Below are 288,358 nucleotides of genomic sequence, written 5' to 3' on the forward strand. Positions count from 1 at the left end.
GTAGCATGCATGTAGTATGTATGTAGCATGCATGTAGTATGTATGTAGTATGTATGTAGCATGCAGTATGTATGTAGCATGTATGTAGTATGTATGTAGTATATATGTAGTATGTATGTAGCATGCATGTAGTATGTATGTAGTATGTATGTAGCATGCAGTATGTATGTAGCATGTATGTAGTATGTATGTAGTATATATGTAGTATGTATGTAGCATGCATGTAGTATGTATGTAGTATGTATGTAGCATGCAGTATGTATGTAGCATGTATGTAGTATGTATGTAGTATATATGTAGTATGTATGTAGCATGCATGTAGCATGTATGTAGCATGCATGTAGTATGTATGTAGTATTTTTTTTTTTTTTTTTTTAACATTTAACACATTAGCCGGATGATGGGACTACTACTGTCCCATCATTGGCTAATGTGTCAATCACTGTCATGGTAGCAGGCATCGCCCGATGGGACTTGTAGTCCCATCGGACGATGCTTGCACAGACCCCCGGACATCAGCACAGCCCCCCGGCAGGCCGGCACAGCCCCCCGGCAGGCCGGTACAGACCCCCACAGGGTGCACAGACCACCGGCAGGCCGGCACAGCCCCCCGGCAGGCCGGTACAGACCCCGGGCAGTCCACACAGCCCCCCGGCAGGCCGGCACAGCCCCCCGGCAGGCCGGCAGAGACCCCCGGAAGGCCCGAAATGACGGCGCATCATGATGCGCACACACCGCGCATCATGATGACGTCAGGCCGTCAATCAACTGAACTTCCGATTCCGATGCCGAATTCCGATATTGAAAAAATATCGGAAGTCGGTATCGGAATTCCGATACAGCAAGTATCGGCCGATACCCGATACTTGCGGTATCGGAATGCTCAACACTAGACGTAGGCAATAGAGAACTTCTTTCGGTCAAATTGGCATTTGAAGAATGGAGGCACTTTTTGGAGGGGGCCAGTCACCCGGTAACGGTGATCACGGATCACAAAAATTTGTCATACATTGAGTCTGCTAAAAGACTAACGACCAGACAGGCCCGTTGGTCACTTTTTTTTTTACCGTTTTCAGTTTATGATTACATTTCTTCCAGGGTCTAAGAATGTCAAGACTGACGTCTTATCGTGCAGTTTTCAGCTGGTGTCGCCCCCTGAGCCACCGTCCTCCATTCTTCACCCTGGGGTTGCGATAGCAGAGGTCTCATCTGAATTGGAACGGGAGATTCAGGGGTCCCAGTCACAGGCCCCGGTGGCCAAGCCGGAATGGAAGTTGTTTGACCCAGAGCAACTTCGCCTGAAACTCTTGCAGGAGTTCCATGAATCCAAGCTGAGTGCTCACCCTGGTATTTCAGCCACGTGTCTGGTGGTGGCTAGGATCTTTTGGTGGCCTACCCTTGGTTCGGACATAATAAAATTCATTGCTGGTTGTGGGGTCTGCGCTCGTTCTAAAAGCTCTCATAGCCGGCCGGCAGAGGAGCTGATGCCCTTGGCAGTGCCCGAAAGACCATGAACTCACTTATCCATGGATTTTGCTACCAATCTCCCTCCATCTAAGGGTAATACAGTGGTATGGGTAGTGGTGGACAGGTTTTCTAAGCAGGCTCATTTTGTACCCCTGTCCGCACTACCGTCAGCTGAGACGTTGTCCAGGTTGTTTGTGCAGCATGTGATCCGGTTGCATTGGGTACCCCTGAATGTGGTGTCTGATCGTGGTGTGCAGTTTGTGGCTAAGTTTTGGCGTGCTTTCTGCAAAAAATTAGGGGTCTCTGTCCTTTTCGTCTGCATACCATCCTGAGAGCAATGGTCAGACGGAGCGCACTAACCAGTCCCTGGAACAGAATCTCAGGTCTCTAACCTCTGCTAGACAGAACAACTGGTGCAATGCACTGCCGTTGGCTGAATTTGCCATCAATAGTCGGGTGAGTCAATCCACGGGTATGACTCTTTTTTTGATCAATTATATGTTCAGTCCTCATATTGGTGAGTTTTCTTGTCTGAACTCGGGGTGTCCTGGGGCTGAGGGCTCTGTTCAGCGATTACAGAATACATGGGCAGACGTTCAGTGGAGTATATCTAGGTCTCAGGGCAGGTATAAGTTTTTCGCGGACAGGAAACGAACACCAGGGCCCATGTTTCAGGTTGGAGACAAGGTTTGGCTCTCCACGTGAAACATTAAGTTGAAGGTTCCTTCAGCCAAGTTGGGGCCCAAATTCATTGGCCCATACAAGATTGTGGAGAAAATCAATCCAGTGGCGTATAGGCTGTGCCTTCCACCCTCTTTCAAGATCCCTAACATCTTCCACAAATCTCTACTGAAACCTTTTGAAGCAGTCCAGGGAGACTCCATGTCTGCTGCTCCTCCTGTTTAGGTCGAGGGGCAGGTGGAGTACGAGGTTGGTCATATCGTAGATTCCAGCTTGGTACGGCGGTCGGTACAGTACCTGGTTCATTGCAAGGGGTATGGACCGGAAGACAGGTCCTGGGTACCGGCCCGGTTGATGCATGCTGATCGCCTGGTGCGGGCTTTCCATGCTAAGTACCCGGGCAAGCCTGGGGATCCAGAGGCCCCCCGTTGAGAGGGGGGTACTGTCATGATCTCAGTGCGGGTTTGACTCGCACACGTGGGGCTAATGTCTGGAATCAGTGCTGATGACTGGCATTTCTGGGGTTAAAGGTTGTGATCCCAGTGCAGGCTTACCTGCACACCTGGGGCTATGATTGTGGCCTCTCCCTGATTCTGGGAGAGGCTTCTTATAGCTTCAGGACGCTCCCATCCCCGTCAGTTATACTTTCGCCCTTGGCATTGTGTGGTGACTAGTGTTGAGTGATGCCATCCGATATTGAGAAATATCGGATTGGACCGATACCCAAAAAGTATCGGGTATTGCCGATTCCGATACCGGAAACCCCATTCAAGTCAATGGGACAGAAATATCAGAATTAAAAAAACCCTTTCTTTACTTGTACATCCAGTTCGGGAGGGGGAAGAGTGTGGGCGGTGCGAGGGCGGACACTGTGCGTGTCTGTGTGTGCGGGCGGGGTCTGTGCGGGCCTGCCGGGGGTCTGTACGGGCCTGCCGGGGGTCTGTGCGGGCTGCCGGGGGTCTGTGAAAAATCTGTAACAGAGCCAGCCAGAGTCTTCCACATAAAAAGAGAATAATGTTGTCTTCTTATTTAGCAGAAGAAAATTTGGTCTGGGCTACAACAGTTGCCTATGTTCTTCCTATAGATATGCCACTGCCTTTTTTTACATGGGTCACCTAAACTTGCAATGTCTTGCTTTGCACAAATAAGGGAAGTACAGAACTAAAACAGACAAACTCTCCTGAACGAGGTTCTCAGTGGCGTAAGTCATTGCCGGAATGTAAGATTTGGAGCTTCTTTTCCTTAAAGTGATTATCCAGGTTTGTAGTTTAAGTATGAAGTCACTCACTTGTAAATCTTCACTGCGTGCACAGTGTGTGCTGTCAGGATTTGATGGTGTCGGCGCCAGGAGCCATGGCGATTTGTATACTTCCAGGCACATTCCGACTAGACGTGTCCGACCGCACTCAGTTCACTTGTATTGAGGGAGGCCACATTTAGTCTGCACATATCGCCCACGTGCCCACTCAAAGTATGGAGTCATATAGAGTGACTGCAGATCTGAACCCTAAGCATGAACAACCTGTTTTATGCATGCCTTATATATAGAAAATAATATCCAATACATAAGATTAACCTACTTTACTTGAGTAATATGTATCCATTATTTATTCCGGTCCTTTCTAAGTTATAGGTGACAAGTTTAATCATGTCCACCATGTCTGAAGATGAGAAGGTCAAATGGCATGGAAGGACTTTCATCATATCTTCAAAACAAAATGTAACCTTTCTTTACAAGTATTTCATATGGTAAATTTTTGTATTTTGTAAGAATGAAAAAAAGTCCACTTGTACAAGCGTATTTCTTTCAAAACGGCTTTAATCAAGTTTCCAGAAAATAATTAAGTAAATTGGTCATCTAATCATTCTAATTAACTGGCTTGTGGCTCCGACACTCTTTGAATAACCAGCAGTAGTTACAGTATGTGCTCCTCTTCTACATCAGAACATAGTAATTGTGAGCGAAATCAAAGGGGAACCTACTTTGATTTGTTAATTCTCATTACCAGCCTTGCACTTTACTGTTCTTGTTCTTCCTCGCAGCAAGCTGCTGATTTTGTAGTATAATAAACTGTAATTTGCTTTCAAGACTTACCTGAATGAATGAATCCACTTCTAGATGTTTTTTTTTTTTAAAGATACCGGCGGAACCACTGAAATTGGTGCTCATCACGTATGAGGACCTGCACTTATAAAACTACTGCTCATAACTATAATCTTAATGTCCAGTATTGTGTAAAGGGACTGTAGCACATGTATTCCATATTCAACTAAAATAAAAAGCCATGACTGTATGGAAAGAGGAATATATATATATAACTGCAAAATTTCCAGTTTGTCTGATTTTTCTCTTTATATTTTTGAGTAAAATGTAAATTGCTCTTTTATTCTATAAACTACTGACAACCTGTCTTTAAATTTGCAAGCAATACATTTTGTATTTATTTTCAGAAAATGAGAAATGGTCAAAAGAACAAAAAGATGCAGTGCTTGCAGACCTCAAATAATGCTAATGTTTTAACTCAGGAAGAGTTCAGAAATCAATATTTTGTGGAATAATCAAGATTTGTAATCACAGCTTTCATGCTTCTTGGCATGCTTTCCACCAGTCTTTCACACTGCTTTTGGGTTACCTTAAGCCACACCTGGTACAAAAATTTAAGCAGTTCTTCTCTGTTTTTTTGGCTTGTAACTATCCATCTTCTTCTTGGTTACATTCCAGAGGTTTTCAATGGGGTTCAGGTCCAGAGATTGGGCTGGCAATGACAGGGATTTGATGTGGTGGTCCTTTATCCACACATTGAATTACCTGCTGGAGTAAACAGTCCTCAGAGTTGGGGAACATTGCCTGAGCAGAAGGAATCAACTGCTTTTCCAGGATAACCTTGAATGTGGCTTGATTCATTCGTCCTTCGCAAAGATTAACCAGCCCAATTCCAGTCTTGCTGAAGCATCCTCAGATCATCACCGATCCTCCAACAAGTTTTACAGTGGGTGCAAGACACTGTGGCTTGTACGCCTCTCCAGGTCTCCGTCTAACCATTAGACGACCAGATGTTGGGCAAAGCTGAAAATTAGACTCGTCAGAGAAGATTACCTTACTCCAGTCCTCTATAGTCCAATCCTTATGGTCTTTGGCAAACTTCAGCCTGGATCTCCTTTGCTTCTCATTGATGAAAGGCTTTTTTCTAGCTTTACATGACTTGAGCCCTGCCTCTAGGAGCCTGTTATGAACTGTTCTTGCCGTGCACTTTACCACAGCTGCCATTTGCCATTCCTTTTGTAGGTCACTTGATGTCATCCTGCGGTTGCTGAGAGACATTTGAATAAGATGACGGTCATCCCAGTCAGTGGAGAGTCATTTTCGCCCACTGCCAGGCTGTAGCTTTGTTGTCCCCAATGTCTGCTGCTTGATCTTGTTGTAATGGACTGCCGTCTTAGAAATTTTAAGGGTGAGGCAACATGACGCTCACTGTATCCCTCTGCTAGTAAAGCTAGAATTGAGCCCTTCTTTTCCTCACTCAAGACTTTTCTTTTCAACACCTTTGGCATGGTTAAAAGTTATTTTTCCATTCCTATTACTTTTGGGATATTACTAGCACTTGTTTTGCAATCCAGCTTGTCCTATTACAAGAGGATTGTGAACACCACAGCAGGGTTTTTTATATTTTCCTTCGTTAAATAAGATTTGGTTCAGGTGATCACATAACCAGAAGCACATTAAGTAGAATGAGGTGTACTCTGGTTGGAATTCAACTGACACTGGAATGGAATGGCCGTCAGACATGTAGAAAATCTGATTTATATAAAACTGTGCAGTGGTCTCTTAATATTTGCAAGAGCTATATATACTTCAGAGTGCAGAATTTCCACCTCTAATCTATAAATCTTCAGTTCCTTTGCAGCGCCACAAGGGGAAATGAGACATTACACAGTCTCTCCTAAAATTAGAGGGATAATGAATGGACAAGTTGAGTCCTTAAGAGTGCAAGAGTGGAATTCCCCTCTCCTCTGGTTGGTGGATGAATATGTGATGTAAAAGTGTTATCTGGGACTTTTTTTCTTATGGGACTAAGCACTTATTGGGAGGTAGTTGCTAATTACCTGCCTTTGTTTCCCTACGCTGATCTCCCCAGGCTCAAAGTGATCACGGACCGCTCCTGCAAGCGTGTCTCCTGTTTCCTGTGATGTCACGGGGCATCACTGATGACGTCATGCTGATTGAAAGCTGGCTCCCTGCTGCATTAGGCTGAATTTGCAGTTCAACATCAACATGCAGTTGGGAGTGACAGAGCAGAGGAGAAGTGAAGAACTGTCCTGTCGACATCATGTGATAGAAAGCAAGAGAATCACCGACAGGGGCAGTTCATGACCTCTCTGGATTGGTAACGATCGGCAGCACAGGCCAGTAGTTAGCACCTACCTGCCAATAAGTTCTGAATAACCCCTTTAAGTAATCCATTGATGACATTCATTGATTAGACAGAGGGAAGAGCAGTTACACTCTCAGGCTCTCAATGGCTCAATCTGTCTATGCTTTGGCCCCTTGATTTAGAATGAACTATGTAATGCCTAGTTTGATGGAGGTGCAGAGAACCTGAAGGTTTAATGTTGGGTTCCTAGATGCTGATAAGGAAGAAAAAAATAAGTCTCAAATAATCCCTTTACAGAGGTCCTGTCATAGGCTAGAAGTATGTATTTTCTACCTGTTGTAAATTCTGTGTTTCCTCTAAACCTGGCACTGTTTAATTCTCGTTCCTGCCTCGGGTATGGCCTCCTCTACCCTGTATATTAATCTAGACTTTTTAGCCAACTGGGCGTGGTCCAAACAAGATGCCAGAAGAATGGAGGACTGAAACCTGATGCTTCTGAAAAAAAGACCACAGACTCAATAAAAGCAAGAAACAACCTCACTTATTGGAACAGATAAGCATTGTGTGTAGTTTCATATAACATCTGGTATCAGTGTTTCTAGTGATGAATGACTAAAACAATGAAAAAAAAAATCAAGGAATATTTCCAAACAATGTATTTTCCAAAACACATTGTAAACAATTGAAAATACTTTTGACTTAAAGCATTTGAATTGACTTGGAAGCATCTAAACCATCTCTCTGGCACTGCTAGAAGCATATTTTTATACCTTTGTAATACAAATTTAACACACTAGGCATCTATCCAAAAACAGAAGAAGTTCTCAGTAGAAAACTTCAGGACTTGTGTTTAGTTAATGCAACATTGAATTTTTGTTGTGCTGGATATTTTACATTGATTTTCTTGTAGCTCATCAATATTTTCAGTTTGTTATTTTTTGTGCCGCTCTTTTATCTTTCTCTCTGCATATCCCAACAAGTTTATCCTTAATCCGTGAAAGATTCAATGGTTACAAATGTTTGCTAAGGTTATGTTCACACTTTGGATTTCTAATAAGTTTTCAAAGAAGCAGGTTTTGTTTAGTTTTTGATGCTTTTTTTTGCAGCGTTTTTGGTGTGTTTTTTTCCCCTGCGTTTTTGTTAAAGTACATTTGTCTCTTGTGCGTGCTGATAAAGTTTGGTGCATAAAAAAAATCTGATTCTACTTCATCAGGTTTTGGCAGCAAAAACTGATACCTGCGGTTTTTTTGGGGTTTTTTTTTTACCACCTATTGGTTCAATGGGTGAAAAACACTGAAAATATGGCTGAAAAAATACTGAAAGAGGTGACATGCTGCATTTTGCAAAAAACAAAGTATTTCACAAAATACTGAGTGAGGACAAAAAAACCAAGCTGTGTGCATGGCATTACTGAAATGTCATAGACTTTGCTGGTACTTTTAAACGCAGCTGAAAATATGATGCACCTTTTCTGGGGTGGCTGGGGGTAGAATTTTTTTAGCCGGGGGGGGGACAATAACCATGGTCCCTTTCTAGGCTATTAATATCTGCCCTCACTCACTAGCCTTCCCTCTTTGGCAGAAAAAATACCACTGGAGCCCACGCAATTTTTTTCAATGAATTTGCCCATTAATTTAACACCTACATGTCCAAAACTTGACACACATACCCTAATCTAATTATTAGTCAAAGACATATAAAAAACTAAATTAAATAAAATGGTTCACTGTATGTAAACCATGTGTCATTTCATATCAGGTTTTGTAATGGTCTTACAGAAGCCGGCAATTGATTTAGTGCTATTATGCTGTGCAGAACTCTATGAAATATAAATATATATATATATATATATATATATATATATGTGTGTCTCAATGACATGTATATAAATATATATATATGTATTCTATGTGCATATATCTATTCTTGGTTTAAAAAACGGATCCGTCAAAAAACGGAAGAAACGGATGAAAAAACTGATGCGACCGGTCCGTTTTTTCGTCGGATCCGCTAGTCGGAACCATCGAAAAAACGGATCCGTCACATCAGTTTTTCACAATCTGTGACGGATCCGTCAATCCATTGAGCCAACGGATTGTGACTGACGGCAAAATACTGATGTGTGAAAGGGGCCTAAAAGAGCTTTCCAGAACCACACTGATTTATAGATGAGTCTTTTCTCACCTTTTCTCTTGTCTCGAGATATCCTAAGATAAATGTCAACAGAAATAAAATTTTGCTTATTTTTTCAAAGCTGTTAATCTTGCTTCAGTAATCACGGGATATATCAAGTCAAATGATAAAGAAGTACATGACATACACAAAGAACAGGAACCTGCAGGGAATGGAAAAAATCTGACTTAGGCTACTTTCACATTTACGTTTTTAAGCATCAGGCGCGATGCGGCGAAAAATGTAAAAACACCGGATCCGGCTTTTTTTCCCACAGACTAGTATTATTGCCACAATGCGCTTGATGGCCATGCGGTGTGTCCGGCTTTTGCCGGATATGCAACAGTGATTACTGCTTCTGCAATGATTACTGCTGCTGCAATGATTACTGCTGCTGCAAAGATTACTGCTGCTGCAAAGATTACTGCTGCTGCAAAGATTACTGCTGCTGCAATGATTACTGCTTCTGCAATGATTACTGCTGCGGCAATGATTACTGCTTCTGCAATGATTACTGCTGCGGTAATGATTACTACTGCTGCAAAGATTACTGCTGCTGCAATGATTACTGCTTCTGCAATGATTACTGCTGCTGCAATGATTACTGCTTCTGCAATGATTACTACTGCTGCAAAGATTACTGTTGCTGCAATGATTACTGCTTCTGCAATGATTACTGCTGCTGCAAAGATTACTGTTGCTGCAATGATTACTGCTGCTGCAATGATTACTGCTGCTGCAATGATTACTGCTTCTGCAATGATTACTGCTGCTGCAATGATTACTGCTTCGGCAATGATTACTACTGCTGCGGCAATGATTACTACTGCTGCAAAGATTACTGCTGCGGCAATGATTACTACTGCTTCTGCAATGATTACTACTGCTGCAAAGATTACTGCTGCTGCAATGATTACTGCTGCTGCAATGATTACTGCTTCTGCAATGATTACTACTGCTGCAAAGATTACTGCTGCTGCAATGATTACTGCTTCTGCAATGATTACTGCTGCTGCAATGATTACTGCTGCTGCAATGATTACTGCTGCTGCAAAGATTACTGCTGCTGCAATGATTACTGCTGCGGCAATGATTACTGCAACAGTAATCATTGCAGCAGCAGTAATCATTGCAGAAGCAGTAATCATTGCAGCAGCAGTAATCTTTGCAGCAGTAGTAATCATTGCCGCAGCAGTAGTAATCATTGCCGCAGCAGTAATCATTGCAGCAACAGTAATCTTTGCAGCAGCAGTAATCATTGCAGCAGCAGTAATCATTGCAGCAGCAGTAATCATTGCAGCAGCAGTAATCTTTGCAGCAGCAGTAATCATTGCAGCAGCAGTAATCTTTGCAGCAGCAGTAATCATTGCAGCAGCGGTAATCATTGCAGAAGCAGTAATCTTTGCAGCAGCAGTAATCATTGCAGAAGCAGTAATCATTGCAGAAGCAGTAATCATTGCAGAGGCAGTAATCATTGCAGCAACAGTAATCATTGCAGCAGCAGCAAACATTGCAGCAGCAGGAATCATTGCAGAAGCAGTAATCATTGCAGCAGCAGTAATCATTGCAGCAGCAGTAATCTTTGCAGAAGCAGTAATCATTGCAGCAACAGTAATCATTGCAGCAGCAGTAATCTTTGCAGCAGCAGTAATCATTGCAGAAGCAGTAATCATTGCAGCAGCAGTAATCTTTGCAGCAGCAGTAATCATTGCAGAAGCAGTAATCATTGCAGCAGCAGTAATCTTTGCAGCAGTAGTAATCATTGCCGCAGCAGTAGTAATCATTGCCGCAGCAGTAGTAATCATTGCAGCAACAGTAATCTTTGCAGCAGCAGTAATCATTGCAGAAGCAGTAATCATTGCAGAAGCAGTAATCATTGCAGCAGCAGTAATCTTTGCAGCAGCAGTAATCATTGCAGCAGCAGTAATCATTGCAGCAGCAGTAATCTTTGCAGCAGCAGTAATCATTGCAGCAGCAGTAATCATTGCAGAAGCAGTAATCTTTGCAGCAACAGTAATCATTGCAGAAGCAGTAATCATTGCAGAGGCAGTAATCATTGCAGCAACAGTAATCATTGCAGCAGCAGCAGCAAACATTGCAGCAGCAGGAATCATTGCAGAAGCAGTAATCATTGCAGCAGCAGTAATCATTGCAGAAGCAGTAATCTTTGCAGAAGCAGTAATCATTGCAGAAGCAGTAATCATTGCAGCAGCAGTAATCTTTGCAGCAGCAGTAATCATTGCAGAAGCATTAATCATTGCAGCAGCAGTAATCTTTGCAGCAGCAGTAATCATTGCAGCAACAGTAATCTTTGCAGTAGTAGTAATCATTGCAGAAGCAGTAATCATTGCAGCAGCAGTAATCATTGCAGCAGCAGTAATCTTTGCAGCAGCAGTAATCTTTGCAGCAGCAGTAATCATTGCAGCAGCAGTAATCTTTGCAGCAGCAGTAATTATTGCAGAAGCAGTAATCACTGCAGCAACAGTAATCTTTGCAGCAGCAGTAATCATTGCAGAAGCAGTAATCATTGCAGCAGCAGTAATCATTGCAGAAGCAGTAATCACTGCAGCAACAGTAATCTTTGCAGCAGCAGTAATCATTGCAGAAGCAGTAATCATTGCAGCAGTAATCATTGCAGAAGCAGTAATCTTTGCAGCAGCAGTAATCTTTGCAGCAGCAGTAATCATTGCAGAAGCAGTAATCATTGCAGCAGTAATCATTGCAGAAGCAGTAATCATTGCAGCAGCAGTAATCATTGCAGCAGCAGTAATCATTGCAGAAGCAGTAATCATTGCAGCAGTAATCATTGCAGCAGCAGTAATCTTTGCAGCAGCAGTAATCATTGCAGAAGCAGTAATCATTGCAGAAGCAGTAATCACTGCAGCAACAGTAATCTTTGCAGCAGCAGTAATCATTGCAGAAGCAGTAATCATTGCAGCAGTAATCATTGCAGCAGCAGTAATCTTTGCAGCAGCAGTAATCATTGCAGAAGCAGTAATCATTGCAGCAGAAGTAATCATTGCCGCAGCAGTAATCATTGCAGAAGCAGTAATCATTGCAGCAGCACTAATCATTGCAGCAACAGTAATCATTGCAGAAGCAGTAATCACTGCAGCAACAGTAATCTTTGCAGCAGCAGTAATCATTGCAGAAGCAGTAATCACTGCAGAAGCAGTAATCACTGCAGCAACAGTAATCTTTGCAGCAGCAGTAATCATTGCAGAAGCAGTAATCATTGCAGCAACAGTAATCATTGCAGCAGCAGTAATCATTGCAGAAGCAGTAATCACTGCAGCAACAGTAATCTTTGCAGCAGCAGTAATCATTGCCGCAGCAGTAATCATTGCAGAAGCAGTAATCATTGCAGCAGTAATCATTGCAGAAGCAGTAATCATTGCAGCAGCAGTAATCATTGCAACAGCAGTAATCATTGCAGAAGCAGTAATCATTGCAGCAGCAGTAATCATTACAGCAGCAGTAATCTTTGCAGCAGCAGTAATCATTGCAGAAGCAGTAATCATTGCAGAAGCAGTAATCACTGCAGCAGCAGTCCCACTTTCTCCAGTGATTGTCTCATTGTGCTGACGATCATGAATGTCACAGTGGTCCCAGACCTCCAAAAATGAAACACTGATAGCTTAACATTGGAAACACCATGAATTGAAAATGTAAGAAACACGGGTATTACATACCTGGTAATGTGTTTTTTCATGAGACATGACGGCACCACAAGAGAGGGGATCCGCCCAGCGAGGACAGGAAACCTTCAAGATAAAAGGGGCGGCTCCTCTCTCCGCATCAGTTGTTTTACAGAGCACGAGAGGAACTCCGCAGGTTAGTGTACACATAAATAATACAACTTTAATACTGCTAAATTTCCGACACCAAGGGAGTGTATAATACTAATAATGCACCCAACTAATGACGTGATCAATAGGGCGGGAATATAAGGGTGCCGTCATGTCTCATGAAAAAACACATTACCAGGTATGTAATACCCGTGTTTTTCCATTCTACATGACGGCACCACGAGAGAGTTACAGAGATTTGTATTCTCTTTAGGGGGGGATCACTGCTTGTAACACGCTTCTCCCGAACGTGAGATCAGAGGTAGCAGATAGGTCTAATCTGTAATGTCTGAAAAAGGTAGATGGAGAGGACCAAGTGGCCGCCTTACAGATTTGGTCGATGGAGGCGTCCGCTCTCTCCGCCCAGGACGTTGCCATGGCCCTTGTGGAGTGGGCTTTTAGGCCCTCTGGAACAGCCCTGCCTGCACTACTATATGCTAGTATGATGGCCTCTCTCACCCATCTAGCTATAGTTTGCTTAGAGGCTTTAAGGCCCTTCCTTGCCCCCTGATATGAAACAAACAGGGCCCTCTGTTTCCTCCAGGGTTTTGTCATCTCTAAATATTGCAGGATACATCTCCTAACATCTAAGCAATGTAGCCTCTCCTCCTTCTTGTTACCGGGGTTAGGACAAAAGGATGGCAAGACTATTTCCTGAGCTCTGTGGAATTTCGACACTACCTTAGGGAGGTATGCTGGGTCTAATCTTAAGACAACTCTATCGTCCATAACCTGAGTGTATGGCGGGTCTGCTGACAGTGCGTGTAAGTCCCCCACCCTACGTGCCGATGTAAGTGCCACTAATAAGGCTGTTTTTAAAGTTAACACTTTATCTGATATCACGTCTAGTGGTTCAAATGGACTTTCTGTTAGAGATGATAGGACTAAGTTTAGATCCCAGGGAGGAGGTTTAGGAGATGGGACAGAGTTAGCTCTAGTACAGGCCCGGATAAACCTGGCCACCCATCTATCATTTGCTAGGTCATAGTTGAATAATGCTGCCAGGGCTGAAACGTGTACTTTGAGGGTGTTGACAGCTAAGCCCAAGTCTAAACCCCTTTGCAGAAACTCTAGCACTGCCCTCACTGGTACTTCTCCCTCCCGTATTGGGCCTGAGGTGGACAAAAATTTTCTCCATATTCTCCCGTATATTTTTGTAGTCACTGGCTTTATGCTACTGATTAGGGTGGAAATTAACCTTTGTGAAAACCCTTTTTTCTCTAACAGTGACCTTTCAAATTCCAGGCTGTCAAATGCAACCTGGAGTTCGGAGGGTGATTGAAGGGACCCTGTGTTAGGAGGTCGTGGTCCTCTGGGAGTACCCATGGGTCTGTCACTGACATCACTCTTAGCCAGTAGAACCACGGCCTTTTTGGCCAAAAGGGAGCTATCATAATTACTCTGGCTCGGTCCTCCCTGATCTTCTTCAGGACTAATGGAATGAGGCATATCGGAGGGAAGGCGTTCAGGAGACCTGATGTCCATTTTATCCTGAAGGCGTCTACCGCCAGTGGCATGTCTGCTGGACTTAGAGAGCAGAACTTTTGAACCTTTCTGTTGGTTTTTGAGGCGAAGAGATCTATTATGGGTTTCCCCCACATAAGCATAATCCGTTGAAAAATGGACTCTTTTAGGCACCATTCGCCTTGCTTCAACCGGTTCCTGCTCAGAAAGTCTGCCTTCAGGTTGTCCACACCTCGGATATGCAGGGCCGATAATGAGACAAACTGACGTTCCGCTAGAGTCAGGATTCTTCCCGCTATTTTCATTAATGACCGAGAACGGGTGCCCCCCTGATGGTTCACATATGCTACTGCTGTACGATTGTCTGATAGGACTTTCACGTGATGTCCTGTCAGGTGTGTCAGTAAACCTTTCAGCGCCCTTTCGATGGCTAGCAGCTCCCACTCGTTTGAGGATAGATCTTTTTCGTCCTGAGCCCAAGGATCTTGAAGCCATAGGGTGTCTAGATGGGCTCCCCAGCCCCAAGGGCTGGCATCTGTCGTGACTACTCTGGAGGCTGTATATGTCCAGGGTACTCCCCTTGGAGAGGACTCTATCTGTAACCACCACCTGAGTGACTGGAGTACAGGGTCCGGGATGGTGAGCTTTTGCTCTAACTGCCCCTGAAGCCTCAGATCGTTTTGTAACACACACCACTGAAGTTCCCTTGTGTGAAACTGAGCCCATTTTATTGCTGGTATGCAGGAAGTTAGGGATCCCAACACTGACATGGCTTTCCTCAGAGTCATTACTGGCTTTCTTAATGTTGTCCTGATTAGGTTTTTGATTTTTTTCTTCTTTTTCCTCTGGGAGGCGACATTCCTGCACCACCGAGTCTATTGTTAGGCCCAAAAAATTCTGGATCATTGTTGGTTCCAATTTGGATTTTTTGAGGTTCAGTTGCCAACCCAGAGTCTGAAGTGTCTCCATCACTATCTTGACTTGTTCCTGACAGTGAGAGAAATCTCTCCCCACTATCAGGAAGTCGTCCAGATATGGTATTACCAGAGCATCTTTTTCCCTGAGATGTGCTGAGACCTCCGCAATTAATTTCGTGAAGACCCGGGGGGCTATTGCTACCCCAAAGGGCAGAGCCCTGTATTGAAAGTGATGCCACTGAGATTTTATCTGGACTGCCACCCTGAGATATTTGCGGTCTTGCTGCCGGATCGGGACATGATAGTAAGCATCCTTGAGATCCAGGACCGCCATGTAACACCGAGGAAAGAGGAGTTTCACTGCAGACCTTATGGTTTCCATCTTGAATGATGGGACTATCAAATATCTGTTGAGGCCTTTCAGATTTATAACTGTCCTCCAGGAATTGTCTGGTTTCTTTATTAGAAATAGGGGGGAGTAAAAGCCTTCCTTTTTTTCTTTTTCCGGAACTTCTTCCAGTACGAGTTTCTGTATGAGTGACAATACCTCCTCTTCCAGACTCTCTTGTCTTTCTTGAGAAGATTGCACTGGAGTCTGAATGAATTTTTGTGGTGGCCAATGGTGGAACTTTAATTCCAGACCTGACCCTACTATCTGTCGAATCCAGGTGCCGGATGAGATTCTCTCCCAGGCTGGGAGGAAGTGAGAGAGCCTTCCCCCCACCTGAGAAGGACCGTCACTGGGAGGGTTTTTTGGCTTCCCTGGAGGGCTTGCCGAAATAGAAGCCTCTCCCTCCTCTGTATCGCCTGTCAGAATTGTTTTTGTCTCGATCTCTGAATTGTTGCTTTCTGAATTTTCGGCCCCTCTGAAAGGAGCGCCGAAACGCTTGAAATGGTTGTTTTGGAAAATTTTTCTTTGTATCACCCGCTTTTTCCAACACGTCATCCAATGCTGGTCCGAACAAGAAATTTCCCTCACATGGCAGAGAGCACAGTTTCATCTTTGCCTGAGTGTCCCCCGGCCAGCATTTTAGCCATACTGCACGCCGTCCTACATTGGTTAAGGCTGCTGACTTTGCTGCTAGTCTGGCCGAGTCTGCAGAAGCCTCTGCGAGAAAGTCTGCCGCCGCTCTAATAGCCAGTAATGCTTCCAGAATTGACTCTCTGGGAACTCCATGTTCTAGTTGATCCTCCAAGTTGTCTACCCATATCTTTAGAGACCTAGCCACACACGTAGCTGAGATAGCCGGTCTTAGTGCCCCAGCCGAGGTTTCCCAGGCTGTCTTAAGGCAATTGTCCGTCTTCCGGTCCAGCGGTTCTTTCAGAAACCCCAGATCCTCAAAGGGTAGGGAGGTTTTCCTGGCGACTTTTGATATCGCTACATCGATTTTGGGAGCCCTATCCCAGGATGAGGATGCCTCTTCCTCAAAGGGATACCTCCTCTTCAGAGAATTAGATATCTGGGACTTTTTCTCTGGTTTTTCCCATTCGCGTTTTATGAGCCCTTCTAGTTGCTCATTAATAGGGAAGGTCTTACGCTTTTTCTTTTGTAGTCCACTGAACATGAGTTCTTGGGCTGTCTTTTTTGCTCGCTCCTCTACCAGCCCCATGGTAGATCTGATTGCTTTAATAAGTTCATCCGTAGATTCTACTGGGATCGTATCTTCCCCATCTGAGCTACTATCTGAATAGTGCATTTTATTTGAGTTCTCCTCTGACCCTGTATAGTCTTCTTGAGAGACCCCTGAGGGGCTGGATCTATCCCTAGTTTTCCTATCTGCATCCGCAGATTGTAATGCACTTACTGACTTACAAACCTCTGTTTGAATTAGGGACCTCAGACTATCCGAGAATGAGGGAGTCTCCTCCGCTATTGTTTTGTTAATACACTCCTGGCATAACTTTTTATTCCAGGCTGTTCCTACGGGACTTTTGCATAAAGCACATTCTTTATTCTTAGATTTTCCCCTACTTTTCTTAGGGACTTCCTATACTCCACCCCGCCAATGCATGTAAGAGAGGGAGGAGAGGGAAGAGAGGAGACAAGAGAAAGAGAACAGACATTAGAGTACTGGACTTTCTCGTAGTTCACTCACCACTCGGACGCTTTCACAAAACGGGTACCGGATCTGGAGGCTGACTGGTCTTCTCACTGTCTCCTAAGGAGACTAGGGACCCCTCCTTCTTGCGTTGACGATCCGCCCGTGCGCTGCCCGAGCGGCTTCCACTGCTGCTGCGGCGTGTCTGGCTCTTTTCGTGTGAGCATGACCGCCTTTCCTTTGCTTCCTGGCGTGGTTGTATATGCTCTGGCGAGGGGCTCTCCATCCTGCCGTATATGTCTGCTGCTATCCTGTGCTGAGAGCAGTCACATCCGACCATGTAATGGTGTAGTGACGCCAGCCACTTCTGGTTTAAATAGCAGCCCCCAGCTTCAAGCTGCCTAGCAGGAGCCACCTAATGAGAGCAGTCACCTTCAGCCTAAGAGGGAAGGTTATTCCTCTTTTTTTTTTTTTTTTTTTTAAATTGGACCGCCTGGTCCCCGTACCCCGCTTGCGCCCTCTGTGCGCGCGCGCCACTAACTGTGTCCGCGCGCCCCCTAGTGACTGCGCACACCCTCCTGTGTCTCTGCTGTGCGCGCCACCTCTACTTCCGGGTCGCCGCTTACCACTTCCGGTTTAGCGTCGGCTTCCTCCCAGCAAGGCCCCGCCATGCGCGCTACCAATGCGCGCGTCCTTGCCGCCCTGGTGTGCTCAGCAGCGCGAACCCGGGTTTTCCGGTGAGCGCCTGGGCCCCATACTGGTCACCTGCGCTCTCCCTCTTACCTGAGGAGAAAGGATGGACGATCCACTATACCACCAACGTATACACCAGGTGAACCTTCCAGAGCCGAATTCTGCGGGGACTGGCGTCTGGTCTCAACAGGGCGGGTACACCAATGTGGCACCCCCGAGGAGCAATATCTTCGCCCAGGCACCGATGTGTCACATGGGCTGCATGGCCACCGTACGTCGACAGGGAGGGAACACGGAAAGTGGCCTCCGTGGACGTCTTACGGGGTACATTTACATCTTGGAGGGTACACCGCCTGTGGTCTCCAAGGTATCCAGCTTCACCCGGGCATCTGCCCCATGGGCTTTGGCCATGCACTCGCTCAGGGGGGACATAGGAATATATGACCCCTGAGGCGACTACCGGCACCTGGTATCAGGTGTAGCAGACCGGTGCCTGCTATTTGATCACCCGACCCAGGCCCAGGCATCCTCTTCTTTCTTCCAATCATCAAGAGGTTTTCATCTTGAGGGTTTCCCATCGAGGACAGGAAACCAACTGATGCGGAGAGAGGAGCCGCCCCTTTTATCTTGAAGGTTTCCTGTCCTCACTGGGCGGATCCCCTCTCTCGTGGTGCCGTCATGTAGAATGGAAAAATACCCTTTAAGAATTGTAGGTCCTCTTAACCAATAAGAAACTGAGATATAATCTCCTTCCATACCATTTTTGTTCTCTCTCTCAAGTAACCTTGTAGGGCATTAAAGACCCCACTCCATTTGTTCTTTTATTTTATTCTATACTAGCTGAAGAGCCCGGCGTTGCCCGGGCATAGTAACCAACTGTGGTTAGTTATAACAAATTATCATGATTATACTGCACATAAAAACCGTGCATCTAATCCTATCCTGTGTGATACTGACTGCTGAGCGGTGTATCTAATCCTATTCTGTGTGATACTGTCTGCTGAGCCGTGTATCTAATCCTATTCTGTGTGATACTGTCTGCTGAGCCGTGTATCTAATCCTATCCTGTGTGATACTGACTGCTGAACCATGTGTCTAATCCTCTCCTGTGTGATTACTGACTGCTGAGCTGTGTATCTAATCCTATTCTGTGTGATACTGACTGCTGAGCTGTGTATCTAATCCTATTCTGTGTGATACTGACTGCTGAGCCATGTATCTAATCCTATCCTGTGTGATACTGACTGCTGAGCTGTGTATTTAATCCTATTCTGTGTGATACTGACTGCTGAGCTGCATATCTAATTTTATCCTGTGTGATACTGACTGCTGAGCCGTGTATCTAATCCTATCCTGTGTGATACTGACTGCTGAACCATGTGTCAAATCCTCTCCTGTGTGATACTGTCTGCTGAGCCGTGTATCTAATCCTATCCTGTGTGATACTGACTGCTGAGCCGTGTATCTAATCCTATTCTGTGTGATACTGTCTGCTGAGCCGTGTATCTAATCCTATCCTGTGTGATACTGACTGCTGAACCATGTGTCTAATCCTCTCCTGTGTGATACTGACTGCTGATCTGTGTATCTAATCCTATTCTGTGTGATACTGACTGCTGATCTGTGTATCTAATCCTATTCTGTGTGATACTGACTGCTGAGCTGTGTATCTAATCCTATTCTGTGTGATACTGACTGCTGAGCTGTGTATCTAATCCTATCCTGTGTGATACTGACTGCTGAGCTGTGTATTTAATCCTATTCTGTGTGATACTGACTGCTGAGCCGTGTATCTAATCCTATCCTGTGTGATACTGACTGCTGAGCTGCATATCTAATTTTATCCTGTGTGATACTGACTGCTGAGCCGTGTATCTAATCCTATCCTGTGTGATACTGACTGCTGAGCTGCATATCTAATTTTATCCTGTGTGATACTGCCTGCTGAGCTGTGTATCTAATCCTCTCCTGTGTGATACTGACTGCTGAGCCGTGTATCTAATTCTATTCTGTGTGATACTGTCTGCTGAACTGTGTATCTAATCCTATCCTGTGTGATACTGTCTGCTGAACTGTGTATCTAATCCTATCCTGTGTGATACTGACTGCTGAACAGTGTGTCTAATCCTATCCTGTGTGATACTGACTGCTGAGCTGTGTATCTAATCCTATCCTGTGTGATACTGACTGCTGAGCCGCGTATCTAATCCTATCCTGTGTGATACTGTCTGCTGAGCCGTGTATCTATTCCTATCCTGTGTGATACTGACTGCTGAGCCGTGTATCTAATCCTATCCTGTGTGATACTGTCTGCTGAGCCGTGTATCTATTCCTATCCTGTGTGATACTGACTGCTGAGCCGTGTATCTAATCCTATCCTGTGTGATACTGTCTGCTGAGCCGTGTATCTAATCCTATCCTGTGTGATACTAACTGCTGAGCCGTGTATCTAATCCTATCCTGTGTGATACTGTCTGCTGAGCCGTGTATCTATTCCTATCCTGTGTGATACTGACTGCTGAGCTGTGTATCTAATCCTATCCTGTGTGATACTGACTGCTGAGCCGTGTATCTATTCCTATCCTGTGTGATACTGACTGCTGAGCTGCGTATCTTATCCTATCCTGTGTGATACTGTCTGCTGAGCCATGTGTCTAAACCTCTCCTGTGTGATACTGTCTGCTGAGCTGTGTATCTTATCCTATCCTGTGTGATACTGTCTGCTGAGCCATGTGTCTAAACCTCTCCTGTGTGATACTGTCTGCTGAGCTGTGTATCTAATCCTATCCTGTGTGATACTGACTGCTGAGCCGTGTATCTAATTCTATCCTGTGTGATACTGGGCTCCCCCTGCAGTCTGTGTCAGAGGGTGGTCTGTGTTGGCACAGTAATAAATTGTGTTATTTCCAGCTTTACAGAAGGACGATAACACCATAGAAATGATAAGAATAATCGGCCTCAGTTACCACAACTGTCTACAAGGAAAACTGTTGCTGATAGCAACCAATCACAGCTCATTTTTCATCTTTTAAACAGCTCTGGGACAGCGTGGCGAGTTTTGAGTGGTGACTTTTGTGTTTCGACTTTTATGTGGCGAGGTTGGTGTATGTGTGGTGAAATGTGTGCTGAGGGTGGTATATGTGTTGAAGCACATGGTAGTGTGTGGCGCATTTTGTGTGTGTTCATATTCCCGTGTGTGGTGAGTATCCCATGTCAGGGCCCCACCATAGCAACTGTACGGTATATATTCTTTGGCGCCATCGCTCCCCTTGTTCACATCTGGCAGCTGTCAATTTGCCTCCAACACTTTTCCTTTCACTTTTTCCCCATTATGTAGACAGGGGCAAAATTGTTTGGTGAATTGGAAGGCGCGGGGTTAAAATTTCGCCTCACAACATAGCCTATGACGCTCTCAGGGTCCAGACGTGTGACTGTGCCAAATTTTGTGGCTGTAGCTGCGACGGTGCAGATGCCAATCCCGGACATACACACATATACATACATACATACATACACACACATACATTGAGCTTTATATATTAGATTTCTTGAGATGTGACGTAGACAGAAAAAAGGACATTTGCAATTACATTAAACATCCAGAGATCTCCTGGCAGCTTCTTATGGAAAATTGTCCCCACATTAAAATATCTCTGTCTAAAAGAGGAGCAGTTACTTTATTCACCTAGAATTAGCCAACAAGACAGAAGCAGGACTGACTCAGCGTCCCACCAACAAGTTATAATTAATTCATCAGACTCTTTAAAGGGAATGTGTCAGTAAGTTTTGGCTATAGAATCTGAGAATTGCATGATGTAGGGGCAGAGAACTTCATTCCAGAAAGGTATCACTGACTGGGCAGTTTGGTGCACTTCTGATAGTATCCCGTGTTTTGTCTGGTGTAAATGCAGCATTGCTCACTCACAATGCTGAGCTCTGTATAACCCCGCTCATACCACTGACTGGAACCTTCCTGGGGACACTGTACATTGCCAGCAAGCTGCCAATCACTGGTGGGGCGGGGTTATGCTTATTAGATGGACTAGCTTGCTCATGACATCTAGTCCAGCAGTGATAATCTCCTGCTGATAAAATATTGATTGCGTTGAAACTACAGCACACAGCCTAATAAGTGACACATCTGTAGAATTAGGGTCTCTGCCCCTACATTTTGCTGCTCTCAGATTAAATATCAAAAATCTGCTGACAGATTCCCTTTAATATGAATACTTCTAATGCAAGATGATGAGAAAAACCATTCTGATTCTTGTCTTATATTTTTTTTGTCTACTGCAATGCTTTATTGGTGTCGCATTCAGCAATGAGGATATCTATAGGTGCAACATTTACAAGACTGTATATAGATTTATTTCTCAAGACAGAGCCTTTCAGATTTATCGCCAAGTTTTTTTTTTTTTTCCCAGAATCACAGCTCATCACCTATCAACAGGATAGGTGATAATAATAAGTGTCCTGTAAAGTGCTAGATGAAGGCGACAATCACACTGAGGAAGTGCAATTACCAGGCTTTTTTATTTAGTATATGTCATTTACAGCTAAAAGAGGTACAACAGTATTAAAGAGGCAACATAAAAGACTTTAATTGTCTCTGGATATATATCTAAAGAGGACCTTTCAGGAAATTTTTTAGGTTGAGCTGGACACATGAAAGCTATCTCATCAGGTGCCAAATACTTGGATTGTTAATATCTCTGCAATGGAGAAATGAAATAAAAAAACAATTAAAAAAATAAAAAAGTTTCATTCCACTCTGCAGCCACTATTACATCGTGTGTCCATCTCAACGTAAAAATTTGCTGAAAGTTCCTCTTTAAGCCCTTTCCTCACCCTAACGTAACTGTTAGGGTGGGTGTCTATAGAGCGGCCCCAGGAGCTGTGTCGATTCCATACCGGCCAGCTGTCGGCTGTAATACATAGCTGGCATGCAACTGCACCAGCAGTGGTCGGCGCTAGCTACGAATAAAAAAAAATAAAAAATAATTTTAACCCCTTAACGACCAGGGGTATTTTTGGTTTCGCGTTTTCATTTTTCCCTCCCCTTCTTTCTAGAGCCATAACTTTTTTATTTTTCTGTCTATATGGCCATGTGAGGGCTTATTTTTTGCGGGACGAGTTGTACTTTTAAATGACACCATTGGTTTTACCATGTCTTGTACTCGAAAACAGGAACAAAATTCTAAGTGCGGTGAAATTGCAAAAAAAGGGCAATCCCACACTTGTTTTTTGCTTGGCTTTTTTGCTAGGTTCACTAGATGCTAAATCTCACCTGCCATTATGATTCTCCAGGTCATTACGAGTTCATAGACACCAAACATGTCTATGTCCTCTTTTATATAAGTAATGAAAAAAAATTCCAAAGTTTGCTAAAAAAAAAAAAAAATTGCGCAATTTTCCGAGACCCGTAGCGTCTCCATTTTTCATGATCTGGGGTCGGATGAGGACTTATTTTTTCCATGCCGGGCTGACGTTTTTAATGATACCACTTTTGTGCAGAAACGTTCTTTTGATCACCCGTTATTGCATTTTAATGCAATGTCTTGGCGACCAAAAAAACGTAATTCTGGCGTTTTGAATTTTTTTCTCGCTACGCCGTTTAGCGATTGGGATAATGCTTTTTTTTTATAGATCGGGTGATTCTGAACGCGGTGATACCTAATATGTGTATGTGGGATTTTTTTTTTACTGTTTTATTTTGAAAGGGGGGGTGATTTGAACTTTTAGGTTTTTTTAATTTTTTTTATTTTTAAACATTTTTTTTTTTACTTTTGGCATGCTTCAATAGCCTCCATAGGAGGCTAGAGGCATGCGCAACCCGATCGGCTCTGCTACATATGGACGATGAGCAGATCGCCCATTTATAGCAGATTTACTGCCGTGCTTTCAGCGCCGACCACCGGGTGGTGCTGAAAGCCATATGCGTGGAACAACCATAGAGGTCTCATAGAGACCTCTGGTTGTCCAGGCAACATGACGCCGACCCCCGATCATGTGACAGGGGTCGGCGATGACGTCATTTCCGGCCGGAAATGCTATCTAAATGCCCGCTGTTAGCTTTGACAGTGGGATTTAACTAGTTAATAGGCGCGGGCGGACGGCGATTCCGCTCGCGCCTATTGCGGGCACATGTCAGCTGTTCATAACAGCTGGCATGTCCCGGCTTTGATGCGGGCTCAGCGCCGGATCCCTCATCAAAGCAGGGGAGATGTCTGATGACGGACTGTGTCCGTCATTGGACATTAAGGGGTTAAAAAATATCGAAAGAATAAAAATAATTTAAAAAAAAATCCCCTCTTGTTTTAAAAGTTTTAAAATAAATAAATAAAAATTAAACGCCTTAGATTGAACGCTGAAAGCAAAATAGAAAAATATCAAAACTCCACAGATTTAGGGTTTCTCAGTCTCGGCAGTTCTTTAAAACACGCAAGTAAAAGGAATTAATAAGACATACAGTATGGAACCCAAAATAGTATCAATACAAGCTTCAGCTCAGTTAAAACAAACCCTCACACAGCGCCATTGACAGAAAAATAAAAAGTTGCCACCCTCAGAAAATGAGGATGCAAACAAAAATTTAAATTTACAGATTTCGGAATTTTTTTAGATTCTAAAATATAAAGAAAAAAAAGTATTCAAGTTTAGTATTGCCGTAATCAAACTGGTGTCGTGAAAATTATTTTACCAAGTTATTTATTTTTACAGTACAATGAAGGCCATAAAGCAAAATCTGAGAAACGCACTTTTTCCTCTTTGAATTTTTTTTCCGTTTTTCAGGACATGATGTAACAGGTCCCCTATAGTATGAAGTGTTTTTTATAATACTGGTGTCTCCTTACTGGTATAAAACTGGTGTCCAAGTAACCCCTTCATGGAGGAAAGAACTTTGTACAACTTTTGGTAATTTCTCTTTTGCAAAGGAACATGAACTCATACACTCTGTACACAGCCTATTGCACCACTTGGTGTCATCCATGAGGTCTCGTGCATTATCAACTGTTTTAAGGATTCCGCATGACTATCTAGGAAACAATTCTTGTTAGGAAAGGACAATATGTCCGCCCAGGACTACCATAGGCTGATCCACAACCTGCTCATAAATTATTGCATTCTGGACATATCAGGTAGAATAGTCCTCTCCTAAAGTTTCAGTTCTGTAATCTCCCCATCCCAACTTTCCAACTCACCTTCCCCTATAAGAGTCTGTAATATTTTATTGATTAACTTGGTCAAGCATGAGGGAAAGAGTTGTGATACGATATGTAGTGTAGGGTAACCGGTTCTGCAGGGGCGGGCATTGACAGAAGAGGCACCTGAGACAGTACAGTATACAGGCCCTATGCAGTACAATAATATGTCTGTACGTTTTGCTTCTTTGGAAATGGAAGTTGGCCACATTACCCCTTTAGATGGCTGCCCCAATGTCATGTCCTCCCCTGCTGTGCTGTATGTTGTTCTCGTATACCCTGTAGGGCGACTGTCATTATTAATTTGGTGCTGCTTCATAGCCTACACTGCATCACACTACATTGTAAATCTGATCGTGGTGACTAATTGTTAATTCATAATCTCTCTGGGAATGTTTGGATGACTCCTGGGATAAAAGGAAAGACACAATCCGGAATTCAGGAAGAAGTTGGCAATAGTGCAGAACTTTCAGAAGCTTCCTGAAAAGCAGCATTTATTAAATGTTCTCTTTTTGGCACCAGGATGCTGCATCATCAAGGTGTCCAGATGTGCATTTAAAGGGGTGGAGATGTGAGTAAGGAAAGGGGTTTAAACAGCAAGAGGTAACATGGCAAGTCTTCAAGGTGACATACCCATTATTTAAAGAGGATCTGTCATCAGGTCGAAAGTAGCCAGTTTTTGCTTTTATTTATTTACAGTTCTATTGTCTTTACCAAGGAAGCGGTGCTCACAGAATCCTCAGGGGCGTGTCTTTAGGCCGCTTTGCATCATTACTCTGTGACCCACACCCCATTGGGAAAAAAATAATAAAACAAAAATCACAAAAAAAAGCAACCTATCTCTAGAAACATATTGTAGATTTAAAAAACAAAAAAGACGGCATACTCATGGGAGCAGCAAGAATAAAATGAGCAAAAACTGGCCAATTTTGACCCGATGACAGGTCCTCTTTGAGTATCTCAACATGTGAATATAAATCTAATATTATTTAATAGGCTTTTATAATGGTCTAGTGAATCTAAATAAAGCGTCCTTTACGTTATTACTATCTTCTCCACACAGGGTATAATGTGGACTATTTAACGTGAAGGTTAGAGAATATTGGAGAGTTATACTATGAGACGTCACTTTTGCCGTGGACACCCTTAGGAAAAACTACATGTGTTTCCTCCCGATAACTTTCAGCAAACATTCCTTTTATGTCTGCTAACAGGAAGCTGAAATTGAGAGAAGTTTACGCTCGCCAGCATCGATGAAACAGCCTGGGAATTATTCCAGCCTTTCAAGGAACAACTTCAACAACAAAGGTGGCAGAAATTTACCTAAGACCATGTCAGAGAACGAGACGGACGGCAGCATGGCAGGTGAGCTCTACACCTACACTCTGACCGAGCTTGTATTTATGTGCTGGAGAGTGGATGACATCTATTCTTCATTGTTATTAACTATTTAGGATTGTGGAAATGCTGGGAACGCTAACTGTAGAGTTCTTGAAAAGGATGACTGAAAGGAAGTGCAAACAAAAATGTCCTCCTCCGCAATCATTTACTCACGTCACATACCTGTAGTTCTGATGGGTTACAGGGGCAGTCATTAATACCAGCTTCTCCTTTTTATTAGTTACTTTTGTAAGTGTTATACGTTACTCCTCTTTTAAGTTATTTGTGAGCTAGTAGTAATACACAAACTTATCTGATTACTCTAAAGTTTAAAAAAAGTTAAAAAATTACCACTGCAGGTGCATTTTACAAAATTAGAATATCATCAAAAAGTTAATTTATTTCAGTTCTTCAATATAAAAAGTGAAGCTCATATATTATATAGAGTCACTAGATGGAGGCCCGATGCTTTCGCATCAGGAGAGCGGTAATGTCACGATGGGGGCTTTCCAGCATTGAGAATCTCTCCCCCATGTGCTCACCCACCTATCCACCCTCTCTTTCCCCATGTTCTGACTTCTCCCATCTGTGTTCTCTTCTTTAACCTGTCTACCCCATGTGCTATCCCCCTTGTCTGCTGTCTCTCTCCTTCCTGTGCTTTGTTCTCCTCTCATGTGCTGTCCCGTTTGCGCTGTCTCCCCCCTGTGCTCTCTCTCACCCTTGTGTCTGACCATGTACAGAACATACCACAGCTCCTGGGCAGGGGAGGAAGCAAAAGACAATACTGACATTACAGCAGGAGATTGCAGAGGATACATTTTGTGAGGTAAAATATTGTTTGAAATATTTTACCTCACAAAATGAATCCTCTGCGATTTCCTGCTGTGATGTCAATATTGTCTTTTGCTTCCTCCCCTGCCCAGGAGATGTGGTATGCTCCGTACACGGTCATAAACAGACATTTTTTAAAATGAACTTTCGTTTGTGTGGAAGAGACCTTTAATGTGACCGCCTTCCTCTGCCTGTAGACACATTGTGCATCTGCCACCGGGATCAGCCGAATGACTCACTGCGCCTGTGCGGAATTCACGTAGGTGCAGTAAATCAGACCGCCATCATCTTTGTGCAGACAGATAGCGGCGGTCACATTAAAACTGTGCATGCGATCCTCCTGTACAAAGATGGCGGTGGTGGCGTGTTCGCTACAGTGTTCCGCTGGTGGTTCCATGCAAGAGACTGCATACGGCATATACAGTGTGTGTGTGTGTGTGTGTGTGTGGTGCATACAGCATATACAGAGTGTGTGTGTGGGGGGAGTGTATGGTGTATACAGTGTGTGTGTGTGGTGCGTACGGCGTATACAGTGTGTGTGCTGCGACAGTGTTTCATTGGTGGTACTGCGCAAGAGGCTGGTACCACCAGCAGTTTCCATATTGAGACACCCATCACTTGGGTGTCCCAATATTGCGGTCAGTGAACTTCCGCCTTTTGGAATTCTGGGATCCGGAGACATTTGGACGGAGCAGGAAGTGAAGACATTACAAGGTAATTATATATTAGGTTACAAACAGAGTTATCTGTTTCAAGTGTTTATTTCTGTTAATGTTGATAATGACTTACAGTCAATAAAGACCCACAAGTCATTGTTGGCCTACTGAAATGTATGTTCAGTAAGTGCACTCAATACTTTGTCAAGGCTCCGTCTGCATCAATTACTGCATCAATGCGGCGTGGCATGGAGGCGATCAGCCTGTGGCATTGCTGAGGTGTTATGGAAGCCCAGGTTGCTTTGATAGCAGCCTTCAGCTCGTCTGCATTGTTGGGTCTGGTGTCTCTCATCTTCCTCTTGACAATACCCGACAGATTCTCTATGGGGTTAAGGTCAGGCGAGTTTGCTGGCCAATCAAGCACAGTGATACTGTTGTTTTTAAACCAGGTATTGGTACTTTTGGCAGTGTGGACAGGGGCCAAGTCCTGCTGGAGAATGAAATTTCCATCTCCAAAAAGCTTGTCGGCAGAGGGAAGCATGAAGTGCTCTAAAATTTCCTGGTAGACGGCTGCGCTGACTTTCCTCTTAATAAAACACAGTGAACGTACCAGCAGATGACATGGCTCCCCAAACCATCACTGATAGTGGAAACTTCAGTACTCATATAATCAGTGTCGGACTGAGGGCCAAGGGTCCAACTCCAGGGCCCCACTGCTGCCTTTGTCTGTACATCGTAAATTAAGTCTATTGTGCCAAGTAATGCTTATATAAAATGGTGGTGGCTCACTTTTGCACAGGGGCCCACTGGAGGATTCTCCTGATCTCCAATGGGCCAGTCCAAGGGGGCATAAACTGCTATTGTGAAACGGCCCATATTTTTTCACACTTTATTCTCCCATGAGAGTCATTGATTGTAAGTGATATTTAATTAACTCCTCACCCTCAGCCTCTTTACTAAATGCACAATGTACAATGAGCCTTCACAATTTTCAACCTCAGGCACGCTGTGGAGTACAATCCGGGTCAGCTGGCTCACTATCGCCGGCTTTGTAGTTAAACAACAGGTGGCAATAGAAAACAGGTGGAGAACCACGGAGCGGCTAAATCTGTTTCCTTACTTGGTACTAGCAAAGTAATTTAATGATAAGTCACAAAGCGATAACACACAGCAGCAGCATACCAAGCAGCATTGTTTGGAAAGGGTATAAAAAAGGGTTTTAATTTTTTTTTATATAAAGCTAAAAAAGAAAAAAAACTAAATAAATAAATAAAATGCATCTATCAGCCTAATGTTCAAATGACATTTCAGAAATGAGTGATAAGCTTGATTTACCTGTAATACCAAAATGAGTTGATATTATGATCTTATCAGACTGTCATAAAAGCCAGAAATAGAATTTTGCCCTATGTAATTTTTTTTAACATTTTATTCATTTATTTTTATATTATTTCTGTATGTGTGTATGCTTATTATACTTCTACAATAAATAATAATAGTAATAACAATATAAAGTATAATGATTTAATGATTTAAACTATGCATAAAGGAAAGATAGAACATTTTATAAATTACGGTAACTTTTTATTCAATTCCCTATTTTTCTTATTTTTTTAAGATCTCTGCTTGCTTTCATTAACAATATCTTTTGGTAATTACTTCCAAGTGAACACCAATATCAAAGATGCATGCCAATAAAGTCAATATATATACACAATAAGTACTAAAAATAAATAAAGAATGGAATACACAGTCAGTGAAAAAACTGGGGGAAAATAAGACCATAGTGGAAACCTTGCTGGATGGTTAATAGATATGGCTACAGGAGAATATTTGCTGCATTTTGCTTTGCTATATAGTATAAACAAGTAAATCAGCATGAGGTATATATGGTAGTAAGGTAAGTAGATGCAGCAGTTGCAGTAAAACCCTCCATCGAATCAAGAGATCCAAATTAGACTATGCAACAAAAATTCTGTTATACACATGGCTCCAGTAATCCAGTACCAAGGTAAGGGGTGATGTCCCACCGCACTGACGCGCGTTTCAAAAGAAAGGCTTCATCTAGGAGTCTAATTTGGATCTCTTGATTAAATGGGAGGGTTTTTCTGCAACTGCTGCATCTACTTACGTTATTCCCATGTATGCCTCATGGTGATTTACTTATTTATACTCTATAGCAAGCTAACTGCAGCAAATATACCCCTGTAGCCATATTTATTATCCATCCAGCAAGACTTCCACTATGGTTTCCACTGTGGTCTTATTTTTTCTATGGTGATATTCCCCATTTTTTTTCATTGCCTGTGTATTCCATTCTTTTTTTATTTATTTGTATTTATTGTGTGTTTGTTTTTATATATTAATAATAAAGATTGCTTTTATATTTGTGTTATCTGTACTTTCATGGCATAGAGCCTTTACTATATGGATTGCATACATAGGTGTTCATAATTGCTTCCAAGTGACAATGATCTGGGCTGGTCAAGTGATGGATACGCATGCGCACAGCTTATTACATTTAGAGCTCGTGTCAACGACCATAGTTTCGATACGAGTCTGATTCGTGAAAACATTTGATCACATGCAGACCAATGTTATTCTATGGGGCCGTGCACATTTCTGATTTTTATCTTCAGACTGAATAGTCCAAGGAAAAAAGGTGGAGCATGCATGATTTGCCTCCGATAATCTGATCACACTCGACCATTCAAGTCTGAGTCCGGGGAAAAAAATTGGACGCCACTCAGATGATTTTCTTGGACTGACAGAATGGAGAAACTTTTTTTAGCCTCCACAGTCAAGAAAAATGGATCCCAGTCTGATCAAACTGATTAGAATAATTGGTCAAATATTTCTTGGATGTAGCACTTACAGTTGTGTGACCCTAGCCTTACGACTAGTCTCCCGCTTTAAAGGGAATCTGTCATCCCTTTTTTGAGATATCATATAATGATATCATTCAATTGTGTGTCACATCAGGATTCTCTGCCGCTGTCCAGTCCGCTGGGCGGGGCTTATTCAACTGCTCCCCCCTCCCTGTCTTGCTCTATACAAGAATAAATGCGTAGAGCAGGACAGGGAGGGGGAGCAGGTGAATAAGCCCCTCCCAGCGGACCGGACAGCGGCAGTTTACATACATCTGAACCGATATAAAAAGGTATTTATGCACGAAAGGTGCGGGGTCGGGGGAAGCAAAAGTACTAAGAGAATCCTTATGTGACACACAAGTGAATAATATCATTATATGATTTCTCAAAAAAGGGGTGACAGAGTCCCTTTAAGTATGTATGCATTTCCACTGTGGTGACCTCTGCTGGACAATTGTAGAATTACAAGGCAGCCCTTCAAATGAATAGCTATTCTTGTGATATATGGACATGCTGGATTTGCCAGAGGGAAACTGGGGCTCTGAGCAGTGAACCTCCGTCTATGAAGTTCATGCACCCTTATAGCGCATATAGACCAGTGCTTCCATTTTGAGACAAGCCCCATATCAAAGATGGCACCATATTACGCACTCATGTACACTATATGACACATGCATTTTATAGACCTGTCTATGTGATAAAGTAAATAATATGGACTCAGACTATCTCCTGCATGGCGGCTTGAATTTACTCATCTGTGTGTTTTTTCCCAGTGCCCTCCTTGTAATTTTCCTGTGTCGGGTTTTGTCAAATGATTCACTAGACTCTGATCAAGGTCAAGTTTAAATTGCAGCTACAAGTGGTGAATAGATGTAAAAATCCAATATTGGTTATAGACATGAATCAAAAGAAAAGTTAAACACACAGACTACTAAATACTACTATATCCATCGCATCCTTCTTATATACTGTTGGAGACACTTACCCCGCGCATCTTGTGTGTGTAGCCATATAATAGCACAGGCAGAAGATTTGCGACAGTGCGGTATTAATAGTGGGATGGCGCAGTCATTCTATGAGAAGCTGCTAGGATATTCTGGATGATTGACATAGGAAGAAATTCATATAACAGACTGGGATTTGTGTTGTCGAAAGTATTCGTAGTAGACAGAAACAAGTATTCCAGCAAAGTTCCGAAAAGACCATTAAAGTTTTGGGGTTCTTATTACTGTATTTACAGAAATGTTTTCTTAACCCCTTAACGACCGCCGATACGCCTTTTAACGGCGGTAATTAAGGGTACTTAAACCACAGCGCCGTTAATTCACGGCGCTGCGATTTAAGTGAATAGCGCCCCCCACTGTCGGATTTTCTCCGGGGTCTCGGCTGCCAGGGGTAGCCAAGACCCCAGAGAACATGAATCGATCGGTTTTTACTGACCCCGCTTCTGCGATCGCCGTTATTAACCCTATAATGGCGACCGCAAAAAAAAAAAAGCCGCGATTTTACATTTAATTTCTCTTTCCTCTGATGTGATCGCACATCAGAGGATAGAGAAATAGGGTCCCCGATCCCCCCGGTCCCCTCCCGGTACCTCTCCCTTGTCCTCCGTCCCCTCCCGGTGGTCCCGCACCCGCCGGCGTCATCCGATGGGCGCCGCCATCTTGAAAATGGCGGGCGCATGCGCAGTGCGCCCGCCGGGAATCTGCTGGCTCCGGCTGGCAGATTCCATTCATTATTTTGATCACTATGATAAACGATCATAGTGATCAAAATAATAAAAATAGTACATAACCCCCCCGTTTATCACCCCCTTATATAGGCACACATAATGAAATAAAAAAAATATTTTTTTTTTCAGTTTTCCATAAGGGTTAGGGTTAGGCTAGGGTTAGGGCTAGGGTTAGGCTAGGGTTAGGGTTAGGCTAGGGTTAGGGTTAGGCTAGGGTTATGCTAGGGTTAGGGTTGGGCTAGGGTTAAGGGTTAGGGTTGGGCTAGGGTTAAGGGTTAGGGTTGGGCTAGGGTTAGGGTTAGGGCGAACTAGGATTAGGGTTAGAATTAGGATTAGGGATTAGGGTTGGGATTAGGGTTAGGGGTGTTGGGGTTAGGGTTGGAGCAAGAATTGAGGGGTTTCCACTATTTACCAACTTTGGGGGTCTAAAAATTGGGGTCTAAAAAATCACTTTTGTGGAAATAAAAAATACTTTTTATTTTCACGGCTCTACGTTATAAACTTCTGTGAAGCACTTGAAGGTTCAAAGTGCTCACCACACATCTAGATAAGTTCCTTCATGGGTCTAGTTTCCAAAATGGAGTCACTTGTTGGGGGTTTCCACTGTTTAGGCCCATCAGGGGCTCTGCAAACGCAACATGATGCCCGCAGACCATTCCATCAAAGTCTGCATTCCAAAATGGCACTCCTTCCCTTCCGAGCTCTCCCATGCGCCCAAACAGTGGTTCCTCGCCACATATGGGGTATCAGCGTACTCAGGACAAATCGCATAATAACTGTGGGGGTATGATTTCTCCTGTTACCCTTGTAAACATAAAAATTTGTGGGCGAAAAGATCATTTTTGTGGAAAAAAAAATGGATTTCTTATTTTCACGGCTCTACGTTATAAACTTCTGTGAAGCACTTGAAGGTTCAAAGTGCTCACCACACATCTAGATAAGTTCCTTAATGGGTCTAGTTTCCAAAATGGGGTCACTTGTTGGAGTTTTCCACTGTTTAGGCACATTAAGGGCTCTCCGAACGCAACATGGCATCCGATCTTAATTCCAGCCAATTCTGCGTTGAAAAAGTCAAACGGTGCTCCATCCCTTGCGAGCTCTGCCGTGTGCTGAAAAAGGGGTTTACCCCCACATATGGGGTATCGGCATATTCAGGAGAAATTGTACAACAAATTTTGTGGTTGATTTTCTCTTTTAACACTTGTGAAAATAAAAAAAATTGGTTCTGAAGTAATTTTTTGCAAAAAAAAGTTAAATGTTAATTTTTTCCATCCACATTGCTTTCGTTCCTGTGAAGCACTTAAAGGGTTAATAAACTTCTTGAATGTGGTTTTGAGCACCTTGAGGGGTCTAGTTTTTAGAATGGTGCCACTTTTGGGTATTTTTTGTCATGTACACCCCGCAAAATGACTTTAAATATGATGTGGTCCCGAAATAAAAATGGCTTTGTAAATTTTGTTGTAAAAATGAGAAATCGCTGGTCAACCTTTAACCCTTATAACTTCCTAACAAAAAAAAATTTTGCTCCAAAATTGTGCTGATGTAAAGTAGACATGTGGGAAATGTTATTTATTAACAAATTTATGTGACACATCTCTCTGATTTAAGGGCATAAAAATTTAAAGTTTTAAAATTGCAAAATTTTAAAATTTTTTGCCATATTTCTGTTTTTTTTCATAAATAAACACAAGACTTATCGAATAAATTTTACCACTAACATGAAGTACAATATGTCACGAAAAAACAGTCTCAGAATCAGCAGGATCCATTAAAGCTTCCAGAGTTATAACCTCATAAAGGGACAGTGGTCAGAATTGTAAAAATTGGCCTGGTCATTAAGCTGCAAACTGGCTCTGTCGCTAAGGGGTTAAAGATGTGATAAATATAAAATGAGAAGATATTAACACAGTTTACTTAATTTAAAGCAAAATGCTCAGGGGCGCACTTGTTGGGCGGTGCTGGTATTAAGAGTCCTTTTGTAAGTCAGCCTTCCTGTACCATTTAAGGGGAGTTCTCTGCATATTCATTTATTATTAAGTCAATGGGTTGTAGAATTTGCCATAGAATTTGGATCCTGTATCATTCACATTTTCACAGTTATTTTTTTTTGGGGGGAAGGCAAAAGGCTGTGGTCAGATGTAACTTTAATTTTTTTTTTTAAAGTATATTATAAAGTCTACATATATTTTGGGTTCAGTTGTTTGTTTGTTTTTTTCCATCATGTTTTGTTTTATACTTAATCTGCTCCAGTGACATCTGCCTTTGTTGCCAGGTGCTGCTGCTCTTACTCTGCGACTCTGATGATGGTGGGACCAGTAATGCCACCATCACTGGGCGTCATATGTGCTATTCAGAATATTGGTGTGACTATGATTTATGGTAATGACCTCCCAGGGTCTTGTTTTAGAATCTATGATTCTAAAACAAGACCCTGGGAGGTCATTACCATAAATCATAGTCACACCAATATTCTGAATAGCACATATGACGCCCAGTGATGGTGGCATTACAGGGTCTGTGTGCGTGTCTACTTCCCAAGCAACTCAGCAACTATAATCAGCCCTCTTCTGTTGCCTATGGGATAGCACCACACCCTATTTAACCTCCCAACAGTCTGGAGATGTCATTTATTGTTTGGCTTGCCTTATGCATCTTTGGTGCTAATTATATGCTGATTTCATTTGTATCTTTAGTTTTGAAAGACCTCCTGGTATCTGACATCAGCTATTCCTCTGACTATGGTTTTGTTTCATGATTCTGTTGGTTAGTTTTACAACATTTGATTCAAGATCGCTCCACTAGCTAGCAGTTACTACAACACAATTCAGGAGAACTCCAACACGATTCAGGAAAACTCATTGTAAGTCCAGGTCACTGTATATGAGTGAATGGCGGAGGCTTGGGTACCTCTAGGACCTGCCAGATGGAGTATCTAACACCTAGCCTGTACAGAAAAAAAAGAGGGGTAGACAAGCGCACATAGGGTGATACTGAAAGGAACAGATGAGAAGGGAGATATGGAGTTGGCCACCTGAAAGGGTTGTTATTGTCAAACCTTCAATTATTGCCCATGAATATTACAGCTGCTGCGTCACGTCTGCAAATGAAGGTCAACCCTCTTTTGCATATTGATTAATAGAAAAAGGAAGAATAGAAAAAAAAATGTTTACGTTGCAGAGTAGACCGCGCTGCAGTGTGAAGGAAGCAGTTCCAGAAGTGGAATAGCAATTTCGTAATTTTTATTTTTACGCGTTTTGTGCTTGTACTGAGCTCTTTTTGCATGTTGTTTGTTTTTGAAAAAGAGCTTGGTGCTAGCATGAAACGCATAAAAATGAAAACTATGAAATTGCTGTTCCACTCTGGAACTGCTTCCTTCATACAGCATCACAGACTGTACTCTGTATTGTCAAATCTTTTTCTTCTATTAACACCTAGCCTGTACAATTTGCCTTTTTTTTAGCTGGTGGCCTCCAACAAATTTTACAGATATAGTGTTTGTTTTATCTTGATTTTTCCATAGCCTTCTCTATAGGATGCCTTGTATGATGAAATATCGTATGTAAATGTGGTGCCCCTGAGGCTCAGTCGCCACAGAGGTACTGCACCTTCTCCTAAGGTGTGGTGCCCCACCATCCAGGTAAGAGGAGGCTCCTTACCACGCTCCAACACTCGCACCCCACACAATAGAGTAGTTCAGCACACCCACATTGCGGCTCCTTGCTTAGAGAGAAGCAGAGCACCTTTGGTGGTTCCCTGCTTGGAACACTAGACGTGCTGGGAGGTGGGTGGAGTTGAGTATACATATAAAAGAGTGGGACGGTTCCAGGATTGAGGTTCAGTTGGTTTCAGTTGAGTAGGAGAGGAAGCCACTTGGTAGGAGTGGGGGATCCCTGGAAGAGGGATGGAGGAAGGAGTGCTGCAGCTGCCTCAGTGACCTGAGCCAGCTGACACGGGAAAGGAAAGAAGAAGGACATTGAACTGAAGCCTGAGCGTCCATAGAAGGGAAAAGACAAGTACAGAACGTAGGAGTAAAAGGGAACACAGAGGACGTGGGTTAGAGGAAGAACCCTGCCTAGAAGTTCTAAGCGCAAGGCCGGGGCCCGGTCCCCGAGGTTGTATGGACACTAATGGTTCTGCAGCAGACACCGGTGGAGTAGTGGGCTGTAAATGCACTCCTCCCATCTAAGACTTGAGGGCACAGCAGCAACACGGATAGAGAGCCGGGACTTAGGAGTAGAGAGTCCCCGAAGCAGGCTACAGCTGTCTGCCATGCAAGTAGAGTTCTTGGGAACATCTGTCAGGAGGAACTCCAGTGTAACACAGTACTAGGAGATCTTCACACTTAAAGGTGCTATAAAAGAGACGTTCAGAAAAGGCACATAAGTTGGCGGAGTGTGGAGGGGAGCTTTCCATCTTGCCTGGAGGTTGACTGAGTCCCTGACCCGGAGGACACGGCACAGAAGCGGGCACTACAGACTGTGAGTAAAGCTTTGGAACTGCATGCCCTGGTGTCCTCCATTACTTCCTCCGTCCGTCCGCCTAGCACTGCTGCATCCCCTGCGCCAGACACTACACCATCTAAGTGTCTCCACATCTACACTGCCCTGGGACAACAGCCCTGCCTGTGGAGGGCTATACCATCATTGCTGCACCACACCATCTGTCCCAGAGGATCTGTCTGCAGCGTCGGCTTAACACCTCCCTTGCCGAACACCACAGGTGGCGTCACAAACTATTCATCTAACTACATTCCACCATTCACATCTTCCTATTACTTGGGTGCCCAGGGCCACGGTCCGGGGTCACCGCCGCTGTGACACATCCCCCTGATACCGGCCCGGTACCGAGTACCCCACGGCCCTGGGAGGGTGACCCATAAACATGTCTGTTAAAGGGAATTTGTCAACCCCCTGGGATGTATATGGCGTATAAATATGGGCATACACGTAATAGAAATGTTACACTAGTCCTACCTGTCTGCCTCATATTAATGGTCTTGTTGTTGAGAAATCTTATATTCCTTCCTTATGCTAATGATTTCTTCTAGGCTCCAAGGCATGCGGTGCCTATAATAAATCCCTCCTCCTCTCTTCATTATAATACTACCCTCTCCCATCAGTGAATCCTGCATGTTGTGAGTTTATTTTTCCCTTCACCATTGAGGTCTGATGAACTCCCTCCTCTGGTGAAGGAAGGTAGTGAGGCTGATTACCAAACACCTGGGCAGCTAGATGATGACTGGGTGGCTGGAATTGAGGACTGGATATAAGGCAGCCGATGCCCTTCTGCCTTGCTGGTGATCCTGCTGGATTCTTGGAGACCAGTCTGATTCCTGCGTCTCAAAGCTAAGCTTTTCTGCTCTGCTTTGTACTCTTCAGTTTTGTTTTTGTTTTGCCTTGTTTTTTGGGAGTTCTGCCATCCCCGGCCGGGGGTGAGCTGAATTCCATTTTTGTCTTTTTTGTCCATTTTTGTTTTTCCTATCAGTCGGTTGGCTCATTTTGGATAGGATTTTTGCGGATGGCAGACAGCAGCTTTCCTATCCTGTCCTATTTAGTTAGCTTGAGCCCCATCATTTGCTCAACCTATCTTTCTATCTGTGTTAGTGTTTTCATCTTGCTTCACCGTCATTATATGTTGGGGGCTGCCTATTGCTTTGGGGTCTGCTCTGGGGCAGTTTAGTTTTTCCCTTTTCTGTCTATAGGCTATGTAGTTCTCCGGCTGTGATCGAGAGGGGTCTAGGGCACCGTAGGAATCCCCCACGGCTACTGCTAGTTGTTGTGGATAGGTTCAGGGGTCTGCAATCCGATAGCTGCCAACCTCTCTGGTTTTTCTGGACTTAGCTAGTATTTTGTTTTTTCCTCCTTTGGTGACTCATCATAACAAAATCACCAGCCATACCGCAGATCCTAGGGTACTCAATAGCAGGAGAGAATTGTAAAAAAAAAAAAAAAAAAAGTGTGTCAGAATTTTTTTTTTTGTGCATATTTTTTCCTCCATATCTCTGAGGCCGTAGGGGGAATTTTTCTCTCAATGGAGATGAAGCAATTGTCTGATCATGTGGAGCAGCTCGCTGCTGAAGTGCGGGGAATTTACGCCTAACTTGCTCATTCACATGCTGCTGAACCAAAGATTCCTACTCCTGATGTGTCTTTTGGGGATCGGTCTAAATTCTTGAATTTCAAAAATAATTGTAAATTATTTTTTGCCTTGAAGCCTAAATCGTCGGGGAACTCCGCGCAGCAGGTTAAGATTGTCATCTCTTTGCTGCGCGGCGATCCCCAGGATGGGGCTTTTTCTTTGAAACCTGATGATACTATTCTGAATAATGTGAACGCATTTTTTCAAGCCTTGGGGTTGTTGTATGATGAACCTAATGCTATTGATCAGGCTGAAAAGACCCTGTTGGCATTAAGCCAGGGTCGGGATTCGGCAGAGTTGTACTGTCAAAAATTCCAAAAGTGGGTGGTCCTTACTACCTGGAATGATGGTGCCTTGGCAGCCCTCTTTCTGAAGGGTTTGTCAGAAACTGTAAAAGATACTATGGTGGGATTTCCTGTTCCCTCTGGTCTTGACTATTCTATGTCATTAGTAGAGTTGAGCGACTTTTGGTTTTTTAGGGTCGCGTTTCGTTTCGTGAAACCCGACTTTTCCAAAAGTCGGGTCGAGCAAGATCGTCCGATTATAGGGAAAAGTCGGGGTCGTCCCGAAACACGAAACCCAATGTAAGTCAATGGGGAATAAAAGTCGGCAGTGAGAGGAGGACAGGAAACACACCTACAGTGCCCATTTGAATGCCAAAAGCATCAATTCTTCTTACTTAAGCTTGTCAACCTTAATTAACTACATAATACAAGTTACGCACTGAAAAATGGGGGTTATTTGGCTAAAGTTGTGGGGGGGAGGGCTGGCTGCACGTTTTCATGTGCCCTGGGCGAAAGAGCGCCCCTTTAACACATACCACAACTCATCATGCTCCGATACGGCAGAGAAATAGCGGTATAGTACAATGAAAAATACCTCACTTTTTACATCTCATGACGAGGCCCATCTAATTCTCCATACAGAATCATTGGTCCCATATAATGTTTGAAACAGTATATGATGAGCTCCACATAATGCTACAGTATATGTTGGTCCCCATGGATGAAGCTCCACTGTCTTATGGGCCCAAATAATGCTCCAAACATAATGGGCCCCATTTCTAATGCTCTAGTGTATAATGGGCCCTGTAAATGCTGCTCCAGTGTCTGATGTCCACCTTTGGAATGTTCCAGTGTATGGTGGGCCCCATCTATCATTCTCCAGAGTATAGTGCTCCCCAAAAATTGCTGTCCCAACATTGAAAACAATCAAATAAGTCTCCTCGCTAGGGAATCCCTGTACTAGTCTAGACTCCTCGTCGTCCCCATCTTCCATCTCACTGCACAGTATTTCAACTTTGCAAGTGCTGTGATCCTGGGCAAGCAGGGGGGGCCCACTCGTTGGCGACGGCACTGGCACAGGGCCCCTGATAGTACGGTGGTGTGTCTGATGGCGGGTGGGCCGAACCTGCACTTTCATCTGCAGCTTCCTCTTTGTCACCATGTAAGATGGAACTGTATATGGGAAGGGTAACCTGAGTTTCATCAGGGTCAGATTCAGGCCGGGTAGCGTGCGAGGGGAATGTAGTGGTCTGGGTCAATGTACCAGCAGATTCATCGAGCAGTGGCTGGGCATCAGTGCACTTGTGTCGCCCCCAGGAGTACGGTCGCCACAGTGGCATTACCTTCTTCCTAGGGAGTGTGATGTCATGCTTGGGAGCAACGAACGATCTCTCTAGCAGGTTAAATGATTGGGCGGCGTTATTCCCACGAGTCATGACCCTCCAAACAGCGTTCATGAAGGCAAAGTGTTTGTTTTACGTGGGCAGTATGGTTGCAAAGCTGAACCTTAAAGGAATGTCCAGAAGGGCACCACCAGGAGTGGAGCCTACGGTTAAATTCGACTCCACCTGGGAAACCTCAACCATGCCAGCTACAGAACAGATGCACACATTGCAAGCTTAATTCCGTTAACGAACGAGACTCCGTCATGCCCCGCGGTCCGAGTCCGGCTTACTAGAGGGACACGTGAGGCTCTGGCACATGAGATTGGCCAATAACTGGTGTGTCATGCACTTACATGTCCGTGGCTGCATGTGCGCTACACTGAAAAGGCCAGCACTTGTCGCTTACAGGTGCAGATAACCCGCTGAACAACGTTAGTGATGGGGATCACTGATTACAATTATTACCAGCGAACAATGATTTCCCAGTAAGTGCAGGTCAACCGCAGTTCCGGAATTAGGCCTAACCGTCATTCCTGAAAAAATGAAAAACTTATGTGTGCAAACCACAGGTGCTGTAGCTTGCTTAACAGCTCGCCAGCCGTTCTCACACCCAGTATGGATTACACGTGATTGCACAAAGGTGAGAAAGGGTACCGTCTCCCCGGATAACATGTATGGATAGCGTACACATTCAAAATATATGTCTCAGGAGACAGGCTCAGACGGTGTTAGGCCCAGTATGGATTGCACGTGATTGCACAAAGGTTAGAAAGGGTACCATATCCCCGGATAACATGTATAGATAGCGTACACATTCAAAATATATGTCTATACATCAGGAGGCAGGCTCAGACGGTGTTAGGCCCAGTATGGATTGCACGTGATTGCACAAAGGTTAGAAAGGGTACCGTATCCCCGGATAACATGTATGGATAGCGTACACATTCAAAATATATGTCTCAGGAGGCAGGCTCAGACGGTGTTAGGCCCAGTATGGATTGCACGTGATTGCACAAAGGTTAGAAAGGGTACCGTTTCCCCGGATAACATGTATGGATAGCGTACACATTCAAAATATTTGTCTCAGGAGGCAGGCTCAGACGGTGTTAGGCCCAGTATGGATTGCACGTGATTGCACAAAGGTTAGAAAGGGTACCGTATCCCCGGATAACATGTATGGATAGCGTACACATTCAAAATATATGTCTCAGGAGGCAGGCTCAGACGGTGTTAGGCCCAGTATGGATTGCACGTGATTGCACAAAGGTTAGAAAGGGTACCGTATCCCCGGATAACATGTATGGATAGCGTACACATTCAAAATATATGTCTCAGGAGGCAGGCTCAGACGGTGTTAGGCCCAGTATGGATTGCACGTGATTGCACAAAGGTTAGAAAGGGTACCGTATCCCCAGATAACATGTATGGATAGCGTACACATTCAAAATATATGTCTCAGGAGGCAGGCTCAGACGGTGTTAGGCCCAGTATGGATTGCACGTGATTGCACAAAGGTTAGAAAGGGTACCGTTTCCCCGGATAACATGTATGGATAGCGTACACATTCAAAATATATGTCTCAGGAGGCAGGCTCAGACGGTGTTTGGCCCAGTATGGATTGCACGTGATTGCACAAAGGTTAGAAAGGGTACCGTATCCCCGGATAACATGTATGGATAGCGTACACATTCAAAATATATGTCTATACATCAGGAGGCAGGCTCAGACGGTGTTAGGCCCAGTATGGATTGCACGTGATTGCACAAAGGTTAGAAAGGGTACCGTTTCCCCGGATAACATGTATGGATAGCGTACACATTCAAAATATATGTCTCAGGAGGCAGGCTCAGACGGTGTTAGGCCCAGTATGGATTGCACGTGATTGCACAAAGGTTAGAAAGGGTACCGTATCCCCGGATAACATGTATGGATAGCGTACACATTCAAAATATATGTCTTAGGAGGCAGGCTCAGACGGTGTTAGGCCCAGCATGGATTGCACGTGATTGCACAAAGGTTAGAAAGGGTACCGTATCCCCAGATAACATGTATGGATAGCGTACACATTCAAAATATAGGTCTATACATCAGGAGGCAGGCTCAGACGGTGTTAGGCCCAGTATGGATTTGACGGCCCAGATTACACAGCGGAGGAGCAGGGAGAGGTAAAGATTGCAAATGCTGGGGCCCTGCCCAAGCAAGGGGGGCCCACTCGTGGGCGTCGGTACTGGCACTGGGCCCCTCATAGTACAGCGGTGTGTCTGACGGCGGGTGTGCACCACCACCGTCAGAGACACTTGATTGCACTATGAGGGACCCTGTGCCAGTGCCCGCGCCCAAGAGTCGGCCTACCCACCTGTCCAGGGCAACGGCACTCGCACGGTGTCGTGCGCTAGGTGGTGACCCCGGCCATGGGGGGGGAGGCAGCACAGTTAGGGAGTTTTAGAAAGTGGCATATGTTGATGTTGTGATGTATTCAAAACTAAAGGAACAAAAAAGCGCAATAGGGTCTTATCTGGGTTATTTCTGGAGAAATAGATTGGAATTTACTCACCCTTTTTAGGAGAGATTCAGGCATGTGGAATCAGTAATCTGCTTGCTGCATGTCCAAAGGTCAGCTCTGTGACCACTTGAAACACCAAATTTCGGAATAAATTCTTGGACTTTTGTGCGCTGCCAGATAAAATCACTAATCCAGTTTATGAGAAAGTTTAATCCATTTTATTTCCGAACACGTCTCGAAATGTGTACCATTTCTTCTTCAGGGGATGACATATATCTGTCATCCCCTGAAGAAGAAATGGTACACATTTCGAAATGCGTTGGGAAATAAAATGGATTAAACTTTCTCATAAACTGGATTAGTGATTTTATCTGGCAGCGCACAAAAGTCCAAGAATTTATTACGAAATATGTTGATGTTGGACATTCAGCTGATGCAAAAGGCGAAATAGGTGAAGTCCCAGGAAGAGGTGGACCAAAGCAAGCCATTTTTCTGTCACCCTATGTGTCATCAGGGGAAGGTGGGACAAAATCCTTGGAAACCCATGCATGGTTCATTTTAATGAAGGTTAGATCATCCACATTTTGGGTTGACAGACGGGTCCTTTTTTCTGTCAGGATTGATCCAGCTGCACTGAAGACTCTTTTCGATAGCACACTTGCAGCTGGGCAAGCGAGCTCCTGTAAGGCATATTGGGCCAATTCAGGCCAGGTGTCCAGTTTAGCGGCCCAATAGTCAAAGGGGAATGACCTGTGTGGGAGAACATCGATATGGGAGGAAAAGTAGTTTGTAACCATAGTTGACAACTGCTGTCTCCTGTCACTTTCCATCGATGCAGTATTACCAGTTGTGTGAGCGGTATTTGAAAAATCAGTCCACAGCATTGTCATGAAACCCCTGTCTCCAACGCCACTTCTGCTGTGTGCACCACGAACACCTCTGCCAAGTTGCCCCCGGCCCGTACGGCTCGTGTGAGAACCATCACCGCTGCTTTGTGCTGGGAATGCCTCAAGCAGCCGATTTACCAGAGTTACTTGTTTATTAGCCAATATTAGGTCAAGGTTCTCCTGTGGCATGATGTTTTGTAATTTGCCTTTATAGCGTGGATCCAGGATGCTGGCCAACCAGTAGTCGTCATCGTTCATCATTTTGTCAATGCGGGGGTCCCTTTTTAGGATCTGCAAGGCATAATCTGACATGTGGGCCAATGTTCCCGGTGTCAATGATGCACTGCGAGTGCTGGGTGGAGGAGCACTTTCTGGCAAATCCACATCCCTCCAGTCACGCACAAACCCTGTACCAGACCTTGCCACGCCAACATTTTCACTTGCCCCACGAGATGCATCCTCCTCCCCTAAGTAATCATCCCCATCATCATCCTCCTCCTCCTCTTCTTCCTCCACCTCGTCCAGGAGAGGTCCCTGAGCAGACAATGGCTGATTGTCATCAAGGATTCCCTCCTCCTCTTCCTCCTCATCAACATTGGCTGCAGACGCCTGCTCCTTAAGGTGCGTCAAAGTTTGCATGAGCAGACGCATAAGTGGGATGCTCATGCTTAGGATGGCGTCGTCTGCGCTTACCAGCCGTGTGCATTCCTCAAAACACTGAAGGACTTTACAGAGGTCTTTCAGCTTCGACCACTGCACACCTGTCAACTCCATGTCTGCTCTCAAAGTGCCTGGCCGTGTATCCTCCCACAAATGCATTATGGCCTGCCTCTGCTCGCACAGCCGCTCCACCATGTGCAGGGTGGAGTTCCACCTTGTTGCAATGTCGATAATAAGGCGGTGGTTGTTAAGGTGGAGCAATCGCTGCAGCTTCTACATACGAACGGAGTGTACAGGCGACCGGCGGATGTGCGCGCACAGTCTTCGCACCTTCTGGAGCAGGGCTGTTAACTCCGGATAATTTTTGAGGAAGCACTGCACCACCAGGTTCAAGGTGTGAGCCAAGCAAGGTATGTGGCTGAGTTTTGAAAGGGCTATGGCTGCCACAAAATTACGGCCATTATCACTAACTACCTTGCCTGCCTCAAGATGTACACTGCCCAGCCATGACTCAGTTTGTCGCTTCAAGTACTCGGCCAGCACCTCGGCGGTGTGTCTGTTGCCCAAACACATCATCTGCAACACAGCCTGCTGACGCTTTCCACTAGCTGCTCGATAGGGGGACACATCGTGTGCAACAGTGGCAGCTGCAGATGGAGTGCTCGTACGACTGCACTCTGTGGACGAGCTTTCGCTTCTGGAGGAGGAGGAGGAGGAGGGTCGAACGCCTACGGCCAACTGTTTCCTATACCATGGGCTAGGCAGCACTGTCCCACCACCGCTGTCCCCTGTGGACCCTGCATCCACCACATTAACCCAGTGCGCAGTGATGGACACATAACGGCCCTGGCCATGCCGACTGGACCATGCATCAGTTGTGAGGTGCACCTTTCCGCTCACTGACTGCTTGAGTGCATGGACAATGCGGTCTTTCACATGATGGTGGAGGGCTGGGATGGCTTTGCGAGAGAAGAAGTGGTGACTAGGTAGGTCATAGCGTGGTACTGCATAGGCCATGAGTTCGCGGAAAGCTGTGCTTTCCACCAACCGAAAGGGCATCATCTCAAACGAGATTAGTTTGGCAATGTGGGCGTTCAAACCCAGTGTACGCGGATGAGAGACTGAGTACTTTCTTGACCTACTCATAGTGTCTGGGAGGGTGAGCTGGACTTGAGAGCTGCATATGGTGGAAGTAGTGGTGGACAGGGCGGACTGAGAGAGGGTTGATGATGGTGATGGAGTTGGTGTTCTTTCTGATGGCCTAGAATCAGTCTTTCGTTGATATAACAGTGGGATTCCCTGACTGCTGTGGCCTTGCAACGACACCTCAACATTTGCTGCTGTGATAACCGGTGGGCTTACAGTGGGGGAAACAATGTAGCGTTGCTGACTACCTTCGTTGTGATCAGTTGCACATGTGGCACTTGAGGTTTGGTGTTGTGTCCACGTTTGCAAGTGCATGCTGGTTAAATGTCTAAGCATGCAACTGGTATTCAAATTTTTCAGATTTTTCCCTCGGCTAAAGGTCTTTGCGCACTTCTTACAGATAACCTTGGCCTGATCATGAGGATTTCGTTCAAAAAAGTGCCACACTGCACTCTTCCTACTTTGGCAGACATTTTGCGGCCTAGCACGCTGTGATCTTTTGACCCTCTGGACAAGCTGTCCAGCAACTCTTTTGATGTTAGGAACCTGTCTTTGGAGTGCTCCGGGCCTGCCAGATAACAGCTGTTGCGATGTCGATGTCTGCTGTGGATGCTCCTCATCTGAGCTATTGGAAGCAGCACCCTCTTCCCCCAATGGATGCCAATCTGGGTCAACAACTGGGTCATCCATCACCTCCTCTTCTATGTCATGTGCACCTTCCTCTGTGTCACCGTGTATGGTGGTATAGTGTGCGGGAAGGGGCACCTGAGTCTCATCAGGGTCAGAATCTGGCTCTGTACACTGCAAGGACAATGTAGTGCTCTGAGTGAATGTACCAGCAGAATCATCCATCAGCGGCTGTGCATCAGTGCACTCCATGTCAGATTCATCTTGGCCTGGGTAATTCACCATTTCACTTGATAATCCAGGCATGGTATGTGAAAACAGCTCCATGGAGTAATCAGTAGTATGGCCTGCGTCATCCTTCAATCTTGGTTGGGGTGAAGGACACAAGGAAAGGTGTGGTTCATGAACATGAGCCTCCAATGACGACTCAGTGCTTTTACTTTTTACAACTGAAGAAGAGGAGGCGATAGAGCTGGAGGCTGAGTCAGCAATGTAAGACAAAACTTTTTCCTGATGCTCTGGCTTTAAAAGTGGTTTGCCAACTTCTAGAAAACTAAGCGTTTGAGGCCTTATGTAGCCAGACGATGACGCAGGGTCAGCACCTCCTGCATTCGGTCCTATTTTGCTCTTGCCACTACCATCAGATCCACCACCAACACCATCATTACCAGCTGCCAACCCCCGCCCAATTCCACGGCCTCTTCCACCAGCCTTCCTCATTTTTGGTAGAAATGTAGACAAAATCCAACAAACTATATAGTAATGTAAAACAAGGTACAAGGTGTCTATAGGACAGGGGAGATTTTGAATTTCTGCAGACACTTGTGGACACTGGACACTTTTGGGTTGTGTGAGGCCCACTGATATCTGAGCGCTATGTGACAGGCTCGATGGCACAGCTGTGACCAAAGTGACTAGAGGATAAGGGAGATTTTGAATCTCTGCACACACTTTTGGACACTTTTGGATTGTGTGAGGCCCAATGAATATCTGAGCGCTATGTGACAGGCTCGATGGAACAGCTGTGACCAAAGTGACTAGAGGATAAGGGAGATTTTGAATCTCTGCACACGCTTTTGGACACTGGACACTTTTGGATTGTGTGAGGCCCAATGAATATCTGAGCGCTATGTGACAGGCTCGATGGCACAGCTGTGACCAAAGTGACTAGAGGATAAGGGAGATTTTGAATCTCTGCACACACTTTTGGACACTGGACACTTTTGGATTGTGTGAGGCCCAATGAATATCTGAGCGCTATGTGACAGGCTCGATGGCACAGCTGTGACCAAAGTGACTAGAGGATAAGGGAGATTTTGAATCTCTGCACACACTTTTGGACACTGGACACTTTTGGATTGTGTGAGGCCCAATGAATATCTGAGCGCTATGTGACAGGCTCGATGGCACAGCTGTGACAAAAGTGACTAGAGGATAAGGGAGATTGGATTGCTTTTAAAAAAGCAGTTTGCGGAGCAGTGGGTAAACAGCAATGCCAGCCTGTCAGGAAGCCTTAAAAGGCAACCCAACAACCAACACCACTAATACACCACAATATAGCCTCCCCTTGCACTGCACACACAGTGACTGGTGTGTTGTGCAGGCCAAATTGCTAGCAGCAGAAGCAGTTTTTTTTTTCTTCTCAGCAGGACAAAAAAAAAAATTGGAATTGCTTTTAAAAAAGCAGTTTGCGGAGCAGTGGGTAAACAGCAATGCAGGAATGTCAGGAAGCCTTAGAAGGCAGCCCAACAACCAACACCACTGATACACCACTATATAGCCTCCCCTTGCACTGCACACACAGTGACTGGTGTGTTGTGCAGGCCAAATCGCTAGCAGCAGAAGCAGTTTTTTTGTCTTCTTCCCTGCCTAACGCTCTCCCTACAGAATCAGCAGCAACCTCTCCCTATACTGAGATCGGCAGAAGTAAGATGGCGGTCGGCGTACACGCCCTTTTATACCCCCTGTGACTCCCACCAAAGCAAGCCAATCACTTGCATGCCCTTCTGAAAGATGGTGGTGACCCCTGCCTATGTCATCACGTTGCCCACAGTGTCCGTGGATCCTGATTGGCTGAAAAAGAGCGCAAAACAAACTTTTGAAATGCGACTTTGGCGCGTAAGTCGCCGACCTCGTGGCCGACCTCATCCTAGGGTCGGGTTTCGTTTCATGAAACCCGACTTTGCCAAAAGTCGGCGACTTTTGAAATTTTTCGACCCGTTTCGCTCAACTCTAGTCATTAACCATTCAGGTGGATCGGCATTTACGTGAAAGCAAAACTACACGAGAGATGTTGCCACCTGTTGAACAAATGTCTGAACCTATGCAATGTGATAGAGTTTTGTCTAGGGCGCAAAGTCAAGAGTTCAGAAGGCGTAATAAGCTGTGTTTTTTTTGTGGAGATGCCTCGCATATTATTTCTGTCTGCCCTAAATGAGAGAAACGTTGTGCACACACGTTTTCTGTGGGTGGTGTTCAACCTAAGTTTCTTCTGGCAATTACTCTGAACTGCTCCCTGTCCACATTTTCCGCCAAGGCTTTTGTGGATTCGGGAGCAGCTCTGAACCTGATGGACTTGGATTTTGCTAAACGTTGTGGATTTCCTATGACACCTCTGCGGATGCCTATCCCTTTGAGGGGGATTGATGCTACTCCTTTGGCGAAGAATAAACCTTAGTTTTGGACCCAGGTGGTAATGCGGGTCGCCCCAGACCATCAAGAAAATTGCAGATTTTTGGTGTTGCATAATTTGCATGATACCATTGTTCTGGGGTTTCCCTGGTTGCAAATCCATAATCCAGTTCTGGATTGGAAATCTTTGTCTGTGGTGAGTTGGGGTTGTCGGTGTGCCCTTAGTGATGCTCCTGTTTTCTCCACCTCTCCCCAGTCGCATGATGTTCCTGACTATTTGGCTGACTTTTATGATGTATTTAGTGAGAATGAGTCTGCGTCTTTGCCTCCTCATAGGAGTTATGACTGTGCAATTGAGCTGAACTCGGGGTGTAAATTCCCCAAGGGTCGGCTTTTCAATTTATCTGTACCCGAGCACGAGGCTATGCGATCCTATATTAAGGAGTCATTGGAGAAGGGTCATATTAGACCATCCTCTTCACCCTTAGGTGCTGTTTTTTTTTCGTGGCTAAAAAGGATGGTTCATTAAGGCCTTGTATTGACTATCGTGCCCTCAACAAAATTACTGTTAAATATCAGTATCCGTTACCCCTGATTTCTGATCTATTCTCCAGAGTTAAAGGTGCTTGCTGGTTTACCAAGCTTGACCTCGGGGGGCGTATAATCTTATTCGCATTAAGCATGGGGATGAATGGAAGACGGCGTTTAATACTCCGGAGGGACATTTTGAGTACCTGGTGATGCCTTTTGGGCTCACTAATGCCCCTTCTGTCTTCCAGTGCCTCATGAACGATATATTCCGAGACTTTGTGGATACATTTTTGATTATCTATCTGGATGATATTTTGATCTTCTCCAAGAATTGGGACTCTCATGTGGAACATGTTCGGACTGTGTTCCGGATTTTGAGGGAGAATTCCCTGTATGTCAAGGGATTGAAATGCCTTTTTGGGGTACAGAGGATTTCATTTTTGGGATTTATTTTGTCTCTGTCAACTATTGAAATGGACCTGGCCAAGGTACAGGCCATTTATGATTGGGTTCAGCTGACTTCTTTGAAGGCTCTCCAGAAGTTTTTGGGTTTTGCTAATTTTTATCGGAAATTTATAGCTAATTTTTCTGGTATTGCCAAGCCATTGACGGATTTGACTAGGAAGGGTGCTGATGTGCTGAATTGGTCTCCGGAGGCTGTTTCTTCCTTTCAGGAGCTGAAGCGAAGATTCACTTCTGCTCCGGTTTTGCGGCAACCTGATGTCTCACTCCCATTTCAGGTGGAGGTGGACGCTTCTGAGATTGGTGCAGGAGCGGTGTTGTCCCAAAAAGATCCTGTGACATCTAAAATGAATCCTTGTGCTTTCTTTTCCCGAAAGTTCTCCCCATCCGAACGTAACTATAATGTGGGGAATCGGGAACTGTTGGCCATGAAATGGGCATTTGTGGAGTGGAGACATTGGTTGGATGGAGCCAAACACCAAGTCGTGGTCCTTACTGATCACAAGAATTTGATTTACCTCGAGTCGGCCAAGCGCTTGAATCCTAGACAGGCTAGGTGGGCCTTGTTTTTCACACGTTTTGATTTTGTGGTCTCTTTTCTTCTGGGCACTAAGAATGTCAAGGCAGATGCCCTCTCTAGGAGTTTCCTTGCTGATTCTCCTGTGGTGACTAAGCCTGCTACCATCTTAGGCGAGGGGGTAGTTCTTTCTGCCATCTCACCCGATTTGAGACGTGCTCTGGAAGAGTTTCAGGAGGACAAACCTGAGCGTTGTCCCAGTGGAAAGTTGTATGTTCCCTACCAGTGGAGGAAGAGAGTGATGTCTGAAGTTCATTGCTCTGCATTGGCTGGTCATCCAGGTATTTTTGGTACTAGAGATCTGGTGAGTCGGTCTTTTTGGTGGCCCGCCTTGTCTCATGATGTCAGGAATTTTGTGCAGTCCTGTGGGACTTGCTCCCGGTCTAAACCTTGTTCTCGCTCTAGTGGCTTGTTGATGCCTTTGCCGGTGCCCAGGAGGCCATGGACCCATATTTCAATGGATTTTATCTCTGATATGCCTGTCTCTCAGAGAATGACTGTTATTTGGGTGATTTGTGATAGATTCTCTAAGATGGTCCATCTTGTACCACTCCCTAAGTTGCCATCTTCCTCTGAGTTGGTGCTCTTGTTTTTGCAACAGGTGGTTCGCTTGCACAGGATTCCTGAGAACATTGTATCTGACAGAGGAGTTCAATGGGCAGACGGAGAGACCAAACCAGACTTTGGAGTCGTATTTGAGATGTTTTATTTCTACCGATCAGGATGATTGGGTTTCATTTTTGCCCTTGGCCGAATTTGCTTTAAATAATAGAGCTAGTTCTGACACTTTGATGTCACCTTTTTTTTGTAACTTTGGGTTTCACCCTCGATTTTCTTCAGGGCAGGTGGAGCCTTCTGCCTGCCCAGGTGTTGACACTGTGGTGGGGAGAATGAACCAGATCTGGGACCAAGTAGTGGATAAGTTGTCTCTCCCAGGAAAAGGCCCAGCGGTTTTCCAACCGGCGTAGGACCGTTGGTCCTCAGTTTAAGGTGGGTGATATGGTTTGGTTGTCATCAAAAAATATCGCTATGAAGGTGGCTTCTCCTAAGTTTAAGCCTAGATTTATAGGACCTTACAAGATTTTGGAGATTATTAATCCAGTCTCTTTTCGGTTGGCTCTTCCTGTCACATTTAAAATTCATAATGTGTTTCATAAGTCCCTGTTGAAGAGGTTTGTTGAACCAGTACTTCCTGTGGTGGCACCTCCTGACCCTGTATTGGTTGAAGGTAACATGGAATATGAGGTAGAGAAGATACTGGATTCCCGTCTGGCTAGACGGAGACTCCAGTATTTGGTTAAGTGGAAGGGTTATGGTCAGGAGGATAATTCCTGGGTCTCTGCCTCTGATATTCATGCCGAAAGATTGGTTCGTGCCTTTCATCGGGCTCCCCCGGATCGCCCTGGTGGCATGGATGAGGGTTCGGTGACCCCTCCTCAAGGGGGAGGTACTGTTGTGAGTTCATTTTTCCCTTCACCATTGAGGTCTGATGAACTCCCTTCTCTGGTGAAGGAAGGTAGTGAGGCTGATTACCAAACACCTGGGCAGCTAGATGAGGACTGGATATAAGGCAGCGGACGCCCTTCTGCCTTGCTGGTGATCCTGCTGGATTCTTGGAGACCAGTCTGATTCCTGCATCTCAAAGCTAAGCTTTTCTGCTCTGCTTTGTACTCTTCAGTTTTGTTTTTGTTTTGCCTTGTTTTTTGGGAGTTCTGCCATCCCCGGCCGGGGGTGAGCTGAATTCCATTTTTGTCTCTGATCTGTTGATCTTTTGCTCTGTCTTCAGAATATACCTGAGTGCTGATATAGTCTTTTGAAGCCTAGCGACTTCAGGGCCTGTTTTTCCTATCAGTCGGTTGGCTCATTTTGGATAGGATTTTTGCGGATGGCAGACAGCAGCTTTCCTATCCTGTCCTATTTAGTTAGCTTGGGCCCCATCATTTGCTCAACCTATCTTTCTATCTGTGTTAGTGTTTTCATCTTGCTTCACCATCATTATATGTTGGGGGCTGCCTATTGCTTTGGGGTCTGCTCTGGGCCAGTTTAGTTTTTCCCCTTTCTGTCTATAGGCTATGTAGTTCTCCGGCTGTGATTGAGGGATCTAGGGCACCGTAGGAACCCCCCACGGCTACTGCTAGTTGTTGTGGATAGGTTCAGGGGTCTGTAATCCGATAGCTGCCAACCTCTCTGGTTTTTCTGGACTTAGCTAGTATTTTGTTTTTTCCTCCTTCGGTGACTCATCATAACACCTGCACTTGCGCCCTGCACTTCCTCCACAATATGTACCTTTTCCTTCCTTCTATGGGCGCTGCATTCAGGGATCTTCTTCGTAGGGGCTGATGAGTAACTGTGACCTCCAATGTGTGAAATGATAAGGTGCTCTCCCCATTTCCTCCCTGCATAGTAATCACTAGGAACCATGTATACATAGCGATGACTATGCAGGGAGGAAGTACCTTATCTTCGCGCACGCACTGGAGGTCACTGGAGCAGAATTCGCCAGCACTGTGCAGAAGATCCCTGAATACAGTGCCCATAGAAGGGAGGAAAAGGTACGCATTGTGGAGGGAGTGCAGGGAAGAGGTGTGGGATTCCAGCGCCAGAACTGACATGCATGGGATGGCGGGAGTATCATAATGAATAGAGGAGGCTGGTGTAATGACACCGATGGTGTCACTGGGGCAGCCTAGGGGGAGCTACCAGGGGTCACATGAACAAGCGCAGGGAGTGGAGGAACAAGGCACACAGTGCACAAGGACCTGAGACTAAACAGTGAGCACAAGACCTGAACGAGTAACCTGGGTTAGCAACCACAAACCGAGTATACGGGAGTATCACCAACACCAAGTCCAGGAACTGCCAACTTTAAATAGCTGTCCCAGAACCAAAGAGAGGCGAACTGGAATTAACCCTGACCTGACCAGGATGGAGGTGGCACCATCCTGTCCAGGGTCATGACAGCTGGGATTTCTTCCAGGCACTGCACGCCCTGGACTCTGCAAGAAATCATTAGCATAAGGAAAGAATATAAGATTTCTCAACAGCAAGACCATTAATATGAGGCATACAGGTAGGACTAGTATAACATTTATATTACCTGTATGCCCATATTAATAGGTCATACCAGGGGGTGACAGATTCCCTTTAAGGTGCATGATACATTTTACTCATGTTTTAGAATGAAGAAAAAGCATCTGGTTGATACAGAAGAAAGTCATTTCTGAGATATCAATATTTGGGGGCTCATCCAGGATATGACTGAAAATTTTCACCTGAATTATTTTGTCTATTTTACTTTAACTATAAAGTTTGATAAAATTAATTGATCAAACAATAGGTGAAGTATGTGTGAAAGAGGCACCTATCCAATTCCTGAAAACAAATCAGCTTGCTGTTAATATTTTTCGATACTGACTACTTGGATGTATAAGTATTTATTGCCTCAGCGCCTTCGTGTGACTGTTGCTTAATCTGCTGTTTTTACTGTTGGGTAAGGTGTATATTTAGATGTTCAGTATTACCGAGGTGTATTTTGCCATAAAAATAAAACTGAAGCTATGACACATGACTCCTCCGCATTCAGAGCTCGCTCAGTACAAATTGTCATACGCTATTTAATATGTTTTCCTAACAGGAAAGCCATCCATGGTGTGATGGAAATGCACAATGAAAGGGAAGTCCTTATTTATATAACACCAATGTGCCTAATATCTGACTATAAATAAGGGAGATGATAGTCATATCTCTCTAGGTCTATAGCCTGTCAGCAATAACACTCGCCCCTGGGGGGTAGTTCTATAAAAATAAACTCAAGTGATTTTCAGATAACATCATGCTGGCAAACACAAAGAACTACTTGGTATATACAAAAATTCCATACAGTCATGGCCGAAAGTCTTGACACTCTTGAAATTGTTCCAGAAAATGAATTATTTCTCCCAGAAAATTATTGCAATTACACGTTTTTTATTCACATGTTTATTTCCTTTGTGTGTATTGGAAGAACACACAAAAAAATATTGGGCAGAACAAAATTGTTGGCACCCTCAACTTAATATTTGGATGCACACCCTTTGGAATAAATAACTGCAATCAATCGCTTCCAAAAACCATCAAGAAGCTTCTTACATCTCTCAACTGGAATTTTTGCACCACTCTTCTTTTGCAAATTGCTCCAGACGTCTCATATTTCATGGCACCTTCTTCCAACAGCAATTTTAAGATCTCTCCTCAGTTGTTCAATGGGATTAAGATCTGTATTTATTGATGGCCACTTCAGAACTCTCCAGCACTTTGTTTGCATCCATTTCTGGGTGCTTCTAGAAGGCTGTTTGAGGTCATTGACCTAGAAAGCAAACCCATCTTTCTGACACTGGACACTACATTGCAACCCAAAATTCTTTGGTAATTTTTAGATTTAATGATGCCTTGACAGAGTGAAGGCACCCAGTGTCAGAGGCAGCAAAACAAGCCAAAAGCATCTTTGAGCGTCTACCATATTTGACTGTAGGTACTGTGTTCTTTTCTTCGTAGGCCTCATTCTGTTTTCAGTTCACAGTAGAATGATGTCCTTTACCAAAAAACTCTATCTTGGTCTCATCTGTACATAAGACGCTTTCCCAGAACGATTCACATACATGACACATGGTACATTTTGGCAAATTGCAGTCTACCATTTTTATGTCTCTGTGTCAGCAGTGGGGTCCTCCTGAGTCTTAAGCTATAATGTTTCATTTTATTCAAATGTCAACGGATAGTTCACGTTGACACTGTTGCATCCTGAGCCTGAATGATAGCTTGAATTTCTTTGTATTTTGATTGGGGCTGTTTATCGACCATACGGATTATCCTGCATTGCAACTTCTCAATTTTTCTCTGCATCTATGGAGATTAGCTACAGTGTCATGGGTTGTAAACTTCTTGATTATGTTGCTCACTGTGGACAAAGGAAAGGCAAGATCTTTGTAGATGGATTGTAACCTTGAGATTGTTGCTATTTTTCAACAATTTTGGTTCTCAAGTCCTCAGATAGTTCTCTTCTCCATTTTTCTGTTTCCCGTGCTTAGTGTGGCACACACAGACATACAATACAAAGACTGAGTCAACTTCTCCCCTTTTTTATCTGGTTTCAGGTGTGATTTTCATATTGCCCACACCTGTTATTTGCCACAGATGAGTTTGAATGAGCATCGCATGCTTGAAACAAAGTTGTTTGCCAACATTTTTGGAAAGGTGCCAACAATATCGTTGGGCTCATTCTTGGAATTTAGTGTGAAATTATGTCCAATTTGCTTTTTTTCTCTGATTTTTGGGGTTGTTCCAATACGCACAAATGAAATAAACATGTGTAAGTGCAATCATTTTCTGGGGAAAATACTTCATTTTCTGGAACAATTTCAAAGGTGCCAACACTTTTGGCCATGAAGGTATAACCTATTTATATATCATCAGTTCCAGCTTAAAATCAAAAATATTAAATATTAAAATTTTAGATTTGAGGTTATATTCAAAAGGACATTTTCCTTCATTTTTGATCGCTAGTCATAGCGTTATTTCTGTTAAAATCAGAATAGATTTTTACCATAAGAATTAGATGGCTTTTAGCAGAAACAATAGTGATGTCTATTGTCAAGTGGACATATTAAAAAAAGGACAGAAACTTAACCCTGATATTAGATAAAGGATCTCTTATGGTTTATAAGCTTCTATATGGATCATTTAAAACCTTGACGCCAGTGTGAGTAGAGATTTAAACTAAATCTCCAAAATCCTCTTTGGATTCCTGTCTTGCTCTATACCATGCTGCGCTCCAAATCCCCTACAGTGACATACGGGAAAAAAAGTAACACAAAGAGGTGTTGTCCTGATCACCTTAGCTGAGGACTTCAATGATTCTTAGCACAGAAATGCCACTCCTGCCCCTTGTGGCAAAAGCCTGCATAACAAATAGAAGATTTTCCAGACGATTCCTCATTAACATATTTATACCATGGATAAATGGATTTTTTTTTTATCTATGCTTATCTATGAATTTTTTTTAGTTTCAAATGCGTAGCAAACTACATCACCCTTGGATTTATGGTGAGTGCCAAATTTTACAAAATGGAGTAAAAGTTTTTGAAATATTGCAATCAAGGATCATCTGGGAAATCTATTTGATAAGCCAAAAATTTTTAAAAAAACTGACAATTGATAGTTCAGTCATTTTCCCATTGTGTGCATTTCTGCTAGATATTAGGATCTGTGACTGCTCCTGTGAGCTATTTCTAGTGTAAGTTTTAATGATTCCTTCTGCCTGATGTTTGCCACTTTTCGTACCTTTTTGAATAAATGATGACAGGTGAAAAGTTGCTATATCAGGCTGTCCATACTTAATATATAGTTTATGTTTTATTTTTTAAAATATTTTGTTTATCACACAAATCTTTCTAATACCTTTATGGGTCTCACTCCCTGAAATCTAGGAAAGGGGGATTACCGTGAGGTTTTATTTATATTACTCATTTATATAGCACCATTAATTCCACAGCACTTTTACAGATATTATCATCACTGTCCCCATTGGGGCTCACAATCTAGAATCCCTATCAATATGTCTTTGGAATGTGGGAAGAAACCCACACAATCATGGGGAGAACATACAAACTCCTTGCAGATGTTGTCCTTGGTGGGATTTGAACCCAGGACCCCAGCATTGCAAGGCTGCAGTGCTAACCATTGAGCCACCGTACTCATTCTCCTCCAAACCTGTTTACCCCTTTGTGGGGGGCACAGATTTAGATGTGGTGAGCAAGTGGAATAAGAGTTGTGGAAAATTTTTATGATTCTTAACCAATGGAAGTAATCCATAAAGTGTCCTTTCCAACCACTGAAAAGCAAAATGTAACGACCCCCTGTGCAACCTACCTCGGGAGGCTGCACACTGAAATAGGAGTGGTAACTGGGGAACGAAGGTGAACTCACTAGTCTGTGCACAAGACCTGTCCCACGTGACTCTGGGAGAGTGGCCGGGGAACGGCGGTAAACTCACTAGTCTGTGTACAGGACCTGTCCCACGTGACTGCGGGGGAGTGGCCAGGGGCGAAGCCAGGCACCGATGGCCAGGGACAAAGAAATCCAGAGACAAGTCAATGCATGCCGAGGTCAAAACCAATAGATACGGGAGGTAGCGTGCACCAAGACGTAGGGGTAGTCAAGTCAAAGCCAGAGGTCAAAATCCAGAAAAAGCAGGGCGGTACAATAGGGATAAACTGTAACGGAGTAACTATAGCCAAGCCAAGAGGTCAGAACCGAAGAAGACAATAGTATCAAAACATGAGACAGAGAACAGAGCGAGAGGATAAACCAAGTCATACACAGAAGGCAAACAATGCAATATACAAGCACTCCAGGGGGTCAGGCACACAGTCAGAGCAGCAGTATAACTGACAGGGAATCTTAGCCAGGAAGGGGTATATATGTCTCTCCCAGATCCAAAAAGAGGCACACAACATTAACCCCATGATGGTAGGGGTGGAACCCCATCCGTAACCATGACGCAAAAATCTTGGAAAACAGCAAGGAATTGGTACTGAAAACATATTAATAATGGCATAACTGTTCCTTATACTGCAGCTTTACTTGCTCATTAAGCATAGATAGATAGATAGATAGATAGATGATCATAGCAGTAATGTGTACAGTGGTTTATGTTAGTGCTGGAGACATGATCAGCAGTTGTTAGACATTGATTTTTATGTCCAACAAGCACGATTATGAAGTGGACTACATCCCCAAATATCTTGGGAATTGTGAATGATGAACCACTGACTTTCTCTTGTAATATCTAAAATCCACCCCGGCTTCGTTTCTCTGCTGTAGCTCTGATATTTACCATCCCAGCTTCTAGACTGATGGCTGGCGGTTTTATTCTAGTACAATCCATGGAGAACAATTAGTGGCTATCACTTACAATTAGCAGACATATAACACATCTACCAGAGGGACACATTGCAGGGTAAACAAAAGGTAAAGTCAGTGAACAGAAGAAAAAAAGAGCATTGAGTTTCCATAGATTATACTTATGCATGCACTGTACAGCAGTGCAAGGGAAAATATCTCAATTACCCATATAACATATATTATATTATGTATGGTCTTTTATGTAACGTAAATTTCCCAAAATTCAATTCTGGAAGAATAACTCAATTTGGAAAAAAGGAGAGAGCGGGTGCAATCATGTAATCATCCAATAAATTTGGTGCAAATCAAATCTGGTAGGAAAGGGTTAAAAAAAGCAATAAATTCTTATGCTGTGCTATCATCGTCTCTGCTGCTGCTCCCCACTATATCAGTGACATCATGTCCTACATGACCATGTGGGTCCTAATCAAGGGGGGCATCTGGACTCAGAGTCATCCAAACTAGCAGATGTCATGCCAACATTATTCTGAATTTGTGTCAATCAAATAACCAAAAATGTGTTATTTGGATTTGGTAGAATACAAATATTTGGGGGAAATTTGGAGCAAAATCAGTTCATTTAGAAACAATTCACTCATCTCTGCTCTTAGGTTCTGTTCAGTTTTACTCAACCTCCATTGGGTAAGAAAAGGGGGAAAGATTCCATTAAATGGGTATTCCCAGAATCGAAAGCTATGCCCTTCCCATATTACAGGGAGTAATTTGTTAACCAGTGATGGGACTCACAGTAATCCCAAGAAGGAGGTAGTAGATCCAAGGAAGAACATGCTTGACCTTCAGTTCATTCACTGTCTATGGCACTGCTGGAGAGTGCAGAGTAGAGCGATTTTCAGCAATCCCACAGTCAGTGAATGGCGCAGAGGTTGAGCATTCACACCACCGCTTCATGTAAGACTGGACTTTCATTCTTAGGATCACCGGAGGGTCCTAGCAATCAAATTCCCAAAAGCTAGTAAGATATGCCCCATCCTAGGGTAGCATATAACGTACAACTTTTGGTATACGCCTTTAACTTGTCTGTTGATATCGATAGATCTAAGGACATTTGAAAACAGGTATTTTATAACGAGACCACTAAGATACAGAGCAGACGGCACCGCTTTTACCTTGCTTGCACAGGTGGTGTACGGCTGGCAGTAGATCCACACTAAGCTATTCCAGGATGCTTGACCTCGTAGCAATCAATCTTGAGCTCCAAACAGCAGAAAATGGTTGCACTCCAAGGGATGAATTATATTCATTTATTGACACATAAATTACATGTCAAGTCGGGGTAGTGGTGAAAAGTGCAGAGAGGCTGACAATGGCCGTTTCGCGCTATCAAGCGCTTCTAAGGGTCAAAGTGTAGGAGGAAATGACGGATTCATATGCTCCTCGCATCTCCATCTTTCCTCCTACCTCAGCTGTTGACCTTCTCATGGAGGGTTAGTATAATTGTATTAGGTCTTTCACACAGTATGACCAAAGTATTGTTAGTTTTGTCTCATCTAGCAATGGAAATTTTTGTCCGCCGGCAGATGGTCAGTTGAAAATGTATGGTGTGTATGTATCATGCGTTTCACATGGTTTTAATTCACTTGTCACTTTAGACAACAGCTGAGGTAGGAGGAGAGATGGAGATGCGATGAGCATATGAATCTGTCATTTCCTCCTACACTTTGACCCGTAGAAGCGCTTTGATAGCGTGAAACGGCCGTTGTCAGCCTCTATGCACTTTTCACCACTACCCCGACTTGACATGTAATTTATGTGTCAATAAATGAATATAATTCATCCCTTGGAGTGCGACCATTTTCTGCTGTTTGGAGCTCAAGGTATTTTATAACACCTACAGTATATCAGCCTTAGGACAATGCACAGGCTCTCAATGCATTTGTTGTGACTGTCACACATCCGCGACACATGCAGCTGCGGCGACAAACAGCTGATTACCGGGGGCGCTCCAGTTAGCCGGGTTTCCGATGAACCTTTTTCAGTAAGCGCCATAGCTTGCCGAATAATGAGGGAGCCGACGGTGTTCGCTTTTCTCTACCTTTGACGTCTTACATTGTAGTGAAACAAATGCATAACGTCTTGGGGTCTATTAATAAGAAGAGCTACCTGTCGATGCCTTAGGAAGTAGGCGTTCGCAGTGCTCTGGACTAGTGGCCACAGCCTACCAGCGGGGCAGCTGAATGATGGTCTTGCAAATAATTTTGCTCAAATCTAGGCAGTGTAAATAAACAAATGAAACATCGGTAAAAAGTACATCAAATAAGCATAAAAGAAAACAGAGAAGTATGTGATATAGAGTTGGGATATAATAATTTTAGCCTCCAAATTCTTAAACTGAAATCATCAAAAGCAAGAGCTTGGAGTTGTAGTAACATATTATGTGGTATACCATACTTTAAGGGAATTTGTCAGCTTGTTTTTGCTATGTAATCTGAGGACAGCATGAGATAGGGATTAAAATACTGAATTCAATGATGTGTCACTTATCAGGCTGTGTGCTGGTTGCTTACAGTGAAAGTTTTATCACTAGGACATTATCACTGCCAGGTGTAACATGCAAGTGACTGGTAGTCTGACACCATCCCCTCCTGTGATAAGCAGCTCACTTTAAATAGACAATGTACATGCAGAGCATGTTGTGGGTGGGGCTAGCTTTTTCAGCTTTGCTGCATTGCTAAATCTAAAAACTCTGATTGTGCCAGAACTGCTGCACCCAGTGTGCTAATTGAGACATTGGTGGATTAAGGGTCTTTATGCCTACATAATGCTGCTCTCAGATGAGGTAGCAAAAACCTGCTGACAGATTACTTTTAAATAGTCTTTTCATATGTGGGTTGGGAGCAGAAGGGCTCAGACAGGGAAAAGTCCTGTACACAGAGTGGAATCTAGTGTACAGGATCCTGCTGAGTAGCAATGGAAAAGTGAACAATGACATTACACCTCACCATAGTGTTTGGAAAGGGAGTAAAATAATGTAAAAAAATATATATATTAAAAATATATAACTGCAATGCCTGGAAGATAGTTAATAAAACATCAAAGACGTGCTAAAACATTTACAAAGAAAAAATAATTTTATTTCTCTTCTGCAGATTTACATCTAATTAATAATATTAAAATTAAATTAATAGAAGACAAACTTTGTTTCTACCATCTATACAGCGGGATGTGTGCGGAGAGTTAAAATATGCAGGTGGGCATGCTGGAAATCTTTCCGCAGCGAGATACTTCAAGGAGGTTGGAGCTTTGTGCACGGTTGGTTACTAGCAAAGCATAAAGCATGAAAATTAAAGATGAAAAGGGCACCAGCAGAAAATAAAATTATACCTGTGTCAAAACATGAATGATTAGCTGTAATTTATAATCCGCATGTCACTGTATCACTACTAGAGAGGAGTTCTAGAGTCTAATGGAAAGGACATTTCGATAACGTTGCATAAAATAAGTGGAGGTCAGCGATCAAGATTCAGAGTACTACTTCAGCATGTCAATTCCTAGCTACTTTCTTGAAAAAGTTATAAATGTGAAACAGACAATTTTAGAATATATTTTAATGCTACAGTAATAGGGGAAGTGACTAACACCGATCGGTGATGGGTTGGCTATTACAATTTTTAAAGGGGAAACGCAGTCAAAATATATTTTTTCATTATGACATGTGAACATTTTTGTGATGGTAGATTGGCACTAAGAGAACTTCTCTAAAGTTTTCCCCCTACTATACTAAGTAACATAGTAACATAGTAACATAGTTATTAAGGTTGAAGGGAGACTTTAAGTCCATCTAGTTCAGCCCATATCCTGTCCTAACTTGCCCTAACATGTTGATCCAGAGGAAGGCAAAAAAAACCCATGTGGCAACAGTAAGCTTCACATTGGGGAAAAAAATTCCTTCCCGACTCCACATACAGCAATCAGACTAGCTCCCTGGATCAACGCAATATTAAGGAGACTAGTGTATATACCCTGTAATATTATACTTTTCAAGAAAGGCATCCAGTCCCTTCTTAAATTTTAGTAGGGAATCACTCATTACAACATCATATGGCAGAGAGTTCCATAGTCTCACTGCTCTTACAGTAGAGAATCCGCGTCTGAGTATGCTTAAACCTTCTTTCCTCCAGACGTAGAGGATGCCCCCTTGTCCCCGTCACAGGGCTAAGAGTAAAAAGATCATTAGAAAGGTCTTTGTATTGTCCCCACATATATTTATACATTGTAATAAGATCACCCCTAAGCCTTCGATTCTCCAAACTAAATAACCCCAAGTGTAATAACCTGTCTTGGTATTGCAGACCCCCTAGTTCCCTAATAACCTTGGTCGCATCCCTTTGAGAAAGTGGTGTCTTGTGCTCGCGAAACGCGCATCAGGGTCTTAACATCCTGTCCTGGGCCACCCTTATACCGCTGATAAACCTTTCTCTCTGGCACTACTTTATATTGCGTCACTGGTTGTTACCTGATTTTTCTATTATCCCGGGGTGTTTACCTTCTAAGCTTACCTTCTGGGCTGGGGCTTTTTATGCCGAAGGCCTGCTTCACACTTCCGTTTTTTTGTGTCAGTTAAAATCCGCCAAAATGGGGGAAAGCGGATCCGTTGGTAACTGATGTGAACGGATGCCACCGGACCGTTTTTTTTTGACGGATCCGATGAATGAAGAATTTTAAAGGAACCGCTGCCCGGGGAGGGGAGAGAGAGAGAGAGAGAGAATTTTTTCCTTCCGCCAGAAATGATTTCAGGGTTAAATTTCCGGCTGACTTCCTTCCTCCAGGCATGCGCACTTTAAAATGCGGATCCTGCAGGAAAAAAAAACGTTGCATGGTCCGTCCGGGCATGTCGGCGGACGCAAAAAATTTGGCGGATCCGCAAAAAAACGGATCCGATGGATGGCCATCCGTCAAGATCCGCCGGTAATGCAACTCAATGGGGAAAAAAAACGGATCCGCCAAAAAAATGGCGGATCCGTTTTTTTTTTAAATGGCGGATTTTGACTGATGGTCAAAAACGGAAGTGTGAAACAGGCCTTATTGGTGTGTATGTACTGTATGTAATATTAGACCTATTTATCTCCATTGGGTGGCCCTGGTATACCTGTACTGTCTAGGTGTTTTGTTACTGCATAGTATGAATTTTTATCTTTATATGATATTTAATAAAATTTACACTTGACTTTTACTCTATTACCACCGGTTACTCCTTATTCCTCCTTATTCCTAGAATCAATATAATGGGGAAAAATAATGTACAACTTATGACCATGAGGTGGAGAAGCAGAAAATCAGATAAAAATGCAATGTTTTTCTAGGACAACAACAATACGATCTGTTTCTTGTAACTTTTATACTTAAAAAGTAAAAACCAATATATGGTATGTGAAATATTAATTTCTTTACACTTATTAATATATTCATTCCTGTGTTAGTGTGTAACTAATATAGACTCCTCTTCATTATTAAATGTTAGAGTATGTTCACATGTACCAGAATTTCTCTATATTTTTCATTCAGACCTTTAATTTGAAAATCCACAGTGACTCAGTTTCCATCAATTGAATAAAGTTCAGGTCAGGTACCAGAAACAAAACTACTATGAGTTCACTCAACTCTATACATCACGCATGATAATTGTACACTTGCGATGTTAACCTGTTATAGCTTTTTACAGGAAGCCCTAAATATGAAAATTGTCTCTTCAGAGAGGAAGAAGATTAGAACTTTAGGGCTACTCTAGAGTCGATATTGACTTTTATGACTGCTGCTTCCAATAGGTGGCGCTAGAGTTGTAACCCCAGACTACTAGTCTAGTTCTAGTACTAGTTCTAGCCCCAGAGGAGCATGCATGGCCTATCATTGTCCTCACTCTGACATGCCAGACTTGGCTTGACACTCTCCACATGGAGAAACATTACCACTTAGGCTGGAGACACACTACTGTAGAATACGGCCGAGTGCAATGCGACAAAACATCGCATAGCACTCAGCCTAGTGTTAATATATATATATATATATATATATATAGCAAGAATTAACATCAGCTCACAGATGTATACTTAGCCTTTACTGGCTATTAAAGTGGGGGACCCAAAAAAATTACATAGGTTACACTTATGATTAATAACCAGCAAAGGCTATGCAGACAGCTGTTGGCTGATATTAATAGCCTAGGAAGTGGTCATGGATATTGGCCCCCCAGGCTAAAAACATCAGTTCTCAGTCACCCCAGAAAAGGGGCATCTCTAAGATGCGCCACTTCTGGCACTTAGCCTCGCTCTTCCCACTTGCCCTGTAGGGGTAGCAAGTGGGGTATAAGTTATGGGGGTTGATATGAGCTGATATTAATAGCCTGGGAAGCTCCATATGCTTTACCTCCCCTTCTAGGCTATAAACATCTGCCCCCAGCCATCGTCTTTCCATCTGCTGGTTACGAAAATTACGCGGGAGCCCACGCCATTTTTTAAAAAAAATAATCTTTTATTAATTAAGTACATGTACAGTAAGCTGCACACATTGTACTAATTACATTTATCACAGATATCTGTACATCTACCTATTCTTTGTGTATTTACTGCATGTAATCCATCTCTTCGATCCTTTCGGCTCCTGCTGTGATTTTACACTATGTGGTTGATGAATTGCTGGCTTTTCTTCTATCTATCTATGTAATATATATACATATATATGTACAGTATGTGTCACTGACATCTATGTATACAGTATATATATATATATATGTATTCTATATGTATATATCTATTCTAACCTGTCACGCAGTGATTTTACTGTACACGGCACATGAATTGCCGGCTTTTATTCTATCTATCTATCTATCTATCTATCTATCTATCTGTTTTTTGACAAATATTTCCTTTGAAAACAATGTATACATAACAGAGAATTGCTCTATGTTAAAGCTGATGTTAAAATCGCACTGCATTCGGATGTAAATCGGATGCTAGGTGTGAAAAATCGGATTGTGCTCGCATGACACTTTCTTTACGCTCGTGCGACTCTCGGCAGGGAGACTTGGACCAATTTTTCATGAGTTTAGTGTGACTCCGGCCTAACTGTGAATATTTGCAGGGGGATAAGGTGTGGATGGAATACAATATTGTGCACATAGAAATGGAGTCACGTCAGACAGTCACTGATATGATGGTCAGGAATAATTAGCTATATTAACTCCTGACAACCACAATCCAGCAAAATGTTCATGACAATTCAAGATGATGAATGTCACTATCACTTTCAGACTATTGCCTCCCACCAGTGGAAATGTGAATGAGGCAACAGGAATGTCAATCATCACATAAACACTCCATACAGATAAGAAACTTTTGCTTGGCTGTCAGAATAACTTACATAGGTTAGACTTGGCATTTTTTTTCTCATCTGTGAAAATCGGTCCAATAATGCTAATCACAATCTCTGATCAGAGTGTGATTCGATTTTCTTGGAGATTCTCCACCTTCTTCATTATGTTAGTCGGCAAAAATTGGGCCACACTCAGATGTCATCTGAGTGCGGTGTGATTTTTTTCTCCATGGATCCATAGAATTGAATAGGTGAGTGTCATCCAAACATTGGATGCAACTCGTGCATGCTGCAAATTTTTCATTGGATAAACCCTACAAACTCAGTTAAAATTAATTAGTTAGTAAAATAGTATGACTTGATAAATGCCTTTGAGGTATGCAAATATAATCTCATCCAGTTACCCCAAAACTCCCATTGCAATGAAAAAAAACGCTTCTATGCCCAGCAAAACAAAATGTATGGTATACCAGCCCAGTGGATGCCAAGCCAATACACTTGTTGGCGATCATGGACTTCAAACGAAATATCTATAGACTTTTGCTAATTTATCATTCTGGGAGCTCAATAAGAAAATACAAAAGGTAAATCCCAAATATTCGCTATAATGACAATTTATTTTTTTAATGCTCCATCAACAACATATTCTATTGTACTGCAAGAATGTGAAATATAAGGTGATTTATTGTAACTATGGGTCGACTTATCAATTTTGCAAACGTGTTCAATGCTGGATCACGAGACAGAACCAATGATCCTTTCTCCCTTGCCTATTTTTTTGCTAGATTTCTCTAAATTGGTCCCACAGATGTTAGATCACCATCATTGCACTTCATTGATGGAGCATGCTTTAATTTACCATACGATTTTAAAGTTACATCCAAATACCTTTTAGAAGAACCTCAAAAATCACAAGTACTTGCAACCCTCATAATTTCCTCAGCTTGGCCATGTAGAGCAAGGTGCTAGTGACCTTGTAACCATCACAAAAAGTTGTGCTTGTAAACTTTGTCTTTGGAGCTCACAGGGATTTTGCCAATTTTCCTGTATTTTAACAAAGGTTTGTAAATACCAAATTTTGTGGTACCTACTAAATATATTACTATTACGGATTCTCTTTCCAGCACTTGTTATTAAAGCCTTCCTCACAAATTGTACTGTTCTTCTGTTCTCAAAAACCAGAACTGTCCATCAGCCTCCTCCAAGTTACAAAAACAACTTTCCCATGTGCCGTGTTTTTCATATACTGTATTTTCAGACCATAAGGCGGACCCCAATTTTTCAGAGGGAAAGGGAAAAAAATTAATGCGTCAAGTGGGGGGGTCCATCTTACAGTCCGAATTCAGCTTACCGGGGTAAATCAGTAGCGTGTGGTCACAGAGGCTTTTTGGTGGTCCGGCAATGATATGACTCACATCCCAGACTGGTGCGGCAGGTTCTGCGGTGCTCGTGGTGAGGGGTCTCCGCCGACATTTTCTGAAAGCTCGGAGCCCCTGCACATCAATTGCTGTGAAGCTGTGGCCTCCGGGAAATCCTATCCCAGGCTGGTGCATCAGGTTTGTTGGTGATCAGGGGTGCGGAGGCTCCACTAACATTTTCTGAAAGCCCAGAGCCCCGCACATCCCCACCGCTGCGATGCGGTAGCCTCCAGTAAAATGGCCTCCGGGAAAATGGTCGCCAGGTCGGCGCATGCGCAGATTGAGATTTCGGCACCAAGATCTCGTCTCCAGAGATCTCGGGATGAGATCTCATCTCCCGAGACGAGATCTCGCAGCCAAGATCTCAATCTGCGTATGCGCCGACTCGGTGGCAATTTTCCCAGAGGCCCTTTTTACCAGAGGCCACTGCATCGCAGCAGTGGGGATGTGCGGGGCTCCAGGCTTTCAGAAAAAGTCAACGGAGCCCCGCACCACTATGCACCGCCGAATACTGCTGCACCTGCCTGGGAAGGGAGTGTGGTCATCGCCCTGCAGCCAAATTACTTGTAAGTATATTCCGACTATAAGACACACCCCTATTTTCCAAAAAAAATTCGGCAAAAAACTGCATCTTATAGTCTGAAAAATACGGTACATGGATATGCACACTGCATGTATGGAGCAGGCAACACGGCTGAGCCTATTCCATAAGGCGCAGGTGCCGGCTGATTTATACAGCAGTCACCCAAGTATATCTGCTTCAAGTTAGCTCATATTATAGCATTTTACCTCGTTAGTTACCTCTATCAATTGCCACATAACCATAAAAGAGGTTGGAAATGTGAAAGATTATCCCTTCCAACATCCTTTTCCCACACTCCCATGTGCAATATGATTGTGGGGTGCAAATGGCATTGTCTTGATAGAGAAGGAAACTACAGAAAGCCCAAGTGTCTGCCATGTTTATTTGCCTTTGGCTGGCCTCTTATAGAATTGGTAATATTAAGGTATTGCAGTGCATTATACAAGTAATCAAGTGATCACAGGTTCAAGACCTCTAATAAGACCAAAAAAGGTTAAAAAAATTCAAACAAAAATATTAAAGTTCATATCAGACCATTTTTCACATAATATATATGAAATCTAAAAAAAAATTGAAAAAATTTGGCATCGCCTTGTTACTTAACTAATACAAATGTAATTTATAATATTTATCCTAGGCAGTAAATGCTAAATAAAAAAAAGTCAGAATTGCTATTTTTTTTTTTTTAAATAGAGATCAGAAATTCTTATGGGTATGTAAGTGGTAATGATAAAAACGACAGTTCACCTTACAATAAACTAGCCCTAATACAACTCTATCAACAGGAAACTAAAAATGTTATATCTCTTGAAAGGCGAGAAGTTAGAATCAAAAGCAAAGACGAGCGGGTCACATTCTTCTCCGTCAACTAGTTTGGGAACAAGAGAGCTGCGAGGATGGCTGCAGTAACAGGTGCAGAAGGGGAACCTGTACAGTTATGAAAAAAAAAAAGTTTTGAGACTAACATAATTTTTTTTTTTTCATAACTTTTGCCTCTTCGGTATCTTTAGATCGTTTAGTAAAATATTTCCACGGTTACTGAAGTACAATTATCAGCATTTTGTAAGTTTTAAACTTTTATTTAGAAATAAAGACAATATTTATAGAGTTGACTGTTATTGTTCAAGACTTCTGCCCTTCTCCCCGGCAATTGCATGTGATCTTCTGGGTCAAACCTTGACTGATGACGTCTCATTCCTTCAAGTTTAATCACAATTAGGGCGCAGTCAGACGGACGAATAAAACGGCCGACGATCGCATCGCAAAGCATGGACTGGCCGGCACGTCTTCTGACCTGAGCGTGACAGCGTCATGCATTTCTCTGATTCTGTGATGCTTGGGTCAGGAGAGCTCCGAGCACCGAGCACTGTGATGCGATCTTCGTCCAAGTTATACATCCATCTGACTGCTCCCTTTCCAGATCTCAATCACATTTAGAACTTGTGGTCTATCCTCAAAAATCAGAAGCAGAAGGACAAACAAAAACACAGAAGTAAAGAAAACTCCAAAAACTAATAAGACAACAATGGGTGGCCATGATTCAGGATTTGGTCCAGAAGCTGAGGTCCATCCACCATGACAAAGAGCAGACCTCATTAAACATAAGGGTCAACGCTCTAAATATTGAGTCTTTACATAAACTTGATGTACTTGTGAATAAAACTCATAAAATACTTAAGTTCTCACAAATGCATTTTTAGTGAATTGTTAACACTCAATGTAAAATATAGAGCGTCTGACAGTTCTAGCATTGTGCATGGGATTTATAGAAATCTCCTGCCCTCTGTGTTTTCTAATGAAAACTGACCCGCGGTGTGTTTGAAATCAACAACATGTCAATTTCTTTTGCAAGTACGCTGAGTTTTTCCCCATAGGATTCCATTTAATGTGGAAAATCCACAGCTAAAAATTGCAAATGGGTCTTAGCGCATTTCTGCTGCGGAGTAATACTAAAAACATATGTAATCAATAAAAATTTGCAATAAAAATTAGGTAAAGCCAAATACCAGGAAGTATCAAAGTGCAAATCAGTTTCATTTAAAACATGGCACACCAAAAGGAAACAATAACAGCTGGGTTAAACACAAGATAAAAACACATGTTAAAAAAATGCAATTTAACTAATAGGTGCAGAAATGCTGCAACATCTAAAGCTACCATAGCAATTTAAAAAAAAATTGAAGCAGTAAACTTTGTGGAAAACAGAATTTGTGTCAGTCTCAAAATTTTTGACCACGACTATAATACTTATTAAATGCTACAAAATCATGTCCCCAAGACATTTGCTAAAATAAAGGTAAAGTGGACAATCCCTTTAAGCCCTGTAGAGCTGGCTGCTGTGAAGCCTCCTGTCACTGCTCCATGCTCAGTCAACGTGAAATAAACTAACATCTTCACTTACTAAGAATTCCTGCAACACTTCTCAGTTATGTAAACCAGCGCCTCATTCTGCCATATAAAATCAAGGTGTGATACCTGAGCTTGTGGGATTCATTTTCTGCCCAATCTCCAATCAGCCAGCAGTACAGATACGTAGCGAGTAGTGATGAGCGAACGTGCTCAGAAAAGGTCTTATTCGAGCAAGCTCGGGTGCTAACAGAGTGTCCTAAAAATATGTTCAATTTCCTACGGCTGCATGTCTCGCGGCTGTTCGACAGCAGCAACACATGCGGAGATAACCTGTTTATTAGGCAATCCCTGCATGTGTTGTAGCTGTCTAACAGCCGCGGGGACTTAAACATTTTATTCGAGCACACCGAAGTCACTCTGTTAGCACCGGAACATGGTCAGATAACACTTTTTCCGAGCACGTTCGCTCATCACTAATAGCGAGCACTCCAGTGGTCCCAGCTCTCCCGGCCGCGTATAATTATTCTTATGCTTCCATTCCAACAATAAAAGTAACAACAGGATGATCAGAAGATATAAAAGAATATATATATATATATTTTTTGTGCTATAGGGAAAGTTAATGGCTTCTTTTCTAACAGGTTTCTAGAGACAGTAATTAAGTCTGGCACTGGGCTAACAGGCCCTAAAAATAGCCTCCCAGGGTCCACCTTTTACATGGAAGCAAAAATAAAATCAGCTGTCACCATGAACGCATGTCTGAGAAGGAACGAGCACAGAGTGTGGAGCTGGTCTCCACAGGCGTACTGTAATAGAACGGGGACTGGGAATTATTCTATACACAAGCACCCAAGTATTATCCAAAATTATCCAGAAAAAGCACCAGAGGAGGAACTGAACATTACACGTTATCTTTTACCAATACATGGGGTGTTACTGAAACAGAGGATATAAGGTAAGAACTTTCCTTTATTATTGGATTCCAGCAGTTATTATATACTATCTCTATAGTGCATATGAATACACTGAGTATTCGAGGCAGGACTCAAGGAGCACAATTAGGAGAATTGGGCTCATTTAGATGTCAGTGATTTTTCTCGTACGCAATAAAAACGGTCTGAGTTTCATGAGTGTTTTTTATCAGATTGGTCAGAGTTTGGGCAGATTGTCGATTTTTACCATTAGAGTTTGGTTAGTTTCACCAAAGTTTCTCAACTTTCTCATATTTAGAGCATAGATATGAAAAATGGTCCAGGTTCCATCCAGAAAACTTGGAAGATTTTTTTTTTTCTAATTTTCATCAAATTTTCATCCATGTTTTCGTTTTTTATGTCCGTGTGACGTCATTGTACGATCTGTTCTCATACAGCTACATTTAAACATGTACATACAACTTCCTATGTTTATAATAGAAATCTATGGGTAAAAATCAGACGCCAGTCGGATAGTCCATGTGGGTGCAAATTTTTTCCTTGCACCTATAAACTGGAGCGAGTGAGTCTCATCCGAGACCAGGATGAAAGTAGTGCATGCTTCCATTTTTTTCCCACAAACAGTTGGACTGAGAAGAAAATCGTTCATCTGAACAGCCCTAATGACTACTATGGGTCAGTGCAGCCCTCCTTAACAGGAGGCACTCGGACGGGGGATTTTTTTCACAGACCCGTAGACTTACATTGAGGATATTGATCCGAGATTCGTATCAAAATCGGGCGTGTCTCCGTGATTTTGTATGTACCACTCAGTCAGTGAAAATAGATGAATGTGTGAACAATCTCATAGACTATAATGGGCAGTAATTCTATCCGTGAAAAACAAAGGAAGAACTCTTAATTCAGGTTCACACTTTTCGTATTTGGTCAGTATTTTACATCAGTATTTCTAAGCCAAAACCAGGAGTGGAACAATCAGAGGAAAAGTATAATAGAAACACGTCCCCACTTCTGGATTTATCACCCACTCCTGGTTTTGGGTTATAAATACTGATGTAAAATAGTGTCAATAGTAAATTAATTTTAATAGATTTTTTGGGGGATGGCACCTTCTTATGTATGGCTGTTAGGATGATTTTTAAAAGTTCCTATGGTTAGGATGCATGATATGTGTAATATTATGGCCATTTATGAGATGTACAAAACCATAATATGGCACCCATATGACCGAATGTATGTATCAGATTTTATACAGAGGCACGCTAAGGTTATTTCTACCCGATTTCATCTCATGCTTTTCTTTAAAGGGAGAATAACCCCATAATAGTAGCAGCAGAAAGAGGAATCGTAGAGCCATTCAGAGAGTGGCTACAACTCAGTAGTGCAAGCCACATGGACGACTGCGTGTGCCTCCTTATAATTTCCATGCACCCATTATAAAGTGCTTGTTCTTACTGGGTAAAAAAAATATATTTAAGGCCAATTTCAGACGTTCATATATCACAATCCAAGTTCGAACCATGACTATCAGACTGGCCATGGGAGTCCTGACCTAAGTTCAGCGTCTTATCCATATATGCCTACAAAACTGTTGCGGAGACCTGCTGCCGGTCCAGAATTTATGGTCTGAATTAGGCTCAAAAGATAATATCTAAAGAAAACTCAGACGAGAAGTGAAGATTTACAAAGCTTAATGCTCTAGAATTTGTTTGAAAGTTGATTGGAAAATGCACTACTAGTATTACTATTAGCTAGTTTTATAGGGTGTCTAGAAAAAAGTGGCATCATACATTTTTCCCAAACATGACAAAACCATGGGTCATTTTTTAGCACAAAATTGGAGCAATGAAGATGTCTAACACGCCTAGCAAATTGTACAAGAGTTCTCCATGATAGGGATGCCTTGCCTTCAAGAAATTGTTCCTAAAGCATCTGGTAATGTGTCATTAGGATATGTTCACACGTGGCATTTTTGCAGCTTTTTGCTCTAGTTTTGATAGGGAAGCATTTTACAGTACCAGCATAATCAATGAGATTTTTTAAATCTCATGCACACACTGCATTTCTTTTTCCGCGCATATATTGACCCCTGTTAGGTTTTTCCATCGAAGATGCAGCATGTCAATTCTTTTAGTGTTTTTGAAGCGCTTTTCAACCATTCAAAGGAAAGTAAAAATGCCTTTAGACTGCCTAACTTTTGTTATCAAAATTGCTTTATTTAGTAGAAATGCTCTCATAATGCCGTGTTCACACTTTGGATTCTGGTGCAGTTCTTATTCAAATCTGGTAAAATATGTATATGCAAAAAAAGAGACCGGACCGTGTCCATCAAATGGGAAAAGCTTAGTGAGAAGCCACCCTCAGTAGGCTTCTCTGCTTTCCATTTACAGGACTGCCTCGGCAGGTGCTACGCTTTCTCTGCCTCTCCTTTTCTATCCACAGGTCCCCCACCGGTGCCAAGTCCACACTTGATTAGATTCAGATACCTTCACAGGGTGAGACGTTGGTAAAGATCTGGTACTCAATTCACATTGGGTGTACCTTGACTGAGCGTATTTTTTTATGCTGCCATTAGTTCAAATGTAAAAGATTAGATAGAGTTGATGGTAAGACAACTGCTCCCTGCCGAGTGCATTATTTAGCAGGTAGTGAATTAATACTTTTATAAGGCCTCAGGCACTAGCCCATGATCCTGAACCGTTACAAATTCTCTAGAAGCTTTATGGTTGTTGCTGTCAGTGTCAGGACTAGAACAAGTAACCAAGAGACCATATAGTAAAACATAGAATGGGTCCAAACTACAAGACGTTAATGGGTTATTCTTGTTTGTCACCATCCACAGTTCTCACTAAATGCATCCCACCTCTGAGTATAGATGGACCTCCTTGGCTGCTGATCCTTCCACCACGTTGGTTAGAAGCATTATAGTGGGTGGACAACATGAGTCTTCGCTACTGTTCTCAGGGTGACTATTATTTGGAGGGTTTTATTTAAACACTACATTGTTCTCTTACTTATGTATATTTGGGTTGTTTTTGAAGGCCTGATGTTACATGGAATCTCTACACACTGTTTTGCTCTGATTAATCCAAAGACTTTGATTAGACCTCGTGATACTGAAGCTCCCCCATGGACTCTGTTGTGTTCTCTGATGAATTTTAGAGAAGATCTAGGGATTACAAATTCCCTATCTTTCCTGCTTTACTAATGATTCTAGTAATAAAAGTGTATTAGCCATTTTAGTACATACTTGGACCATTGGCCTGTAACTGTTCCTTTTAAAAAGGAAAGAAGTAAACTCTTCCAACCTAAAGCATGTTTGCCAATCAGCTGGACTCCATTGGTTTGATAATGGGAGGGAAAATAAGGCACAATATGTCACCTTTCAAATGAATGTCTAATCATATGGATATGGAAAGCTGCTCTGATGAAGCAGGTTAAAACTTTGGATTAGGGCATGATATTGAACAGGTTGTCTTAGTGTCAGCACTTTAAAATGTATCTATCCTTTCTCAGAAAATATGGTCTTGCCGTCCTCATTAACCAGAAATTAAAACTGCATATACCGGTATAATATGTCCAGGGACAGTCATTCTTTTGGAATGGGCAGTTCCACTTCATCAAATTTCTACCGGCACTATAGTTGCAGGGACTTCCTTTGCCTCAATTTCCAACATGCATTGCTTGCTTCTGTCATTGTCCAATGACTGGCCTACCTAAACATGAAAGTCTGCCTTGGACCGACAGGAGATAAGGAGTGATGACCCTCTTCCACTTCAGTCAATCTGCTAGATGGCTCTGCTGCTAGATAGGGATTACTCTTGATATTGGGGAGTGGACAGCTAACTTGACAAAAGAGAGACTGACACTTTGGAGTGATTTTTTAAGGGGAGCAGAGTCATCATTTTGAAATAAAGTGTTTTCTAAATTGGCATTATCTATCAAATTAGATCAAGTTGTCTAAAAGTTAAGGGATAGTTTAACTTATTTTTTTTTAATTGCCAATTTTGGTCACCTCCATTGGCCTCAAAATCTTAAGCTCGTATAGAGGAATACTATGAAAATTTCACCTCTTCTACGGATGAAAATTCCCTTGTGTATTAACACCCAAAAAATTTCTTACAGAAATCTTTGAAAATATACAGAGAAGCTGTCTTGCATACAAAAGACTTACGGGTATGTCCTTAGTCCTGCTGATTCTCCAAAACATGGCACATACATAGTTTACTATGTCCACTGTATTATTATGCAAGCCAACTAAAACCTACTGTAGTACCTTTATATCGCTGAAACACATTGCTGGAGCGACATTGCTTCAGGATGAGCTTCAAATTAATGCTGCGAGCATAGCAAATGTACATAGATTACTGTCAAGGATAAAGAAAAATATGCAAGCTCCCGAACTGTAGACCTGGTTATTCCATATCGGTTACGGAGCCATTGCAGTTTAAAGTGATTTATTCCTCAGGATTGGATATTTTAATGAGCAATGAAACCAGGAAGGATAAACTTTAGTTTTTAAATCAGCCGAAGTAAAGATGCAATGACATGCTCCGTGTTTAATAATAAAATACGTTCTGCCTGTCTGCATTCACGCTTAGGCTCGTTGGGCTTAGAAAAGTCAGAAAACTGTTATTATTGAAGCAAAAGCTGTACCATTAGCTAAATTTATATTTAGTTTGCATAGAAATTTCAGAAACGGAAGAAGAAAGATACAGAAAATTTAATACGGGATTTGCCGGGGTTTAATAATCGGTCGTAAAGTCCAGTCTAAAGGTGCATTACTGTTTTTGAGATATAAGAGTATGGGAAGGATGGTTAGTCCTTTCTCTATGTACTTAGGCTGAGCTGATACTGTTGTGAAGCGGAATCATACCCCATGTAAATCTGGTTGCAAAATGATGTTATTGTTGTATGCCCGGGCATATGTTAATTGTATATATGCCTGATCTGCTATGTCAAAAAGTAAAGGTTGAGCATGTTGGTCTGTCTAAGGTCACAGGCTCAAAATGGCTGCCTTGGACAGACTTGGCACAAGCCAGTCCATCTCACGGATTAAAGAGGAACCTCAACCTTCAAGCCCAGTATAGGGATTTGATCTTACAAGGAGGTCCACTGGATTGCTTCCATGGAAGGGCTGCCACCTGGAGAAAGGAACCAGAGGCAGGAAGGGTCACCAAGCAGGGTCAAAACCAAGAGGACACTTCAGGGACAAAACCATAAAGCAAGCAGGTAGACAAAACAGTCAAGCTGAGATGAAAGAACAGGAATAATCAGGACAAACAGGCGCTCAGCACAACAGTATATATAAGGAAAACAATGCTATAGACTGGCAATGGGAGTCAGAGCTTCATGGGTTTAAATAGCTAACTTCCCACACCAGGGATATCAGGAAGGAGTGATCAAAACTTAGGCCAAAATTAACCTCATAGCTCCCTTATTAAGCAGCATCAAATGTACCAGGGAAAAAAACAAACTGGCGCTGTCACTCATCGCAAACAATCAAGGCGCAGCACTGTTCAGTGGCCAAAGTGGAAACAGAGGAGGCACAAGTCCGCACACATGTTACAGTTGCTTATTGATAAAATGTCTTATCTATGCAATCTGGTCCAGAATCTCCTTTGTGAGTGCAGTAACAAGGAGATAACTGTAGGACTGACCAAAGTGCCTTGTGTGGCATGTGGTTGTGCGACACTGTGAGTGACAGGGAGGGAATCACGCGTCTGCTTCCAGCCTAGAGACAAGACAAGTGGATACTAGTTCTAAGAATAGGGATAGTTGCATACCTGGGCTGCGCTGAAGTTCAGTCAGCAGACCAGAATCCCCTCCATACCTCGCAGAGCAGGATCGCGAGATAGTGAGGTGTTGCACTGAAGGTGGTACAGAAGAACAGGCCCCACCATGAGAGATAGTTTAGTTCCAGGCCAGGGACTATTGCACTGGAGTCTAGAGATGAGCAAATTTGTTCGGATTTTGACCCTGAATCTGATTTTGACATATTCTGGCCATATTCGAACAATATTCAGGCCGAATATATGTCTTATGATCGGTTCCGAACATATTCCGCAATTTTTACTCCTATTGACTCTAATGACGTTCAGCTGTGTTTGACGAATATTGCAAAAACAATATTCAATTCCGATCGTATTCAGAACCGAATCCAAACAAATTCACTTGTCTCTACTGGAGTTTACTTGGCAACTAGATGGGTGGCAGTGGCCTTGATTAAGAAAGCCAAATAGTTGACTTAAAATGGTTGTTCTGTGAATATAGTACACTTTAGTCAGCAGATCTTGGAATAATAATGACTTCCACAATTAGATGTGTTAAAAAAAAAATGTTCCTGTGCTGAGATTATCTTATAATTGTGCCCCTGCTGTGTACTGTGTGATGGATGGAGGATGGTCCGGAGAAAGCAAAACTAAGTATACAGACAGGAAAGCCTGGATTTGCAACGGATTATTTCTGTGATGCTGACAGCACTGCAGCCAATCACTGAGCACAACGACTCTGCCCGAGTTTATGGCACAAGATGCTGAGCTCAGTGACTGAATGTACCACTGCAGACAATACCAGATACCATGAGAAGCGACGGAGACTGAATGCTGGGCCCAGGGAGGGTGATTAAAGGACAGTTTGTTTATAAAACAAACTGAGGGAAAGGAGTTTTTGAAAACCAGAAGCCCCATATTATTTCATATTAAAAAATGTGAAACCCATTTTATACTCGAATATGATTGCTTGAATTTATTGGTCAAAAATCTCTTTTTTTCCCGTGTGCAGTGTTGTTATGGAGACCCTATCCATACATATTACTCTCCACATCATTATCTACAACCTGTCGGATGGTAAAATGGATATCACTTGAGGTTTGACACCTCGTAAGGTCTCCATGGCAACAAGCTATGGAACCTGACAAAATCAGAATGAGATATTTTGCCATCAGAATCCCTCAGTAGTGCAGCCTCAGGCTTTGGGCTTAAACCCTCAAATGTTTCCATCAAAGCCTTTAATTAAGCAATTAAAAATGGGGTTAACATTTTAACCGTTTCCAATCCAATTTTTTTCTGATTTTTTTCAATACACATGGTCTGCCGAGATAAAGAAACAGCACAACCCTTGCTATCTGCTGGCTAAAGGCAGCACTAATTAGAACAAATGCACTTAAAGAAAAAATGTGATATTGAAGTGAAGCAGGCGAATCATAATGTCGGACCAGGTCAGACGTTGGATTGGAAAGGGTTAATGTACATGAAGGGTCCTTTCTGAATTTATTCTGAGGATTTGTCAATTCTCCAAAGACATCGGTTTTGGGAAATATTTGTATTCATCATATACAAACATGGAGCACCTTTTCTTAAAACTCTACATTGTGTCGATCCTCTTGTTATTCCTCTTAAAAATCATATAATTAAATTGACAACTGGGTGTTAACAGCGGTGGGGGTGTCCCTGCACAATGAGTCAAGGGGGATGTCAAATTCTGACACTCTTAAGGGCCCGTTACACACTGCGATATCGCTAGCAATATCGCTGTAACGTCACTGGTTTTGTGACGTAGCAACGATAATGCTAGCGATATCGCTACATGTGATACTTACCTCTGACCGGCTCCCCCGCTGATTATCGCTGATCGCGCGAGAATGTCCTGGACCATTTCTCGTCGGGCGCTTCCTGTTGGGCTTCCTGTGGTGCCGACGAGCGACGCGTGGAGCCAGGCGGGAGGACGCAGGATCGCCTCGTCTGACAGGTAAGTAGCGACCCCCAACCCCAGCAATGTCGCTGGTGAGATCTGCCTGTTTGGCAGCTCACTAGCGACCACTTAGCGATGCACCAGCGATCCTGACCGCGTCATATCGTGGTCGGGATCGCTGGTGCATCGCTAAGTGTAACGGGACCCTTAACTGATGGGGGATATTATTACAGGATGGGACACATTGTTACGTGAGGGGGATGAGGCGAACACATATGTCTTTACGGGATCTACAAAACTACAATGGCCCATATATCTGTCCAACATGTAGGAAGGGGCCCAGGTCCAAATTTTAGACCTAGACTCATACTAGTTATACCACTGTGTGGAGAATACAATAATTTATTTATTTTTTTCTTAAATAGTGATGTCAGGACAGCCAATGTGTCTTCTTTGAAGGGCTTATCCACTACTATGACAACCCCTTCTTGAACTAAATGTTTGGCCTCAATAAAATAAAGAAAACCTATACTCTCCTCCTGTACTGGCGCCGTTCCCATGGTATCAGCACTCGCTTTCCTGGAGCTTTCCAGCGGTGTTGTGACACGTGGTGCCCGGCGTCCAATCAGTGCTGGTGTCTCTGTCCCCACCTTCATACCGATTGAACGTGAAGAGGAAGTCTGGGCTACAGCTGATCGCTGACTTTCTCTTCATGGTCAATTAGTACTAAGGTGGAGACAGTGATGTCAGTACTGATTTGGAGCCAGACACCACGTGTCACAACACCGCATGGGGCCTCCAGGACCGCGAGTGCTGACACCGCTGGAATGCACCAGCACCGGAGGTGAGTATAGGTATATGATATGGGTGAGTATAATTTCATCAGGGCCAAATATTTAGTTCAAGAAGGGGTTGTCCTATTAGTGGACAACCCCTTTAAGCCTATACTGGTGCTTCCACAATATTTAGTCAAAATTGCAGCTACTTCCTCAGGACTAGTTTTTCACTTGCTTGTACTGTATAAGTGGAGCTCAGATCTATATCCCCAGCTGAACTGTTAACTTTGCAGAAACAGGTTGCAGGACAAGTACACGAAGATCTACAAGAACAGCTGGCCACTTTATGCATTAAAGGATCTGACTTTCATGCTCTCAGATTCCTCCTATCTCTGATATAAGCCTCCATTTTAGGTGCAGGTATGTCAGCAGCAATTCGTGATTAGGCATAAAATATATCAGTGAGAGCCTAATCCTATACAATGTATGTGTCCAGCACATTAACATCATTAGTCTGTGATTGCTTGCAACATTAATTACAGTGAATCTCTTCTAAGGGAAAACTCCAGGAACTACTTTTGAAAAGTAATTAGTTAATGGTAAGTGTAAATGTAAAGAATAGTTTGGTAAGTAGCTGAAGGGGGAAGTAAAGAGTGTAGAATCTGCAGAGCCTAGAAAGTATATAAAAAGTATCCAGAACACACCACTCAAGGGAAGTATGTAAAATAGCCATTTTACTAAAAAGTTAGTACATGTAACAAAGAAACATGAATCAAGGGTTAAAAAATGAGACATGTAGGAGGGATCAATCACAGGAGGAAAATATTCAAGTAACAATGAGTTGTAGAGTGGAACAGTAACAGGCTGTGGGTAACGAAATAGCAGTACTTTACGTGGGTCCTATAAAGACCCCGGATGTCATGCTGGTAATAAAGTGCATACAGTACAGGGCGTAATAGCCATTAAGACAACCAAAAAGTATGTATGTTAATGCTTACCCATAGTGCAGTGTAGATGCCGGTCCACAGTACCACAGACGCTCCAACGCGCGGTTCGCAGATGTGCTTTCTCAAGGGGAGTGTCACACTCCCCTTGAGAAAGCACATCTGCGAATGCTTTCAATGCAGCTCTGCTCTATGGAAGCAAGAGCATGAACTATTAACCCCTTCACAACATCCGCCGTACATATACAGCTCAAATCAGAAGTGAGTGTATGGAGCAGAATCATGCTGGGAGCCAGTTAGCCAGCCATGTTATTCTCTCTGCCCATCGGCACGCCTGTGACTTGAGGTTGTTGATGGCTTGTTATGACAACCGCGGATCAGCTTGTCATGACACATGCCTGTCATTAAAGAGCTCCTTTGAAAGTTTAAAAAATATGAAAAAAATAAAAAACCTAACAGTTGAAATCACATCCATTCCCCTGCTTGAACGCGGTATTGCCGCTTTCAGAAAAGTCCAATCTATTAAAATATAAAAACAATGAACGCTATGTGTAAACACCATAAACGAAAAACATTCAAGAACGCCAAAATTACTTTTTTTTTTGGTCTCCTCAATTCGACAAGAAATACTTTAACGTGATCAAAAAGTCACATATATCTCAAAATGGTATTAATAAAATTGTTGTGTCACCACAGAAAAAAAATAAGCCCTCACACATCTCCATCAGCTGCCAAATGAAAATGTTGCAAATCTTGGAAAATGGCGACACAACCCAAATATTTTTTTTTTTTGCAAACTTTTGATTCTAATAAAAAAAATTAGACATGTTTGGTATCGCCGTATTGGTATTGATGAGGAGAATCATATTGCAAGGTAATTTTTACCACAAAATGTACACCGTAAAAACAATTCCCCCAAAAAATGTTAATTGCATCTTTTTCACAATTTCACCGCACTTTAAATTTTTTCCCCATTTTCCAGTGGTAAAATGAATGATGTCATTCAGAATTGCAACTCATCCCATGAGATAACAAGTCCTCATATGTCTACTTGGCCAGATAAAATAAAAGAGTTCTGACTTTGGGAAGAAAAAACGGAAACACAAAGACGGATATTGGCCGCTGCCTGAAAGGGTTAAGGAATCTCATCATAAAAGGACTTCATCGTAAAGAAAATATTATCAAGATCCCTCATTATGAACTTTTGGCCACCATAGTCATTACATAAGTTGAACGGTTTGTCCGGTTTCTCCTTTTTATGTTTCCAGAGGTCCCCAGCAGTTGTCCAAGCAACTTTCCAAATAGGTTCTTTAAGCAGAGATTCTGGATCAATTTGCTGATGCACCATTCGGTCCTGTGATTGCATCATCGCTGCCTGAGAATCAATCTGCTGACATTCTCCCCTGTCTTTCCACTTTCCACTGCTCCTTCTGTTTAGTGGGAAAAAAGAAGAACAGGAGCTGAATGGTAAAAGGGGGTAGCATAACAGAAGGCTGAGGCGCTCTCCTCTCTTCCCCTAAAAAGAAAGGAACATTGAGAAGGTGTATCAATCAAAAAAATGGGCGAGGAACATCTTTGCTTATGTCCCATCTACAGGGCTCTGCAACAGAGGCGCTATACCACCTGATCTATCAATGTGACATCAGCAGAGAAAAGCACAAGCAGCACTGACCGGATCATGTTCCCCCCGGGTGCAGCATAGAATCTGGACATTTCTGCTTGTAGAACTTACAGTGGGTACGGAAAGTATTCAGACCCCTTTAAATTTTTCACTCTTTATTTAATTGCAGCCATTTGGTAAATTCAAAAAAGTTATTTTTTTCTCATTAATGTACACTCTGCACCCCATCTTGACTTAAAAAAACAGAAATGTAGAAATTTTTGCAAGTTTACTAAAAAGAAAACTGAAACATCACATGGTCATAAGTATTCAGCCCCTTTGCTCAGACACTCATATTTAGGTCAGATGCTGTCCATTTCCTTGTGATCCTCCTTGAGATGGTTCTACTCCTTCATTGGAGTCCAGCTGTGCTTCATTAAACTGATAGGACTTGATTTGTAAAGGCACACACCTGTGTATATAAGACCTCACAGCTCACAGTGCATGTCACACCAAATGAGAATCTTGAGGTCAAAGGAACTGGCCAAGGAGCTCAGAGACAGAATTGTGGCAAGGCAAAGATCTAGCCAAGGTTACAAAAGAACTTCTGCAGTACTCAAGGTTCCTAAGAGCACAGTGCCCTCCAAAATCCTTAAATGGAAGAAGTTTGGGACCACCAGATGTCTTCCTAGACATGGCTGTCCAGCCAAACTGAGCTATCATGGGAGATGAACCTTGGTGAGAGAGGTAAAGAAGAACCCCATGATCACTGTGGCTGAGCTCCACAGATGCAGTATGGAGATGGGAGAAAGTTCCACAAAGTCAACTATCACTGCAGCCCTCCACCAGTCGGGTCTTTATGGCAGAGTGACCTGACGGAATCCTCTCCTCAGTGCCAGACATATGAAAGCCGGCATAGAGTTTGCTAAAAAACACATGAAGGACTCCCAGACTATGAGAAATAAGATTCTCTGGTCTAATGAGACGAAAATAGACTTTTTTCGTGATAATTTTAAGCGGTATGTGTGGAGAAAACCAGGCATTGCTCATCACCTGCCCAATACAATCCCAACAGTGAAACATGGTGATGGCAGCATCATGCTATGGGGGTGTTTTTCAGCTGCAGGGACAGGATGACTGGTTATCATTGAAGGAAACGAATGCAGCCAAGTACAGTGATATCCTGGATGAAAACCTCTTCCAGAATGCTCTGGACCTCAGATTTGGCCGAAGGTTCACCTTCCAACAAGACAATGACCCTAAGCACACAGCTAAAATAACAAAGAAGTGGATTCAGAACAATTCTGTGACCTTTCTTGACTGGCCCAGCCAGAGCCCTGACCTAAACCCAATTAAGCATCTCTGGAAAGACCTGAAAATGGCTGTCCACAACGTTCACCATCCAACCTGATAGAACTGGAGAGGATCTGCAAGGAAGAATGGCAGAGGATCCCCAAATCCAGGTGTGAAAAACTTGTTGCATCATTCCCAAGAAAACTCATGGCTGTACTAGCTCAAAAGGGTGCTTCTACTCAATCCTGAGCAAAGGGCCTGAATACTTATGACCATGTGATATTTCAGTGTTTCTTTTTTAATAAATTAGCAAACATTTCTACACTTCTGTTTTTTTCAGTCAAGATGGGGTGCAGAGTGTACATTAATGAGAAGAAAACTGAACTTTTTTGAATTTACAAATTGGCTACAATGAAACAAAGAGTGAAAAATTGAAAGGGGTCTGAATACTTTCCGTACCCACTGTAAGTGGAAAGTTGCTTGGACTGCTTGAAATGTAAAGTGTGGGAACACTCTGAAAGTATTCTGTACCTGTGCCTTTAATGTTTAAACGGGTTGGCCATGTCTTGCCAAATGTGTATGGTACAAAAGGACGCATGGTAGTCCTAAAAAATGGATGCTCAAATAGGATTTCAATCCAAAAAATGTATAAAAATAAAATTGGCACTCCAAAGTTAATGCGAAAAAAGTGAATACATTTTATTTCACACTGGTAATCCACTGTATATAGTTAACGTTTCGGCCAATCATAAGGCCTTCATCAGAGCAGAGATACCCTTATGTGATGATTATTAATCCATATAAATGGTCATGGCGCTGGAGAAATGCACAATTGTACTGCAGCAATGGCGCCATTTATTAAAATGGATTCACATTTTTTTGCATTACCTTTGGAGTGCCAAGTTTATTTTTTATGCAAATGTGTATAGTGCCCTAAACTGAACACCATAAGTGGATGTTCTTTGTAGCAATAAAAAAAAAACATCAAGGGGGGCGACATAATAAGTATGTAACAGCAATATCAAGGCACAGAAAACATTTTACTACCCTTAGAAAAATGGATTGTACAATTGACATCAACATTGACATGAAATTTGATGACGTCATCAAGCAACTAGCAATCAATATATTTACGAACTGACCTACAATGATTAAAAAACGAAGAAAAAGTCAAAATTCCGCAAAATGATAAAATAGTATAATTGAACCCTTTCATGAATAAAATATAATGAGGGATGATAATGAACAAAGAATATTATTTTAGAATCCCACTTATTTACTTTACATACTGAGTTAAGAGTTTGAACCCAGCAGTGAAAAAAGGTTCCGTACAACGTGCGTAGATTTGATCTTCTGGCGGCTTTTAAGCAAAATATCCACTGGAAAACATCTAGTACAAAGCCTATTTCAGTAAAACATCCAACACAACACAATCAACGTATAAAAAACAGCACGACGTGCTCGATCCAAGCTCAAAACATATTCCATCTAAATATAAAACACGGCACATTGAGCCCCAACATGTAAAGCAGCGGAAAATAACATCACACAAAGAATAAGATGTTTTGACGCAAATTGTAACCATTTCTGTCCTCAATAAAGCAAGCTTCACGTTTGTAGAGTCACGACGAGGCCATGAAATATGTATTATCCGCTGATAGCAAAGGTACAAACACTCGGAAAACTTCTACATAGAAAAGCTCATGGCACTATACGTTACAAAAGGTTCCGGAATACAACTGCATTTTGGATATATAAGAAGGTTTCCTTAAGGAGAAAAAATTCAGTTCCTGCTTCTTGGAGACACCGCAAGATTGGGTTTGGAGGCGTTTACTGAATGCTAAAAGTTAATTATTTAAGGGGTTCACCGCTACTTTGATATTGATGGCGGCTGGAGGTTTTCTGATGCTTCCCGAACACAGCAGCTCTGTCAAAACTCTTTTGACCACAGTCGGATACTGTAATTTCATCCCCTATTGAAATGACTAGGGGGTGGATTTGCAGTACCAGTCCACGGCCACTATAGAACTGATAGCAACTGATTGGCGGAGGTCCCGAGTGCCGCATTCGCACCAATCAGATATTGATGTCCTATGTTAAGGATCCTTAATCTATAAAATAAATTGTGGCCAACCCCTTTAAGACTGTATGCAGTGAGCTCCTAAGCTCCCTCTAGTGGTGACTCCAAGCAGAAGCATAATCCACACCAAATTGTGGGGATGTTTAGCAGATTTGTGCTTGAAAATTCTGCACATTTGCCAAAAGATTTCACCTTTTGCAATGCCGGAAAATTAGTAGGGAAAATGGGCAGTATAAAAAGGCCTACAGTGGATCGCAAATCTGCACCTTTTACATTTTATGCCAACTTTTTCATGAAGAGTGGATAGGATATGGTCAAGTCTCAGCCACAATGCTACTACTGTAAGACCTTAGGTTACGACCATTAGCAACGACTGTCACTTTATGAGTGGTCATAGCCATGGATACGTAATGCCTGAACGTGAGGAAAAAGACATAGCGAATCAGAAGAACTATGCTACATTTCTAATTGGAGGGATTTGCTAATAATATTATTACACCTACTACATATTGGGATAGGATCTTAGAGATGGGAATACTCCTTTAACTCTTAATGCGCTAACATCCCTTTTGTGGATTTGTAAGAACTGTCGAGAAGCACCAGAGAAACATTGTGTAGTTTTATTTTTTGCATCATAAATATGCTCAAATATACGTTTTCTAAGTGGACGTGTGGTGCAACCTACGTATGGTAGTTTACGTGCTTCACATGTGATGACATAGGGGTTTCTCAGCCCCTTCATCATGCTGCTCTCGGATTACATAGCAAAAAAACTTGCTGACAGATTCCCTTTAAATATTTGGCCACGGAAAGGGTACACCAAGTGCCTGTACTTGGTTTGAACAGTCATTCTTTGCTGTCGGACTCCCATTATTCCTCCATCACTCACACTCTTCTCTTGCTCCTTGTTAATGGATGTTGTGCAGAAAAAGAACCAACTCGGACAGAACAATATACAGGCCCTTTGCAGTCCATTAGTTCATAATACTGCACAATTCTACCTGCTTTGGGGGTGTAATTGGGGCCCCTTACTTCTTGGGCCCCTGATGCAGAGATTGCACCAATGATACCATGTGTCCGTCCCTGATGCAGAATTTGTATTGAGTGTGCAAAGAAAAGAATTACCCAAGGTCACAACTGGAAAAGTGTTTATATATATATATATATATATATATATATATATACATACTAGCTGAAGAGCCCGGCGCTGCCCGGGCATAGTAACTAACTGTGGTTAGTTATAGCAAATTATAATTATCCTCCATCCCATAGTCCCGTGCCCATATACCCATCATACATATCCGCCATCCCATAGTCCCGTGCCCATATACCCATCACACATCCTCCATCCCATAGTCCCGTGCCCATATACCCATCATACATATCCTCCATCCCATAGTCGAGTGCCCATATACCCATCACACATCCTCCATCGCATAGTCCCATGCCCATATACCCATCATACATATCCTCCATGCCATAGTCCCGTGCCCATATACCCATCATACATATTCGCCATCCCATAGTCGAGTGCCCATATACCCATCACACATCCTTCATCTCATAGTCCCATGCCCATATACCCATCACACATCCTCCATCGCATAGTCCCATGCCCATATACCCATCACACATCCTCCATGCCATAGTCCCATGCCCATATACCCATCATACATATTCGCCATCCCATAGTCGAGTGCCCATATACCCATCACACATCCTTCATCTCATAGTCCCATGCCCATATACCCGTCATACATATCCTCCATCCCATAGTCCAGTGCCCATATACCCATCACACATCCTCCATCCCATAGTCAACCATTATGACATCATAATGAGCGGCGGGGCTTGCAAGCTATGATGACAACAGCGCCGCTATGGCAACCATTATGACATCATAATGAGGGGCGGGGCTTGATACACACACACTTTTTCCCCATTTTGTAGATAGGGGCAAAATTGTTTGGTGAATTGGAACACGTGGGGTTAAAATTTCACCTCACAACATAGCCTAGGACACTCTCGGGGTCCATATGTGTGACTGTGCCAAATTTTGTGGCTGTAGCTGCGACGGTGCAGATGCCAATCCCGGACATACACACATACACACACTTGAGCTTTATATATATATATATATATATATATATATATATATATATATGGAGAGAGAGAGACATTGTGAACACTGGCGTCAAATAAAGTGTGACATTTACAGACGACTGGTTTTATAGGCGACAGCTCCAGCAGGACATGGCACTAAGTCCTTCCCTAACAGGCTCAAGTGTAAGCATGTTTGACGAACCCTTGAAGTTTTCATTTCCTACTGAAAACAGAGTTAGCAACTTATGAAAGTGCTCGTGTTGTCATTAAAAGTCATCTTAGTTTATATTTAGGCTGCGGCTTCCAGACACACGGGTTTTTGCAGTCTGGGTAAATTTGGAGACGGGGCCAGCACTTAGGGTTAGTGTCATATTTGTCTCCGTAACATTGATAAAGTGCATCTCTAATCTTATGTGTGTAGAAAATGACCATAAAGTCTTCCATGTCCTCATCATATGGAACTGATACATGTTGTCACGCCATTCCGCCACACAGTCCTGCTATCCATGCCTCCGGTATTCCGTTCCATCCTGCTCCAGTCCTTCCGTCCTACTCCAGTCCTGCTTCCAGTGTTCCTGTTCCATCCTGCTCCAGTCCTTCTGTCCTACTCCAGTCCTGCCTCCGGTGTTCCTGTTCCATCCTGCTCCAGTCCTTCCGTCCTACTCCAGTCCTGTCTCCTGTGTTCCAGCTCTGTCCTGTCATCTACAGTTCAGTCCCTACACGTTCCAGTCTACTGTCTTACTCCACTCCTGTCTCCTGTGTTCCAGCTCTGTCCTGTCATCTACACTTCAGTCCCTCCACGTTCCAGTCTACTGTCTTACTCCACTCCTGTCTCCTGTGTTCCAGCTCTGTCATGTCATCTACACTTCAGTCCCTCCACTTTCCAGTCAACAGTCTTACTCCACTCCTGTCTCCTGTGTTCCAGCTCTGTCCTGTCATCTACACTTCAGTCCCACACTCCTACTCCAGTCCATCCTCAGCCGCCCCTCTCGGTACCAGCTACTGTGGCACTCGAACCCCTGGGCCTGCTCCGAACGGTCCCTGTATAGGGGTCGGTTCCACCAGGCAGCTCGCCCGGGGCCCCTCGGTGTCACGGCCCAGAGGGTCCACTCCTGGAGATTCCGGCTCCAGACCAGCCATGCTAACACATGTTTACCAGAAAGCTGGGAGATAGGAAGATGGGATTCATTTCCTAGTAGTTTTTCAGGACTTTCTATGATGGCCGTGGAATGCCTTCATATGATCCTTGTGGTCCATGAGGTCCAGGCTTTCTGTGATGCAAGTGGTAGTAAGCAGGGCATTAAAGATCTGCTGTGAGATACCAAATTACTACAGAGAATACAGTGCAAAGTATCAATCCTTAAAGAGGTGGTCCACAACTTGGACAACCCTTTCTCAACCACTATGTTTCCTCCCAGTAAAATAATAACATTTTTACTCCCCTCAAGTGTCGGCACCGTTCAAGCAATGACGGCACTACCTCTCCCAGGGCTCACTTGACATTGTTATGTTTTGCAATCCCTGCTGCCAATCAGCGCTGACTTCAATCTTCTCTCCTAAGAACGCAATTGACATCCTCAGGAAGTGGGAGCTCTGGCTGCTCTCTCACTTTTTCTGGATGTCTTGCTTTGTCCAATTGAGGAGACAGTGAAGCCAGCGCTGATGGGCTTCAGGGATAGCGTGACATAATAATGTCATGTAATCTCTGGTAGAGTCAGTGCTGACACTGCAAAGCCGGTGCCTGCACTAGAGGTAAGTATAGATATCATTTTACTGGGGGGAAACAGGGATTGAAAAAAGGTTGTCCAGGTAGTGAAAAACTCATCTAAAGGAGATTTTTCATCTTTGACATGTATGGTTTATCCACAGTATATATAATAAATGTCTAATAGATAGAGGTCCCTGTGCTATCTGTAGGTAAACGGTCTTAAGACTCGCATCCCCCCAGGAAAGGTGGCTACTGACCACCACCTATAGGCAGGGATGAATAGAGAGGTGGCTACGCATGTGCATATCTATCTCCATTCACCTCAATGGAATAAGCCGAGCAAGAGTGTTCTGTTTTTTCTGTGACCCCCAGAAAAGTGACTGAAGAGAGATGAGCAGCCACATCTTCATTCATACTCCTTTTGAATATGCCTGTTAGTGGTAGGACAAGATAGGAGGGGACTCCAATTCTGGAGATAAGGGTGGGCTATGGGGATATGACCAGCGTTTATCAGCCATTTATGGCTACAAATGTCTACGATTGGAATACTCCAATAAATTTATTAGCTTAGAGGTATTTGGATCTTGGCACAGTTCCATAATGTGAACTTTTAATAGAGGCAATTTGATGCTGGACCAATACCTGCCACTCCCATAGTGCACTGTCTTCAGTAACCCCCCCCCCTAGTGGCGGCACCACTGAACCACAGTTTTATATTTTCCCTTTATAGCTGTATGAAGGCAATCAAAATGTTTTGCTCCAAATATAATCCGCATGGATCAATGACTTTTCAATGAAGTCATTTAATGTACTGCAAATGTCTAAATACAGTAGATTAGTATGTAATGTCCAGAGGATACAGGGCAGAATTATAGCGGTTTACAAAGTACAATGCTGACGTATCAGCTCATAATATTCACTGTCATTGTGAGTTAATGGAACAATGAATGAATGATGTGTGTCCTTAAGAGCTACATTAACGGGAATATATTGCTTCTGATGTATTGCAAATATCTCACAATATTTGTTACAGTTCTGCTTTAGTCAAAGTGACAGCATATCTATTTTCTATTATCTATCTATTATCTATCTATCTGTCTATCTATCTATTTATTTCTCTATCTATCTAATATCTATCTATATATCTAGTATCTATCTATCTATCTATTATCTATCTATTTATCTATCTATCTAGCTCTCCACTGTATGTTATATATCTTTCAGTAAATTATTGTTCCGGCTGAAGGTTGTTATGATGAAACAATTTGTGTCGCACTCAACTTCCAAAAGATCCATCAGTGGGTCTCTGCCATTGCCACCGGTGACTGGCATTGGCTGTGGCACTGACATCATGTAGACAGCATGGCGGCCAATCAGGGTCCTCAGGAGCTCGGCAGGGGACACTGGCACTGTCCTCATGAAGTCAGCATTGGTCACAATGCCAAACACTTTGAGCAGTGGTAGAGACTCGCTGGTGGAACCGGAGAAGGTGAGAGTTATAGAGAGTTATAGAGACATGTCAGAAGTTTGGACCAGTGGGGCTCTGGGTGCTGAAACCCCCAACAATCGCTAAAACCAAAGTGCTCGCCAAATGTTGTTCTCCATGAAGACTGAAGACCGCTGAAACTTTCTATTGCGTCCCTGAAGACAGTGCTTGGCTCGGTTCTTTGACACTCCTTCATTTTAGCAATCGGGAAGGTCTCAGTACCAGCATCGGAAACCAACCTAAAAATACTTAAACATTAAAAAGTTGTTTTCACACTGTAGGCATTTTTTTGCTCGGTTACCAACACTATGTTGATAGGACAAGCGATATATTTCTTCTGGTGGCAAAACATTGTTAAAAAATTGTTAACATGTAACCTGCAGATAATTTTAAAGGAATGGTCATTGCTTTTTTTTTTATTGATTTCTTATCAATATCTGATCAGTGGCAGCGCGACACCCATCAACCCTGCCGATCAGCTGTTACCGGCACCAGCGGCAGCTGGATGTTCTCGGATTCTGATGAAACGCTTTGTCATTTCTATAGTGACCATGGTCGGGCACAGCACATCCACCCCCTATTCATACATATGACGGAGTTGTTCTGGCGGCATCTGAGAACTTCCGACTTCTCCTGGTAACATCTGATTGACCGTTATGTTGGGTGTCGCACCCCACCGATCAGATTTTGATAATAATAATAATCTTTATTTTTATGTAGCGCTAACATATTCCGCAGCGCTTTACAGTTTGCACACATTTTCATCACTGTCCCCGATGGGGCTCACAATCTAAATTCCCTATCAGTATGTCTTTGGAGTGTGGGAGGAAACCGGAGTACCTGGAGGAAACCCACGCAAACACAGGGAGAACATACAAACTCCTTGCAGATGTTGTCCTTGGTGAGCCACCGTGCTGCCTATCCTAAGGATAAAAAAGAAGTAGCCAACTTTTTTAATGGCTGATCCATCATTACTTTTATTCTGGTGTATAAATAGTTCTAAAAGTGACTTTTTTAATTTTCACCTTCGTACCTTTTCTAGGCTAATTTTACTAGGCTTTCAAAAGTTTTTATTTTTTTTTCAGCTCTATTCTAGTTTTTTTTTTTTTTTGTCATCCAACTGTTTTAGACTATTTCACAATTTACGACTTTTCAAAATGTTACACAATTTTTGCGCCGCTCTACTCCCCCTACACTAGTATAGTATAAAATCAGTCTAATTTTTTATTTCTGCACGTGCAACATTTCTCCAACGTTTTGATAGCGTTGTGTGACATTTTAGTTTCTAAACAGATAAAAGACGAAAAAAATAGGCATCTTTGAATTTGATCCAACTCATCAAACATTGTGCATTCATTTTGGTGAATTTGGCACAAAATCTATTAGCTCAAAAAAAGAAAAACAAGACCCCCCACCAAAAAAAAAAATTGTATAAAAAATTCAAATGATAAATTAGGGCCCAAGATACCCAGAGTCGGCGTGTCACAGCTGGTAGGAAGGCAGTATCATTAAAAAGGATAATAGGTTTATAAATTGCAGTGGATCCGTGTTTCAGATTATGTTTATTTATTGTGTTCTCCGGCCTCTCGGTTGGATCGTCTCCACGTTTTGTCTTATAGTTTCACATTTGTACTCTTCTATTTAAGAATGCCAAAACAAGTGAATTTGGCAAATTGCATCATTGTTTCAGTTGAAAAGCGTCCAACAATTTCATTTTATTGAAGTTATTAACTAAGGAAATGGATTCTAATTCTGCCATTACAAAAGCCGGGACATCTCATTGACATGTTCAGTATTTTACCCTTTATGTTACATTTTTATTTGACCTTTTTCTTGATTTAGATTGTTTACTGTAGTTCTATCACATCATAATCTTAAGGAGAGAAAAAAAAAAGCAAATAAAGCTTTATTATGGTAAATGAAAAGTAATCAATGTTTCTAATAGAATTTGTGCATAATTTTTTCTTCCCGCTGATTTCAAGATCTGTTTGCTTGCATGCATTTGGGGCTAAAAAATCATTCTTGCAATTAGGTTCCATTAAACATTTTGCACCATTTGCCTTTTATTGCCTCTGTGTTGTACTATCTATTGCTGACTGCAGACGGCGTTAACTGAGAATCTGTCAGTGAGATCATTCCAAATGAATGACCAGAGAGTTTGGAACTCTTATTTATCTTATTTTTTGAGCTCCTCTCAGCTGATTTACTGAGTTGTATTTTCAGCCTATAACCCTTAAATGTAAAGGTGCAATTTCTGCTTTGACTGCAAAACAAAAGCAAATGTGCAAAAGGATGCATGGGTGGATGTAGCGTCATTGCAACCTTTGCAATTGCACAGCGAGCCAAGAGGTAAAGTGGACCCACATCCACCTCCAAAGCTCCTGCCAAGATGGCTCCACAGGCACCATCATGTTTGCAGACCGATAGACTGGGCTTGATCCCACCATAAGTGATCACATCCTGTTCCAATCTTCTGACAACTGCATCCAATTACTGACCTTAGTGGTCAGGTGCCTTAAAAATGGGATGTCACCACTGCTGATCCTGGCATGGTGGACCACCGGAGAAGAAACATGGCACTGAACTGGTGAGAATAGCTTTATTAATTAGAACATTATCTTTCTTTAGTGATTTTTTTTTCTTTAGTCAGACATTCTCTTTTTTTCTAAGATAAACTGGAAGCCCATGACATCACAGCCTGATATAACTACAATGTTCATGAAGCAGAACTTTCTAGGGGGGAGTCACGCAGCAGCCACGGTCGTCGTTTCACTGCAGGTATTTCTGGAAATTGAAGGCGACTGTAAACCATCTCCTGGAACTTGGTGTGAAATCATGGGCTGAATTGAGCGCTGCTGACAGTCAAAGGTCACGTTGTCGTATGTTTGGTCTTCCCAAGTTAGCTGCTAGTGAAATACAATCTGCTGAGCTCCTTCCTGAAGTCATTCTTTGTATCTGTTTAGAAATTCTTTCTTGGCTGCGTATCCATTACTTATATCCCCCTATTTATGCCACATGTGTATGGCGTATGTACCAATCTCCTAATAGACGGGTTTAACTGGTAAGTTCACTACTGCTAACAGAAAAACCTCCGAAAATAGAAGGAAAAGTTTGATCTTGAGTTCTTTAGATCTGCAGAACTACAGGGTCTGGATATTACGCTACATTCACGTATCCTTGTGACATGTCTTACGCTGTCCGTTTTTTTTCTTTAACAGCACATGGATCCATCATGATATCATGATAGTGACTAGAGGGGAGCACGGCCGTGGTCCACCTGCCATGGTGAAATGGACTGGACATGGGACCAGAAGAGAGCAAATACTTTTGCTCAACTCTACTTGTTAGTATTGTAAAGGCTTTGCTCATATTTTCATTGCCATGCTCCGTCATTGAAGAGGAATGACAAAAATGATGGCAGTGATGGATCTATCGCATGATGGACACCAATGGTGCCGACTAACCACATTGACTACAATGTTATCCTTCGGATTTCCGTTAGATGCATATTTGTTCCATTGCAAAAACAGACCATAAAATAATAAATACTAAACAATTCATAACAAATCAGGATAAATATGGTTATATTGCTCGTAACTAAAGTTCATTAAAAAGATTCTCACTACCCAGGCTCGGCATCCATGGCAGCGGGACCAGGGCAGTACAAACTTCTTTGTCCAGCGTTCAATTGCTAGACACCAGATGGACCAGGGTAGTGTGAATCTACTTGATCGTTTCTACTTGAAATAATCTTGTTATATGTAATATGCTATACATACAATCGATTTTGATGTGGTCCATTTTTTCTGTCATCATCACGTTATTTATTGCACTTTTTATTATATCGCACTGTGGTTCTGGTTTAGTGGCCCCCTATAGTACATCTATGGGATGATGCTATTTATGGCATGATGGATATATTATTTACCATTTACTACCAAGTTAAGAATTTATTCTTAATATACCTGAGGCTCAGGTTTAATAAGAGTCATATGACATTGCTGCTGGGTGACAACGTGACGCAGACATTCAGACAAGGAGACGGGATATTTTTGTCAATGCGAGGGGGGGAGTTAGCTGCTTCCATACACCTCCAACAATGCCTTATCTTCTACAGACAGAAAGGATCAAGTATTTTTTATCAACAGAACATAAGGTAATAGAAAATTGAAAGCATACCTCCCATCTTTGAAAATCAGGAATGACAGACACTTAATATTACGCTCGTAGTGCTGCGGCAATTATTATTCTACGCTTAGCCAATTCCCTAACCTCACCTAGTCCCTTACATGTGCCAACATAGAGACATTGCTCCTAGTTAAGCCCATGAATGTTCCCATAAAGTATGGTATCTCCTTATGGATCCCACAGTTCCAGCCACACACGGTATGATGCCCACAAATACCCCCTATACAGTATAATGCTACCACTGCCCCCACACATTATGATGCTTCCACCACAGCCCCCTACACAGTATGATTCTCCCAACCCCCCCCGAGAAACACGCGTATAATGCTCTAACATTGTCAATCTCAAAAAGTGTCCCCTACACAAATATCCCACTTGCCTGTGAGTATCTTCTTGCTCCTCTATGACTGAGCTGATCTCTGATGCCCAGGCTGAATAGTGAAGCAGGGACCTGACGGCTCCCTGCTCCACCACAGAGTTCAATTGTATCTGTTTTCTGAGGACATAGGCACAGTTCTAGTTGCTACATACCCCCAGACTCCTGAGACAACTTTTCAAATTTGGGATTTTCTCACTGGACCTGGAACCGGTTGAAAGGTATTCGGTGTGGCCTCAAAGCATTGATCCAGCACTAAGAAATCTCAGCCTGATCATGCAAAGTAATAAAGATGGAGGTGCATTAATGTGGACCTTAGCACAGCTAGTGTACAAGTATTTGTATTCTCACATGGGCCAGAAGGATCTTTAGGGCCTCTTCACCCTCTTGGGTCCTGGTGCGACTGCATTCTCTGCCCCGACTATAGCTAACAACCAATGGATTAGTCTTAATTTTTTCCTGTCTGGTGCCACTCGACTCATTTTGTTCGACAACGCAGTTCTTCGCAGCCAGATGCCTTAATGATGCAGAGGTCGAAGCAGTCGATCAAGGAGAGAAAGGTGACATAGGTCAGGGGGTCCAACCCTAATGCACTTCTAGTCTCATTCACAAATATGTACAGTCCAGGATTTCTCAGTAGTGGAGAAGTACCTTGGGGCCATACAGATATCTATTTCCTTGGATTTTCATAACCAATATGTCTGTGGAATCTGATAAGTGAGTTTAAAATTGATGATACATTTCTTCTAAGCTGTTCCGCACGAATCAAACTCAGCTCTGCTACGTCTGATGGTGACGCTAACAATGCTAATAATGAGAATGATAAATGAGCATACACCAACATCCATAACTTAATTCCACTAATCACTGCATTCACCCTAATTACTGATAAGTCTATGTTTTATTCCGCTTGTTGCCATCATCATTGCATTAACAACCAACAGATAAATGGCCGTAAGACAATACAGAAACAATTAGTCGTACATTCCTGAATTCTCAGACACAGCTGTCTGTTCATATTTCACTTAGTATAAGCTGTTTGTCACATTCATTTATCAGATGATATTTTTAGCACCATTTATACATTCTTCCCTCATTCATACCGGAGATATTATACACATGGAAGCATCTGAATTACTCAGGTATATTTCTGGGCGATCAGATCAGCATTCATGTCATATATCCAGAAATAAAGTGGAGTCAACTATTTCTGGGGGATTATTTACTGGTTGTCTGATGATTCCAGTCAAGATTCTAATGTAGACATTGGGGTCCTAAACTTTGTCAACTTTGTAAAAAATTGTTGCATCTCGCTTTAGACCTATTTTTTACGTGTTTCAAACAATAGGAGGGATTTAATTACTTGGGGACATTTTGACATTTTGAAGTCAGTTTTGCTTGTTAATCACATTAAATGACCACTTTTCAAAAATATAAAAAGTGATGAAAAAGAGGAAAATTTTGCTGTAAGGGATGGCGGAACGCACCAAATATAAATAATAGGAGGTGCGTTCGCCGCCCGGGGTCCACCGTGCGATAGGTGTAAAGACCGCTGCTGGATAATGGCAAACTCGCTAGATGGCGAAGTAGAGCAGTCGGGTTAACGTCACCCGAGGTAGTTAAGGCAGACTCTGTTTAGGACACAGAGACGCCCTAATGTAAAAGGGAAAGGAACGCTGGACCAGTTAACTCCACAAGTCGCAGCAGCAAACGCCAATAGATGCTGCTACTGCAGCGAGGCCGTAACTGTAGCCGCTAAGCGACGGTGCCGGAGAGCCAGACACCGACGGACGCTAGTGTAAGGTGCGGTAAGCACAGTGGCGCCTAGCTTGCCACTAACTGGTACTGACTATAACCAACACTCTGTCACCATTCGTAATATCAGAGGGAAGGGGGTTTCAAATAAGTCAGTCACCAGACACATGCATCCATCACCTTTCACACACAGCATAAAAGTCTACACTAGCGCATGGCCGAGACGCCATGCGGGCTTTTTATAGCCGTGCGCTTCCAGGACCTTCCAGTACTCTGGGAAGGACCAATCAGATGCGACACAGAACCTGAGCATGTGACCCCTGCTCTCCACTGAGAGGTCATCTTGCGGACATGCCCAGCAGCACGGCGAGAGTACTTAGCCTCTGGAGCGGTACCCTGCAGAGAAGGTTGCGCTACCATTGCTGCACCAGAGGTGGCAGCAACATCCAGGCTCACAGAGCTAGTCTGAGCAGGACTCCTGGATCACCGGGATTGCTGAGCAGGTCCCTGAGTGGTCGGAGACCGCTGGATGTACGGCTCTGGATTCCTGTTGTGCAGTCCCAGGAATCCGACGCCTAACAGTTGCAATGTTGGGTGAAAACGTAATGTAAAAAATTTTCTCTTGGAGAGAAATTAATCAAGACTGTCATTTTATACACACATCTGAATCTAGAATCTGTAGGAATAAGGGGCACCAAATTTATTAAGAGATACATGCTTCCTTATGAATTTGGCGCATCTTTCAGGAAGTCAGAAATGTATTCCAGTACAGTACTTCTGTAATTTATACCACTTAATTCGGGCTGTGCTACGTCACACTCCCACTAAGCTTCAGTATTCAAAAAGTTAGAGTAGTTGGCGTATAAAAACCCAAGAGTCTATACCAGTTCCCTGAGGGCAAAAGGGTTAAAGAAGTTGTCCACTACTCGGACAACCTCATCTCAATCACTATGTTTTTCCCAAGTAAAATAATGGCAGCTATACTCACCTCCGATGCAGGTGCCGTTCTAGTGATATTGCATTGGCTCTTACGGAGGAAGTCAGAGTTGCAGCTGCTTTCTCACTTGATTCCTCTATGATGCCTACAGATGTCAGTTACGTCCGAAGGAGAGGAGAGTGAATCGGCCACTGTTTGGCCTCAGGGATGGCATTGTTATGTCATGTGATCCCCGGGAGAGGCAGTGCCGACACCAGCACCGTAGAGGAGTACAGCCATACCTATTGTACTTGGGGGAAACATAGTGATTGAGAAGAGGTTGTCCGAGTAATGAACAACCCCTTTACAGGATTGACCTATTTGACACCAGATAGTGTCAAAAAACCTTGATAATTTACCCCAATAGTTTGTTACTCCCTCGGTACCAGAGTGTGACTTAGGCTAGTTTCATACTAGTTTATGGCCGAGGTGCGGAGGGCTACGTACTTCCTCCGTGAAGCTCCGACCCCGGCGGCGCCTTCTCCGTTCTGCCCCACCTCTTTCGGCATGCGGCCTGCGTACCCAATCTTTAGCATTAGGTGTGCAGGCTGTGCCGATGAATGCAGATGCCTCCGCATGCGTCGTTTTGACAGTGCAGTGGCCTGCACCAAGCGCAGCATGTTGCATTTTGGTGCGCTCGCCGCACTGTCAAAAAGATGCATGCGGAGCCACATGTGCCTGTCCCGGACCTCTACTGCAAGCGTCCATCCACCATCCACTCACCTAGCATAGTGACCTGATCACTCCTCCACCCACGCACACTCTGCGAAATGTATGGAACCTTACCTCCATTTGAAAATACCCGGTTGTCCCGTGAGACCGGTGTTTTCCTGCTCTAACCAGTAATGCAACTACCTTGAGAAAGGCTTTATGCCGAAACGTTGGTGCTGTTGCTCTGGTTAGGTTTCCTTTGCAGTGTGTCAATAAATTCACTTATGCATTTATTCCTTTGTCCTCATTCGAGTGCCGGGGTTTACTTTATTACTTGTAGTCCGTGAAATGTGGACCATACTCAGACTGGGTTGCACGGACGTCTGCATGAGCCTTAAAACAGTGTTTCAAAACAGGCAATAGATTTTATTTGGATGAGTCTCCCGTAACATCCAGAAAAAAAAGCACATATTCATCTGGGAAATCCAGGAACCTTCCAAAAGTGGCCACTGCAGGTGAAATATAGCATTTCATGAAATCATGGCATCCAGGGGACAGTTGTCACAAAAACAAATAGTAACAATGGGATGATACTGCTAGTGTGTGAACAAGTATGATAGGTAAAAAATAAGTCTATACCTGGGGCAGACATATTAGCGAAACCTGTGCAGTCACATTGGGGCCCAATAGGTAAGAACGTCTACCATGTTCCATCTGCAATTGGCCCATGTACTGTTCTTGCACTTTGACCCTTTCCTATTTGTGTCTGCCAGTCATTTCTTTTGCCGTTTTTTCTTCTCACGTAGATCTCTTTCTGCAGTATTCATATGACATAGTTTATTCTCAATACATCTGTGCAGTGGGCATCGTAGTGAGTATCCCATGCCATATGGGGTCTTGTTTGTTGTTTTGCTGCTCATCTATTCTGTATTTGGATCTATGCATATTGTATGTAGCTGCCCAGTGTACATTTAGCAGTTTAAGATTATGCTGTAGTTGAGCAGTCTGTAGCAGGGAGGCCACATCTATCCATGGCTGTGGATACTAGAATTTTCAAAGTAACGTGGTAGTAGATAGGTTCTATTATGGATTTTGCATTAGAGCTCGAAAACTTCAAGCTTCACCTCTGAAAATACCATTCTGTTGTCTGTGTATTATAACTTGATGCAGACTTTGATGTTCACAATTAAGCTAAGGTCACATCTGAGAAAATTTGGAAAATTGGTCTGATTATGCTAATCAGACTCTGATTAGAGCTTGATCATAGTATGATCAGTGTAGGATCCATTTTTCTCGCATGTGGAAAATAAAAAAAAATAAAAAGTCTCTCCATCTTCTCAATTCTGTGAAAATCATACTCCACGTGGATGTCATCTGAGTGCAGTCCGATTTTTTCCATAGACTTGAATGGCCAAGTGCGAACTGATTATCGGAGGCAAATTGTACAAGCTGCAATTTTTGCTGAGAGTGGTTTGACGAAGAAAATCGGACATGTGCACTTCATCATTTAATGACATCGGTCTGAGTGTGATCCGACGTTTTGGGAAGATCGCACTTGGACCAAAAGTATGGTCATCTTCATGAGCCCTAACACTGAGCTACCATTTAATGATGAAGTCTCTGCTCTCCTGCATTGTCATTTCAGTAAATAAATGTATTCTGCCTTTCCTATGTTATTTCTGAATCTTATAATGATGTCATATTGGGTCTAGAATTCACGACAGGTGTCCGGGTCAGCAGCTGAGGAAATTCGCACTCCTCAGGTCCAGCTCACATGGAGTACCAGCGCGGATGCGGGATTAGGGTCCTGCAAATCTCTTAAATTCCTGAGTGTAGAAGCAATCAAAATGTCAATGTATTCATTGAAGAGAACAGATGCTCCCTAATTGTTCTTGTTGATTACAAATATTTAATGACACAGAAATATTAGAACTTTAATATAAGTCAGATACAAAACTTTAAATAACTTTGTGCATAAATTATGACACCCATCCTCCATAAAGGGCAAATGACAATGTGAAAAATACCTCTGACGTTTTCTTGCTGCTGTAATTTTAAAAGGAACCTGTGATGTCCCCAAATGTCATAGATGTTAGGTTAATATGCAGGTTAATAGCATTACAAAGTTGCCCGGCCGGCCTATTGAAAGTGCGGCTACTGGGAGAAAATTAACTTTATACCTCCCATGGGCCTCTGGTTTTCAGTCATAGAGACGCAGCCGATGCGGCTACAGTCACGGCTCAGTACACAGTGTCTAGCGGCTGTAATCAAGCCCTGACAGCAGACTCTGCACCGATGTGCTGCAGAGCAAGTTGTCGTCGGGGTGATTATAGCAGCTGCGCACTGTAACCGCACCGGCGGCGCCTCTATGACTGAAGGCCATTGACCTCCAGGGAAATTAAGTTAATTTTCTCCAAGTAGCCAGACAGCATTTAACCTTCAGATTAACCCTTTGTCTGCAGGTTAATAGTGTTTGGTGACATGACAGGTCTTCTTTTCTGGGTAGCACAGTAGAGCTGATAAATATCCTTGTAATTTCAGACTTTCAGTACAGTTTTACTGGAGAACAGGTGGCAGGGCCGATGCATCGGCTACAGCACATCCCATCTTCCATTCTCTTGCATCTCTTTTTTCTAAACCTTCAATCCTCATGCCAGCGTTTTAGTATATCAAGGGTACAAAACACTGAAAATTTCCCTGCTGATAATAGTAGCAGCAATATTGTTATTCATGGAAGGAAAAAAGTGTCGTTTCCAAGAAATTACCGTTTGCAGCTATATAAATGCTTGAATAGTTTTGCTATATAGAACATTATACTAATGGTAGATCTCAAGTCTGGCAAAGAAGAGTTGACATTTTGCTGCTAAGGTGCAGTACTTGCCCCCGTCTACCCAATTGCAGTAACTAGATACACAGCTTCATTGTATTGTAGCACAAAACTTTGGTACGTGAACATCAATTAACAGTCTATAGTAAATCCGAATATATATATATAGTGGTGTAGTAACCACTGTGTCCGCTAGGGGGCGCTGTGTGGATGTCCCAGGAGAAAGGATGAGTGGCAGAATACTGAATGGCCGTTATGTATCTCAAAGTGGGTGGCTTTGAGATGGAGACTTATGTGTTGATCAGCAGTGATACTGCTGAGGTGCTGCTTTAATGTGACAGGGAGAAGTCTCCAGGTAACTAGGGAGATGGGCGGGCCAGTTACCTACAAACCCACCCAGGGGGTGTGTTTAAAGAACACTGTTGTAAAGAGTGTGAGTGGTTGAAGGACCTGTGATGAGGTCATAGTCATGTGACCCGGTGGGCGTGGTTATGGACCATATAATGTGGCCAGGGTAGGTCACATGGTGGTGAATGCTGGGACCTGGTTGTTCCAGTGTGGAAGGCCCTGTCTGAAAGAAAGATGGGGCTGCCTTCTGTCAGCATGTGAACGCTGTGTGTAATGGCTGCACGTGCCTGGCAATTCCCTGGAGGGAATGGACGTCTGCTGCATGATGGTGAAGGAACCATGAGTGACCCTGACGTGGGTGAGATAACCGAGGCTAGAAAGCCTGTGTATGCATAACCTGTATGACTACAGAGTAACAGAGCTGAACTCTGTCACGGACGCTATGCTGTTAAGTGAACTTTATGTTGCTGTTATGGGTTTATGCTGCTGAATAAACCACATGGGCTGTAATGTCTTTATGGAAAACCTGTGCCGGATCTGATTTTGTGGCTGCTGAGCGAGTATCCCCTACCCGAATGACAGCGCTACCTCACAATATTTTTTTTTTTCAAATAAAGTTGAATTCTGCTGAGATAGAAAGGAATACGGGGTCAGCAAAAGTTACGTCCTGATCTGGCTGCTATCAAGATGAAAGATTTTACTGATATAAAAGCTGTTCTGTGGACACAGAGTTCACTTTGCTCCGTACAACCACCCATGAGGTTGTATTACACAGGATAGAGTCACACGACCGAATATTCTTCATCAGAGAAAAAATGTCTGATCACGCTAATCAGACGCTGATCGTAGCGTGATCTGATTTTCTCGGATATGGAGAATAAAAAACAAAAGTTTCGCCGTCTTCTCCATTCTGTCGTCAGTCTGTGAAAATCAGAACTTTCTTGGATGTCATCTGAGTGCGGTGCCATTTTTTTCACTGACCCATAGTCTTGCGATCCGATCATTGGCGGCAAATCATGAATGCTGCTATTTGGACATGTGCACGGCCTCATTGAATGGCACTGGTCTGAGTGAGATCCGGTGTTTTGACGAAAACTACTATCATCTGCCCAAGATCTTATACAGATTTTCTCCCCTGGAAGCAATGACATTGTATGAACTTGGAAATGTGTAGAAGTACAGTAGGTCCTATAGAAGTCAACTGGTGCTTTATAATGACCAATGGAATGAAACTGAAAGGGAGAAGATACAGTTTAGATATTAGGAAAAACTTTTTGATAGTGAGGGTGATCAATGAGTGGAACAGGCTGTCACGAGAAGTGGCGAGTTCTCCTTCAATGGAAGTCTTCAAACAGAGACAGGACAGACATCTGTTTGAGATGGTTTAGTGATCCTGCATTGAGCAGCGGGTTGGACACGATTACCCCGGAGGTCACTTCTAACTCTAAGCCTCCGTCACACATAGCGATCTCGCTAGCGAGATCGCTGCTGAGTGATAAGCTTTGTGACGCAACAGCGATCTCACCAGCGAGATCGCTGTGTGTGACACTGACCAGCGACTGGCCCCCCTGCCGGTTATCGCTGATCGTCCTGGAATAGCCAGGACATTTTTTTGATCTCTGGTCTCCCGCTGGCCGGCACGCATTGCTGCGTGTGACAGGCGGTAGACCAGCAATCAGCGATCAGCGAGCTGGTAAATAAGGTAAACGCAGGGTTTCTAAGCACCGGGCGGTGCTTAGAAACCCGATGTGTACCCTAGTTACCAGCGTGCTGATGCAGGGAGCTGGTAACCAAGGTACACATCGGGTTTCTAAGTGACGCACGCCCCTTAGAAACCTGCTGTTTACCTTAGTTACCAGCTCCCTGCATCAGCGCGCTGGTAACTAAAGTACACAGCGACGCCGCACGCTCGGCGTCGCTGGTGCTGATCTCTGGTGAAACTGTCTGTTTGACAGCTCACCAGCGATCATGTAGCGACTCACCAGCGATCCTGACACATTGATATCGTTGTCGGGATCGCTGGTGAGTCGCTATGTGTGACGGGGCCCTAACATTCTATGATTCTATGACTTTGAAGACTGAGTCTTAATGTGGTAGTGCGTAACAAAATACAGCAGTCTATGATGATATTGATATAGTTGGAGGTCTACTAATTTTTCTATTGAAGGATGACATGATGATTTCTACTCCGCTACACAAGGGTTTTCCAAAAGTACAAAACAATCTGACCCTGATTCATCGAGAGCAGCATTTTAAAAGTCTTGATGAGGAGGCATGCAGTAGTCAGATGCTTCTAATTCATTAAGTGCTACACCTCTGTGTGTCTGTTCTGCGCCTCACCACAAACTTTACTCCAGTCACTGACTGGAATATAACCATATACCAGGTTTTAGATATCTACCCTGTAAAGAGAAGTAAAATTCAGCATAATCTACAAATTAATCCTTTATTAGAATTTTTTGTTTTTCCAAATATAAAAACCGTTAAAATCAGATAAAGGCGCTGACACATGAATGATACAAATTCTTCATATTCTGTGTACAAAGATGGAATGTACATCGATATTGCTGCGGTTACAGGCTTAAATAGAAGTATTTCATTCACCCTAAAATACGTGACAGTAAATTATATTTCCTCCAAAGTCAAAATAGTACTGTGGTGAGGATTATATTCATCACCTGACACAGACCACAATGCCTAATGTTTCCTTTACATCATTCCCATAGCGCAAAGTCAAAAAAGACCACAATGAAATGCATCTCTGTAATGCTGCTGCAGTGCAGTATAGCGCAACCTCCACCAGGGGGAGCTGGTGAGGGAGGAGAGGCTGCACTAACAGCGTAGCACCACAGTGCGGCAGCACAGGAGCCACTAGGTGGCGAGAGAGAGTGGTCAGACGAGCCGGGTCAGCAACAGTCAGGAAATGCAGTACCAAAGGGAAACACAATACATGTGGTCAAGTACAAGCCAGAGATATCAGAGACGTAAGACAGTCAGACAGGTCAGAGGGCAAGCCAGGTCACATACCAAGAAGTCAAAGCACAGGGAGCGAACATTAAGACGAGCGGGGTAGCAGGAGTAAACGGGCAGAGGACAAATCAGTGTGTAACGGGGTCAGCTGCTCAAACCTGAGGCAGGCACTATAACTGACGCTACCTGACGGCTGCAGTGGACTGAAATAGCAACACCGATCCCAAACCGAGGCAGAGAAAGTTAACCCTTGCATGACCAGATGGGGGAGAGAATTACAAGTAAAAAAACCCGGCCTGGATCATGACAATCTCAAGGTGCAAACACATTTTTTTATATATATACATTTGTTGGCTATATTTTTTATCTGTGACCATTGCTTATATAAAGTGTCTTAAATGCAAAAAAAAAAAAAAAAAGGGGGCAAAAATATTTAATTTATTTTTGGCAGATATGGTATATTTTGCTTTTTTTAGGAATATGCTGCATTTTACTTCTTTTTACTGGGAAAATATCTAAAACCTTGTATACGGTTATATTGCATTTTGTTGGAAGTGTTCACCCTCTAGAGAGTTATCCCATAGATTGAAAGACTTTTTTGTGATAAAATAGTCACTGACTGAACTCAAGATTTTTAGCATAAGGACCGGCACTGCTCGTTATAGCTCTCCCCACTTTATTGTTACTGGACAAAAATAGAGTGAGAACGGCAATATTGGCAAAATTTTAGCACCGCAGTGTGTTGCGGCAAAATTTTGCCACTTTTCAAAGTTTTTTATACACCAGAAAGCTGTGACAAATAGTCTCCAATGTCCCTTTTGTTTTTATTGGAAGTCTGTCAGGGTCTTGTATGGTTTCACTTACATATAAATAAGCTTCTAAAAAAAAAACTTGTATTTGCTCAAGAAAATGATGTTAAAACCCTTGTAAAAAATCAATATTCGCCCCCTGATTCTGCCTCAGCTTTCAATTTTGCGCTACGGCGCTGCATTGCAAAAATATTCACATTTATTTCTTCTGGAATGCAGTATGTGAAGTCTCTGCTTACAGACCAACCGAGCATTTCTCCACAGTTTTCCCTGGGGGTGTGCACGTTAATGATAATGTCTGAAACTCATAGACTGCTAGATTAGAAGCTTAGCTGTGATTGGCAGCATCTGGGAGAAAAGGGTGAAAGCCATCAACTCCAGACTCTAAGACTCTAAGGCTACATTCAGATGATGCATTTTTGGTGAGTTTTTTTATACTGCATATTTTAGAAAAAACTCAAGTAATCTATTTTACTTAATGGGTGCAAAAATGTTGCAGAAAATCAGCAACATCCAAAACTCATCAAAAACTCATTGTGAAAACATAGCTTAAGGGAACAGTCAGATGGCCATATAACTTGTGTGATGATCGCATTGCACTACCCTGACAGGCCCGGCATCTCTCCTGACCTGAGCATGACAGCCTGATGTATTTCTCAGTCAGTATGAGGATTGCGCTATGATCCCCGCATGAGTTACCTGGTCATCTGTCTGAGTCTAAGGATAACACCCAGTTGAGCAGCAAGCAGAGATTTCACATACTGAGCTCCCAAAGCAATAAATGTGAATATCTCTACAATGGAGTGATGAAGCGCAAAACAGAAATCAGAGGAGCTCAATGATTTTTTCAAAGTATTAATCTACATTTTCTTGAGCTAGTTATGTCTTCTCTAAGGACCTTTAATTTTTCTCCACCTGCACTGAAAGTTAGATTGGTCATTGTCATAGGACAAAGTATATTTGTCAACTTTTAAGGATGATTTTCTGGGGGTAGACTGATTTTTTTTTTCTTGCAAAGATTCACTATTTCTTAAAACGTGCCCCATCCTCTCCTCTGTCACCTCCTTCAATGCCTCTCTTATATCCCCTTAATACGCATTTGGATTTAGGTGTTCCATTTAATTATGGAGCATCCCACATCACGCATAAGAAATCTTTTTGACGCGCTCATTTCCAGTGAGGTTTGGCAGCACCTGGGAGACATGCAATAGTATTGAAGATTTGACAAACATGAATCAAAAGTAGACCCACCCATGGGTGTACCCACCATGGGGCAGGGGGGAGCAGCTGCCCCCCCTAGAAGCAGGGACACGCACCTATCATGATGAGACCACCTGTTTTTCCTGCTGCCGGCACTTTAAATCTTTGGGCACAGTGGCTATACAGGTGCACGTGCTTGCGCAAGCATCAGTGAGTCAGTGGCCGGGTGGTCTGCACATAGGGGTTAAGAACACCTGACGTTGAACATCAGGACATTCTTTGTGGGCTGAGAGAGCCCTCTGCTCTCCCTGTCTCCATCTCCTGGCTGCAGCGTGCCGCTGAATGTATCAGGTCAGGCATCCAGAGGAGCTCCTAGTGCTCCTGAGGCAATCGCTGTTATTCTACTTAGTCAGTGATGACACTTCGGGTCTGGGTGAGTGAGTGCTGGCTGGGCTGATGGATATACAGGTGCTGGGGGCTGGGCTGATGCATATACAGGGGCTGGGAACTGGCTGGGCTGATGTATATACAGGGGCTGGGGGCTGGCTGTGACTGGGCTGATGTATATACAGGGGCTGGCTGGGCTGATGTACTGTATATACAGGGGCTGGCTGTGGCTGGGCTGATGTACATACAGGGGCTGACTGTGGCTGGGCTGATGTATATACAGGGACTGGGGAACTGGGGGATGGCTGTGGCTGGGCTGATGTATATACAGGGGCTGGGGGCTGGCTTGGCTGATGTATATACAGGGGCTGAGGGCTGGCTGGGCTGATGTATATACAGGAGCTGGGGGCTGGCTTGGCTGATGTATATACCGAGGCTGGGGGCTGGCTGGGCTGATGTATATACAGAGGCTGGCTGTGGCTGCACTGATGTATATACAGGTGGTGGTGGGTTCAGTGGGCTGGGGCTAGTGATGATGTATATACAGGTGCTGTACTTAATGGGCTGGGGGTGGTGATTATGTATATACAGGTGCTCGGCTTAGTGGGCTGGGGCTGGTGATGATGTATATACAGGTGCTGGGCTTAGTGGGCTGGGGATGATGTATATACAGGTGCTGGGCTCAGTGGGCTGGTGATGATGTATATACAGTTATGGGGCTCATTATACTGTATGGAGCAGTTTCATTCAACTTTTTTGTTCTAAAATTTTACAACCTGAACCACAATGGCTATCCACCACCCCCACCTAGTTTTGATCCTGGGTACGCACATGGACCCACCATAGTGATTGTGGTGCCAAGAATACAATAATTTTCTTGTGTATTTTTCTCCCCTGGAAATTAGAGAGGAAAAATGCATCGCAATGAATCTGCAGCAAAATTCAGAAGTGTAACACATAAATCTTGGTGCAGAATTGCTACAGATTTCACTGTGCGTTCCACCATTGTATTTTGAAAGAGTGAAATTTGATATGAAAATCCTCAGAAATAGATATTATTAATTATTAATATGGAAAACATTACGTTATTTTGCCATACTCCATGATAACCAACAGAGGTGCACGTTTAAATTCACACTGACGAAGACCAGAAATCGATGTGAAATGAGTCACTCTGCGAGTCTGTCTACTGAGAGTTATGATTTTATTGGTATGAATACACAAGGATTAAGGGAACAAAAAGGAATGTGTGAGACTATAACGAGAGGTCATCAATTCCTGCAATAGCAGCACACAGCTGAGGCTTGAGTGGAAATGTTTGATGGTCAGAGCGTGAATTTCACTGTTTCTAATTTGAAGTTGTGAAAAACGCGTCGGAATTAACAGAACTTTCCGGGACTTGTGTCAGACGTCTTTTTGGTCACTGTGGAAATTAGAAAACTTTCATTTCAGGCAAATATATAAACCAACTAACCTGAACACAATGAGGCTTCCAGATGTAGACGGAGTCCTAACGAGATTCCTGTTGTTGATTGCTCATTACACTGGATCATCATTGTGACCAGCAGCTAATGGTGCAGAAAAATGACACACTGGATCCTCTTAGTGACCAGGGAATCATGCAGAAAAGACATATGCTGGATCCTCATAGTGATCAGTTAATCGTACAGAGAAGTGATACAAGGGATCCTCATTGTGATCAGCTAATGGTGCAGAAAGGAATACACCGGATCCTCATAGTGATCAGTTATTTGTACAGAGAAGTGATACACTGGATCCTCATTATGATCAGCCTATGGTGCAGAAAGGCATACACTGGATCCTCATTGTGACCAGCTAATGGTACAGAGAAGGCATACAATACACTGGATTGCATATATAGGAAGGAGAGAAGTCCGGCTTTTAGGATCGCGCTGTTCCAGTCCAAAGTTCACAAGGAGTTAATCCAAGGACCAAGCAGTAATTATAACTTTCTTTTTATTCCATAAACTCTACGCGTTTCGTGTACACACTGTACACTTCCTCAGGAGCAAAGTTACACTGGCATCACATTCCATTCTCCTTATATACTACCTCCCCCAGGAAGTGAGGTAGGTGCTCATTGCACTTAAAAAAATTCACACATAACTATCAACATAATGTAAAATCACAAAAATCACTAAAATTCATCTATAAAACACACTTCTATAAAAACACACATATGTAAAACTTCACACTAGAAAAAATGTAAAACATTATAATAAAATTATGATTATACTCAATAAAAATCTAAAATTCTTGGTACATCATATCAATTAACAGAACAACTTACACAAATCTCTTACATAACCGCACTTATATTTTCCTTTCGGTATTAACCCTTCATTCAACATACTTTTATATTATATTTCAGGCAGATGATCATATACTAATTAATGTATGTACTCCTATGTGGATTCGATCCTGCACAGCAGACCCATGCTCTGCACTCAAGAAACGTTTCTGTTCTCTCAGCCAAAGGCTCCACATCTCCAGAGCTGTCAGTTCCTTTTCAAGGCACCAGCCAACTATTCCAATCATAGTAAAATACCGCCGATTATATCTCTTTATATGTTAGCGATATGATCATTCCCTTGCTGTAATGTTATAGCATGGACATCACACAATTATCAGATGCCAATACTACTCTAATCCTTAGCAGACAAATATGCAGAGCACCAAAATTATTTAAAGATGTCAGATATTTCATTTAAACCGTATGGTTGCAGAGTCTGCAACCTATGAATCCAGTAAATTTCCTTTCTCATCAGAATGACACTCCTGTTCACAGTGTCTTCTGAAACATAATCAATTGGGGCCACTTTAATACATGGTTTCTTCCCATGTTTTATAGTGCAATGTTTTGATACTCCATGGAACATAAAACCTTCAATTATATTGTGTCTGTGCGAATTCATGCGGTTATGCAGTTCTTGTGTGGTTTTACCCACATACTGTAAACCACATTCGCATTCTATCAGATATATCACAAAACTACTTTTACAATTCAGGGAAAACTTTATATCAAACACCTTATTATTCTGAATTGATCTGAATGTGGTCATATTATGCATAATCATGCCACAACACAGACACCGAGCGGTATTACATTTAAAGACTCCTGGTTTTTTGCATTGTTCATCCCTAATTTTTTCTTTTTTCAGGCGACTGGGGGCCAGTATATTTCTAAGAGTAGAGGATCTTTTAAAGGTTAGTCCTAGTTTATTCGGTAGCATACTCCCCAACACTGGATCATTAAGAAGAACAGACCAATGATCCTGTAAAATATTCCTAATTTTTTGATTTTGTTTAGTAAAATTAGTTAAAAAGTTTAAGGAGAAACTATCATTCTCTTTTTCTTTTTTCTTAGGATTTACTAGGTCCATCTGTTCCAAACCTGCGCACTCATGATATGCTTTTTCTAGCAGTTTTTTTGGGTAGTTTTTCTCAATAAACCTATTTTTCAATTCCTTGGCTTGTGATACAAAATCTGACTCTAAACTACAATTTTTCTTAATCCTTTTATACTGGTTCTTCGGGACATTGATTAACCATTTATAATAATGGCCACTATTAAAATCTAACAAATTATTTGCATCACACTTCTTAAAAAAAGTTTTAGTAAAAATCTTCCCTTCTGAATGGAAAATGGTCAGATCCAAATAATCTATACTCTCCATATTATATACCCATGATCTGACCATTTTCCATTCAGAAGGTAAGATTTTTACTAAAACTTTTTTTAAGAAGTGTGATGCAAATAGTTTGTTAGATTTTAATAGTGTGTACACGAAACGCGTAGAGTTTATGGAATAAAAAGAAAGTTATAATTACTGCTTGGTCCTTGGATTAACTCCTTGTGAACTTTGGACTGGAACAGCGCGATCCTGAAAGCCGGACTTCTCTCCTTCCTATATATGCAATTCTAGTGACCGGCTGATTGCTGCAGTTCATCGGATCCTACCCATTTGTGCTTATGGTTGTTGTGTTCCACACAACTGAACCAGGTGAGTGGATCCATATCTGTGAAACGTTTATATCATTGGATAAGACCCTATTGTGCGCTACTGTCTCCCCCTTTTTTTTATAATACACTGGATTGTCATGGTAATCAGTTAATCGTACAGAGAAGTGATACACGGGATCCTCATTGTGATCAGCTAATGGTGCAGAAAAATGGCACACTGGATCCTCATAGTGACCAGGTAATTGTACAGAGAAGTGATACACTGGATCCTCATTGTGACCAGCTAATCGTACAGAGAAGTGATACACTGGATCCTCAATGTGACCAGCTAAAGGTACAGAAAAGGTATGCACTGGATCCTCATAGCGATCAGTTAATCGTACAGAGAAGTGATAAACTGGATCCTCATAGTGATCAGTTAATTGTACAGAGAAGGTATTCACTGGATTTTCATTGTGAATAGCTAAAGGTGAAGAGAAGTGATACACTGGATCCTCATTGCAACTAATTAATGGCACAGAGAAGGCATACACTGGATTCTCGTAGTGACCTGCTAATAATACCGAGAAGGCATGCACTGGACCTTCATATTGATCAGCTATTGGTTCAGAGAAAGGATATACTGGATCCTCATAGTGATCAGTTTATTCTACAGAGAAGGGATACACTGGATCCCCATTGTGATCAGCTAATGGTGCAGAAAGGCATACCCTGGATCCTCATTGTGACCAGCTAATGGTACAGAGAAGTGATACACGGGATCCTCATTGTGATCAGCTAATGGTGCAGAAAAATGGCACACTGGATCCTCATTGTGACCAGCTAATCGTGCAGAAAAGGCATACACTGGATCCTCAAAGTGATCAGTTAACCGTACAGTGAATGTATTCACTGGATTTTCATTGTGAACAGCTAAAGGTGCAGAGAAGTGATACACTGGATCTTCATTGTAACTAATTAATGGCACAGAGAAGGCATACACTGGATCCTCGTAGTGACCTGTTATTAATTCAAAGAAGGCATGCACTAGACCTTCATATTGATCAGCTATTGGTTCAGAGAAAGGATATACTGGATCCTCATAGTGATCAACAAATAGCGCAATTAAGGGATTTAGTTGGCTTAGAAGTGCCTGGAAGAATACCCTTAACCCCCTCATGACCTTGCGATTTTGCTTTTTTGTTTTCTTCTCCCCTTCATCCCAGAGCCATAACTTTTTTATTTTTCTGTCAATATGGCCATGTGAGAGCTTGTTTTTTTGTGGGTCGAGTTGTACTTTTGAGTAAAGTCATTGATCTTACCATCTAGTGTACAGGAAAGCAGGCAAAAAAAAATTTCAAGCACGGTGAAACTGCAAAACAAAGAGCAATTCCATAACTGTTTTTGTTTTTACCATGTTCACTAAATGGTAAAACTGACCTGCCATTATGATTCTCTAGGTCAGTATGAGTTCGCAGACAATAAACATGTCTAGGTTCTTTTTTATTTAAGAGGTGAAAAACAATCTAAGGTTTTCACACACAAAAAGGCGCCATTTTCCGACACCGGTAGCATCTGAATTTTTCAGGATCTGTGGCTGGGTGAGGGCTTATTTTTTGTGCTCCGAGCTGACTTTTTTATTTACGGTATGTCATATTGGGGTAGATAAGATGTTTTGATCACCTGTTATAGCATTGTATTGCAATATTGCGGAGACCAAAATAACGTAAAATCTGGAGTTTTTATTTTGTTTCTCATTACACCATTAACTTATCATATTCATATACTTTATATTTTGATATATGGGATATTTCTGAATGCAGCAATACTAAATGTGTATTTTTTTATTGTTTTATCTTGAATGGGGCAAAAGCGGGATTATTTGAACTTTTATATTTTCTTACTTTTTTAATATTTTTTAAAACTTTTTTTTACACTTTTTGCATGCTTCAATAATCTCCTTAGGAGACTTGAAGCTGCAATCTTCCGATCACTTGCGTTACACATAACAAGGCTTCAGCCCTGCAATATGTAGCAGAAATCATCATCTCCTAAGAACGCCGGCCACGGGCTAGCGTTTATATGAGATGTGCATTGATAAGCATAGGAGTCTTTTTTTTTAAAAAAAAAAGAAAATTTGAAGAAGCACTCCTCCTCCTCCCATTAAAATGTTTTTATCATCTTTATATATGGCAGTCATCATATTATATAGCACTATGTACTTACAATTGCTCATTTTGGCTTTCTACCAGTTACTTCTTCTCTTTTCCATTAGGTCTATGACATCATGTGATTAAAAACTGGCTAGCTGAATCCTTCTAAGCTCTATGTAGAAATAGGAGGTCTCTTTTCCCTGCATGAGTTATCAGTCACTGCAAAAGATCCTGGCAGGAGGCAGAGGGAGCAGATGGGTCAGGTGTTGAAGAGAGGAATGATAAATGCAGAGACGAGAGACTTCCCGTGTCTACGAAGAGCAGAGAAAAGAGAAGAATTAGCTGGATAGAAAGGCAAAATGAGCAATTGTAAGTACACAGTGCTATATATAGTATGGTAATTGAAATATATTGAGAGGATAAAAAAAACTTTAATGGGAGTGCTTCTTTAAAGATTTAATTTTTAGCTCAGCGGGGTTTCATCAAAATCACAAGTTTGCCTCTATCCAGTGCAAAAGTCAAAACTGATCACTCGTAGACCATCCTTAGGAATTCCCAGTGAACCCAAGAACGGGGCTCTGTAGAAGTGAAAGGAGTGAAGGTGTACATGCTTAACCTCTGCTCCAGTATTTGTCGATGGATTTGCTAACCATAGAGAGGACTGTACTCAGCTTTCTCCGACAGTCCCATAGACAATGAATGGAGTGGAGGGTGAGTATGCACGCCTCCGCTCCATTCAATACGGGGCTATGGAGGCCTATTATCAGGATCACTGTGGTTCGGTCAATTATAGTTTCTCTCTGGAAGTTCCACTCCAGGCTTTGACATACAAACACTGATACTAAATATTGACCTAATACTGACGTGTGAATAAGCCGTAAGAGATAACTTGAGAGCTTCTAAAAACCACTTTAAAGTAAGCTATTCAGTACATCTGCCAGCAATGGAGTCTACAAAACACATTACTTATAAAGCTCTACAATGTCAAGTTCAGGGTCATTCTTTAACCCATTCTGAGTCTATAAAGTATGCCTCCCCCCACTATAAGTTCAGTATTTGTTGGCAGATTGCACTTAAAAGCACGCTGTCATCACCCGGATAAAGCTGTCATTCTGACAACTTGATCCTAATGTGACAAGGAACTGAAACAATTATGTCCTTGCCAACAAAGCTGCAAAAATGCATCCAAGTTAAAGGGAATCTGTCACCAGGTTTTCCCCAAATAAAGTACGGCATCAGCTTTCAGCCCTGTTACAGTATTCTAAAATGCTGTATGTATGAACCCAATGTATGTCAATACCTGGATAAGAATGAAGTGATTAAACAGAGTCAGCATGGGTTTGTAACTAATAAGTCATGTCAGACTAACTTAATTTCCTTCTATGACGGTATCACTGATTGGTTGGATCAAGGAAATGCTGTAGATATAGTATATCTTGACTTCAGCAAAGCATTTGACAAAGTCTCTCATACAATCCTTATTGAAAAAATGATTAAGTATGGAATGGACAAGGCAACTGTTAGGTGGATTCATAACTGGCTTAGTGATCGGACCCAAAGAGTGGTCGTAAATGGCTGCACATCCAGTTGGAAGAATGTCTCAAGTGGGGTACCACAGGGCTCTGTCCTGGGCCCTGTATTGTTCAACATCTTTATCAACGATTTAGATGAAGGAATTGAGGGTAAACTGATTAAATTTGCTGATGACACAAAGCTAGGAGGGATAGCTAATACTAGAGAAGAGAGAGAGAGGATTCAAAAAGATTTAAATAAACTGGAGAAGTGGGCAGCAACTAACAGAATGGTTTTTAACAGGGAGAAATGCAAAGTACTACATCTGGGCAATAAAAATGGAAAAAGCATATATAGAATGGGAGGAATAAGGCTAAGTGACAGCACATGTGAAAAAGACTTGGGTATACTAATAGATCACAGACTGAATATGAGTCAACAGTGTGATGCAGCAGCAAAAAAGGCAAATGCAATTCTAGGATGTATTAACAGAAGCATACAGTCTAGATCACGTGAAGTCATTATTTCCCTCTACTCCTCTTTGGTCAGACCTCATCTGGAATATTGTGTCCAGTTTTGGGCACCACATTTTAAAAAAGACATCAACAAACTGGAGCAAGTTCAGAAAAGAGCGACCAGAATGGTGACCGGTCTGCAAACCCTGTCTTATGAGGAAAGGTTGCAGGATTTGGGAATGTTTAGTTTGCAAAAGAGAAGACTGAGAGGAGACTTAATAGCTGTCTACAAATATCTAAAGGGCTGTCACATTGTAGAAGGATCAACTTTATTCTCATTTGCACAAGGAAAGACTAGAAGCAATGGGATGAAACTGAATGGGAGGAGACACAGATTAGATATTAGAAAAAACTTTTTGACAGTTAGAGTGATCAATGAGTGGAACAGGCTGCCACGAGAAGTGGTGAGTTCTCCTTCAATGGAAGTCTTCAAACAGAGGCTGGACAGACATCTGACTGGGATGATTTAGCGAATCCTGCTTTGAGCAGGGGGTTGGACCAGATGGCCCAGGAGGTCCCTTCCAACTCTACGATTCTATGATTCTATGATTCTATGATTCTATGATTCTGCAAGGGTCGAAAAAGACCTTTCATTATCCCCCCCAGGTGGCACGATCCTGTACAATGGACGTCTATGGTCTTGAACCGGCTCCTGCTTTCTTCTTACCTTCGTCGTCCTCCAGCTTGTTTCACTTTGATGACGTGCCTTACGTCATCCACACAGCGTCCCCATCGCACTCCCACGCAGGCTTGCCTCTCTCTGTCCTGCTGAGGTCAGAGCACAGTGAAGCAAGTAAAAAGAAAAAATGTTTATAAAAATTAAAAAAATATATATAAAAGTTAAAATCACCCCCCTTTTGCCCATTCAAAACAAAAGAATAAAAAAAATAAAAAATAACACCTATTTGTATTGCTGGGTACAGAAATATCCGATCCATCAAAATATAAACAGAATGATTTTGATCAGTAAAAGTCGTAACAAGAACAAAAAATCAAAACGTCAGGATTAGGTTTTTTATGGTTGCCGCAACATTGCAATATAAAGCAATAAGAGATTAACAGAACATCGAATTTACCCCAAGATGGTATCCATAAAAACTTCAGCTCTCACTGAGCCCCAGGTTTTTTTTTTTTTTTTTTTTTACAAATTTTGGATTTTTCTCACCACTTAAAGAATAAAAGAACTTATAGATGTTTGGTATCTACAAACTCGTAATGACTGATCAGTTTTAGCATTTAATGAACATAGTTAAAAAGAAAAAACAATTGTGGAATTGCACTTTTTTTTGCAATTTCCTCGTACTTGGAATTTTTTTTCCCCATTCTCCAGTACACTATATGGTAAAATCAATAGTATTGTTCAGAAGTACAACTCATCCCACAAAAAACAAGCCCTCACATCGCGATATTGAAGGAAAAATTAAAAAAAAAAGTTATGTCTCTGGGAAGAAGGGGAGCAAAAATCAAAATTGCAAAAATGGAAAATCCCAAGGTGATGAAGTGGTTAAAACTGGGGTTAAAAAAAAATCAGTTTGAAAATGGCGCTGACCGCGCCTGCGCAGTAGCAACTATCGGTGATCCGATAGACGCTACCGCGCAGGCTCCGGTGGCACCATTTTGGAAGAGGCAATTATTTTTTAAATCAGTATAATGGTGCCGACCTGACACTGTTTGTAGGTTACTGTGCACAATCCTGCTGACAGGTTTGCTTTAATGACCATTATTTTCATAAAATTGTTGTTTTCCAAGTCAAAATAGTATGAGTGATTATTACATTGTTGCATTTTCTTTCTTTACATGTTGAGTGTCATAAAAAAAAACCTTTGGAAAATGAATATGATGCGATTATTTTATCCTGAGGCAGATTTTACTGAATCATCCTCCTTTCACTTTTAATCTTAAGGTTGATGGAGGACGCAGTATTAATTGATCACCGTGAACCAGAAAAAAAAACTGCAAGAGCCATCACTTTGTAAAATGGAATGCAGATAATCAAATAAAAAGATTACATAAAACTATATATTATGGAAATCGAAATCAATATGCATATTATGATACCTATGGATTTTCCTAGCTGTCAGATACCTGGGTAATGGATTGAGTCAATTAGAATGTTAAATATTAATTAAACCTCTGTGTGCAGACTTGCAAAAAAAGATAAGAAAATAAAAATATGCTAGTTTACTGGTAAGTCTCCCGAAATAGTGAAACAGGATAGGGCGGTTATTACTTTCTGCAAGTCAGACGTAGGCCTCCAATTTTAAGAGTGTCTACGGTGGATGCCAATGATTCTTCTTGCCCAGAGATCGAACTTAAAGCTTGGGAATCAGATAGCAGTAATGCAATAAACTCAGTTCGAAATTATGTAAAGCCTTGAGCGACATTTATAAACACAATATCCAATGCCTCCTAAATTTACAAAATATCGGCTTTACAAAGAAGAAAAAGCGTGGAGGAGGGGGCAGGGTGTGATATATTAGTAAAAAATGTGGGTCTTCACAACTCAATTCACTTCGTCATTTATTAAAGGGGTTTTCGACGATCAGGAAAAAACAAAAACGTAATGTATCGTGATGGTAAACAGCTCATTTTATGTCCAAAACCGATCATACAAAGTCTCTTTGGTGGTAGCCGGTCTTTCCACTAGTTGCCTATTTTGACTAAAAGAACTTAAAAGTTTAAGGGAATATTTCAGCAGCTTTTTGCCATTTAATCTGAGAGCAGCATAATTTAAGGACAGAGAGCCTGATTCTAGAGATGTGTCACTTGCTCAGTTTCAATACAATCAGTGAGTTATCAACAGGATATTATCACTGCAGGACTAGGTGACATGTGCCAGCCAGTCCAGCTTATCTGTGTAACCTCGCCCCCCACCACTGATTGGCAGCTTCCTGTATACACTGTCAGTAAGCTGCCAATCAGTGATGTGGGTGGGGTTATATGTGGCTCCCCCAGGAGTATGGCCGCCACAGTGGCTTTGCCTTCCTCCAGGGGAGGGTAATGCCAGGCTTGGAGGCAATGATGGATCTCTCTCGCAGTCAATCCATAAATGCAACACAGTTCTACTCCAGGCCAGCAGGGGGAACTCTGAACCGAAACTGAAGGGAGGAGTGCTCTCTGAGGGCCAAGGGGAAGGAGTGGTCAGTTAGTCTGTGGAGGGTGAAGTGTGCAGACATGTAGGGAAAAGCTGGAGGTTGAGCTGCGGAAGGCGAGCTCCCTCAGCGTGAGAGCGCAAGAACTGGAGGCTGGTCTCCATGGTTGTACGGATACTAAAGGTCCTACAACAGATACCAGAGGAGTAGGAGGCTGTAAATGCCCTGCTCCCATCTAAGACTTGAGGGCACAACAGCAGCTTGGATAGAGAGCCGGGGCTCAGAAGAGGAGAGTCCCCGAGATAGGCTACAGCTGTCTGCCGTGCAAGTAAGGTTCTTGAGAACATCTGTAAGGAGGAACTCTAGAGTAACTAAGTACTGGAGTGCTTCACACTACAAGGCGCTAGAAAGGAGACTGCACAGCCCGTCTGTGAGAGAGAATCCCTGAGTTACTTCCAGGCTAGCCTGCTCCATTACCATCTGTAATCAGGACCCTGGACTGCAGTTACCAAGTATAGGTACAGAAATTGCACCCCACTGAGTCTTGTCTGCTTCCTACCCTTCCGGCACTGCTACATCCCCGTGCCAACCGCATCTACACTGCCCTGGGACTACAGCTACACCTGTTGGGAGCTACACCATCTTTGCTGCACCACACCATCGGTCCCAGTTGATCTGCATGCAGCGTCGGCTTAACACCTCCCTTGCCGAACACCACAGGTGGCGTCACGAACTATTACATTAACCGCAAACCACCCTTGATTTGGGCGCCCAGGGCCACGGTCCGGGTCACCGCTGCTGTGACACGCATCCCCCTGACACCGGCCCGGTACCGAGTACCCCACAGCCCTGGGAGGGCGACCCATATACACAACTCAATATTCTGAACCCATCTACATCTATAGCAGAGAAAACAGGGATTCTATCAAAACTGCACCAAGCAACCCACTAAGTGATACATCACTGGAATCAGGCTCTCTGTCCCTACATCATACTCCATAACAATAAACTAGTGATAGATTCCCTTTTAAAAGGGTTATCTGGTACTTGGATATTAATAACCTATCATAGTGCCGGCTGTCGATAAACACCAGGTATCATCACCAATCAGTTGATACCTGGTGCTGTTGCCATAGGACGTACACAGTGTACAGAGCTAAAACACCACAGCCTTGTACAGTGAGCAGTGTGTGTTCTTGGAACTGCAGCTCGGTTCCCATTAAAGTGAATGAGAGCTAAGTTGCAGTACTTCAGAACAGCCCTAGGTATCGACTGATTGGTGGTTATGTAGGATGTCCTACACTACCCCCCAATAATCTAATATTGATGACCTATCTTGGCAATAGATCATGAATATCTCATGATCAATATCCCGGACAACCCCTTTAATATGTGAAAGTACATGCCACGGTCCTTAGTGAAATCAGTGGATCTGCTGTACTTTCAGGTACTTTTTCAGAATAACCAGTCATTAGTGTAAATGAGGAAGAACACATTTTCTGGTCAATATATGACTGGTATCCTCCATTTTTAACCAGTTTTCCTCTCGGCAAGTTCAAACTCTTATTTTCAATTCTCACAGATATAGCAAGTACAGACTAGCTAGCTATGTTGCTTCTTAGGTACAAAGCAGACAGAGATGAGATCCTGCTCTCATATCTCTATGTAGCCCAAACTCAAAAATAGCAGCAGAGTGGAGAAGATTTCACAGCAGTACTGAGCATAGTGGCTGTGAATCCAGCACTGGGGGATAGATAAAACACTTACTAGAAAGCAACAACTGAAATTCACAAGACAATTATTTTTTTTATAAGATATGTTGAAGAGGAGAGACCATGGACTGGCTGTGAATTAGCCAACTGTCTGCTACATAAATATATTCTCCGTCACTATGATCCTGACAACTCATTTTTAAAAATACTCTAAGTAATATGACACAATGCATAAATTTAGGCTCCTATCACTTGCCTTGGTCATAACAGACTTTGTCTCTAGGCATCTGGCCAAAATCTTTTCTGTAAAATCCAATCGTTGTTCCACCATAGGGCACTTATCTGTATAGTGTAACCTGACAGTTAAATATACCAGGTCGCTGCATGCTGCCAGCCTTGTCAAGTAAAACACAATCTAATTCTGTGCTTGAAAATAGAAGTCAGATGACAAATATTTTTTTCTTATATCTCCTCAAACTCAGCATCTCTTCCTCTGTTTTATGCTATCAATGCAATTCAAGCAATGTACCTGCCAACGATAAAGGACTAATTTACACGGAAATGTAGAAGCTTTTTAGCGTTGCATTACTGGTGTTTTGCCTCATTTGGCAAAGTGGATTTTTAAAGACATTGCTCCCCATGTGCGGTTATTGAGCAACACGGACAGATGATGTTGGGGCAGTGATATGGACAAGAAGGAGCAAAAGAAGCTTTAATGAGTGGATTGTAACTGGAGAAGTTGAGTAATACACCGTAACATCTGTGCCAGTTTCTGCTTTGGAAGCTAGGCGGCAAGGCATCTTTGCTGTAGCTGATGCTTGATAGCATCAATCCTATATTATTTCTGGGACTTGTGGATCTGACCAGTCTAGCATCTATGGGGCTAATCCTATTTGTTTGCGTTTCTAACAGCTGTCAGCACTGAATGAAAGCCAGTTCACACTGCCAGTCAATGTTTGTACTTCCTGGTTTTACCTGTATGCTGTGCATCTTGTATTCCTTCCTGATTTATCCTGTTCCCTGACCTTCAGCTAGTTTTTTGACATTTGTCCTGGCTTGCGCCACCAAAAAGCATCTAACTCTGTGGCCCCAACCCAGGGGCCCCTATCTAAATCCGGATCCCTTCAGGGGTTAAAGGGTGAAGGCCAGGGCAACTTCTGGGTTCTGGGAAGCAGAGTAGCTTGCGCCAAGCCTGTTCTTGGTAGCTATTTGGCGCTGCCAGGTGACTACAACCAGTGCTTGTGTGACATACACCATAAGGAAGATGGAGACTCAGTGAGGGGAGACAGAAGAACGGAGTCAAGATAACAGCACAGCAAACAAGACTATTCAAGGTAGAAGATCTGAGTAGGTCAGGAGAATCACATTAGCAGTGTAGCAGAACCCAGTGATGTAGCAGAACTGAATAGAACATGATTTAAATGAAAAACTTGGATTGAACTATGAATAAATGATAAATATAGGGGAATTTTAAAGCTATCAAGTAAAATGTCCATGTTCTTAATAATAGAGTTAATATTTTTTCCAGGGCTTTATTATTGAAGACACTGAATAGGTCATCCATATCAGATCGGTGAGGGTACTTCTAAAAGTACCCTTACCATTGCTGATTAGAGGGGTCTCAGCTCTACAGTCTCTCCATTGTTTAACACACAGTTCTATACATTTTGTAGTGGCTGTATCTCATCTGATATTAGTAAAGGCTCACACATAAATTAGTTTTTCGCATACGAGTGCTATCGGTGTGTTTCACGCACAGCACTTGTACCTAGGGTGTCTATGGGACTGTTCAAATATCCGTGATTTTTTTCAGGCCGAGTGGTCCCTGCAAAATCACCCTGACATGTCCGATGTTGATTCGGGTGCTGGATCAAAATCAGCAGTGCAAGTCTATGGGTCCGTGAAAAATTTGGACAGCACTGAGATGCCATCTATGTGCTGTCCATTTTTCACTGACAGATAGAAGAAGGTGGAAAGACATTTATTTTACTCAGCCGAAGAAAGCTGATGAAATTCTGATGAAAATCTGGTCAAAAACACTGATGAAACTCGGACCAATTTTTTTTCATAGGAGAAAATCACAGTAATTTGCACAAGCCCTAAATAAAACGGAACTATAAACCATCTGAAGAGGCAGAAAAGTTGTAAACCAAAAAAATTACACCCTAAACTAAAAGAAATTCTAAACAATACACATAGGTAAATAATATATAAAATTCTATTGAATGCGAAAAAATGTAAACAGGTACTTTAAGAAAAAAGGTAAAAGCACGCCAGAAAACGCAGAAAAAGGGGAAAGTGTGTTAAATGGTAAATCCCAAAAGGGCCTAATGTAATCAATCAAGTATATGATATACTAGTTAGGCGGTTTAGGCACAATGCAAACAAGTATACTGTACATCAGAATAGAAAACTTGACATAGGAGCTCAAAACATAAGAAGCATAATAAAGATAATGGAAAACCTGGTTTGAGAATAAATCGCTCAAAAAGAGCTCTTATTCATGTTCAGCAACACAAAAGCAAAATTACCCACCACAAATCATGATTTATGGACAAATGAAAAACCACGCTGCTCAGCACCCCAATGCGCGTTTCGCATATACAGTAGCATCATCAGGGGCTGACCACAATTTATTTACATGTAACATAGTAACATAGTTATTAAGGATGAAGGAAGACTTTAAGTCCATCTAGTTCAACCCATATCCTGTCCTAACTTGCCCTAACATATTGATCCAGAGGAAGGCAAAAAAAAACCCCATGTGGCAAACAGTAAGCTTCACATTGGGGAAAAAAATTCCTTCCCGACTCCACATACGGCAATCAGACCAGCTCCCTGGATCAATGCAATATTAAGGAAACTAGTGTATATACCCTGTAATATTATACTTTTCAAGAAAGGCATTGTGTGCATTGTTTAGTATTTCTTTTGGTTTAAGGAGTAATTTATAAAGTATTTTCTATTCGTTGGGCACTCTTTAAATGTTTTCTATATTTTGGTAAATATTATTATGAGTCATTTTGTCCAGATTGGGTTATTTGTAAGTTGTAAGCCAAGACTAATGTGACAAACACAAACCCACAGAACATGGAATTTCAAAGATAATATTCCTCTTCCTCTCTGAAGCGACAATTTGCATATTTCCCAGAGGAACATTGCGGCTTTAAGTCTCCTCATCTCGGCATGCTTAGCATGTCATTCTCCGCAAGGAGAAATTATACTTCTTGGATATCGGTCAGATGCCTCTCACGCAGCCAAACCAGGTCTCACAATTTGCACTGATGAGGGGCAGTACCCCGAAACACAGTGTCTGCAAATTGAGATTCTGGTTTGGCTTTTATCCTAAGTCATGTAGCAAGGCCCGTTAAAGGATCGACATTGACTTTTAGGATTGCTACTTCCAATAGGTGGCATTAGAGTTCTAGTCCCCTTCCTCTCTGAAGAGACAATTAGCATATTTCCCAGAGGAGCATTGCGGCTTTAAGTCTCCTCATCTCGGCATGCTTAGCATGTCATTCTACACAAGGAGAAATGATACTTCTTGGATAAAGATAATATTACATATGATACCCTACTATTGGGATCCTATTAATAGTAGGACAAGAAGTGCCCAGTCTTTAATTGCTAGTACTTAGCTGTCCCTCAGTTTAACATAATGGAGAGTTAATGAGCCTTGTGGGCCTTGCGGGCCAATCGACCATCTCTACATTGGAAATTACCAAAAGATATGCTATACATGTTTGAAAAAGTTATTCCAGTGGTTCATCTGCTAGAGTCTGACTAAAGTAACCGCATACAGCTGAACCCCAAGGGTTGTATTCTTCAGATCAGTCTGGACCTACAAATCCCATTGAACTCCCTACTATATATAATTTAAACCAAAAGATAAAAATAATCCAAGCTATCGTTCTCTATAATTTTATTGAATTCTTATTGGGAAACCAAATCTGAAATTCTTCTAGGGCACTCATAATAATCATCGCACATTCCAATTTCATTGTTCATCCTCCTCGTAGATTTCTGGAGTGTTCTTAATTCAATAATGTTCTCAGAGTTTGCACAACGCAGCGTTCGCTTGATGAACGGCGCTGTTTATTTCACTGTCCCTTAACAGAGCCCGACGCCATCTCAAAATTGACACTTATAAGTTGCCCTAACAGCCTGTGCTCTCATGGAAACTTAATTAGCTGTCAAGGCAATGTAATATATTTTTAATGAAACATTCACTGACAAAGTTTCGCTCTTTGAGGCATCAAGGCACAATTCCTATGAACAAAAATAAAGTTGAAAAACTTGTATTAATGATTTTGTTAAAGTTAATGATAAACTTTGGAATATTAGGGTTCATATCCTACAGGAAAATTATACTTGATGACTAAAATTAGGGAAAGGGGCAACTTTACATCATACAGCGCCCCCATCCCATAATCTTTTATATACTTGGCGCCTGCAGAAAATCAAGCCTTATATTGGTGCAGAATCGGGACCAAATGTTTGCTACAAAACTTCACACTTACATGGACACCCTGATTTACCTTGAGGCTGGACTCATGTTGTGTAACATTTTTTGCAGCATTTTTAATGATTTTATTAGCTTTTCATAGTCAAAAACATTATGACCTGATGATTTTCAAAAAGTGTATGTGAGGGCAAAATTATACGATGATAAAAGCAGATCTGTCACAACTCTGTTGTCAGGTGTCCCAGGACCAGGGGCTCCTTCCCTGTCACTGACACTAAGGGCGCCCTAGGTCACCCTGCTCCCTGGATTATTTCTAATGGTAAAGATGCCAGAGGCATGTACCTTGCCTTAGCGCCTGAATTTACCCACAGTCTGTACCCTTCCCCCACCCAGGGAAGAGGGGAGTACTAGTGTACCGTAGTACACAAACCAGACTAACAAAGTAATACGAACAAGGGTAATGAAAAATACCAAACATACAAATATAACTGAGGAATGCACAAGGGAATGGAGCTAAACCAAAGTAGGAGAAGAAATGGAATTATCACACACTCAAAACCTGGCAACAGTCACAGATAAATCTACCAAACACCTTCTCCAATAATAATCAACAATCACCTCCAGCCATGCAGCATAAGCTAACTCTGACAAAGAGAGCTAGCCAGGGCCCAGATTATACAGGGGATGGGAGTGTCTAACAGTGCACAGCTGAGAGCCTTAACATTCCAGGAGCTCTCAACTGAGCCGATTAACCCCTGCACTGCTAAAAGAAATTTACACCAATTAATATGAAGGTGGACTGCTTCTAATCAGTACAGGAGTAGAGGAAATCAGACGCTGTGGTCTTCAAGCTCCTCTCTGCTGCGGTAAACCCGTGACAACATCTTGATCTGGGAAGAAGCATACCTATAGTTACAAAATCTGTGGTCTTCTTATGGGTTGGCCCAGGGCAAGTTCAATATGGCCACCCAGTCCCTTTGCTGCTTAATAAGATTGACAGCAGTAACTTTAGAGATTGTAGAATTTCTTAAAAATATCTCAATGCAGAAAAGTTCTACATTCCGATATCTTTCTTGGGTCTCAAATTATTAACTCTTTTGTCTGTACTTGGACTGGTGCAGTCTTGTCTGTGATGTTGTGAAAACTGTGAAAAACTTCTGAAAAATAAAAAGCAAAAAAATGTTAGAAGCTAAAGTATGGTGTGAACGGTCTTCACAGGGGGTTTATTTCTCATCTGTATGTCCTTAAGTGCCATTTCCCCTTTAAGTGCTGGTAGGACACATTGCACTCCAGGAATTATGTACCGATGGGTGCAGGTTGGATTTCTGCTTAAGTATCTGCATTTCCAGTAAAATAACAATGCTGGGACATATTTTCCTGTAGAACTGTATTGTACCTTTCTTCTGTTGTTTCGCCTAGAAATGTCAAATAAATTGACAAACGGGTGTCCCTTTATCATCTGGCATTTCCCTACATTGCCTGGCACTGTGCTAGACTCTGTAGTAGTAAACCTTACTGATAATAAGAATGATAAAAGGGTAGTCCAGTCAACAAAATAGATCATGCACCTACCGGATAAGTGATAATGATCAGATTGTTGTGAGTGTTGCTGTTAGATCCTCTACTAGTGACCAGAACAAGGGACTTATATCCCTCGTTCTCCTCTGACAACAAGACCACAGCCAGGAGTGAGATGGCAATAACCACTCATGCATGCTCCCTCTCACTCCATCCAAAGATACTTTTATCAGTGGTGATAGAAATATCTTGCTCTCACCGTCACACCCATAGATAATGAATAGTGCAGCAGGGCGCATGTGCCACCTGCTGCACTATTTAACTTCACCTGGCTGCAGTCTTGTGACCCTGGGGAGAGCCAAAGGAACTCATAATAATTTTAAAGATGCTCAAAATTTTGGGAATAAATTGGGGATCTGTATCTAGTTTAACTCTCGCACAGGACCATGGCACAACATGCTCACGTCATTACATGGAATTGGAACAGCAAATGTAAGCTTACTTTGAAAGGAGGCCATATTGACATCAGCAGTGGTGTTGGTAGACTTTAAGAATATATGGGTCTCTTCTAGTGATGAGCGAGTATACTCGTTGCTTGGGTTTTTCCGAGCATTCTCAGGTGGTCTCCAAGTATTTTGGGTGTGCTCGGAGATTTAGTTTTCGTCATCTCAGCTGCATGATTTGTGACTGCTAGACAGCTTGAATACATGTGTGGAATGCCTGTTTGTTAGGGAATTCCTACATGTATTCAGCCTGTCTACAAGTTGCAAATCATGCAGATTAGACAACGAAAACTAAATCTCAGAGTACGCCAAAATACTCGGAGGACACCGAAGCATTTTCCGAGCAACGAGTATGCTCGCTCATCACTAGTCTCTTCTAGTCGTTGGCACCGGGAAATATGGAGTACTTGGTAAAAGAACATGGATATATGCCTCTGGTGCCCCAGCAATGCCTTAGAATAAAGTAAATGTTTGCAATGGTGTCACTGGGAATGTATTCCATCCAGAATGAGAGTTTGGAGATTGACTTATAAGAGTGGCATTTGTTTAGTCCAGCCTCCTTCTTGCCCGCAGCGATTTCATTCTCCGCGCATGTTGTTACTATATTCATGGGAACATGAAGCAAACAGGGAATAAGTCATTATGACAGATCCACCTGTGACTCAACTGGAGGGTAAAGCACTTTGCAGCGTTCCTGTCATATGTCGCTGGTTGCTGCAATGGTCTAATGGAAGAATAAGCAGCCCATGACTCTCCAGCTGTTGCTAAAGTACAACTCCTCCAGAAGGTTGGCCTGCCGTGATCATTTATCTTAGATTATGACAACTGTGAGTCACAATCGATGTCTCAATGTCCTGATGATTTGTGGAAAGCCTCATTAAAACAAAAGGGAAATTTTACAAGGAATGATACACTACCTGCAGGAAACTCATGTTTAGGTAAGAGAGTTGTTAAGAATTAGAAAGTGTCTCTCTTGTCTCTTGCGCTCCGATATATCATCATATAGCCAACATTTAGGTATCTCCAACAATTCCCTAACAAGACAGCTATGACAGTGGCCCCTTACCTATGGCCCTCCTCTGCAGTCGTACAAGCCACACAAAGTGATTATGTATGGTAAATGTTATTCTGTAGACCTTAATCAGTATCTCCTGCTAGGACTTAAAGGCTTTGGTCAGGACTGGGATGTTGATAGCCTTCCGACAGGATATGTAATTAGCATAGGATTGGCGAGGGTCCAACATCTGGAACCCCCCACTGTTAGTACATCCAATCATAACTTAAAGTAAAATGGAGCTGAGGGTGCAGTACCCAAGATTGACCACTACACAGTGTATGGCGCTGTGCTACTTTGGTTCTGGCAATGCTTACTTCATGCCACTGCAGCACTTGCTATCAGAACATGGGAGGTGATGCTAGGTGTCTGACCCCCACTTATCTGATATCAATGAACTTTCCTAAGGGCAGGTGCAGACGACCATATATTCTCTAATCCGAAAGAATCTGGCCGATTAAGCACATGACACTAATCGAAGTCTGATTAGAGTTTTATCAAAGTGTGATCATAGTGTAATCCGATTCTCTCGGACAAGAAGAAGTTGAACAAAAAAAAATTCTCCATCTTCTCCATTATGTAAGTCAGTGGAAATCGGACTGCACTCAGACATCATGCAAGTGCAGTCCGCTGTTTTCCACGCATCCATTTTCTTGCATGGCCATGTGTGATCAGAATATTGGATCAAACTCGTGCATGCAGCAATTTTTTTCCTCAGACCGTCTCTGTCCAAGGAAAAAAACCTGACATGCGCACGGCCCCATAGCATTGCAAAGATCCAGGTGCGATCCAATATATTGTCAGATTGTATTCGGCCGGGAATACGCTCGTCTGCATTTGCCTAAGGATTGGCCATCAATATTAAAGTCATGGACAACGCCTTTAAATAACCCCTTCATGACCTATGCCATAGAATTTCACAATCAAAAAGTTGAACTTAAATAAAAATGTATCTGAAAACATCACCTTTTCTCGCAAAAAACAAGCTGCCATACGGCTGCATCAACATCAACAGAGAAATAAAAAACTTATAGCTCACAGAATACAGCGATGCTAAAACGACACTTTTTTTCTGAAAAATAGTTTGTATTTTTGTAAAAGTGGCAAAACATAGCAAAAGATATAAATGGGGTTTTGCTGTAATCATACTGGCCCGAAGAAAAGAAGCTGTCTTATCAATTTTATCACATGTAGTAAGGCATTAAAATAAAAACCTCATAAAACAATTTCTGAGTTCCTGGCTTTTGTTCATTCTGCCTCCCAAAAATAGAAATATAAAGCGATCAAGAGATGCTGTGTGCCTCAAAATGGTGCCAATAAAAATGTCAACTCATCCCGCAACAAAACAATCCCTCACATGATTGTCGACAGAAATATAGAAGTGTAGCTCTCAAAATATGGCGATGCAAAAACTTTTTTTGTAAAAAAAAACGTATTTCAGTATGTGAACTGCGTAAAAAAATATTAAAATAAAACCAATTCTTCACCTGCTGTTGATGTGTTCATTCTCCTTCCCAAAGAGCGCAGTAAGGCTCGGCACACATTTATCCTGCGATCTACTTCTGAGCGCTTACAAAGGGGTTTCCGTGTAAATCTCTGAACTACGCGATTCAGGCGGAACCCTCGAAGGAAGATTCCCTATAATGAGGCAGAGGGTGGCACTGTGGATGCTGTTTGACCTGTGATCCGGCGGTGTGCGTCTTTTTAAAAGCGCATAAAAGTGCGGTCTGCCACAGTTTTGTGCATCTCTTAAAAGAAGGATGCCGCTGAACAAAGGCCAGATGGAGTCCAGAGTAACTCTGCTGCCTCATTGTAGTGAATAGACCCGTCATGGGTTTCATTTTAAATTAGGTACTTTGGAGATTTAGATGGAAACCCCCCGTGTAAGTGCTCAGCTTAGAGCGCCGGATAAATGTGATCCTAAAATGTTCTCAATTAAAGCTTCAATTCACAAAAAAAGACAATTTCCCACTCAGGTCCATCATCTGTTAACAGAAATATAGGGGTCTTCCACGTTACTGGAAGCTAAATGGCTCTTCACCCCCCAAAAGAAATCCAGCAAATTCTCCACTCCCAAATCATAAAGCCACCTTCCTCCTGAGCCCCACATTGCACCTAAACCGCAGTTAGAATGCACGCTTGGCATCTCTGTAGCAATTAAACCCTGCTAAATTCACAGGATCCATGTTTCCAGAAGCACAAGCTAGGCACAATGTGTGGGCACTTCCAACAAATCGGCATTACAACCGCAGATTTGCAATTTTCATTCAGCAACATCCATTTCTGCTTGCTTCTGGAAATCACCCATGGAGTCAAAGTTGTTACTACACTTGTAGATAAATTCACAGAGGTGTGTGATTTCCAAAACGTGATGACCTGAGTGGGGATTCTGGTCTTCTGGCACTCCATGATTATGGAGTCCGCAAACTATTCTATGATCATTTGTTCTTCAAGAATGAAATAGCGCTCCTCCCTTCAGAATCTCACCATGCGGCTAGGCAGTTACAGCCGCATATAGGGTATATCCATGTCCAGCAGAACATGTGTGACAAATTTTGGTGCCCTTTTTACCCATTTCCCCATGTGAAAACATAAAATCTGGGGCTAAAACTAAATGTTTGTGGTAAAAATGTAATTATTTTTTCTTCACTGCCCAATGGTATAAAATTCTGTGACCCACTCGTGGTAACAATATGATCATTGCACTATTAGCGGAATTCATTAAGAGGTGTAGTATGTAAAATGGGGTCATTTATGGAGGGTGTAAAAAAAATGTCACCCCCAGCCTGTTTTCATGGACCATACTGTAATCCTGGGCGGAGACAGGACTTCTGGAACCTTCTTCATACTTTGAGCTATTTGTAGTAAATGCTTAAGGCTGGTTTCACATTTGCGTTTTTTTTCGCGGTAATTTAGCGCTAAATAGCGCATGCGTTTTTTTTTCCTATACTTTGCATGGGATGCGCTTATGTGCGCATACACATGCGTTTGTACGCGTTTTACAGCGCATGCGTTTTTTTGCGGTATGCGCTCGGGCGCACAAAATGCAACTTGTTGCATTTTTTGTGCTTCCGATTTGCCTCAAAAAAACGCATGCGCGCGCAATGCGTTTTTTTACAGCAAGACACCCATTATAAGTCTATGGTGAGCATATGTGCGCATTGGCATGCTTATGTATGCTTTTTTTGCACATGCGTTTTTTTTTTACCATTAGTTTAGACAATGGAATTTAGGGGTTTGGGTAAAGTTAGGGTTAGTTAAGGGGGTTTAGGGTTAGGGTTAGGGTTAGGGTCAGGGTTAGGGTTAGGGTTAGGGTCAGGGTTAGGGTTAAGTATGGTTTGGTTAAGGGTTAGGGTCAGGGTTAGGGTTAGGGTTAGGGTTAAGTATGGTTTGGTTAAGGGTTAGGGTCAGGGTTAGGGTTAGGGTTAGGGTTAGGGTCAGGGTTAGGGTCAGGGTTAGGGTTAAGTATGGTTTGGTTAAGGGTTAGGGTTAGGGTTAGGGTTAGGGTCAGGGTTAGGGTTAGGGTTAGGGTTAGGGTTAGGGTCAGGGTTAGGGTTAAGTATGGTTTGGTTAAGGGTTAGGGTCAGGGTTAGGGTTAGGGTTAGGGTCAGGGTTAGGGTTAAGGTTAGTTAGGGTTTGGGTTAGGGTTAAGTATGGTTTGGTTAAGGGTTAGGGTTAGGGTTAAGTATGGTTTGGTTAAGGGTTAGGGTTAGGGTCAGGGTTAGGGTCAGGGTTAGGGTTAGGGTTAGGGTCAGGGTTAGGGTTAGTAAAGTCATGGTTTGGGTTAGTGTGAGGGGCCACCTAATGTTGGAAAAAAACGCAAACGCGGTAAAAATGCACTAAAAACGCATACAAACGCATAAAAACGCTGCGTTTTTTTCAGGCATGCTCATAAAAATGCTTGAAAAAAACGCAGCAGTTGTATGCTTTTGTATGCGTTTTTCAGTGCGTTTTTTTGCGGGAAAAACGCGCTGCAAAAAAAAGCAAGTGTGAAACAGGCCTAAGGGGGTGTGTGTGTGTACCTCTGCCCAACCAGGGGGCTGATCACAAGAGAGGTACAACAATAAGCCCCATGATTGGTTTAGGTCTAAATCAACATTTCTGTGGGGAAAAAGTTACATCTTCATTTTTTCCTTCCAAATTGCTTTAATTTTTGTGAAACACCTGAAGACCTAATAAACTTATTGAATGTGGTCTTGAGCTCTTTGAGGGACGCCATTTTTAAAATAGTGTCATTTTTAAGTATTTTCTATCACATAGGTCCTCAAAGCCACTTCAGATGGGATGTGATCTACTTTTAACCCTTCTAACTTCCTAACAAAAACAAATTATTCAAAAATGAGGCTGATGTAGACAAGTGGTAAATTGCATTCATCAATTATTTTGTGTGATATAATTATCTTTTTTAAGGGCATGAAGATTAATAGTTTGAAAATTGCTAAATTTTCAACATTTTTTCTCCAAAATTATTCACAAATAAACGCAAACAAATATCGACCTAAATTTACCACTACCATAAAGTACAATGTATCACGAAAAAACATTCTCAGAATCACTGGGATACTTTGAAGCTTTCCAGAGTTAATACCTCATAAATTGGCACTGGTCAGAATTGTAAAATTTAGCCTGGACTTGAAAGTGAAAACAGGCTCGGGGGTGGATAATGTCTGGAAACACAACTTTACTGTTTTTCGTACTCGTTACATTGTCCTGTTTCATATCACAGTTGCTTATGTAGATGGTTTACACTGAAAACCGCACGTCTGCCATCACTTTATTTACTGCAGTAGGATGAAATGATATTAAATGCTGGTTTTTGCTCCCTGTGGCGCAGATAACAAATAAGCAGTTATTAAAGTCTTGCACGGAGGCAGGAGCTCTCCTGACCCTCTAATCAGTTAAAGTAAGTTTCTAGGTACCACTGAGCTATTGCTTGTCATTTTCAACATCCTCAGAGTAAAACAAATGCAATATTTTGCTGTACAGCTGATATCTAACATCTCTGATGTGTCCGAGTTTATCTCCAATTTATTGGAACATTACTTAGCGTTTATTTATGCACTGCTTGTAGCTATTACTTTTTACATGAGCGATATAAACATTTTATGTTTCTGCTGAGATATTGCTAGACTGCAGTGGATTAATTAGCTGTTTTACCATTCGTGAAGAGTCTGTATAACTCAGATGAGGATGGGAACACAATGCTCGGACTGACCTAGTGTGTTAGCTACATAGAAATTCATGGTATCACACTCAGGTCAGGAGAGCCACAGGCCAGTCCGAGCATTGCGTCGTGATCCTCATCCGACTTATATGATGATTTTTTGTGGACTACTCGGTCCACAAAAAGACACAGACATGTGAACAGCCCATAGACTTTAATAGGTACATGTTCTTTCTTATAAAAACATGAAAAAGGGACATCTGATTGAGGCCCTAAAAATCAATACAAATGTCAGATCGTCGTAATGCTACACTAATAACATAGCATGTTAGCTAGAAGAGGGGTTTATCAACCATCCTTATACCTGAGACCATCCCATTCAGGACATGAAAGAGTGGAAGTAGAGTGACTCAGGGATTTTGTTCTTACAGCCCATAGTACCAGTGAGGAGAGGAAGAGGAGAAAGGAAGGAAAAGGAAGAAAGGCAAGGAAAGGAAGGAAAATGTTGTAAGGAAAGGGAAGGGACAGGATGGAATGAAACAAGAAAAAAGAAGAAAGAAAGGAAATGGAAGGAAGGAAAGAAAAAAGAATGCTAGAAAGGGAGTGAGAGAAAAATGCCAGAATGATAGATACAAAAAAGGAAGGAAACAAAGAAAAAGTCCTACTGAGGAATAACTTCACCTAAACAAATATAAGTCCATGAGTTGTCCTTCTCGGTCAATTGGTTGAAAATTATATTGAGCTGTTTTGTTTTATTGTTATCTGTGAAGATATCATGACTTTGCCATTTTCTTTTCTGTGAAATGCAAACTTGATCTATCACAGGAAAAAATGCTAAATCATGGCATGTGACAAGTTATGGAGTTTTGAAGGATACTTTGTGTTTTTCGTTTCTTTATCTTTACTCTTGGCACATCTTATTGACAATTGGAAAGCCCACTCTCAGTTTGGAAAATATTATTACATTTCCAGTAGGAATAACAGAAGAACAGTAGAACACAGAGAAGAAAAGATGTGGCAGAATTGTTGAATTATGGGGAGAGCATCTAATGGCTTCAATAGATATGTCAAGAGAATGACTAGTTCTCTTTAAATCAACAGATTTTACTGTAAAGATAAAAAAGTGTTGTGAGCAGGAATTGAGTGCGATGATGGAAATAGGCATTAATAGCTCATTGCAATTGTCATTATTTGCTGGAACAGGACATTCTGAAATGAATTTTTTTACCAGATACGGGATGACAACTGCCGCCTGTGTTTTACATTAAAGGATTTTTTATTATTATTTACTCATTAAATCTAAGAACACTCGGCTCTGATTTTGCCACTTGACCTTACCGCCATATTTAGCAGTGCCACAGAGCACACATTTTTTAGGAAGCACTTGTCTTGCGTTATCAATGACATTCTCTCCAGTTATTTCCTATCTGAAAGTACACTTGACCAAGAGAAATATCCTGCTATTGTTCATGCCCAAACTATAGAATGCACTACTTCTAATTAAATCCTGTGCAAATCCTAATTAATTATGTGACACATGAAACCATGTTAATAATAAAAAGACGGCTTTATGATATGGCTTTATGTTCATTTTTCCTACCGGAAAGAGTTAAAAAGGTTTTCGCATGAAAGCGACACCTTTCTATTTGTCCTATTTACTGTATATATGGAAATCATAAGAGAAGGTCTCTAAACAGGACCCCTCATCAAGAGCCAAATGAAGTGTAGAAGCAGCTCCCAATCAGGCATCCTCAAGTCATCCATGTAACATCTCACTGCCCCAGCACTCTACGGAAAAGGAACAGGACTTAGTGTTGAGCATTCCGATACCGCAAGTATCGGGTATCGATCGATACTTGCTGTATCGGAATTCCGATACCGACTTCCGATATTTTTTCAATATCGGAAGTCGGCATCGGAATCGGAAGTTCAAAGTTGATTGACAGCCGAAATGACGTCATCATGATGCACGGTGTGTGCGCATCATGATGCGCCGTCATTTCGGGCCTTCCGGGGGTCTCTGCCGGCCTGCCGGGGGGCTGTGTGGACTGCCCGGGGTCTGTACCGGCCTGCCGGGGGGCTGTGCCGGCCTGCCGGTGGTCTGTGCACCCTGTGGGGGTCTGTACCGGCCTGCCGGGGGGCTGTGCCGGCCTGCCGGGGGGCTGTGCTGATGTCCGGGGGTCTGTGCAAGCATCGTCCGATGGGACTATAAGTCCCATCTGGCGATGCCTGCTACAATGACAGTGATTGACACATTAGCCAATGATGGGACAGTAGTAGTCCCATCATCCGGCTAATGTGTTAAATGTTAAAAAAAAAAAAAAAAAATACTACATACATACTACATACATACTACATGCATGCTACATACATACTACATGCTACATACATACTACATATATACTACATGCATGCTACATACATACTACATGCTACATACATACTACATATATACTACATGCATGCTACATACATACTGCATGCTACATACATACTACATACATACTACATACATACCACATATATACTACATACATACTACATGCATGCTACATACATACTACATACATACTACATACATACCACATATATACTACATACATACTACATCCATGCTACATACATACTACATACATACCACATACATACTACATACATACTACGTGCATGCTACATACATAACACATATATACTACATGCATGCTACATACATACTACATGCTACATACATACTACATGCTACATACATACTACATATATACTACATGCATGCTACATACATACTACATGCTACATACATACTACATATATACTACATACATACTACATACATACTACATACATACTGCATGCTACATACTACATACATACTACATACATACCACATATATACTACATACATACTACATGCATGCTACATACATACCACATACATACTACATACATACTACATACATACTACATGCATGCTACATACATAACATATATACTACATGCATGCTACATACATACTACATGCTACATACATACTACATACATACTACATGCATGCTACATACATACTACATGCTACATACATACTACATATATACTACATGCATGCTACATACATACTACATGCTACATACATACTACATATATACTACATACATACTACATACATACCACATACATACTTCATACATACTACATGCTACATACATACTACATATATACTACATGCATGCTACATACATACTGCATGCTACATGCATGCTACATACATACTACATACATACTACATGCTACATACATACCACATATATACTACATACATACTACATACAATACATTCATACAATACATACATAGACATACAGTACATATAACATAGAGTAACATACTTACCAATACTTGTCACATTGTTCCCCGAAGCCATTGTCTTTTACGGAATAAATATTAACATAACAAACCACAAAAATACTCACCCACGATCCGAAGCAGTCCACGAGTGTGTCCCACGACGATCTTGGGTAGAGAACTGCAGCATCAGCTGATGCTGCCGTTCTCTACGGGCTGCAGGAATCCAATGACGGAAGGTAGGTATCCTTCCGCACTGTATTCCTCCGCCACTTAAAAAAAAAAAGTCCCTAGTCTCACTTTATGCCATTGCTGCGTGGGAAATTCCCACACAGCTTTTACCATAAAGTGAGACTAGGGACTTTTTTTTTTTTTAAGTGGCGGAGGAATACAGTGCGGAAGGATACCTACCTTCCGTCATTGGATTCCTGCAGCCCGTAGAGAACGGCAGCATCAGCTGATGCTGCAGTTCTCTACCCAAGATCGTCGTGGGACACACTCGTGGACTGCTTCGGATCGTGGGTGAGTATTTTTGTGGTTTGTTATGTTAATATTTATTCCGTAAAAGACAATGGCTTCGGGGAACAATGTGACAAGTATTGGTAAGTATGTTACTCTATGTTATACACTCACTGGCCACTTTATTAGGTACACCATGCTAGTAAGGGGTTGGACCCCTTTTGCCTTCAGAACTGCCTCAATTCTTCGTGGCAGAGATTCAACAAGGTGCTGGAAGCATTCCTCAGAGATTTTGGACCATATTGACATGATGGCATCACACAGTTGGCGCAGATTTGTCGGCTGCACATCCCTGATGCGAATCTCCCATTCCACCACATCCCAAAGATGCTCTATTGGATTGAGATCTGGTGACTGAGGAGGCCATTTGAGTACAGTAAACTCATTGTCATGTTCAAGAAACCAATCTGAGATGATTCGAGCTTTATGACATGGCGCATTATCCTGCTGAAAGTAGCCATCAGATGTTGGGTACATTGTGGTCATAAAGGGATGGACATGGTCAGCAACAATACTCAGGTAGGCTGTGGCGTTGCAACGATGCTCAATTGGTACCAAGGGGCCCAAAGAGTGCCCAGAAAAAATTCCCCACACCATGACACCACCACCACCAGCCTGAACCGTTGATACAAGGCAGGATGGATCCATGCTTTCATGTTGTTTACGCCAAATTCTGACCCTACCATCCGAATGTCGCAGCAGAAATCGAGACTCATCAGACCAGGCAACGTTTTTCCAATCTTCTACTGTCCAATTTCGATGAGCTTGTGCAAATTGTAGCCTCAGTTTCCTGTTCTTAGCTGAGAGGAGTGGTACCCAGTGTGGTCTTCTGCTGCTGTAGCCCATCTGCCTCAAAGTTCGACGCACTGTGCGTTCAGAGATGCTCTTCTGCCTACCTTGGTTGTAACGGGTGGCAATTTGAGTCACTGTTGCCTTTCTATCAGCTCGAACCAGTCTGCCCATTCTCCTCTGACCTCTGGCATCAACATGGCATTTCCGGCCACAGAACTGCCGCTCACTGGATTTTTTTTCTTTTTCGGACCATTCTCTGTAAACCCTAGAGATGGTTGTGCGTGAAAATCCCAGTAGATCAGCAGTTTCTGAAATACTCAGACCAGCCCTTCTGGCACCAACAATCTTGCCACGTTCAAAGGCACTCAAATCACCTTTCTTCCCCATACTGATGCTCGGTTTGAACTGCAGGAGATTGTCTTGACCATGTCTACATGCCTAAATGCACTGAGTTGCCGCCATGTGATTGGCTGATTAGAAATTAAGTCTTAACACACAGTTGGACAGGTGTACCTAATAAAGTGGCCAGTGAGTGTATGTACTGTATGTCTATGTATGTATTGTATGAATGTATTGTATGTAGTATGTATGTAGTATATATGTGGTATGTATGTAGCATGTAGTATGTATGTAGCATGCATGTAGTATGTATGTAGCATGCATGTAGCATGCAGTATGTATGTAGCATGCATGTAGTATATATGTAGTATGTATGTGGTATGTATGTAGCATGTAGTATATATGTAGTATGCATGTTGCATGCATGTAGTATATATGTAGTATGTATGTTGCATGTAGTATATATGTAGTATGAATGTATGTAGTATGAATGTAGCATGTATGTAGTATGCATGTTGTATGTATGTAGCATGTAATTTTTTTTTTTTTTTTTTTTTTTTTTTACATTCAACACATTAGCCGGATGATGGGACTACTACTGTCCCATCATTGGCTAATGTGTCAATCACTGTCATGGTAGCAGGCATCGCCCGATGGGACTTGTAGTCCCATCGGACGATGCCTGCACAGACCCCCGGCAGGCCGGCACAGCCCCCCGGCAGGCCGGCACAGCCCACCGGAGCCTGCACAGACCACCGGCAGGCCGGCACAGACCACCGGAGCCTGCACAGACCACCGGCAGGCCGGCACAGCCCCCCGGCAGGCCGGCACAGACCACCGGAGCCTGCACAGACCCCCTGGCAGGCCGGCACAGCCCCCCGAAAGGCCCGTACAGACCCCAGAGAGGCTGTACAAGGCAAAAGCAGGGTTTTTCTTATTTCGATACCGGAAGTCCCATAGACTTGAATGGGACTTCCGGTATCGGAATCGGCGATACCGATACTTTTTTTTAAGATCGGCCGATCCATTCCGATCCGATACTTTGAAGTATCGGACGGTATCGCTCAACACAGGACCTATTATGATCAGGTAATTGTCCTGGAGAAGTATTGAGACAAACCCTTAGATTACTATAATAGTACATAGAAGACAGAGAGCCCAATATCAAAGATTACAATTTGACACTATCTAAGACCTTGCAAATAAAGTCCATGGAGCCTCATTTAAGAGTCTCAAACATGGGACTAGCCAGATCTTCCTCCAGGGAAGGACCCAGCCAAGGGGTGGCTCCTTTCGGAAACCACCATTACCACCATATTAAGTGGCCCTTTAAGTCTTTAGCTATTTAAGACCTGGTATTGTTACACTTGGGCCAAGTTCCTTAACTCTAGTTTACTAACAATGATAGGGAGTAATGCACCAGTTCTTACCATCAAAACGTTTCAATCAACCAGAACTCTGCCACCGCTCTCTAAAAGCCCCCCTATATAGTAGCTACATGGTCTTCCTCTATGGAATGCATTCCTCCTTTAAAAACAATATATTTCATATGCTCCATTATAATAAATTTCTCAATCATCAACCCATCATACAGCTCGAATGTCCACCTTAAACCTTAGGTTATCAGCAGGTTGCACCAACATTGTCTGAAGAGTTGGTGTGAATTTATTCCCACTTCCCATTCCATTGACTCTTACGTGTTGACCTCTGCGACCATTCTTGCGGAATTGGTGACTTTGTGCCAATCTAGCTAATTTAGCTAATCGAAACAAGAGCTGAGGAGATCAGCAGTTGAGCAGTTACTTCCACTGCCATCCAGCAGCCACAGCCCACTGTTGTGGCCGATGAAATGGATCGCATGAATCGATTCACACCAACTTTAAATGTCTGCACCTTAAAAAAATATTCTCATGTTCATCGATGTTGATAAGGTTACACCTTGACTAAATGTGAATTTTTGTGTTAAAAGGGTTTGTCTAAGAAAAAATAATTTGTTTTCTTTTTTGTCCTAAAAACCTTTATCTTGCTTTTTTAATGTGTCTGGTACTGTAGCTCATCCACCTTAACGGGAGTTTGTCAGCAGGAAATAGCTATCTAAACCAAGCATAAACATTCGATGCACTCTCATGCCCTGATTCAATTCCTTTGCGCCTTTTTTTCATCTAGTTCTGTGTGTTTTGTGCCCTTCTTGTTCACACTCAATTCGTTATTCTATATGCGCCATTTTTTAAATCTACTTTATGTGTGCTTGCCAGTATTTTCAAAGTCGCAAAATTTGGAGCAATTTCATTTCATTCACTCCCTGTGTATTTTCGAGTAAGTTTGACTTTTGACCCATTTTGGCACCAAAAGTCGCAAAATCAGTTCAAGACAGGAAAAAAGCCCTTTTTTGACTTTGTGCCAGCATGTGCACCATTTTGATGAACTTTGTGCCAAAAATGGCAACCGATACCACATGAAAAAAGGGGAAATTTAATTAAATGACCCAAATGATGAATTTTGGGTGTGTCTTCCCACCCACTTATTTTCCATCTACCCTTTTCTGGCTACTGCAAAGCCAGAGCTGTCAATCAAGTTAGAGGGGAGTGGAGACTGATGCAAAGCAAGTAAATTGTAAGGAACATTGAACTCTTTTGCAACGTCAAGGCTGCACTGAGCGCCTGTGTTTTGTTTGAACTGTCATTTTCTGCCAACGGATGCCTTTTAATGAATCACTAAACTGCAGTGCTGCCACTCCTCTCCAAATCCACGGCAGCTCCTTTATGAGTCAGTCCAAACCTGAAAGCCCATTTAATCTAAGGAAATCTATTAAATAGATAATATTCCCTACATAAAATAAGACAAGCATCAAATTCTGCTAATTATCTCCGCACTTTGTGATTGCTCCCTGTGGTAGCTTTCCGGCTGTTTCCCATTTTGAAGCAAATAATCAGTTTATCATTGCTGCAGAGATAAGATTTATTGTATTCTTACTATTGTTGGGAGCTGATAGGGAAAACAAGAATCTAGACATTACATTTCGGTTTCTTAAAAAGAGTCATGTCGTCTAAAAAAAAAAATGTTATTTAACTGCTGTCATAATGCCAGTCTGCATTAGGTCATATTCTCCCTGCAGCCACAGTCAATAGAGTTGTGCCGGGGCTGTGAACAGCCAACACTTTGTGCTGTAATCCCCCGGCACCTTTACTGTCATCTTTTTTCAATGTACAATGTCCAATTATCGCTGACTCTTCATTGCCCAAATGCCACCTCAATGACTGGAAGTAAGTGGCTGCAGGGAGAATATTACTTCATTTTCTCCCTGCAGCCGCATATCGCTTACATGAAGATTGTAACTACAGGTGCACGTAAGGGCTTGTGCACATGATCGTATCTTCGGTCCGAATGCGATCTGACAAAACATCGGATTACACTCTGACCGGTGTTATTTTATGGTGCCGTGCACACGTCTGATTTATCCAAAGAAAAAAATCACAGCATGCGCAATTTGCATCCAACATTCGGATTGCACTCAGCCATGCAACTCAATAAGTACGTGGAAAAATCAGACCACACTTGGATTTTCGCGAATTGACAGAATGATGAAGATCAAGAAACTTTTTTCCCCATCTTCACCTCATCCGAGTGAATCGGATCACACTCCGATCAAACTCTGATCAGAATGTGTTTAGCATAATCAGCCCGATTTTCTCTAATGACAGAACATATGCTTTTGTGACCCTGCCCTAAAAGTCATGTTTGAATGACAAGTTTCCTTTAATTACATGTACCTAGAAATGGATCTCATAACATAAGAAGACGGATTCATATACCACTGTTTGTTTTTGTACTTGTTAAAGGGTTTATATCCAACTTCATAGATGGATCTTGTCTAATCTTACTTTAAAAAAACAGGCTATTTTGCAATTTAATGCTTATTAAAATTTGCAGTCATTCTTGATATACTAACTTTTCTTTACAACTCGTTGTCTGGGTGACCGACCACTGCTGCTGATTAGCTTGTAAGCACTTCACTGTACCTGACCTGGTTAAAGAGTTAACAGCCTACTCCAGAAATCTTGTCCAGTTTCAAAACAGTGCTTACAGGCTCAATACTGTAGAATAGAGCTTGTAAGCACTGCACATGTGCTGCACTCTGCTGTCTAGTAGCGGAGGTTCGTTTCCAAGGCAATGAGGTGTAAACAAAAAAATAAATAAAAGTGTTGATATCTCAGGGACGGCTAAAAATTTTAATCTGCAGTAAATTGCAAAACTGCTTGTATTTACGAGCACTACCTGGCAAAATACCAAGTTATGAAGAAGGGATTAACCCTTTAATTGAAGGTTTGACATAAAATGTACTATGCACTATATTTATTCACATTGCGTGGAGCGTGGGGAGGATTAAACAGCTAAAATGTTTTAATATAATGCTAATGAGAATTCCAACTGTGTACTATATGACTGAATAAATATAAAGGTACCTTCACAGGTGCCAGATTTTATACCACACTAAAAGAATTCTGTGTTAATAAATGAAATCCTCGTCCATCAGACAAAGTAGAGTGTCTTTTTCTATGGAGGACCCATCATGTTCAATAATTCTGACATTTCAATGGGCAACATGTAATTCTTCATTTCTCCTCCGGGAGTGCTGCAGCATAATTGCACTGAAATGAAAATGGTTGTGATTCATTTCCAGACTCAGTGTTTCCTTTACTGTGTGTGTAATATGTGTCCCAAAGTTCTGGTACCATCTCATAATCAATGTTTGTAATGAATATTTACTGGTGAATTTTTTTTTCCAGGTATTACAAGAACCAAAAAAGGACCATCAGAGGACACTGCCAAAAGTGGTAATATACCACTGGACTTGACTGAATCATTGCCATTAAAAGACAGGATGGCCATGTATCAAGCTGCCACAACTAACAAGGTGAAAACCTCCAGCAGAAATGTAAGCAAATCTTCATAAATGATTTTTTTTCTGTAATTTCTCAAATTGTACATAATACACAGAATCTGTCATATCACATAATACAACATATTTTCAACACCAACATGTAGGTATCTAGACATATGATTGTGTGTCCTCGCAATGGGGAGAGAGGAGTAAGATGCTGCCAGACTCTTCCTCAACTTTAGAACAAGAAGAACGGAGCTATTAAATGTTATATATTTAATCTGGAAACGTAGGTAGTGTTTATAAAAAATATACAAAGATGTTTAAAAATGGGAGCAAAACCAAACGGTATGTAAAATTAAATAGAGTAAAAAGGAATAACAAAAGAGAACGACTAACCCTGATGTTGCAGGAATGGCTCTTATCTCTATAGAGGGAAGCACTCCGATTAGAAAAATGGAAAACTCTTAAAGAGAGCTCACAGAGAAGAATCAAGGTTATACCCACATAAGGTTATGGTGAGCTCATATGGGGCTGGTTGTGAGATGTGATAGGTCTTTTTAGAAGCTTATGAGATCCCCAACTTCCAGGATATCTTCGCCCCTGGAGGTCCCAGATGGGAGATATTGTCTTCATGTTTCTGGTCACAATTTTATCTTTCTATAGAGATAAAACATGGCATGGATAGCTTCATTCATCTTCTCGATATTAAGTTGGAGGCATTCGGGATGCCTTACGAAGATGTGAGTGAATGCATTATGTTCGTCCCTTCTCTATGAAAATATATCTCCCTTTAATATTGGATTGATGCAAACCCCAATATATTTATCACTGACCACTGGCTCAAGAACATCTGCGACAAGTACTTTAAACAGAAGAAGCTCTTGCCTCGGAAGTGTACTTCTCTGCCTCTGAATACACGAATCCTAGCCTTGGTGTCTGGTTCTCAGACCAGATCTCCTGCTGCAATTAACTGGTCATTGCAGGCGATCCTAATTCAATAGAGGTTAAAATGTCAGCTCTCTTTTACTTCCCCAATTATAATTAATATCTCACTTCCACAGTTATAATTAATCCCATATGTTCAATATGAGGGTGATATGTCCCCTTTCTGGAGATGACTTTATATATTTTAATTTTTCTCTACAACACTGTGAATATGCCAAAACATGTGACATGGAATACCTCGTAAAATTATGTAATTCTACAAGTCTTTTCCAAAGATTCTGAACCTTCTATTGACTCACTCCCCTTTGTTCCACTACATAAAGCCCAAAAAATGCAAAGCCACAGTTGAAGACCTGTGCTGTCGCCTTTCCATATGTTTGGTTATCAATTGTGGGATTGGGAATGCAAACTCTAGGTGTCTAGATCATCAAAACCAATGGCTTCATCATTAGTGATGTGTGCAACTGTACAGATTTTACATCAGGATTCCAAAAAGGAGTTCTGCTGCCAAATCCCGTGACCTGACAACCATCCAGGTGAGCAACAACAAGAAGACAGGAGGAACTGTAGAGACTCACAGAAGAAACATCGGGCATCGCTAGTGAGCCATGCACTTGCGTTGAATTGAATAGCACAGAACACTGTGAATTAGCGCATGAACTTTATTGATATGAAAGCAACGCGTTTCTACCTTGGCTTGAAGTCTTATAAGAATCCTGACCTTGGAGCCCAGATGGAACTGCCTTGGAAGTACACAGATCACACATCCCTCAGATCGGATCAACATCTATCAACAATAATAATCTAAAAAGTAAGACTACATATTATATGGCCACCATTTTTTTTCCTGGTGGACATCACTAACTTTGATTCAGTTCTGAAAACACTTTTTTGAAAACTATTTTTTTTCTCACAAGTTGACAAATATGGTTGATGTACGGGATGCCTTGTTTTAGTGATAGCAAGTAACATGCAATATTTGAAATGCCAGTTTATCTAGTCTCTAAGCATTAAAAAGGGTTTGTTGTCCATTACTTTGATATTGATGAAATGTCCTTAGGATCAGTTATCAATATCTGATAGTGGGAAGGAGGTCAAACAAGCAGTACCCACATGATCATCTGTTAATAGCTCTGGTGTGGCGTGGATCATCACTCCATTCACTGTTTAATAGATGCTCTTGGGTACTCTGGATCAGATCCTGTTAAAGAGCTTGGGAGCTAAGCTGCAGTACCAAGGGACAGTCACGAATCAATGTTCTGGAGCAGGTAACAGATTGATGGGGCGGCAGGGTGTTAGACCCCCTCCTCTGAAATGGATGACCTATATAACGCAGTGGTCAACTTCTTGAAAGAAACGGTGTTTGAACCTGACAATTTCAGTGCGACCAGCTCACTGTTGTTTTCTACCTACAAAAATAAATTCATTGTAAAATTGTACCATAAACTACATAAAAACTAGAAAATAATTTTGGCCAAATTCATTATTGCATTTGCGCCATTTTTAACTTCTTTTTGGTGTTTTTTTTTTGCCTGTTTTTCATTTGCACATTATTCTTCCTTTAATTTATACCTTTCCTTAATTTTATTTTTTTATTAATTTGTCTGTGTTCGTATGTTCACCATTGTGGGCAGGGTTTGGGATTCTCAGATATTTTAAGCTGACTCACCAATTGCAACTTTTTAAAAAGTGGCAACTTTTTTGTATAAATATATTTTCCAGTCCCCCATTTCCCTCGCATAGTACTTTTTATATATGTTAGAAAGTTTTGTGAAACATTTTGCCACATCTTTGCAGAACATATGACTTTATTGGCTACAAAATATGAAAAAGATTAAAAAATTAACATAATGGAGCACTTGTACAAAATTCATGGTTGACATTTGCCATTTTGAAGAATTTGGTGCAAAAACCAACAACAAATGCCACAAGAAAAATAAAAGTTACTCCAAAAAATGTAAAGGATTAATCGTGCCCTCTGCATGAGCCACACAATTCTAAATGCCTGGGAAGACCGGATATTGGTCTATGGAAAGGCACTGTGTACACCTTGAGTATTTGCAACAGATTTCTAACACAAAATAGTGACATGGCAGAAAAATTGCTGCAAAAAATACGTCCAGTTTTACACGTTTTTTTGGGTTAAAAATGCTGCAAAAATGCTGAAAAACTTGACACGCAACAAACATTTTGAAGGTTCAAATTTGCAAGCAAAAAATTAAAAGCGTGTACATGAGAATCCAGAAATCTCATTGATTTTGCTGGTACTGTAAAACACTGTTTTTTTTCACTTGGCCAAAAACAAGCAAAAAACAAAAATGCCACATGTGATCAGGCCCAAAGGTTGAACTTCTGGTCTCACAGCATAACATTGATGTAGCGCCATCTGCTGGGAGAGAAATGACATGCACAAAATAATGAGCATGAACACATGCTACGGCCAGAAGTTCCTAGGTCCTCATACAAAATCTGCAACAGGGTGCCCACCTACGATTTCAATTCTACCAGTATTCTTATCTGAAACCAAAGAAATAAGCCTGAGCATAAGTTGGTATACATTCAATGTGTAAGAGCACGTTCACACTGTGGCCATTTAACAGACAAAACCTAAGATAAAAACAAAATGAGCACATACTCTGCATTAAGTAAGTAGTAATAATACATATAAATAACATAGGGCACTCAGTTAACATCACTTTGACCAAATAAACGAAAAAGCCATCCCACCGCAACAAGGTGCAACCCAGTTGGGAAGGTCCTATCTTCTAGTATTAAAACATCACCTTGTGCCAGCCAACCTCAAGGGAGATGGGGGCAGAAAGGGATCAGGGCCGACTGTTCAGCCACCTGTCCGTGGGAAGCTATCTAGATTAAATACTGAGCTCAAAAGTGGGAGCCACGTCCATGTTTGTAAAAAGTACAAGAAACTACATCAAAACCAAAAAAAATGAGCCGGAGCATAAGTTGGTATACATGCAATGTATAAGAGCACGTTCACACTGTATAAACACCAACATATCTCATCTCGGCCCTGCTGGCACCTCTTATAGCGTCACTCCTGACTACATCTGTAGAGCCAACCACACTATTGCTATTTCTTGTTGATAAGTTAGTTATGAAAATATTACCAAAATGTATGAGTGATGGGTTCACTTTCAAAAAACATCAGAGTTCGTTGTATCTAATTTCCACAAATATATATTATGTTAATAAGTAATTAGAGCTGAATTGCAGTGAAACATTTCAAGCAAATAAAATGAATCAAGGGTCAAAGCATTGCTAAAATGTACTAATGAGAACACATATCAAATACATCTCCAATATTAAAAATGTCTTCTACCCAAGTGTAAAATTGCAATTTTCTAATAACACTTTATAGATTTATAGATAACGCTGCAGCTCCGCTTTTGTTATTGGATGCTAATATCTTTTCCTTATTTTTTTACGATATGAAATCTCATTTTAATTCTCTGGCTGTGCAGTTTTCCCTTCACTTTTCTGTACAGTCCAAATCCATTAGGAGCAGCCTAATCAACATAGAAATAAGGTAGAGTCGCGATGACTCACTCACTTAAACCAATTATGATTAGTGGAGGGAGCTGGACACTGCGTTATTGGCAGCTTTATGGACAGGAGATAATAAAATCATATGGAAAAAAAAGTCATTTTCTTTCCTAAATGAACAACTAAAATGTAAAAAAAAAATCAGCTTATTGCATTACTATAGAAAGGTAGGTGACGAGCAATGCAGGGACAGGTATTTCAGAGATCATTTACAAAGCTCACTACAGAATTTTCCCTTTGCTCACGTGGCAGTCCAACTTTGCATTGAAAGCAGCTTTTGCTAAAATCCTCTGCAGCGCCCCCACCAGGAAAATGAAGCATGGCATGGTTTCCTTTGAAATGAATGGCCTAATTGTGAATTGCGTGGACATGCTGGGTCCCTGTGTGACAAAGACCCTCTTTTTAGCTGCACTGGATTTTTTTGCTAATCCAAAATCGCAAGTGCTCAAAAAAGCACTTAAAATTAAAGGGTTTGTCCATGTACTACCAACAGGTGGCACTAAAGAGTTCAAGTCCTCTTCCTCTCTGAAGAGGCAATTTGCATATTATTTTCCCAGAGGAGCATTGCAAGGCGAATAAGCCTCCTTAGGCTACTTTCACACATCCGGTGTGTGGGGTCCGGCGGCGTGCGGCGAAAAGTCGGGCCGCCGGATCCGGCCTGCAGCCGTGACACCGGATGTGTGTGCGGCGAGACGATACGGCTCGGACATTATTAAAGGAGCCGCAGGACGAGGTGGACAGAGGCAGCCAATGAGACAGCTGCTGAAAGGGAGGTGAGGGGAGGAGAGGATAGGAGAGGGGAGGGGAGGAGAGGAGAGGGGAGGAGAGGGGAGGGGGGTGGAGAGAGAGAGACATGGGGGGTTAACACTTAGTGTCCAGGCAAGAGAATCTCTCTCTCTTGCTGGGCACTTGTGGGGTTAACCCCACAGAGAGATCTCTCTCTCACCCAGACACTGAGTGTTAACCCCACAAGTGCCCGGCGAGAGAGATCTCTCACAAGTGTCCGGGTGACAGAGAGAGATCTCTCTCTCTCTCGCCGGGCACTTGTGGAGTTAACATTCACAGAGTCCGGGCATGCACTGTGGAAAAAGCCGGTCCGGCGCTGACAAAAAACGTTGCAGGGAACGTTTTTTGCAGATGCCGGACGGCTAATTTATGCCGTGTCCGGCAACAACCGGACACGACGCATAACCATCCGCACGATGCGGCGCCCATGAAAGCTATGGGACAAAACCGGATCCGGTGCTGGATCCGGTTATTAAAAATTTCGCCGCATCGTGCCGGATGACAAAAACCGGATGTGTGAAAGAGGCCTTACCTTGACAAGCCAGAGCTGGTATGTCACTCTCCACAAGGAGAAACCTTACCCCTTAGGCTGTGTTCACATGTAGCGGTTTTTTTTGCATTTTCGTGGCGATTTTAAACAAGCAATTTTGCCGCAAAAACGCAAGAAAACAGCATCCCATGCAATCCCATGGGATTCCGCAATGCTGTGCTAATGCTGAGATTCCACTGCAGATTTTCCCGCGGCGGAATCGCATCGCGGAAAAATACGCAGCATGCTCATTAATTCTGCGGAATCGCGGCGATTCTGCACCCATAGGATTGCATTGTTCTGCTTACTCTCTGCATGTGGCTGTGCACACCATGCGAAAAGTAAGCAGAACATTTGCGGATGGTACCCACGAATTATAATAAAAAAAGTCATATTCTCACCATCCGATGTCCCTCGCAGCGTCACCAGGCCTCAGCGATGCTGCTGGCAGGTTCCATTCCCAGTGATGCATTGCGGCAATGACCTTTGATGATGTCGCGGTCTCGCGAAACCGCGATGTCAGTAAAGGTCATTGCCGCAATGCATCACTGGGAACGGGACTTGCCGGGAGCATTGCGAGGATCGGGAACGCTGCGCGGGACGTTGGAAGGTGAGAAAAACACCATTTTTTTTTAAATTATTATTATTTTTAACATTAGATCTTTTTACTACTGATGCTGCATAGGCAGCCTCAATAGTAAAAAGTTGGTCACACTCGTCAAACACTATGTTTGACGAGTGTGACCAACCTGTCAATCATTTCTCCAAGCGATGCTACAGATCGCTTTGAAAACGCTAGTGTTCTGCAAGCTAATTACGCTTGCAAATCACTAGTTTTTCTGTGGGAAAATAGCTGGAATTTAAAATGCGGTTTTCCTGCGGAATGGAATTCCAGAGTTCCCTTGGTAACTTCCGCGGGAATTCCGTAACGTGTGCACATAGCCTTAGACCTCAGGGTTTGTCAAGTTTTGTGTTGAAAGTCTGCAGTCACCGTATGTGATTGCGGAATTTGGAATCCTTACAGCACATGTGCCACATGCTGTCAGGATTCCCCAGTATTCCTCACATATCCGTACATACGCGATTTGCATATATGTGGTCACATGCTGACTAGACATGCTTTGCCTCGCTCAATACAAGTGCTCAATACATGCTCGGGTGCTAACCGAGTGACTTCGGCGTGCTCGAAAAATATGTTCTAGTCCCCGAGCCTACATGTCTCGCGGTCGTTTGACAGCCGCAACACATGCAGGGATTGCCTAACAAACAGGGAACCCCCTGCATGTGTTGCTGCTGTCGAACAGCCGTGAGACCTGGAGACGTGGGGTCTTGAACATATTATTCGATAACGCCGAAGACACTCAGTTAGCACCCAAGCATGGTCAGATAACATCTTATCCGAGCACGTTTGCTCATCATTACTAGCTATCCATTTGAGAGGCAACACGCCCAAAATAATTTTGTGCAAAAAAAAAAGTGGAATCTAGAATTGAGCGAAATGGGTCGGTCATATTCAAAAGTCGGCGACTTTCGCTGAAGTCGGGTTTCATGAAGCGAAACCCGACCATAGCGTGAGGTCGGCCATGAGGTCGGCGACCAGAGCGCCAAAGTCGCGTTTCAAAAGATGCTTCCAGCGGCCTTTTTCAGCCAATGATGGAGAATGCACACTGTGGGCAACGCAATGACATAGGCATCGGTCACCACCATCTTTGAGAAGGGCATGCAAGTGATTGGCTTGCTTTGTGTGGCGTCACAGGGGCTATAAAAGGGCGTGAACGCCGACCGCCATCTTACTTATGCTGATCTTAGCATAGGGAGAGTTGCTGCTGCTGCTGATTCTGTAGGGAGAGCGTTAGGCAGGGAAGAAGAACCAAAAAACTGCTTCTGCTGTTAGCGATTTCCACTTACAACACAACACTTTGTGTGCAGTGACAGGGGAGGCTCTATTTTTGTGCATCAGCTCTGTTGGTTATTAGGCTGCCTTATAAGGCTCCCTGATAGCTGCATTGCTGTTTGCACACTGCTGTGCAAACTGTTTTTTTAAAAGCAAAAATACTTTTCTTCCTCTTTTCTGCACAGTTACCAAGCGTTCATTTTTCCACCCTTTTGTGTGTGCACTGTGCAGCAGTACTGCTTATTAGGCTGCCTGCATCCATACTTGGACTGAAAGCATCATTGTCAGCGTCCTAAAATCTCTAGTGAGATCCAAATTCTCACCAATCCTATAGACACCCTCCACCTTGTCATACACCATCAAATTTCAGCCTGTTACATTGAGGTCTAATCTCTCCTGGGCCAGAGACAATAGTTCAGCATCCTCAAATCTCTAGTGAGATTCAAATTCTCACCAATCCTATAGACACCCTACACCTTGTCATACACCATTCAATTTCAGTCTGTTACATTGAGGTGTAATCTCTACTGGGCCTGAGACAATAGTTCAGCGACCTCAAATCTATAGTGAGATTCAAAATCTCACCAATAGTAGATACACCTTCTACCTTGTTTTACAGTACCATATAGCTGGTGGTATTTTGGGTACATTTTCACAAAAATAAGCAAGTATGGTGGAAGACGCTATGGAAGTGGGCGGGGGTTGCCAGCTGTTCCCGATAGTGGTGGTGGTGGTGTTGCATCTGTTGGTAGTGGCAAAAGCACAATAGCACCTAAGGCAGGAGGTGTTGAGCTTGCGTCATCGTCTGGCTCCACAAGGCCTCGAAGGCTCTCTTTTCTGGGAGTAGGTAAACCACTTTTAAAGCCGTAGCTTTAGGAACAAGTTTTGGCTTACATTGCTGACAGAGCCTCCAGCGCTTTCTCCTCCGCGCTGCAGTGTCGCTTCTCTGGGACAGATGTTGTGGTGCAGCTGATGTAGAAGCCCTGCACAGGTAGGGCGGTAGTCGCAGGGCAGATGAAAGAGTTGGTAGATGGTGTGCAGTGCAGAATGTAGCAGAGCCGTGCGCCAGGCGCAGGAGAAAGATGACAGACACAGTCGTGCAGTTCCTTTACCTGTACTTGGTAAGTGCCGTCCAGGACCCAGAGTACAGATGGAGAAGGAGTTGGTCAGCCTGGAAGCAAATTTGGAATTCTCTCTCTGGAGATAGGTAGTGTGGCCTCCATTCTAGCGCTTATCTGAGGTACTCGCAGTACTGAGTTCACTGAAGTTCCCCATGTTGACTCTCTTTTGGAACTTTCTCGTATGGCAGGCAGCCATAGCCTTTTCCTTCTGGCTCACACACGTCGCTGCTGGGGCCTCCAAGCCTTAGTTGGGAACAGAGCATTTACAGCTGCTATTTCCTCAGGTTTCTGCTGCAGGACCATCAGTGTCCCTACAAACTCGGAGACTGGAATATCGACCATGCGCACCAGCTAGGAGTGAGCCTTAACTCTGCTCATCCTCCAGCTCCCCTTCTCACGTCCACACACTTCCCCTTCCCTTCACAGACTGCCCTAACTTCCCTCCTCCCGACCACAGAGAGCACCTTCTCAGCAGTCAGGTTCAGAGGTCTCCCTGCTAGCCTGGAGTGGGAACTGTGTTGTGTGTTGGTTTATCTGCTAGAGAGGAAGGTAATGCCACTGTGGCGACAGAACTCCTGGGGGCACCACAAGTGCACTGATGCCCAGCCACTGCTAGATGATTCTGCTGGTACATTGACCCAGACCACTACATTCCCCTCGCACTCTACACAGCCAGAATCTGACCCTGATGAAACTCAGGTTCCCCTTCCCGCATACTATACCACCTTACACAGTGACAAAGAGGAAGGTGCAGATGAAAGTGCAGGTTCCTTGAGCAGGTGGGGGGCATACTCATGGGCGACGCACTGGCACAGGGCCCCTCATAGTACGCAAAAGTGTCTCTGCCGGTGGGAGGGGGGCCCACCCGCCATCAGACACACCGCCGTACTATGAGTGGCCCTGTGCCAGTGCCCTCGCCAACAAGTGGGCCCCCCTGCTTGCTCAGGATCACAGCACTTGCAAAGTTGAAATACTTACCTCTCCCTGCTCCACCGCCGTGATGTCTTCCGCGTTTCCTGACAGAGACATTCTGGTCAGAGAGCGCGATGACATCACGTGTGTTCGCCCTCTGCCTAAACAGTCCAAGTGCAGTGAAATGGAAGATGGGGACGACGAGGAGTCCAGACTAGTACAGGGATTCCCTAGTGGGGAGACTTATTTAATTGTTTTAAATGTTGGGACAGCTATTTTTAGGGAGCACTATACTCTGGAGAATGATATATGAGGCCCACCATACACTGGAGCATTCCAAAGGTGGACATCAGACACTGGAGCAGCATTTACAAGGGCTCATTATGCACTGGAGCATTAAAAATGGGGCCCATTATATATGGAGCATTATTTGGGCCCATAACACAGTGGAGCTTCATCCATGGGGACCAACATATACTGTAGCATTATGTGGAGCTCATCATATACTGTTTCAAACATTATATGGGACCAATGATTCTGTATGGACAAATATATGGGCCTCATTACTCTGTATAGCGCACTATGCTGTCCCCATAATACTGTATGGAGTAAGATACTGTCCGTTTTTGGAGCTATTGGAGAATTTAAAATGGATATCAGTCATGAGATGTAAGAAGTGAAGTATTTTTCATTGTACTATACCGCTATTTCTCTGCCATATCAGAGGATCATGAATTGTGGCATGTGTTAAAGGAGCCCAGTGACACTCTTTGGCCCAGGGCCCACGAAAATCTGGAGCCAGCCCTACCCCCCTACAACATTAGCCAAATAACCCCCAGTTTTCAATGTCTAACTATTATTATAAAGTAAATTAAGGTTGACAAGCTTAAGTAATAAGAATTGATGTTTTTGGCATTAAAATGGGCACTGTAGGTGTGTTTCCTGTCCTCCACTCACTGCCGACCTTGTTTCCCCATTGACTTGTATTGGGTTTCGTGTTTCAGTCGGCCTTCGACTTTTCACGATAATCGGCCGATATCGTTCGACCCGACTTTGAGAAAGTCGGGTTTCATGAAACCCGTCTCGACTCGAAAAAAGGCAAAGTCGCTCATCTCTAGTGGAATCCTTATTAGTCCATGTTGTGACATTTCGGTTCCATCGCAGAACATTTCTCAAGTTTATCTAATATCAGCCATCATATATCTATATCAATAGAGTCTGCAGTACATGAAATCGCTGGTTACCAACATCTTATTATTCCAGACAAAATAAACAAATTTTCAGGATCCATCAATCTGCTCGTCTCGTTGTTTTCCCTCTGTGATGAGACGCGAGGCTGGAAGCTTTATATTCATCCCCCTCCTACTCTGTTTTACGAACACCCTCCTCTCTCCGAGATGAAAACCAAATTGGATCAAAATGCTATGAAAAAATGTAGATGGCTTGTCAGCATGACACAGTGATAGGTGATGCATAGGAGCTGTCAGCGGTAATATGTGTAAGCTGCCATTTTCACCGTCTATTTCCTCCTGCCCGACAGGTTGTTTTCTCCATAAGTAATCGCATGGTCACATCATCAGACCGGCTGAGAAATATGGAAAAATGTTCCATGTTGATTAGTGATTGCTGACTTAATTTTCTTTTTATAAAACGTTGCAGCAAAGGCGGACTGCTTTATACCTCGGAGAACGACTCCTTGCATCTTACCGGCATTTTAGACATAACTCCCATTTATTTCCCAATAAAATGTACTGGATGCCGCTGATTAGATTTTAGATCCTATGTGTGGATCTATTAGAGTCTTTGCCTATGAAAGTTTTACAATGAAAGCATGACCACTTTTTACTTTTTAGATGGTGGAGGAGTCGGAACCTTGCGTGATGCCCGGCGGACTGGCCAGCATGAAGAAGCACTTTGAAAAGTCAGACAATGTGACGGCGCGGAGCACGGTATCACAGTATCAGCACAGATCTGTGAAGGTGAGACCTTTACCAAAGTTTTAAAGTCAATGAGACCCTTGTTTTTGAAGATGGCAACATCGTGGATCTGTGGTTACAATGTACCAATATTCCTTATCATAAATAAGCAACCTGCAAGCTCAGTTGTATAAACCGTGTTAGGTGATATTCACATGTAGTGTTTGGCAACGTCTTGTGGGTTTTTTTTGCAGTGTTTCTTTATGCACTAAGATGCTACTTTTTACGGTACCAGCAAAGCTATGAGATTTTAGAAATTTCATGCACACGCTTGTTTTTTTCCCGTACTGAATTTGGGAACTGCAACGTTTTATAATTCTGCAGCGTGTCAATTCTGTTCGCGTTTTTGCAGAATTTTTTTTCTGCGTATTTAGTGAATAAAAACTAACTTTAATTAACGTGTACTGTAGATAAATTACACATGTGATACATCCCCCCAAGAAAGCAGCTAAAAAATACAGCAAAAACGCTGTTAAAGGCAACACAAAAGTGCAGCAAACCCTGTCTTTTGAATGCAACATTTTTGCTGCTAAAGACACCAGGTTTCGGCTGTAGAAAAAATCCTGTGTGTACATAGCCTTAATTGATAACTTTTTTGCATTGACTAATAGTACCTTTCAGTTATGGGTCCTGGCTTTGATTCATGTATAGAAAAGGTCCCATTATAATCTCAATCATCCTTGTCCCTTCCTCATATAACGTGTTCAAACTCAAAGTTCCATAGTGGGACTAAGTAAGAAAGTTAAAAAAAAAAGTAAACAAAAAGTTTTAAAAATATTTTACAAAAATCACAAAATAATACAAACTATATATATATATATATATATATATATATATATATATATATATCTGCTGCACAAAGGTTAACCCCTTCACCCCCAAGGGTGGTTTGCACGTTCATGACCGGGCCAATTTTTACAATTCGGACCACTGTCCCTTTATGAGGTCATAACTCTGGAACGCTTCCATGGATCCCGGTGATTCTGACTTGGCTTTCTCGTGACATATTGTACTTCTTGATAGTGGTAAAATTTCATTCAAATAACTTGCGTTTATATGTGAAAAAAACAGAAATTTGGCAAAAATTTTGAAAATTTTGCAATTTTCCAACTTTGAATTTTTATGCCCTTAAATCACAGAGATACAGCACACAAAAAACTTGATAACTAACATTCCCCACATGTTTACTTTACATCAGCACAATTTTGGAACCAAAATTTTTTTTGTTAGGAAGTTATAAGGGTTAAAAATTGACCAGCGATTTTCTCATTTTTGCAACACCATTTTATTTTTACGGACCACATCACATTTGAAGCCACTTTGAGGGGTCTATATGATAGAAAATACCCAAAAGTGACACCATTCTAAAAACTGCACCCCTTAAGGTGTTCAAAACCACATTCAAGAAGTTTATTAAACCTTTAGGTGCGTCACAGGAATTTTTTGAATATTTAAAAAAAATGAACATCTAAACACAAAAAAAATACTTCAGGTTCAAATTTTTTTATTTTACCAAGGGTAACAGGAGAAATTGGACTGCAAAAGTTATTGTGCAATTTGTCCTGAGTACGCTGATACCTGATATGTGGGGGGAACCACTGTTTCGGTGCATGGCAGAGCTCAGAAGGGAAGGAGCGCTGTTTGACTTTTTCAATGCAAAATTGGCTGGAATTCTGATCTGGCGCCATGTCACATTTGGCGAGCCCCTGATGTACCTAAACAGTGGAAACTTCCCACAAGTGACCCCATTTTGGAAACTAGACCCCCCAAGGAACTTATCTAGATATGTGGTGAGAACTTTGAACCCCCAAGGGCTTCACAGAAGTTTATAACATACAGCTGTACAATTAAAAAATCATATTTTTTCCACAAAAATGATCTTTTCTCCCTCAACTCTTATTTTTCCAAGGGTAACAGGACCCTAAAAGTTATTGTGCAATTTGTCCTGAGTACGCTGATACCCCACATGTGGGGGTAAACCACTATTTGGGCGCATGGCAGAGCTCGGAAGGGAAGCAGCGCCATTTGACGTTTTTGGCTGGAATTGAGATCGGACACCATGTCGCGATTGGAAAACTCCTGATGTACCAAAACAGTGGAAACCCCCCACAAATGACACCATTTTGGAAACTAGACCCCCCAAGGAACTTATCTAGGTGTGTGGTGAGCACTTTGAACTCTCCAGTGCTTCACAGAAGTTTGTAACGCCCAGGCGTGAAAATAAAAAATTTGTATTTTTTCCACAAACATGATCTTTTAGTCACCAATTTTTTTATTTTCCCAAGGGTAACAGGAGAAATTGAACCCCAAAAGTTGTTGTCCAATTTGTCCTGAGTATGCTGACACCCCATATGTGGGAGAAAACTACTGTATGGGCACACGTCGGGGCTCGGAAGGGAAGTAGTGACGTTTTGGAATGCAGACTTTGATGGAATGGTCTGCGGGTGTCATGTTGCCTTTGGAGAGCCCTTAATGTACCTAAACAGTGGAAACCCCCCACAAATGACCCCATTTTGGAAACTAGACCCCCTAAGGAACTTATCTAGATGTGTGGTGAGCACTTTGAACCCCCAAGGGCTTCACAGAAGTTTATAATGCCCGGGCATGAAAATAAAAAAATCGTATTTTTTCCACAAACATGATCAATTAGTCCCCAATTTTTTTATTTTCCCAAGGGTAACAGGAGAAATTGAACCCCAAAAGTTGTTGTCCAATTTGTCCTGAGTACGCTGACACCCCATATGTGGGAGAAATCTACTGTATGGACACACGTCGGGGCTCGGAAGGGAAGTAGTGACGTTTTGGAATGCAGACTTTGATGGAATGGTCTGCGGGTGTCATGTGCGTTTGGAGAGCCCCTGATGTACCTAAACTATTGAAACTCCCCACAAGTCACCCCATTTTGGACACTAGACCCCCAACGGAACTTATTTAGATGTGTGGTGAGCACTTTGAACCCCCAAGTGCTTCACAGAAGTTTATAACGCTCGGGCGTGAAAATAAAAAAAATCATTTTTTTCCACAAAAATGATATTTTTGCCCCCAATTTTTTATTTTCCTAAGGGTAACAGGAGAAATTGGGCCCCAAAAGTTGTTTTGCAATTTGTCCTGAGTAGACTGATACCCTACATGTGGGGGTAAAACACTGTTTGGGGGCATGGCAGAGCTTGGAAGGGAACGAGCACCATTTGACTTTTTCAACTCAGAATTGGCTGGAATTGAGCCCAGACGCCATGTTGCATTTGGAGAGCACCTGATGTGCCCAAACAGTGGAAACCCCCAATTCTAACTCCAACCCGAACCCCAACACACCCCTAACCCTAACCCTAGCCCTGGCCCTAACCCTAGCCCTAACCCTAACCCTAATGGGGAAAATGGAAATAAATACATTTTCTTTTAATTTTATTATTTTTCCCTAACTAAGGGGGTGATAACGGGGGGTTTGATTTACTATTTATGGTGGTTTTTATTTTTGGCAGCTGTCATACGCTAAAAGACGCTTTTTATTGTAAAAGTAGTTTTTGCATCACCACATATTGAGAGCTATAATTTTTCCATATTTTGACCCACCGAGTCATGTGAGGTCTTATTTTTTGCGGGAGGAGTTGATGTTTTTATTGGTACCATTTTTGGGCACGTGACATTTTTTGATCGCTTTTTATTCCGATTTTTGGGATGCAGAATGAACAAAAACCATGCGGTAAACGCATGCGGTAAAATTGATAAAGTGGTTTTATTCTTCGGGTCAGTATGGTTACAGCGATACCTCATTTAGGTCATTTTTTATGTTTTGTTGGTTTTATGCAATGAAAACTATTTTATATAAAAAATAATTATTTTTGCATCGCTTTATTCTGCGAGCTATAACTTTTTTATTTTTTTGCTGATGATGCTGTATTGCGGCTCGTGTTTTGCGGGACAAGATGACGTATTCAGCGGTACCATGGATATTTATATGCGTCTTTTTGATTGCGCGCTATTGCACTTTTTGTTTGGCGGTATGATAATAAATCATTATTTTTTGCTTCGTTTTTATTTTTATTTTTTAAGGAGTTCGCTAAAGGGGTTAACTAATGGGACAGTTTTATAGGGCGGGTCGTTACGTATGCGGCGATACCTAATATGTGTACTTTTATTGTTTTTTTTTTTATTTCCAAATAATGGATTTATAGGGGGAATATTTTTTTTTCTAATTTATTTGGCGATTTTTCTTATATTATTCTAACACTTTTTTTTTAACTTTATTACATAGTCCCAGGTGGGACATCACTGTCCTGTGACAGATTAGCAATCTGTCACAGGCACTGCTGCAGACTTCCTCATGCCTGCGCTTTGCAGGCACTGAGGAAGTCAGCTCCCTGCAGGCCCCTGAAGGCCTCCGTTGCCATCTTGGATTCGGGGGCCTGCAGGGAAAGAGCCCCCAGCAGCAGCGCTGCACATTGCTCTGCTGTGGGGTGCTCAGAGAAGCATGGAGGGAGCCCCCTGCCTGCCGATGCTTCCCTTTAACCCCCGGTACACCGCGATCATGTTTGATCGCGGTGTGCAAGGGGTTAACGTGTCGGGGGTGGTCCGTGACCACCCCTGACACATTGTGCCGGGTGTCAGCTGTGATAATCAGCTGACACCCGGCCGCGATCAGCGGTGCTCACCACGTGGGCGCTGCTAATTGCGCTAGACGTACTATCCCATCCATGGGCATAGGGGCCCGGGTCCCATGGATGGGATAGTACGTCTGATGTCAGAAAGGGGTTAATAATGGCCCCATAAGATGTTTCGTAGAATAATATGCCCCATATGCTGCTCCATAAAGGTAGATGGCCCCATAAGATGCTACATAGATATATATGCCCCATATGCTGCTCCATATATTTTGATGGCCCCATAAGATGCTCCATAGAATATGCACCATATGCTGCTCCATATATCTTGATGGCCCCATAAGATGCTCCATAGAATATGCCCCATATGCTGCTCCATAAAGGTTGATGGCCCCATAGAATGCTCCATAGAATAATATGCACCATATAATGTTCCATAAAAGTTGAAGGCCCTATAAGATGCCCCATAGATGTATATGCCCCATATGCTGCTGCAATTAAAAAAAAATAAATGACATACTCACCTCTCGTCACTGGGGGCCAGGTGCCGGTGTTGTCGCTGGCTCAGGGCCCCCGGCACCTGCGATTTTCACCTGTCCCCGTTCCACCACCGCACACCGCTCTGTCTTCCGTGTCCTCTGCAGTGACTGTTCAGGCATAGGACATACACTAACCACATCATTGCGCCCTCTGACCTGAATGTCCCAGCCAGAGGATGCGGAAGACTGAGTGACGCGCGGCGGTGGAACAGGGACAGGCGAATATCGCATGGCTCCCCCCATCCTCCCCATCATACTCACCCCCTTCTGGCACATCTCTGCAGTCCCTGCTTCTCTGATGGTCTCCAGCAGCTACCGCTCATTAAACTAATTAATATGCACATATTCATTACTTTAATGAGCGGTACCACGTGACCGCTGAACACAGGAAGAGCTGCGGCGCTGGAGACCATCTGAGAAGCAGGGACTGCAGAGACCACACCAGGAGGCAGTGATTATGATCTGACAGCCGCGCTCCCCCTCCCCCCACTGACCCCCCGGGATAATGACTCAAGTATAAGCCGAGAGGGGCACTTTCAGCCTAAAAAAATGGGCTGAAAATCTCAGCTTATACTCGAGTATATACAGTAATTTATACAATGTGATTTTCGGGATTTTATTTTTGATATTCTATCTCTCAATCTTAAAATTAACCTACCCTTAAAATTATAGACTGTTCATGTACATACACATATATTGTACCCATAAAGAAATATTTTTATGATAAAAGTAAACAAAAAAGTGCACATTTTTGGTATTGCGACGTCCGCCCTATAAAAATGTCACACTAGTTAACCGATTCAGTGAATGCCATAAAAAAAGGCTAAAAATTATGCTTTATCATATCGCTGGACAAAAAGTGGAGCAAAATGCGATAAAAAAGTATTGCTGAAAACGTCATTTTGTCGTGCAAAAACCAAGCTGCCATACAGCTCCATCGGCGAACAAATACAATAGTTATAGCTCTCAGAATAAAGCAATTTTCTTTTCTATAAAATAGTTTTTATTGTGCAAGAGCGCCAAAACATAAAAAAAGATATAAATATGGTATGCTTGTTTCTGGAAAACACCCATGGAGTCACAATCATCGCTACACCTGTAGATAAATTCCCAAAGGTGTATAATTTCCAAAATGGGATCACTTAAGGGGAGATTCTGCTCATCTAGCACTTAGAGGCTCTCTGCTTGTTGTCCGCAAACTATTCTAGGAAAATCTGTGCTCCGTAGGCAAATAGCGGTCTGTCCCTCTAGAGTCTTACCATATGTGCTAAGCAGTACTGTACAGCCATATATGGGAAATTTCCAGGTTCAGCAGAAATTATGGGACAAATTTTGGTGCCATTTTTACCCATTTATCGCTGTGAATATGTAAAATCTGGGGCTAAAACAAAAATTTTTATTGTAAAAATGAAATTATTTTTCTTCACTACCCAATGGTGTAAAATTCTGTGACATATCAATGATGTCAATATGTTTTATGTACCCCTATATGAATTTATTGAGACGTGTACTTTGCAAAATGGGGTCACATATGGGGGGGTTCTGCTTTTCTGGTACCTCAGGGGCTCTCCCAGTGGGTCATGGCACCTGCAAACCATAAGGCCGGGGTCACACTTGCGAGTGCAAAGCGAGAAACTCGCACATCAATACCCCGGTGGATTCTTTTGTTATATGTGAGTGAATATTTTGTGTGGGGAGTTTTCAGTTTCCTCTTGTCTTTGTTGCCCTGTTTTTCAGGTTGGTGTACTGCGGTGCACACTATCATCCCCTCTTCCCTGGGTGGGGGAAGGGGACAGACGAAGGGCTGACTTAGGAGATAAGGCAAGGGTGGAGGCCCGGCATCTTAGCCATCTGAAATATCCCAGGGAATAAGGTGAGCTAGGTCGCCCCCTAGTGTTAGGGCCAGGATAGCAGCCCCTGGTCCCAGGTCACTCAACTGCTGTGTCGTGACATATTGCCTCATAAATTGACATATATATATATATATATTGCAGAGATATGAACTTCAGATGAGATGCAAACTGTGACTCTACAGATAAGCAGGCAAATAAGACAGTCTCAAAGTGTGCAGATGTAGTAGTACAGACCAGTCCAGCAATGCAGGGTCCGGGGCCCAGAGCTCGGGCCGGCTCCTAAAGGAAAGCAGACCGTAGCAAAGGTGGGTGCAGAGCGGGTGTAAAGCAACAGAGTCCTTCTGTGGTACGTAGATCCAAAAGCAGGCAGGGTATCCCGAAGATTAGAAGAAGCAAGCAGGTTGCAGGTCCTTCCAGCTTGGCAGCAAGTAAGGTACAAGATACACAAGCAAGGTACAATGTGCAGAGTTCCTTTATATACACAGCAGACACGAAACCAGGAGTATCAGACAGGAAGCAAGATGGCCCCCGTGAAGACAGCAGCTCCATTTTGGTTAAGGGCAGAATCCAACCGAACTAAGGGCAAGAGCAGACAAAACAGGTACACAGTCCCAGTCCTTACATCATGTCTATAGAGATGATTTGTCAGCAGTCATCCCATTATTATCACAGGCGGAATCACAATGAAACATAACAATTATATATAGATATGTTTAGATAGTTGCAGATTTCTGCTTTTAGCAGAATGATTCAGCACTCAGACATTATGGGAGAAAGAACTGTTTTATTGGACACCGACCACTGGATAAACATCATGCAAATTTAGTTGCTCATTATTGCTGAGGACTTGTAATTTTTTACATTTAAAGCTTTTCTATAATAATAATAATTTAATCATAAAATCAATCCCCACCTTGTTTCTTTAGAAGTTGGTTCCTTATCTTACTGTTCTCATCTCTTTCACTTAATAAGTAACTTTCGCTGTATGGCCAAGTCCAATATGCCTATACAGCATCCTTGAGAAATCATCATCATGAACAAAATGTCATCAGATTCCTTCGTTGCCGTACTGTAGACACATTAACCACCAAGAAAATGTTGTTTCGTAAAAGAAGAGTTTTCTTGACTTTATTGCTTCATTATCACACATTTCTGTAAATCGACACAATCGACATCGATGGTGGAATCTGTGAATAGTCTTATAATAAAGCTCATCAGACTACGTATAGAAGCTACATAATGAGAAATGATGATTGGGAGTTAAGGAGATGCATTTATGATAATACAGAAGATGTGACGGCTACGGCCTAGATCATAGAATGCCCGTCGTCGTAGTCTGTTATGGTGAATAAAGAATTCTGATTAGAAAAAGATTATATTCAAAGTCAAAGCCGGGTCAATTACTCTCTGCAGTTGAAAGATATGTTATATATTAAAGCTATGAATACATTTGTTCTTTTCTAAAAGTTTTTAGGAAGTACAAGTAGAGAAAGTCATTTTGGAATGTTGACAGTGAAACCCTTTGGTTGTTTGGTCCCACCATTCTGAGAACTGACCCACCATAGACAAATTCTAGTAAACAAAACTCTGTATCTGAAACCAGTTCTTTCTCGAGCTAGTTTTTAGGAAATATTCATTAAAAAGAAAGGCCATATTTTTAAAAGGTTGTGACATTCTTGTCGCACTTTATACAACTAGTCTGCAAAAGTTTCCTCTATTTTCTTGCTTACTATGAATGTATTGATAGTTTTAATTTGCATCTTCTTTATATTAATTGTCCGGTAAATATCATATTGGGCATTCGACCTTAAAATATCATAAAGTGATAAATCAATGTTGGTGATTAAAGGATTTTCCCAGCTCAAAAAGAGATAAAATATTGTGGTTATATGCCTCGATTTCATGACATACAGGATCATCAAAGAGACTTGGAATATGCTCATTTTAATTGAAGTCTTTAAAAATAGATACCACTGTACCATCTTTAAAAATTACCACTGTGACATGGATTTTCAAAGTAAGCATACCTGCATCATCAGAACTTTGATATCTAATTTCTAATGTATGCAGTCTGTATATAGAAATCGGGTGACAGGTTCACTTTAAAGCCTATTGATTGTGTGATAAGCTTTTCAGGAGAGAAATGTGGAAGCGCAACATAAACATTAAGCAGCAAGAATATCTTGCCATTCTTCAATTCTTACCTTGGGCCAACTTAAAGGAGTTTTTCCCAAGATCGCAACCTTTCACCTATCCATAATATAGGTGGGGTCACAGTATTGGACTATCTCTACTAGTCCTGTAGACTTTGAGTGGGGGAGTCAGTGAACTTGTTCTACCTCTGCTACATTTATCCTCAAGGGGAGAACTGTACAAACCTTTGATACAAACACCAGGTAAATATGCAAAAATATCAATCAAACACCAGTATGTCATCTATATAGTCAATGTCTACACAAAATGTAAAAATTTAGTTCTGCCTGGAATTTTGACTTACTTATCTAGAGAGAGGCAAAAGCGTTTTTCTCTGAGCACCATTGGCAGGATAGCTGGGGTCACACAGGTCGGACCTCCAATGATCAAGAAGTTATCCCTTATCCAAAGGATAAAAACAAACCAGACTAAAGATAATCTGTCACTAGGTTTTCTCTGCTCCATCTAGAAGTAGCATAAAGTAGGGACAGAATCCCCGATTGTTGGGTCAGTCACAATATGTGCATATGGCACGACATTGCTGTGCACATGTTCCATCTTACATCACTTCTTTTAACTGCTTCAGCGTTCGGACACATTGAAGCTTTTAAAAGAAGTGACGTGCTCTGATTCTTCAGACTTTTTCCATTGGGAAGCCACCCGTTTTCTTTACCTAACAGTATAGAGTGAAAATGGACGGTGATGGAGTTAGCGCAAAAAAGAAGACAAAGCCGGCTTATGAAAACGACCACCATCATTTTCCTAAATTGGCTTGGCCTGAGAAACTTAGTGGCTGCATCGTCATCTACAGTAAATGATGCCAAGTGAAAATATCCTTCCTGGGCTTTTTTGCTGTAGCTTTGCTAAAACACTTTTAGGGTATGTGCACACTGAGGCTATTTGCAGAGTTTTTGACAAAGAAACTGAGAAGCAACTCTCCAACTCCTCCTCAAAACTTTTAAAAACTTGGTGTTTCCATTCCAGTTTCTGCTCCAAAATTCCTCAAAAAAACTTTGTGTGCAAAACCCTTATGTGTGGCAGCTCTGCCAGGCTTCTCATGGGTGAGCTCCTACCATGTAATCCTCACTATTCATGAGCTCCAGTTAACCCTGCCTTATCATTGATAGGTAGCCTTCTGCCTATGCACAGTGCAGGCAGAAAGCAAACAATGATGTGGATAGAGTTATACAGAACTCATCATTGAGAGAACTAGCAAAGCTGAATCAGATAAAACATTGATTTTATCAAAACAGCAAGAAGTCCTGTAAATGACACAGTGATGGAATAATTTTATGCTGCCCCGAGATTAAGATGCATAAACTTATTGCCAGACAGCCTTTAATTGCTGCATTCCTATTGTATCTCTGCAAACAAATGGTAAATCTGCCTTACCTTAGTACATGGCAAAGTCTAGGTGAGCTGCTTTACTTGTTTTTGTTCCAAATTAGCTAAAGGGTATATTCTCACAGGGCTAGTACATAAATTGGATGAGATTTTACCGGATCACAGCCATACTCACTCACCCAAATCACAATCACACCCAAAAATTCTTGCACAATCAAATTGGCCTGTGTTGCGGATCTCGCATCGGCAGCTTGACCATTTATTTTTTGGATTGGGTGAAATCCAAAGTCAATCCTTACCTTATGTTTGGTGGCTATGTCGGGGTTACATCCAAACTCCCGTCAAAATAGGATTCAAACATTTACACTATAGTGTCTCACTCTTTGGTAATCGCCTGATCCACACAAGCAAGAAGATTCTTAGTGTAAACAGGAAAGTTTATTAGACTTCATGAACTTTCATCATAAGGGAAACAAGCACCATTTTCTTTGGCATGAAGGCAAAACAAAAGCAAACAGAAAATAAGCATTAGGGGTACTTCACACATAGTGAGATCGTTAGCAAGATCGCTGAAACATCACATATTTTGTGACTAGTGTTGAGCGATACCGTCCGATACTTAAAAGTATCGGATCGGATGGTATCGGCCGATCTAAAAAAAATATCGGGTATCGCCGATTCCGATACCGGAAGTCCCATTCAAGTCTATGGGACTTCCGGTATCGGAATAAGAAAAACCCTATTTTTGCCTTGTACAGCCTCTCTGGGGTCTGTACGGGCCTTTCGGGGGGGCTGTGCCGGCCTGCCGGGGGGGTCTGTGCAGGCTCCGGTGGTCTGTGCCGGCCTGCCGGGGGGCTGTGCCGGCCTGCCGGGGGGTCTGTGCAGGCTCCGGTGGTCTGTGCCGGCCTGCCGGGGGGCTGTGCCGGCCTGCCGGTGGTCTGTGCAGGCTCTGGTGGTCTGTGCCGGCCTGCCGGGGGCCTGTGCCGGCCTGCCGGTGGTCTGTGCAGGCTCCGGGGGGCTGTGCCGGCCTGCCGGGGGGCTCTGCCGGCCTGCCGGTGGTCTGTGCAGGCTCCGGTAGTCTGTGCAGGCATCGTCCGATGGGACTACAAGTCCCATCGGGCGATGCCTGCTACCATGACAGTGATTGACACATTAGCCAATGATGGGACAGTAGTAGTCCCATCATCCGGCTAATGTGTTGAATGTAAAAAAAAAAAAAAAATTTACATGCTACATACATGCTACATACATACAACATGCATACTACATATATACTACATGTAACATACATACTACATACATGCTACATACTACATGCATGCTACATACTACATACATACTACATACATAATACATATATACTACATGCATGCAACATACATACAACATATATACTACATGCATGCAACATGCATACTACAGTGGGGAAAAAAAGTATTTAGTCAGTCAGCAATAGTGCAAGTTCCACCACTTAAAAAGATGAGAGGCGTCTGTAATTTACATCATAGGTAGACCTCAACTATGGGAGACAAACTGAGAAAAAAAAATTCAGAAAATCACATTGTCTGTTTTTTTTTCATTTTATTTGCATATTATGGTGGAAAATAAGTATTTGGTCAGAAACAAGCAATCAAGATTTCTGGCTCTCACAGACCTGTAACTTCTTCTTTATGAGTCTCCTCTTTCCTCCACTCATTACCTGTAGTAATGGCACCTGTTTAAACTTGTTATCAGTATAAAAAGACACCTGTGCACACCCTCAAACAGTCTGACTCCAAACTCCACTATGGTGAAGACCAAAGAGCTGTCAAAGGACACCAGAAACAAAATTGTAGCCCTGCACCAGGCTGGGAAGACTGAATCTGCAATAGCCAACCAGCTTGGAGTGAAGAAATCAACTGTGGGAGCAATAATTAGAAAATGGAAGACATACAAGACCACTGATAATCTCCCTCGATCTGGTGCTCCACGCAAAATCCCACCCCGTGCGGTCAGAATGATCACAAGAACGGTGAGCAAAAATCCCAGAACCACGCGGGGGGACCTAGTGAATGAACTGCAGAGAGCTGGGACCAATGTAACAAGGCCTACCATAAGTAACACACTACGCCACCATGGACTCAGATCCTGCAGTGCCAGACGTGTCCCACTGCTTAAGCCTGTACATGTCCGGGCCCGTCTGAAGTTTTCTAGAGAGCATTTGGATGATCCAGAGGAGTTTTGGGAGAATGTCCTATGGTCTGATGAAACCAAACTGGAACTGTTTGGTAGAAACACAACTTGTCGTGTTTGGAGGAAAAAGAATACTGAGTTGCATCCATCAAACACCATACCTACTGTAAAGCATGGTGGTGGAAACATCATGCTTTGGGGCTGTTTCTCTGCAAAGGGGCCAGGACGACTGATCCGGGTACATGAAAGAATGAATGGGGCCATGTATCGTGAGATTTTGAGTGCAAACCTCCTTCCATCAGCAAGGGCATTGAAGATGAAACGTGGCTGGGTCTTTCAACATGACAATGATCCAAAGCACACCGCCAGGGCAACGAAGGAGTGGCTTCATAAGAAGCATTTCAAGGTCCTGGAGTGGCCTAGCCAGTCTCCAGATCTCAACCCTATAGAAAACCTTTGGAGGGAGTTGAAAGTCCGTGTTGCCAAGCGAAAAGCCAAAAACATCACTGCTCTAGAGGAGATCTGCATGGAGGAATGGGCCAACATACCAACAACAGTGTGTGGCAACCTTGTGAAGACTTACAGAAAACGTTTGACCTCTGTCATTGCCAACAAAGGATATATCACAAAGTATTGAGATGAAATTTTGTTTCTGACCAAATACTTATTTTCCACCATAATATGCAAATAAAATGAAAAAAAAAACAGACAATGTGATTTTCTGGATTTTTTTTTCTCAGTTTGTCTCCCATAGTTGAGGTCTACCTATGATGTAAATTACAGACGCCTCTCATCTTTTTAAGTGGTGGAACTTGCACTATTGCTGACTGACTAAATACTTTTTTTCCCCACTGTATATATATACTATATATACTACATGTAACATACATACTACATATATACTACATGCAACATGCATGCTACATACATGCTACATACATGCTACATACATGCTACATACATAATACATATATACTACATGCATGCAACATACATGGGAAATTCCCACGCAGCAATGGCATAAAGTGTGACTAGGGACTTTTTTTTTTTTAAAGTGGTGGAGGAATACAGTGCGGAAGGATACCTACCTTCCGTCATTGTATCCCTGGAGCTGGTAGAGAACGGTAGCATCAGCTGATGCTGCTGTTCTCCACGCAAGATGGACGTGGGACCCTCGTGGACTTCTGCGGATCGGGGTAAGTATATTGGTGTTTTTTTATTTTGATATTTATTCCTCAGGCGACAATGGCTTCGGGGATCAAAGTGACAAGTGACAGTGAGTATGTACTCTATGTTATATGTACTGTATGTCTATATGTATGTATTGTATGTAGTATATATGTATGTTGCATGCATGTAGTATATATGCAGTATATATGTAGTATGCATGTTGCATGCATGTGGTATATATGTAGTATGTATGTTGCATGCATGTAGTGTATGTATGTAGTATGTATGTAGCATGTATGTAGTATGTATGTAGCATGCATGTAGTATGTATGTAGTATGCATGTAGTATGTTGCATGTATGTAGCATGTAGTGTGTATGTTGCATGTATGTAGCATGTAGTATATATGTAGTATGTATGTTACATGTAGTATATATAGTATATATGTAGTATGCATGTTGCATGCATGTAGTATATATGTTGTATGTATGTTGCATGCATGTAGTATATATGTATTATGTATGTAGTATATATGTATTATGTATGTAGTATGTATGTAGCATGTATGTAGTATGTATGTTACATGTAGTATATATGTAGTATGCATGTTGTATGTATGTAGCATGTATGTAGCATGTATGCAGCATGTAATTTTTTTTTTTTTTACATTCAACACATTAGCCGGATGATGGGACTACTACTGTCCCATCATTGGCTAATGTGTCAATCACTGTCATGGTAGCAGGCATCGCCCGATGGGACTTGTAGTCCCATCGGACGATGCCTGCACAGACCACCGGAGCCTGCACAGACCACCGGCAGGCCGGCACAGCCCCCCGGCAGGCCGGCACAGACCACCGGAGCCTGCACAGACCACCGGCAGGCCAGCACAGCCCCCGGCAGGCCAGCACAGACCACCGGAGCCTGCACAGACCGCCGGCACAGACCTCCGGAGCCTGCACAGCCCCCCGGCAGGCCGGCACAGCCCCCCGGCAGGCCGGCACAGACCACCGGAGCCTGCACAGACCACCGGCAGGCCGGCACAGCCCCCCAGCAGGCCGGCACAGACCACCGGAGCCTGCACAGACCACCGGAAGGCCGGTACAGACCCCCGGACAGTCGGCACAGCCCCCCCGAAAGCCCGAACTGACGGCGCATCATGATGCGCACAGACAGCGCATCATGATGACGTCATTTCGGCAGCCAATCATAGCCACAAAAGTGGCTCATTGCATTTTGGACTTCCGATTCCGGTATCCGATACGAAAAAAGTATCAGTACTCGGTATCAGAATTCCGATACGGCAAATATCGGCCGATACCCGATACTTGCGGTATCGGAAAGCTCAACACTATTTGTGACGCAACAGCGACCTCACCAGAGATCTCGCTACGTGTGACACATAGCGGCGACCGGCCCCCTGCTGCGATATCGCTGATCATGCTCGAATATCCTAGGCCATTTTTTAATCGTTGGTGTCCCGCTGGCCAGCATGCATCACTGTATTTGACACCATAGCAATGACAAGCGACCTCGTTGGCGACTCAGAACTCACGCTATTGAGGTCTGAGTCATCAGAATAGCTGCTGTGTGACAAGGTCCCAACGACCGCCGAGGTCATTATACGGATTGCCGCATCGTTGCTGCGTCGTTGAGTAGATCTGCCTGTTTGACAGCTTACTAACGACCATGTAGCGACGTACCAACGATCCTTACCAGGTCGTATCGTTGTCGGTATCGCTGGTGCGTTGCTATGTGTAATGGTACCCTTAGTCTCCGGCAGGGACAAAACAACACCAAAGGTCTTTCCACCACCACCACTCACAGGCAATAGGTGAGGCAGCTGGACTGCTTTAAATTGGCAATTCCAAGGCCTGGAATTGGAAGTATGGGAATGGTCAGTCCCAACAAGCTCTAGTGGTTGTTCCTAAAACCCGGACCCAAAATCTGGGCCCATTAAAAACCTCTCAGTACTATCCATGCTGGAGCCTGCTCTCCGGGTTTCACATCACCGAGGCTAGACATCTTGGTGATACATACACTCCATCCAGCACTTCTGGGGCCTATGACAGTCATGATGCAGACACAGTTGCCATGTGCTCCATTATAAATCATTTTCAGCCGTATATGCATTTTGAAGGTGGGAACCAAGACTCAACTGCATCTTGCTTCCCACTTCATTTAGGTGTATACGGCCAAAAATGGTGTATGACACAGCACATGGTGCGTCCATCTGCATCATTACTGTCTATAGCCTCATCTGCAAATACATCTGCATCCCGTTTAGCAGAGGTTTGGACATAAACTGTGGAGGAGCCACTAAACATAGGGTAAAACATGAACAGAGCTTTATCTGCTAGTCATACATGTGGATTTTGCAGCAAATTCCCTTTCGATTTTACCACAAATTTGCTGATAGTAAAAATTGCATCTTCTGTATTGAAGGATGGTCCCAAGTGGATGGACCCTCATCAGGACAATCACCATTGCTGCAGGTGAAATGTGGTATGATATGCCGGTCACTAATATGGCTGTTGGATTGGGAGGTGATTTTATCTAGAGCCTTTCTCTGCACATTGATATCCTATACATTCCCCTATAAATTATATTATATACTCCTTTGTGATTGGCTTAGCCCCTATAACAAGACACTCATTAAGGTAATATTGATAATGATCTCTTGACTTTTAGTCTATTAGTCTTTATGTTCTGTAGAGGAGGATGTAGATCACATCATCTAATCAAACTGTGATTGTCATTCATTAAGTGGCTCTTGAATACACGGGAATGTTAGACAGTGGGAAATAATGGAGATCATATTTTAATATGAATAGTTTTTTACGTCAGCTTTTAATGGACAGACTGAAAGACAAGGTCTCGGTGAGCAGTTAGAAGGCAATTATGAGAGAGAACCCTGTCGATTATAGTCTTCTAAGACATGTCATATAAAAAATCCTCGTCTCTTCGAGTCCATTATTGATTCATCAGCATGTTGGACTGTAAATCCATTACATCTTCCATTAAACAAAAAACAACAATTGTCTCAACTTTATTATAAAAGTGACTGTGATATTTTTTCAGAAATTTCAATACTTACCATAATTTTTTTAATGAAATTCTATAATTGCTGGTAAAATACTTGCACAGTCTGCAGAATTCAATTTATTTAGAGAAATCTCTTCACTCCTTGAATTTTTTCGACACTGAAATGCACTTAGATGGTGATCCCTACCGTTTACATTGAATGCTTCAGGTTACACTTTACTAAACTTACTTTCAAAAAAGAATTTTTTTTCCATAAACAGTGCCACTTTGGACCACAGGAAGCACATGGTAGTACAGCTCCTTATATATATATATATTTAAAGCAATGTGGATGAGCTGCAAAGCCAATAGACAGGAGTGAAACTGCTTCTGGAAAAATACTGACACATATATTCGGCTTTACAGTTTCAGGAATTTTTTGGGAGAATAGGCTGTCATGTGTATGTACATAAGGAGTAGCACTATTTTTGGCCACTATATGACTTTTATCTTTCATTTTTTAACTTACTTTTCCTCCTTATGTTCTACTGTATCGCTAATTTTCAGTTGTCTCTGAACTTTAGGGTAGAGACAAGCTGCTACGATGTCTCCCTTACACAGCACACACAGATATGAATGACATGCCATAGAAGAAAAGCAGGACAAAGGCACAGCTGTAAGACCTCAGGTTAATGAAGCTGCACACACATCAGGGAATACGGGTGCCACTTCCAAGGAAAATAGTCTGTATATCCATAGAGAAGAAAGTGGATAGGCACAATCCGTCCCATGCTAAGAATATCCTTTATTGTGGCATCAAGTTACCAACAACAGGCAGATATGACCTGTTATGTCATGATATGTCATGACCTGTTGAAGCGCAATGTAAGCGCAAAACGATCATCTTCTGTACTTGCTCCATGGTTTTATCTGCCTGTTGTTGGTAACTTGATGCCACAATAAAGGATATTCTTTGCACGGGACGGATTGTGGCTATCCACTTTCTTCTCTATGGATATACAGACATGAATGATTCATGCAGCACATGTTCAAAAGCCTCAACATGAAGGATATTGTACGGCAGCACTGAGCAGCATTGCCGTAAATTCAGGACTGATCTGAGATAAAACACTTACTGGAAAGTAGCAGCACAGTTTGTGACTCCACCTCTCTTCCTCTCTTTGTTCCTTCCCTTTCCCCCATCTGTAGTCCTCAATAGGCAGCTGTAATCTCACACCTCTGTGCACTGGTAGCTTGTCTTGATTAAAGCACATTTTAGTTACATTATCAATTTTTCTGCACTTTACGTAAGGATGATCATGAAGCAGATATCATAAAAAATACAAGCATAGAAGAAAGAATGGCCGACAGCAACTTCTGCATCCAGGAGAGGCACGTTCAAAGTCCAAAGACCCAGTTGGACATCACAAAATCCAAAATAATGAAGAGGAACAGCATCTCATCCGGGTGAAAAACATATAGGCATTTATTTCGACCATTACAAAAAATGCAATGTTTCGACCGTCACATGGTCTTTTTCAAGCATAACAAACAAGACATATGGCGGTCTTAAATAGGCCAATATGGCCAATCAGAAGCAAGTATCCGCCCACTTTGAATAGACAGCAAAATATACACACAAAACATACAAAAAATACATATTACATGCATGGTAATATAATACAAAACAGTCATAAAATGTTTCACAGGAATTAAATAATCTTGTAAACACATGGTGCTAATAAACAAAGACACAGCTGCCAATGGGATATTTGTATCACTATATCACTTAGCATCCCTCCACCAATCCAATCTAATCACACAAATGGTGTCACAACATAAGCAAGATAGCCAATGATTATGCTCTTTTACCTGGCGCCAAAAGATCAGTAACCTATTGAATTTACCCACACAAACCTGAGCGTCATAGGTCCGTTTGCTGGCGTTCCATAACATTCCCTCAGAATCATCAGACAGCGTCAGCCCATTGTCGCACAGGAGATGATGTCACCCAGTCTCGCGATATCATACCAGGGAATCACGCATGCGCATTGGTGCTCTGTGTAGTCAAACAGTCCACAGTCATAGAGACCCATACTCTTCTATGCGCGGTCACGTGACCAATCACATGACCATACCTGCATCAACCAGTACTCAGAGCGGCCACCTAATCCAATCCAATGGCCGCAGTCGTCGGAACTGCAATACCTATGCATCCACATATCAAAAACGGGTCCAAGGACATTTATCACAGTGGTGGTCAGCATACTATATATGAGACTGATTATGGGACCAATATGTAAAAAACTTGAATGTCGATAATAAACAAATAACACTCACAAGACCAGTCACATAATGATAGTTATAAAGCCGCAATAACGTATATTACCACAAAACTGATACCAACTCAATTATAGGCGCAACGTTATAATACCCCCAGTCAGTTTAGCGCAAAAAATTGGTCTAAAGTGCTTACTCTGGGAATAACTGAAACCCAAAATTAACGCACAGCTAATATAATCACAAAAACGCAGCCACCAATTAGTATGTCACACAAAAGGAGATCCTTAAAGGGCTAGTGTGGTAATAACTGTATCCAGAGAAAAAAGTACTCAGCCACCATACTCATATGATCACAACCCTAAAACCTTAGTGTATTTAAACAAAAGGTAGATGTAAAATCCTAATTAATCATCTGGATCCAGTAAGATACATACTGACAGATAACCGAAAAATAGCTTTATTGTAACACCCAAAGATAAAGACAGGAGGGCATGGGGAATGAAAAAATTTTTTATATATCAATATACAGCTACACTCCATATGACTTCAGGACAATCCAGTCCCCATGTCCTCCGGTCACACCAACGCACCATTCCTGAAAAAAACAAAACAAACATAAAAAATTAAAATCAATTAACACTATCAAAAAACCAATAAATGATGCTGTTAAGACTACTATGGACTAACTAGTACAAATTTGCAAGTTATAATCAAGATTCAAGCCCTTCGGCTGTAATATATCTAGAGTTGAAATCCACTTCAACTCCTTTCTTTTCAACAACAGCGTCCTATCACCACCTTGTCTCAACATAGGTACCCCATCAATCACCCTAAACCGCAACTGATTCACAGAATGTCTATATTCGATAAAATGCTTAGGTATCGGTAAATCAAGGAGTTGTGTTCTGATTGTACTCTTGTGTTTACTAATCCGAGCCTTGACCTCTATGGTGGTCTCACCCACATACAACAACCCACATGGGCATGGAACCTGAGTTTACCAATCGACCAATTTCGTCCTACAGGCGTGGCGTTAATTTGAAAGATAAATTGGTAAGAGCAGATGTGGGACCAAGTAGGACTGTGCGACAGCTGACATTGGGTCCTTTGAGGGGTGGTAGCTTTCCGTGCCTCGGCTGTGCGTGCTGTGGCAATATGATTAAGGGTGATAGTTTCAATCACCCCCATACTGGCAAGAGATTTTTTATTAAGGATTACTATACTTGTACCTCAAGTTTCGTTATCTATGTGATTACCTGCCCATGTGGGTTGTTGTATGTGGGTGAGACCACCATGGAGGTCAAGGCTCGGATTAGGTGGTGATAGGACGCTATTGTTGAAAAGAAAGAAGTTGAAGTGGATTTCAACTCTAGATACATTACAGCCGAAGGGCTTGAATCTTGATTATAACTTGCAAATTTGTACTAGTTAGTCCATAGTAGTCTTAACAGCATCATTTATTGGTTTTTTGATAGCGTTAATTGATTTTAATTTTTTCTGTTTGTTTTGTTTTTTTTCAGGAATGGTGCGTTGGTGTGACTGGAGGACATGGGGACTGGATTGTCCTGAAGTCATATGGAGTGTGGCTGTATATTGATAGAGAAAAAAAAAAATTTCATTCCCCATGCCCTCTTGTCTTTATCTTTGGGTGTTACAATAAAGCTATTTTTCTGTTATCTGTCTGTATGTATCTTACTGGATCCAGATGATTAATTAGGATTTTACATCTACCTTTTGTTTAAATACACTAAGGTTTTAGGGTTGTGATCATATGAGTATGGTGGCTGAGTACTTTTTTTCTCTGGATACAGTTATTACCACACTAGCCCTTTAAGGATCTCCTTTTGTGTGACATACTAATTGGTGGCTGCGTTTTTGTGATTATATTAGCTGTGCGTTAATTTTGGGTTTCAGTTATTCCCAGAGTAAGCACTTTAGACCAATTATTTGCGTTATACTGACTGGGGGTATTATAACGTTGCGCCTATAATTGAGTTGGTATCAGTTTTGTGGTAATATACGTTATTGCGGCTTTATAACTATCATCATGTGACTGGTCTTGTGAGTGTTATTTGTTTATTATCGACATTCAAGTTTTTTACATATTGGTCCCATAATCAGTCTCATATATAGTATGCTGACCACCACTGTGATAAATCTCCTTGGACCCGTTTTTGATATGTGGATGCATAGGTATTGCAGTTCCGACGACTGCGGCCATAGGATTGGATTAGGTGGCCGCTCTGAGTACTGGTTGATGCAGGTATGGTCATGTGATTTGTCACGTTACCGCGCATAGAAGAGTATGGGTCTCTATGACTGTGGACTGTTTGACTACACAGAGCACCAATGCGCATGCGTGATTCCCTGGTATGATATCACGAGACTGGGTGACATCTTCTCCTGTGCGACAATGGGCTGACGCTGTCTGATGATTCTGAGGGAATGTTATGGAACGCCAGCAAATGGACCTATGACGCTCAGGTTTGTGTGGGTAAATTCAATAGGTTACTGATCTTTTGGCACCAGGTAAAAGAGCATAATCATTGGCTATCTTGCTTATGTTGTGACACCATTTGTGTGATTAGATTGGATTGGTGGAGGGATGCTAAGTGATATAGTGATACAAATATCCCATTGGCAGCTGTGTCTTTGTTTATTAGCACCATGTGTTTACAAGATTATTTAATTCCTGTGAAACATTTTATGACTGTTTTGTATTATATTACCATGCATGTAATATGTATTTTTGTATGTTTTGTGTGTATATTTTGCTGTCTATTCAAAGTGGGCGGATACTTGTTTCTGATTGGCCATATTGGCCTATTTAAGACCGCCATATGTGTTGTATGTTATGCTTGAAAAAGACCATGTGAAGGTCGAAACGTCGCATTTTTTTGTCATGGCGAAATAAGCGCCTATATGTTTTTCACCCGGATGAGATGCTGTTCCTCTTCATTATTTTGGATCATAAAAAATACAAGCCGTAAAATAAAAAATTCACAAAACCTTTCTTATAGGGTGCCCTTGAAAAAAATTTTCCTTTCCTGTGAACAGCTACATCTATCCCATATTTCCTCTTAGGCCAGGGTCACACTTGCGAGAAACTCGCACAAGTCTTGCATCTCAATACCCGGCACTGCTGCCGGCACCCGGATCGGAGCGCTCAGCTGCATAGAAATACATGCAGCCACACACTTCGGTCCCGAGTGCCAGCGGCTGTGCCGGGTATTGAGACACGAGACTCGTGCGAGTTTCTCGCAAGTGTGACCACGGCCTTAGGGTATGATCATGCGACTGTTTTCTCCACATTCAAGAAAAGCAATCTGATTATTCAGATCAGATTCTGATTAGAGTTTGATAAGAGTGGTATCAGTTTTTTTCAGAAATGGAGAGGAAAAAATAGGCTCCCCACCTTCTCCATTATGGCTGTCCATGAAAATGGAACTGTACTTGTTTATCATCTGAATGAGGTCCAATTGTTTTCACTGACCAATAGACTTGCGTTGATGATTTTGATCAGACACTCGGATAAAAGTCAGACATGCATCCGAGGAAAGAATTGGACATTTGCACAGCCCCATAGAATATCCCAGGGGTATGAGAGCTATCTGTGAAAACTATGGGTAGCACTCGGCTGAGAAAATCGGTCGTGGTCAGAAGCCCTTGAGGTCAGGATAAAGTTCTCCACCTTCTCCATTATGTCAGTCCATGAAAATCAAACTGCACTTGTATATCATCCAAGTGAGGTCCAATTGCTTTCACAGTGCCATAAACTTGCGTTGCCGATTTTGATCAGACAGTCGAATAAAAATCAGACATGTATCCGAGCAAAGAATTGGACATTTGCACGGCCCCATAGAATATCATAGGGGTATGAGTGCTATCTGTGAAAACGACGGATAGCACTCGGCAGAGAAAATCAGTCGTGGTCAGAAGCCCTTGAGGTCAGGATAAAGGACCAACTTAATAGATCCCATATTGAAAGATTAATGTTTGCCTGTTAGCTGTAAGTCTGTAGGAAATGGGTTTGGATATAGAGATGGATGGGTGAAATTGAAGATTAATACTTGAATATGTTTTAAAAAAAATACATAATTACTGATATTTTACATGGACTTAATCACAATAAATGTAAGCATTTGAATAACTTATTATAACCATGCTAAGCATAATAATTTAATTAACGAATTGTCTTCTTAATATCCCTTGAAAGTGTGGGCTGCAATCATGGATGCGCTTTAATGAATGGCAGTAATGCTCCTACTAAATGTTTTCTTTTATTAGTAATTTTTGCATGGAGTAGAAAGATTATTATTTGCACTTGTGCAAATAAAATTGGCTCCTATCTCATTTAAAACAGCATTATAATATATTGAAATTAAGTAGTGTTTTCCTTTCATATAGCAGCTCAACCAGAGAATGTTCTCGTCTGATTAAGCTGGGCTTTCAGCACGGATATTTAGTCATTTAAAACAAAGCTTCAAATGCTTTTCACAAATGACTACATTTAAACTAATGCATCCCAGAGGCAGAGAGAACGAAGTATTCACCATCCGCTCAGGCTCAATGTTTCCAATTACTCTCCCATTTCATAACAGCTTACTACTTCTGAATAAACTAGGTACTACTAATATACATGCAGTCACCTACAATAAAAATACACTACCATGGTACGAGGCTGAAATTACCTATGGGAATTAATTACTAGAGCCAGGTAATGTGCTAAAGTTTCTGACTTGGTGGATGTGAATTATTTGATATGAAAACTTTTTTGTGGATTCTGTTTAGAGCGTACAAAATAGGAAATGTTCACTCCCTAATATACAGTATTATAGGTTTAATAGACCCCGATTCATCAAGGCTAAATCGAGAAGATAAAAAATAGGGATTGAGGACGCTCAAGTGAAGAAAACGATAATTATCGCCTCCAACTCAAAAATATTTCCAGAATCCGTCCATTCCTCAGCCCTCAATCTACTAAAACTCTTCCACATGCCCTCATTATCTCCTGCCTTGACTACTGCAACACTCTCCCCTGTGGCCTCCCCGCTAACTCTCTTGCACCACTCCAGTCTGTCCTCAACTCTGCTGCCCGACTAATTATTATTATTATTATTATTATTTATTATTATAGTGCCATTTATTCCATGGTGCTTTACATGTGAGGAGGGGTATACATAATACATACAGGTACAGTAATCTTAAACAATACAAGTCACGACTGGTACAGGATGAGAGAGGACCCTGCCCACAAGGGATCACAATCTACAACGGGATGGGTGAGGATACAGTAGGCGAGGGTAGAGCTGGTTGTGCAGCGGTTTGGTGGATCGGTGGTTACTGCAAGTTGTAGGCTTGTCGGAAGAGGTAGGTCTTCAAGTTCTTTTTGAAGGTTTCCCTGGTAGGCGAGAGTCTGATATGTTGTGGTAGAGAGTTCCAGAGTAGAGGGGATGCGTGGGAGAAATCTTGTATGCGATTGTGGGAAGAGGAGATAAGAGGGGAGTACAGAAGGAGATCTTGTGAGGATCGGAGGTTTCGTGCAGGTAAGTACCAGGAGACTAGGTCACAGATGTATGGAGGACTCAGGTTGTGGATGGCTTTGTATGTCATGGTTAGGGTGTTGAACTGGAGTCTTTGGGTAATGGGGAGCCAGTGCAGGGATTGACAGAGGGGAGAGGCTGGGGAATAGCGGGGGGACAGGTGGATTAGTCGGGCAGCAGAGTTAAGAATAGATTGGAGGGGTGCGAGAATGTTAGAGGGGAGGCCACAGAGCAGGAGGTTGCAGTAGTCAAGGCGGGAGATGATGAGGGCATGGGCTAGGGTTTTTGCAGATTCTTGGTTGAGGAATGTACGGATCTGTGAAATATTTTTGAGTTGAAGTCGGCAGGAAGCGGAAAGGGCTTGGATATGTGGTTTGAAGGAGAGATCAGTGTCAAGGATAACCCCGAGGCAGCGAGCTTGTGGGACTGGAGAGAGTGGGCAGCAGTTTACTGTAATGGATAGGTCTGTTGGGGGGGTCACGTGAGATGGGTGAAAGATGATTAATTCTGTTTTGTCCATATTAAGTTTTAGAAATCTAGCGGAGAAGAACCTCTCTCACCTCTCTCCTCGCTACTCCCCTGTCCCTCCCCTCTGCAAATCCCTCCACTGGCTCCCAATTCACCAGCGAATCCAGTTCAAACTACTAACACTGACCTACAAAGCCATCCACAAACTGTCCCCTCCCTATATCTCTGAACTAATCTCCCAGTATCTTCCCTCACGTAATCTTTGATCCTCCCAAGATCTCCTCCACTCCTCCACACTTATTCGCTCCTCACACAACCGCCTCCAAGATTTCTCCCGAATATCCCCTATCTTCTGGAATTCCATGTCTCAAGACGTCCGATTATCCACCACCCTCGCATCCTTCAAACGGAACCTGAAAACCCATCTTTTCAGGAAAGCTTACAACCTGCAATTACCATTCTGCCGCCTCACCACAGCCTGAGCAGCTGCCTCAAAACCACCAGAGCTGCTGCACCCCTAACTTCTGTCTCTTCCCCACTATCCCATAGAATGTAAGACCGCAAGGACAGGGTCCTCTCCCCTCTATACAAGTCTGTCATTGTAAATTTGTTTACTGTTAACGATATTTATATTTGTATGTAACCCCCCTTCTCATGTACAGCACCATGTAATTAATGGCACTATATAAATTATTGTTAATAATAATAATAATAATAATAATAATAATAATAATATGTGTGTAAAATCAAATCGATAAAATTTGTGCCATAAACTTCCAAGAATAGCTAAGAGTATTCATGTGACCTCAATACTAAAAGGTTCCTTGGCCCCTGGCTATAGTATAAAAATGTAATGTTAAGCAAAGTCAATGGAAAATCCTTATGCCTAGGAGATCTGTATGAAACCTAAAAAAAGATCTCCTGTGGATATATTTGAATCTTTTGAAATTCGAATTCGTCAAGTTCAAAAAGTATTTCCCAGAAATTCAATCCGCAGTGAACTGAATAGCCGCAAATCGCAATTCTGCAAAGCTTGTAATTGCACTGAAAAAACATCACTGTAATGTTTTGCTGTAGCTAGAGGGTATTATAAATCAAGTCAGTGACGTAGGAGCTCGAGCATCTGCTGAGCTCATATATCACTGACTTGATTTATGATGAGTTCAGAAGGCTGGAGATGCCTGTGATGAAACAGGCAGGGAAACATGATATCTGTGACGACAGGTAGGTTACGTCCGAGAGTGGACCCTCTGGATCGCGGCACTGGAGCTCCCGGGGGGTGAGCGCGCCAGGTGGTGCCGACCCTTATACAGGGGCCGTTAGGGGCAGGCCCTCGGAAGACAGATGCCGCGACTGCTAGAACCAAGAGGGGCGGCTCAAAGGACTGAGTGAGGGGTACAGGACTGAGAACGGAATGCAGAACGGAGTAGGAAGTACAGAGTGGAGTGCAGGACGGAAACACGGAGTACAGGACCAGGCACAGAGAGGGGAGTACGGGACGGAGACACGGAGTACAGGACTGGGCACTGGAGTACAGGACGGAGAAACGGAGAACAGGACTGGGCACTGGAGTGCAGGACAGAGAAACGGAGTACAGGACTGGGCACTGGAGTATAGGACGGAGAAATGGAGTACAGAACTGGGCACTGGAGTGCAGGGCAGAGAAACGGAGTACAGGACTGAGGAGAAGGGGAAACCCCTAAACACTTGGCCAGAATACCATAAGGAAAGGCACACGATAATCAGACGTCTCCACCATGTTGGAGACGCCTGATATACCCCGTGCTGCTGGCTGATTGGGCGCTCAGGCTTTTGGGTGGGCGCTGCAGGGTTAAGAGACCTGCAGATCACGTGTCCACAGCCTAAGGCGCCCGCACGAAGCAAGCACACGCCGGACTGATGGGAACGAGGAGGAGGCGGGCACAGTGCGGCGTGGCGAGCGCCGGTGAGTATAGGCGGCGGGCCCGCCGCTGCTGGGACGGCGGCTACCACCGCTGACGTGACAGTACCCCTCCTTTACGTCTCCCTTTCCTGAGGTTGGACAAAAACCTCCTTAAAAGAAGAGGAGCATTAACATTCTCCTTGGGTTCCCAGGACCTCTCTTCGGGACCAAAACCCTTCCAATCAATGAGGAAAAGGGTACGCCCCCGAACTTTTTTCACGGCAAGAATTTCTTTCACCTCAAAGATGTCATCAGCCCCTACTGGCTGAGGGGAAGGAGGTGGGACTGAGCGATACCGATTCAGAACAACAGGTTTGAGGAGAATGACATGGAAGGCGTTAGGGACCCGAAGCGAAGCCGGCAACCTCAATTTATAAGCCACGTTGTTAATGCATCCCAGAACCTCGAACGGGCCGATGTACCGAGGACCCAGTTTGTAAGAAGGTATCTTCAAGCGGATATACTTCGTTGACAGACAAACTTTGTCGCCAGGTTGGTACGGCGGAAGATCCCTGCACCTCTTGTCTGCATGTCTCTTAATCCGGATACTGGATCTTTCAAGTGCCTCTCTGGTCTCCTTCCAGACTTGAGAAAATTCGGTAGCGAGGGCATCTGCTGCGGGAACACCAGAAGGCGTAGAGAGAGGTAGTGGAACACCAGGGTTCTGGCCGGAAACCACGAAGAACGGCATTTTGGTGGTGGTGGACTCATTAGGATGGTTGTTGTGGGCGAACTCTGCCCACGGCAGAAGAGACACCCAGTTGTCTTGATGGGCGTTAGAGAAGTGACGCAGGTAGGCTGTTAATACCTGATTGATCCATTCCACTTGCCCATTGGACTGAGGGTGATAAGCAGAAGAAATCCAGAGATATACCCATGAGCTTGCTGAGTGCCCTCCAAAAATGGGAGGTAAACTGAACCCCTCGATTGGAGACAATTAGTTGAGGGTGTCCGTGAAGCCTAAAGATCTGGTGTACGTAGACCTTGGCCAGCTCAGATGCCGTAGGTAACTCGGGCAGCGGGATGAAATGGGCCATTTTGGAGAAGCGATCGACCACTACTAAGTTGGTAGTACACCCGGAAGAGCGTGGTAGATCGGTAATGAAATCCATACCAATCTGTCAAGGGGCTTCAGGAGGAGGCAGAGGGTGGAGCAGACCAGCCGGCAGACTTCTTTGTACCTTGTTCAGAGCACAAGTCGTGCAGGAGGCTATAAAATCAGTCACATCTTGTCGAAGGGAAGGGAATGCCACCAGTAGTAGCGCGAAAGAAGGCTGAGGATTTTCTTGACCCCGACGTGACCCGCAACCTTGGAGGAATGCCCCCAATCCAGGATTTCCGACCTCTTATTCTGTGGGACGAAGGTCTTGCCTGGCGGAATGGGAGAGAGCGTCACGGGCGCCACGGTGATAACTTTGGCAGGCTCAATGATGTGAGACGAACCCTCCTCAACCTCAGGGGACTGTAGGGACCTGGATAGAGCATCTGCCTTGATGTTTCTGTCCCCAGGTCGAAAACAAAGTTTGAAGTCAAACCGGGAGAAATATAGCAACCACCTGGCTTGCCTGGAGTTGAGCCTTTGCGCGGACTGAAGATACGCCAAATTCTTGTGGTCCGTGAAGATTATGAATGGATGAACTGCCCCCTCTAAAAGATACCGCCACTCCTCCAGAGCCATCTTAATGGCCAGTAATTCCCGGTCTCCAATTGCATAATTGCATTCTGCGGGAGAGAATGATTTAGAGAAGAACCCACAAGGCACCACTTGACCAGAAGTTGTCCGCTGAGAAAGGACCACTCCCGCACCAGTAGAGGAAGCATCCACCTCTAGGATGAAGGGCCTATTGACTAACGGCCGATGTAAAATCGGAGCGGTAGCAAAGAACTGTATCAAGGCGATAAAGGCCTCTTCAGCCTCTGGAGTCCAGGCATTTGGTTTGGTCCCTTTCTGGGTCAACGCAGAGATGGGCTTGGTCACCAAGGAGAAGAAGGGAACGAACTGTCTGTAATAGTTTGTGAAACCCAGGAACCGTTGGATGGCTTTTACTCCAACCGGACGTGGCCATTTGAGCACAGCAGACAATTTTTCGGGGTCCATCTTTACTCCGGAGTTCGTGATGATATACCCTAGGAAGGGCAATGAGGTTTGCTCGAACAGACATTTTTCTAGTTTAGCGTAGAGTCTGTTCTCCCATAGACGTTGCAGAACCAGCCGAACACTCCTTCTATGAGTGGATAAGTCAGGGGAAAAGATGAGTATGTCATCTAGGTATACGACGACACATAAGTAGAGTAGGTCTCGAAAGATCTCATTAACGAACTCCTGGAAAACCGCCAGGGCATTACAGAGACCAAATGGCATAACCAAATACTCGTAATGGCCGTCCCGAGTATTGAAGGCCGTCTTTCATTCATCCCCGTCACGGATTCGGATAAAGTTATAGGCTCCCCGCAGATCCAATTTGGTAAAGATCCGGGCCCCTCTCAAGCGGTCAAAGAGTTCTGGGATCAGCGGAAGGGGATACCTATTCTTGACCGTGATACTGTTCAGGCCTCGGTAGTCAATACATGGCCGAAGGGATCTGTCTTTCTTCCAGATGAAAAAGAACCCTGCTCCAGCAGGAGAAGATGACTTCCAAATAAAACCCCGAGCCAAGTTTTCCTGGACATATTCAGACATGGCCGCGGTTTCTGCCGGAGACAGAGGATAAATTCTTCCCCTGGGTGGAATCGCTCCTGGCAACAGCTCAATTGGGCAGTCGTAGGCACGATGCGGTGGTAGTGTCTCAGCCTCCTTCTTACTGAAGACGTCGGCGTACAAGTGGTAAGCCGTAGGAAGCCCAGGAAGATCGATAGGAGCTTGCTGCGGACTTGGGCGAGATGCCGGCAACAGACAGCATTCATGGCAGAAGTGTTCCCAGCGGAGGATCTCCCCGGAACGCTAGTCTAGAACGGGCTCATGTAGATGATGCCAGGGTAAGCCGAGGAGCACGGCTTGGGACAAACTGGGCAAAACATAAAAGGCGATTTTTTTTTTCTCGGTGAAGAGCTCCAACTTGTATCTCCACCTCGACAGTGACCATGGTGATGGGTTCAGGTAGTGGTTTGCCATCCACGGAGGTGATGGAGCGTGGATTCTTTAACCTAACAACCGGAATCCGGATCTGGTCCACTTCTTTGAGCCGGATGAAGTTACCAGCCGCACCCGAGTCCACATACGCCTCCACAGATCTGCGCTCCCAACCTAAAACAATTAAAGCTGAAATAGTAAGGGGCAGAGAGGAATCGGTGTCACCTAGGAAGGCCTCTCTTACCTGGCCTAGGCGGAGGCGTTTCCTGGCCGCACTGGGCAAGTAAACACAAAATGATTAGCCCCACCACAATAAAGGCATAGGCCCTGCGTCCTTCTCTCCCTGCGTTCTTGCTCGGACAACCTTACTCGGTCTACTTGCATGGTCTCAGGAGTGGAATTACTAGAAGACGCCAGAGAGCGGGGAATGGGAGCTTGGTATAGCCTAAAAGATCTCTTCTCCCTAACTGACTCCCGGGTACATTCCTGAAACCGTAAATCTATACGGGTAGCTAAGGATATAAGATCTTCCAGAGTGGTATGAGTGTCTCGGCCGGCAAGCTCATCCTTTATTTTACCTGAGAGTCCCCTCCAAAAGGCCCCAACCAAAGCCTCATTATTCCACCCCAGTTCAGAGGACAGTATCCGGAAGCGGATTGCATACTGTCCTACGGTGAGAGAGCCTTGGCGAAGATTGAAAAGAGCCTCAGTGGTGGAGGCCACACGGCCAGGCTCATCAAATACCCTGCGAAAAGTAGCCAAGAAGTTGTGGATGCTTGATACCACCGGGTCATCTCTCTCCCACAGGGGATTTACCCATGCTAAGGCCTCCCCCTCAAGATGGGACACAATGAAAGCTACCTTGGCCCGATCAGAGGGGTATTGCTGAGGCAGGAGCTCAAAGTGCAAGCAGCACTGGTTTAAAAACCCCCGACACAACTTGGGGTTGCCACTAAACCTGGGAGGTTTCCCCAAGCGTGGTGGCGGATGGGATAGGGGGTCCCGAGGTAGAGCTGAAGCGGCAGCAGAGGACAGTAGGGACTGGAGTCAGTTGTCCACGGATGCCATGTAGCTCAGAATATGGGACTGGGCGTCACGCTGCTGCGCGAGCTCCTGCTGGAGTCCCGCTAGTAACGGGGCATTCCCCGGATCGGTAGTTTGTAAGGCAGAAAGGCGGGTGTCCATGGATTTCATAAAGGACAATATTCTAGTTTGATTTATGTCCGAGAGTGGACCCTCTGGATCGCGGCACTGGAACTCCCGGGGGTGAGCGCGCCAGGTGGTGCCGACCCCTATACAGGGGCCGTTAGGGGCAGGCCCTCGGAAGACAGATGCTGTGACTGCTAGAACCAAGAAGGGCGGCTCAAAGGACTGAGTGAGGGGTACAGGACTGAGAACGGAATGCAGAATGGAGTAGGAAGTACAGAGTGGAGTGCAGGACGGAAACACGGAGTACAGGACCAGGCACAGAGAGGGGAGTACGGGACGGAGACACGGAGTACAGGACTGGGCACTGGAGTACAGGACGGAGAAACGGAGAACAGGACTGGGCACTGGAGTGCAGGACAGAGAAACGGAGTACAGGACTGGGCAATGGAGTTTAGGATGGAGAAACGGAGTACAGGACTGGGCACTGGAGTGCAGGATGGAGAAACGGAGTACAGGACTGGGCACTGGAGTGCAGGACGGAGAAACGGAGTACAGGACTGGGCACTGGAGTGCAGGACGGAGAAACAGAGTACAGGACTGGGCACTGAAGTGCAGGACGGAGACACGGAGTACAGGACTGGGCACTGGAGTATAGGATGGAGAAACGGAGTACAGGACTGGGCACTGGAGTGCAGGACGGAGAAACGGAGTACAGGACTGGGCACTGGAGTGCAGGACGGAGAAACGGAGTACAGGACTGAGGAGAGAGAGTGAGAAGGGGAATCCCCTAAACACTTGGCCAGGATACCGTAAGGAAAAGCACACGATAATCAGGGTGTCTCCACCATGTTGGAGACGCCTGATATACCCCGTTCTGCTGGCTGACTGGGCGCTCAGGCTTCTGGGCGGGCGCTGCAAGGTTAAGAGGCCTGCAGAGTGCGCGCCCGCGGCCTAAGGTGCCCGCACGAAGCAGGCACACGCCGGACTGATGGGAACGAGGAGGAGGCGGGCACAGTGCGGCATGGCGAGCGCCGGTGAGTATAGGCGGCGGCGGGCTACCACCGCCGACGTGACAATATCTCCTCCTCTGCTATATACTTATTTTTGATAAGTGACTAATGGTTCCTTCCGTGGCCAAAAGCTTTGATATGTGCCGTTCATGAACTGGAGCAGCACTACTTGGTGGGACACAGCCATTACACAGTACACAGCAGGGGAGGGGTACATTTATAAGATTTTCTCAGCACAGGAACATTTTTTAATATATCCAATTGTGAAACATATTATTATTTCAATACTTATTCATTACTATGTGCTTTGTTCGTGGGACAACCCCTTTAACAACACAGGCACCTGTACATATGAAAATAATTACTGTATGCTTCATAAGTGTTTTATTTTGAATCCATATATATGTAAATGGGATTTATAAGTCTATAAAACAAATTAAAGGGAATCTGTCACCCCTTTTTTGAGATATCATATAATGATATCATTCAATTATGTGTTACCTAAGTATTGTAGTCGTATTTTTTTCCCCCCTGTCCCCGCACCTTTGATGCATAAATACCTTTGTTATCACTCTTCAGATTTATGGAAATCACTGCAGTCCAGTCCGATGGGCGTGGCTTATTCCCCCCCTTGTCTTGCTCTGCATATTTCGTTATAGTGTCTTGCGTTCATGTACGTAGTATGTCAGCAGCTGCGCATTGAAAAGACTGTTCGCGCTTGCGCAGTATGCTTTGCCCAGCTGTGGGCAAAGCTTATAATCGCTACTGCTCACGCGCCGGTATTTTTCCCGACGTCTATGAGGAGGTCTTCATATGCATATGAAGACTTCCGGGTCATAGACGCCGGCAAAAATACCGGTGCATGTGCAGTAGTGATTATATGCTTTGCCCACATTTGGGCAAAGCATACTGTGCAAGCGCGTGCTGCCTTATGAATGCGTAGGCGCGAATAAACAACACCACAGAAGAAATTACATCAAGCAAGCCAAGGTGGGGGGAGAATAAGCCACGCCCACGGGACCGGACCACGGCGATTTCCGTAAATCTGAAGAGTGATAACAAAGGTATTTATGCATCAAAGGTGCGTGGACGGGGTGAAAAAAATACAACTACAATACTTAGGTAATACACAATTGAATGATATCATTATATAATATCTCAAAAAAGGTTTGACAGATTCCCTTTAACGTATTTTACAAAAATAAATAATAATTTCCAATGCTACATTTTTTTTTAGGAAACAAGAAGAAGCAATGAAGTCACATTCATGAGCAGCAGCCAAGTAGCTGAGCAACATGAAAGTCAATTTTCAGCTTGTAACAGAGAACAGGTACTATACAATTTTTCATTAGCACGCTGAGTATTTATATTCCTCGTAAACCTGCGCTCACAAAAAAAAATTATTACCGTTATTTCAAAAAATTATTTGATCCTCAAAACAAAGCTTCCGGTGCTACACGATGGTTTGTCCATTCATGTATAGATTTATGTTTTCCGGTGGGTGATAAAGCTAAATTTTAAATGCCATAATTTACTTTTCCCAGGTATCGGTTCATGAGCAAAGCACCCAAGAGACAAGCAAAGCGTCTAATTATAATCAAGAAGCTGATGGAGTAGGTAAGAATACTGCTTTAAATGTGTTTAGCGCAGCTACAAAGCAGAAGTCACTGAAGTAGCAAATTAAAGTCTTGTGAATGCAACATGTAAAGTTACCGATGAAGAACATTTGCGGAGAGAAGGTGAAATATAAACACCCTATTTATAGCTCCATCATGTAAGAGAATACAGAAGTTAACAGATACTGTCCACTGCAAGTTTACAATTAGAGATAAGTAAATATTGAGAAATTAAACTCATTTGTTCCTTCCCTATCCTGCTGCTGCAGTTCTCAGATCTCTCTGGTCTTTTTAATCTTTTGTTGCTCTCCTGTGATCCGTGCTGCTATAACAGGAAAGGAAGTGACGGTTGCGGAGTTATTAGCGTATTCACGTGAGATAAATCTTGTTCAGGAGACTATGCTGTGCCAGGCTGCAGGTGTGAAATTCTTTGTGGGAGTTTACATTTTGCCCTCTATAATGTGGCCACGTTTTGATTGGCTAGCATCATAGAAAAGAAAAAGAAGCGTCCATAAGTTTTGTGATTTACACCCACTTAATTGAAATGAATATTTGGATCGTAATTATCAGGAGCCATAATAGCCTTGGAACAAAGGGCACTGAAAAAAAAAGAATCAGTGGAGCATCGCCAACTGAAAGAGGTGCTCAGTAGAGTTGAGCGACTTTTGGTTTTTTAGGGTCGAGTTTCGTTTCGTGAAACCCGACTTTTCCAAAAGTCGGGTCGAGCAAGATCGGCCGATTATAGGGAAAAGTCGGGGTCGTCCCGAAACACGAAACCCAATGTAAGTCAATGGGGAATAAAAGTCGGCAGTGAGAGGAGGACAGGAAACACACCAACAGTGCCCATTTGAATGCCAAAAGCATAAATTCTTCTTACTTAAGCTTGTCAACCTTAATTAACTTCATAATACAAGTTACGCACTGAAAAATGGGGGTTATTTTGCTAAAGTTGTGGGGGGGTAGGGCTGGCTCCAGGTTTTCATGTGCCCTGGGCGAAAGAGCGCCCCTTTAACACATACCACAACTCATCATGCTCCGATACGGCAGAGAAATAGCGGTATAGTACAATGAAAAATACTTCACTTTTTACATCTCATGACGAGGCCCATCTATTTCTCCATACAGAATCATTGGTCCCATATAATGTTTGAAACAGTAAATGATGAGCTCCACATAATGCTACAGTATATGTTGGTCCCCATGGATGAAGCTCCACTGTCTTATGGGCCCAAATAATGCTCCAAACATAATGGGCCCCATTTCTAATGCTCTAGTGTATAATGGGCCCTGTAAATGCTGCTCCAGTGTCTGATGTCCACCTTTGGAATGTTCCAGTGTATGGTGGGCCCCATCTATCATTCTCCAGAGTATAGTGCTCCCCAAAAATTGCTGTCCCAACATTGAAAACAATCAAATAAGTCTCCTCGCTAGGGAATCCCTGTACTAGTCTGGACTCCTCGTCGTCCCCATCTTCCATCTCACTGCACAGTATTTCAACCTTGCAAGTGCTGTGATCCTGAGAAAGCAGGGGGGGCCCACTCGTTGGCGACGGCACTGGCACAGGGCCCCTGATAGTACGGTGGTGTGTCTGATGGCAGGTGGGCCGAACCTGCACTTTCATCTGCAGCTTCCTCTTTGTCACCGTGTAAGATGGAACTGTATATGGGAAGGGTAACCTGAGTTTCATCAGGGTCAGATTCAGGCCGTGTAGCATGCGAGGGGAATGTAGTGGTCTGGGTCAATGTACCAGCAGATTCATCGAGCAGTGGCTGGGCATCAGTGCACTTGTGTCGCCCCCAGGAGTACGGTCGCCACAGTGGCATTATCTTCCTCCTAGGTAGTGTGATGTCATGCTTGGGAGCAACGAAGGATCTCTCTAGCAGGTTAACTGATTGGGCGGCTTTATTACGAGTCATGACCCTCCAAACAGCGTTCATGAAGGCAAAGTGTTTGTTTTACGTGGGCAGTATGGTTGCAAAGCTGAGCCTTAAAGGAATGTCCAGAAGGGCACCACCAGGAGTGGAGCCTACGGTTAAATTCGACTCCACCTGGGAAACCTCAACCATGCCAGCTACAGAACAGATGCACACATTGCAAGCTTAATTCCGTTAACGAACGAGACTCCGTCATGCCCCGCGGTCCGAGTCCGGCTTACTAGAGGGACACGTGAGGCTCTGGCACATGAGATTGGCCAATAACTGGTGTGTCATGCCCTTACATGTCCGTGGCTGCATGTGCGCTACACTGAAAAGGCCAGCGTTTGTCGCTTACAGGTGCAGATAACCCGCTGAACAACGTTAGTGATGGGGATCACTGATTACAATTATTACCCGCGAACGATGATTTCCCAGTAAGTGCAGGTCAACCGCAGTTCCGGAATTAGGCCTAACCCTCATTCCTGAAAAAATGAAAAACTTACGTGTGCAAACCACAGGTGCTGTAGCTTGCTTAACAGCTCGCCAGCCGTTCTCACGCCCAGTATGGATTACACGTGATTGCACAAAGGTGAGAAAGGGTACCGTATCCCCAGATAACATGTATGGATAGCGTACACATTCAAAATATATGTCTATACATCAGGAGGCATGCTCAGACGGTGTTAGGCCCAGTATGGCTTGCACGTGATTGCACAAAGGTGAGAAAGGGTACCGTATCCCCGGATAACATGTATGGATAGCGTACACCTTCAAAATATATGTCTATACATCAGGAGGCAGGCTCAGACGGTGTCAGGCACAGTATGGATTTGACGGCCCAGACTACACAGCGGAGGAACAGGGAGAGGTAAAGATTGCAAATGCTGGGGCCCTGCCCAAGCAAGGGGGGCCCACTCGTGGGCGTCGGTACTGGCACTGGGCCCCTCATAGTACGGCGGTGTGTCTGACGGCGGGTGTGCACCACCACCGTCAGAGACACTTGATTGCACTATGAGGGACCCTGTGCCAGTGCCCGCGCCCAAGAGTCGGCCTACCCACCTGTCCAGGGCAACGGCACTCGCACGGTGTCGTGCGCTAGGTGGTGACCCCGGCCATGGGGGGGGAGGCAGCACAGTTAGGGAGTTTTAGAAAGTGGCATATGTTGATGTTGGACATTCAGCTGATGCAAAAGGCGAAATAGGTCAAGTCCCAGGAAGAGGTGGACCAAAGCAAGCCATTTTTCTGTCACCCTATGTGTCATCAGGGGAAGGTGGGACAAAATCCTTGGAAACCCATGCATGGTTCATTTTAATGAAGGTTAGATCATCCACATTTTGGGTTGACAGACGGGTCCTTTTTTCTGTCAGGATTGATCCAGCTGCACTGAAGACTCTTTCCGATAGCACACTTGCAGCTGGGCAAGCGAGCTCCTGTAAGGCATATTGTGCCAATTCAGGCCAGGTGTCCAGTTTTGCGGCCCAATAGTCAAAGGGGAATGACCTGTGTGGGAGAACATCGATATGGGAGGAAAAGTAGTTTGTAACCATAGTTGACAACTGCTGTCTCCTGTCACTTTCCATCGATGCAGTATTACCAGTTGTGTGAGCGGTACTTGAAAAATCAGTCCACAACATTGTCATGAAACCCCTGTCTCCAACGCCACTTCTGCTGTGTGCACCATGAACACCTCTGCCAAGCTGCCCCCGGCCCGTACGGCTCGTGTGAGAACCATCACCGCTGCTGTGTGCTGGGAATGCCTCAAGCATCCGATTTACCAGAGTTGCTTGTTTATTAGCCAATATTAGGTCAAGGTTCTCCTGTGGCATGATGTTTTCTAATTTGCCTTTATAGCGTGGATCCTGGATGCTGGCCAACCAGTAGTCGTCATCGTTCATCATTTTGGCAATGCGGGGGTCCCTTTTTAGGATCTGCAAGGCATAATCTGACATGTGGGCCAATGTTCCCGGTGTCAATGATGCACTGCGAGTGCTGGGTGGAGGAGTACTTTCAGGCAAATCCACGTCCCTCCAGTCACGCACAAACCCAGTACCAGACCTTGCCACACCAACATTTTCTCTTGCCCCACGAGAAGCATCCTCCTCCCCTAAATAATCATCCCCATCATCATCCTCCTCCTCCTCTTCTTCCTCCACCTCGTCCACGACAGTTCCCTGAACAGACAATGGCTGACTGTCATCAAGGCTTCCCTCCTCCTCTTCCTTATCATCCTCGGCTGCAGACGCCTGCTCCTTAAGGTGCGTCAAAGTTTGCATGAGCAGACGCATAAGTGGGATGCTCATGCTTAGGATGGCGTCGTCTGCGCTTACCAGCCGTGTGCATTCCTCAAAACACTGAAGGACTTTACAGAGGTCTTTCAGCTTCGACCACTGCACACCTGTCAACTCCATGTCTGCTCTCAAAGTGCCTGGCCGTGTATCCTCCCACAAATGCATTATGGCCTGCCTCTGCTCGCACAGCCGCTCCACCATGTGCAGGGTGGAGTTCCACCTTGTTGCAATGTCGATAATGAGGCGGTGGTTGGGAAGGTGGAGCAATCGCTGCAGCTTCTGCATACGAACGGAGTGTACAGGCGACCGGCGGATGTGCGCGCACAGTCTTCGCACCTTCTGGAGCAGGGCTGTTAACTCCGGATAATTTTTGAGGAAGCACTGCACCACCAGGTTCAAGGTGTGAGCCAAGCAAGGTATGTGGCTGAGTTTTGAAAGGGCTATGGCTGCCACAAAATTACGGCCGTTATCACTAACTACCTTGCCTGCCTCAAGATGTACACTGCCCAGCCATGACTCAGTTTGTCGCTTCAAGTACTTGGCCAGCACCTCGGCAGTGTGTCTGTCACCCAAACACATCATCTGCAACACAGACTGCTGACGCTTTCCACTAGCTGCTCGATGGGGGGACACCTCGTGTGCAACAGTGGCAGCTGCAGATGGAGTGCTCGTACGACTGCGCTCTGTGGACGAGCTTTCGCTTCTGGAGGAGGAGGAGGGTCGAAAGCCTACAGCCAACTGTTTCCTATACCGTGGGCTAGGCAGCACTGTCCCACCACCGCTGTCCCCTGTGGACCCTGCATCCACCACATTAACCCAGTGCGCAGTGATGGACACATAACGGCCCTGGCCATGCCGACTGGACCATGCATCAGTTGTGAGGTGCACCTTTCCACTCACTGGCTGCTTGAGTGCATGGACAATACGGTCTTTTACATGATAGTGGAGGGCTGGGATGGCTTTGCGAGAGAAGAAGTGGTGACTGGGTAGGTCATAGCATGGTACTGCATAGGCCATGAGTTCGCGGAAAGCTGGGCTTTCCACCAACCGATAGGGCATCATCTCAAACGAGATTAGTTTGGCAATGTGGGCGTTCAAACCCAGTGTACGCGGATGAGAGACTGAGTACTTTCTTGACCTACTCATAGTGTCTGGGAGGGTGAGCTGGACTTGAGAGCTGCATATGGTGGAAGTAGCGGTGGACAGGGCGGACTGAGAGAGGGTTGATGATGGTGATGGAGTTGGTGTTCTTTCTGATGGCCTAGATTCAGTATTTCGTTGATATAACAGTGGGATTCCCTGACTGCTGTGGCCTTGCAACGACACCTCAACATTTGCTGCTCTTGCTAACCGGTGGGCTTACAGTGGGGGAAACAATGTAGCGTTGCTGACTACCTTCTTTGTGATCAGTTGCACATGTGGCACTTGAGGTTTGGTGATGTGTCCATGCTTGCAAGTGCATGCTGTTTAAATGTCTAAGCATGCAACTGGTATTCAAATTTTTTCCCTCGGCTAAAGGTCTTTGTGCACTTCTTACAGATAACCTTGGCCTGATCATGAGGATTTTGTTCAAAAAAGTGCCACACTGCACTCTTCCTACTTTGGCAGACATTTTGCGGCCTAGCATGCTGTGATCTTTTGACCCTCTGGACAAGCTGTCCAGCAACTCTTTTGATTTTTGGAACCTGTCTTTGGAGTGCTCCGAGCCTGCCAGATAACAGCTGTTGCGAGTCGATGTCTGCTGTGGATGCTCCTCATCTGAGCTATTGGAAGCAGCACCCTCTTCCCCCAATGGATGCCAATCTGGGTCAACAACTGGGTCATCCATCACCTCCTCTTCAATGTCATGTGCACCTTCCTCTGTGTCACCGTGTATGGTGGTATAGTGTGCGGGAAGGGGCACCTGAGTCTCATCAGGGTCAGAATCTGGCTCTGTACACTGCGAGGACAATGTAGTGCTCTGAGTGAATGTATCAGCAGAATCATCTATCAGCGGCTGTGCATCAGTGCACTCCATGTCAGATTCATCTTGGCCTGGGTAATTCACCATTTCACTTGATAATCCAGGCATGGTATGTGAAAACAGCTCCATGGAGTAATCAGTAGTATGGCCTGCGTCATCCTTCAATCTTGTTTGGGGTGAAGGACACAAGGAAAGGTGTGGTTCATGAACATGAGCCTCCAATGACGACTCAGTGCTTTTACTTTTTACAACTGAAGAAGAGGAGGCGATAGAGCTGGAGGCTGAGTCAGCAATGTAAGACAAAACTTTTTCCTGATGCTCTGGCTTTAAAAGCGGTTTGCCAACTCCTAGAAAACTAAGCCTTCGAAGCTTTATGGAGCCAGACGATGACGCAGGCTCAACACCTCCTGCATTCGGTCCTATTTTGCTCTTGCCACTACCATCAGATCCACCACCAACACCATCATTACCAGCTGCCAACCCCCGCCCAATTCCACGGCCTCTTCCACCAGCCTTCCTCATTTTTTGTAGAAATGTAGACAAAATCCAACAAACTATATAGTAATGTAAAACAAGGTACAAGGTGTCTATAGGACAGGGGAGATTTTGAATTTCTGCACACACTTGTGGACACCGGACACTTATGGATTGTGTGAGGCCCACTGAATATCACAGTGCTATGTCACAGGCTCGATGGCACAGGTGTGAAAAAAGTGACTACAGGATAAGGGAGATTTTGAATTTCTGCACACACTAGTGGACACTGGACACTTTTGGATTGTGTGAAGCCCACTGAATATCAGAGCGCTATGTCACAGGCTCGATGGCACAGGTGTGAAAAAAGTGACTACAGGATAAGGGAGATTTTGAATTTCTGCACACACTAGTGGACACTTTTGGATTGTGTGAGGCCCACTGAATATCAGAGCGCTATGTCACAGGCAGATATTGGCTAGTGTATCACAAACTACAAGGTGTATGTAGAATTGGGCAGAATAGGAATCTCCCTAGAGTGTAGGTCTGTAAGAACGGAACAAGTCCTCCACTTATCCTTCCTCAGTGACACACAGATAGCTTCACTGTGGCCGTGATAACAGCCGTTACACAGTACTGAGAGGAGCGTGCACGTACACGGCTGTCCGGTGTACATAAAATTGTCAAGCTCCGTGTTTTTTAAGTATACGGACTGACACACGCTGTCTCTCTATAGTTTTGAATGTGATCAAACAGCAAATATATTTAACTGTTTGAAAGCTAGACAAAACTAGTAGGTGCAGGTCTGTAAGAACGGAACATGTCCTCGACTTATTCTCACAGAGTGACACACAGATAGCTTCACTGTGGCTGTGATAACAGCCGTTACACGGTACTGTGTGAGGAGCGTACACCGCTGTATGGTGTGAAAAAATGCACGCTCAGTACCTCAGCAGGACAAAAAAAAAAAATTGGGATTGCTTTTAAAAAAGCAGTTTGCAGAGCAGTGGGTAAACAGCAATGCAGCTGTCAGGAAGCCTTAGAAGGCAGCCTAACAACCAACACCGCTGATCCACCACAATATAGCCTCCCCTTGCACTGCACACACAGTGACTGGTGTGTTGTACAGGCAAAATTGCTAGCAGCAGAAGCAGTTTTTTTTTCTTCTTCCCTGCCTAACGCTCTCCCTACAGAATCATCAACAGCAACCTCTCCCTATGCTAAGATCGGCAGAAGTAAGATGGTGGTCGGCGTGCATGCCCTTTTATACCCCCTGTGACGCCCACCAAAGCAAGCCAATCACTTGCATGCCCTTCTGAAAGATGGTGGTGACCCCTGCCTATGTCATCACGTTGCCCACAGTGTCCGTGGATCCTGATTGGCTGAAAAAGAGCGCAAAACAAACTTTTGAAACGCGACTTTGGCGCATAAGTCGCCGACCTCGTGGCCGACCTCATCCTAGGGCCGGGTTTCGTTTCATGAAACCCGATTTTGCCAAAAGTCGGTGACTTTTGAAATTTTTCGACCCGTTTCGCTCTACTCTAGTGCTCAGTTTTAAATTAAATAAAATCCAGGCAAAGGGCCTCTTTAAAGAATTGGGCATTTACTTACAGGTGGCATTAGAGAGACAGCTTTCTTGCTTCTTGGGGAGAACTGTTTTGCATTCTTTTCCCAAGGTATATTGTTCTAATGATCATCTACTGGTTAGATCAATGCAAGTAGTCTGTGTAGCATTATATAGTAAAGGGAAGCTGTCAGGTCCAATGGTGATATTAAGATGCAGATATAGGGATAATCTGCAAATTGATAACGTTATGGATATGTCCAGCTGCTGTATTGAAAATGCACATTATTTCTGTCAAGAGCTGCCGGATTTCAGTTATCTCGGCGTGCCTGGAGTAATTACAGACACTGCTCACAGCGCTTAGCATGGTGGCCTTATGCATGCTCTGGCATTGATTCACAGCTATGCATTGAAGTACTGCAGAGCCAGCTGTCAGTCAGAGATGCGGTGGGATTACACACCCACCGCTCTCAGTGATGTGAGCGGTGACTGTAATTGACTGAAAGTCGGCATCTCTCGGAAGAAATGAAGTTCAGTTTCTCCTGGGTGCCGAACTTTCAGTACAGCGGCCGGGCCATGCACCTTCATAATGCTATTAACCTGCAGAGTAACCTTATATCTGTAGGTCAATAGCAGTATTGCATCTGACAAGTTCCCATTATTGCATCTGATAAGTTCTATCATGTTTTCAGAGCTCCTATAATATTGAATAGAGAAAGCCAGATATGTGCAGTCACTTCTCTATTCACAAAGCACCACAAAATTGGGGTAAGGGACTCTGGTTCTAGAAATAAGTACAGATCTCAGAGGTCTGACTCATGTTTTTTAGCTATTGCAGGCATAACCTGTGCATATGCCATAAATTTCTAAAATGGAATTAACACTATGAAAAGGGCTGTCACATCTTCAAAATTGGGCAGAATTTAGAGATGAGGGAACATATTAGAGTAGAATTGAATTCTTCTTGAATTTTTCAACAATCCGCATTCGAGAAAATGTCTATTTTTTTTGTAACCTGTTTCTTGCTGATTCAGCAAAATGGCATCTGCAAAATAAGAAAGGGCCACTACAATGTTAAAAATTAGATAACATCCTTATTCTCATCTCACCGATCACCTCACCTGATCCTCACCGTCATTGGCCTCCGGTCCTCACAGTGTCTTCTGCTCACTGCCGCTCATGCTGAAATCTCTGGGATGGTTCTACGCATGCACAAACAAGATGCGGGAAGGACTGGATGGATAATGGTGATGGGGACCGAAGAGGTGAGCGATCAGGTGAATATAAGGATCTATTTTATTTTTACATGTTATGGTTATTATGCTCTGGGGTCAGGAGAGACCCTAGAGCATAAGGCCGGCATCACACTAGCGAGAAATACGGACGAGTGCTATGTGCAAAAAAACGCATTGCAATCGGACCAATGTTAATCTATGGGGCAGCTCCCATCAGTCGATTTTTTCTCGCCATATTATATGGGGTGAGAAAATCGCAGCATGCCCATAATATGCCAATGCAAGTCTATGGGGGTGAAAAAAATATGGATTACACTCGGATCTGACGTGTGACTAGCGAGAAATATGCACTGTTGTCCTTTAACAAAAGCCGTCAATTCAGTGCTCTGTACAGTAAAATCACACTGACATGTTTAATAAAGAATAGAAAGAAAAGATATATGCACATAGAATACATATGTATACTGTGTGTATATATATATATATATATATATATATATATATATACACACACATACTATATATATATATAGAAATATGAGGAAATTGGGATCCAGCAAAAGGATGAAAGTTCACCAGATTTGTAAAAACTTCTTCTTTATTAATCAATTATGTCATAAAAATATATGAGGAACTCCAATCAATTAGTAGCATTCCAGCAAGGGACTACATGTTTCAGCACTATGTGCCTTCCTCACGGTCCTATTTGAACTGAGCTCCAACACTAGCAATATATCCTCCTTTGTGGAACATATTCAAATGACCCTTAATTAAAAACAGTGGAACAAAACAATTAAAAACATCTGAGTAGATGGTTGAAACTCAGTTCAAAAATGTTGCTAGAAAAATACCTATATTGAACATGTTTTATACATAGACAAATGATATAAACATTTAGTAATGAATCAACAATAATATGGAATAACTGCCACAAAAAGCAACAATATATAAACATATATGAAAAGATGCATCATATAGTAGGCATGATCTAAACATCAGAAACAATCACAAAAATAACTCTCAGAAGGTATAATATCATAGAGTAGGTTTAAGATAAAGATATAATCTTTTTCAAATTCATACATGAACTCTATCCCTTTTCTTTTCCTCTCCCTTTCCTCCTTCTCCCTAAAAAAAAAAAAAAAATAATATATTAAAAAAAATATTAAAAAAAAAAAAAAAAATTAATTTTCTTTTATTTCTTACCTAACATTGTGTAATGAGATCCATTCTACTGTTCAGTCCGTCTGGAACTCTAGTCTCTAATAAAAAGATCCACCTACTTTCTCTGGATAGGATTTTACTTTTAAAGTCACCACCCCTATGTGGTTTTGTCACCACCTCTATTGCCCTAAAGGGAAAACTTTTTAAATCTCCTTTATGCACATTCGCAAAGTGTTTGGAAACCGCAGAGGCTCCTGCAATAGGCAAATTAACTGAATCCGACAAATGTTTTCGTATACGCTGTTTCAATGAATTAGTGGTGCAACCCACATATTGGAGTCCGCAAATATTGCAATCAATAAGATATATTACATTTTCTGTATTACAATTAATAAAGGAAAAAATCTCAAAGTTTTTTCCATTTTTTATAGAAGAAAATGTTTTTGTTTTAACAATATATTTGCAACACTTACAGATTTTTGCACCACAACCATAACCGCCTACAATTTTCATCCAATTTTGTTTCAATTTTTTGTCTGGATCAGTAAATAAGCTTGCCGTCAACATAGAACCTATAGTAGGAGCTCTCCTCGCAACAAATTTAATTGAGTGTTTTTTTAATATTTCTTTCAATTCACCACTTTGTTCTAAAATGGGCAAATGTTTTTTAATAATGGAGACTATTTCTTGATACTGTGGACTAAATTTGGTGCTAAAAACTATACCCAAATCATTTTTTTTCTTTGATATTTTTATATTCCAACAATTCCTGTCTATTTAAGTTGTCTACTATGCCTCTCGCTCTTTTTAGAGACCAGTTTGGGTAACCCCTAGATTTTAATCTTTTTACCAAAAGTTCAGATTCTTTCATATAAGTATCTTTTTCTGTCTTATTTCTTTTCGTTCTAATCAGTTCACCAGTGGGTATATTCCTAATTACATGATTAGCATGACATGAGTTTGCCATCAATATACTGTTCACAGCTGTAGATTTACGATAGGGTTCCACCAACGCTTTTTTTCGATTCGAATCTAATTTCAAGGTCAAATCCAAAAAATTGATTGACAACTCATTCATGTGGCATGTGAATTTGAGATTAAAACTATTGTTGTTTAAATATGAAAAGAAGGAGGATGCTAAATCCTTCTTCCCCCTCCACACAAAAACCAAATCATCAATTAAACTAATTATTTAAATTAATCTGGTATTCTTTGGAGCTTTCAGATTCCAATTGTCTCAAATTATACAAACCCACCTGTTCTTCAAACGTAAATAACCTTTCAACATCCCTATTTACTATAGGACAAGGATTGTTTTTCAAGAGTATTGCTCACTCATAATTATTTTGTTTTTGAAGAGAAATATTATTTACAGATACAGGGAGTGAGCATGGGGGCCAAATTTTCACCATCTTTAACAAATTTAACTATGTCAGTATGGGAGGAGAGGTATATTTTTCATCTTAATAATCCATTTAGATCTAACATTTTTTGTTTGGGACGTTTCATTGATGATTTGGTTTTTGTGTGGAGGGGGAAGAAGGATTTAGCATCCTCCTTCTTTTCATATTTAAACAACAATAGTTTTAATCTCAAATTCACATGCCACATGAATGAGTTGTCAATCAATTTTTTGGATTTGACCTTGAAATTAGATTCGAATCGAAAAAAAGTGTTGGTGGAACCCTATCGTAAATCTACAGCTGTGAACAGTATATTGATGGCAAACTCATGTCATGCTAATCATGTAATTAGGAATATACCCACTGGTGAACTGATTAGAACGAAAAGAAATAAGACAGAAAAAGATACTTATATGAAAGAATCTGAACTTTTGGTAAAAAGATTAAAATCTAGGGGTTACCCAAACTGGTCTCTAAAAAGAGCGAGAGGCATAGTAGACAACTTAAATAGACAGGAATTGTTGGAATATAAAAATATCAAAGAAAAAAAATGATTTGGGTATAGTTTTTAGCACCAAATTTAGTCCACAGTATCAAGAAATAATCTCCATTATTAAAAAACATTTGCCCATTTTAGAGCAAAGTGGTGAATTGAAAGAAATATTAAAAAAACACTCAATTAAATTTGTTGCGAGGAGAGCTCCTACTATAGGTTCTATGTTGACGGCAAGCTTATTTACTGATCCAGACAAAAAATTGAAACAAAATTGGATGAAAATTGTAGGCTGTTATGGTTGTGGTGCAAAAATCTGTAAGTGTTGCAAATATATTTTTAAAACAAAAACATTTTCTTCTATAAAAAATGGAAAAAACTTTGAGATTTTTTCCTTTATTAATTGTAATACAGAAAATGTAATATATCTTATTGATTGCAATATTTGCGGACTCCAATATGTGGGTTGCACCACTAATTCATTGAAACAGCGTATACGAAAACATTTGTCGGATTCAGATAATTTGCCTATTGCAGGAGCCTCTGCGGTTTCCAAACACTTTGCGAATGTGCATAAAGGAGATTTAAAAAGTTTTTCCTTTAGGGGAATAGAGGTGGTTACAAAACCACATAGGGGTGGTGACTTTAAAAGTAAAATCCTATCCAGAGAAAGTAGGTGGATCTTTTTATCTTTTTATTAGAGACTAGAGTTCCAGACGGACTGAACAGTAGAATGGATCTCATTACACAATATTAGGTAAGAAATAAAAGAATATTAATATTTATTTTTTTTTAGGGAGAAGGAGGAAAAGAGGAAAGGGAGAGGAAAAGAAAAGGGATAGAGTTCATGTATGAATTCATAAAAGATTATATCTTTATCCTAAACCTACTCTATGATATTATACCTTCTGAGAGTTATTTTTGTGATTGTTTCTGATGTTTAGATCATGCATCTTTTCATATATGTTTATATATTGTTGCTTTTTGTGGCAGTTATTCCATATTATTGTTGATTCATTACTAAATGTTTATATCATTTGTCTATGTATAAAACATGTTCAATATAGGTATTTTTCTAGCAACATTTTTGAACTGAGTTTCAACCATCTACTCAGATGTTTTTAATTGTTTTGTTCCACTGTTTTTAATTAAGGGTCATTTGAATATGTTCCACAAAGGAGGATATATTGCTAGTGTTGGAGCTCAGTTCAAATAGGACCGTGAGGAAGGCACATAGTGCTGAAACATGTAGTCCCTTGCTGGAATGCTACTAATTGATTGGAGTTCCTCATATATTTTTATGACATAATGGATTAATAAAGAAGAAGTTCTTACAAATCTGGTGAACTTTCATCCTTTTACTGGATCCCAATTTCCTCATATTTCTATTTCTTGGGGCATACTCCCTGCCTGGATCCGTGCAAAGCATAGGGTGAACACCGATTACTGCATCAAGAGGAACTCCTTTATGGTGAGCTGGCTATAAGTTTTTCACATTGTTTGAATATATATATATATATATATATATATATATATACACACATACACATCATTGAGGCACACACACATATATATATATATATATACACACAGTATATATATTTCATCGAGTTCTACATAGCATAATAGCCGCTAAATCTATTGCCGGCTTCAGTAAAATCATTACAAAACCCGACATGAAATGACACATGGCTTACTTACAGTAAACCATTTCATTTCGTTTTTTAGATGTCTTTGGTTAATAATTAGATTAGGGTATGTGTGCAAAATTTGTGACATGTAGGTAAAGGCAATGGGAATAGAGAGGCTAAGTGCCGGAATTGGTGCTTCTTATAGATGCGCCATTTCTGGGGTGGCTGGGGCAGATTTTTTTAGCCAGGGTGGGCAAAAACAATGGTCCCTCTCTAGGCTATTAATATCTGCCCTCACTCACTGGCTTTCCCTCTCTGGCCGAGAAAATACAGTGGGAGCCCACGCAATTTTTTACAACGAATTTACCCATTCATTTAACACCTATATGTCCAAAATTTTACACACATACCCTAATCTAATTATTAGTCAAAGACATATAAAAAACTAAATGAAATGAAATGGTTTACTGTATGTAAACCATGTGTCATTTCATGTCGGGTTTTGTATTGATTTTACAGAAGCCGACAATTGATTTAGCGGAAACGTTGCCTTGATATGTGGGCTGAATAAAACTCACCTACCACTTTGAAAAAAGTTACTATGGAGTGCTGCCTTTTTTGGAATGAATATATATATATATATATATATATATATATATATATACACACTCACTGGCCACTTTATTAGGTACACCTGTCCAACTGTGTGTTAAGACTTAATTTCTAATCAGCCAATCACATGGCGGCAACTCAGTGCATTTAGGCATGTAGACATGGTCAAGACAATCTCCTGCAGTTCAAACCGAGCATCAGTATGGGGAAGAAAGGTGATTTGAGTGCCTTTGAACGTGGCATGATTGTTGGTGCCAGTAGGGCTGGTCTGAGAATTTCAGAAACTGCTGATCTACTGGGATTTTCACGCACAACCATCTCTAGGGTTTACAGAGAATGGTCCGAAAAAGAAAAAAAATCCAGTGAGCGGCAGTTCTGTGGCCGGAAATGCCATGTTGATGCCAGAGGTCAGAGGAGAATGGGCAGACTGGTTCGAGCTGATAGAAAGGCAACAGTGACTCAAATTGCCACCCGTTACAACCAAGGTAGGCAGAAGAGCATCTCTGAACGCACAGTGCGTCGAACTTTGAGGCAGATGGGCTACAGCAGCAGAAGACCACACTGGGTACCACTCCTCTCAGCTAAGAACAGGAAACTGAGGCTACAATTTGCACAAGCTCATCGAAATTGGACAGTAGAAGATTGGAAAAACGTTGCCTGGTCTGATGAGTCTCGATTTCTGCTGCGACATTCGGATGGTAGGGTCAGAATTTGGCGTAAACAACATGAAAGCATGGATCCATCCTGCCTTGTATCAACGGTTCAGGCTGGTGGTGGTGGTGTCATGGTGTGGGGAATTTTTTCTGGGCACTCTTTGGGCCCCTTGGTACCAATTGAGCATCGTTGCAACGCCACAGCCTACCTGAGTATTGTTGCTGACCATGTCCATCCCTTTATGACCACAATGTACCCAACATCTGATGGCTACTTTCAGCAGGATAATGCGCCATGTCATAAAGCTCGAATCATCTCAGATTGGTTTCTTGAACATGACAATGAGTTTACTGTACTCAAATGGCCTCCTCAGTCACCAGATCTCAATCCAATAGAGCATCTTTGGGATGTGGTGGAACGGGAGATTCGCATCAGGGATGTGCAGCCGACAAATCTGCGCCAACTGTGTGATGCCATCATGTCAATATGGTCCAAAATCTCTGAGGAATGCTTCCAGCACCTTGTTGAATCTCTGCCATGAAGAATTGAGGCAGTTCTGAAGGCAAAAGGGGGTCCAACCCCTTACTAGCATGGTGTACCTAATAAAGTGGCCAGTGAGTGTATATACATATATATATTCTCTGTGTATATATGTATTGTTTTGTTTGTGTTTTAACCTGTCATTGGGATCCATTATATGTTCATTTTGCAAGCCGGTGAGAAAATCTCGGCATACGGATGTCATACGGATGCTTAGATGCGAGAAAATCGCATCCTCGCATGACAATTAGATGACATACGGATCATTGTTTAGGGAACATTTCTGCGCATTACGTCCGTAAAAAAACGGACCGTATTTTTATACGTTGTGTCTGCCTAGTAGAGAACATTACTTTCACAGAAAATAACATTATGGTGAATTGAATTTCACTGTAAAATTGGCACAATTTGCCAAATACAAATTTTGTTAGATCCCCCTCATCTCTACTTGTAGGTTCCACTGAAATGTCTGCTTTAATAAATACCATATAAAATAACAATTATATTGTGTGTTGTCTTTTACTAGAGATGAGTGAATAAATTCAAGTGGTATTCAATTCTATTCAAATTTTACAAAAATCGGCATTTGCCAAAAAGTTGATTTTTTTTTTTTGTAATTTGTTTTAACTTGGATTCAGGCGTTTGATGCCATTACTTGTGCTGCAAAGGTTGCGGTACGTGCACAGGATCCTCCTGGGCCTAGCAAACCAGGAAGCTGCGTTTTCAGAATGTGGGGATTTCGGCTCTGAAGATGCAACGAGGAGAGGACCGAAGACTGAGGAGCAAAATGGAACTTCTTGGGGAAAAAAACAGGAGAATTTGAATGATGCCTGAACCGCTCATCTCGATCTGTTACTCCTTAAAAGAAGTGCATGACTAAATTGACAACGGAGTCTAAATGTACGGCGCTAAATACAGCGGTGACCTGCCCTTTTTCTTTCGATATAATAGTTCACGAATGTAAAGCCTTCATCGATCTCCTGATATAGACGTCTAGAGAGAAATACTTATCTCACTACAAACTGTATCCAGGACTTCTGCCAAGCAGTAGCCACCAGGGAATATTATTAAGAAAGCAGAAGTGCAGAACAATAAATGTCATTAGACATCTGGGACACATAGTACAATTACAACTAATTGCTGCCAGAACATTTAATACATAAATGTCAAAATCTTAAAGTTCAGAAACATTGATATGTTATAGGAAAGGACTGAAGACTCAGAGGGAGGCATATACTTTACGCAGTAGAGATTTGTTGGAGAAAATTCTGCCACTGTAAAATTTATCTGAAAGAGGCTTGTGGAAATCTATGTATTGCACGTTCCGCAGATACAACTCCAGTCACAGATACAGGATTGATTTTTTACAAGAAATCAACTACTTCTTTACAGCGGTCAGCACAATATCCCATGCAGCGTTGTTTGGTGGGACTTTTCTCATAGTTCCATGGAACGTTGACAGCACGAGACACCGAAGCAGCTCCGAAATCATTAAAGCAAATCTATAACCTGATTTCACAATATAAGCTGTATGCAATATACGTCTTGGACCTGATGAGCCTAGTATTTTTACTTTGAAAATCAATGGAAAAAAAATGGCTTTATAATCGTAAAATAATAACAAGCAATGTATGAATCTAGAAAAAGATACAAAAAATAATATAAATCACCTTCAGAAGAAATAAAAACTGATAATAATAATGAATTTATTTATATAGCGCCAACATATTCTGCAGCAGTTTCCAATAATAGTCGCCCTTGTGCCAGCTATCGGCACTTATGCTGCACAGATGTATCCACCCCTACCTTTCCACGAATTTCATTAGTTCTAGCAAAACCCTTGACAGGATGCAACCGCTTGGCAGCCATATAACGACTCGTATAGCATAAACTTCTCCCGACAAAGTATTGCAAAATCAGATTTTAATTTGTTTTCCAAAGCTGGTCATACTTTATATATTGAAAAAAGTCTTTGTGATGATCCAGAACAATTAAACATAAGCAGTGGAATAGTTTTGTATGTGTAAGGGTAGGTCCACATGAGTGTATACAAAATTTCCAAGTTGGATCTCATTTGTCATCGGTGTGCAGTCCCTATTTATGCATTAGCGGTAGTGATGAGCGAGTATACTCGTTTGTCGGGTTTTCCCCAAGCATGCTCTGGTGATCTCCGAGTATTTTGGCGTGCTCGGAGATTTAGTTTTCGTCGTCTCAGCTGCATGATTTGTGACTTGTAGACAGGATCAATACATGTGGGAATTCCCTAACAAACAGGCATTCTACACATGTATTCAAGCTGTCTAGCAGTCGTAAATCATGTAGCTGAGGCGACGAAAGCTATATCTCCGAGCATGCCAAAATGCTCGGAGGTCACCCGAGCATGCTCGGAAAAACCCGAGCAACGAGCATACTCGCACATCACTTATCAGCAGTTATTAAAAATCTACAAGACTAAATACAGTTTCCTATGTTAAAGAATTTCATCGTATCCATAAAAATCAGAAGCTCTACATACGGAATCTGATGGGGTTTTTTTTATGTGCACCCATAGACTTGAATGTTCGAGTCTCATCCAGTACATAGAAGAAACTAGTGCGTTCTGCAACTTTTTCAAGCTCACGTTTGGTTCTTGAAAAAAAAAACCGTTCATGTGGAAGCCTCATTAAATAGCATTGGTTTAAAGCGGTCTATTGTTTTCAGGGATAGCACTCAGACCAAATCTATGGCCCCAAATATTGTCAGTGGCTGGATGTCAGATGAGTGCTTTGCCTCCGCAGGATGGGAGAACCGCAGGTAGACGGAAGTCCGATCTAGCAATCTGGCCAGCTTCAGAGTATCGCGTGCAGAGATCCTGCTGCACCATGCGTTTCTTGCCAACTTGGGATAGCACAGGGCTGTAAACATAGGGAATGGACCATGCAATATAAAATTAAAACTGCCACCATCCATCCTAGCGTATTCAGGGGAATTTGTAGTTATATTCCGCGCTGCCGCAAGAAAGTATTCCAGGAGATCAATGACATTGATCTCCTGGAATACTTTCTTGCGGCAGCGCGGAATATAACTACAAATAAACCCCGAATACGTTATTTCTTCTGGTCGTTGAGGACCTGTGGATCTGCAGCAGCGGCCAGACTATATGCTTTCTCTTACCCTAATCAGGTGAGCAAATTTCTTAAGTGGAATCTCTCTTTGTAACACGGGTAAGACCCTATTGCGCTTTTGTGTCTCCCTTTCTCTGCAATAACCATCCATCCTAGAGAAGAGGATTTTTAAAAATGGGTAAATTGCAAAATTGGCCATTTTTTCAAGCACTTTACAATTTTACCTATTGTTGAATTTGAGACAGCCCCTTTAAAGGGATTCTGTCAGCAGGATTTTGCTATAGAATTTGAGATCAACATGAAATAGGGGCAGAGTCCCTGATTCTAGAAATGCATCGCTTACTCGACTGCTTGATCCAGTTTATATAGAATCTCTGTTTTATCTTTTGTAGATCTAGCACTGCTCAGAAAGCTGAGCCTTGTATAGCCCCGCCCACACCCCTGATTGGCAGTTTTCTGTTTACAGTGTGCTTTGTCAGAAAACTGTCAATCAGTGTTGGGGGTGGGGTTACACAGATTAACCTGACTGCTCTGCACATGGCACCTAGTCCTGCACTGATAATTTCTTGCTGATAAAACACTGAATGTATTGAAACTACCACAACCTACTGGGCAAGTGACACGTCCCTGGAATCAGGCTCTCTACACCTACATTATGCTGCTCTCAGATAAAATAACAAAAACCTGCCGACAGATTCCCTTTAAAGACTTGTGAGATGCTAGTACCTTTGAAATTCTGCAACTCCTATTACAACCACTAGGTGGCCACATATAGACACGTACAGAATAAGCCTCTCACCACTATGGCAACATTTTTAGAAATGGTGGACCAAGAGAAAATTTTAGGAAGGGCACATCTGAAGGCAAAACTCTAAACAGTTAATCTAGTATCAAAGGTAATAACGATGTCCACATTAACGGATTGCCTTACACTTGGGAAGACATGGTAAAATAATAACTATTTAATAATTGTACTAATAATAAATTAATATTTGTGTATTATTTATGATTTCATGTTTTAACAGGTTATATGGAATTGCCTAAAATTTCTGCACAAGTCCTTAAGGAACAGTTTGAGAAAACTCTCAAAGAAAAAAGCACGAGTGTTGGTGGAGCTGCCGCCTCGCAAGGGAAACAGATGAAGGTACTGTTCTGTCTGGTGTCTCTCGCAAGTTAATAAAATAGGAATGAGATAGCTAGAAAATTACATTAGAAATGATCATTTGTATGTCTGTATGAATGAGCTTTATCTACTGCGTTATCTATTTTTCACCGAGAGATGTTGTCTCCTCTCCAGAAAACTTGTAATAAGCTGCGAAAAATAGAAGCATACTTACTTACTGTTCCCGGGTCCAGCCCCAGCTGTCCACCACTGCCCCAGTCTTTGTTGTTTGTCTGCAGCCTGATGTCACATTGACAGCTTTGCAGTCAATCACTGTACCCATATAGACAGCACAGAACGCTGAGCTCACTGATTGGCTGCAGCCCTGTCAGCACTGTAGACAAACAACAAATAGCGGGACAGTAGCAGAAAGCAAGCGGTGAACCTCCGAGAGGGAAAGTAATAGTTTCTGAAAGGGGACAACCTCTTCCATTCTTTTTCTAACCTAGCTGTATATCTAAAAATGTAGCAGAGGGAAACTTGACTATTTTACCTGCAGTGTTTTTGCATTTTGATTAGCCTTAAGGGTTAAATTTAAATCTTATTTGAGGGTTCACAAGTTCATATAGTTTAGAAATGCTCTATATAAAATTGGCTATGACAGACAGTGGCTTGCAAAGTATTCACCCCTTTGGCATTTTTTTGTGTTTTGCCGTCTCACAGCCTAGAATTTCACTGGATTTATTGAGGGTTTGCATCAGTTCATGTTAAGAACATGCCTATAACTGTGAACATTTGGTTTTATTTTTATTGTGAAGCAAACAACAAATATCTCTTTCAAGTTAGATGGTTTCCTCTGGGGAACAGCAATCTTCAGGTCTGACCACAGAATCTCATTTGGATTAAGGTCTGGGCTTTGACTAGGCCACTCCGAAAGATTTACAAGTTTCCCCTTAAACAACTCGAGTGTTGTTTTAGGAGTATACTTTGGGTCATTGTCTTGTTGGAAGGTGAACCTCTATTCCAGTCTCGAATCGCTGACTGAAACAGGTTTTGCTCAAGAATATCCCTATATTTCTCATCATCCATTGTATGTAAAGTGCTGTGGAATTAATGGCGCTATATAAATGAGTAAAATAAATAAATAAAATCCATCATCACCTCAGATCATTTTCCCTGTTCTTGCTACCAAAAAACATCCCCACAGCATGATGCTGCCACCACTATGTTTCACTGTGGGGATAGTGTTCTTGGGGTTATGAGCGGTGTTGATTTGGCGCCAGACATAGCATTTACCTTAGTGGCCACAAAGTTCAATTTTAGTTACATTTGATCACAGCACCTTCCTCCATACATTTGGAGAGTCTCTCACATGTCTTTTGGCAAGCTCAAAATGAGCCATACAGTTTTTGTGTGTAAGTAGAGGCTTTTTTCTGCCCACTCTTCCATAATGCCCACCTCTATGGATTGTATTGCTTACTGTGCTCGTATGGACAGATACTCCAGTCTCTGTTTGGGACCTCTGCAGCTCTTCACGGTTACCTTTGGTCTCTGGGCTTTCTCTCTGATTTATGCCCTCCTTGCCCGGGCTGAGAGTTTTGGTGGGCGGCCCTCTCTTGTAAGGTTTGTTGTGGTACCATGTGCTTTCCATTTGATGACAGTGGATTTGACGGTGTTTCGGGGATATTTTTTTTAATCCAACCCTGACTTGTTCTTCTCAACAAACTTTGTCCTTGACTTGTTGGAGATCTCTTTGGTCTTCATGGTGTTTGGTTAGTGGTTCCTCTTGCTTAATGGTGTTGCAGCCTCTGTGGCCTTTCAGAAAAGGTAAAGTCTATATACTGAAAGACATGTGACCCTTAGATTGCACAAAGGGGCACTTTTGTTAGCTAAGCATGTGTAGCTATGCAGAAATTTTTAGGGGCTTCATCGCAAAAGGGGTGAATACATATGCACATGCCAATTTTTAGCTATTTGATCGCATAACTTTCATTTATGCCTATATTTTTCTCACTTCACAAACTTTGAGTATTTAGCGCTGATGCATCACACCCAAATTGGATTACAAAAATATGTAAACATAGGTTGTAATGTAACAAAATAGTTAAAAAGCAAAAGGAGGTGAATACTTTCGCAAGCCACTGTAGTCCATGTTCAGATGTAGTGAATTTACTCTAGATTTTGGGTGCAGATTTTGCACCAACAATCTGAATCAATGTACTGTACTTTGTGTGGTCTTAATGTTATAGGAATATGAAATACCTGCCAGTAGCTGCGCAATCGGAATACTGGAAAACTTGTAGATTACTATATAATTTTCACAGCAGCCTGCTAATTACATCTACAAAGACCATTTATTAATTTAGAATTTTGCTAAAGAAGGGATGTTAGAGAACTGCAGATATTGTATGAGCTTGTGTACCTTACAAAAAGAAATGTGATTTATAGTAACTATCCTCTGCAGCATCTGATAGATTCAGCTCTTTTATTTTTACTATATTTCAAGTGCATTCATGCATATCATATGCAAATTTAAAGTGTGACTATCATTTTTGTAAACTTTCAACTTATCATATTAAGATGAGAAGTTTTGATCAGTCGGGATCCAGGTGTAAAACTCATCACGGATTGCTAAAACAAATGGCTAAAAAGTCTCAGCTGAGTTCCTTTGTTTGGAAGGCTTGGACTGGCCAGCAGGAAAGCAGGGGAATCCCCTGGTGGGCAACTGTGAAGACGTGTTAATGAGCAGTGCTGAAACACTTGATTCAGTATTTATACAGTACATACAAGCATTAGCTAATCATTTATTAATTAAACTACCCATATAGAAACATAAGTACATTTCTTTTCTAGGATTAGGTTATTTTGCCCATAGCTGAACAGTGAATCCTTATATTTAGTGTCACTAGTAGACCCTTGGCACCGTTGTCCGACACAGTTGTTCAGACTTTGCTTCAGACTCCATCAGCTCTCATTGGAGAGTGTACTGACTCATAAACTTTCTATATGCTCCTTTCACCACATGCTCCAAAGAGAAGGAGTGTTATACAGAGCTGATCAGAAACTTTCTACTTTTCTACTCCTTCATAAGCAAATTGTCTCTTCAAAGAGGAAGAAGACTTCAACACTAGCGCCACCTATTGGAAGTAGCAATCCTAAAAGTCAATATCGACCCTTTAACGAGCCTTGCCATTTGATTTAGGGTTAAAGTCAAACCAGAATCTCAATTTGCAGACAGTTCAAGTCCTTTTCCTCTCTGAAGAAGCAATTTGCATATTTAATTTCCTAGAGGAGCATGCATGGTGTATAAGTCTCCTCACTCTGACATGCTAGGTCTGACTTGTCACTCTCCACAAGGAGTAATGCTACCCCTTAGATTATACTCCTTCCTACAAACACTCAGTAAGAGTCCCAGCACCTGGAACCCCACAGAGCAAAACTTCTGAGGTCACTATAAATTGTCAAAAAGTTAAGAAATGGTGGATCCACTTTAAATATTTCTAAACTGTTACTGATTAAATCATAGTCAATCAATAATTTACTATTAAAGCAATTGTAAATCTGGGAGCTTAAATCATTGTATTTTATTCCCTCAAGATACATAATGACCATCCAGAATTTGAATGGCCAGTGGTAAATACCAACATTTCTGCCACGGCAAGCAGAGTCCATGACGGTATATGTTCATCATTGAAAACAGAACACTCAGCAAAGTCTGCTCAAACTAAGTCTGTCCGTTTTGGAAGTTTAGAAGAGTTTCCACTTCCTCCTCCTCCTCCTCCAGATATTTTAGAGACAGATGAAATAGCAGATTTTTCCCAGTCCCCAGAACCTCCAAACTCTACTGAAAGAAATGCATCATGTGCCCCCAAAGATGTATACTCAAAGCAAAGAAACTTGTATGAGCTGAAACGTTTATATAAACATATCCACCCGGAAGTGAGAAAGAGTTTAGAAAAAGAATATATTACTCAGGTTTCTGATATTGAAACTAGTCAATATGATCAAAAAGGTGAGGTTCAACATACAAGATCCGTGTTTGAAAATCCTGCTGGCAGCCCCCAAAAATGTCTTAGTCCTGAAAGAGAATATTTGGAATGGGATGAAATCTTGAAAGGAGAGGTGCAGTCTATGAGGTGGGTTTTTGAAAATCAACCTTTAGATACCATTAAAGATGAGTCGCCTGAACAAAGTCATATTAAAACCATCGGAGAACAAGAAATTATAGCCGGAGGAGATGTCAAATATACAACATGGATGTTTGAGACACAGCCAATTCATGCCCTTGGAGTGGATTCTTCAAGCGTTTTGGAAAAAGCTGAAAAAGTACCAGAGCTTGCAAGAGGAGACGTACGAACTGCAACATGGTTGTTTGAAACACAGCCATTAGATGCTCTGAACAAAATTTACAAGGAAAATGATTCTGACACAGTTTTTACTTCTGAAGATATTCATGGTGGAGATGTAAAAGCTGGTAGATACTTCTTTGAAACTCGGTACAATGACAGGTCACTTTCTTCTGATGAAATGAGTATACTGAGACTAAAATCGGAACTTCAAGAGTTTAAAGGCGATGTGAAAAGAACTGTAAAACAATTTGAAACTGACCCTAAATATGTCTTACAAGACAGTTCTGGAAAAGTACTTGAAATAACAACTGTCTGTAAAGAAGACATTGAAAAAGGAGATGTTAAAACAGCCAGATGGATGTTCGAAACACAACCTTTGGACATGATTAATCAAGATAAAGCTCAGATCAAAGTTGTCAAGGGCATATCTATGGAGGAGAGTATTAAAGGTGGTGTAGGAAAGGCAAAATGGCTATTCGAGACACGACCCTTGGACACAATTAAAGAAGATGACAATTCTGTTACTGAAAAGGAAGCCATTATTGGTTCAGATGTGTATCAAAAATGTTGGATTTTTGAAACCCTTCCGATGGATATTTTGAAAGACAATGCTAATGAAAGGCCTCTAGAGGGTGAGGAGATTATAGGTGGTAATGTCAGTAATACAAAATATCTATTTGAAAATTTTCCAATGGATGAACTTAAGGAAAATGATGAAGTAGGTAAACTTAAAAAAGTTATCACCACCGAAGAGGAAAAAGGGGACGTTCGCCATCAAAGATGGATTTTTGAAACACGTCCTCTTGAACAGATTCGGGAGGAAAAAAAAGAACATATTAGGACTGTCCAACATGATGAAATCCAGAAAGGAGATGTTAGTACCTGCAGAAATGCATTTGAGAGGGAAGACTGGCAAACATTTGATTCCTCCTATAAAATTCAGATAGAAAATGTTGACAAGGGGGCAGTACAGATTAACAAGAAACTTTTTGAAACAACACCTCTGTATGCTATACAAGATAAGTTTGGACATTATCATGAAGTTAAAACAATTCGTCAAGAAGAAGTAGTCAGAGGAGATGTAAGGACATATCAATGGATGTTTGAAACAATCCCAATTGATCAATTTGGAGAAAGTGTTGAGAACTACCAAGTGATCAGAGGAATCTCTTCACAAGAAGTACAATCTGGTGATGTCAAAAAGGGAAAGTGGCTTTTCGAGACACAGCCACTAGATTCTATTAAATACTTTAGCCATACTGAAGGTGAAGAGTTAATACAAAAACAGAGAAATGATATTGTCAAAGGTGATGTGAAAACATGTAAATGGTTATTTGAAACACAACCAATGGGAGACCTGTATGAAAAACAAGTAACGTTGACAAGCAGTGAGGAGATTCAGAAGGGAGATGTGAAAACTTGCACTTGGCTTTTTGAAACTCAAGCACTTGACGCAATACAAGATGAATCAGAAAGGTCTACACATTTGGAGAAGGAGGAAGTCATAGGTAGAGATGTGCAATCAGTTTGCTTCCTCTTTGAGACACAAAATATAGAACAAATACAAGGAGAAGAGAAGAAAAACTTCAAAAGAGTGGTTGAAATTGATGTTCAGTCTGGAGATGTCTCTTCTATGAAATATATTTTTGAAAACCAAGCACTAGATCAAATTAGTTCTAGTTCACAAGAAGTTCTCGAAAGAATAAAAAATGTCAAATCTGAAGATGTCCAAAAGGGAAATGTCTTGAATTGTCGATGGCTTTTTGAGAATCATTCTATCGATGAGATCAATGAAAATTATGAGCAAAATAAAGAAATATACACAATAACAGATGTTCAAGGTGGGAATGTTAAAAAAGGATGTTTCATATTTGAAACTTTTTCTTTAGACCAAATTAAGGATGAGAGTTCAGAAACTACCAACAGAACAGTAAATGTGGATGAAATATTAAAAGGTGATGTGAAAAATTATACTATGTTGTTTGAAACTCAGCCCCTTTATGCTATTCAGGATAAAGAAGGATTTTACCATGAAGTTACAACGGTAAAAAAAGAAGAGGTAATTGATGGTAATGTTCGTGGAACAAGATGGCTGTTTGAAACAAAGCCTTTAGACTCTATCAATGATTCCAATGAAGTGTTTGTTATCAAAGCTGTGACTCAGGAGGATATTCAAAGAGGGGATGTGAGTTCTGTAAGATGGAGATTTGAAACTCATCCTCTAGATAAGATTTCTGATGAGGATAAATCAGATTTATACACCACTGAAAATATTCTAGGTGGAGATGTGAGAGGTAATAAAGAGCTATTCGAAAATGAGAAAAAGAGCCAGGTTGTGCGAACTGTGAACATTAGTGAGATAAAAAAGGGCAACGTTAAGACATCTACTTGGTTGTTCGAAACCCACACTCTCAATGAACTTCATGGAGAAAATTATGAGGACATAAAGAGAGTAACAATGGAAGATATTCAAAAGGGAGATGTACAAGAATATGTGTGGCTTTTTGAAAATAAAAACTTGGACTCAATCCAAGAAATTGATGAAAGTGAGAAAAAAACACTGAAGGAAGATATTCCACAAGCTGATGTTAGAACAACCACGTGGCTTTTTGAGACCACACCAATACATGAATTTAATGAATTCAAAATAGAGAAACAAGAAGTCGTTGGAAAGAGTATCCAAGAAACACTAAAAGAACTGTACAGCCAAGAAATGGTAAAGTCACATGGGATTATTTTGGAAGCAGATGAAATCGGCGATGTCCGTATGGCCAAATTTCATCTTATGAATCAGGAAATTCCAAAGATAGAAAAGCAAGAGATTATAAGGGGAGATCTTCGAAACATAATGATGAACTTGCTGTCTCAGCAATCATCGACTGAAAGAACAGTTCTGTTGAATGAGGAAGAAAAGGGCAACATCAATTTGACAAAATCACAACTAATTAATCAATCAACTGATATACAATCAATGCGGGAAGACATTATTGGAGGAGATATTCAGGAAGCAATAAAAAATCTTCTCAGAAGTGAAAATTTTGTGAAGCAAGGAATCCTTATTCAAGAGAGCGAGAAAGGTGATATAAAAATGACGATCTACTCGCTATTTAATAAGGATGACAACCGTGATATTCAGCGGGATGAAGTAGTGAGTGGAGATATAAAACGTGCAATTTACAACTTAAAGACCTCTGTTATATCTGATGAGACGAAAGATAAGGTCAGAATAGAAGATTCGGAAAGAGGAAATGTACAATTTTTTACTACTTGCATTGAATCTGGGGCATTAGATTACTTAAAAAAACTACACGGAGAATTTGAGGATGTAGAGGTGGAAAATAACAATGAAGACATTCTTGGAGGTGATGTTGAAGGTACAAAATTATTGCTTAAGCGGCAACGATCCCAAGTTGAACGAACTGTTGATGAAACAGATATCATCCCTGGAGACGTATATAATACAGTTAAGGTTTTTATGACTGAGCCAGAGAATAAATCATTTGATGCAAATAAAGAAGAAATTGTTAAAGGTAATTTGCAAGCAACCTTAAGTTCTCTCAGCCAAGCCATAAATCAGACTGCAGTGGTACAGAGAGAAGAGATTATCAAAGCTGATCTCCCAGCAACACTGAAGTCTCTTACCGAAACACAGTATCAAGTCAAGGATACGGAAAAGCCAGATGTCATCCCTGGAGATATTCAAGGAACCATTGATTCTTTAGAAAAAGCTGTAAAGCAGAAGACTGAGTTTGTTAAGGAGGAGGTTATTCATGGCAATGTTGAGGCTGCATTACAGTCTTTGAAAGAAGCACAACAGTCTGTAAAGCAAATAGAAAAAGACAATATAATCAGAGGTGATATAAGTGCAACCAAGCAAAGTCTGTTGGACTCTTCTACAGAACAAAACTATGTACAACATCAGGTCAGCATTCAAGGTGATGTAAAAGGTACCATGAAGACATTACTACAGCCTTCCTCTCAGGTAGTCCAACGGAGTGCAAGCATTGAAGGCAATGTGAAGAACACAATGAAAACGTTTCTACAATCTAGTGAAGAAAAAGAATTTTCTCATACAGGAGGCATGGAGGCTTCCAAAGAGATTACTGTGGGTATTGATAACCAGCAAATATCCACAACTGATCAGAGAGGTTTACAAAATGTTAATAATTCACAGTACAACGTTTCAGATACAAACATAAAAGCCGCTTACAAAAATACACAGAATATTAATGCTTTGCAGCAAAAAGCGACAACCACAAGAAAAGCTGAACAGAGAGAAATGTATAATTCCCAAAAATCTTCAACGAGCAAAACCTGGAACAAAAGTAAGACCTGTTCAGATGCCCAAATTATAGAATTTCCTGAAGAGCAAAGTTGCTCTGCTCAAGACTTTAACAAGCTGCAAAAAGAGAAGTCACATATAGACCTAATCAATCAAAATAAGATAATGAATGAAAGTAAGCTGGTTTCCAGTGCCAACACATCTAAAACCACTGTTGTGAATGTGACTGATACTAGAAACTTCCAAAAATTAGACCTTGGTCAGAAACAAGAAACAAATCAGTCAAAAAAAATTATTTCAGGCAATACATTCAACATTCAGAATGCACAGGTTTTGGATACTATCAATAACAATGTAGATATTGCACAGAAAGAAGATCGCTCAATGGATAAGTTTTTCTTGGAAAAAGAAAATCAAGGTAAACATGTGATCAAAAGAAAAGCTGTCCAAGAGAGGAGCAAAAGCAGTAAAAATATATCTACCAGGGATAGTCATCAGCTTACAAAGAATATGAAAGCTACAAGTGATATGGGAAATACATTAATTAGCTTTCCTCCTCCCCCACCACAGCTACAGCCTTGTGTGGAAGCACCTCCACTTGCACCTACACCACCACCACCGCCACCACCACCATTGCCAACTCCAATTTCTCTTAAAGCATACACTGAACCTGAGTATTTTCCATCTCCTCCCCCACCAGTAATAGATAAGTTGGAAAGTGACATTTTTCCACCTCCACCAGAAATTCCACCTCTACCACCAACTATAAAATCCAAACAGCAAAACAAAGAGTCAACTGTTAGAAAAACTGGCTTTCAAGCTCATGAGAAAACATTCACTAACAGCAAAGAATCAAGGACTCAATTAAGCAGATTTACTGCAGAACAATCAAATAAAGAATTAGCACAAAAATCTACTGAAAAGGAAAAATCTAAGAAGATAGTAAATCAAGGACCTGATGTGTTTCCAAAGTCTAAACTGCCCATCTTTCACACTAAATCAGGAACTATGTCAAGCACAAAGGCTAATGAAAGCAAAACATTGGCAAAACAATTAAAGACTTCTGAAAGTGAGCAAATATTTAACATCGATCAGTCTAATTCAGATTATTCTGAACAATCAGAATTTCATACAAACATAGCCGTAAATAATCAAATAAGCTTAATTTCCAAGCAAAGAATGTTGTATTCACCAGTCATATCTCCAGAATTAAAAACTCAGACTTTATTTTCTGATTCTAAAGTCTTTGCTCAAGATCAAGAATTCAGTAAGAAAATTGAGGACTTTAGTCATTCAACTGCCCAAGACTATGATCAAATAGTTTGTGATCAAGAACTTGAAAGAATCCATGAGGAGTCTTTAAAATCCAAGAAAAAAGTTATTCCTTCATCTTCAACCCAAGATAATGTAAACCAAATATCAAAACTCAACACGAAAAGCATGGAGAGTAGCCAAGTAAATGAAAGTAAGACATCCATCTCAGGAACAATGACTTTGGTGCACGCGGAAAATGTGAACACCCCTCAGTTAAATGAACAAGACTTAGATCAATTGACCTGCGATCGTGAATTAGAAAAAATTCATGAACAAACATTAAAACCCAAGAGAAAGTTGTTCACTCCATGTATGATGTCTCCAGCTGAAACTCCAACACCGAAACCAAAAACATATGTCAGAAAATTTAAGACTCCTTTAATGATTGCAGAGGAAAAATACCGTCAACAAAGAGAAGAAATGGAGAAAACTAAGAATAAGACTGGTTCTCAAGTTTATATATCAACATCTCCTGGAGTACAAAGAAGACAGGTCTCAGCAGAGAGTAAGTCCATCCATTCATTGACAACAGATTCTTCAAAAATAGCAGGAGCGCCAACAAAAGAGGCAATCAATACACAATTCCAAGTAAACAGAAATAACAATATACTTTCTTCTGATGCATCTCAAGAGTTGTATAGTAAAAATAAACAAAATGTGACACAATCAGTGTCATCATCATCAGCAACAATAGCTAGCACTGTCCCGGAAGGTCAAATGATCTCAAAAGAAACCCAAATGATTCAGCAACAAAACGCTCAGGGTTTTACAGAATCAAGCATACAGGAGCATACAAGTAAACATGTTTTTAACAAGATAGAAAAGTCAAAGCAGAAGGATCAGTCTGAAGTGACAAGAGTGTCTTCTCCTAAAACCAGTGGTAATGTTGACAGGGAAAACGTAGAAATAGCAAAGTTTGAAATGACTGCTCAAGCTGCAAATAATGTATGGGTTATGCAGCATGTTGATCATAGAGATGTTGTGATGAGGCAAAGGGTCCTTGAAGAGTCTCATAGCAGCAAAAAAACTGAAAATAGGCTAAGTCAAGAATTAAAAACACAATCTATGTCTCAAAGCTCAGAACAAAAGCAGATTCAGAATATGAGTAACATTCAAGCAATGACTAATGAGAAAGAAACTAAAACAGTCCCAAATCAATTTATGGGCTTGGGTGGCACAGTGACCAAAACTATAGAGTCGCCAAAACTCCAAAGAAAACTACAAATCAAAAAAGATCAAATAAAAAGTGAAGTTGAAGTCAAACAGAACATCTCCGCAGCTGCTGGTCAGAATGAAAAACAAAAAACCATTGGTAAACCCCAAATCCATCAACAAGTGTCCCCGCTTCCACCACCATCACCATCACGACCTAAAGAACCACATGTAGCATCAGAAAATGTTGCCAATAATTGTGTTACAGAACAAAAAGTCAAAGAATCAGCCACCACAAAAGAATGTTTGCAAAGGAGCCTCAACATCCATTCGGAAACACAAAACAAACAGGAGTTGAAATCATCAGAAGTTATTGAATATTTTCGGAAATGTGAAGAGCTGCAACAGACAGTGTCTAATGCGAAAAAATTGGAATCAGATCCCCAGACTTTAAGTATTGACACATTTAGAACATTTCTTAGCATTGTTCCCACCTGGTTAATCAGTCAGGAGAAAAAGAAAAACATAGCAGATCTGGTGGCATCCAGCAGCATGGTTGATCTTACAGAGCAAGTATCCTACATTAAAAACCAAGCAATGCACATGAAGTCAACTTTGGAAGACAATATTCAAGCAGCTATGAAATCCACTTCATTTTTGAAACGAAGAAATGTATCCAGTACTCAAAGTGAAGCATCACAAAAGCAGATTACTACAATTGCAAAAAAAGTTGAAACAACAAGTAGGCAAAGAAAGATCAGTAATGACCTTGGAAGACTTCCAACTGATATGAAGCAGACTGATATTAGGGCTTGCTCTCCTCTCTTGAGGATGAGATCTCCATCACCTACTTATATTACTATAGAATCAACTGTAAGGCGTACTGATTCCCCACAAAAAGACAGAGTTCCTTCTTCATCTCCACTCCCAAAAGACCCAGTAACAATTCCAATGCCACCACGCCGTTCAACAACACCTAAATCATCATCTCCTTCCCCATCCTCTCAAAAAAGTCGTTCTGAACAACTTGCAAAGCTAAAAGACACCACAGTAAAACTCTCTCAAGGAACAGCCCAACCTCGAGCAATCACTCCTATCCCAGTGGTAGTTGAGAAAAGATGTGAAATAGTACACTCTCCGGCTACTTTGAGAAGGCAACTTAAAATAGAAAGCCATACCAAAGAGTCTTTGAGAACCACACCGATTCCTGCAGAAGTGACTGTCAGCACAGTAGAAGACCGAACAGAAATGTACGAGGAAGCTAGATTGTCTGAAAAACAACAAACACACTCAGAGAAAGATCCAACACACATTCCAAAATGGCTGGGCCGAGATATGGATACTTTGGATGGAAGATCAGTCTCACAGAAAACTAAAAAAATCCCTACAGATCAGGTGTTTGATATGAAAATGAAAAATGTTTATATGAGAGATGGAGATAACCTTAATAGGAAGACTACCCTAACAGGTGGAACTGAAGGACACATGACAAAATCGAAGGAAAGTGCAAGTTCTGATTTTAGACCTCCGAGTAGCAAATTTCAAAGTGAGCAAAAAAAGACAGTACCCAAAGAAGGCCAAAGGGTATTTACTGAGCCACCTTCACAAGGGAAAGTCAGGACTGTTCCAATAAAACAGATTAGAGATCACCGGGAGAATGCTTCCAAGCAAATATTTGTGAACCGGCATGATGAGAGTCAAGAACATTTATTCAAACCCATGATGCATCCGGAAACTATATTACAAGCCTCTGGTGTTGAAAAGATGGAGAGCAAGGTGACCAGGTCAAGAACTTCACAGAATGCTGAAGGCATGAAGACCGGATTTGAATTCAAGCATGCACCACCAACGTACGAAGATGTCATATCGGGTCACATGCTCGACATTTCAACTACTGAATCCCCAGAAGAAATACTGAAAAATTTTCAAAAGACCTGGGAAGAAAGTGAAAGAGTATTTAAGAGTCTTGGCTATACAGTCTCAGACACATCCGAGGTGATAAGCAGCTATCATCAGGAGGAATTCAGATCCGGTAAATGGGCATATGGTTTGAGGAGTCCCTAACAGACTAAAAAGATTATAACCATATCGTGATTTTTGCAGTATCATTAGGATAATAATAATATACTATTTAATACTAACAAAACAGATTTTTTGGGAGCTTTTATTCATCTATTTTCTTTCCGGTTTTCTTTCTGAAGGCTTCTTCCTAACCTCATGCTGTGTGTGTGTTCTAACTAATATTGACTGCTGTGTTGACTGTAAAACAGATATGAATCTCAAGGTAAAATTCATATTACATTCTGCATATATTTATATGCATGCTAATTGCTCCCATTAAACATGTTGCTGTATATGATTTTATAATTTCATGAAATATTGTGAAATTCCATGTATGTGGACTCCAACAGTAGAATATGACACAGGTCATTATATAATAAATAGAACAAAGAATAAGGAAATAAATATTCAGGCATCAAACATACTACAAATACATAGAGAGGAAAGTAAACAGCTTCCAAAGCCATCCAACAAGTAGCCTGAGGTGAGAACAGTTACAAAGAATGACCTTTTGCCCTGTAGGATTCAACCAGTTCACTAGACAATGAATAGACTGCAATAGGCACTATACAATGCTTCACTTCTCCTGCGAGGGCAGTGCAGGGGAATTAAACACCTGCTTCCAATTTCCCTTGCAGATTACTGCTCCTCCTGTTCTTTCATTGATCAATGAGATTAATTTTTTTTCTGATATTTTGGAAATGTCTACTGTTCTTCTTAGCTTCAATTAATTGATGTCTTGTTTGACCGCATTCACATCATGATGACAGTTTAGCAGTGAACAATAGGGAACATCAGAGATAGCTGCAACTGGTTCACTACAAACTAGTGTCACAATCATTATTACTAATATCAAATGGATTCTGTGGACAAGCAAAATAACGTACATATGTGTCATACAAAAGTATAAAATATTGGATGCTTATAATGTATAAATCTCATGTCCAGCAGGGATGCACAACCTTTTCAGTTGTGAGGGCCATGTTTCAGGTTAAACCACGGCCACGTGTCACAATAAAACTTAGAGGAGCATTCGAATCCAAGACAATTACTAAAAATTGATCTAATTTTTAGGACTCCTTTTTAGGACTCCTACCTGTCTTCTTCTCCTTGGATAGCACTCCTTAAGGAAGAGATCATAGATCAGGCTTTCTCCAAAGTTCATTGCTGAAAAGTTCAAAAAGTTTGAATATTCCTACAAACTACTAAGAGGATAACCATACACATCCATTGCCACCTCTTCATCTGCTTAGAAATGATCTAATTGGTTCGAGGCAAATTAAATTTGTTGAAAATTTTACAAAAGATTTTAATTTGGCCAAATCCTAATTTTTATGATTAGTTTCTTCTGGATAATAAAAGTCGGGAAGGGATAAAAACAAAAACCTACCATTTACAATTAGAACTACACGGCCACATCTGTCCAGCTGTACAGCCCCACTTCAGTCCAATGGTAATTTTCAGTTCAGTGCAGCCTTTTCCTCTGTAGGTGAGGTGTCGTCTTCCAGTTCTTGAGAAATAAAAGGAGATGGACGTTTCAGGTTGATCGCGCTGCTGCTGGACACGTAGTTATTGCATGCTATGGTAATAATCTAATCGTTGCTTTATTACACGTTTCAAGTTTGCATCAATCTCTGCTTCAAAAAATAGACTCTTGACTTCTTCAAAGCTGATCATGTTCAACATCATCATGATGCATGTTATGACGTCATATGAGGTTTAGTAGGTCATTAAGTGCATCAAGACGTCATAACTATGTAGGCACTAGTCAGCATTAAAGATTCCAAGAACTGGAGGAAGACACAGCAGCAGGCAGAAGAAGAGGTCACACTAGGCAGAAGACTCTTTGACTGGAGCGGGGCTTAGTAGTGGGATGGGTGACGGCCAAGTGAGTATAGTTCTTTTTTATTTTGGTTCTCTTATGGTTTTTGTTCTCCTGGATCTGGTGACACCAGACACAGAGAAGCATATCTAATGCCAGACAATAGGGGGTCACGCAGAATGGAATTGTGAGTAGCGTGTGATACCCAGCCCAAAGTATGCGCACCCATGCCCTATACCAAGGGACGGGGTCTGCAACCTGTAGTGCTACACTTGTAGCAGAATGACAACTCCTATCATGGTATAACAGAGTCAGGCTGATATTTTGCATTCGATGCAGATCCATAGGATGGAATATACCTCTATAGAGTCTATGGTCAATGGACCGAGGAGGTTAAGTGCAAGTGTAATGTTTTTCACCATTTCAAGTTAAATTTATCTCAGCAGGTTTTTATGCATGCCAACATATCAACTCAGTAGAGTTGAGCGAAACGGGTCGAAAAATTTCAAAAGTCGCCGACTTTAGGCAAAGTCGGGTTTCATGAAACGAAACCCGACCCTAGGATGAGGTCGGCCACGAGGTCGGTGACTTAAGCGCCAAAGTCGCGTTTCAAAAGTTTGTTTGGCGCTCTTTTTCAGCCAATCAGGATCCACGGACACTGTGGGCAACGTGATGACATAGGCAGGGGTCACCACCATCTTTCAGAAGGGCATGCAAGTGATTGGCTTGCTTTGGTGGGCGTCACAGGGGGTATAAAAGGGCGTGCACACCGACCGCCATGTTACTCATGCTGATCTCAGAATAGGGAGAGCTGCTGCTGCTGATGATTTTGTAGGGAGAGCGTTAGGCAGGGAAGAAGACACCAAAAACTGCTTCTGCTGCTAGCGATTTTGCCTGTACAACACACCAGTCACTGTGTGTGCAGTGCAAGTGGAGGCTATATTTTGCTGGATCAGCGGTGTTGGTTGTTAGGCTGCCTTCTAAGGCTTCCTGACGGCTGCATTGCTGTTTACCCACTGCTCTGCAAACTGCTTTTTTAAAAGCAATCCCAATTTTTTCTTTTGTCCTGGTGAGGTACTGAGCGTGCATTTTTTCACACCATACAGCGGTGCACACTCCTCACACAGTACCGTGTAACAGCTGTTATCACAGCTACAGTGAAGCTATCTGTGTGTCACTCTGTAAGGATAAGTCGAGGACATGTTCCGTTCTTACAGACCTGCACCTTCTAGTTTTGTCTAGTTTTCAAACAGTTAAATATATTTGCTGTTTGATCACATTCAAAACTATAGAGAGACAGCGTGTGTCAGTCCGTATACTTAAAAAACACGGAGCTTGACAATTCTACCTACACCGGACAGCCGTGTAGGTGCACGCTCCTCTCTCAGTACCGTGTAACGGCTGTTATCACGGCCACAGTGAAGCTGTGTGTCGCTCTGTAAGGATAAGTCGAGGACTTGTTCCGTTCTTACAGACCTACGCTCTAGGGAGATTCCTATTCTGCCCAATTCTATATACACCTTGTAGTTTGTCATACACTAGCCAATTTCTGCCTGTGACATAGTGCTGTGATATTCACTGGGCCTCACATAATCCAAGAATGTCCAGTGTCCACAAGTCTGTGCAGAAATTCAAAATCTCCGTTATCCTCTAGTGACATTTTTCACACCTGCGACATCGAGCCTGTGACATAGCGCTGTGATATTCAGTGGGCCTCACACAATCCAAAAGTGTCCAGTGTCCACAAGTGTGTGCAGAAATTCAAAATCTCCGTTATCCTCTAGTGACATTTTTCACACCTGCGACATCGAGCCTGTGACATAGCGCTGTGATATTCAGTGGGCCTCACACAATCCAAAAGTGTCCAGTGTCCACAAGTTTGTGCAGAAATTCAAAATCTCCGTTATCCTCTAGTGACATTTTTCACAACTGCGACATCGAGCCTGTGACATAGTGCTGTGATATTCAGTGGGCCTCACACAATCCAAAAGTGTCCAGTGTCCACAAGTGTGTGCAGAAATTCAAATTCTCCATTATCCTCTAGTGACATTTTTCACACCTGCGACATCGAGCCTGTGACATAGCGCTGTGATATTCAGTGGGCCTCACACAATCCAAAAGTGTCCAGTGTCCACAAGTGTGTGCAGAAATTCAAAATCACCGTTATCCTCTAGTGAAATTTTTCACACCTGCGACATCGAGCCTGTGACATAGCGCTGTGATATTCAGTGTGCCTCACACAATCCAAAAGTGTCCAGTGTCCACAAGTGTGTGCAGAAATTCAAAATCTCCCCTGTCCTATAGACACCTTGTATCTTGTTTTACATTACTATATAGTTTGTTGGATTTTTTCTACATTTCTACCAAAAATGAGGAAGGCTGGTGGAAGAAGCCGTGGAATTGGGCGGGGGTTGGCAGCTGGTAATGATGGTGTTGGTGGTGGATCTGATGGTAGTGGCAAAAGCAAAATAGGACTGAATGCAGGAGGTGTTGAGCCTGCGTCATCGTCTGGCTCCACAAGGCCTCGAAGGCTTAGTTTTCTAGGAGTTGGCAAACCGCTTTTAAAGCCAGAGCTTCAGGAAAAAGTTTTGGCTTACATTGCTGACTCAGCCTCCAGCTCAATCGCCTCCTCTTCTGAAGTTGTAAAAAATAAAAGCACTGAGTCGTCATTGGAGGCTCATGTTCATGAACCACACCTTTCCTTGTGTCCTTCACCCCAACCAAGATTGAAGGATGACGCAGGCCATACTACTGATTACTCCATGGAGCTGTTTTCACATACCATGCCCGGATTATCAAGTGAAATGGTGAATTACCCAGGCCAAGATGAATCTGACATGGAGTGCACTGATGCACAGCCACTGATAGATGATTCTGCTGGTACATTCACTCAGAGCACTACATTGTCCTCGCAGTGTACAGAGCCAGATTCTGACCCTGATGAGACTCAGGTGCCCCTTCCCGCACACTATACCACCATACACGGTGACACAGAGGAAGGTGCACATGACATTGAAGAGGAGGTGATGGATGACCCAGTTGTTGACCCAGATTGGCATCCATTGGGGGAAGAGGGTGCTGCTTCCAATAGCTCAGATGAGGAGGAGGAGCATCCACAGCAGACATCGACATCGCAACAGCTGTTATCTGGCAGGCCCGGAGCACTCCAAAGACAGGTTCCAAAAATCAAAAGAGTTGCTGGACAGCTTGTCCAGAGGGTCAAAATATCACAGCGTGCTAGGCCGCAAAATGTCTGCCAAAGTAGGAAGAGTGCAGTGTGGCACTTTTTTGAACAAAATCCTCATGATCAGGCCAAGGTTATCTGTAAGAAGTGCGCAAAGACCTTTAGCCAAGGGAAAAATCTGAAAAATTTGAATACCAGTTGCATGCTTAGACATTTAACCAGCATGCACTTGCAAGCGTGGACACAACACCAAACCTCAAGTACCACATGTGCAACTGATCACAAAGAAGGTAGTCAGCAACGCTACATTGTTTCCCCCACTGTAAGCCCACTGGTTAGCACAGCAGCAAATGTTGAGGTGTCGTTGCAAGGCCACAGCAGTCAGGGAATCCCACTGTTATATCAACGAAAGACTGAATCTAGGCCATCAGAAAGAACACCAACTCCATCACCATCATCAACCCTCTCTCAGTCCGCCCTGTCCACCGCTACTTCCACCATATGCAGCTCTCAAGTCCAGCTCACCCTCCCAGACACTATGAGTAGGTCAAGAAAGTACTCAGTCTCTCATCCGCGTACACTGGGTTTGAACGCCCACATTGCCAAACTAATCTTGTTAGAGATGATGCCCTATCGGTTGGTGGAAAGCGCAGCTTTCCGCGAACTCATGGCCTATGCAGTACCATGCTATGACCTACCCAGTCGCCACTTCTTCTCTCGCAAAGCCATCCCAGCCCTCCACCATCATGTGAAAGACCGCATTGTCCATGCACTCAAGCAGTCAGTGAGTGGAAAGGTGCACCTCACAACTGATGCATGGTCCAGTCGGCATGGCCAGGGCCGTTACGTGTCCATCACTGTGCACTGGTTTAATGTGGTGGATGCAGGGTCCACAGGGGACAGTGGTGGTGGGACAGTGCTGCCTAGCCCACGGTATAGGAAACAGTTGGCTGTAGGCGTTCGACCCTCCTCCTCCTCCAGAAGCAAAAGCTCGTCCACAGAGCGGTCGTGCGAGCACTCCATCTGCAGCTGCCACTGTTGCACACGAGGTGTCCCCCTATCGAGCAGCTAGTGGAAAGCGTCAGCAGGCTGTGTTGCAGATGATGTGTTTGGGCGACAGACACACTGCCGAGGTGCTGGCCGAGTACTTTCAGCGACAAACTGAGTCATGGCTGGGCAGTGTACATCTTGAGGCAGGCAAGGTAGTTAGTGATAACGGCCGTAATTTTGTGGCAGCCATAGCCCTTTCAAAACTCAGCCACATACCTTGCTTGGCTCACACCTTGAACCTGGTGGTGCAGTGCTTCCTCAATAATTATCCGGAGTTAACAGCCCTGCTCCAGAAGGTGCGAAGACTGTGTGCGCACATCCGCCGGTCGCCTGTACACTCCATTCGCATGCAGAAGCTGCAGCGATTGCTCCACCTTCCCAACCACCACCTCATTATGGACATTGCAACAAGGTGAAACTCCACCCTGCACATGGTTGAGCGGCTGTGCGAGCAGAGGCAGGCCATAATGCATTTGTGGGAGGATACACGGCCAGGCACTTTGAGAGCAGACATGGAGTTGACAGGTGTGAAGTGGTCGAAGCTGAAACACCTCTGTAAAGTCCTTCAGTGTTTTGAGGAATGCACACGGCTGGTAAGCGCAGACGACGCCATCCTAAGCATGAGCATCCCACTTATGCGTCTGCTCATGCAAACTTTGACGCACCTTAAGGAGCAGGCGTCTGCAGCCAATGTTGACGAGGAGGAAGAGGTGGAGGGAATCCTTGATGACATTCAGCCATTGTCTGCTCAGGGACCTCTCCTGGACGAGGTGGAGAAAGAAGAGGAGGAGAATGATGATGGGGATGATTACTTAGGGGAGGAGGATGCATCTCGTGGGGCAAGTGAAAATGTTAGCGTGGCAAGGTCTGGTACAGGGTTTGTGCGTTACTGGAGGGATGTGGATTTGCCAGAAAGTGCTCCTCCACCCAGCACTCGCAGTGCACCATTGACACCGGGAACATTGGCCCACATGTCAGATTATGCCTTGCAGATCCTAAAAAGGGACCCACGCATTGCCAAAATGATGAACGATGATGACTACTGGTTGGCCAGCATCCTGGATCCACGCTATAAAGGCAAATTACAAAACATCATGCCACAGGAGAACCTTGACCTAATATTGGCTACTAAACAAGCAACTCTGGTTAACCGGTTGGTTGAGGCATTCCCAGCACACAGCAGCGGTGATGGTTCTCCACGAGCCGTACGGGCCGGGGGCAGCTTGGCAGAGGTGTCCGTAGTGCACACAGCAGAAGTGGCGTTGGAGACAGGGGTTTCATGACAATGTTGTGGACTGATTTTTCACGGACCGCTCACACAACTGGTAATACTGCATCGATGGAAAGTGACAGGAGACAGCAGTTGTCAACTATGGTTAACAACTACTTTTCCTCCCATATCGATGTTCTCCCGCACAGGTCATTCCCCTTTGACTATTGGGCCACCAAACTGGACACCTGGCCTGAATTGGGAAAATATGCCTTACAGGAGCTTGCTTGCCCAGCTGCAAGTGTGCTATCGGAAAGAGTCTTCAGTGCAGCTGGATCAATCCTGACAGAAAAAAGGACCCGTCTGTCAACCCAAAATGTGGATGATCTAACCTTCATTACAATGAACCATGCAAGGGTTTCCAAGGATTTTGTCCCACCTTCCCTTGATGACACATAGGTTGCCAGAAAAATGGCTTGCTTTGGTCCTCCTCCTATTCCGCGAACTTGACCTATTTCGCCTTTTGCAGCAGCTGAATGACCTACATCTACATATGGCACTTTGTAAACCTCCCTAAGTGGGCGCCCCCCCCATGGCAGGGGTAACCACCTAGCTCACAAAACCGTGCGAGTGCCGTTGCCCTGGACAGGTGGGTAGGCCGACTCTTGGGTGCGGGCACTGGCATAGGGTGCAATCAAGTGTCTCTGACAGTGGTGGTGCACACCCGCCGTCAGACACACCGCCATACTATGAGGGGCCCAGTGCCAGTACCGACGCCCACGAGTGTGCCCCCCTTGCTTGGGCAGGGCCCCAGCATTTGCAATGTTTACCTCTCCCTGCTCCTCCGCTGTGTAGTCTGGGCTGTCAAATCCTTCACTGGGACTGCCACTACAAATTGATTGAACTGAAAGATGATGGTTAAGATGTAGCTATGGCCTGTCCTGCTGGCCGGGCTCTAGCTCCAGATGATCAGTGGCTTCCATTTCTTATGGATGTCGACTCACAATTACATGCAGTGGTGGTTTATCATCAGCTTTCACAGTTTTCCTACTCACAAACGTGTGACATTCCGGCGCACATTTCAAAATGTGCCCTCTCATGCCAATCAAATAGAATCGCCTACGGCCTGCGGCTTCTGTCTTTTGCACTCCAAAGTTACGTGACAGATCATGATAGCCAGTGAGCACCATGTTTACATCGCTCCCTGTGATAAAAATTGGATTGAGATGAGTAACAGTGATGGAATCAACGAAAGTGCGATACAGCAAGACTTTATTCACAAAAAAATGTTTTCACTGTCTCAACACACAAATTAATTGAGGGTCAACATCGCCTATGAGAATTGTGACGGAAGTTTTTCCCGTGAATAATAATTATTGATTTCTGCAATCAATAGCCTTTATGTCACTAATTGTATGCATCTCATTTCCTATTGCGGAGAGGCTGGACTGTATTACTGAGACAGAAATATATATGAAGATTTAAAAATAACACCAAAAGTATATAGTTGTGTACGCCTCAAATGCATTTCCTTTTTTCCACTTTTTAGATTGCTGTGTAATCCATACTGAGAAAACGGAGATTTTACATGTTTAAACTATGCTATATATACCTGCTATCCAGTGATAAAGTACCCTTTCTCAACTTTGTACAATCTGGTCATATCCATACTGGGCCTGAGAACATCTGAGTCTGCCTCCTGACCTATAGACATATATTTTTAATGTGTAAACTAGGCTACATATATACGTGTTATCCGGTGAAACTGTACCCTTTATCAACTTTCTACAATGTTGTTGAATCCATACTGGGCCTGAGAACGGCTGCCGAGCTGTTAAGCAAGCTAAAGCACCTGTGGTTTGGACACGTAATTTTTTCAGAAATGACGGTTAGGCCTAACTCCGGAATTGCGGTTGACCTGAACTTACTGGGAAATCATCGTTCGCGGGGAATAATCTGAATCCCAGATCCCCATCACTAACGGAGTTCAGCAGGTTATCTGCACCTATAAGCGACAAAAGCTGATCCTTTCAGTGTAGCGTGCATGCAGCCCCGGACATGTACTGGAATGCTAGACCTGTTATTGCTCGATGTCACGTGCCACAGCCTCACGTATCCCTTTAGTGAGCTTGACGCGTACCGCGGGGCCATGCCGGAGTCTCGGTCGTTAATGGAATAAAGCTGAGAAATCGCTAGCACAACTACAAACGGACATACCACACCACACACAGAATCGACAAAGCTTGCAATCTGTCCATCTTTTCTGTAGCTTGTATGGTAGTGGTTTCCCGGGTGCAGTCCAATTAAGCCACAGGCTCCACTCCTGGTGGTGCCCTTTTGGACATTCCTTTAAGGTTCAGCTTTGCAATCATACTGCCCCCGGAAACCAAAAACTTTGCCTTTAGGGACGCTGTTTGGAGGTTCGTGGGAATAACGCCGCCCGATCAGCAGTCGGCATATGGGTCACCCTCCCAGGGCTGTGGGGTACTCGGTACCGGGCCGGTGTCAGTGGGATGTGTCACAGCAGCGGTGACCCGGACGGTGGCCCTGGGCGCCCATGTAAATGGCGTGGTATAATGGTAAAGAGTTTATATAGATAGTTTGACGCCACCTGTGGTGTTCGGCAACATAGATGTTAGGCCGACGCTGCATGCAGATCCTCTGGGACTGATGGTGTTGTGCAGCAAAGATGGTGAAGCTCCCCACAGGTGGAGCTGGAGTCCCAGGGAAGTGAAGATGTAGTGATGGGGGAAAGGCACAGGTGGTGTAGGTGCTGGTACCCAGATGTAGCGGTGCTGGAATAACTGTAGGACACCAGAGCGTGCAGTTCCAAAGCTTTACTCACAGTCTGTAGGTTACACAGATGCCTGCCTCCGTGCTGTGTCCTCCGGGTCAGGACCTCTGCCAACCTCCGGGACCAGAATGGAAAGCTCCCGTCCAACAATCTGCCAACATGTACCTTCCTGAACGTCTCCTTTCTAGCGCTTGTGGGGGAAGCACTCACAGGACCGTGGTTCACTGAAACGCCTCCTGTCTAACAGATGTTCCTCAGACTTTACTTGTATAGCAGACAGCTGTAGCCTTTTCCTTCTGCCTCGCACACGTTGATGCTGGGGCCTCCGAGCCTTAGTTGGGTACAGAGCATTTATAGCTGCTACTTCCCCCGGTTTCTGCTGCAGGAACATCAGTGTCCCTACAAACTCGGAGACTGGAATCCGGACCATGCGCTCCAGCTAGGAGTGAGCCTTAACTCTGCTCATCCTCCAGCTCCCCTTCTCACGTCCACACACTTCCCCTTCCCTGCACAGAGTGCCCTAACTTACCTCCTCCTGACCACAGAGAGCAGCTCCTAGGCAGTCAGTTTCAGAGGTCTCCCTGCTGGCCTGGAGTGGGAAATGTGTTGTGTGTTGGTTTCACTGCTAGAGAGATCCTTCGTTGCTTCCAAGCTTGACAACACACTCCCTAGGAGGAAGGCAATGCCACAGTGGCGACCGTACTCTTGGAGACGCCACAAGTGCACTGAGGCCCAGCCACTGCTGGATGATGCTGCTGGTACATTGACCCAGACCACTACATTCCCCTCGCACTCTACACAGCCAGAATCTGACCCAGAGGAAACTCAGGTTCCCCTTCCCGCATACTATACCACCTTACACGGTGACAAAGAGGAAGGTGCAGATGAAAGTGCAGGTTCCTTGAGCAGGTGGGGGGCATACTCATGGGCTATGGCACTGGCACAGGGCACCGCATAGTACGCAAAAGTGTCTCTGCCGGTGGGAGGGCCTAAACAGCCAAGTGCAGTGAGATGGAAGATGGGGACGACAAGGAGTTCAGAGTAGTGCAGGGATTCCCTAGCAAGGAGACTTATGTAATTGTTTTCAATGTTGGGACAGCAATTTTTGGGGAGCACTATACTCTGGTGAATGATATATGGGGCCCACCATACACTGGAGCATACCAAAGGTGGACATCAGACACTGGAGCAGCTTTTACAGGGCCCATTATACACTTGAGCAGTAGAAATGGGGCCCATTATATATGGAGCATTATTTGGGCCCATATGACAGTGGAGCTTCATCCATTGGGACCAACATATACTGTAGCATTATGTGGAGCTCATCATACGGTTTGAAACATTATATGGGAATAATGATTCCGTATGGAGAAATATATGGGCCTCTCTGTATAGCGCACTAAGCGCTGGCCATAATACTGTATGGAGTTATATACTGTCCGTTTTTGGAGGTATTGGAGAATTTAAAATGGATATCAGTCATGAGATGTAAGAAGTGAAGTATTTTTCATTGTACTATACTGCTATTTCTCTGCCGTATCAGAGCATCATGAGTTGTGGTATGTGTTAAAGGGGCGCTCTTTGGCCCTGGGCCACGAAAACCTGGAGCCAGCCCTCCCCCCCACAACTGTAGCCAAATAACCCCAATTTTTCAGTGTTTAACTAGTATTATGAAGTTAATTAAGGTTGACAAGCTTCAGTATCAAGAATTTATGCTTTTGGCATTCAAATGGGCACTGTTGGTGTGTTTCTTGTCCTCCTCTCACTGCCGACTTTAATTCTCCATTGACTTACATTGGGTTTCGTGTTTTGGGACGACCCCGACTTTTCCCTATAGTCGGCCGATTTTGCTCGACCCGACTTTTGGAAAAGTCGGGTTTCATGAAACGAAACTCGACCCTAAAAAAACAAAAGTTGCTCAACACTACAACTCAGTCCAGCCATTTCTGCATTTACAGGCTCTATTCTTTATATTGTAATGCATCCTGGATTAGTGCTTTCAGCATTTCCGTCCCAGTCGGCCGCAATGTAATAGACCCCACCTTGTAATGCAGTTAAGTGTCGGTCTCCCTCATCACACTTGTTATGATATACAGTAGGATATTCTATAGAGCTTTAATGTCCGAACAAATATAAATCACTGCCGTATCATTTTTCAGAAAAATCCGGCACATACTGCAACATCATTAGATTGTCCTAGAACAGCTGAAATGTGAAGTTATTGGAAGTGGCATCTAGATATTCACAAATAACGTTGTCTGACCTTCTTATAATGAACCCTGAGTCAATAGTCTCTGAGATGTCTTTCTTTATAGAATATATTTGTAACATAAAGTAACTGAGGTTTGGGGCAATTTCCTCTAATTATCATATAATATAGGAACAGATGTTGACTTCTTGTAGAATGATATAAAGGTACAACCTTGGAGAAGGCGTTATCTTCTGGTTTGTATAAAGAGGTATACATAGGCATGGGCATTTTGTTACTTACCGTCTATAAATGCTGTCCTTTAGGGTTCATTCACATTATCATATTATTGCTCCAAGTTATATGGAGCTGTTATATTTGATCATATCATACCTCAATATATTTATCAAAATGAAGCATGCCTTGTGCCATTTTTCTCTCCTAGCTTCTAGTGGAGAATAACTCTGTATAACGGAGAAGCTACACCCATCACACAGGCTCTGTGCATGCTTGGAGCTAAATAACATTTATCACCTATCCACAGGACAGATGAGCGAGGTATGTTTTCTGGGGGTCCGGCTGCTAAGACCCCACTATTACCAAGAATGAGAACCCCAAAGTCCCTTGTGTGAGTGGTGCTCTATTGATCATGTTCAACCACTACTACTTTAGAAGGTGAATGGAGCAATGGTTGCACATGCTCACCACTGCTCCATTCAAATAGGGAATTTTAGGACCCCAATCATCATGATTAATGGTAATCCCAGCAGCAATCAAACATTGACAGCTACCATGTGGACTGACAATATAAGTTTTTATGAAAATTTTCCCTATAGGTCCATTTCTTCATATTCCAATCTTATCCTAAGCACATCATATTTTTCTGATAGGCAAAAATGATGCAAAGATAATTATCAAGTGACTCTAAAGTTGATTGCTAGTTATCTTCCCACTCCATCACAGTAAGGCCGGGATCACACATGCGAGAAACTCGGATGAATCTCGCATCTTAATACCCGGCACTGCCGCCGGCACTCGGAAGTGGAGCGTGCGGCTGCGTGTACTTCTATTCAGCTGCACGCTCCGTTCCTGAGTGCTGGCGGCAGTGTCGGGTATTAAGATGCGAGACTCGTCCGAGTTTCTCGCATGTGTGATCCCGGCCTAAGGTGTAGAATTCATATATTGCAGTAGATGTCAGATTTAGGAAAGCCAATCTTGCTTCAAGTAAGAAAGTCTTAGAATTGCTTCTAAAATCTATAAGAACGATATTTGAACTGAAATAACAGCATGAAAATGAAAGAGAGAAATCTAGAGAATTTGATCTTTACAGTGAAGCTAAAAGAAAATCTCATGATTTTTTTGTTCTTTTAGAAAATGCTTCCTCAGGAAAAGGAAATGTGCAACGCTTGTCAAAAGAAGGTTTACCCAATGGAGTGCCTGGTGGCAGACAAGCAGACTTTTCATAAAAGCTGCTTTTGTTGCAACCACTGCAGAAGTAAATTAAGGTGAGTAAAAACGGGACACAATAACATTCCTGTACATGACTTTAGTTTCCTCTAAAATGAAGGATTGCATTCCAAGTCCCTTACACGAAAGGGAATTCTTTTTTTCATTTTGTTTTCCGCCACCAAATATATATATGCCTTTATCCAGCTAATGTGCCCTGGGCTACTTCATGGTATTGCGAAAACCCAAGGAACATACATGAGAAGACAATAGCTTTTGACCTAGCCACAAAAATATGATAATTGTTTGATCATGGGTGCCCAGCTAATGAGATTTGAAGGCCCAAAATGCCTCCTGTGAATGAAGCATTAGTAAACATGTGCGACCACCATGAGTGGAATAGTGTTCACACTTGTTCATTACCACTTCTTTTACAAAGGAATCTTATCATTGTAGGCATCTCATGAGACCTAAACAATGGCCTAATTATTAATATTTCCCCATTGTTATTGTGTAAAAGAGGGCACAATTGTATAGTAATAAAACTGCACAAATCCCAATTAGTCTTAAGTTTTAATATTCTACAGGGTCACTAAGTGGGAGTAGATTCATTATGCTGAAGAAGACTATATATATAGTTCCAATTGTCCAATGGGACTCATGATGGAAGATGGAGGATGTAGAAAGGGGGCCAAGAGTAGAGATGAGCGAATTTGTTCAGATTCGGTTCCGAATTCGATCGGATTCGAATATTGTTTTTGTAATATTCGTCAAACACAGCCGAACGTCATTAGAGTCAATGGGAGTAGAAATTACTGAATATGTTCAGAACGGAACATAAGGCAAACATTCGGCATGAATAGTGTTCGAATGAGGCAAGAATATGTCAAAAGATGTGGAGACAAAATCCAAACAAATTTGCTCATCTCTAGCCAAGAGGCCATAAGCTTTCATTTGTATTGGGCAAGACCTGGAAAATGTGCACACAGTGAGGCATTTTTATCAATATTGTCTAATTTTTAGAAATTTAGACTAAACAGTCTAAACATTTGCCAATTTATGAAAGTAGTTCATGCTGGTTGATACATCTTTCTATTTTTAAGAGTGCCTAGTCTACGTTTACACCACCTATTAGTTGACTTACTTTTGTGCCAGAAATAGGCACCACAATTGGGTCATTTTTGGCACATTGTATCCCACATTAAGCTGTGCTTTTTTCAGCAAGGCCATTCCCCTAAGTTAGATAAGTGTCCAAAACGCATCATAAACATAGAGTAAGTCATGAAAGACAGTTTCTTTGGCAAAAATTACACCAGAATTTTGGTGCAATTAGCTTGATAATATGCCCTAATATATTTACATTTTTAAAGCTTAATTGTGTAAGCCACAGTTTGAGATCCCCTACACACATCACATATAAGTCCCTTCTAAAATCAAGTCTAAGCCTCTGCACAAAAATGCAAAATCTTAAATTATTTTTCAAGCCTACTTGTAAAAGAAGTTGTATAGATGAAAGTAGCTTTTATTGGTGATGTGGAAGTCCTGTTGTGTCTCTGCAATAGTTTGCAAATAAAGTCCGTGGAGCCTCATTTAAGAGTCTCAAACACGGGACTAGCCAGATCTTCCTCCAGGGAAGGACCCAGCCAAGGGGTGGCTCCTTTTGGAAACCACCATTACAATTGAGCGCCTTTGACGGCTGCCGCAGTGTTTTCTTTGACTGGTCTCCCTGAGGTCAGTGATTGTTTCGTGATGTTGGTGTACTAGGCATTGCTCGCACCTAGCCAGATTCCTACTCCACACTGATGAGGGGCAACACCCCGAAACAGCTGTCTGTGGATGAATACCTAGCCTTGGTATTTCCCTTGTCATATCTGTAAACTCGTAAAGAGCTGGATATTGACTTAAAGGGCCACTTAATATGGTGGTAATGGTGGTTTCCGAATGGAGCCACCACTTGGCTGGGTCCTTCCCTGGAGGAAGATCTGGCTAGTCCCGTGTTTGAGACTCTTAAATGAGGCTCCACGGACTTCATTTGCATATTCGCATTTCCCAGGGAGCATTGCACCTAGGATTTCACTGATTGAGCGCCTTTGCCGGCTGCCGCAGTGTTTTCTTTGACTGGTCTCCCTGAGGTCAGTGATTGTTTCATGATGTCTGCAATAGTTTGAGCTCAGATCTAATTTCCGTGACTGATTAGATAATTTTTATTGGTTTCACATGTATGACATTTTACAGTTTTTCCCAACTCTTTTCCCCACAGTTTAGGAAATTATGCATCTCTCCATGGACATATATACTGCAAGCCCCACTTTAAACAACTCTTTAAATCTAAAGGAAATTATGATGAAGGCTTTGGATACAAACCTCACAAAGAACGCTGGAATCCAAAATCAAAATCTGCGGACGGTGAATCTCGAGCAGAAAGACAAGGCACAAGTAAATCCTTGGTTAAGGAGTCAAATACAGCTAGTAACCCTCAAGGTTTAATCCAAAATGAAGAAACCAGTAGTTCAGATAATGTCAATTTGAAGATGTCCAGTGAAAGACGGAAGCTCAGTGTAACATGGCCTCCTTCAGAGGAAAGCTCTAGACAAAGTTCCATGGTTGAGAAAGTTATTCTAAGCAAACCAAAATGGCCTCCAGAGGATGATATGAAGCAAGTAGATGTGGTAAGACCTCCACCTGAAGGAGGTGAACAGGGTAAATCTGAAAGTGAAAAACCGGTTAATATTTTTAGGGAAGGGAAGGATGTTGTACAAGATGGTATCAGTGAGGTTCAAAGCTTCTATGGGGACAAGAAAGGACTTTCTAGAACGGGTGTGGGAAGTTTGGATAAAGAAACATTTAAAAATGTAGATGGTCTCATAAAGGTCACGAAAATTGATGGAGATGAGGAGCAAAACCATGTAAACCCCAACAGTAACAACAACAACAATAATAATAACAATAGTTGCAATACTTCTAACACAGACCATTGGCTAAAGGTGCCCCAGATGTACCCAAACCCTATCAACAAATCTGAACTACAATTCGATAGCCAAGAGTTTTGTCTTAGCAGCAGTTATTCTACAGATAATTTAACTAGGAAAATCCAAAAATACAATAGAGGTGACTTGAGTTCACTGGATAATACTCTTTATATTTCTGAAGAAACTTTCTGCCGAGATCCTGTTACAAATGAGACTGTGGAATCAGAGAAAAGTGAAGCTGAAATATCACATCTCTGTTATACATTTCAGAAGAAAGAAATGACAGAAGCAATTGTTCTGCATGGCTTGTCAACACAGTCTCCCGCTCTTCAAAAGCCTAATGCATGTGGTTTGCAGGGCAGAGGCATAAATGAGCCATGTGTTATAGGTAGAGAGCCAATTCTACAAAGTACTTTCCGCACAGGTTTGAAAGGAACAAGAGTGAAAGACAGTGATGCATGTCTCGAAGACATCGAATACAGTGTTACAGCCCTAAAACCAATGTTCCAGGACATTGATTGAAAAAATATAAATCCTTCTAGGTAGTGTTCTGAGAAATGAAAGAGTCTTCTATATAGATGAATGTAGACAGTTTTTATAAAATATTACATGCACATTGTATAGATGTTTTTGAAAGTCTTATTTTTTATTTTTGTCCAAGAGGAAGGATTTGTTTCCCAAAAAGTCTCATCTCTGGTTCTGCTTATGTTGATCTTCACTCAGGGGCGTAGCTGTTAGGAGTATAGAGCACCCATACCCTATTGTCCAATGGCCCATCTGCCTCATAGTTTTATAAATTATGTAAAATACTATTTACCTGCTTTGAAGGTACATATTTTATAATGAGGCCCAAAAACTTCAATTTATATCTCTGTCGCTGCTACAAGTCAGTGAAAAGATTAAAGGAAATCTGTCAGTTGGTGGCTTAGGAGACTTGATCCTATTGATAGAATTCTTTTAACAGAATATATTCTTTTTTTTTAGAAGAATACAGTTAAAGGGGTTAGAAAAAAAAATTATATTTAAAGCTGAGTTGAAATACCAGACTCAGTCTGTATATAAGAGAAGTCTGATTTATTTTTTTCTAATTCAGGACAGTCCCTTTAATCCGTATGGGTAAACAGTTATATTCTTTGGAGAGATTTAAAAAAAAATTGACAAATTTGAAACATTTTGAGCCTATTGATGATATAATATAAATTGACAATGCTTTATGTTTTGTTTTTGTCTGTTTTTGTTTTTCCGATCACTATAAGCACCTGGTGTGCCTAAAAGATTGAAAGGCAGTAGAATGTGTTTTTAATCGTGAAATATGGGACATAATATTTTCACTTGTTCATTTGGATGATATTAAGAGTTGAATATTTATTTAATTTTTTTTTTCTTTTGTATACAAAATCAATTGCGTGAAAGAAAGATTGTAACTGAAGACGGAAAGGGAAATACTTTGATCTAGAATAATCTTACTTGTTCAAAACGTCTGAGACCTTTCTAACATATTATGACACTTAAGCGGAAGTTTCTTGTAAAATGTTTTGTATAAACGGTTGGTTTATGGTGGAACTATCAAATACTAGGAAAAAAAGGTGTAAAAGTAAATTAAAATTACACATAAATAACAGTGGGTCAGGAACCTACAAACTGGTAGCTTAGAGTATGACGAGTGAAGAGATGGCTAAATTACATTTATAGTTTCTGGCAATTTAGACATTTCTGCTAAATGTCAGGTGTGTAGAATTTCTTTCCAGATAATGGGTCTTGTCAGTGGAAATCTATATTTAGTGACTTGAAAAATATGAAAAATACAAAATACATTACGTGTGCTGTCAGATTTGGGGCTGGTAAAGCTATTTTATTAGTATTACACACTTTTTTTTTACTTAAAGTGTGTTTTTATTTTTAAATCATATCCAATTGTAACCCATGAATGGATTTCATCACTTAGAGATATAGTTCTTTGGCTCCTTTGAAGGAGGTTATCCAAAGTCAGACTTTAAAAAAAAGGAAAAGTTAAACAGGTGAAAATAGCTGCAGTGGTCTGTGGTGCAGGGGGCTCTGCCGACATTTTGTGAAAGCCCGGAGCCCCCCCTCGCATATCCATTACTGCGATGCGGTGGCCTCTGGGAAAATGGCCGCTGGGGCGATGCATGCTCAGATTGAGATCTCGGCTGCCGGATCTTGTCTCCTGAGATCTCAGGACAAGATCTTGTTGCAGAGTTCTCAATCGGAGCATGCGCCATCCCCGGCGGCCATTTTCCCAGAGGCCACCGCATCGCAGTAATGGATGTGTGGAGGGCTCCGGGAAAATAGCCACCTTGGGTGGCGCATGGTCAGACTGAGATCTCAGCAATGAGATCTCGGGTGCTGAGATCTCATTGCCCAAGATCTCGATCTGAGCATGCACTGCCCTGCGGCGGCTATTTTCCCAGAGACAATGGATATGTGGGGGTCTCTGGGCTTTCACAAAATGTCGGCGGAGGCCCCCCGCACCACAGAGCACCGCAGCCATTTTCACCCGCAGTGGTGCACATTGGAACACCCTCTCATCCCAGCCTGCGGCAACATGCCATCCTTTCCTTCTCCAGCAGAGACCCTGGGACCCTGCTCCACCAACGCTGGTAAGGTATATCCGCATTATAAGACGCACCCCCATTTCCCCCAAATTTTGGGGGAAAAAAAGCATCTTATAATCCGAAAAAAAAGGTCTTTAACGTAACCAGAACATCTACAATTTGTAGCAAAACTTGAACAGGTCTAAGGATTCACGGGACGGACATGATGGTGATTTTTTTTAGTTCTTAAGATGGTCACTGTCATTCTAAAAATCATACGATGAGCGACGATGCAACCGATAAGATCTCAAATGGAAAATAGCAGAGACTAATGGGATAAATCTTTGTACCTGGAGTAAAAATAAACAAATAAATGAATGAAGCAGCAAACTCTTTTGGATTCGGCTTAATACAAGTGTATGGAGAGCGAGGCCACGCTCATTGGCTGGAAGTATGCATAATTTTAAATAAAAGAATTTTTGGATTATCTATAGTAATACATTTGTGTATTGAGTAGTACATGAACAATATACTGTATAGTACATTCGTTGCAACTAGTAGCCACTCTGGACTGGGCAGGATCTCTCTACATTTTAATACAGCGTAAGCCAACAGATATATTTATATACTAATTTATACACAAATGAACTTCCCAAAAATTGTAATGAATTATATCATTTTTACATTTTACAAAAAAAATTTTAATTATTAACCCCCTGTCATAAAAGTTCCTTATTCAGGAGTTACAGAAATGTTCCAGCTATCCAGAAATCTATGGATGACGTGTTCACGCAGTGCAAAATAATGCTCAAAAACTTTGCTATAGCTCAATCATTATTAACACCTGCATTTATATATCCTATGTATTACACAAAACGAGTCACATTTCCACTGACTACACTCATGTGTGTGATGCTCTTATCATAGATATATTGTATATTGCATGGGACATATGATGTATCGACTGTTATGCACAATAAATAAAACATCATTTTACAAAATCTTTCATCTGTTTCTGTGGTTTAATAAAATCGACAAATAAAGTGTGTCACATCTAGATAATGACTACAACTCAATATTCAATGATCCATAAGCCGTAGCTGCACACACCTCCTCTCTGGTAGTTTGCTACAATGTATCAGTCTTGCCTACATAATGTTTAGCAGTGGCGTAACTAGATTCCCATAGGTCCCAGTACAACATTTGAACCTAGGCCCCTTCCTGGCATAATAATCCCCATTCTGGACCCTATTCTACATAATGATCCACATCCTGGGTTCCAGCCTTCTATAATGATGCCCATCCTGGGTCCCTTCCTTGTATAATGATCCACCCCATTCTGGATCCTATTCTGCATGATGAACCACATCCTGGGCTCCATCCTTGTATAATGATGCCCATCCTGAGCCCCTTTCTCGTATAACGACCCCCATTCTGGTCCCTTTTCTGTATAATCACTCACATTCTGGGCTCCATCATTGTATAATGATGCCCCTTCCTGTGCACCTTCCTACTATTATGAACCCCATCCTGCCCTCTGTTTATAACATTCATTCTATTTTCCAAAACATAAAAAAACTACGACATACAGCATCCGCTTCTGTAGCTGGCAGCTAACTTCGTGTGCCATCACAGCAGTGCATGTTGTCCCTTTCAGTGACTGGTATGGCGACGATATTTGCTGCCTTGCAGAGTGTATTATAGTGCAGGTACACAGTGGGTCTTTGCATTGTAATACACTTCAACAGAAGGTGCTTCCTCGGGGTCACATCCAGTTGAAGTAGGCGCAGGCATTGGCAACCCCCTCCCCGCATCGGCTCAGTTGTGGTTGCACTCTCTGCGGCCACAATGGTTACACCCCTTCTTTTTAGCCCTCAGTGCAGACAATACAATTGCATAAACTCACTGACATCAAACATATATCCAGATTCTGTAAGGGATTCAAAAACTAACGTTTATTGGAAAGTTGTAAAACTTTTCTTTTTTTTGCAGTGCTTCTGTAGGATAGCTTTTACTGCTGGATCACTTGACCAAACCTGTCCATCAGTCTCTTCCGATTGACAATCATGGTAGGCAGAAAGCTGATTTTCATTGTCAGAGGCTGATGGACAGGTCTGGACTCATGCTCCTCCATCATCAGCTATTTTGAGTAAAGGAGAGTTGTGCAGTCTTCAAGGAATACATATATATTAGTAAGTGCCCCAATGTCATGTCACCAAACACATTTGTTAAAATAGAAATAACATGAACAAATTGCTTTTCATGGGTTGCCCAGCTTGAATCGGTAAGTTATGTAACTTAGTAATGTACTTTTAATTTGGCGTCCTCATTTTACACTCCATTATTATGTTCCAGCGGGTTGCTCTCTAGACTGTCTCTGTAACATCTGTGTCAGCTTCTGTTTGGCAGTGCTGCAACTTTGTTGTGTGTGATGTTTGACAGCATCAATTCCATATTATTCCTGGGACTTGTGATCTTGGGCTTTGCAGAAACTATAGGGTTAATCCTGTTTGGGTTTCTATCAGCTGTCAGCACTGGGTGAGGCTGTTACTATATAAACCTTTGAGAGCTAGTTCCTACTGCCAGTCAATGCTTGTGCTACCTGGTCTTACCTGTGTACTGTGCAACTGGTGTTTCTTCATGATTTATCCTGATCCCTGACCTCGGCTAGTTTATTGACATTTCTCCTGTCTACCGATTTTGTACTTCCTGGAGCTGACCCGACTACCTGACAATCCTTCTTGGACTGCATTCGAATCACAACCGAGTATGGTCCGATTATCACAGACTGATATTACAGACAAGGAGGAGAATTTTTTTTTCTCTCCACTTCTGAGAAAATCAGATCCCACTCTTATCAAACTCTGATTTTACATGTAGTTATTGTAGCAGAATGCATCTTTTGAGAATCCACCGATACACCAGAGAAAACTTCACTGAGCAAGTTATATTGAGTAAACAGCATTTACTTCTTATGGGTAAACATGAGATAAGAATTCAGAAGCACACAGCCGTGCTGCTGGTATAATATAATCAAAAGCGAAAGTAAAACTAACAACAATAATAGAGAACTTCCCTCCCTCCCCACAATACAGCAAACATTTAACTTCACAACATTGCCATCTGCTGTCAGGCGAGTGTAAAGTCCTCCTTTACATAAACAATAAGTCCATTTCTGTTGCATATGCCAACACCCTTTGTCAGTAAGGACTTATTCAGTCAAACCAAACTTTTTTATTAGTCTCTGGTGTTTATCAGCATTCAACGCCTTCATGAAGATGTCTGATGTCGTTTCTTCAGTAGGACAATATTCTAACTTCAAGACTCCTTGTTCCTGATGATCTCTCAAAAAATGATACTTCACATCAATATGCTTGGTTCTTGGATTGACTCTTTCCATCTGAGCAAGAACAAGACATCCTTGATTGTCCTCGTTCAATTTTATTGGTTCCAACTGTGGTTGTCCTAAGTCTGTCAACAATTGTCTTAACCACAGAACTTCTTGACTTGCATGTGCTGCGGCAAAATACTCTGCTTCTGTTGAAGACAGTGTCACAATTGACTGTTTCTTCCTTGTCCAACTTATTGGTCCACCTGAGAGGAAAAAAATATGTCCACTGGTAGATCTTCTGTCAGTTGGATCTCCAGTCCAATCTGCATCAACGTATCCTGTTAAAATGCAATTATCACTTGTGCGTATGTGGTAGGGGGCCAGGCTAGGGGGGTGGACCACTGCTTACCAGACGAGGCAAAGACGAGACGGAGACAGCTTCCACTTGTAACAGTTCCGGATTTATTTGTCGTCCTCCTGACGACCACCAAACACGCACCGCAGCTTCTTTACACCACTGTATCGCCAGGCCCGGGTACCTATTCTTCAGCTTCAGTCGCAGTAACGCACCTCGCGGATCTTTCACTGGGGGCTGTCCTAGACCAATCTACCCCCAGCGCTTCACCTGCCCGAGGTCGTCTTCCAATCGGTACCCCCGGGGCCTCGTCTGTCTTGTGGTACGTCGTGTCAGGGTCTCCCCTTGCCTCTTCTCCTTGCCTGTCCTGCAGTCTGTCGGGTCAGGGCCACCCCCCTGACTGTCTCTCCTTTGTCCGTCCCCCTGGCCGAGCTCTTCTCACTTTCTCCGTCTTCTTCTGAGCTCCTCCCGGGACTAAAACTCTCCTGGAGCCCCGCCTTCTTCTATTTATCCCCTCTCTCACATGGGAATTTCCCACCCGGGCTCCTATTTCCCTGCCCCCCATGACTAAGCGGATTCCTAAGCCCTAAGCTGATGTTAAGTCCTGTACTACTCTCCCCTGCCATCTTGTGGTCATTTCACAGTACTGCACTCCCTTTTCTGTCTTTCCCTGCTGTTACCTTTCTAACTTGTCAATCTCTGTCCCTAGTGCACAAACCGTCCCCTCCTTCTACCAGTCACGTCTGTCCATCAAGTCACCTTCCCCACACGTAGTTTGAGCTTAACGTTGCTGGCTCCTTTCAAATATCGCATTACTCTCTTTACAGCATTCCATTCAGCTTTATTTGGTTTTGACACCTTTCTACTCAGGATTTCTACTGCTGCTGCGATGTCTGGCCTTGTAACAGTAGTTTTCCTATTGCTGTTCTGTACTCTTTATTATTTGGTAACACATTTTTCTCACTATTCATCTCTTTAAGATAATTAGTTTCCATTGGAGACTTTACTGTTTTTGCATCCTTCAATCCAAATTTTTCTGTTATGTCTTGAATCATGTGATTTTGTTTCAGCAGGAAACTTCCATCTTCTTCTCTTTCTATCTGTATTCCTAGTTACTGTTTCACATTTCTCAAGTCTTTGATTTCAAAATGTCGCTTCAGGAGTTTTAGAATGTTTTCTTTATCCCTTTCTTGCTAAGAACAAATTAAAATGTCGTCTACATATATGAGTACATAAATCCTTCTATTCATCAGCCTTTTTGTGTACAAGCAAGGATCAGCTTTGCTTCTTTGAAAATTTTCATTTGTAAGTACTTCCGTGATTTTGTCATTCCACGCTTTAGCTGCTTGCCTTAAACCATATATGCTTTTCTGTAGTTTGCAAACTTTGGGTTTCTTTCATCTTTGAATCCTGGAGGTTGATCTATGTAAATGTCTTCTTTTAAATCGCCATTCAAAAATGCTGTCTTTACATCCAGATGTATCAGTTCCATCTGTTTCATTGCTGCAAATGTAAGTAAAGTTCTTATTGTAGTATGTTTGACAACTAGAGCAAATGTCTCATCATAGTCTTCTCCATATTTTTGAGAATACCCTTTAGCTACAAGTCTTGCTCAGTATCTTTCAGGTGTGCCATCTGTTTGGTATTTTACTTTAAAAATCCATTTACATCCTATGGCTTTTCTTCCTTCTGGTAAATCTGTTAGTGTCCATGTATTTGAGTCATGCATGGATTTCATTTCTGTTTCTGTTGCTTCTATCCATTTATTAGCTTCTTCTTTAGGGAGTTTAGATATGTCTTCCCAAGACGTAGGTTCATAAATTTTACTTGTGCTTGTCCTGTAGGAGAGACGTTTTGGTGGTTTACCTTTGTTCTCTCTCATTGAACGTCTTGGTTCTGTGTCTGTTTGCAGTTGTATTTCTTCATTTTCAGTATTCTGTTCTTCATCAATTTCAACTACTTTCTCATCAGATACCTCTTCAGCTATGTCACTGCTGTTTTTCTCATTTTTTGTGTCAATTGAAATCCTAGTGTCTTCATTTAGATACTGAATGAATGTCACACTGTTACTCACCGTGACTCTGTCTGTTTTTGTATCTAGGATTCTGTATGTTCTGTCCAGTCATATAATTGCTGTCTAGAAGGTCTAGTCATTTTTTATGTCTTCGATTATTACAGACATTGTATTTTTGTGTGTATTAATCCTTCAAATATTTCATGCTGTAAGGTAACAGCACCACCTGCTGGCCGTTTAATGCATAGGTTCTAGTTTAATTTGCAATGTATTGTGGGATTGTTCCTGTTACATCATAGTCTTGTTTATGACACTGTGAGGGGAACAGCAGCCATTATTCTTCCATGTGTCTTAGGAGAAACTACACCATTCGTGTTCTTCATGCTTCTTAAACAGCCTGCTCTAAGCATAGTTGGTAAGCACTATCTAGGTGTTATAATCCTGTGTTTATAACATTTGTTGCATTAAATAGGTAATCATCAGCTATGTATTACCTCATGGTACCTATGTATTACCTCATGTTACCTATGTATTATCGCATGGTACTTATGTATTACCTCATGTTACTGTGTATTGCAGACTATCTGTATTTTATGCTCTGTGCAGTTATATATTCTGAATGCTCCTGTTATTGCATCCTATAGTTTCACCCTTTCCTGTCACAACTGCAATCAATAAAAGAAGGTTACAATTTTACAGCCTCTTTTCTTAAAGAAGACAGGGGGTTTAGCTGCATGTCTCATTGCACACCCTGCTAACGTGTATGAGGACAGTATAGTGAAACAACTGCTGAGAACAAGCTCAGAAGATCTGACGTTCCAGAGCCCGCCATTATCTAAGCATACGGTTATTGCATACGGATAATCGGACCATACGGAGCCCGCCATTATCCGCGCAGAGCCGACAAAGTGATATCACAGCGGTCGCCTAACTGTTGAATCATTTCTCAAGGACGAGCATCCTCTTTCAAGACGAGATCATGAGTTGGTTCCTCCAAGACATCATCCGTCAGCAATGCCGCCGCTATTGCCCGCGCAAAAGCTGAAGCTGCAAAAGCAAGAAGCACCTTTGCTGAGCAAGAGATAGAATTGAAACTACAACAAGCATGCCTGGATGCAGAAAAAGCATGCCAACAAGCATGCCTGGATGCAGAGAAAGCGTGCCTTGAAGCAACATTACAGAAACTTGCTATTGAAAAAGAAACAGCAGCTGCCATAGCAGAAGCAGAAGCCTTAGAAGCTGCCATATATTCTGACGATGGACACAGCAGACGCAGCAGTGTGCTAGGCCTACAACAAGTTACTCAGGATCCATTGCAGCGTACTGCAGAGTACGTCCATCAGCATTCCAAATCAAATGGCGATCCAGAAACACAGGTGAAGACAGAGCATTTTGTCAACAAGTCAAGCCAACCAGATAATTCGGACCCCTAGAAAGCCAACTATCAGTCTCCCTACCAAAAGCAAGGAAATACGCATTGGGATGATACTGACTACAATAATCTTTCTCCAGAACAGAAGATCCGGAATCTGTCCCGGCTTAAAGAGAATCCCTTCGCTTCAGAAAGGTACTACAGCAGTTGGACCAAACCAGAGACATCTAACAGGTATGATCGCACAGCACACATGTACTCTGACAACACTCCATCAGCTGGCATCAGTGCCAATCAAGCCATGATGGACTTTGCCAAGTTCCTTGCTCGACGTGAGTTGGTCACTAAGGGACTTGTAAGGTTCAGCGATCACGCTGAAAACTACAGGACTTGGCGAGCCGCCTTCAAAAATACCATAAGAGACATAGGTCTATCATGTAGTGAAGAAGTGGATCTCTTGGTAAAATGGCTAGGAAGTGAGTCTGCCGAACAAGCAAAGAGAATCAGAGACATTAATGTAAATTATCCAGATGTCGGCCTCAAAAGAATTTGGAATAAACTTGATGAATGCTATGGATCACTAGAGGTTATAGAAAGTGCCTTGTTTAAAAGAATAAAGGACTTTCCTAGAATAGCGAACAAGGATTATTCAAAGCTCAGAGTATTAACTGACTTGTTAATGGAGTTGTGTGTAGCAAAAGCAGAAGGAGATCTTGTGGGGTTGACGTATCTCGACACTGCTAGTGGGGTGAACCCCATAGTTCAAAAACTCCCATATAACCTGCAAGACAAATGGGTTACATATGGTTCTAGGTATAAACAGACTTACAATGTACCATTTCCTCCATTCAATATGTTTGTAGATTTTGTCTCAGAACAAGCAAAAATTAGAAATGATCCTAGCTTTGATTTCATGCTGTCATGTGCCAATAACTCTGTTAGTAAACCTCGTAGAACAACAGTAGAGGTCCACAAAACTAATATTTCTTCCACAGGTTCAGTTCGCAAAGAGTTCAGCTCCGGTCAAGGAGAAGACAAATCCAAGGACCCAAGCAGGCAGTGTCCCTTACACAAGAAGCCACATTCCTTACTTAAGTGCAGAGCTTTCAGAGAAAAGTCATTGGAAGAAAGGAAGGCCTTCCTTAAGGAGAACCGCATCTGGTACAAATGCTGCTCTTCAACATCCCACTTTGCCAGGGACTGTGAGGTTAGTGCAAGGTGTACCGAATGTGACAGCAACGAACATAACTCAGTTCTACACCCTGGACCACCATCGGATGCTTTGCCCCAAGAGCATAGTGAGGAGCTGAATGACTCAAATACTGACACTCCAGCCATTACTTCTAAGTGTACAGAAGTTTGTGGAAACCTCATAGGAGGCAAGTCCTGCTCTAAAATTTCCCTAGTGAGAGTCTACCCGGAAGACGAAAGGGACAAAGCAATCAAAGTGTACGCGATTTTAGATGATCAGAGTAACAGGTCATTAGCCAAGTCTGCCTTCTTTGATAGCTTTAATGCCAGAGGACCCAGTGCCCCCTACTCTTTGAAAACTTGTGACGGTATAGTAGAGACAGCTGGTAGGAGAGCAACAGGCTAAACAGGCTACGTAGTCGAGTCTATAGATGGCCAAATGCGTCTGCCCTTACCAACCATAATGGAATGTAACCAGATTCCTGACAACAGGTCAGAGATACCTGCGTCTGAAGTGGCATTGTATCATCTTCATCTGAAGCGTATAGAACGCTTGATTCCTAACCTTGACCCAGAGGCTCAAATAGTCTTGCTCCTGGGGAGAGATATTCTACAAGTCCACAAGGTTAGGCAGCATATCAATGCCTCTCACAACGCTCCATATGCCCAGAGACTCGACCTTGGGTGGGTCATTGTAGGAGAGGACTGTTTAGGAAAAGCACACAAACCGACAGTGGTTAACAACATGCTTACCAGTAAGCTTGACCTCTCTCTCCTTCAACCATGTGAAAATCACTACTTCATAAAGGAGTTGCTACACAGCACTTCAGCACCAAGTATCTTAGCGAGTCGTGCCAATGATGATTGCATTCAGAATTGCGAACAAGATCACCTTGGGTGTACGGTCTTCTGCAAGACCAAAGAAGATAATAGTACAGCAATGTCATTTGAAGATAGACTGTTCCTAGAGATGATGGAGCAAGGAATGGTGCAGGACAAAACGAAGGGCTGGATTGCATCTCTACCCTTCAAGCCTCAACGACAACGCTTGCCTAACAGCAGAGAACAAGTTTACAAACACTTTGTCTCCCTCATGCACAGCTTCTGTAGTAGACCAAAGATGAAAGACCATTTCTTAACCTGCATGGAGAAGATATGTAAGAACGATCATGCAGAGTTAGCACCTACACTTCAAGACTTTGAGGACCACTGGCACCATGGTAAACACGTCCACACAGCTCTGCAGCTAGAGCAGTCGAAGAATATAATTATCTGAGCTGTACAACGGGAAAACTATGCCAAAGAAATCGACTGTTTAACCAATCAACGACCAATACCAAAAGATAGTGTCCTGAGGAAACTCAGAGCAGCAAGAGAACTGCAACTCTCTTCCAACTTGGATATGAATGATGTAGAAAAATACCTAAGTGTACAAGGTGTCATGGTTTGAACAGGGTTCTTGCCCTGCACTCACAGGGTTAAGTGTTCGTGGCCTCTTTCTGGATCTGGGAGGGGTATTTATACTCACTCTTTACCAGGGTTCTCTGTCAGCTTTACTGTTGTTCTGGTGTGTCTGACCCCTGGTGTGCGTGTATTCTGCATTGCTTGTTTACTTCCCGTGTATGACCCGGTCCGTTCCCTCACTCTTTACTCCGCTTCTCATTTTGGCACTATTATCTTTTCCGGTTCTGACCTCCTGGCTTGGCTATCGTTACTCCGTTACAGTTTGTCCCTATTGTACCGTCTATTGCCCGTTCTGGTTTTCTGATCTATTGCTACGTCCTGACTATCCATTCTGTCTAACCCTTTGGTACTGTATTGCTATCTCGTGCTTTGACCCGGCTTGATCTGGTTTCTGTCTTTGTCTATGCCCCTTGGTTACATTGTCCAGTAGTTACCTTTCTAGGAGTTTCCCTGCAGCTCCTGGCTCTGTGGCGCTGAGGCCACGCCCCCAGCAGTCACATGCTTCAGGTCCTGTGAGCTTGGAGCATGCATTGTCACCACTGAGACTCCGCTCCGCAGGTATCTTTGTGCAAAGTCTTTGTACTCAGGACACGCGCACTGGCTCAGTGAGCAAGTGCAGTGCGGTGTTCCTGACATAAGGGTGTACTTGGACATTCAACCCACCACATTCTTCACACATGGGAGGTGTATGGGAGAGAATGATAGGTGTCGCAAGGAGAATCCTCGATTCAATCTTCTTACAGGAAGGATCTGCAAGACTGACACACGAAAGCTTGACAACATTTATGGCCGAAGTGTCAGCCATCATAAACGCCAGACTGTGGACTCCAATTTCCAGTGATCCTGATGACCCAACTGTTCTCACCCCATCCCTGCTGCTTACGCAGAAGACCGACCCTAATTGCTCTCCACCTGGAGAATTTAATGTTAAAGACCGTTACAGGAGTTGATGGAGACAAGTACAGAGCCTCTCCAATGCCTTTTGGGACAAGGGGAAAAACAGTACCTGCCTACTCTGCAACAGAGGAGAAAGTGGCAAACCAGCAAGCCTAACCTCCAGCCTGGCGATATAGTACTAATGAAAGACTGTCAGTCTCGAATAAATGAATGGCCATTAGGTCTCATTACCCAGACATTCCCAAGCAAGGATGGAATCGTACGTAAGGTGGAAGTAAAAATAGGAAAACAAGGCGAGACCAAATTGTTCCTCAGGCCAGTAGGGGAACTCGTTCTGCTGTTCTCGTCTACTAAACACAATAGTGACGTCGGCTGATGTCAAGCGGGGAGTGTTCTGTCCAGCCATATAATTGCTGTCTAGAAGGTCTAGTGATTTTTTATGTCTTTGATTATTACAGACATTGTACTTTTGTGTGTATTAATCCTTCATATATTTCATACTGTAAGGTAACAGCACCACCTGCTGACCGTTTAATGCATAGATTCTAGTTTAATTTGCAATGTATTGTGGGATTGTTCCTGTTACATCATAGTCTTGTTTACAACACTGAGGGGAACAGCAGCCATTATTCCTCCATGTGTCTTAGGAGAAACTACACCATTCGTGTTCTTCATGCTTCTTAAACAGCCTGCTTTAAGCATAGTTGGTAAGCTCTATCTAGGTGTTATAATCCTGTGTTTATAACGTTTGTTGTATTAAATAGGTAATCATCAGCTATGTATTACCTCATGGTACCTATGTATTACCTCATGGTACTGTGTATTGAAGACTATCTGTATTTTATGCTCTGTGCAGTTATATATTCTGAAATGCTCCTGTTATTACATCCTATAGTTTCACCCTTTCCTGTCACAACTGGAATCAATAAAAGGTTACAATTTTACAGCCTCTTTTCTTAAAGAAGACAGGGGGTTTAGCTACATGCCTCATTGCACACCGTGCTAACGTGTATGAGGACAGTATAATGTATCCCTTGTAGAGTTGAGCGAAACGGGTAGAAAAAATTCAAAAGTCGCCGACTTTTGGCAAAGTCGGGTTTCATGAAACGAAACCCGACCCTAGGATGAGGTCGGCCACGAGGTCGGCGACTTACGCGCCAAAGTCGCGTTTCAAAAGTTTGTTTTGCGCTCTTTCAGCCAATCAGGATCCACGGACACTGTGGGCAACGTGATGACATAGGCACGGGTCACCACCATCTTTCAGAAGGGCATGCAAGTGATTGGCTTGCTTTGGTGGGCGTCACAGGGGGTATAAAAGGGCGTGCACGCCGACCGCCATCTTACTTCTGCCGATCTTAGCATAGGGAGAGGTTGCTGCTGATTCTGTAGGGAGAGCGTTAGGCAGGGAAGAAGACAAAAAAACTGCTTCTGCTGCTAGCGATTTGGCCTGCACAACACACCAGTCACTGTGTGTGCAGTGCAAGGGGAGGCTATATAGTGGTGTATCAGTGGTGTTGGTTGTTGGGCTGCCTTCTAAGGCTTCCTGACAGGCTGGCATTGCGGTTTACCCACTGCTCCGCAAACTGCTTTTTTAAAAGCAATCCAATCTCCCTTATCCTCTAGTCACTTTGGTCACAGCTGCGCCATTGAGCCTGTCACATAGCGCTCAGATATTCATTGGGCCTCAAACTGCTTTTTTAAAAGCAATCCCAATTTTTTTTTTTTGTCCTGCTGAGAAGAAAAAAAAACTGCTTCTGCTGCTGATAGCAATTTGGCCTGCACAACACACCAGTCACTGTATGTGCAGTGCAAGGGGAGGCTATATTGTGGTGTATCAGTAGTGTTGGTTGTTGGGCTGCCTTTTAAGGCTTCCTGACAGGCTGGCATTGCTGTTTACCCACTGCTCCGCAAACTGCTTTTTTAAAAGCAATCCAATCTCCCTTATCCTCTAGTCACTTTGGTCACAGCTGTGCCATCGAGCCTCTCACATAGCGCTCAGATATTCATTGGGCCTCACTCAATCCAAAAGTGTCCAGTGTCCAAAAGTGTGTGCAGAGATTCAAAATCTCACTTATCCTCTAGTCACTTAGGTCACAGCTGTGCCATCGAGCCTGTCACATAGCGCTCAGATATTCATTGGGCCTCACACAATCCAAAAGTGTCCAGTGTCCAAAAGTGTGTGCAGAGATTCAAAATCTCACTTATCCTCTAGTCACTTAGGTCACAGCTGTGCCATCGAGCCTGTCACATAGCGCTCAGATATTCATTGGGCCTCACACAATCCAAAAGTGTGTGCAGAGATTCAAAATCTCCCTTATCCTCTAGTCACTTAGGTCACAGCTGTGCCATCGAGCCTGTCACATAGTGCTCAGATATTCATTGGGCCTCACACAATCCAAAAGTGTCCAGTGTCCAAAAGTGTGTGCAGAGATTCAAAATCTCACTTATCCTCTAGTCACTTAGGTCACAGCTGTGCCATCGAGCCTGTCACATAGCGCTCAGATATTCATTGGGCCTCACACAATCCAAAAGTGTCCAGTGTCCAAAAGTGTGTGCAGAAATTCAAAATGTCCCCTGTCCAATAGACACCTTGTACCTTGTTTTACATACTATATAGTTTGTTGGATTTTGTCTACATTTCTACCAAAAATGAGGAAGGCTGGTGGAAGAGGCCGTGGAATTGGGCGGGGGTTGGCAGCTGGTAATGATGGTGTTGGTGGTGGATCTGATGGTAGTGGCAAGAGCAAAATAGGACCGAATGCAGGAGGTGTTGAGCCTGTGTCATCGTCTGGCTACATAAGGCCTCGAACGCTTAGTTTTCTAGGAGTTGGCAAACCGCTTTTAAAGCCAGAGCATCAGGAAAAAGTTTTGTCTTACATTGCTGACTCAGCCTCCAGCTCTATCGCCTCCTCTTCTTCAGTTGTAAAAAGTAAAAGCACTGAGTCGTCATTGGAGGCTCATGTTCATGAACCACACCTTTCCTTGTGTCCTTCACCCCAACCAAGATTGAAGGATGACGCAGGCCATACTACTGATTACTCCATGGAGCTGTTTTCACATACCATGCCTGGATTATCAAGTGAAATGGTGAATTACCCAGGCCAAGATGAATCTGACATGGAGTGCACTGATGCACAGCCGCTGATGGATGATTCTGCTGGTACATTCACTCAGAGCACTACATTGTCCTCGCAGTGTACAGAGCCAGATTCTGACCCTGATGAGACTCAGGTGCCCCTTCCCGCACACTATACCACCATACACGGTGACACAGAGGAAGGTGCACATGACATAGAAGAGGAGGTGATGGATGACCCAGTTGTTGACCCAGATTGGCATCCATTGGGGGAAGAGGGTGCTGCTTCGAATAGCTCAGATGAGGAGCATCCACAGCAGACATCGACATCGCAACAGCTGTTATCTGGCAGGCCCAGAGCACTCCAAAGACAGGTTCCAAACATCAAAAGAGTTGCTGGACAGCTTGTCCAGAGGGTCAAAAGATCACAGTGTGCTAGGCCTCAAAATGTCTGCCAAAGTAGGAAGAGTGCAGTGTGGCACTTTTTTGAACAAAATCCTCATGATCAGGCCAAGGTTATCTGTAAGAAGTGCGCAAAGACCTTTAGCCGAGGGAAAAATCTGAAAAATTTGAATACCAGTTGCATGCTTAGACATTTAACCAGCATGCACTTGCAAGCGTGGACACAACACCAAACCTCAAGTGCCACATGTGCAACTGATCACAACGAAGGTAGTCATCAACGCTACATTGTTTCCCCCACTGTAAGCCCACCGGTTAGCACAGCAGCAAATGTTGAGGTGTCGTTGCAAGGCCACAGCAGTCAGGGAATCCCACTGTTATATCAACGAAAGACTGATTCTAGGCCATCAGAAAGAACACCAACTCCATCACCATCATCAACCCTCTCTGTCCGCCCTGTCCACCGCTACTTCCACCATATGCAGCTCTCAAGTCCAGCTCACCCTCCCAGACACTATGAGTAGGTCAAGAAAGTACTCAGTCTCTCATCCGCGTACACTGGGTTTGAACGCCCACATTGCCAAACTAATCTCGTTTGAGATGATGCCCTTTCGGTTGGTGGAAAGCACAGCTTTCCGCGAACTCATGGCCTATGCAGTACCACGCTATGACCTACCCAGTCGCCACTTCTCTCGCAAAGCCATCCCAGCCCTCCACCATCATGTGAAAGACCGCATTGTCCATGCACTCAAGCAGTCAGTGAGCGGAAAGGTGCACCTCACTACTGATGCATGGTCCAGTCGGCATGGCCAGGGCCGTTACGTGTCCATCACTGCGCACTGGGTTAATGTGGTGGATGCAGGGTCCACAGGGGACAGCGGTGGTGGGACAGTGCTGCCTAGCCCATGGTATAGGAAACAGTTGGCTGTAGGCGTTCCACCCTCCTCCTCCTCCTCCTCCTACAGGAGCGAAAGCTCGTCCACAGAGCGCAGTCGTACGAGCACTCCATCTGCAGGTGCCACTGTTGCACACGATGTGTCCCCCTATCGAGCAGCTAGTGGAAAGCGTCAGCAGGCTGTGTTGCAGATGATGTGTTTGGGCGACAGACATACCGCCGAGGTGCTGGCCGAGTACTTGATGCGACAAACTGAGTCATGGCTGGGCAGTGTACATCTTGAGGCAGGCAAGGTAGTTAGTGATAACGGCCGTAATTTTGTGGCAGCCATAGCCCTTTCAAAACTCAGCCACATACCTTGCTTGGCTCACACTTTGAACCTGGTGGTGCAGTGCTTCCTCAAAAATTATCCGGAGTTAACAGCCCTGCTCCAGAAGGTGCGAAGACTGTGCGCGCACATCCGCCGGTCGCCTGTACACTCCGTTCGTATGCAGAAGCTGCAGCGATTGCTCCACCTTCCCAACCACCGCCTCATTATCGACATTGCAACAAGGTGGAACTCCACCCTGCACATGGTGGAGCGGCTGTGCGAGCAGAGGCAGGCCATAATGCATTTGTGGGAGGATACACGGCCAGGCACTTTGAGAGCAGACATGGAGTTGACAGGTGTGCAGTGGTCGAAGCTGAAAGACCTCTGTAAAGTCCTTCAGTGTTTTGAGGAATGCACACGGCTGGTAAGCGCAGACGACGCCATCCTAAGCATGAGCATCCCACTTATGCGTCTGCTCATGCAAACTTTGACGCACCTTAAGGAGCAGGCGTCTGCAGCCAATGTTGATGAGGAGGAAGAGGAGGAGGGAATCCTTGATGACATTCAGCCATTGTCTGCTCAGGGACCTCTCCTGGACAAGGTGGAGGAAGAAGAGGAGGAGGAGGATGATGATGGGGATGATTACTTAGGGGAGGAGGATGCATCTCGTGGGGCAAGTGAAAATGTTGGCGTGGCAAGGTCTGGTACAGGGTTTGTGCGTGACTGGAGGGATGTGGATTTGCCAGAAAGTGCTCCTCCAACCAGCACTCGCAGTGCATCATTGACACCGGGAACATTGGCCCACATGTCATATTATGCCTTGCGGATCCTAAAAAGGGACCCCCGCATTGCCAAAATGATGAACGATGACGACTACTGGTTGGCCAGCATCCTGGATCCACGCTATAAAGGTAAATTACAAAACATCATGCCACAGGAGAACCTTGACCTAATATTGGCTAATAAACAAGCAACTCTGGTAAATCGGTTGCTTGAGGCATTCCCAGCACACAGCAGCGGTGATGGTTCTCACACGAGCCGTACGGGCCGGGGGCAGCTTGGCAGAGGTGTTCGTGGTGCACACAGCAGAAGTGGTGTTGGAGACAGGGGTTTCATGACAATGTTGTGGACTGATTTTTCAAATACCGCTCACACAACTGGTAATACTGCATCGATGGAAAGTGACAGGAGACAGCAGTTGTCAACCATGGTTACAAACTACTTTTCCTCCCATATTGATGTTCTCCCACACCGGTCATTCCCCTTTGACTATTGGGCCGCTAAACTGGACACCTGGCCTGAATTGGCCCAATATGCCTTACAGGAGCTCGCTTGCCCAGCTGCAAGTGTGCTATCGGAAAGAGTCTTCAGTGCAGCTGGATCAATCCTGACAGAAAAAAGGACCCGTCTGTCAACCCAAAATGTGGATGATCTAACCTTCATTAAAATGAACCATGCATGGGTTTCCAAGGATTTTGTCCCACCTTCCCCTGATGACACATAGGGTGACAGAAAAATGGCTTGCTTTGGTCCACCTCTTCCTGGGACTTGACCTATTTCGCCTTTTGCATCAGCTGAATGTCCAACATCAACATATGCCACTTTCTAAAACTCCCTATCTGTGCTGCCTCCCCCCCCATGGCCGGGGTCACCACCTAGCGCACGACACCGTGCGAGTGCCGTTGCCCTGGACAGGTGGGTAGGCCGACTCTTGGGCGCGGGCACTGGCACAGGGTCCCTCATAGTGCAATCAAGTGTCTCTGACGGTGGTGGTGCACACCCGCCGTCAGACACACCGCTGTACTATGAGGGGCCCAGTGCCAGTACCGACGCCCACGAGTGGGCCCCCCTTGCTTGGGCAGGGCCCCAGCATTTGCAATCTTTACATCTCCCTGCTCCTCCGCTGTGTAATCTGGGCCGTCAAATCCATACTGTGCCTGACACCGTCTGAGCCTGCCTCCTGAGACATATATTTTGAATGTGTACGCTATCCATACATGTTATCCGGGGATACAGTACCCTTTCTAACCTTTGTGCAATCACGTGCAATCCATACTGTGCCTAACACCGTCTGAGCCTGCCTCCTGAGACATATATTTTGAATGTGTACGCTATCCATACATGTTATCCGGGGATACGGTACCCTTTCTAACCTTTGTGCAATCACGTGCAATCCATACTGTGCCTAACATCGTCTGAGCCTGCCTCCTGAGACATATATTTTGAATGTGTACGCTATCCATACATGTTATCCGGGGATACGGTACCCTTTCTAACCTTTGTGCAATCACGTGCAATCCATACTGGGCCTAACACCGTCTGAGCCTGCCTCCTGAGACATATATTTTGAATGTGTACGCTATCCATATATGTTATCCGGGGATACGGTACCCTTTCTAACCTTTGTGCAATCACGTGCAATCCATACTGGGCCTAACACCGTCTGAGCCTGCCTCCTGAGACATATATTTTGAATGTGTACGCTATCCATACATGTTATCCGGGGATACGGTACCCTTTCTAACCTTTGTGCAATCACGTGCAATCCATACTGGGCCTAACACCGTCTGAGCCTGCGTCCTGAGATATATTTTGAATGTGTACGCTATCCATACATGTTATCTGGGGATACGGTACCCTTTCTAACCTTTGTGCAATCACGTGTAATCCATACTGGGCGTGAGAACGGCTGGCAAGCTGTTAAGCAAGCTACAGCACCTGTGGTTTGCACACGTAAGTTTTTCATTTTTTCAGGAATGACGGTTAGGCCTAATTCCGGAACTGCAGTTTACCTGCACTTACTGGGAAATCATTGTTCGCTGGTAATAATTGTAATCAGTGATCCCCATCACTAACGTTGTTCAGCGGGTTATCTGCACTTGTAAGCGACAAACGCTGGCCTTTTCAGTGTAGCGCACATGCAGCCACGGACATGTAAGGGCATGACACACCAGTTATTGGCCAATCTCATGTTCCAGAGCCTCACGTGTCCCTCTAGAAAGCCGGACTCGGACCGTGGGGCATGACGGAGTCTCGTTCGTTAACGGAATTAAGCTTGCAATGTGTGCATCTGTTCTGTAGCTGGCATGGTTGAGGTTTCCCAGGTGGAGTCGAATTTAACCGTAGGCTCCACTCCTGGTGGTGCCCTTCTGGACATTCCTTTAAGGTTCAGCTTTGCAACCATACTGCCCACGTAAAACAAACACTTTGCCTTCATGAACGCTGTTTGGAGGGTCATGACTCGTGGGAATAACGCCGCCCAATCAATTAACCTGCTAGCGAGATCCTTCGTTGCTCCCAAGCATGACATCACACTCCCTAGAAGGAAGGTAATGCCACTGTGGCGACCGTACTCCTGGGGGCGACACAAGTGCACTGATGCCCAGCCACTGCTCGATGAATCTGCTGGTACATTGACCCAGACCACTACATTCCCCTCGCACGCTACACGGCCTGAATCTGACCCTGATGAAACTCAGGTTACCCTTCCCATATACAGTTCCATCTTACACGGTGACAAAGAGGAAGCTGCAGATGAAAGTGCAGGTTCGGCCCACCCGCCATCAGACACACCACCGTACTATCAGGGGCCCTGTGCCAGTGCCGTCGCCAACGAGTGGGCCCCCCCTGCTTGCTCAGGATCACAGCACTTGCAAGGTTGAAATACTGTGCAGTGAGATGGAAGATGGGGACGACGAGGAGTCCAGACTAGTACAGGGATTCCCTAGCGAGGAGACTTATTTGATTGTTTTCAATGTTGGGACAGCAATTTTTGGGGAGCACGTTACTCTGGAGAATGATAGATGGGGCCCACCATACACTGGAACATTCCAAAGGTGGACATCAGACACTGGAGCAGCATTTACAGGGCCCATTATACACTAGAGAATTAGAAATGGGGCCCATTATGTTTGGAGCATTATTTGGGCCCATAAGACAGTGGAGCTTCATCCATGGGGACCAACATATACTGTAGCATTATGTGGAGCTCATCATATACTGTTTCAAACATTTTATGGGACCAATGATTCTGTATGGAGAAATAGATGGGCCTCGGCATGAGATGTAAAAAGTGAAGTATTTTTCATTGTACTATACCGCTATTTCTCTGCCGTATCGGAGCATGATCATTGATGAGTTGTGGTATGTGTTAAAGGGGCGCTCTTTCGCCCAGGGCACATGAAAACCTGGAGCCAGCCCTGCCCCCCCACAACTTTAGCCAAATAACCCCCATTTTTCAGTGCGTAACTTGTATTATGAAGTTAATTAAGGTTGACAAGCTTAAGTAAGAAGAATTGATGCTTTTGGCATTCAAATGGGCACTGTAGGTGTGTTTCCTGTCCTCCTCTCACTGCCGACTTTTATTCCCCATTGACTTACATTGGGTTTCGTGTTTCGGGACGACCCCGACTTTTCCCTATAATCGGACGATCTTGCTCGACCCGACTTTTGGAAAAGTCGGGTTTCACGAAACGAAACGCGACCCTAAAAAACCAAAAGTCGCTCAACTCTAATCCCTTGCAATTTTCACTATATCCAACAAATATTCCCTCCATGGATCTGTTTTGAAGTTTGGAATGTTTTTCTGTTGGAATGAATATAAAAACTTAACATCCAAAAACTTTTAAATGATTGACACTTGGTTTCATATCTTGCCACAGTTCATATGGAGTTTTCCTCAGTTTTCTGGAAAAAAAGTCTGTTCTGTAGATATGTAGCTGTCATTGCTACCTCACCCCAATATTTCTCTGGTAGTTTGGAATCTGTCAGCATACATCTCATCATTTCTGTCAGAGTTCTGTTTTTCCATTCTGCTTCTCCATTTTGTTCAGGTGTGTACAGAACAGTTTTCTGGTGTTCTATACCATTTTGTCTTAAGTAGTTTTCTATTTTGTGACCTGTAAATTCACGTCCATTATCACTTCTGATGACAATTGGCTTCCTTTGAAATTTGTTACTCGACCTTGTTACGTAGTCTACAAGTTTATCAAAAACTTAGAATCATAGAATCATAGAATCTTAGAGTTGGAAGGGACCTCCTGGGCCATCTGGTCCAACCCCCTGCTCAAAGCAGGATTTGCTAAATCATCCCAGTCAGATGTCTGTCCAGCCTCTGTTTGAAGACTTCCATTGAAGGAGAACTCACCACTTCTCGTGGCAGCCTGTTCCACTCATTGATCACTCTAACTGTCAAAAAGTTTTTTCTAATATCTAATCTGTGTCTCCTCCCATTCAGTTTCATCCCATTGCTTCTAGTCTTTCCTTGTGCAAATGAGAATAAAGATGATCCTTCTACAATGTGACAGCCCTTTAGATATTTGTAGACAGCTATTAAGTCTCCTCTCAGTCTTCTCTTTTGCAAACTAAACATTCCCAAATCCTGCAACCTTTCCTCATAAGACAGGGTTTGCAGACCGGTCACCATTCTGGTCGCTCTTTTCTGAACTTGCTCCAGTTTGTTGATGTCTTTTTTAAAATGTGGTGCCCAAAACTGGACACAATATTCCAGATGAGGTCTGACCAAAGAGGAGTAGAGGGAAATAATGACTTCACGTGATCTAGACTGTATGCTTCTGTTAATACATCCTAGAATTGCATTTGCCTTTTTTGCTGCTGCATCACACTGTTGACTCATATTCAGTCTGTTATCTATTAGTATACCCAAGTCTTTTTCACATGTGCTGTCACTTAGCCCTATTCCTCCCATTCTATATATGCTTTTTTCATTTTTTTTGCCCAGATGTAGTACTTTGCATTTCTCCCTGTTAAAAACCATTCTGTTAGTTGCTGCCCACTGCTCCAGTTTATTTAAATCTTTTTGAATCCTCTCTCTCTCTTCTCTAGTATTAGCTATCCCTCCTAGCTTTGTGTCATCAGCAAATTTAATCAGTTTACCCTCAATTCCTTCATCTAAATCGTTGATAAAGATGTTGAACAATACAGGGCCCAGGACAGAGCCCTGTGGTACCCCACTTGAGACATTCTTCCAACTGGATGTGCAGCCATTTACAACCACTCTTTGTGTCCGATCACTAAGCCAGTTATGAATCCACCTAACAGTTGCCTTGTCCATTCCATACTTAGTCATTTTTTCAATAAGGATTGTATGAGAGACTTTGTCAAATGCTTTGCTGAAGTCAAGATATACTATATCTACAGCATTTCCTTGATCCACCCAATCAGTGATACCATCATAGAAGGAAATTAAGTTAGTCTGACATGACTTATTAGTAACAAACCCATGCTGACTCTGTTTAATCACTTCATTCTTATCCAGGTACTGACATACATGTTGTTTAATAATTTGTTCAAAGATCTTTCCTGGTATAGAAGTCAGACTCACCGGCCTATAGTTGCCTGGGTCCACCTTCTTCCCCTTTTTGAAGATAGGAACAACATTTGCTCTTCTCCAGTCTTCTGGCACTTCTCCTGTTCTCCAAGAATTTTCAAAGATTATGGAGAGGGGTTCGAAAATTTCTTCTGCTATCTCCTTCAGTACTCTGGGGTGTAATTCATCTGGACCTGGAGACTTGAATTCATTTAGGTTAGCTAAGTGTTTCCTCACTATCTTTCTGTTTATAGATATCCTGGATTCTTCTATTCCCTTAATAGGACAGTGAATAACAGTTGATGTTACATTTCCTTTCTGAGAGAAAACAGATGCAAAATAGGAATTTAAAAGTTCAGCCTTCTCAACATCCTGTCTTACCATTTCATCATTTTCATCCTGTAAATATCCTATAGCATCTTTGACTTTTCTTTTACTTTTGACATATCCCCAAAATCCTTTATTATTGCTTTTGACATCTCTTGCAAGCCTCAATTCATTTTCAGCTTTAGCTAATCTGATTTGTGCCCTGCAGGTTCTGCAGACAGCATTATATTCTTCTTTAGATATGCCTCCCTCTTTCCATTTTATAAACATTTTTTTCTTCCTTTTTAGCATGTGCTTAAGTTCTGTGTTCATCCATTCTGGTTTCCTTAAATGCTTCCTATTCTTCCCTCTTTTCGGAATTGTTAACAACTGTGCTTTGAGAATTTCATTTTTCAAGATTTCCCATCCTTCCTGGACATTTTTGTCTTTAAGGATATCCTTCACTTTTGTTCTTAATTAAGTATGTGACTGTGTATCTTGAGTAGTCATCTATGAAAGTCCCCATGTATCTGTTTCCTCCTTATGTAGTCACTTTCATGGGTCCACATATATCAGTATGCACCAAATCAAGTGGTCTTTTGCTTTTTATCTCACTTTCTTTTGGAATAGATATTCTTGAGGCTTTAGATTTTATACAACATTCAAATCTTACAGTAATTGAGCAATATGATATCTTTAGATCTTTTGTCAATTCCTTTCTTTGTAGTTCCTTTATACTGTCAGGGTGTCTGTGTCCTAGATGTCTATGCCACACGTGAATACAGTTCTTGTGATCATGTGTACATACCTTCATCTTTTCCTTTGGTGTGTCAAGATGATATAATTGTTCATCTGCCTTGACATTGGTTATCACCTTGTTTCCTGCTAGAATTGCACACTCATTGTCTTTGAATTTTACAGTGAGTCCATGGGCTCTTAAATGCTTCACAGATAACAATCCGCCTTCCAATTTTGGAACATACAACACTTCCTGTACAAGTATCTTTGAATTTTGTCTGAACAGTTTAGCATACCTTGTCCTATACCTTCTGTGGTTATTTTGCTTCCATCTGCAAGATAAATGGCTTCTTTCTTATCTAAATCAAGATCAGTGAAGAAATTCTTGTCACTTGTCATATGACTCGTTGCTCCTAAATCAATAAACCAACCAAGTGATGATTTCTTGTCTGTTACTTTAAATGTGCTGTTCCAATTATTCTCACATGAATCAGAAATTGTTTTTCTCTTTCTGTGTATGCTCTTTACGTTGTAATTTTTGTTGTTCTGCTTTCCATATGGTACAGTCTTTCTTTAAATGACCTTTTTTCTTACATCTGAAACATTCTCTTGTCTCTTTATTATAGGGTTTTTTAAATTCTGTAGCTTAAAGAGCGTCTCCACTGACCTTTTCAGCAGAAGAATCATTTGTCTGTTCTTTTCTCCTCTGATATTCATCTATTAGTCTGGTTTTCACAAAATCTAATGTGATGTCTTTTTCTGGTCTTGTCTCTAGGGCATTTAATAAAGCTGTATATGAATCTGCTAAACTGCACAATAATATTGCTGCTACATGACTTTCTTTAATGGCTTCACCAATAGACCTTAGCTGTGATATTTCTTCCATCATTGAGAATATGTGCTTCTGCATATAGTCATTTGCACTCAATTTCATACTGTAAAGCTTTCTTAATAGAAATAACTTGTGATTTAAATTAGATCTTTCATATAGCTTTTTCAATGCGTCCCATATTCCTTTAGCTGTTTCTTCATTCCCTATGTGTATTAATTGAGCATCATCCACTAATAAGCTAATGGTGGCTCTAGCCTCTCTATTCTTTCTATTCCATGTCTAATTATCTTCATCAGGTTTATCTGAAGTAATTACTTCCCATAAATCATCTTTAGATAACAACATCTCTACTTTGAATTTCCATAACTGATAATTTTCACTGTTCAGCTTAGCTACTGTGAGTTTCAGCTCAGTGCTGCACATCATTTTTATATAATCTTACTTGTTTTATGAAGATATTCTTCTTTCGAGTTCCTGTATATCCTATATGTGGTGATTCTCTGTAATTATCTCCAGTGTGCGGCCATCCAGTTCCTGGAACATAAATTCCTTTGTCCCTCTGTATCTGGATTTTTTTTTTTCAGTCTCTGTTCACTGGGTTTTATCTACTTCTGTTAACAGAGATTATCTGCTTCTCCAGTGTCTGGATTTATTGCTTGGAGTTATCTTCTGGGTGTCTTTGTCCTGGCTGCCTGGGATTCTGGATGTCTGGGATTCTGTGTCCTGGACCCCTAACCTGTAGCAGAGTGTATCTTTTGAGAATCCACAGATACACCAGAGAGAACTTCGCTGAGCAAGTTATCTTGAGTAAACAGCATTTACTTCTTAATGGGTAAACAGGAGATAAGAATTGAGAAGCACACAGCCTAGCTGCTGGTATAATACAGTCAAAAGCGAAAGTAAAACTAACAACAATAATAGAGAACTTCCCTCCCTCCCCACCATACAGCAAACATTTAACTTCACACTATCGCCATCTGCTGTCAGGCTAGCGTAAAGTCCTCCTTTACATAAACAATAAGTCCATTTCTGTTGCATATGCCAACAGTTATACCCCATAGTTTAATTAGGGTATCAGACAGTTTCCTTTATATCATTAGACCTCTTATAATAGTTGTATTATTTTTTGGTTTTATGTCTATATCCCCTTTTCAGGTCCCCATGTTTCCATGGTTTCAGACTACAAATAAATCCTATGTAGTTAGACTCCCTTTCACCTCTCCCTTATATCTTAATAATAAGCAGCAAACCTGGAGACACAAATACTTGTTTGGGAGTTGTGCAAACAAAATGCTATAATATTTCATTTTACTTTTTGCAAAGATGCTTTATTCTTTATGTTAACCCTATTGTTTGTAAATATGAACTCCTCTATGTTCATTGGAATCAAACCTTTTATTATCTACCTATCCTCAATGTGAATTTACTATAATATTATACCTTTTCATGATAAATATTTTCCTCTTTCTTGAATTTTGCCTGCACGCTATGTAGTCACATATATTCTGAAATCAGTAAATAGTTTTTGGCAATCCATTCATGTAAGGATTGTGTTTTTATCTCTGCAAACTTCCAGCTGGAATCACATGCTAATGTAAATTCCTACTTGCGCACTTTGTGCATTGGGCTACATTAGCAAATTAATGTTGTTTCATGTGTGAGGAGCTGCATCCAGTATATAATTTCTGCTTTAATGGTTGGTTCATTTAACTTTTGGCATCGGCTGAATACAATGTATTCATTTTGCATCACTGAGTGTTACAGTCAGATTTCGGGGCTATCTTTGGTGGTATTGGCGCAGGATTAATTTATTTTCAAATAGGAAAATGAAATTGGCAGCTCTACTGACCACAAAACTTCGGTGTACAGTAAAATAAATGTAATCTTCTCATTAAAACACAGCTTTCCTTTACAATTCACTTGCTTACTGCTTGCAAACTTCAGTAGCAACACACTGGAGGTTTTATGCTGTTGAGAAATATTGATGTAAAAAAAAGGATTTCCTGGCACCTACTACTGCAGTTGTTAACTTGGCAATGATGGATTCTAATCCAATCCACTATATTTTTCTTTTTACTATTGTGTACTGGAAATTTTACTCTATCTAATGCTGGACAAAAAGTCAAAACTTCAAGTATTTAATTAGGATTGGACTGGCCCAGCAGAATACAAGGCGATTCTCATGCAACACAGGCTCTGAGAGGGCAGCAAAGGTCCTATAGAAGACAATCAAATGTGGAGCAGACGTGAGCCCAAATAAACCAAGTCCAATACTGGCTTTACAGAAGACCTGTCGCTAGATAAAAAGTGATCAGATTTTGCTCTTGTTCCCCCACCCATAAATATATATATGGTATATATATACAAACAAACAGCGGATGAACTAAGTATTGAACAGGTCACCAATTGTATACATACTTAAGAAAAGAGATCAAACCATAGATATCCATAAATTACATTTTTTGTAATAATGAGAAATAACACAGGGAAAAAGTATTGAACACGCTTACTGAAATTAATTTAATACTTTGTACAAAACCTGTTTCCTGTATGGAGAAACTAGCCTCAGGCATTGCTCAGGTGTGATTTTGGCCCATTCTTCTACACAAACACTCTTCAAATCGTGAAGGTTCTATGTGCTTCTTCGATGAACTCTGAACTTTACTTTCTTCCATACATTTTCTAATGGATTCAGGTTCGGTGATTGGCTCGGCCATTCTAGCAGCTTCATTTTCTTTCTCTGAAACCAATTGAGAGTTTCATTGGCTGTGTGTTTGAGATCATTGTCTTGCTGAAATGTCCACCCTTGTTTTTATCTTCATCATCCTAGCACATGGCAGCAGATTTTTTTAAATCAATGTCTCGGTACATTTGTCCATTCATCCTTCCTTCAATTAGTCTTGGTTGAAAGTGTTGGCACCCTTGAAATTGTTCCAGAATATGAAGTATTTCTCCCAGATAAGTAGTGGAATTATACATGTTTTGTTATACACATGTATATTTCCCTTGCATGTATTGGAACAACACAAAAAAGAAACAGAGGAAAAAAAGGCAAATTTGACATAATTTCACACAAAACCCCCAAAATTGGCTGGACAAAATTATTGGCACCCTCAACTTAATAGTTGGTTGCACACCCTTTGGAATAAATAACTCACAGCCTATAACCATCATGAAGCTTCTTACTCCTCTCAACTGGAATTTTGGACCACTCTTCTTTTGCAAACTGTTCCAGGTCTCATATTTCAAGGCACCTTCTCCCAGCAGCAATTTTAAGATCACTCCAAGTTGTGTGTATTATAACAATCAAAGAGTTCTATTTTGGTCTCATCTTATCAGGCTATATTTTTTCAGCATTTTACAGGTTTGTCCAAATATTGTTGAGCTAATTTTAAATGCGTTTGAACTTGCTTTTTGATCAGCAACGTAGTCTTACGTGGTGATCAGGCATACAGCCTATGGTGGTTGAGTGCATTATTTATTGTTTTCTTTGAAACAATTGTACCTGCTGATTCCAGGTCTGTTTGAGGCGCTTCACAGGTGGTCCTTGACTCTTGGACCACTCTTCTTATACTTAATTTCACTCCATTATCTGAAATCTTGCAGTGGCAGGGCGGTTTATGGTGAAATTATGTTCTTTCCACTTCTGGATTATTTCCCCAACAGTGCTCACAGGAACCTTCAGTAGTCTGGAAATTTATTTGTAACCAGTGGCATCAGTATATTTTGCAACAATAAGATTGCAAAGGTCTTGAGAAAGGTCATTGCTTTTACCCATCAGCAGATGTTTCTTGTGTGGCACCTATGTATAGATCATCAGTTGAACCAGCTGATATTATTTGTCTCTAAGTGGCAGAATTGCTTTCTAACTACTGATAGATTTCAGCCTGTGTCTTGACTTTCCATGGCTTTGTGCACCTATCTTTCTTCATATGTTCAATACTTTTTCTCTGTGTCATTTCTGATAATTATACATAACATAATTTATGAATATCTATGGTTTGATTTCACTGATTGTGTGGGTTGCATGTGTTGTTTCCGACATCTAGTGAGAATGTTATACCAATAGCACCGTTCAAAATATATTTACTTAGAAAATTGGTAACGTGTTCAATACTTATTTCACCCGCTGTTTTTATATATATTAGTTTGTTTTTAACTCTGCCATATAGTGTCAAATATAGGGGCTTTTTCATTTAATTCTAATGCTAATTCTTATGCTCCTAACCAAGCAGGTGTTGCTTTAAATTAAGGATATGCTCCCTGTGGGGACCATGAATTACTTTGCCCAAATATAGTGCAGCCAGAATATGCCAGGCATTATCACTAAAGCCCCCGTTACACACTGCGATATCGCTAGCAATATCGCTGTAAAGTCACCGATTTTGTGACGTTGCAGCGATATTGCTAGCGATATCGCTATGTCTGATACTTACCTCCGATCGGCTCCCCTGCTGATAATCGCTGATCGCGCGAGAAGCTCCTGGACCATTCCTCATCGTCAGCTTCCTGCGGCGCTTCCTGCTGTGACGACGAGCGACGCGTGGAGCCGGGCGGAAGGACGCAGGATCGCCGCGTCTGACAGGTAAGTAGTGATCTCCGTCCCCTGCTATGTCACTGGTGAGATCTGCCTATGTGGCAGCTCACTAGCGACCACCTAGCGATGCACCAGCGATCCTCACCGCGTGATATCGCTGGTCGGGATCGCTGGTGCATCGCTAGGTGTAACGGTACCCTTAAAACAATGCATAGTTCCTTTTGCTCCGGACTCAGGAGTCATCTAGATTGAGATGCAATATGCTCTTTGTGTAGGGGAGCAGCTCATCCACTGTATATGGCTTTTGTTGCCCATGTTCATAAGTTTGGAAACAGCTTTGCAAATACTTAAACTTACAATATTGAAAAGACTGAGGGTGAAAAGTGGATGCAACATTCTGCACATTTACAGATGGAATCATTTGGAGAATGCAAGGTGAAGTGGGTAAGCGCTGTCTGGCATCAGAATCAGAAATCACGCCGAATTGTGGAGGCTTCATCACCACTTGTCCTGGTTGTGGTTTTGCATTGTTGCCCCACAAAATATTGATTTAATTGGCCATGGAAGACATGAACTCTCGCTGTTCATAGTTTCTTCTTCACATGTCCACGGTGCAATGCACTTTCTAACTCAATGCCAAGTCTAGAGAGCAGCCCATGTTCTCCTGTATATGAGACCACAGTGCAGGCTCATCTTTTTTTGTAGAAATTATGGTGGCTGGGTATCTTCAAGGCTGAGCACATGCCATAATTACTGGAAAGGTAGATGAATATACTGAGTAATAAGGTAGTGTCTGCATGAACAGCAACTTAAAGGGGTTTTCACACAAAAAAATTTTAACTTTAAGCAATATATCTTGGAATAATAATAATTTTCACAATTGGAAACTGCACTGAGATAATCTTATAAATGTGGCCCTGTCGTGTACTTGTAATTCAGCCTGATGAAGGGGCCTTTTGAGCTCTGAAAGCTTGCAAATGTAATTTCTTTGGTCAGCCAATAAAGGTATCACTCCTTGAATACTTTTCTCAATTTTTGGGGGCATACAGTAAGTATTTACATCAATTCTTTGAAGTAAAACATTGTTTAACCCCTTCCTTACCGATGACGGAGTAGTACATCATCAGTAAGGATCCGCTGCTTTGAGGTGGGCTCCGGCGGTGAGCCCACCTCAAAGCCGCGATATGTCAGCTGTTATGAACAGCTGACATGTGCTTGCAATAGGCGCGAGTGGAATCGCCATGCGCCCGTGCCTATTAACTAGTTAAATCCCGATGTCAAAGTTGACAGCGGGCATTTAAATAGCACTTCCAGCCGCTGGGCAGGAAATGAGCTCATCGCCAACCCTGTCACGTGGTCGGGGGTCGGTGACGCATTGCCCTGACAACCCGAGGTCTCATCGAAACCTCTATGGTTGTTGCAGGCAGATCGCTTTGAACACCAACTGGTGGCCGGCGCTCAAAGCACAGCAGTAAATCTGCTACATATGGGCGATCTGCTCATCGCCCATATGTAGCAGAGCCGATCGAGTCGTGCATGCTTCTAGCCTCCTATGGAGGCTATTGAAGCATGCCAAAAGTAAAAATAATGTTTAAAAATAAAAAAAATTAAAAAAACCTAAAAGTTCAAATCACCCCCTCTCACCCCAATCAAAATAAAGCAATAAAAGAAAAATCCCACATACACATATTAGGTATCGCCGCGTTCAGAATCGCCCAATCAATAAAAAAAAGCATTAACCAAATCGCTAAACGGTGTAGTGAGAAAAAAATTCAAAACGCCAGAATTCCTTTTTTTGTCGCCGCGACATTGCATTAAAATGCAATAACGGGTGATCAAAAGAACATATCTGCACAAAAGTGGTATCATTAAAAATATCAGCCTGGCGTGCAAAAAATAAGCCCTCACCTGATCCCAGATCACGAAAAATGGAGACGCTACGGGTCTCAGAAAATTGTGCATTTTTTTTTTTTAAGCAATCTTTGGAATTTTTTTCACCACTTAGATAAAAAAGAACATAGACATATTTGGTGTCTATGAATTCTTAATGACCTGGAGAATCATAATAGCAGGTTAGATTTAGCATCTAGTGAACCTACCAAAAAAGGCAAGCAAAAAACAAGTGTGGGATTGCACTTTTTTGCAATTTCACCGCACTTGGAATTTTTTTCCCATTTTTGAGTACATGACATGGTAAAACCAATGGAGTCGTTTAAAAGTACAACTCATCCCGCAAAAAATAAGCCCTCACATGGCCATATTGACGGAAAAATAAAAAAGTTATGGCTCTGGAAATAAGGGGAGCGAAAAACGAAAATGAAAAAAGCTCCGGGAGTGAAGGGGTTAAAACAGGCAGGGAAATGTTTGACCTCACAAAAATAATCATCTGTGATCTCATGCTGTCTTGACCTGTGGTATGATCAGACCATGTTCCTTTACAGCCAGACACGGCTTGCCCACTCAGGGTACAGTAAAAAGAGTCCATCACACTTGCACATTATGGGGTTGAGCACAATTTGCAGATTTTGTACACTTTTGCCGTGCAGATTTGCTAGCAAAACCTCAAGCAATCCTGATGCCAGCAATGTGAATGAGAAGCCTGAAGTGTCATACACACATTGCTTATTGGTGATGTGCAGAAATTAATCTGCAGCTTGTCAGTTCCCTGTGTTTGAACCCTGCATTTTTCGCTATTGACTTTACTCAAATTAGTTGAAAACGCACCAAAAAAAGTGTGTTTTTTGCATCTGCATTTTTCCTGCCAGGAGATGCAGAAAGGGTGCAGAAGTTTCTGCATCCATTTACTCAACGTGTGCACATAGCCAAACACTTCTCTATAGCTTCCTGCCTCCAGATCTACAGACAACTTCATTGGTTAGACATTTAACTTGTTGAACCACACCCTTAGGGAGGAGATATGGTGAGTAGAGTTGAGCGACTTTTGGTTTTTTAGGGTCGAGTTTCGTTTCGTGAAACCCGACTTTTCAAAAAGTCGGGTCGAGCAAGATCGGCCGATTATAGGGAAAAGTCGGGGTCGTCCCGAAACACGAAACCCAATGTAAGTCAATGGGGAATAAAAGTCGGCAGTGAGAGGAGGACAGGAAACACACCTACAGTGCCCATTTGAATGCCAAAAGCATCAATTCTTCTTACTTAAGCTTGTCAACCTTAATTAACTTCATAATACAAGTTACGCACTGAAAAATGGGGGTTATTTGGCTAAAGTTGTGGGGGGGTAGGGCTGGCTCCAGGTTTTCATGTGCCCTGGGCGAAAGAGCGCCCCTTTAACACATTCCACAACTCATCATGCTCCGATACGGCAGAGAAATAGCGGTATAGTACAATGAAAAATACTTCACTTTTTACATCTCATGACGGGGCCCATATATTTCTCCATACAGAATCATTGGTCCCATATAATGTTTGAAACAGTATATGATGAGCTCCACATAATGCTACAGTATATGTTGGTCCCCATGGATGAAGCTCCACTGTCTTATGGGCCCAAATAATGCTCCAAACATAATGGGCCCCATTTCAAATGCTCTAGTGTATAATGGGCCCTGTAAATGCTGCTCCAGTGTCTGATGTCCACCTTTGGAATGTTCCAGTGTATGGTGGGCCCCATATATCATTCTCCAGAGTATAGTGCTCCCCAAAAATTGCTGTCCCAACATTGAAAACAATCAAATAAGTCTCCTCGCTAGGGAAACCCTGTACTAGTCTGGACTCCTCGTCGTCCCCATCTTCCATCTCACTGCACAGTATTTCAACCTTGCAAGTGCTGTGATCCTGAGCAAGCAGGGGGGGACCACTCGTTGGCGACGGCACTGGCACAGGACCCCTGATAGTACGGTGGTGTGTCTGATGGCGGGTGGGCCGAACCTGCACTTTCATCTGCAGCTTCCTCTTTGTCACCGTGTAAGATGGAACTGTATATGGGAAGGGTAACCTGAGTTTCATCAGGGTCAGATTCAGGCCGGGTAGCGTGCGAGGGGAATGTAGTGGTCTGGGTCAATGTACCAGCAGATTCATCGAGCAGTGGCTGGGCATCAGTGCACTTGTGTCGCCCCCAGGAGTACGGTCGCCACAGTGGCATTACCTTCCTCCTAGGGAGTGTGATGTCATGCTTGGGAGCAATGAAGGATCTCTCTAGCAGGTTAACTGATAGGGCGGCGTTATACCCACGAGTCATGACCCTCCAAACAGCGTTCATGAAGGCAAAGTGTTTGTTTTACGTGGGCAGTATGGTTGCAAAGCTGAACCTTAAAGGAATGTCCAGAAGGGCACCACCAGGAGTGGAGCCTACGGTTAAATTCGACTCCACCTGGGAAACCTCAACCATGCCAGCTACAGAAAAGATGCACACATTGCAAGCTTAATTCCGTTAACGAATGAGACTCCGTCATGCCCCGCGGTCCGAGTCTGGCTTACTAGAGGGACACGTGAGGCTCTGGCACATGAGATTGGCCAATAACTGGTGTGTCATGCCCTTACATGTCCGTGGCTGCATGTGCGCTACACTGAAAAGGCCAGCGTTTGTCGCTTACAGGTGCAGATAACCCGCTGAACAACGTTAGTGATGGGGATCACTGATTACAATTATTACCCGCGAACGATGATTTCCCAGTAAGTGCAGGTCAACCGCAGTTCCGGAATTAGGCCTAACCGTCATTCCTGAAAAAATGAAAAACTTACGTGTGCAAACCACAGGTGCTGTAGCTTGCTTAACAGCTCGCCAGCCGTTCTCACGCCCAGTATGGATTACACGTGATTGCTAGTGTTGAGCATTCCGATACCGCAAGTATCGGGTATCAGCCGATATTAGCTGTATCGGAATTCCAATACTTAGTTCCGATACTTTTTTCATATCTAATACCGGAATCGGAAGTTCCCATAATGCTAGGAGCCCGCTTGATTTGTTTCAGCCAATGGGGATCCTCAGAAGTGTGGGCACATCCTGTTAGGCATGTAGGCATGTTAACTACTGGCATGGCTGTGATTGGCTGCTGAAATGATGTCATGATGCACTATGAAAAGCGCTGCAGCCGCCATTTCTGGTCACTCTACTGTGAATTCAGTTAGGGACAGGCTGCTGTTGAAGACTGTGAGGGACAGTTAGAAATAGCGATTCCACAAAACATATAGTGGTTAACCCAGGCTACATAAACCACCACTGTAGCTTGCTTTTCCATAGCAGCGCTGTTTTCACAGCTGTCTGCAAGGGCTGTGTGAGTGCAGACCCACGCTGTGTAGTGTGTCCTGCAGGCACGTCTGCTTGTAGGCCACCCAGCGTGTGTCTCTGCCTCATACACATTTTTCTTTTATTGCTGCTTTTTTTTTCTCCTGTATAGTGTGCTTCCATACGTATCCATATACGTTGGTTGCAAACACTAAAGGAGTGGATAGCGGAGCCTTTCAGCAGCCTTTCAGTGCTATAGCCCATTTCTCTGCACTGTTTTTGGCTGTCTGATAGGTCTCTCTGTGTGTGAGTGCAGCTCACGTTGCAGTGTGTTCTACAGCCACCGCTAGCTGTAGTCCGCTCAGCGTGCGTCACTGCCTCATACATAGTCCTTTTTTTGCAGCTAATTTAGCCAGATTTTTGCTCCTATATTAGTGTGCTTCCAACCGCATCCATTGACATTGGTTGGTTGCAAACACTATATAGGATTAGATAAAGGAGCCTTTTTGCTGGCTTGTGCCCTTCAGGGCCAGCCAGGCTAGTATCACCCTATTTTTTGGAGCCTCATCAATTGCATTGTAGGTTAGCTTCCTGCATTGTAATCGCTCCAAAAAGTTTGTGATACTATAGCTTTCAAACTTTGGTCACATCCTTTCCTCCCCCCCCAAAAAAAAAAAGAAATAAAGTTCACCAAACACTCCACTTTACAGTTGTCTAGGCCACATTAGATCATATTAAAGTGTAGTACACACACTCTTAGCCAAATTAGTGTTTCTTATACTGGTTAGCAGGTGTTCAGGAATAAGAACACTAAGCCACCCCTTTTTTACTTTTCTGCCTATCTTTATCAGTCTACCAAGATGAAGAAGGCAGGGAGTAAGGCACGTGGTCGTGGCCGTGGAGTTTCAGCAGGGAGAGGACGGGGGGATTCAGCAGGGAGAGGATGTGGGGATTCGGTGTCTGCTGCGGCCACCAGTGACCCGGCATCCCCCACTTTTACCAGGCAACAGTCCTTCATGCGCAGCTTTGTAGGACCTCGCCGTACCCCACTGCTGCGTGACGAACAAATTGAAGCCGTTGTCGGATGGATGGCAGCTAACGCATCCACTTCAATGACTTCCGCATCCTCCCAAGGCCAGAGCACTGAAGAGCAACCATCTGTCTCTTCACCACCTGCCAAATTGCCCAGGCAGTCTGAGAGCCCTGGACAGGAGCCATCTCAATCTTTACTTCTGTTCTCAGAATCTGTTGGCTTGGAAAGAGGTGGCCAGCCAAGCAGCATTCTAGAGCGTGAAGAAGAGGGAGTATGCAGTGATGCGCAACTGCTTTGTCCCTCTGAATTTGAAGAGGCGGGTGGGCCAGTGCCTATTGTCAGCACACCTCAGTATGCATCAGATGATGATGAGACTCAGTTGCCAATTTCTGGTGCGTACGGTGCTGGCGAGACAACCCAGGACCAGCCGGTGCTTGAAGAGGGGAGTGGAGATGATGAGGTCCTTGACCCATCATGGCGTCAGCCACAGGAAGGTGGTGGGAGCAGCTCTGAGGAAGAGATTCCCCGAACGGCCAAAAGAGGAGGGAGAGGGCGGGGGCAGACTTGGTTGCCTGTAGCCTCCACTTTGGCACCCGTGAGGAGCAATCCTCTTCCAAAACACAAAACGGGCGCTCCCAGGACTTGCAGTGCGTGGTCTTTTTTTGACACAGTTGCAGATGACATTTGCTTTGTCAAATGCAAGCTGTGTCATCAGAAAGTGAAACGAGGGAAAAATGTGACCAACCTCAATACCACAAATATGTGGAAACATGTGCGTACCAAGCACGAGGTGGAGTTACACAGACACACTGAAGATGTAGGCCAACCTTCAGCAGCACCTAACACCTCTTCAGCTCGTGTTGGGGCCTCTTCCTCCAGCTCACACACAGCTGGTTCGGCTTCCTCACTGGAACGCCATGGAAGAACCACTGCCACTGTTGTCCAGAGACCCAGTGAAATTCCACCCACTGAACCACGTTCGCAGTCATCAGCACACTCCCAGGCCACTCACCAGCAATCGGTAGCACAGGCATGGGAGAAAAAGCGGCCATACTCGGCAAACCATCCCCGAGCACTGGCTCTGAATGCCGGCATTGCCAAACTACTGGCCCTTGAGATGCTGTCATTCAGGCTGGTGGAGACTGACACCTTCCGGAACTTTATGTCATTGGCAGTTCCACAATACAATGTGCCCAGCCGCTTTTATTTCAGCAGGCAAGCTGTCCCTGCCCTGCAAAAGCATGTGGAGGGAAAAATTAAAAATGCGCTACTAAATGCCGTCAGTAGCAAGGTCCACCTGACCACCGATGCGTGGACCAGTAGCCATGGACAGGGATGATACCTTTCCCTCACTGCCCATTGGGTCAATGTTGTGGAGCTGGGTACAGATCTGGAGAGTGGCTCTGTACGTATTCTGCCAACTCCAAGGATTGCAGGAATGCAGTCTGTACATATTGAGTCCTCCTCCTACTCTAGTTCCTCGGAATCAGCACTGCGTAAGCCTGTTAGGCCAGATATGAGCACAGGTGTGGCCAAACATCAACAGGCCGTCCTTAAATTAATTTCTTTGGGGAATCGGAGCCACACAGCACAGGAGCTCTGGAATGCCATCAAGCAGGAGAGCGATGTGTGGTTTGTGCCAGCGAATCTCCAGCCAGGTTTGGTAGTGAGTGACAATGGCCGAAATCTAGTGGCAGCTCTGGGCCTAGGCAACCTCACTCACATACCATGTCTGGCACACGTGCTCAATTTGGTCATGCAGAGCTTTCTGAGGGACTATCCGGATCTTGATGCACTGCTGCACAAGGTTCGCCTAGAGTGTGCTCACTTGCGGCGTTCCAGCATGGCAAGATCGCGCATTGCATCTCTGCAACGCCGATTCCGCCTGCCAGAACATCGCATCATATGTGACCTCCCCACCAGGTGGAATTCAACGTTACATATGTTGGAGCGGTTGTGTGAGCAGCAGGCAGCAGTAATGGAGTACCAGCTGCATCAGGCGCAAACAAGTCGCACTGTGCGCCGGACACACTTCACCACCACTGAGTGGGCCACTATGAGGGACATCTGCCAAGTTTTGCGTGCCTTCGATGACTCCACGTGGATGGCCAGTGCAGATGATGCACTAATCAGCATGACTGTCCCCCTCATCTGTCTGCTTCAAAAAACCTTACAAGCACTAAGTGAGGAGGTTTTTGAAGAGGTCGAGGATGAGCAGTCAGAAATGCCATCTGCTTCTGGCAAGTCTGCGCAACGTGCTTCCACACAAAGACCCAGGCAGGGGACACTTAGTGAGGAGGATGACGAGGAGTCAAAGGAGGAGGAGGAACACATCTCTCCAGAGGAGGGAGGTACACAAGGCTCTAGTAGTCAGTGTGTACAGCGAGGGTGGGGTGATGCTGAGCAGGCAGAGATGCTGCCTCAAGCTGGGGACAGCGTTTCCGGTCCAGTTGGCAGTCTGCAGCACATGGTTGATTTCATGCTGCAGTGCTTGTTAAATGACCGCCGCATTGCCAACATTCTCCACACGGCTGATTATTGGGTGTACACCCTCCTAGATCCTCACTACCGGGACTACTTACAAAGCCTCATACCACAGTTGAACCGGGAGCGAAAAATGCGGGAGTACCAAGAAACACTTGTGCAGGCCATCATGTTCTCCATTCCCCCCACAAGTGTTGCTGGTAGTGCTTTTCAAAGCAGCCATGTGGGTAGAGGCAGTGGAGGAAGCTCTGCACAAAGAGGTAGCAGAGGCAGTGCCGCAGGACAAGGCAAGGCCAGTATGGCCCAAATGTAGAAAAGTTTTGTGGGACCGCCACAAACGGCTACACCATCACAGACGGCTCCAGTCAGCAGGAGGCAACGTTTCCGTCAGATGGTGACAGACTACTTGTCGTGCCCTGGTATTGTTCTCCCAGACGGCTCTTGCCCGTTCAAGTATTGGGTCTCTAAGCTGGATACATGGCCAGAGCTTAGCCAGTATGCATTGGAGGTGCTGGCTTGCCCTGCTGCCAGTGTATTATCGGAACGTGTCTTTAGTGCTGCAGGTGGTGTGGTAACAGACCGTCGCACGCGACTATCCGCCGATAATGTTGACCGGCTTACTTTTGTGAAAATGAACAAGGCCTGGATCTCACCTGAATTTGCCAGTCCTCTTCCAGAATAAATAATTGTCTGGCAACAGGATCCAGGTCTCCTGTTTTGTTCATGTTTCTATGACCTGAACTTTATTTCCTGGGCTACAGCAATGCCCGTTGTTGCTCAGAAGTGCTGTCCACACAGACAAAACACTCGCTCATGTGTAAGTGGGGTTCGGTAACGTCAGCTGATCCCCTGCTGTGTGTACGGCAAACTCTCCTGCTGCCTACAACTTCTGACTACCTCTGCTTTAATATGTTCTCTGATTTGCTCTCTGTCTCCAATCTGTTTTGAGTATTTCCTCCGGCCTACAACACCGCCTGTTTCTGCTCTCAAGTGCCGTCTGCACAATCCACACTTGTTCCTGTGGTACCTGGGTCCTGTAACATCTGCTCATTTCCAGAGTTGAGCACCGCAATGTCTCCTGCTTTGTCTACATTCCCACTACTTGTAGTGGAAATGTGGACAGAGCAGGAGACATTGCCTGACTCACCTCTAGGGAGAAGCTGCTGTTACAGAACCCCAGTAACACAGGAACAAGTGTGGGTTGTGCAGACGGCATTTCAGAGCAGCAACTGGCGTGGTTGGAAGCCAGAGGAAATACTCAAAACAGAGTGAAGACAGAGGCCTAATTGGAGTACGTTGACAGTTAGTAGTAGTCTAGAAACAATCGCAAACTGCCACCAAGTAGGCCTCGGCCTACTACCTGATTTTCCCTGGGCTACAGCAACGCCCGTTGTTGCTCAGAAGTGCTGTCCGCACAGACAAAACACTCGCTCATGTGTAAGTGGGGTTCGGTAACGTCAGCTGATCCCCTGCTGTGTGTATGGCAAAGTGTCCTGCTCCCTCCACAGTCAAACAACCTCAGATTTACACCTGGCTCCAAGTAGGCCTCGGCCTACTACCTGATTTTCCCTGGGCTCCGACACAGCCAGTTGGTGCTCAGAAGTGCTGTCCGCACAGACAAAACACTCGCTCATGTGTAAGTGGGGTTCGGTAACGTCAGCTGATCCCCTGCTGTGTGTATGGCAAAGTGTCCTGCTCCCTCCACAGTCAAACAACCTCAGATTTACACCTGGCTCCAAGTAGGCCTCGGCCTACTACCTGATTTTCCCTGGGCTCCGACACAGCCAGTTGGTGCTCAGAAGTGCTGTCCGCACAGACAAAACACTCGCTCATGTGTAAGTGGGATTCGGTAACGTCAGCTGATCCCCTGCTGTGTGTATGGCAAAGTGTCCTGCTCCCTCCACAGTCAAACAACCTCAGATTTACACCTGGCTCCAAGTAGGCCTCGGCCTACTACCTGATTTTCCCTGGGCTCCGACACCGCCAGTTGGTGCTCAGAAGTGCTGTGCGCACAGACAAAACACTCGCTCATGTGTAAGTGGGGTTCGGTAACGTCAGCTGATCCCCTGCTGTGTGTACGGCAAACTCTCCTGCTGCCTACAACTTCTGACTACCTCTGATTTAATATGTTCTCTGATTTGCCCTCTGTCTCCACTCTGTTTTGAGTATTTCCTCCGGCCTACAACACCGCCTATTTCTGCTCTCAAGTGCCATCTGCACAATCCACACTTGTTCCTGTGGTACCTGGGTCCTGTAACATCTGCTCATCTCCAGAGTTGAGCACCGCAATGTCTCCTGCTTTGTCTACATTCCCACTACTTGTAGTGGAAATGTGGACAGAGCAGGAGACATTGCCTGACTCACCTCTAGGGAGAAGCTGCTGTTACAGAACCCCAGTAACACAGGAACAAGTGTGGGTTGTGCAGACGGCATTTCAGAGCAGCAACTGGCGTGGTTGGAAGCCAGAGGAAATACTCGAAACAGAGTGAAGACAGAGGCCTAATTGGAGTACGTTGACAGTTAGTAGTAGTCTAGAAACAATCGCAAACTGCCACCAAGTAGGCCTCGGCCTACTACCTGATTTTCCCTGGGCTACAGCAACGCCCGTTGTTGCTCAGAAGTGCTGTCCGCACAGACAAAACACTCGCTCATGTGTAAGTGGGGTTCGGTAACGTCAGCTGATCCCCTGCTGTGTGTATGGCAAAGTGTCCTGCTCCCTCCACAGTCGAACAACCTCAGATTTACACCTGGCTCCTAGTAGGCCTCGGCCTGCACCCTGATTGTCCCTGGGCTCCAACAACGCCAGTTGGTGCTCGGAAGTGCTGTCCACACAGAAAAACACACTCGTTCATGTGAAAGTGGGGTTTGGTAACGTCAGCTGATCCCCTGCTGTGTGGAGGGCAAACTGCTGCTGCCTCCAAATTGTAACTACTTCAGATTTAAACATTCTCTGATTTGGCCACCATGTTCCTGCTTACAGTTGCCGTCCATGCATTCCACATGTGTTCCTGTGTTACTGGGGTTCTATAACGTCAGCAGATCCCCCAATATGTGTCCGCCACTGTCTCCTGCGCTGTCCACCTTCCCACTGCAAGTGGTGGGAATGTGGACAGAGCAGGAGACAGTGGCAGACACACATCAGGGGATCTGCTGACATTACGGAACCCCAGTAACCCAGGAACACGTGTGGATTGGGCAGACGGCTGCTGTACACATAAACTGGCGGTGTTGGTGGTCACGTGAAATCCTGGAAACAGAGTGGAGATAGATGCCTAATTGGAGCATGTTGACAGTCTGTTGTAGCCTACAAACAATCAAAAACTGCCACCAAGTAGGCCTCGGCCTGCACCCTGGTTCTCCCTGGGCTCCAACAACGCTAGTTGGTGCTCGGAAGTGCTGTCCACACAGAAAAAAACACTTGTTCATGTGAAAGTGGTGGTCAGTAACGTCAGCTGATCCCCTGCTGTGTGGAGGGCAAACTGCTGCTGCCTCCAAATTCAAACAACGTCTGATCTTAAACTGCCTCCAAGTAGGCCTCAGCCTACAAAATGACTATCCCTGGGCTCCAACATCGTCAGTTGTTGCTCGGAAGTGCTGTCCACACAGAAAAAAACACTTGTTCATGTGAAAGTGGGGGTCGGTAGCGTCGGCTGATCCCCTGCTGTGTGTATGGCAAAGTGTCCTGCTCCCTCCAAGTCAAAATACCTCAGCTTTATACCTGGCTCTTAGTAGGCCTCGGCCTGCACCCTGATTGTCCCTGGGCTCCAACAACGCTAGTTGGTGCTCGGAAGTGCTGTCCACACAGAAAAACACACTCGATCATGTGAAAGTGGGGTTCGGTAACGTCAGCTGATCCCCTGCTGTATGGAGGGCAAACTGCTGCTGCCTCCAAATTCAAAATACCACAGCTTTACACCTGGCTCCTAGTAGGCCTCGGCCTGCACCCTGATTGTCCCTGAGCTCCAACAACGCTAGTTGGTGCTCGGAAGTGCTGTCCACACAGAAAAACACACTCGTTCAAGTGAAAGTGGGGTTCGGTAACGTCAGCTGATCCCCTGCTGTGTGGAGGGCAAACTGCTGCTGCCTCCAAATTCAAAATACCACAGCTTTACACCTGGCTCCTAGTAGGCCTCGGCCTACACCATAATTCTCCCTGGGCTCCAACAACGCTAGTTGGTGCTCGGAAGTGCTGTCCACACAGAAAAACACACTTGTTCATGTGAAAGTGGGGGTCGGTAACATCAGCTGATCCCCTGCTGTGTGTATGGCAAAGTGTCCTGCTCCCTCCAAAGTCAAAATACCTCAGCTTTACACCTGGCTCCTAGTAGGCCTCAGCCTGCACCCTGATTGTCCCTGGGTTCCAACAACGCTAGTTGGTGCTCGGAAGTGCTGTCCACACAGAAAAACACACTCGTTCATGTGAAAGTGGGGTTCGGTAACGTCAGCTGATCCCCTGCTGTGTGGAGGGCAAACTGCTGCTGCCTCCAAATTGTAACTACTTCAGATTTAAACATTCTCTGATTTGGCCTCTGTCTCCACTCTGTCTCTAGTATTTCCCCTGACCTCCAACACCGCCAGTTCCTGCTCACAGTTGCCATCCACGCATTCCACACTTGTTCCTGTGTTCCTGGTGTTCTGTAACATGAGCTGATCCCCCAGTGTGTGTCCGGCGCTGTCTCCTGCGCTGTCCACCTTCCCACTGCAAGTGGTGGGAATGTGGACAGAGCAGGAGACATTGGCAGACAAACATTAGGGGATCTGCTGACATTACAGAACACCAGTAACACTGGAACACGTGTGGATTGGGCAGACGGCTACTGTACGCATAAACTGGCGGTGTTGGTGGTCACGTGAAATCCTGGAAACAGAGTGGAGACAGATGCCTAATTGGAGCACGTTGACAGTCTGTTGTAGCCTACAAACAATCTAAAACTACCACCAAGTAGGCCTCGGCCAACACCATGATTGTCCCTGGGCTCCAACAACACCAGTTGGTGCTCGGCAGTGTCTTTGGCACGGGTACTCCCTGTTGCCCAGCCTGTTTTCAGCACGCCTGCTGTTTCCGGGTAGTGTCAAGGTCACTATGCCACCCATCCGTTGTCCTGTCGTCTTGCGGCCAGGTTAGCTGACTCTACGGTGCCTGCAGTTTAGGTGACTCCTATGTGGGCTGCGGGAACTGGCACTGAAGGCTGGATCCGTAGTGCCAATGGGACATGGACCCCCTGTAGGACTGTGGGTTTTGGTAACTGCGGCCGGCTTGCGGCCTGGCTACTTTTCTTTTAATGGGTACCTTCTGCTACCCACCCGGGTTCCAGCACTGTCTGCTGGTTCTCGCCAGAGCCTTTGGCCTAGGTGCCTCCATCTTGGTATCCGAAGTCCAGCACCGTCAGCTGGTCCTTGGTAGTGCTTTGTAGCACAGGTACCTTCTGCCTAGTAACCGTGGTCCAGCACCGTCAGTTGGTCCTCGGTAGTGCCATTGGCTCTTGTTCCTTCTGGTACCCATCAGGGTGCCAGCACTGTCTGCTGGTTCTCGCCACAGCCTTTGGCCTAGGTGCCTCCATCTCGGTATCCGAGGTCCAGCACCATCAGCTGGTCCTTGGTAGTGCTTTTTAGCACAGGTACCTTCTGCTTAGTAACCGTGGTCGAGCACCGTCAGTTGGTCCTCGGTAGTGCCATTGGCTCTTCTTCGTTCCTTCTGCTACCCATCCGGGTGCCAGCACTGTCTGCTGGTTCTCGCCAGTTTCTCAGCCTTCTTGTACCTTCTGCTACATTTCCAAGATCAAGCTTTTTGAAATTGTCTTTGGTAATCCTTATTGATCTCCATGACGACGACCCTGATGACGACGACCCTGAAGACCACACCAAAGAAGACCAGAAATATGACCCTTAATAATAAGACCAAGAGGACAAAGAACATGAAGACAACCACCAAGATACAGAACAAAAGACAGAAGAACAAGAAGCAGAAGAAGCAAAAGCAGAAGAACAGAAAGCAGAAGAACATTAAGCATAAGACTAAAAATCAGCATAGAAGAAATCAAAATTATAAGCAGAAGACTAAGCAGTAAATGGGGGTGAGTCCGTTCCTCCTCGTGGTGCCCCTGGAAAATGCCTGCTGCTGCAGGCCAAACTGAACGCAGACAAATCCTGTTGTAAATCTTTAGTGACAGGCAGAACGTAAGGTGTAATCTTATAACTTTTATAGATAAGTACTACAGGAATGCCTGTCACCATAAGAAAATGAAGACAAAGAAGAATAGGAAGAAGATGAAGAAATAGCATATTAAAATTGATAATAGCTGAATAAGAAGAATATGAAGAATGGAAAAAAAAAATTAATGGGAAGAAGATGAAGAAGAAGAAGATGAATAAGGTGAAGAAAAAGTTGATGAAAAAAATGCTACTGCTGCGGATCATGAAGGAGAAAGTGTGGGAGAAGTACAAAAGAACGTGAAGAGCATGGAAGTTGTGAAACATACATATCTGACAAAATATAAAAAAGGTTAACATAGTCAATATCTTTTTAACTCCGAACGTACTGAAAAAAAAATTGGAATTAATGCTATGCCATGTGATTTGAATAAACCACTATGCTTTTAATGTCTCCTCCACCTCCCACAATACATTCTACATGATTCTTATTTGTTTTCAATTATGTAGAATTAGCCTACAAGGAAATAAAGGGCTTTTTTTTAATTCCGATACCGGAGGTCCCATTGACTTGAATGGGACTTCCGGTATCGGAATCGGCGATACCCGATATTTTTTTCGTATCGGGCGATACCATCCGATACGATATTTTTGGGTATCGAACGGTATCGCTCAACACCAGTGATTGCACAAAGGTGAGAAAGGGTACCGTATCCCCGGATAACATGTATGGATAGCGTACACATTCAAAATATATGTCTATACATCAGGAGGCAGGCTCAGACGGTGTTAGGCCCAGTATGGCTTGCACGTGACTGCACAAAGGTAAGAAAGGGTACCGTATCCCCGGATAACATGTATGGATAGCGTACACATTCAAAATATATGTCTATACATCAGGAGGCAGGCTCAGACGGTGTTAGGCCCAGTATGGATTGCACAAAGGTGAGAAAGGGTACCGTATCCCCGGATAACATGTATGGATAGCGTACACATTCAAAATATATGTCTATACATCAGGAGGCAGGCTCAGACAGTGTTAGGCCCAGTATGGATTGCACGTGATTGCACAAAGGTGAGAAAGGGTACCGTATCCCCGGATAACATGTATGGATAGCGTACACATTCAAAATATATGTCTATACATCAGGAGGCAGGCTCAGACAGTGTTAGGCCCAGTATGGATTGCACGTGATTGCACAAAGGTGAGAAAGGGTACTGTATCCCCGGATAACATGTGTGGATAGCGTACACATTCAAAATATATGTCTACACATCAGGAGGCAGGCTCAGACGGTGTCAGGCACAGTAAGGATTTGACGGCCCAGACTACACAGCGGAGGAGCAGGGAGAGGTAAAGATTGCAAATGCTGGGGCCCTGCCCAAGCAAGGGGGGCCCACTCGTGGGCGTCGGTACTGGCACTGGGCCCCTCATAGTACAGCGGTGTGTCTGACGGCGAGTGTGCACCACCACCGTCAGAGACACTTGATTGCACTATGAGGGACCCTGTGCCAGTGCCCGCGCCCAAGAGTCGGCCTACCCACCTGTCCAGGGCAACGGCACTCGCACGGTGTCGTGCGCTAGGTGGTGACCCTGGCCATGGGGGGGGAGGCAGCACAGTTAGGGAGTTTTAGAAAGTGGCATATGTTGATGTTGGACTTTCAGCTGATGCAAAAGGCGAAATAGGTGAAGTACCAGGAAGAGGTGGACCAAAGCAAGCCATTTTTCTGTCACCCTATGTGTCATCAGGGGAAGGTGGGACAAAATCCTTGGAAACCCATGCATGGTTCATTTTAATGAAGGTTAGTTCATCCACATTTTGGGTTGACAGACGGGTCCTTTTTTCTGTCAGGATTGATCCAGCTGCACTGAAGACTCTTTCCGATAGCACACTTGCAGCTGGGCAAGCGAGCTCCTGTAAGGCATATTGTGCCAATTCAGGCCAGGTGTCCAGTTTAGCGGCCCAATAGTCAAAGGGGAATGACCTGTGTGGGAGAACATCGATATGGGAGGAAAAGTAGTTTGTAACCATAGTTGACAACTGCTGTCTCCTGTCACTTTCCATCGATGCAGTATTACCAGTTGTGTGAGCGGTACTTGAAAAATCAGTCCACAACATTGTCATGAAACCCCTGTCTCCAACGCCACTTCTGCTGTGTGCACCATGAATACCTCTGCCAAGCTGCCCCCAGCCCGTACGGCTCGTGTGAGAACCATCACCGCTGCTGTGTGCTGGGAATGCCTCAAGCAACCGATTTACCAGAGTTGCTTGTTTATTAGCCAATATTAGGTCAAGGTTCTCCTGTGGCATGATGTTTTGTAATTTGCCTTTATAGCGTGGATCCAGGATGCTGGCCAACCAGTAGTCGTCATCGTTCATCATTTTGGCAATGCGGGGGTCCCTTTTTAGGATCTGCAAGGCATAATCTGACATGTGGGCCAATGTTCCCGGTGTCAATGATGCACTGCGAGTGCTGGTTGGAGGAGCACTTTCTGGCAAATCCACATCCCTCCAGTCAAGCACAAACCCTGTACCAGACCTTGCCACGCCAACATTTTCACTTGCCCCATGAGATGCATCCTCCTCCCCTAAGTAATCATCCCCATCATCATCCAACTCCTCCTCTTCTTCCTTCGCCTCATCCAGGAGAGGTCCCTGAGCAGACAATGGCTGAATGTCATCAAGGATTCCCTCCTCGTCAACATTGGCTGCAGACGCCTGCTCCTTAAGGTGCGTCAAAGTTTGCATGAGCAGACGCATAAGTGGGATGCTCATGCTTAGGATGGCGTCGTCTGCGCTTACCAGCCGTGTGCATTCCTCAAAACACTGAAAAAGGACTTTTGCAGAGGTCTTTCAGCTTCGACCACTGCACACCTGTCAACTCCATGTCTGCTCTCAAAGTGCCTGGCCGTGTATCCTCCCACAAATGCATTATGGCCTGCCTCTGCTCACACAGCCGCTCCACCATGTGCAGGGTGGAGTTCCACCTTGTTGCAATGTCGATAATGAGGTGGTGGTTGGGAAGGTGGAGCAATCGCTGCAGCTTCTGCATACGAACGGAGTGTACAGGCGACCGGCGGATGTGCGCGCACAGTCTTCGCACCTTCTGGAGCAGGGCTGTTAACTCCGGATAATTTTTGAGGAAGCACTGCACCACCAGGTTTAAGGTGTGAGCCAAGCAAGGTATGTGGCTGAGTTTTGAAAGGGCTATGGCTGCCACAAAATTACGGCCGTTATCACTAACTACCTTGCCTGCCTCAAGATGTACACTGCCCAGCCATGACTCAGTTTGTCGCTTCAAGTACTCGGCCAGCACCTCGGCGGTGTGTCTGTCGCCAAACACATCATCTGCAACACAGCCTGCTGACGCTTTCCACTAGCTGCTCGATAGGGGGACACCTCGTGTGCAACAGTGGCAGCTGCAGATGGAGTGCTCATATGACTGCGCTCTGTGGACGAGCTTTCGCTTCTGGAGGAGGAGGAGGGTCGAATGCCTACAGCCAACTGTTTCCTATACCGTGGGCTAGGCAGCACTGTCCCACCACCGCTGTCCCCTGTGGACCCTGCATTCACCACATTAACCCAGTGCGCAGTGATGGACACGTAACGGCCCTGGCCATGCCGACTGGACCATGCATCAGTTGTGAGGTGCACCTTTCCACTCACTGACTGCTTGAGTGCATGGACAATGCGGTCTTTTACATGATGGTGGAGGGCTGGGATGGCTTTGCGAGAGAAGAAGTGGCGACTGGGTAGGTCATAGCGTGGTACTGCATAGGCCATGAGTTCGCGGAAAGCTGCGCTTTCCACCAACCGATAGGGCATCATCTCAAACGAGATTAGTTTGGCAATGTGGGCGTTCAAACTCAGTGTACGCGGATGAGAGACTGAGTACTTTCTTGACCTACTCATAGTGTCTGGGAGGGTGAGCTGGACTTGAGAGCTGCATATGGTGGAAGTAGCGGTGGACAGGGCGGACTGAGAGAGGGTTGATGATGGTGATGGAGTTGGTGTTCTTTCTGATGGCCTAGATTCAGTATTTCGTTGATATAACAGTGGGATTCCCTGACTGCTGTGGCCTTGCAACGACACCTCAACATTTGCTGCTGTGCTAACCGGTGGGCTTACAGTGGGGGAAACAATGTAGCATTGCTGACTACCTTCTTTGTGATCAGTTGCACATGTGGCACTTGAGGTTTGGTGTTGTGTCCACGTTTGCAAGTGCATGCTGGTTAAATGTCTAAGCATGCAACTGGTATTCAAATTTTTCAGATTTTTCCCTCGGCTAAAGGTCTTTGCGCACTTCTTACAGATAACCTTGGCCTGATCATGAGGATTTTGTTCAAAAAAGTGCCACACTGCACTCTTCCTACTTTGGCAGACATTTTGCGGCCTAGCACGCTGTGATCTTTTGACCCTCTGGACAAGCTGTCCAGCAACTCTTTTGATTTTTGGAAACTGTCTTTGGAGTGCTCCGGGCCTGCCAGATAACAGCCGTTGCGATGTCGATGTCTGCTGTGGATGCTCCTCATCTGAGCTATTGGAAGCAGCACCCTCTTCCCCCAATGGATGCCAATCTGGGTCAACAACTGGGTCATCCATCACCTCCTCTTCAATGTCATGTGCACCTTCCTCTGTGTCACCGTGTATGGTGGTATAGTGTGCGGGAAGGGGCACCTGAGTCTCATGAGGGTCAGAATCTGGCTCTGTACACTGCGAGGACAATGTAGTGCTCTGAGTGAATGTACCAGCAGAATCATCTACCAGCGGCTGTGCATCAGTGCACTCCATGTCAGATTCATCTTGGCCTGGGTAATTCACCATTTCACTTGATAATCCAGGC

At 43.0% G+C, this 288,358-nt stretch overlaps 1 protein-coding gene across 2 annotated transcripts; it reads left to right on the forward strand.

Annotated features, from left to right (window-relative positions):
• Nucleotides 1-26,080: 26,080 nt before the first annotated feature.
• Nucleotides 26,081-237,489, forward strand: XIRP2 (xin actin binding repeat containing 2). 2 transcript variants are annotated; one of them, XM_073545792.1, is made up of 9 exons: nucleotides 26,081-26,221; nucleotides 142,303-142,451; nucleotides 154,005-154,130; nucleotides 187,722-187,814; nucleotides 188,029-188,101; nucleotides 208,167-208,285; nucleotides 211,841-221,372; nucleotides 235,021-235,154; nucleotides 237,356-237,489. In XM_073545792.1, the coding sequence occupies exons 1-8, from the start codon at nucleotides 26,110-26,112 to the stop codon at nucleotides 235,113-235,115; spliced, it is 10,299 nt and encodes a 3,432-aa protein (XP_073401893.1). In that variant the 5' UTR covers nucleotides 26,081-26,109; the 3' UTR covers nucleotides 235,116-235,154; nucleotides 237,356-237,489. The 2 variants fall into 2 exon arrangements, with proteins under 2 accessions (XP_073401893.1, XP_073401894.1); XM_073545793.1 differs by lacking the exon at nucleotides 26,081-26,221 and adding an exon at nucleotides 70,555-70,728.
• The last annotated feature ends 50,869 nt before the right edge of the window (nucleotides 237,490-288,358 follow it).

The sequence above is a fragment of the Dendrobates tinctorius genome, unplaced genomic scaffold (assembly GCF_039654945.1).
Source record: "Dendrobates tinctorius isolate UK_male_01 unplaced genomic scaffold, ASM3965494v1 ptg000143l, whole genome shotgun sequence".
Classification (NCBI taxonomy): domain Eukaryota; kingdom Metazoa; phylum Chordata; class Amphibia; order Anura; family Dendrobatidae; genus Dendrobates; species Dendrobates tinctorius.

Excerpts from the sequence above, each read along its gene's own strand:
- XIRP2 (XM_073545792.1), top strand. The coding sequence starts at position 26,110 with ATGAAACAGCCTGGGAATTATTCCAGCCTTTCAAGGAACAACTTCAAC. Across the intron at positions 187,815-188,028 it reads CAGCTTGTAACAGAGAACAG|GTATCGGTTCATGAGCAAAG; the intron begins GTACTATACAAT and ends TACTTTTCCCAG. Across the intron at positions 208,286-211,840 it reads CGCAAGGGAAACAGATGAAG|ATACATAATGACCATCCAGA; the intron begins GTACTGTTCTGT and ends TATTCCCTCAAG.